This window comes from Lepisma saccharinum, chromosome 2 (genome assembly GCF_977018435.1).
Source record: "Lepisma saccharinum chromosome 2, izLepSacc3.1, whole genome shotgun sequence".
Taxonomy (NCBI): domain Eukaryota; kingdom Metazoa; phylum Arthropoda; class Insecta; order Zygentoma; family Lepismatidae; genus Lepisma; species Lepisma saccharinum.
The window spans coordinates 150,947,601-151,226,303 of NC_139230.1; the positions used below are offsets into that span (position 1 = coordinate 150,947,601).

A 278,703-nucleotide genomic window follows, 5' to 3' on the forward strand; every position below is an offset into this window, starting at 1 on the left:
TGGTTTTCGCTCCAACCGTTCCACACTGGACCATCTGGTTCAGCTGGAAACACATATTCAGGACGCATTCCTCAACAAGGAACATTTAGTTGCAGTTTTCTTTGACCTCCAAAAAGCATATGACACATCGTGGCGCTTTGGCATCATAAAACAGCTCCATTCTTGGGGCGTGCGTGGCCATATGGCGTACTTTATTGTAAACTTTTTATCCGATCGTTTTTTCCGCGTACGTGTTGGGAACTCCTTTTCGGATCTTCACGAACAAGAGAACGGTGTCCCCCAGGGCAGCGTATTAAGTGTGACTCTGTTTGCCATAGCAGTGAACAGTGTTATGGCAAGCATTTTTGCCCCTGTACATGGTCTACTGTATGTAGATGACCTCACGATCTTTTGTCGCTCACGGAATCTCGCGTCAGCTTCTCGTCAACTCCAACTGACGATAAACCGTTTGGTTGAGTGGTCCTCCCAAACAGGTTTCACCTTCTCATCCGAGAAATCCGTGTGTGTTCACTTTTGTCGTCAGCGTACATGTCATTTCGATCCTGACCTGTACATGGGGACATCTCCCCTGTGCTTCGTGAATGAGGTCCGCTTCCTGGGCCTCATTTTCGATAAGAAATTAACATGGCTCCCTCACCTTCGCCAGTTAAAATTCTCTTGTCTTCGAGTTCTCAACCTTCTACGCGTTTTATCTCATACTTCTTGGGGTGCTAATAGGACGGTACTGCTTCGCCTGTACCGTGCTCTCATCAGGTCGAAGCTAGATTATGGATGTGTTGTGTATTCTTCTGCCCGCCCATCTAGACTTCGCATCCTAGACACCGTCCACCATGCTGGTATACGTGTGTGCTCTGGTGCCTTTCGGACCAGTCCAGTCGCTAGTTTGTACGTAGAGGCATCTGAGCCGTCGCTGTCTCTACGAAGACAGCGGCTGGTAGTGAACTACTTTCTCCATCTCCGATCGATGCCTTCACATCCTTCATTTGACACCATCTCAGACGAGGATAGGCTGGCAAGGTATCGGCTCCACCCAAGTGTCACTAGACCATTTGGTGTTCGTGCAGACGAGATCCTGTCAGCACTTGGTGTTGACAGTGATCTTCCTGGCGTCTCTCCACTCATTCCGCCTCTCCCTACCTGGGAGTTTCCTGCACCTTCTATCGATTTTTCCCTGACTGCCCTTCCAAAGGCAGAAACACCAATGGTTGTATACCAGCAACGGTTTTTCGAGCTTCGTGCGAAGCACCCCAATTTTAATGTGTTTTACACGGATGGGTCCAAGACAGTCGAATCAGTTGGTTGCGCTTTCGTCCTAGACTCTCAAAGTTCCAGTTTCTCGCTACATTCTGCCTGTTCCATCTTTACGGCAGAGTTGTACGCCATTCTAAAGGCACTGGACTTTGCAGACGTGAATGGTCTGAAGAAAGTCCTTGTGTGCTGCGATTCGACCAGCGTGTTTGAGTCTCTGGATTCGCCGTATTCCCGGCCTCCGGTAGCGCAACGCATATTCAGACGGCTTGTGTCCTTATCTGCCAGTGCGGATGTACACTTCTGTTGGGTCCCTAGCCACGTGGGCATCCAGGGGAACGAAGCAGCTGATGCTGCCGCCAAGTCTGCTCATGCAGATGGCGACGTTCTCGTCCACCTTTTGCCAGCTAGCGACCTGCAGAACGTGTTCCGTTGTCGCCTTCTTGACACTTGACAGGCCGAGTGGGATACGGAAACGGGGAACAAGCTTCACGCTGTTAGGCCCACCATAGGTGCTTGGCGTTCCTCGTCTCGTCCCTCTCGGCGAGAAGACGTTATTCTTACCCGCATGCGTATAGGACACAGCCGTCTCACGCATGGTCACCTACTTCAAGGGCTGGACCCTCCGTTGTGTCGTGCTTGTAATGTTTTATTAAGCATTCGACACATTCTCGTTGAATGTGTCGATCTTGCTTACCTCCGGCAGACTTTTAACCTTTCCGGCTGTTTGTCATCCCTCTTGGGTGATGACAGCAGTATTTTATCACGTGTTTTTAGTTTCTTGCGAAGAGCTGGATTCTTCCACCGTCTGTAAGGAGGTTTTTAGTTTGTTCTGACTTTTTAATGTGTCGTGTTTGTCTCGTGCAGGTCTCTTTACAACCTTGCACTTTTAGTTTTTTCCCAAGGGGCTATCTACACCCCTTTTTTTAAATCTCAGTCAGAATTTTAGATAAGGGGACATTTCCCCGTATGGCCTTAAGTGCCGACGCACCCATAAATTTTAACTCAATCAATCAATAGTTCTGTTTGCTAACATCTGATCTTGGCGTAGGACAATATCAAAGCAGCAATAGAGTCCTTGATGGTCGAACAGTGATATGCTTTTTTGGTTTGGTTTGATTTGGTGTTTTAAGTCCACTTTATGCACAGTAAGGCTAGATATGCTTTTTTGATTTACTAAAAATGTGAATAGCTTGAGAACTGGCAATGCCCATTGAAGTTGTTTTCAACCCAATATGAATGAGAAAGTAAGCAACGTGAAACAATGCATTGCATCTACGCTCAGTACTTAGGGTTTTAGAGGCTAAAGCCGCTAATTCTTGTAGAAACACCTCCGTTGGTTGAAATTTCTCGAATTTCATCACTGACTTTGTATCACACACATCACCAAATTTTCCATCCAAATTGAAGTAATAGTTTCTTGCTTCTTCACGGAGTTTACTGGTACATTCCTTGACAACGCCAGTAGGTTGTCCTTTATCTACAAACGTACTGTAATAATGGACGGATAGACAAGCTAGGAAAGTATGAAAAACTTCGCAACGATCATACATTCAATATCTTTGAAATTTTAAGTTAGTTCTTTTTACTTCATTACGAAGATCATTTGAAAATTCAAACCTTCGACAAATTTCCTTATCTTACAATCTTTTGTACTGATACAGTATCACTTTGAGTCTTTTTAGAGGCTTTGATCTTCTTGTTTTGATATATTGCACCTGAGGCAAAACACTTGACACATTACTAATGGTAGAAGTTATTTCAAAAACTACATCTAGAGAAATTCCTGTGCTCTTCCACGCTCGTAAATTTGGAAAAGTTATGTTTCTCCCTTCTATTTTAACTGATTACATACCACACATACGGTTGATATGGATTTTGATTCACTTGGCCTTGGAGTGAAGACCTGTACCTGTTTGTTTTCTTTTAACCTTTAGAAGTCCGAGCGGGTTTTCAAAAGTAACCCCTCACTGGCCGCCGCTTTTGATCGCGATTTTTAAATTTTTACTTATTTCAGAAAAAAGTTACAGCTCGGAGACTATTTGAGCAATCTACTTCGGGTAACTTTTGTTTTTCAGCTAGAACATCAGGGCATGCAACCGTGCAGGAAAAAAATCCCAAAGCCAATAAGAGGGGTTGGGTGGAACCAGCCCCCAACTTTCAATGCAAAAAATTATAAAAATGGGGAGTTTTTTCACATATTCTATAATGTAATGCACCCAGAAACATGAAATGACTTTCATTCAGTTGAGAAAGGACCATTCTTTGAAAATAAGGCTAAAGTTTGCCTCCCCTTCCAAAAATAGCTGGGGAAGAGGGGGCAAACTCCCCATTTTTATGATTTGTTTCATTGAAAGTTGGGGGCCGCGGGCCACCCAAACCCCTCTTATTGGCTTTGGCGTTTTGATTCCTGCACGGTTGCATGCCCTGATGTTTTAGCGGAAAAACAAAAGTTACCCGAAGTAGATTGGTCAAATAGTCTACGAGTTATAACACTTTTTGTCAAATACTGTAAGTGTACTAATTTAAAATTCGCGCCAGCTTCCACACGTAACTTTGGAGTCGGGAAGGGGGGTGTCCTGGCTGGGTTGGGTTTCTTCCACATGACATTTCAAAGTTTTATCTCAACATCTGTCAGCGTTTACAACCTCACTTATTAATATGAAGGTCCTAAAAGCACATGAACTTTTTAATCAGCACGATGGACTAGTGAACCATCGGCGGACTACGCCTATATTTTCGATGGTCCACTAGTGGACTATTGGCCAACTAAAGTTTAAGTCATTTGCAGAGGATATTGACCTTATAACATTCTGAGTTGTATTTAGCTTAAGAAAGAGCTTAACACTTTCGTTCAAGCTACAAGCAGGATTTTCAATTTTCGACAAAGCCAGATTTACTGTGTAAAGCAGAGATGAAAATAACCTTTTACAAACTTTTATTTCTGAATTTCTAATTAACAATAAACAATTATGAGGAGGTCCTTGGTAAGTTTCTTTCACCTGATTTATACTGAAAGGTTCAGATACAGGAATTTACGGAGTATGCCCTGATTGTCTCGGTGAAGATTAAAAAATGTAACCATACTTAAAAAATTGACACAAAATAGAAGCTAATATACACATTGAGAAATATTACTCCCCTGTCTCTTTTGAGACGCTCCTGAAGAGAAAATATTCTGTAGAGAAAGACATAGCAATATTCCTTCCTCTGCCAATACAATATAATTATTAAAACTATTCCTATGATTGCACTCCTCAGCACTGGCGTACGCAGGATTTTTTTCGAAGGGGGCTCGAATTTTAAAAAAGCTAGTGGGACACCCGTTATTTCGTAACCGAAATTACCATCGATTTAAAAGTTGTTTGATTGATTGAGGTGGTATTTTACACCGGCTTCTCCAGAAGGGTTGCGATGATAAGGCCGTACCCCATGTTGTTTCACGGACGCCGGGGCAACATGAAGCCAGAACGTAGAGGAAAAAATTGCCAAAACATCGTTCCTTTTGTTTCGTTTTTATTTTGCTTGCTGCTTCAATCAACTGTCAACGATCGCGCGGAACCTGTCCTATCTAAGATCCATTCTTACTTTTACGAATTAAATTGTTGGTGTTTCTATTTCCGTTGACTGCTTCAGAACGCGGCAGGCGGCTGTTCGGAAGGTCTACTGGACGTTCTTGAACAACAATAACCTGCACGATAAACATTTCTTAAAAAAATAGTTCGTAGTATTGCTTCCATTCGGATACTCAGTTGTGGTTTGGTAGTGAGTGAATCGCATGCATTAGAAGAGTACGGTCTTAACAGGTTTTCCGTTTTCGCATCCAATGAAAATGAGTACAGCAAAGAAAAACTGTCGGGCAGAAAATAGGAATAGGCAGAGAGAACGGGAAAAGGCTACCTTGCGTCAGTCTACTTTCATGAATAATTTTCTGAAACGTTCGTAATCAGGTGAGTTATTGAAATCATTGAAAAACGGCCTACTTCTATCATCATTTTTGTACATTTTTCCCGAACAGTATCATACTGAAAAAAAATTTGCGATTCGAGTTTCGAAACTAGAGATATTGACACTTGAATTTTGGATAACATTAGTTATGTCAGGTTTAGTGTTGTTTTTGTATTTGCTTCTCTCCTGGCTTTTTCTTATGAAATCACAATAAAATATTGCTGCAAGAAATTGGATATTTCTTGGTAAAACTACGTATAGTATTACGTACGGCTAACAACAACAAAACGAAACGTGAGCTAACCCAGGCACGTATCCAGAGGGGGGGCTTAGGGGGCTCGAGCCCCCCCCGAAAGTTTTAGGTTTACACTAGATAAAATGAGGTTTTTGGTTTCTTGTGGTGTGAAATAAAATAATGTGACAATAATTTAAGGAAAGAAATAATTATAGAGGCAAGACGGAGAATGTTCCGTAACCCTGTTATTGATAAAAGCATGTATTCAAGATGGGACACAGGGGGCTCGACCCTTTCCCCAGGAAATGTTTCAGTTTACGTTAGATAAAATTAGGTTTTTGGCTTCTTAAATAATGTAAGGAGAGAGATAATTATCGAGGCAAGACGGAGCATGTTTTATACCCCTGTTATTATTAATAGCACATAGCCAAGGTGGGGATGAGTTGGCTCGAGCCCCCCCCCCTCAGAAAATTTTTAAATTTACACTAGATAAAATTAGATTTTTGGCGTCTTGAATAATGTGAAGATAATAAATTTATAAATCTGAGAGAAATAATTATCGAGATAAGATGGAGAGTGCTCTATAACCCTATTATTGTCAATAGCACGTATCCAAGGTGAGAATCAGGAGGCTTGAGCCCCCCTTCAGGATTTTTTTCTGTTTACACTAGATAAAATTAGGATTTTGGCTTCTTGAATAATATCATGATAATTTGGGAGAAATAATTATCGAGACAAGATGGAGAATGTTCTATAACCCTGTTATTGTTAATAGCACGTATCCAAGCTGGGGTTGAGGTTGCTCGAGCCCCTCCCCCCAGGATTTTTTTTATTTTACACTAGATAAAATTAGGTTTTTGGCTTTTTGAATAATGTGACGATGATTTAAGGAGATAGGCAAGTATGGAGGCAAGACGGAGAATGTTCTATAACCCTGTTGTTGATAATATTGCACGTACACTTTTCTTGCGCTTTCGGTGTTGTCTCAGCGCACTTGAGGACTATGTAGAGACTTGTCAGCATTTGGAAGCTGCACAACAAAGGTAGCGCCACACGTAGGGCAATTCGTTGTAATTTCTAATCTCTGGAAGGCGGGAGAGGGTACGTTCTTGAATGAGAGAAGGAGTCAACTACTGGCAATATTAACGAATCGTTTTATCTGCGGAACGTTCTACAATATAATGAGGATATAAATACGCGGATTCAATTTTTCGATTGATCTGTACAAAGAATCGGTTAATGAGATTTCGGAGGTAAGTGTGACAATTCATACAGTCGATTGGTGATCAGATCAGTCAGCGTCCTCTGACTGCTTTATAATATATATAATTGCATTCGAAAATGAAGACATTGACGACAGCAGAACTTCCGGGCCTCAGTGTGGTGCTAGTTCGGTTCGAGGGCCGAAGAGATCAATGCCTCTCTCTCTCTCTCTTCTCTCAAGTGAATATTTCATCAGTACCGGATATTAAAACAGAAATAAACTGCATAGATCAACTGAAAATCAAAGTTTTGAGTGATGATTTAGTTTTGCCAGAACTAAATTTCGTATATGCAGTCTGAGAATTTCATGATATAAAAAAATACTTTTGTTTAAGCCTACTGGGTTCGAAACACATTCAAACACTTAACTATCATAAAGAGACAGCCGAAAATTTTATGAATGTCGAGAAGAGAAAGCAGGAAGATGTTGCATATGTAGACATTTTAGGCGGAAATTGCAGGCTCTACCAGGATCCAAATCAGGGTTCTACCAACTGAGCCACCTAGTCATCCTTTACTTCAACCGATTTTTCGTTAAAATGTCTACATAGTACATGTCCTGTGTATATCAAATCGTAAGGTGTTGCCTGTATAGTGAACAAGCACAGAAAAGATAGGAGAGAGAAGAAAACTGAGGAGCATTATCACCGGTTGAGGATAATTTTTTCTGTAGTCAACAAGAGCTACTACTTCGAGGTGACAATGACAGTGGCCTAATAAGGGAGATTTCACACCGTGTCGCCTGATTGGCCCATTCCAATCAACATGTATCGCGTGTCCCTTCGGTCTGAAACCTTCCTAAGTCTTGAAAATCCAAGTCACAAGGATGGAAAATGAGGGCCTTGTTAAGGTAAGGTGTGTAAAGCAGGCAGACGACAGCATCCTAAAGGATCATATTCAAACCTGCAGGAACAACGCATCTCCAATACCATGATAAAAACTTCAGGTGAGTTCATTTTAAAAAAATTGTCCGAGATAAAGAGAGGCGTGCCCAGGATTTTCGGAAGAGAGAGGGGTTACACATACTATTTTTGGTGGTCAGTCCTGATTTTGCCATTTTTCCCTGTCTTTGACGTTCCTTTTTTTTTTAAAAAAAAAAAAAGGAATACTGGGTCAAATGGGGTTATTACCTCACCAACCCTCCCTTGGGCACGTCACTGGAGATAAATGAGTAAGCATTTGATCATACTGGGAGACGAAACATTAGATGTGTTGGGAACGGAAGGGTTTTTCACTGTGCATTAATTGTTTCGTGATCCACCTGTATTCGAGAAGACTTCCTTTGTTTCGTGCCGATATATAACAAGCCAGCGGAAGCTGTGACAGGCATTTTTGAACACTTGTGAGTGCTAAGGCCTGAATCTGAACAATTTGGTGGGTTTCGGCTTTTATAAGAGCTGCAAACATGGGAGGACAAGACACGTTAGTGGTGTTCAGGCTCGAATCAGAGAGAAATATTCGAGAGCTGTCTGGATCCAGTTCGCAGCCCACAATTTGAATCTCGCGTTGTCGAGTGGATTGTCCAATCCGTGCATGTGTAACAGCTTCGTAAAAACACTCAAAGATACCATAGATGTTTTTATGCCTGATGAGAAGAAATGGACAAACACACATACTGAGATGGTTCCGGCACACATTATTAATGCATGCAAACAGAGGAGTCGAGTGGTAAAAAATGTTCCGATTTCACGTTCTGATTAAAATGATAGCCTTACAGTGGCAACGATTTAAGGGATAGTTGCTCCCCATTTTTTATTTTTCTGCCTCAACATTATGGCCTCTTAATGTTAAGCCTTGGCTATCAAGAGAAAGTAAACTTTCTTTGCAACGCCCTCCGCCCCCCCCCCATTTTGGAACCCAATTGCCACCACTGGTCTTAAACATACAATTGTGAGGTTCTTACTATACCCCTTAAAAAATGGTGTTGAGCCCCCCCCCCCGAAAGGAATTCCTGGATACGTGCCTGAGCTAACCAACCTTTCGTCCGCGAAGTCATATAGATACTAAGTTACATATAAAATTGCTAGAAAAAATAGTGTAATACATTCTACTAGAAGAGAAATTCACGAGGAAATTTTGTTGCACGAAATTACCAATAGATCAAGGGAAAAGCAGGAAATTTTAAATTTATTGAAATTCAATGTGAACAAAAAGAGGTTACTACTTACGCAAGAATAGGTTTGCTTTTGCGCTTGCTTCGCTTTTGCAGTAAATTGTACATTAGTAACGTCAATTGGTAAAGGTATTGTAATAGATAAAAGACGGTGTGAAACTGCGTAATCGATTATCATTTTGTATAAGTGCAGGGGGGCGCTGTTTTGCTTATCGTACGCCTTGTTCACGAATCCTGAAAGCGCCAGTGGTATTTTAAGTCCACTTTATGCACAGTAAGGATAATCGAGACTGGACCTATAGTTTAAAATGGGATCCGAACCAATATGTGCCTCCACCGGGTATCGAACCCGGGATCCCTTGATTACAAGGCGACGACGCTACAACTGCGCCATCTGGGAAGCTTCGATTTAAAAGTTGTTCGAAGACAAAAATTGTAATTGGGGCCGATTTAAGAGAAAATAGCATTTACCACCTTGATTTTCCTGAATCCTTTACTGCTTTCATTTGAAAATTTCTATTTTCATAAATTTCGGGAGGATCTGTAGCCCCATCAGCCCCTCCCCTGCACACGCCAATGCTCCTCGGACAGTCTTCCCTTTTGTTTTGATGTTTTATATACTTCAAGAAGTACTACTTTTTCTCAACAGCTGGCGCTGCTGTTCAGTTACAAATTGTCCGATAGATGGTGCGCGTGATGCCTCCGAGATAACTGTCGTTCGTGTCCTTCATTGTGGCGCCCTATCTCCAACCAATATTCTAACGAATATCAAAACGAAGCTTATGGTTGAAGAATTACTTACTTCATTTTCGCGTGTGCGTGTGTGTTTTGAAGTGTGAGGTGATTTCACAGTAGTACTTTGTTCGTGTGATATCTTTGGTTTACTATGGATGTGGCTGATCTTCCGGAAGGATAAGGTAGGCAAAATTTTATTATTTTTTGTTACAGTTCATGCAGTGTGTGTGTGTCTTGTCTTCTTTTCGTGCCTCTCTTTTGTGAGGGGTTTGTTGTATGATAACTGTGACGACTCAGATATGTTGTTGCTGATTTATGTCACAACAGAGACATATATTTGGCCTTTTTACAAAATGCGATAATTGTTGAAAGTACAGTTTACATAAAATATTTACATTGCATGGGTCAAGACGTAGTTCAGTACAATGACTGTAATCCGACCCGTTTTCATGTGTAGCAAAGCTACAATGTCACTGAATTGAAAGTGAAACATGCACTTATGGCAGTTCACCTTGTTCTGTTTCACGAAATAATTCAAATGCTTCTTCTTTCAGTCAACTTAAAACATGTGCAAAACACACATAGAAACCTTTCTCGGCGCGTACTTGACTCCCCAAACGACCTGATTGACCAGACCACACTGTCAAGAATGTTTATACCTCGTCCAATTCTAGGTATCACTTCTTCCACGATTGAAATTAATCGCTTTCTAGAGTAATTCTGCATCCAAGAATACGTCGTGTGTAAAACTGAAATTGAAGGATCGGAAAATAAAAAGTATTGTTACCGGCTGTTTATTGCCTTTGTTTTGGGTTGTTGAGAAAACCGCAAGCAATTACCTTTGGGTATATTTTTTTACTAAGCTGAGCGCAAGATTGGATTATTTATTTTAATAGCGTGATGCTCAGTGTATTTTGTAAACTATAATTATCATATTTTAAACATCTTTGGGGTTAACTAAAACAAAGGACCCCAATAAAAAGTAAACATGAGAGAGTAGTAATTTTCCTTTCTCTTTTCTCCCATTGTAATTATAATCATTCATATATTATTGGTTTGGTTTATTTTACTTCGCTTTTCTGCCAGTTTTGGCTAATCGCAAAGATGAAAATGAGTGATGGTATGATGTAATTGATGAAGGGACACTCACAAAAGAACACTCATGCTCAGGCCGGGATTCGAACCCACTTCTGGCGTCGTAGCGCGCTGTGCCAACCACTTCGCCACGGAGGCCGACATATTATTATGATTGTTATTGTTATTATTATTGTTTATGTTATTATTATTATTATTATTATTATTGTCAATTAGGCTGGTATGGAATCAAGGGGGGTGGCTTGAGCGTTCCTTCTTGAAATGTCGTTAATCACAACGATGCAAGCTTATCCTGAAGAGGATGAGAAAAATGAATTTGTGGATGATCTAGTCTGGCATGTACAAAACAAGAAACGAAGCGATTTCTCCTGGAGCGAACGGAGTTCGACTCCCTGTGGTGCTGTTGTCTTCCCACGAATAAAGCATTGCAGGCCGTTTGCTAAAAAAATATTTAAAAAAAGTCTTGAAAGTTCTGTTGCTCTCCCCCCTCCTTGGTCTTACATGTGATGTGGTCAATGGTTTATTGAGAATTTTCCATCTGGGAGTATAAGTTCGTATTTAGGGGTGTAGGTGTAAATTTAGAGCTAAAATGATCATAAATTAGGTATTTGTTAACTATTAAGTTTTTCCAGATATATCAGGGGGGCAAGTATCCCCGTGCCCCCCTCTGCGGGTGCACTTGGTTTCATGGCACTAGAAATGAGAAAAACAAAACAACTTGTACCTCCACCCTAACCCCCAAAAATGTGATGAAACATACCCACTAATATTAGGCATAAATAAAAAGAGCCGTGGTTGTCCGGTCGGTATAAGGCGCCTGATTGTCGCGCTGGAGGAACGGGTTCGATTCGGTGCACGGAGTGGTTCTGGAGTTCACCCAGCCTCTAATTAATAAATGTGTACTCGATTGTAATTCAGAGGAGTAAAGGAAGCCAGAGCGTGGTGCTAATCACACCACCTCCACAAATGGCCGAGATTATTGTGTATGTGTGGTGCCCTGCTTGCAGGGTTAGCTTTATTTTTACATGTAATAAAAATCAGGTCAGGACAGTTGAGATAAATCTTCTTCCCTTCCCCGTGGATCCGAAGCTGACTCGTACTTACATTGCACCATGAGCGTCGGGAGGGGGGGGGGGGGGGGTCGAGCAAGTTCGTCAACCCTCATGCAGATTGGCATCGTTCAATTCAAGTTACAAAAAAAGCAGAAAGTTTGTCATTTTTATTGTTAGGAACAGAAATAAAGTTCATTTAGTTAGTATTCGAACAGAATAACCACAGTAAAAAACGCATTAATGAGTTATATTTTCATGTTCTATCATTTAATCCAAACAACAGATGTTTCCGCAGTTTTGTTTGATTTGATTGGTTCTTTTAAGTTCACTATATGCACAGAAAGGTTAATCGGGACTGGACATACAGTGTAAATGGGGATCCGAACCGGGTATCGAACGTGGGACCCCTTAATTACAAGGCGACGGCGTTACCATCCACAGTTTTCAAAATTCCAAAAATTATAGTTTTGGGTGAGAGGTTACACAACAAACTTTATGAGTAAAATTTTCTTTAACTTTGGAGCCTTTTCTTGATCAAGACGCGCATTTATTTCAACAACTGTCTGAAATGTGAAACAAAAAATGTGCTGGTTATTCACTAGTCTTTTGGAGTATCAAAATTTTACGAAGAAAACAATAATAATAATAATAATGATAATAAATTTCAAATAAAATTTGCTAATTTTTATCAGTTTATACTATTTGTTATTGAATAATAATATTTATAAGCGTGGTAATGATTATTATTGTTGTTATTGTTCTTAATATTCGACTTTTATCTATGACCTGACCCCCCTGCAAAAATTTCTGCCGACGAGTTATTGAGCGGAGTTTGGGGGGAGGCATGGTGTATATTGCACCACTATTTTCCATATACACAATATATTTATATGTATATTTGTGATTATTGGGGGACGCGTCTACCTTGTTCCCTCACTAACGTCGCCAGCCAGTGTAGTACTCTGAGAGTAAGTGCGATTCCAAGTCAATGCTGATGGCACCAGATCCAGCTAAACACACTTCATCCAAGTATCCAATCTTCTATTTTTAGCACAGGTGCTGGAAGGGTGGAAACTCGAAGGGATGTCATACTCCCGGCTCGGAAAATTTCCGTAAAGGATCCCTCCTTCTATCTCAAGACTCAAGCAAACATTCTCGCCACAAAAAGTTTCCACTTCAGAGGAAATGCTGGAGTTACTTCATGTACTTCGAGGGACAACCACACGCGGATCCACGGAGGGGCGAAGGGGGCAATCGCCTACTTCATGCCTAGCGATGGGTATGGTAATGCATAATATTGTTTACAAAGAAAGGAGTTCTTCTTTTTTAGTTATTTTACGTGCATTTGTGTCGCTATTTGCTATTGAGGTTGAATAATGATTAAAATGGAAGGACACTAACAAATGGACACCCATGATTGGGCCGGGTCTTAAACATGAAATCTTCTGTGAGTTATATCGATACCCGATGGAGGAGGTACGTAGTGGTTCGGATCCACTTTAAACTGGAGGTTTCTGTGCATAAAGTGGACTTAAAAGCAAACTGAACATCAAAAAATTCAACAGCAAGCTATTGGAAGCTTTTGTTTTTATGCCGATGTTATCAGAAAAGTTTGTTTAAGTTCACTTTGTACACAGATAGGCTAATCAAGACTGGGCCTATAATTTATAGTCGAATCCAAACCACTATGCGCTTCCGCATTAGTCGAACCCCGGGCCCATTGATTTCAAAGCGAAAAAGTTACCACTACGCTATTTTTTTAACAAAAGAATACTCCCAAGCTGTAGTATCCCCTCTTTATTCGCTTTTTCTCAGTTTTCACATACGCCAATTTTTACGAATTTTTTTGTTGTTCTCATTGGGACAAACACAAACATCCGTGCCCTAACAGGGATTCTAACCCGGGACCCTTGGCGTCGTAGCCACGGAAGCCGACTCTGTCGGGAGTCCCTTGACATAATTTTCTGCAAGCGTGTTTTCTCTTTCTCTGTTAGAACAATGAACGCTAGTGCCAATCCTAAGAACATAGGCAACCTCATCTATTTGTTAGGCTGGGTGGGTTGCATATGTAGACCATACATATGGAGTCCTTATAATGCCTAGATTACGCGCTACATGTTATCGTCGCTTGTGTTCTTCGTTTCTCTTAAGTTTTGGCCCAGAAATTTCTTGACACTGCATGCGACTATGGTCCACATGGGTTACTGCTGTCCATAACTGTATATTTTACATTAAAGACCTAAAAATGTAATTTGTGTGTTACATTGATTGATTGATTTGGTGTTTAAGTTCACTTTATGCATAGTAAGGCTAATCGGGACTAGACCTACAGTTTAAAGTGGGATCCGAATCACTTTGCGCCTCCGCCGGGTATCGAACCCGGGACCCCTTGATTACAAGGCGACAGATTTGTATGTTACAGTTTGCAGCCGTATTCGAAAAGATAGGTCAATGGATTACTGCCCGTTTCGCCTTATTGCGTTTTCACCTCCCCCAATACAATTTCTAACACTAACTTTCTAAGGCGAAACGGGACATCCCATTTCGCCTTACACACAAAATATTTCCCACCGGGGAATATTATCGACATGAAGGGTCATTATTATTAATGTATTATTAACCTAACCTAACCTAAACTAAACTAAACTACCCTAACCTAACCTAACCTAATCGACAGGACAATGGGAGCCAAGGTAGGCAACATCACAAACTCTGCGCTCCCATTATGAATTACCCTTCAAGTCGATAATATTCCCAGGTGGGAAATTGTTTGTGTGTAAAGCGAAACAGGATAAGGCGAAATAGGATTTCCCGTTTCGCCTTAGAAAGTTCGTGTCACATAAATCATTTGAAATTCTATTGGAGGAGGTGAAAACACAATAAGGCGAAATGGGATAAGGCGAAACGGGAGGGCACAGGTCATTGGCGGTAGTTACAAGGACGATAACAAACTATAATTTGTCCATCATATTGAATCACTATGAAACTAGATGTGTTATGCGGACGTTTAGGCATCTTTATTGATTCGAGTCCGCTCAAATACATTGGAGTTGATGGTATCTATGTCCAGTTTAGGCATTATTTTTGTCATTATTGTTTTGAAAAATATAAATATTAATTGATTGATTTGATTTCGGTTGAATTGGTTTATTTTACTTCGCTTTTCTGCCACTTTCGGATAATCGCGAAGATGAGGGCGAGTGATGATATGATGAAATGACACTCACAAGGAACACCCATGCGCAGACCGGGATCGAACCCGAACCCCTGACGTCGTAAGGTGCTAGTAAATATTAATATTAAGGTTTCATTTTTCAAGTTGAGACATTGTAATTGGTTCCATCGCATTTAGCACCTTGAATATGCAAGAAAGATACAGTAATTTGCAATTTTTTAAAATACATTAACATTGTACCCTTATAAAGAAAAAAATGGCTGCCAACTTGAGTCTCCGTCTGGCACTGTTTCATTACCAAAGGCTACATAGTGTTGTTTTTGGTGTTGAGAACCTCAACTATATCCGATAACTTGAACTGTAAGTGGGTAAATAATAAAAATCTCCAATTACAATCAATGCGTAGTGATTGATGGCAACCTGTCATCAAGGTACATATTACATGACAAGGATCAGTTATTTATATCAATGCAAATCTTTGAAGATAAATCAGGCAACTCATTTGATGTGAGATTTGGTGAACCACATACTCTTTTGGACGTGGAAATATTGTAACATTGTGAGTTTATGTAGATTTCATTTGCCGTTGACCGCCGGGTTCATACGGCTATCAGGCGCGGATCAACGGGGAGGGCGATAGGGGCGATCGCTCCCCCCCCCCCCAACTGCTAGGTTTTTGAATATGGGATTATGCCTAATATTTTTGAAGGCTCAAAGGTTCTGTCATATATCAACAACTTTAATGTCGAGAATGTTTTTCTAAGTTTGAAACATTCAACTTTATCCTCAGGTTGGTCAATCGGAACTGGACCTAGAGTTTAAATTTGGAACAACGGGCGCAATGGGCCTCAAAAGGGGATCGAACCAGAGAACCCTTGAGAAAATAGCACTATCCCCCTGATTTCCCATCCAAACAAGTTTCAGAAATAAATAAAAATACTTAGGTCTGTACTGATTTATTGAACATAATATATTTTTTCTCCATGCACAATTCTTTTACACACTGCAATAATAATCATTTATTCCAGCCATGGACACCTATTTTTGTGAAACATGAACATGAAACATGAAAGTCAGCTTGGTTCCTTTTTACAGTATGATATTTATTTATATAAAACTGTGCAATTGTAAGTTAGAAAGGCTATTCGGGGAGGTGAGATACCCGACTGAAATTCGCCCATCCCAACTGTAACTTCTGGATCCACCACTGACGGCTATTACTGGTGACATTCATAGTTGCTTGAGAACATTACCGTCGAATCTTCACACCATTTAACTGTGCTCTCGAATCATAATGTGCTAATTTTACTTTCATCAGCAGAGGACCATTTGGACATTTTAATGTTAGAATGAGAATGGCTATTCGCTCCCATCTCATGGGAAAACTTTTCATGGAACTGTTTCTTAATGTGCACATTCCTATGCCTATGCAGAGTGTCACGAAGGTGATACCGTAACCCACGTGTGCAGGATCACTGTACACAACGTGCTCTCACATGGCAGGAAGTGGACGTAAACGTGTCTCTGATTGGCTGTTTTCCTGTCGTTTGCGGAACTAATGAGCAGATGAGTCAAAGTGCCATTGAAGAGTGAGTGAAACGCAACGTTGCCAACTTTCAGAAAGCAAAGATGATATACTCGGCGTCAAATTCGCGAAATGGGTCTATACTCTGTCTCGGGTATCTCTGGAGCAAGCAAACGAAAACAAGTGTCTGCGCAGGTAGTGACGGCTCCACCAATGTACACGTGAGTGGAAACGGGATCGCGTGGAGGGAGCGACTGCAGTTACCAGCCTTCGCAGCTACGTGTACTGCTTCGTTCTGATGACTCGATTTCCCCCCTTCTCTGCCACTATGCGCGCCCTTGCGCTACAGATTCTGGGGATTGAATGTAAATTACGCAAGGAATCGGTATTACATAATGTTGGAAAAAATTGTATTATTATGTAATTTGGAAATGATGAGGTAAAGATGTGATTTTTCGTATGTCTGTGCTGTATGGTCTTAATTTCAGGATTTCAAAATTTCCCTCTAATAAGACAATTCTTCACTGAAGTATCAAGGAAAGCGCACGTACAGCGGCATTTCTTTGTTAACGTCGCATGCTTGTACTGTTAGGTTATTCGAGATTTGGAACTTGAGAATTTGCAGAAAGAACAGAAAGAACATGTCGCCTTGTAATCAAGGCGTCGAGGATTAGATACCCAGTAGAGACACGTACTGGTGCGGATCCACTTTAAACTGTAGGTCCGATCCCGATTAGCCTTACTGTACATAAAGTGGACTTCAACCACCAACTCAATCAATCAAGAACATGCGCCTCGTTTGCACAACGTGTTACGATTCTGTGGGTTAGTGCCACTTGTAGACTCACAATCTCGCCACCGAATGCTCCGGGTTCTGGTCCCGGCCTGGGCACACTTCATATTAGCCTGAATAGGCAGAATTAAGAAATATATTCCAGGAACACCGAGTTGAAATCCCTAGAAGTACAGCGTGCATGTTACTTTGTGTGTGATCAATTAATTCTCATTGTCGCGACTGATCCTCAGACGTAGAAAAAGACGGCGGTGGTAGAACAGTAACAGCTTGTCCTATTGAACTTTGTTCTTTGAAAATTCGGTTATAACCACATGAGTGCACCGAAGGTTACGGTGGTCTCTTTGAACTGCATTTTCCTGAAGAAAATAGGGCAATGTAATTAATGCGATCCATATTCCTACGCAATCACAATGTTTCTTTTAGCAGTAGAACGCCGCACAAAACAAAAATGTAAGTCCGCCTCTGTCGTAATGGCTATCGAAGAACGTGATAGTTGGGCTTGGTGCTCGCGAATTATGTTCGAGGATTGCACATGCACGAGAAGAGCACGTACGCCTGTCTTCCGAGTCCATGAAGCAAGTTTATAGTTGGTGTAGACGAACCCACAAGCATCAGAAGATAGCCAGGGCGATAATCTTCCATTCAGTTCTCTTTTCTTGTTTAAAGATTGTTGACAGAATATATTTTCTTCCCTTAGATAAGTGATAACTAGGTATGGACGATATCGGAAATTAGATATCGCGATATGTCACAAAGAAAATATCGTCACAGTCGATACGATACAATAATTTTTCAGTGTCGTGATATCGGCGATATATCGTCTTCTTTTCCCGTGCTACATTTCCCGTCGCAAACAGAAGAGTATTTCATTTAATAACTAGACCTCGGATTTTTAGGTTCTAAAAAGTGTGCTTTTAGTTTCCTAAAATAGACTCTAAAATCAACCGTAAAATAGGTTCGAAAAACCCTAAAATAGGTTCTAAAAATCCTAAAATAGGTCCTAAAAATCTGAAGTTAGGTTCGAAAAATCTTGAAGTAGGTTAAAAAACAACTTTAAATAATTCAAAATTCGTGAAAAATACTGATTAAGTATAGCACCGGCAATGAAAATGGGACATCTATATCCTGAAGTAAGCACTATCTTGCATAACGTTATGTGTGTTGGCTAACCCTACGGCGATGGCAGAACTTAAACTTGGATATTTGCTATTAAAATCCGCTCTTTGCCGTATAGTTAGGCAAAAATCGTTTTTCATGTTATCCACAGTCAAACTCCGCAATTTTGTCCATGATGATCATCTTTTATGCTGAAAATAATCTTTCAACAAGAACAGTGGTGCAAACTTCAATGCTGAAATGTTAGTTTGCAAGGCGCGAATGCCATAAAGCTCCGAAGTGACGCGAAAGAGAGCAAGACCACACAGATGATACCACTTTGGATTGTACAGGTAACAGTGGCACCAGACATTTTGCTTTGTTTACAGCTTAGAAAGGTCACCATGGACTCCGGAAGGGAAATGGACAGAGGGTACGTTTCAAGCACGTTCGTCATTGAATTTTTTCGTGACCAAAGTAAATGCCTAAAAAAAAACATAAAGGCCTAAAAAAGAGGACTTGATTTAGGCGCATAAACCTAAAGCAGGTTCTAACAAGCAAAATAGTTTTTTAGGCACTATAAAACGTCATGATTTGTTGCATTTCTTAACGAAACGCTGACATAACTTATTATTTCTTACATACCTGTAAAGGAAAAAATAGGTTAAAAACCTAAAATCCGAGGTCTAGTAATAACAACCAAGTTCGACTCGTCACATATGGGTGTAAAAAACGACATTGTAAGGTACTTCGTACATACGTTATTTAGTACATAAATATATGGTACAGAAATTAATAATAATTACCTATGTTGCAAAATCAAAGTAGTCTTGTGATCATTTTTCATTACAACCGTAATAATTTTCCAAAAATGTCCTTCTCATTGCCACAATATTATTTTATATAAAATTTGCAAATTTTTTTTTATTAGTGGCCTGCGTGGAAAAATATGAAATTCGTCGTTCTGGCTAACTGTGGGTGATAGATATGCACGCTAAACATTATTAGGCTTATTTACGAGAAGTAGTGGCCACGATATATATAGTTGAGACGATATATATATCGCCGACGCGATATTTATCGTGGAGATGGTGCATATCGCCGAAACGATGTATATCGACAAAATATCGTGACGATATATCGTCTGGTTGATATCGCCTGGACGATCAGACGATATCGCCCAACACTAGTGATAACATAACAGGAAACAGGCTGCATGCTCTGTAAAGAACTCGAAAAGGCCAGTGTACAAAATCTAAATGTAAATTTTTAACATTCTAATTTCTAACCATGTACTTCAAATCTGTAATTTATTGTGACGTAATGCCTCACATTGTCAAATTTTTGCGAAACTAGTATGAAAATTGCATACAGGCATGATCATCATTTATTCGTAGCACGGCTCGTTTCCACCCCTATTTTCTCAACTCGTTTCCACACCTCTCTTCTCAGCTCGTGTTTCTCTCTTTCTCTCTCTCACTCTATCTCTCTCTGTCTCTCTCTCTCTCTCTCTCTCTCTCTCTCTCTCTCTCTCTCTCTCTCTCTTTCTTCTCCTCTCTTCTCGGTTCGTTTCGTCCCCTTCTTCTCGGTTCGTTAATCCCTCTCCTCTCAGCTTGTCTCGTTTCCACCATGTCATTTCATCTCGACTCCTTCCCTCTCTTCTCAACCCATGTCTCTTGGCTCACATCGCGCTAAGACGCCAGGGGTCTCGGGTTCGAATCTCGGCCTGGGCATGGATGTTTGTGAGTGTCCATTCATCAATTTCATCATATCATTACTCATTCCCATCTTCGCAAATTAGCCAAAAGTGGCACAAAAAGGGAAGTAGAAAAAAATCTATCTTGGCTCTTCTGTCTTGTAAATATCGTCTCTCTTCGTCTCTGTCGTAACTCGTAAGTCAATTCATCTCATCTCATCTTGTTTCTCTCGTCTTACCTTACACGAGATGGCCATGTGCTTGTGGTGTCACTGTGATTACTTTTGAAAAATTGTCAATGGGGGAGGGAATTCTAGTAACTGTTATTGAAGCACAGGAATATTGCATAAATTATACTTATAGTTTCCTATGCAAGTGCCAAAAATTACCAAACGGGTGTGTGTGTGTGTGTTGGGGGGGCTATCTTCCCTTCAAATACCACCCTGAAGATAGATCAAGCACTTCGGCTACGGTTATTATGTTAAGAATAGTTCTAATTACACATCCTTCAGTTTATTAACCTAATTTCTGTTTTTGTAAACTTTTTTTCCCATTGAATCTGGAATAGAAGGTTTTCCTTTTGCCATTGTTCACTTATCAGACGAAAACAAGATAAAATTATATCTAAAAAGAACCTGCTACGCGGTGCCGTATGTACTAGCTGTCAGTTATCACAATGATAACATCAAAAAGGTCCAGTAATAATAGATGACATAAGAAATTCTTTTGGTGTAAAACTTTTGTTTTTGAGTTACATGTTAGTAGGAATATTCGATTTGTCTCTCACAGCAGGGCTACGAATGATACAAAACCAGAATTATGTGGACGGCTTTAGAAGCAATTTGGATAGATGTTTTGTAGTGAAACGATACCATTGTCTTAAGATCGTTTGAGAAGCAAGCTATTAAACCTACTTCCGATTTCAAGATTTAGTTCATTGATGGCTACCATACATACGCTGCAGGTTCGTAATTGGGCAAGAGTAAGTGATAGAGAATGACTCCCAATCTCGTCTCAATTTATAACCCTTCCCGCGCATAGTGTTGTCTCTCTGATGAGTTTTAAAAATAATTTAGCATACAGGCTCTGTCCAAAAAGTATCACGACTCATTCAGGAAAAAAAAATATTGCAGATAATATGTACAATGGGTTAAAATTCTTCAAAATAAGATCCTTCAGCGTTAATACAACGTTGCCAGCGCTCCTGCCACGGTTGGTACGCCCCATAGAAGTCTGCAACCGGAATCTCCTTCAGGCACTGTGTCGAAGCTGCTTGCACTCCTTACACCGCCCCATAATGATGTCCTTTCAGGCTCCGTTTCAACCGAGGGAAGAGAAGGAAGTCGGGCGTGGCCAGGTCTGGACTGTAGGGAGGCTGAGGTAGCGTTACCACATTGTACTTCGCCAGAAACTCCCTTACGCGTATCGCCGTGTGACTCGGCGCATTATCGTGGTGGAGAATCCAGGTATCTGCGATCTCCATTCGGACGCGACGGACCCTTAACCTCAAACGCTCGAGCACTTCCACGCAAAATTGACCGTTCACTGTTTGTCCGGCGGGTACAAACTCCCAGAATGCAAGAGTTCTTTCACTTTTGCCACATTTTCCTAATTTCGGCTTGTTAATGGACGTCCTGCGGGCTGCTCGTCCTCGACGTTCCGTCTTCTTTCTTTAAACTTCTTATGCCACTCGAAGACTCACCCCGGTGGAGGCACAAGGGGTTCGGGTCCCACTTTAAACTGTAGGTCCAGTCCCGATTAGCCTTTCTGTGCATAAAGTGGACTTAAAAACACCAAATCAACCAACCAATTCAATTCGAAGACTCATGTTTTGGACATGGCATCCTCCCTGCAGGCTTCACGGATCATGGCAAGAGTCTCAGCACCGGATTTTTTCAGTTTAACACAAAACTTGATCGCATGCCGCTGTTCCATGTTGTGCTGCATCTTGATTCCTGACTACACCACAAAACAACTGCTCACTCCGGGCGCGATCCACACTCTGCAAAGACAAAGAGGAAATTGAGCCGGGTCGCGTCGTCTGCCTGACATCCTCCACCAACGTCACTGCCCATGGAGACCACCCTTCACCCCTTCCCCTTGGCTAGAAACAATCAGTCCCGGTACTTTTTGAACAGACCCTGTATGACCAATCTTTATTGTGTCGGTTATTTTTTATCTTCCTAGCTTAAACAGTTCCTTAAATACCGATTCGAGAGTTGACAATTACGTGAATGAAGTTTTCAATAACTCTCTTCTCTGCATCTGTTCTTATCTCTCTCGCTGCTTCACTCTTCTCTCCGCCCCTCTCTTTCTCCCTCTCCGTCTCTTTTGTATTTTACTCTTTCTCTCTCGCTCGGGCCTACCCAATTGCTTAGAAGCGACGAGACTAAACGCAGTATTTCATCTTTGTTGCTTAAAATGAAGTGCCTCAGTACTTTGACTATTTGCACATGTTACAAAGTTCGAATTCAAAGACGTTTAAGAAATCTGACGGTATAAAAGTGTGTCCTTCAGTGTTAAAATCCGGATTCTTCCAGCATTGAAGCAGCTATTCAGTTTTCCGGAGTCGCCACGACCATCACCAATAGGCGTGGTAGGCCTTGGAAAGACCTAAGATGGCCAGCCTCGGAACTCGAACCTGCTACCATTCGAATACGAGTAATTCTGTATCCAAAGGCCATTGTCAGATTTCTCCATGTAACATTACTATGCTATTAGGATGTAATGGTTATTGTTGTATCTTGTTTTCACAATAAATCACACATGAACCCTCTCTACAGTGAGTACCTCTGTCAGTCATCGATTTTTCTTCTATAAATATTTAACAAGCATCAGCTTCAGAAACCAATGCCGTTTTGCATTTCCTTCATGTGTGTATGTAAGTGGAACGTAGCTAAGTGGGTGAAGGTTATGACGAAAGCAACGTCCAAGTAGTTGGTTAAACTGGATGTTTCTATTTTAGTTTTTAGTTATTTAACGTCGTTTTTCTATATCTGTATGTTAGTCCTGACGATGAAGACGACCAATGATTGAACAATACACATCAATGCCTTTCCCGCGAATCGAACCTATTACCATGATTGTCTAGCTCGATACGGTAATCACTCCACCAAAGAGGCCTACATAAACAAGGTGCAATGATAAAAATGTCCCTTTACATGCAGGGACATTATGTTCTTGCGGTGTTACAGTAGTGGGAAAATGCTGTCGGTGAGGTGAAACCACAGATAAACGTAATATAATACGTGTAATACGTTTATCTGTGGTTAAACCTTCGTAATCCTTGACTCTCAATATGCCTGCCTCCGAGGCGGATTGGTTAGCATAGTTCGCTACGACGCCAAGGATCCCGGGGTCGAATCCCGGTCTGAGGATGGGTGTTCTTTGTGAGAGTTCTTTCATCAAATTCATCATATCATCACTCATCCTTATCTTCACGATTAGCCAAAAGTGGCAGAAAAGCGAAGTAAAATAGATCAAATCAATCAATTATTCAAGCATCTCGAGCTAGATTTCGGCGAGGACATATATTCGAATATGACTTCACAAGTAATGGTGGTTTGGTTTCGATTATATTTCCTGCGTAAAGTAAAATTTTAGAGGGAGAATGAAGAGACAAATTTTAGACAAACAGCAAACACTGCACAAAAGTAAGTCGTCACTACGAAGTAATGACAGTAAAGGTAATAAACCATTCTGATTAGGAGGTAGGCCCTACTGTTTGGTGTGAGGAACTGTTCATCGTTGTCTTGTATTACACCACCTCTAGTAAACCAGATTTACTAACAACTGGTTTTTTAAAATTAGAATTCACTGTAATAGCATCTTACACACAAATATGCAGGTTTTCAGTTTTCATCTTGTCTTACCAGGGCGTCTTATCACAGTACTTGATTAAACCATATTTTGGTACTTTGTTTCAAGTAACGAATCAGCAAAAGTTGAACGTAGCAAGAAAACTACACCAGGCGATGTATTTTAGTGCATATTTCAGTTTATCACTATTACTATCATACACTATATGGCTACACTCAATGTAAATTGTACTGCATTATGTTACATTTGTTGGATGGGCGATTCTACAGCCTAAACGTCATTTATGTGTGTGTGTGGATTGCCAGTTTATATTGTGTGCTTGGATAGCTGCGGTATTATATTGCTGCCCATCTATTTCTGTTCAGTTGTCGAGTTACATGAAACACGTTTCAATAGGCTTGTGATATTTTATAAATTTTCTAAATAATAAAATATCCTTTCACTACAATTGATCCTCCTCAGATATACACGGCCCATATCTACCATACTGTGAAATGCTAGAGGAGGAAAATCTCTTGGACGTTTCACTCTATTCTGTGGATGGAAGGAAGTAAAAAAAACAGTTGTGATAGACATGTATTTACTTAGTGACTTCAATTGCACGAATTTCCTCGACTCACTATGGTTTAGGCACGCTTCCGAAGAATTTCCTTTAGCGTTTTTGCTAGCATATAGGCTACGCACATGCTTCCGAAAATCTTACAGTATTTCTTACCGCAGACGGTACTTTACACGGAAGCATTTCATGTTACATTCCGGTTAGCATTTGCGATTGTGAAATGTTTGAGTTTGAGTTGGTGTTTTAAGTCCACTTTATGCACAGTAAGGCTAATCGGGACTGGACCTACAGTTTAAAGTGGGATCCGAACCACTTGTGCCTCCACCGGGTATCGAACCCGGGACCCCTTGATTACAAGGCAATGACGCTACCACTGCGCCATGGGGGAGGCCCATTGTGAAACGTGCATTCAACTTTGTATATAATATATACAGCACGAAATACACTCAAGAGTTACTCAGTTTTAATTTAATAACTAATAAATACAAAAGGAAAGAAATGTAATTTAGGAGGGGAAATGGTTATTTCATTAATAAGATATCGTGTAAACTAACTGAAACTCTGCACGTTATTTTTGTAACAATAAAGAACCACCAATCTCACATGCATATTGAGATATTACTGTCCATGAACCAGTGCCCAATGTTTTCAATTTCAGACAACTACTGTAATCTTCCTTAAATGTATTGTATGCCCCTTTAAGTAAAGTATGTGTTTAAGCGACGTCATGAATTTGTACCAAAAAAACTGTTCTTAGGAAACGTTGCTCCCTCTTGGTTGAAAAGTTATTAGGTTCTTTTTTTTTTTTAATGTGAAGTCGTAGATTGTTTACATTGATCTCGGCCGCCGTTACATCTAGAACACCTGTGACGTAGAGCTCGCTTCTGATTGGTTATGCTACGCGAGATGGTAAGAAAATCAGGACCTATTTTATCCGTGAAACGTGCCTGGAATTTGCCATGACATCTTTCACTTTATCATGATTTCTTCACTTTACACGATTCGATCGTATTTCGTATGTCGATCGCAGCAGAAATGTTAAGATAAATGCTTTTGTCTAAAGCTGCTCTAAGTGCTTGGATTTCCCTCCAATGCATGGTTTGGTTGGTAATGCTGTGTGCAACTGGTTTGGACTAGTAGTGCCTGCCCATCGCGCCTTTTTGGTGTCATCTGGTGCCAGGTAAACTACGGCATATATACACCAAGCACTCAATGTCAACTCAAGTTTGAGCATATGTTGGCACCAACTTGTGCAATATTTACACTGAATATGCAGGTTGTTATTGTTTTTTGTTTTTTTAGTATTATTATTGAACTCCATCCTTTACCACCTCTGATCGACACTGGCATTGTTTTATCACCAAGTACGGGCCATTCTAATAATTATGTGATGGCATCAGACGAGGCGAGATTTGGCAATCTCGTCTCGTTTCGTGTGGCAGGCGGTTCTGTCTCGTTTTCGGTCACGTCTTGAGTTGTAAATGACTGTCACGTTCACGGCCTCGTATCAAGGCTCGAAATCCATGATGCAGCATTGCACGAAATACACAGTGCCCAAGCAAATACCTTAGAAGCATATGGACATTTGTATTAACGTTTTTTCGTTGTTTGCGTTCAGGATTTATGCTACGAGAGCTCGAAAAACGGAATTTATCGTGAATACGTGCAAACACATTGCAACTAATGAATCAACTTGCAGTTACGATAATCAAAATACATATTTGTAAATAGGTTCATGTAGTACTTATCTATAAACAGCCGGCCCCCGTGCTGGAATGGTTAGCACATTTCGCTACGACGCCACGGGTCCCGGGTTCGAATCTCGGCCTGGGCGTGAATGTTCTTTGTGAGTGCCCCTTTATCAATTTCATCATATCATCACTCATCCTCATCGTCGCGATTAGATCAAGGAAATGGCAGTAAATCGACACTAATAACAATCAAAAATCAAAACAAAACAGTTTACTAGAAAAATTACAGACCTTTGAATTGAAACTTAACGTAAAATACAGCATGATATAGTAATAATGGGGTACAAAATATACCCCTGTAGTATTCCGAGGGTAATATACCAAATTTCATGCTGTTATGCAGAAAGTCACGATTCTTGTTTTTAAAAGTGTGCGAAAGTACCGTGCTGGTACATAAAATTCAATTTAATAGCAAATGGTGCAGCAACTGTGCATTCCAGTTATGATGATATCATGCTCCAAACATACAATTCGATTTTATGCTATCAGAAATTTGAATAAGCAAGTCGAATATTGCCTTCGATGTTTACAGATAGGCGTTTCCTCTGCATGTGTCATTCTCGACTTACAAGTCGTACCATGCACCAGGAAGCAGAAAAATACGCAATGTAGCTTTGTCCAATAACACCCGTTCACTGAAAATACGTTTATAAACATCAGAAATTCGTTTTACCTGTAACCTGATTGGTAACCGCTTGTTTTCCACATATCAACACGTGATTGCCTCTTGCAAAAGCTAACACTCTGAATCACGGAACATAGAAACACCTATGCAGTCATAAATCTCACGTAACATGGGGGCCACTTTTTTTTTGTCAACCATTGGCCGATGGATTGGGGGAGAGGGTGGAGTAGTCGTACATGCGCCATATAGTTTAGGAAACAATGGTAGTGAAAAAGCAAGCACACGTGTCAAACACTGAGCCAAGTTTAGTTTGACAGCCCTTAAAACTGATAGGCGGAAAATTAAAATTTGGCTTGGTTGTTCTTTACATGGGTTGGGCAGTAAAATCTCCGCGAGAGTGGTCGCTCACCCCTAGCAACTGCAGCCATTATTTTCCCACTTGTTTCCTTTGGCCGGGGTTGCCACTCTCTTCATGCAGATTATCATTCAGCACCTTCTCGTATAGTACTCTGCCTCCCCGATGGCGTAGTGTAAGATTGTCCTGTTGTAATCAAGGGGTCTCGAGTTGGATCACTGGTAGAGGCACATTGCACAGTCATTCGGATCCCATCTTAAACTGCATTCCCAGTCCCGATTAACCTCTGAGCATAATATGCAATTAAAACAAACACTGCCATATACGCCCTTGTTGTAGTTTCTTTCGTGAGGTGTCCTTCTTTGTACAACAACAACAACAACAACAACAAAAATCTTGTATAGGAAAAGGCCAGGTATAACCGTGTTGATTGTGCATGTAAAGCTTTTGGTGTGCGAAAGAAAGAAAGAAAGAATAAAATGCAAGACTTCTGCCTTCTCCTCTTATCTCCGGAAGGATCAAGGAGCTGTGTTTTCCCCCTGGAAGACAGGGCAGAGAAGAGAGGTAAGTCACGTGACATCTGGTGAAGAGCGTCTGAGAGAGAGACGCCGTCAAGAGGATGGCCCATCCTTATATCTGTATAAGTGAACTGTTTTTGCAGAGAAAATGTCATTTTGTTTCTTCCTTTTATATTATTTTAAATATAAATATTCTCGGTATATGGCTTACTTGATTCCTTAGGTCATGTGCACGTGGTAATGGAAAGAGATGGACCATAACCAGGGTTTTATTCAGAATTTTTCTTTTGGGTGGGTGTAAGTTTGTGTTTAGTGGGGTGCAAGTGTAAATTTAGAGCCAAAATGACCATAAATTGGGTCTTTGTGAAAAAAAATTAGGCGGGTGTTAGAGGGGTGTTGGGGGTGTGTGGATAAATCACTGACCATAAAATTGATAAAGGGAGACACAATACATAGATGCCCGCAGGTTTTTTTTCACGAAGGGAGGGGGCATATGAGCCATATTTTCCCCCCATAGTAGCTTTACTCGCACCCAGTGGAGGCACTGGTTCGGATCCCACTTTAAAAACTATAGGTCCAGTCCCGATTAGCCTTACCTTACTGTGCATAACACTGTGAAACACCAACTCAATCAATGATTAAAATGAAGTTATAATTGTGAAATATATACTTTTAGGCTGATATTCGTTTTCCAGCTCTTCTTGCCCCCTTTCCTGGCTCCCATGCACAAATTTCCATTCGCATGTGTCGAGCAGCCTGTGTACGTGCGCCAAATATTTAGATAAACACTGACAAACTACTGAATGTTTCGCGACAGATAAGTTATTTTATCTTGATCGCCATTTATGCTTGTCTTGTTCAGTTCATTTAATTTAATTTTTGTTATTTAGCGTCGCTTTTCAGACACTTTTGGCTAATCGTGACGCTTAGGATGAATGAAATTGACGAAGGGACACACTCAAAGAACACCTATGCCCAGGCCGGGATTCGAACCCGGGACCCCTTCGTCGTAGCGGATGTCGGCTCTTGCTCAGTTGAGATGGAACCAGTGCTTAAAGTGGTTTCAGCCAATAACCGGAATGCCAACCACAAATGAATAGACACGAGTACTGCTCCTACTACGAGCGAGAGTGAAATATTTCCGATATGTCTGACTCGAGTTCGCGATACTGCGACGCCAAGGGTTCCGAGTTCGAATCCCGGTCGGGCTTGGTTGTTTGTGAATGTCCATTCATCAATTTCATCATTTCATCACTCATCCCCATCTTCGCAAATTAGCCAAGAGGCACAAAACGCGAAGTAAAATAAACTAAATCAATCAATCAATCAATCGAGTTCGCGATAATCGATAATTTAAGCAATGCCAGATGATTGATTGATTTGGTTTATTTTGCTCCCCTTGTCTGCCACTGTTGGCCAATCGCGATTCGTGAAGCTGACAGCAACCCAAAATAATTCTCCCACAAGAAGCTTATCTTGCCGCTTCTGCGAAATTCACCCCTCTTCCGACATTGGACTTTGGACATTGAAGACTACCAAACGAAAGATGAAAAATGCGATAAACCTGTCGCCCTGAGATGCCCGGGGTCTGGAGCCTACTGACCGCCCACCGACAGAATACAAGAACTTTCACCTTTTCCTCTTCATCTATTGTTCACAAGAATTGATGTAACAACGAATGGACTTCTGTACAGTGTATTAAATAAATAAAATGGTATCCAATGTCGCAGCAGGAACCAAGTTAAGGAGTCAACTAATCTTCCGGAACGGAGTTCGGCTCACTGGATGGAATATAGTCTTCTGTGTGGCTGAGCTCATTGAGTGATATTGCCACTGAAGATATGGGGTTCGAGTCCCCGTCCATGCATGCACGTTCCTCTGTCCGTCTCCCTTCATCAGCTTCATCTAATCATCATTCATCATCACGATTAGTCTAAAAAGGCAGCAAAGCGAGGTAAAATAAGAAAAAAAATAACTGCTTGCATTTCTAATGTTAAGTGAATTGCATAGGGGAACATAGAAGATCGAACAGATGCAACGACGGTGAAAGATTCGGACCATTGGGGTTGTAAGAGAAGCAAGTCTTGGGCCTCCCCGATGGCGCAGTGGTAGCGTCGTTGCCTTGTAATCAAGGGGTCCCGGGTTCGATACCCGGTGGAAGCACATGACACAGTCATTAAACCGTAGGTCCAGTCCCGATTAGCCTTACTGTGCATAAAGTGGACTTAAAACACCAACTCAAGCCAAAGAAGCAAGTCTTGCAATGCACCAGAAAAAAAAAAATATGCACTAAATCAGGGTTCGATTCCGGAGCATGTCATGAATGTTTGCTCTTTCAATCTTGTCTTGTTTCATTGTTTACTTTACATGGCAAACTTCGACAACCATTCTAACCACGGCCACGCCAATGCGAGTGAATGAATGTTTATGCAACCACGTCCGTGGCCGAGAGCAGAAGATTCCGGGTTCGAGCCTCGGAACGGGTTTCTTTTATGAGTGTCACTTCATGAATTTAATCCAATTGTCATTCATCCACATAATCACGATAAACCAGGCAGAAAAAGCGACACTAAATAGAAAAGACACAAACGTTTATGGAAAAGAACCGCAATTGAGATTGCAACCCTGTCTGACTTAGACTGCATTTCAATTAATTTTGATTGTCATCGATGCATTTACAAGCCACCGAAAATCTGAAACTAAGATTTCTGAATCTTAATGTCTTAACAGTATATGTTTTATGGTAAAGCAAGGTACTATAATGCACCTTATATCCAGTCTCTTATCGGTATTTCACCTATCGCTAGATATAACATACGTAAAATTGTGAACAGCTAATAGTAGTGCCTTGTCCGAGTTTTGAGTTCACTTTATGCACAGATACACTAGACTTAGAGTCCGGCCAAGTTAACAACCGGCGCGGGAACTGCCTTTATGGCAGCGACACGTTGTTGCCGCCTTTCCGATCAAACAGCCCAATTAGGCCTACAGCTGCCCCCCTGTTTGGGCAACAAGCGGCAACCTTAGAATTCCTCCTCCCCGAAGCGGCCAGCAGGTAAACAGGATTTTGTGAAAATACCAGTTCTGCGCTGTGAATGGGGGCCGAGAGATAGCGTGGTCGATGTGTCGGGACTGGGCCTACAATTTGATTTGATTGATTGATTGAGTTGGTGTTTTAAGTCCACTTTATGCACAGTAAGGCTAATCGGGACTGGACCTACAGTTTAAAGTGGACCTACAACTTGAAGTTGTGTCCGACCCACTATGTGTCTTCAGCGAGTATCGAACCCTTTTGATTACAAGGCGACGACGTTCGACACGTCGCTTGAGAACGAGCAAATCAGAAGCAACGTTTTACATCCTAGTGGCATGACACGCCATACAAACAAACCTACGCTCGATTAAACGAATCCTCAAGCGACGCGGGTCGCCTGTCGCATATCGCTTCGGTGTGAATTCTTCCTATGCCATCGTGGAGACATAGTGAAGTGCCTTGTCGTCGGTAAAGGTAAGCAATACATATAACAGCAAGAATACAGAAAAATAAGTAATACACAGAGTGACTAGTAAGAATAACTAGGATATAGCGATTCCAGCAATAAAACCTATTTGCAAGGCTTGCAATGTCTCCAGATCTCTTTGTGATCAACAATTACTTCTGTCTTCCTTGTATTAACACCCCCCCCCCCACACACACACACACATATATATATATATATATATATATATCCGTCATTTTGTTTTGGCCTTGTAACCAAGTGGTAGCAGTTTCGATCCCCTGTGGATGTCCCACTTCATACAATGAATGAATGCACGAGTTATTTTTTTTCGGGTGCAATTTTGCACCCTTCACAATATCCAAGGAAACATTCTCTTATATAAAATCCCTACCTGATTTATTTTTTAAAGAAAAAAATGTGTAGAAAGTCCTTTGAGAAATGTTAAAGTGCAAGATTGTAAAGGGACCTGGACAGGACACACAACACGTTGAAAAGGTAACGTGCTTCTCAAAATGCTTCCTTCTGGTACATTTCCCGCCACTAGGTGGTCTACTGGAAGACCTTACCTGCCATCACGTGAGTGCTTCCATCCAGTGACGAGCGCTGGAAACAGCACGTGCTTTATTTTATAACAGCCAGAGGCAGATGAGGGCGGTTTGAACGCTTGGCTCGAAACAGAGTGCTAACCTACACGAAGAGGGCAAGTTATTTCAGATAGCGATCGGAAAAAAAATCCCTCTAAAGCAGGGTTGTTAAAGTTTTAGGAATTTTAAATAGATTCAATTCCGGTCCAGGAGAGAAAATCATCAAGCGTAAATGGGTTCTGGACCCTGAAGAACCTTTTTATATGTGAAGTATATCAATTCGGTCCAGGAACCTTTTTCCGGCTGAATTTAAATTCGGTCCAGGAACCTTTTTTACGGTTGAATTTTAATTCGATCCAGGATTTTTTTTCGGCTGAATTTTAATTCGGTCCAGGAACTTTTTTTCCGGATCAATTTAAATGCTGTTCAGGAACTCTTTTTTCCGCATCAATTTAAATGCGATCCAGGAACCTTTTTTCAATGAAACAATACGCAACTTGTACCAAATTTAAATTGTGCCAGAAAAAAGGTTCAGGTCTTGCAGCGAAACCCAATAGATCCCATTAGAATCCTGCTCTAAATGCTTGGAAACCTCACTGCTTGCTTGCCTTTGCCCAGGACCTGTGCAAATGCTCGGTCAGTCGCATTCTTTTAAGTTTTGCAACTGCAGTCACTAAGTGGCGAGAACTGTACCTGAATAAGCCTTCTGCCCTGAAAGCTGTAGAACCAGTCTCGGTTGGCCTGTCTGCGCATAAAGTGGACCTACCTAAAACATTCCCAGTTTCATATGTTGCCGCCACATGTAACAGCTCATCTTTTTTGTCGACCGAGAACCAACGCACGCCAATAAAAGGTATTGTGAAATGTTTGGAACATTGGGCCTCTGGTCTTCTTCCTGCCAAAACGGTTCTTCGCTTTGGAGGCTTCGAGCTGACGAGACGAAAGGATTGTGCAGCGTGGCGTCAGGCGAGCATCTTTCTTCCCATCGACAAATTACCTCAGCAGCGTTACCCTTCCCAAGGCTATTACGTTCGGTGCTGGCGCCAGTCTACCTTGCATTTAAGCAGAACTCTGCTATAGTTGGTCATATTTCATGACCCCAATCTAGCTCGAAGGCGACTCATTTGGTATTCTATGCGGTCATCAAGCGGGTTTATTACATGGTGCGGACCTAGGATGCTTTGTCTGATGGTTGAGAACATTCTAATATTGTGTACTGCTCGGGAAAGCACAGTCCGGAAAGGAGTTACGAATGCATAGTCGTTTATGGAAAGGAAACCAACGCGAAAGCTCGAAAATTGAAGTTTATGGATCATTCGCATTCCATTTAAATAAAGACAATAGTACCTACCCTCTGTCCCGGTTATCTCTGAAGCAAGCGAACGGAAACAAGTCTCTGCGCAAGTATTGATGCGAGACAGCTCCTCCAATGAACACTTGAGAGTGAATTGGATTGCGTGGAGGGGAGAAAAGCGGCTGCAGTTCCCAGCCTTCGCAGCAGCGTGTACTACTTTGCCCTATCTACTCTATTTCTACCACTTCTCTGCCGCTATGCGCGGCCTTGCTCCAGAGATAACCGGGACAGAGTATAGTATAGTATAGTATAAGCAGAAACATCTCGTAAAAAATACTAATTACTTAACGCAAGATTGAAACCCGTTCCACAGGTTTCGCAGCACTCTACGCTAACCAGTACACAGAGTCCGTCATAATTTATATTACGCGGAGCATGCGTTGGTGTAAATGCGAAACCAGATGTCATGGGGCCGACCTCCGTGGCGGAGTGATTAGCACAGCGTGCTACGACGCCATGGGACCCGTCTTCGAATCCTGCCCTGGCCATGGGTGTTCGTCGTGATTAGCCGAAAGTGGCAGAAAAGCGCCGCTAAGTAATAAAAATAAAATTAGGTGACATGGGTTCGAATTCATGGTGACAAATCGCACGCACTCAAATGGCACCATTCTCATTCACACGCATGTCATTCGTTCCATTTTAGCTTTGCATTACGCAGCTGTTAGATTAATTAATTATATAAAATGTATTTGATTAAGTGACAATATTTCCATGGGTATCTCTGTGGGTCTATTGTCGGCAATTCTTTCGTTAGCCATCATTTTTCACTTAAACTTTAGCCGGTGACGATTTCCTAGGTTGTAACTGTTACTGTTGTCACTGTAGCTCCGAATGGGAAAATGGACAGTTGAAAGATGGCTTATCTGAAATTCAAATTTTACACTCTTAATTTAGCAGATGATAATTCCGTGAATGTATATCTAATTGAATACTGCAGCATGCATAAAAAATATATTGATATAGCAAATGTGTACTCAATAACGACGTTCACAGAAAGTTTCACACCTCTCAATCTTTGGAAAAGGCTACTTTAAGTCAACTTTTTGCAAAGAGAGACTAATCCAGACGATCTAGAGTTGAAAACGATATCCAAACCACCACGCTATCCGGAAGTCCCCATGGCGCAGTCTTACATTTAGTACCCGTCTGCTGAAGCTACTAGACCACGATGGCGGAGATATTAACACAACGATAAGCAGCAAAAGAAAAGAAAAAGTAACAAAACTTTAGTTTCCAATTCGTGGGTGTGTGTGGGTGTATGTGTTTTGGTGACTATTCATAATCCGATACTACCTAATCTTATCGTGATCCTGTACCAAACAATAGATTTGGCTTGCTATTAGTTTCAGTATAATGCAGTTGTTTCCCTTCCAGTGGTAAACTGTACCATTGGGTGCGACCTTCCGTGCAGGTTATTTCACGGTCCTAGGTGTTAACACAGCGTGGGCAGAAAAATCTCCTTTTGTCCGGCATCCCGAATGTTTGTAACTGCGTCGAGCGACTCGAGTAGCCTTTGAACTCGTACGTGACTGGAATGGTATTATTCCCAAGTTTCTATGCTTTGTTTGTTTAAATAATTGACGTCACCTGAAGCCAGAAGCACCTGCGAGGAAAAAATAAACCGGAGTTGCATTTTGGCATGTACGCCTTCTCAAGTTACCGAACTAATTATTGAAAAGCTCGTATGTGTGTGGTTTATGGAAGTGACCAAGTCTCCTTTCCTATTGCAGAATCTCGACCTTCTCTCGCTCAATGAACATTGGATTGACCAATGGAAGAAGATTTGAACTTTTAACAGCCTGAAGTCTTATTATTTTTTTTATTATAATGTTTTTAATGTTCGTATTTAAGCTCTGGCTTGCAATTGCTCTGTAGTTACATCCAGGGTTTCCGTTTGCACGCCGCCCTTCTTACGAGGTAAGTTTTTAGGAATACCAGTGATACTACGTTAATAATAGTTAAAATACTGCTCCTTAGCGCTCCAGGGTGGCTGCCCACCGGGAATTCTGCGTGAATTATTGTCTCCGGGAATTCAGTTCTGCGTGAATTCTGCGTGAATTTTTCTCCGTAGACGTGAAAAATTGCACCTTTTATTATTCCAAGTCCCATTGAATTTATACATATTTATTAATGCCTTGAAGCAAGTTTTTCACAGTTTAGCCCTTATTTTTATCTAGGAAGAAAAAGAAAAGAAAATTACATTAAAAATGAAACAGAATTCTCTTTGTTCCTTTACTTTGTTAGTGTCCTTTGCAGAACAATCTATCTAACGGACTGAAAATTATTGAAAACTAATATATCTTGAATTGATTAGGTAATTTGAGTTTGAAATTACTTATACAATTAACAATTTTTTTGTAAATTAATTTATCCCGTTACGTTTGTGACTTGTGTGTAGATGTATTTCGAAACCGAGTATGTGAAATGGCAAATGTAAATTCTGCACCTTAAATTATATATTTTAAATATATGTATTTGTGGCCTTGAATTTTTGGAAAGTTTGTCTTGAAAAGCGGGAATTATACTTGAATTTTATCATGGTCCTAGAGTAGCCACCCTGCGTTCTCTCCCAGTGGGAGCTCCAAAATTTTTGGTGTGGACCCAGCATCGTGAGGACACTTGGGGATCTACTCGAAAGCAATAGTCTCGAGAGCTAGAAAACAGCGGCGATGGGATACGATGCGCTGACCACGCACCACCCAAGGAAAAGCCGTTTGGCAGGCCTTGCCCATCTACGGGCTTTTTGTTTTTTAGTGTTCGAAATGTACGCACGAAAAGTAGAAGAGAGGGTGGCGACTTCAGAGCCCGGATTTTTTTGTGACATCACTTACTATCCAAATGAAGTAGTGGTAACACTATTAAGCCTTGCTTCCATGTTTAATAAAACTAAGTTGGAAGTTACATATTTGAGCCAACGTATTTAACAACATATTTTACCATACTTGCTACATATAAAACACTAAAATGCTGACCAAGGCAGAATTTATTGTAAAATAAGACTATAATTGTAACGTTTCTACCTTCATCAGACAAAGATTCACAATAAATAAAAAAATAATTAATTGTAAATCTTTTTTTGAAGAAGACCGTATTAGAGTGTGGAAACGTTACGTTTATACAATCTTATTTTACAATAAATTTTGCCTTGGTCGGCATTTTAATGTTTTATATGTAGGAACTATGGTAAAATATGTTGTTAAATACGTTGGCTCAAATATGTAACTTCCAAAACGGTTGCCAATTCCCACTCATTTTCTAATTAATTTTATGCAATAATTGTACGTGACAAACAATGAATGAATGGCAGTGAAGTATAGATTAAAATATTTTATATTTTATGAACATCGACGCATTTTTATGGCCACCAAAACGGGAGAATTTGGTGCAGCTTTTGTGACGACGTTATTGATTAAATGCTACGGGCCCTTGGTTCGATTCATGGATTAGGAAAGGTGCTTTCTATTTGTTCACTCGTCTGTTTCATCAACTCGTTGTTCATTTCATCATAGCGATTAACGTAGAGAAGTAGAAAAGCTGCATCAAAAACCCAAAACGAAAAGAGTGGAAATTGACTTCCAGAAATTCTTGCAGATATTCTCGATTAAAAATATATTGCAAATTTTCTTGGCAATATAAAAGTTTCTAAGTTAAAATATTACATAATATTCACGTATCTTTACAGTAGCTGACACAAATTATTGTAGAATTAGGTAAAATATTTAGAAAATTCCAAAATATAAAATTTGATGTAAAATCACCATAATTATGTGGAATCGATTGAAATATGCAAAATAAAAATGAAATGGAGCTCCTGTTAGGCTAAGAAAGGCACTGTACAATCTTTGGACATTTGACGTTTTATGGTGCTAAATACGATGGAATAAAATATGGAATTACATAAAAATATTGCTCTATGTATGCATGTGTAGAATTTGTTTATATTCGCATTGCATTTAGTGATGTATCATTTTTTGTTCTTTGGCTATAGAAAAATGCCATTGTACTTTTTCTTTCTGGTACCAAGACACGACACACTAGGTGCCAAATGAGACCTAGCACCGACAAGGTCAGGTTTCGAAACACGCCCTTTATGTTCACCGAATATAGTTCCGTTTTGTTAATAAGCAGTCACAACAGCAGTGCTTGAAGTGGAATTAAGTGCAGGGAAGTTTACTCGAGCCTTTGAGCTTAAACGTATAGTTCAAGAAATGCTTCGAGATTTGTACAATTGCCAAGATGCAACAAGAACAATGATTTAATTTTCTGCTTGGCCAAAGTTAAGCAAACGTTAGTAGAAATTTACTTGATTAGTTAACATCGTTGAGTAGATGAAACGTGAAACTTAGTTTTGCAACTTGTGTGCACAGTCGGATATTTGAAACGCAGTGAAACCCGAGCAAATATTAGTAACCTACTGCACAGCTGGGAGGAAAATAAAACTGCTGAATCGAACTAGGTTGTTGGACGACCGATATCACCCGATTGTTTTCTTTTACGCATCATCCTACACGAAAATCGTATCAACCAGGCAGTCACTTTTAATTTTGATTCAATGGCGAATTTGCTGTCACGTTGGGCGTGTCCAAGACTGCCCACCATAGAGATTGACATTCTCATCTTCATGAACAACCAACTTCATGCTTCAGCAGTTCTGAATTACCATTACATTGAATAAATCATGGAACAGGTATTGGAACAGCTGCTTTGGAGTTAAGCGGTTTCCTTAATGCACGGTTCAATTTGTGGTTTTGGGTTCGAATTCCGTTTTTTGTTTGCCTATTCTTTCATCAGTTTCGTGATCATTATTCTCACGATTGCGGTTAGCGTAACTGTAAATACGTGAACATGGCCAAAAACCAAATCATTTCAATTGAAGACAATATATGTGCCAAATCAGTTTTCACAGTACCTTATGTATAATAATACAGTAAGAGACAACTAAAATGCGTAGCCTATGTTATATATTTATTGTGTATATTGTGATATTTATATGTGTGTGTATATATGTTACATATTATACATTACGTTGTATATGTATATTATATGCAAATATATTTATTTATCCCGTGCCATCCAGGCTTATAGGAGGTGTGAAGGCAAGAAGAGCTGGTGTAATCAGCACCGCGAACCTACAGCTTGGTCCAGTGTGTTGAAAGTTCGACTCATGACCTCGTAACCGAAGAGTCTGGTTTCGGTTGTTGTTGTTTAATAGTTTTTGTCTTTCCTATATTTCATTGATCATTAGCCACCCTCATCGTCGCCTTCAACTTTAGAGGTAGAAAAGCGGCGTTAACGTTACCCCATATGTCAAATAACCTAAGTTCAGAACAAACAGTAGTGAATTACTCAGGATTCAAACTCAAACACAAGGCCCATGGCTTCACAGCTTGAGGGCTGAGTGGTATGAATTTCCACTATGCACGTATTTTCGTAAATTGCAATACTGACTTTCTTGCAAGGCTACGAGCGAGTTCAGTAGCCAACTGTCTATATTGTCACCGAATTGTCAGGTTTCAAATCTCGATCTGGGCATGGGTCCTCTTTGTGAGTGTTCCTTCATCAATTTGATCTGATGATCTTTTATCCTCATTGTAGTGATTACCCAAAATTAACTGTTTTAATCCCGATCTGTGCATGGGTGTTCCTCTGTCTGTTTCATCTTATCATTATCATCATTCATTCTTATCGTCACGATTAGCTGAAAGTGACTGTTCGAATCCCGACTTGTGCATAGGCGTTCCTTCACAATCATTCATCCTGGACGCGAATAACCAAAAGTGACATTAAACGACGTATTATTGTAAAAATAGTAATTCTTGGAACGTTTATGTTATCACTACATCTAGGAATTTTAGGCTAGAAAATGAACGAAGTTCTAGGCACCCAAAATACACACTTCGAAAGTATCAAATTAGGTTCTAAAAATAAAATTAACCTCTAATTAATGTCAATCTTTTAAACTAAGTTTTGCATAATGCTATAAAATTGTAATTATAAATACCTAGAGATTAATTTAAGTTTTATTCTTCTTACATAAGTTTTATTCTTCTTACACAGTGTTAACGCTTTGAAACATGTGTTTTGAATATACACCCTGCCCCCGTTTTTAAGCGAGCATTCTTCTCAGAACTGCAGAACTATGAGAGCTCCTTTATTTCACACCACCAACACCACCCGAACGGTGAAAGATTTCGAATTCATTTTCGTCCTAACGAAAATAAATTAAACTACAAGAGGGGAGAAAACATGTGAAAATATGCATTTTTAATGCGATACTGCATCGCCACTTTCAACCATGTTGTATAGCGATAGGCATGGCACGTAACTTGGGTCGTAAATACATCAAAGGAGACTTCAGTGGTTGATTTATTGATTGATTGATTTAGTTTATTTTACTTCGCGTTTTGTGCCTCTTGGCTAATTTGCGAAGATGGGGATGAGTGATGAAATGATGAAATTGATGGATGGACATTCACAAACAACCAAGCCCGACCGGGATTCGAACCCGGGACCCTTGGCGTCGCAGCGCGATGTGCTAACCACTTTTTTTTTTTTTTTTTTTTTAATAAAGGAAAGCCCCCTAAGCGGAAGCTTCCCCCATCACATTCACTCATATAATTTCATTCACATTTCTATTTCAGGACTTTTTCAGGACAGACAATCACAAATACCCATGCCTTACCCGGGACTCGAACCCGGAACCCCTGGCGTTGTAGCGCGCTCTGCTAACCACTCGGCCACAGGGTCGGGCGAGACTTCAGTGGTGAATGCTGTATTGTGTATGGGGGTGTAGGGGACACACTACACCTCTAATGTAACAGATTGTTCGATCAATTCTAGCTACATGGAGAACAAGAGACCATAAGAAAAGTTAAGTTAAAATTATTGATATAATGAATTTTAGGCAAAAATAGGTGCTAATTACCATTTTAAAAGACACCGTAAAATCCTCCCAATAAGTATAATTTCGCATGAATCGTGAATATTGAAAACTATTTTACACTTCCTTATATTGAATTGAATTGTTGTTTAGAAGTCCACTTTATGCACAGAAAGACTAATCGGGACTGGACCTACAGTTTAAAGTGAGATCCAAACCACCGTGCATGTGCCTCCATCGGGTATCGAACCCGGGAACACTTCCTTATAAAGATACAAAATAGGCATTCGCTTCAAATTTCTGGGTCTAGTTATCAAACGTCATTGAATTTTTTGAGATTCGGAATGAAATATTGGCTACTGACATATACAAGAGATAAATGTTGTTCCTAGAAAAGTCAACACTCTGGATGTTCAAATTTACAGACACAATATCCGTAGACTTATGGCTCGAATCAAAAGGATTTAGAACTTTGCGAAACAACATCACTGTTGAAATGAGGTGAAGGTGTTAGCAACCATGCATTGACCTTGTTATATTGTTGGCCTTTCTTATGTAATTGTTGAGTACAGATTCAAATGCCATAATTAAACACTGAGATTATTTACTGTTTCAGAAATACTTCAGGAAATATGAATACATGAAATACCTTGTTTATCTTAAAAAACACACCCACAGGGATCCGGCATTTATCACTTTGTACTCCCATCTGCATTTGTGCCTTTTATAGTAAGTAGGTCGGGCATGTTCCTCATGTGATCAGCGGTCTCTCGCTGAACATCTGATGAAGGTCTTATGTCTTAATGTAAAGAAAGTTACTTTCACTTCCCTCATACTGGAGACATTAAAAATATGTTTTTATTTTCTAAGTTTGCACACAGAGTGCCAAACTTTCAGCCACGTGCAATCTTCTATTTTGCTAATTACGGCGTTATGCTCTTGTTTTTAAACAAACGGCATCTTTGCTACTAAGAGCAATAAAGCTATCCAATTTTATACGTAGTATACCACCGCAGATGTGTCGAGTTTCAGATAGAAAACGGGGTCGCAGGAACGGTTCCAACAGGTTCGGCAAAGCCCGCAAAAGAATCCATGGCTGCACAACATATTTATGCAGCGGCAGACTTCTATTTGGGAGGACGCAGGTTTAAATCTGTGGTTTTCCTCAGTCACTACAAGCTAATGCGCGGATCGGAATTACAATGAAGGCACTTTCACCCACTTGCTTGTTAACTATCCTTCTATCATCCTCTCACCGCCTGGTTGTGAATAACTTAATGGTATAGCGAACTAATAAATAGTTTTGAAGAGCAGATGCTCCAAAGATGAACGGTGAAAGGATGGTAAATACTGACACATAATAAAAAATAAAAGGACGGACATCCATGACTTACTAGTGAACTCAAACACAGAATTCACATTCTATAATTCTATAAAAATCCATTGTAGATTTTACTGGCCTCAGTGGCGGAGTTGCCAACGTAAGGCATTACAAAACCAGATGTCCTAAACCTCGGTCACATGATGGATGTATCATTGTGTTTCTGCAATCATCCATTTCATCAGTTCATCATTCATCCGTATGGTTGCGATTAATTCGAGAGGTAAAATCACTCATACCTTAAGCCACTTCTCGAACACGCGACCCCTAATTTTTCTAGCTTTGGATGAATCACGAAGATTGTCAATTATTTCAATTCAAATTTTCTGTAATATAGGTGAAAGATAAAGTGCACTTGTCTCCCAGGAATGTGTTAAATTCTATACTTATACAGTCACGAGCAGCCATTAGAACTGCTCATACGAAATTGATATTCTCCTATGTTGTTGTATTGTTAGCTAAGAAACCATTAATAAACGAACGAACTCGCTAACTAAAACTCACATATATAGTGTAACAGTTTTGCGATCAGTAGCTGAAATAATAACTTTGGAAGCACTAATTTCACTTGTACAGAACCGGCCGGCTAAAGAAAAGAGGCCTGAAGAGACGGAGTGTTAGGTCGTGAAGGGAAAAATAACATACTATTATTACAAATGCACGTCAAATTACTTTTATTTACATATTTCATTGAATATGGACAGTACCACTACCGAAAATGTTGAAGATGACCGCCTTCAACCTTCAGACACTTTTCCGTCCTTGTGGTTTGTTTGTTTCTTTGAGTTGGTGTTTTAAAGTCCACTTTATGCACAGCAAGGCTAATCGGGACTGGACCTACAGTTTAAAGTGGTATCCGAACCACTATGTACCTCCACCTGGTAGCGAACCCGGGACCCCTTGATTACAAGGCGACGACGCAACCACGGCGCCATCGGGGAGGCCCCGTCCTTGTGGTAAACTTTCTTCACGTTTAAAACAGATTCTGTAGTTCAGTACTTACTGATGGATATTTACATGGGAGATGGGAGATATGGAGGGCACACTTTTTTTTTTTAATTTCTGAGTTAGCACTTCAGCACACTGTTAGAAAGAGTTGTGCTTTTGAAAGGTTTCCAATACAAATATTATCTTCTCTACTGGCAGGCTCGGTTTCACTGAACCATGAAAACAACAGTTGACACTACTAATTTGTTGTCAAAATAACGTTGCACTATCTAAATTAAAATGCTCCTCCTCTTCTGGCCTCTTTTCTTTTGCCCACCCTGTATATTCTGTACACTTTTGCTTCTGACTGTAGAAAATTATACACACATGCAAAAAAAACAAAAAAAAAACAACGTAAAAAGGCACATGCTACTCGCTTTGCACAATGAAAACAAATGTTCAAACTGCATACTACGGTGAAGGCAACTACTCAAACGTTGTCTCATGAGTTCAGAATTTCGTATTCTAAATAATTCCACTTGCAGTCTTGTTCTCTAATGCCGTGGATTAGAGTTCTAGATAAGGTACGTACACAAGTTTCCACATGTATTCTCTGTGGTTATAAACAAGCAGACTTTGCTTTTCTGCCACTTTTGGCTAATCTTGAAGATAAGGATGAGTGAGATATGATGAGGGACACTCACAAAGAACATCCATTCCCAGGCCGGGATTCGAACTCAGGACCTCTGGCGCCAAGCTAACAACTCCGCCACGAAGGTCTGCACAAACGGGCATGCATCATTGTCGGTGGCCATATGTACGTACAAAGTCAATGAACCTGGTGTCACTAGAAAGAGTAATTCAAACATGTTCGTGCTTATCTCAGACACTGAATGTGAGCCCCTCGTGTCACGCGCCAGACACAAAGTGGTGTTCCCACTCGCGTCACACTCTGCAGCATACCAACCAGGGGTCACCGGGATAGTCCCGATGCGTATTCGGCAACGTCAAGGATACCCGTGATCTACCTCCACTGCTTGAGAATCTGCAGCAGTTGTCACTACGCATCACTCCTGTCATCGAATCCATCCCGGTGGGTATGCAGAAACGTGGCGTGAGTGGGAAAATAGCCTTGATGTCTGCCGCGTGACACGAGGGGCTCACTTGTCTGTGAGATATGGACGAAAATGATTGAGCAACTCTTTCTGGTGGCACCAGTTTCATTGCCTTTGTGCACAAGAACACCGACAGTGATGCAATGCCTGTTTATAATCACCCAGGATATTTGTGGACACCCTGTAATTTTTCTGTGGGTATTCTGTCTGTCCGTTTCATCAGTTTTTCAACCATACACCCTCGTTATCGCAATTTACCTAGAAAAGTTTTTAAGTCAATGAAAAACAACTCGTATCTTTTCTGTCTTACTTTCTATTAATCGTGCGTGTAAGGGGTGACCTTCTGGTAAAGCACCCAAATGTCAACCTCACTTCCACGAAGTACACCCCGATAACCGCTTTTTGCAGGCCAAGGAGGTTCTGGCATATGGACCTACTGCAGTATAATCCTCTACAGGACTGTGTGTGATGTTGACCTGTGTGTTGTCCTTATATGTGCTTAGTGCCCCTTTACAGCCCATGTAAGATTATTTTAGTCCTCAGATTAGATACGTGTTTATTTTAGTTATGGTAAGATCTGGATCGTGTAATGCGACGGATGGAAAATAGCCTAAGTGCTGACGCACCCACAATTTTCAATTCAATCAATCCTATTAATCAGTGATGTGATGAGTCCCATTAGTTAGGACTGTTTTATCTTTCTGATTAACTTGAGTATGCACAATATATTCGAGAAAGCAACTTCGATTTTTCGCGAGAAATATGTACTGATAGTAGCTCTGCTCTGGATTGTTCTAATTTGTTTTCTTGGTTGATTTTAAGTCTACGCTTATCACACGTAGACTAATCGGGACTGCGTCTGTATAGTGGAACCACAAGGAAAGAAACCTGCGCAGACCCCATCGCGCTGGTGGGTGGGGGAAAAAGACAGGAGGAAGGAGCCTTCAGAGCGGCCAACGTCATTGTTGCCAGACCTATTGATTTCTCGGTAGGATTCCATAATAAACTATTGCTATGGCACCTCCGACGGCCTGCTCAAAAACAAGTTTCCTGGTCACCTTACTTGAATATGGAGGGGAGAGTGGAACTCCACTCAGCCATGAAAAGTGCTGTTTGAACTGTGAAATTATGCCAAACGATGTGCTAGGACATTATTATTATTTTATTACTACATTACCATGGGCGTCCGGAAGGGGGGGGGCGTGCCCCCCCTGGAAAATGAAAGTCAACCAAAAATTATATATTTTTCACATATAATTTCATTTCAGCTGCAATAATTTGTGTTAATTATTGCATGAATATGATACATTGAAATTTAAGCAATGTTTTTTTGAGGGAACAACACTATTATTGGAGAAAATGTGTCTTCTTTGCCCCCTGGAAAAAATACCTTCCTTGCCCCTGCCTGGAAAAAATCCTGCAGACGTCCATGTACATTACTATTTTTAGATGGTTGTATTTTATCCCACCCGAAAATCTATTTCTATTTTAGTTATTTTACGTCGCTTTTGTGCCTCTACGGGTAAGTACGACAATATGAATGAATGAAAAACTGATGAAATGAATGAAGTGACACAAACACAGTGAAACGTCCTTGCCTTACTAAGTAGAAATACTGACTTCGTAGCGTGGGCAAATTATTTTATATATGTATGTGTGTGTGTGTGTGTGTGTGTGTCTATTATATATTAAATTCAGCAACATACAGGCAGCATTACTGACGAATAAAGCATGTGAGTGTTAATAACAAGAAATTTGCTACAGAACGAAGCGGCATAGTTCAATTACGAAGGAAATAATGCACCCCCTCCCCCGTAGTTGCTTGGAACTTTCATCGGCTTAAAAATACTTAATTTTCTATCCTTAATATACTATTCTATACTTAAATACTTAATTTTCTACAAAATTATAAAGCGGCATTGACGTCCAGAAGGAAGTGCAAGAACGGTCGCCACCCCCTCCCCTTCTGGAAAATGAATGTTGACATAAAATTACTTATTATTTCAGACGTATGAGTTGATTTCAGTTACAGTAATTTACATCCATTATTATAATAGGGATGTAGGAACGTGATAATTTCAAACTCAAGTGGTTTTTTCTGAGAGGGCAACATTATACGGGGTAATATGCCTCGTTTACCCGCCTGATAAAAATACATTGTTTCCCCCTCTCTGGAAAAAATCCGCAGACATCCTCTTGCCCCCCATTGCGCACGCCTATGCCGCCCCCGAGAAGGTCGATCATCGGATTTTGTAGCAGATCTGGTTTCCCAAGGAACAATCTCCCGATTTTTTCAAGTCTGACCTGGCAACACTGCTCCGAGCACCGATAACGGCAGGGAAGATGCGCGAACGCTTTTGAGGGAAGGTTTTTTTCCTTGTGGTCGAGCTATAGTTTAAAGATACCCGGACCACTGAAATATGCTTCCGACGGATGTCTAACTCGTGAATCCTTCATTACAAGGCGACATCATTACACAGATAGGCTAATCGGGTATGGACCTACAGTTTAAACTTTAAAAGAACCACTATGTTCTTCCACGGGGTATCGAACCCGGAACCCCTTGATTACGTTATCACTAATCCATCAGGGAGGCCTTGCTGCATGGCTATTGAAAAGGCCCTTAGGCAAAATACATTTTCCTGGGTGTTTATTATCCTGTAAAACGCCTAGTTAGAACGTAGAACAGGTTAGCTGGTCATTTTCGTGTTTTTCTATCAATCAAACATTGAAATCTTTACAATTAGGTGGTCGGAGCTCATAAAAATTAAACGTAATAGAAGAGTAAATTGGGGCGACGAAGACTGTTGCACTCCGCGTGTGTTGAGAGAACTTTGAACTCGCAGATTGCGACCGTGGAGGCATTGAAACTCTCACGCAGTGGCAGACTCGTGCAGAATCTCTGTTGGTCTGCTCCCGGGAGGGATCGTTAAGATAAATGGTGTAGCGAGGTGGATCACGCCTCTTGGAGACAGGTCATGGATGTTTTTCGGGAATATTCAGGAGTTGGTGAGTACATGAAGCTATTTCACGAAAATGATATGCAGTTCTTGTACGCATTTTGGTTATCTTAAGCCATTTTCCCATTTCCCTATAAGCTTGTGCCAATGAGAATAGAGAATGGACTGATGAAATATTTCAGAGGACACATATAGGAAGGATTGATTGAGTTGGTGTTTTAAGTCCACTTTATGCACAGTGAAGTTAACTGGGAGTGGACCTATAGCTTAAAGTGGGATCCGAACCACTATGTGCCTTCACCCTGTATCAAACCCTGGACCCCTTGACTACAAAGCAACGAGTAGTGTTATTGTTTATAAGTTTTGGAATTTTGTACTCAAATGTATTGTTCTAGGACTGAAAATGTTTCAATTTCAAATTGTTAGAAAACATTTCATAGTATTGTGTATTATTTCCTACAAATTGTGTCCTGGGACAGGGTATCCTGTTTTTGCGTGATTATATCAGTCTGAATTGCCATTACTTCAAGAAAATGTATTATAAATGTTGATTCTATTTGGTCACTTAACGCACCTTTTTCATCTCTTTACGTGAATCGCGACGGTGAGAATGAATGATGCTCAGGAAGAACGAACACAATGAAAAGCCCATTTCGTAGCTTTAACTCCGAACCCACAACTTTCGGCGGCAAGGACGTGAGACTTACTATATCACCGAGACACCAGTTGTGCAATCTCACTCACTCTCCATATTTTTTGGCACAACACAAAGAATTCGAAAGTGTGTTTTAACAACACTTTGTGCGTAAGATTTCACCATTAACCATATCTTATGTAACAGGTTTCTTATTTCTAGCAGTATATCCAAATATATAGTGTCGACGAGAGCTCTCGATGTACTGAGTCAACATGTCGTGACATTATACCGATATATGTATTGTGATACATATATCATCTTGTATGTTACCAGTGATGATATTCACTGATGATATATATCAAATTCCTCAGTGGACAAAAAATATGTCCTTATCTCGAAAATTTTATGTATCATAACTATAAATGCTCATAAGGCTGCATTTTACAGTTCCTTTGTTTCGTTCTTGCTGCCTATCTTGACCTTTGTGAGATTTGATGGCACGAAGCGGATATTGATTACACTTTTATCGTAAAAAGAATAAAGAAGCGTATTCATTCCATTAACCATGTTTCGGGGAGTCCGTATGTAACATCATTAGAGAACCGCCTACTTGTTTCCGTCCAGATAAGTGAACAGCCCAGTGTGAAAAGAAGATAATTTAAATTGTTTTCGGTATTTAAAAACCCTAACAGCTTGTTTTATGTGTACGCAAAGAAGAGGCAATGAATTCGGACGAATAATTGTAAGACTTGATCACCGTGATGTAGCAAATAAGGTAACTGAGACTCTATTTCGGTTATTATGCGTCGTATTTGTACCACTTGGGTTAATCACAACAATGGAGATGAATAGTGAACTGACGAGATGATGACACTGATACAGCCAAACACTCTGATCGAACCCGGGAACTCTGCTTCGTAGCGCGTTACACAAACGGGTACAGACGCAGGGTTCGATTTTCAAGTAAAACTTCCATTCACTCTCATATGTTATTCACAAGATTAACCTAGTGAGGCATAAAAACAGCGTGAACCGCGATGTTGCGCGTAGTGGTGGAAAGAACACCGTAATTCTAAGAAAACTCGTGATAAATCTGAATGAACCCACGACCTCCTGAACGGCAACAAGCTCTCACCCAACTCGCTCTGGTATAACATGGTTAGCTAACTAGACAGAAGCACACTGAAACTCCAAAATAATAGTAATTAAACTAAACGTGCCCGTTGAAACGGTGGGCGTCTTTCTCTCCGACCTTCGTTTTTTGCATTGTTATTCAAGGACATGTACGGAAGTTCAGGCAAAGGTGGATCCCTTCCCGTTAGAAAGAAAGAAAAAAACACTGTCTACGCCCCTAATTGTACTGTTCCTGATGTGATTTTTCTGTGTCTAATGCAACTTCACCCGTCCGTTGAATTTAGGATACTTGTAGCAAATTACAACAGTGATCAAAGTTATAACATTAATGCAGACCATCTTATTTTGGAAGGAGAAAATTTTCTTTTTTGGAACCCATACGTACGTATTCAGATGTATGAAAAATACGGACTTTTAAAGACTCCTTGTCAAAGTGTTAAATGTACCATAAAGTGCACATAAATGTCTCTGTATGTACAGACACAGTGAAAACAATCAATATATTTATGACCTGTTTTCCCTAAAATTCATGTTGCTGTAAGTTCTGAAACCATAATTTTCCCCCGGTACAATTATCATTAGTTGTATCAAGCTCTTGTACTTAACATGATGGACAACGCGTGCACGATTGTGTTTTTTCATCTACTTCACCATCATCACACTTCTCCATTATAACGAATGTGTGGGAATTAGAAAGGATGCTACACGTTACACGATCAGCGCAAAATAGAAAATACACATACTTCACACATTTTGAAACATTTCTGTGACAAATAAATGCATTATATTAATGAATACTACTATTATATTCGATGCATGTTATGCAAATAGTGTACCAACATTTGCTATACTGATAATTTTAAATCATTATATATATTTTTTTACATTTCCAACGAATTATTGTTGTATATTCCAACATTTATACCTTCTTGGCGTAGAGTAGAATTATATTGTTAATATGAATTCTTTTTTTCTAAAACGTTTTAAACATTTTCGGAAAATAGCACATAACACTACTATCTTCATACGCAAGGATTTAATAATTGAATAACGATACGAGATATTTGTGAACTTTAGCAGATGATTCATCTAAGTTTTATTAATGTAGTATCAGCCATGCTAAGTATTTAACCTTAGGCCGAGATCACACTTTAGATAAATCAGTTTCCTAATAGCCAGAAATATTGTCAAAGACGTATGTACTCTCTGATTAGGTATATATTTTCAAACAATTTTAAGGTGTTACTGACTACGTGTTCAAATTTAACAGTATGCAGAAATTTCTTCTCTTTTCCATATTTAGATACGTTTCAATGTTGCAACCAACTTAATGCAAGATCATAAAAATTGTGTCATTACAGTAACAATATCAACAAAAGTATTAGTTATTAAAAGCTACGGACCGTTTTTATTTCTTTAAAAAAATAAGTATTGCACATTTATTTTATGATTTCACATTTTTAACAAATATTTGCCAGTGGTACAATATCAATTTCCAACCGTAATATTGATTTCTGATGTCAGTGATAGCGTCACATAAGGCAGGGGGTGCGAATGACCCCCCAAATAAACGTGAATAACTACCCCCAAGAAAATATCCCCGCCTCCTCACTCTGCCTACCTACTCATTTTTTTCTGGCGCTGTCACTGTGCTATACTTAAAATTATTAATGAGTAATGAAATATAACTATGATCATACGTACATATATTCTCAGATGGCAGGAAACATTTTTCTCACTGATTGGAAATTTAAAAATATAGAGCCTAGAAAATAAATTTGGGAAGGATTTCCTGGATTCCCACCACTCCCTTCAGTATGAATACTGCATGAACAGGATATCATTTGGAACTATGAAAATTCTAAGTGTTCTTATAATGTATGTAACTAGAAAGAAATTCCGAAACACACAGCGTCGCAAAAAAGAACAAATAGAATTGCAAATGGCGGGCAATTCTAATCAACACAAACGAACGCCCTTCACGCTTATTATTATCTTTTACTCTCTTTCATATTTCATATCACAGAATCTGGCTTAACGTGACGTGATTTCTGAAACTCTTTGTGATACTGAGCTCTTAACACGGAACTCGAGCACAATGTTTTATGAGGGGCGTCTGCTAATACAAGATTAAGCTTTGTTTAGTTTTAGTTCCTACTAGCAAGCAATATTTCTTGAAGCAATTTACCATGAAAAGTGCGATCATAATTTGCCATCAACTGTTTGTGGTATTTCGTAATTATACTGTGTCACCTAAAGAAAAATAATTAAAAATCGATCATCCAGATGCAAATATCTTTTTCCCACACAACTTATTGATTAACGCTTTACTTTTAGTGCAATCGGCCCAGGTTCAGATATTACTGACTCAGATTATAGGTGTTGCTCAAGCATCGTGAGTACAATTCGGGAGCAATTTTAAAAGTAGAAAATCATCTGCATATCGGCGATATAGGACTAGTTAAATAATCAGAAATTTGTTTTGTAATTTCTGAACCGTGCTATACAATGCAATTGCAGAGTTCACATCTTGATTGCAAATTCTCGGCTCAAGTAGCTTTTTAAGTTGTAATTGTCACCGATGATAAGTTTGCCTAAAAGCAATGTGTGACCATAACATTTTCTTTTGGTTGAAGATAAATGTCCAATCTTTGCTGGATTAAGGTTCTAAGATTCCAAAAACTTGACAAAAATTTAGAACTTCCCTTTTTGAACATGTGAATATAACTCATTTTATTTCACAATTTATTTATTTATTTATTTCTACTTCGGTTATTTAACATGTTTATTATACATCTAATTGCGACGATGAGGATAAATTATGACATTAATGATAGGGCAAACACAATGATACATCCCATCCGCGCCCTAAACAGGTTTCGAATCTGGGACCTCCGGCTTCACAGGCCACCCCGCAAAATCTTATTCGAGAATAATATCATTAATTGTAAATGCATTAGAAATTAATCTGCATAACCATTTCACAGAATCATTCACTGCGTCATCATATTTCTCAACGCTTTCGCTGGGTTTCACACCAGCGTTTTCTCGTCTCTTATCAAAGTTGCGTGTTGATATGCAGTTTCTTGTACTTTATTTTAACCTCAGTTTGCGTTGTTGGGGCTTCTTCTTCGCAATAACTTTCAGAAACTGCACATCAGCTCCATCTACAATGCACTATGTACTTGCTATCCTTGAAGGCATGCAGTAAAAGAAGAACGAACTGTATATGTACTTACACAATTATATCTTTCTAGTTTATTACAATGTAGTTAATTTTATCGACCATAATTCTTCATAATGAATATTATTGAAGTAATTTTTATGATAGGCCTCTTCTCTTCAATTAAGCTTCATTATGTTAGCAAATTCGTGCTGCCAGTTTTTCAATTGTCTGATGAATTCTGTTTGTCTGTGATAGAAGTGATTGAAGAAAATAAGTTGCTTTTTTTTTTAAAAAAAAAAAATATTAATAGCTTTTGCATTAGGAAGTTGAAAAATCAAAAGATAAATCAATTCTAAACATGTGTATGTTGTCGTTGTCGGATACTATTACCGGCATGCCACTTTTTATTTCACACCCAGTTTTAAATCATTATTTTAGCACGTCAGATGTTCAGCAACAGTGAAGAAGAAACAGGAATTAATTACGTTGTGCGAAAAGTATCTCTATAGAAGAAACATTAATATTTACATAACGCATACATATGTATAACATTTTTTGGTAAATTATTGTGATTAATAAAATAGCATTGACCTGACATGGCAATGCATACCATAAACCTACTCTATAACAAGCTGTGTACAGACAAGTTCATTGTATTGAACGAAAAAATAATCTCTCATGCGTCTTTATTAGTTATATCAGGGGATACTCTGTAATTACTGAGAACGTCTTCTGCTTGTATGATATAGTTCGATAAGAGAATCAAATATTCTTCGTGGGCGCATTGATAGTGACATGGGCATGTTTTCTACGCACATTGCACAACCTGATATTTGACTCGGCAAATGTCGTCGTTGGAAGATTTACATGTGCAAGACCAAAGTTCTAATCCCCAATTTTCCATCGTGATAAGCATAGATATCCAACCCTGAGATATTCGTTGTCTTGCCTCCATCACGCAGTAGACAAGAAATTCAATAATTTAGCAAGAGAAAAATAATTTTTCACACCTGAAAATATTTGTGTTCTTGATATAATTGAGAAAGCTAAATGATCGATCTTCACCAAAGCTGCACGAGGCTGAAGTATGAAACAACGAATAAGTATATGATAATTACGTTCTTGATCTCTGGTGTGCAAATAGATATAGCTAGATGTCTCATCCACTCGACCCACCGAAATTATATTCTTGCTATGTCTAAGTAAAACAGAATATGTAAGAGTGCTCTAGAGATCTTTTCTTTCATTCTTTTTTTTTTCAGGAATTTGGAAGAACTGGAACTGGAACATTCAATCTTGAAAACTGATGAAGAGTGCCGTAGAAGGCAAAAATACGTTCTTTCATATTTTGTTTTATTTAGACATATCCAGAGTGTAACGTTATTTTGAGTCAGGGAGTTATCTTTATCGTACAGTAACCCAGACAATTTATAGCACCCAAATATCGGCCGTTGTCTTTAGTTCCCTTTACCTGGCGTAAAGCTGATAGGACTTACTAATTGTTATTATTTAATCAAGGTTTTGCACTATATAGCTTCTTGCATTTTTTTGTAAGCTTGTGCAAAATTTTAAAGGAATGAAAGAGTTGATCGTTGTTTATAGCTATTTTTAATTGTGTATTACATACATACATAGCAAAGGTATGACATTTTGCATACGTTGAGGCAATATTTTCACGTAGAAGTAAAAGATTGCACCACACAAAACACACGACCGTGACAATTTGCGAACATGATGCCCCCAGTCTGGAGTTTTTTCTCGTGTGTGTGTGTGTGTGTATGATACTTTCAAAGTCTCCTGTAGTGTCAGATTTTATTAGTAGTTTATTAATGTAGCGATTTGATGTAGATCAGCCATTTAGTTTTTGCTGGGAGAATAGAGATTGGGCCATAAGATTGATTATTTCCAGCTAAATTGTAATTCTTTCGCACGCACCACAAAGTTTATTTTAGTTCAGTGTCGATGCACGTGCTAGAACTCACTAATTTTGAAAGCCAGCATTTCTCATAGTTTTCCGAATTTGTTTCCTTCCAACCCAGCAAATTGTAAATAAGCGAACATAATACACAATACCACGTCACTTCCCACACCGTGTTCCTTAGCGCCCCGGTATCTTTAGGAATCACTGCACTAGACCATAGAGGGGGCCAAATGTGGATGAAAACTTGACAACTACAAGTGATTTATCCGATGATGCTCCGCTCTGTTTCCTAAGAATATAGATCGGAAGGGCGTTGATTGTTATAAATCACTTGTGTCGAATGCTTTAAATCCGACACTTTTGGTCTTCCATTGTGGAATACAAAGTGGTTGTTTCAAATTGTAAATGACGTATCTTTCAATTTTTCAGTTTATTTGAGAGATGCGTTCAACAGGGCGATATGTGTGCTAAAAATGTTTGCGACTAATCTCTTTTCTGTGGAATGCAGTCGAAGGAGCTTATCACCATTGCCATCGTTCATCGCCTTTGACTTTACCCTGCAACGTTTCTCTTTCTGATAACCATGTTTTGTTTATACTCTCACTTGAACCGTGTCATGAATTATTTATGAATGCAAGAGCAGCGTAAGGAGTAACGGAATGCAAATATCATGTTACGATCTCAGTATCAGCACATGCAATGGTGGTGTCATTTAGTAAAAACAATTGAAGTCAGAAGTAGACAATTGATTCCCTCGGGTGAAACGTAGTGTTTAATTTGTCGGTAACCTAAATGGAAATATGTTAACAAACATTATCGTTTGACCATAAACACAATATTAAAGATGTGCTGGGTTACTTAATATCAACTCATGGACCCTTAACGTCTTAGGCTTCCAGCGTTATTGATAAGAGTGACTACATTCAATTTTTATGAAACCCATGCAAGGCTTCGTATGAAAATAAAATTTATTCGAATTATTTGACTTTTTCAAACTAGACATTTGTAAAACACAATATTTTTAAGTGAGCATACCTCGTAGGTTATTCAAGCTAAAAAGATGCACAAGGAATTTGTTCCACAAGATTGCTATTCCAATTCTGTTTCATCACAATTTGTGGATCCGACACGAGAATTCAGAAGAAGATTATTTACAAAAAAAATCAGATCCTTAATAATAACCGTAAGATTTATCCTTATTCTGTTTACGTAACTGCAGCACAACTAATGCTCAGACTACAGATACATCTTGAATTGGCAAGTAACTGGCTTGGTGACCGGGCGCGCCAAGTGGTCGACTTTTGGACTCCCCACCGAATTCCCGGGTTCGAGTCTAGCGCTGGCCATAGGCATTATTTGTGAGTGTTCCTTCATCAATTTTAATCTAATCGTCACTGATCCCATCGTTGCGATTAGCCAAAAGTGGGGAAGCGACGAAGAATACGAATTAAATTGACAAGTATTTGTTTACAAAACAAAGTGCCTAGCTAGCTTATGCGAAATTCTATTTCAAATGCCTTTCAATTAAGTTCACACGTTATGGTGATTGTACTTCGTATAATCAGTCTGTGGGAACCCTGGGAAATAAATTTTGCTTGTGTAGTACTTCTCTTCCTGTGAACATCTGCTGCTGCTGGAACTTTCACATGCAAGTCTAGCACTCTGTGTTGTCCCTGCTTTGTATACCAAGGGTCATCAACCCAGTATCCTCAAAGAAATTCCTAGCATTGGTTCCCCATAATATTCCTTCCCGCCTACTTTGAACTCCTTCCTCTGTTCTCGTGTACCTAGACAATGCGGTCATTGTCAGAAAAGCTCGTAAACATCCAGCATTTTGTATACACTTAAGAAGTGCACTTTCAGAATATGGGTATTGAGGACAATGTAACCGAAAGTTTGACGGGAGATGTGCGTCGCTGTATATACCGACCTGTCTCCATGTCCTGTGTACAGTATCAGAACGACCCCATAGGTGAATGTCCACACTGTTGCAAGTTTTACTTGTAGAATGACAAAGCCTGGTACTGCAAAACTTGAACTGCACACGTGTGCTAACGGTCTTTGCTGTAAAATTTGTTGAGGTATTTTCAGTCTGAATATCTTACCTTATCTACTGATATTTACATAAAGACCTATATAAAATAGATAATCAGTAAGACAACTGATAACTCACCCAAATATAGCATAATATAAATTAATAGTTGGGTTAATTTTCGTTGTCAATCTGTGGGTGTCACATATATGCACACGCAGTCATGCAGATTTCAAAGCGTAATTCTTTGATCAGAATTTTTTAAATTCTTCTCCAAAGAAGATGCAAATAACAAATGGTTACAATATAAGCATATACACATGTTTTCAAGAATTTCCAAAAATGCAAAGTTATGCCTACTCAATTAGATCTATAGAGCGACCACAAGGAAAATAACCTTGGGCGAAAAGTCTCCGCGCACCTCCCCCTTCATCCGTTCAACTCGGGCCATAAGGAAGAATGCTCCACTCTGCCCCTCCCCTCCACGCTGGAGTACGGTGCACAGGAGTCGCGGGTCTGCGCAGGTTTTTTTGCTTGTGCTTCCACTATACTCTCCCCAGTGACGTGCTAAAAGGTGTATTTTTTAAAAGTCGGCACTATATTTGGCTATCTTTTCCTTAATTTGCCGTAGGCCTTTTTAAATATACATAGGAATACCTGGCTATGGCGTTATGAACCCCAGCAACCTCTCCCGTGGGAACGCCACTGGTCGTCCCTTTTTCCCTAATTCGGTGTCAGAATAAGATAATCAGATTTGACCATTGGAGACTTGTCGAGTCGAGTCCTGGAAAATATGTAAAATCGAGACAAGACCAACACTTTTAATTAACATTCGAAAAATTTACGTGAAACAAAATTACTTGTCTGTACGACTTCTTGAGACATACCAAGCGGATATCTACCTGATTAGTAATAAATAAGGGATATAATTTGTTTATTGTAATTATGAAGCCAAATAATTAATGCCAATCGTAATCCTGTGCTACGTAGTTGAACATATATTCAGGAAAAGATTCCAATTTAGAGGGTTCTTAGTGTCAGTGAAACTGTATTAAGAAAAGTAGTTTGCATTTATGCCCTCTATATGCTTTGAAAGTTTGTGTGGTAACATGGTGTTCAGGAGTCAAATCCCGGCCTGGGCTTGGATGCTGCTCTTTTTGTGTTCCCCTTCATCAATTTCATCATACATCACTCATCCTCTTCTTCGCAATTTTCCAAAAGTGGCAGAAAAGCGAAGTAGAATGAACCAAATTAATATCAAATAAACGTTGTTCATGATGTTCAAACTTCGAGATTCAAGATGGGACCAAGATTTGCCCATCGAGACGGATACAAGAATGATATAGATGTGTATAAATCCAGACGAGACCGAAAACGAAACTGGCATTTACACCTCAGGACGAGACCGAACCAACACTCGTCTTGAGACTATCCCTAGTCCGCCATTTAAAGACTAAGTGAGAATTACTTTTTGCATAATTTAGTAGTTGAAAGTAGTTTCAAACGGGAGAAATTTCACGTAACTCATCTTTTACCGGCCACAAGATCGCGTTGTACAGTACATTTAAGATATTCTTTTGGGCCGGGTTTGAAGCTTATTTTCTATTATACACTCATGTCCATAAATTAAGGATCATGGGACGTCAGATACATACAGTTATCTAACGTGCACCAATTTGGTTTACATATGTGAGATACAACTGAAAACGATAAGAAAACACAAGAAACCATCAATTGTGGCGGAAAGCAATTTAAAAATTGAAAATAGAGTCACAATGTGATTTGTACGTCTTCGCACAGAAGCAAATTCGAATGCTCCACAGAAATGTAAATAGCGAATTTGGTGTCCCCTGGCAGCAATGCATGCCATATAAGAACGTGGTATACTTCGGATAAAAGTATTGAGCTGTTCTTGAGGAATAGCGTCTCGCTCCTGCGCAGCTCTGGAGAGAGACGAAGAAGGGACTATGTCCGGTCGCTGATCATATCCCACGCATGTTCGATTTGGTTCAGATCGGGGGAACGCACCGGCCAGTTTATGTGCCGGGTATCCTCTGATTCCAAGGACTCATTGACGAGGTCCGCTCTGTGGGTGCGTGCATTATCTTATCATCCATGACCGTGAAAGCAAGTCCCATTACACCCCTGAATTGACGGACGTTTTGTTGGATAATTGCATCTCGGTATATCTGGTCAGTGATGGAACCTCTTGCAAAAACGTGAAGAGCCCATCATAATGCCAGCCCACACAAGGATCCCAGCACCTCTGAAACAATCACATTCAATGATGTTCTCCTGGTTATATCTACTTCCACATGTCCTCCATATTTACACACACCTCGTGGTGACCGAAAATAGCCTCGGTACCATCTCCAAGAAAAATATACTTGGCCTATATGCACATCCAATAAATTCGTATCATCAGAAAGTTGAAAAATGTTTAGATTTGGATTCGATTGGAATACTTGCATGTGTACTTTTTCATTTTGGATTTACACATTTCTTATTTTTTCTACTCTTGGTTAATGGCGACGATGAGGATGAATGATGCTTAAATGAATTTATGAAGGGAGGAACACCATCGAATCTCGTACTTGACATGAATGTTATTTGTTAGTGTCCCTTCATCAAATTTCATCACTCTTCCTTATTGTCGCGATTATCCAAAAGTGGAAGAAAAGCGACGTTAAATAACAAATCGAATCAAACGAAACAAAGTAATACCATGCCCAGCCCAGGGCTCTTACGGTGGCAAGATCGTGACTCGACCACACAACACAGTTGGCAAATAATGCGGCTTATATGTGTACGTCCTGTTTTATTCGTCAAACATTTCTGTTAATTGAGTGATCTGAATTCACATTACATAATGAAATGTGAAAATTTTGAGGACATAGTTGACCTTACAAGGGAGGTTATCTAAGTGTCCCCCTCCGATTTCCATGAAACTTGCCAGGTGTATAGAGGGGGCCCAAAGGAAGAAATACGTGGTTTTTTTTTGTTTCAGCTAAAAAACTGTTTTAGGGGGCAAAACCCCCTCAAATGTCAAGATGAGGACAAATTGAAGTGAGGATCTGACCCCTGTGTCCCCCTCCGATTTCCATGAAACTTGGCAGGTGTATAGAGGGGCCCAAAGGAAGAAATACGTGTTTTTTTTTTTGTTTCGGCTAAAAAAACTGTTTCAGGGGGCAAAACCCGCTTCAAATGTCAAGATGAGGACAAATTGAAGTGGGGATCTGACCTCTGTGTCCCCCTCCGATTTCCAGGAAATTTGGCAGGTGTATAGAGGGGCCCTATGCCCCCTGTTTCTTCCTATGCCATATTTACGTGGTTTCGGGGTCAGATTCCCACTTCAATTTCTCCTCATCTTGACATTTGAGGGGGGGGGGGGATGTTTGCTCCCTAAAACCGTCTTTCAGCTGAAACACAAGAACACGTACTTCTTAGACTCTTGGAGTCTAGTCCAACCGTGCAAAGTACTTAAGTACAGCGGAACGTATAAAATGAATTAAGTACATGGCGAAGAAAGTTGCGATTAGCACTGGACATAAATATTTCGTGAGTACCAAGCTCGCAAAGTATCATTTAGCTGAGTCGCTTGTATCAGTTAGACCTTTGCCGTTTTAGGCAAAGAGAATGGGATTGTAATCCCATTCTCTTTGGTTTTAGGTTCGAAAGAAGAGGGGAGGAAATGAAGGTGTCCAGTCAACTTTTCGTAGCACGCAACGTTTCCCCCAAGGCAGTTTACCAAGTTAATTACCATAAGTCCAGCGCTGTCTTCCGCCCCTCGGACTGAACGTAGGACACGGAGCCCCACGAAAGAGTTTCATTTCTTAGCATATAATAAACGTGAAAAACAAAGAAGAAGAGATCCAAACCACAACAGCTTTCAAAACATGGCCGACATTGGTCGAAAACTTGTCGCAACATGGCTATTACAGTGATTACAAGTTCTTTCGAACCGAATTTCCCATCTCAGTCAACCGTTTGTTAATGACGTCTGCATGCGAATTTGACACACAAAGGCTGAGTAAGAATTGCCGCTTAGCGACTATAAGGGAGCGCATAAAATTCGTTGAATTCATTCAACAGTTTCTACCAGCAAAGTATGTAAATTATTCATGAGGCTAACCTGTCCAGTGTTTTATTCCCGCCCCTGGTCGTGATGGCTTACTTAATGTTTTCATCCCTATTTTTCACAAAGGCATTTTTTCATTTCTTATCAGTTGAACGTACTTACATACGTATATCCATGCACGTCTGTAGATTTACCACTGGAAAAGTTGTAGTGAAACACATGTAGATGAAATTTGGGTAGTTATATTCTTTCTTCAACCTGTTTTGCCGATAAGTAAATTACATTTAAAGAGTTAATTTACAAGGAATATGCATATTTTTTAAGGAAAGAAAACGCAGTTGCAGTTCTAGAGATATTTGTTTGAAAGTTTTTGTTGAATTCAATTATTTAATGCCCACTTACACGATGGAATGATTAGATTGAATATATAAGGTCAAACACAATGCAGAAACATTATTCTGTCAAGGGATCCAAACCCAGAACCTTCGGAGATGAGAACGCGAGTCGAGTCCTCAACGTGCTCAACCACCAATGCGACATCTATAAACAAAAAATATAGTTTGTAAATAATATCTTCTTAGTAACTCTGTTAAGACAGCACATCTGGGCCTCTCCTATGGAGCACTGGTAACCCTGTTTCCTTGTAAGGGCTTCCGGGTTCCATCCCCTGTGGAGACAGGTTGCGCTACGAACCATGGTTATTTATTCATTCTAGTTTTTGGACTTTTAACCACTGTTATTTTTAAAGATATTTACCTACGTTTCGGAGGCTGAATCTGCCTCCGTCTTCACGCTACCCTGAAGACGGAGGCAGATTCAGCCTCCGAAACGTAGGTAAATATCTTTAAAAAATAACAGTGGTTAAAAGTCCAAAAACTGGAATGAACCATGGTTAGGATCACACTTAATTTGAAGTTTTGGGTGCGTCAGCACTTAAAGGCTATTTTGCACCCGTCATGTTATACGGGGTCCATCCCCTTACCTTACCTAAATTAACTGTAATTTCGTTTACTAAAATATTAAAACATTCTGACTTTGGTTAAAAGCTGAGGCTGTAAAGGGGCACGCAGCACACATATGGACAAAACAGACGCCAGAGCCTCGTTTGTCTGCAAGATGCAGTTCAGGGGTACTACGTGGAAGGATCACCCCTTAAACCCCAGGATCACACTTAAGACTGTATGCCTAACTGAGCTCAACCTCTCTGCCAGATAGCACACACTGGACTGCATTTTGCAAACTAACAAGGCTCTGGCGTGTTGACTCACAGCCAGTGTATAATTCTCTGTGGAGCTTTGTGTTGTGTGTTTTCCACGTGTGTTTGCGATTGTCCTATCATAAATATCACCATTCGCGATTAGACAAATGTGACAGAAGAACGAAGTTAACTAAAACGGATCAATCAAATCAAATCGAATCAATCTTTTTCATGCAGTGCGATTCGCTGTTATCCGAGAAATATTTACAGAATATTGCTCGGGCCAAATTTGTAAAATCTGCATGTTGGACTCGCAGTGAAAAGCAATGAGTGAGGTCACTGTGTTGAGACCTCTCGTTGCGTCTTTGTGGAGCTTTTATTGATTACTTCACAACGCGACGTATCTACGTATTATGGAATGTAGCATTTGCGCATAAAACGCTCTACTTATTGGCCTTCTAATTGTGAACCCTAAAATCCCTGCTTTTCAATCTGAACTTACTGTTGGATATCAATGTTTTCCTTGCTGTTAGATATCAATATGTTCATCATTTATCAGTGTGTGTGTGTGTGTGTGTGTGCAAGTATTCAAATGGCATTATCTAAGCATTTTCATCATTATAATTCGTGACATAACCTTAACGGGATTACTATCTGAAGAAGTTAGAAAATAATATTGTTCTTCCTGAAACAAAACTCACCACATCTGCTTTTAATATTAATAGTTTTTTTTCTTGAACGAATTACAAACCAGGCCAAAAATTAACTATGTTTATACCAAAGAAGGAAATACTATATTTACAGTTCCACAAGTTTCGACGATTTGGATAACACTGATCAGTGAATAACCTTGTCCTTCGAGTGTGTGCTTTTAGCTTGCCAAAATAAGGAAACGGCGTTCATACCACGTGACGTGACCACGCATCACGATGTTTTTTTGCTCGTGGGACTAGGTTTTCCAGGTTGGGAATAACCGTTATAAATTTTGTTGCCTTTAACGTGTATCGCATGGTAATTGCTTTAGCAAATTCAAGAACTTGTTTGGTTACGAAAATTCATTTGTGTGTTGTAGTAGTAGTCGTTTTTCTGTGGGATTCATCCGTTGCTCTTCGAATGTCAAAATAACAAAAGTGGCCGTAACTGAGGAAACAGTCTAGCTGATCTCCATGAATCGGATGCTTAGTTAGATTTGTACTGAAGTTCATGTTTGTTTGATGTACGAGTTCGTGTGATTCTCGTTAGTCTTTTCTGAAACATTTTCTATTTTTTTTTTCTGTGTCATGTATTATATCCTGTGTCAGTTACTTCAAAATTAAGCACAGGTGCGTGCCTGGCTTTCTTACAAAGAATTGTCTTGTTCTGGGTTTCTAATGTAAAGGGGACAAAGACGAAGCCATTAGTAGTCTGTGACAGCATTGTGCTTTGCAAAACTCACAAGACCCTGGTTCGAATCCAGCGCGAGTGCAGATAAGGAAGATATAGTCTGTCTATTCATCCATTTTGTCATTATCAAGAGTTCATTTCATCATCACATTTAAATGTAGGAACACAAAATGTGCATTAAACAGCCAACTTAAGCATAAGAGTAAGTTCGTTTGCAGGCATTATCTCGGAGAAGACAGAAAGTTATCATACACAATTATCATGAATTCTTTAAACTTGTAAATTGTTTATCCTCGTATCTTTTGCGTTAGAAACTTAACATGTTTTAAACGTATCCCAGGTTCGATTTCCTATCAACACAGAAAAGTTAGTCTTTATAACTCTTGCAGTTTCTAAGGTACCAATATTTGACACACATGGACATTCTAGAGTACTAAGGGGAATACTATTCTTCCATGTTATATTGGTGTCTACTTCCGTGTGAATTAACTTGGCACGTTCACCCCTTGCGTGCTGTCGCTATCGAATCAAAGTGAGAGAAGATGGGATAGAGAAGGGTAATGAAATTAAAACCTTAGTAAAGTCGACCGTACGTGAAATAGAAAGTACAAATATTGCATATTGCCCTTTTGACATTAAATTTTTCAATCGAAGAAGTTTCAAAAACAACAATGTATTTATTCTTGGGCTTCCCTGATGGCGTGGTGGTAACGATGTTGCCTTGCAATCGAGGAGTCCTGCATTCGATCTCCAGCGGAGGCACGTGGTATGTGGTTCGGATTCCACCTTCAATTGTACAGTATGTCTAATCTCGAGTAGCCTTTATGAGCATAAAGATTCGTCCACACTCAAAAGTTTAACACGAAGCAAAAATTCGATGTACAACCAAATTAAGTTTTACGTTAGAGTAGAAAAACTTACATTGTTTTCTGCTTGCTGAGGGACCTTTCTAGTATCGTAATCGCTAATTCTGTCGCCTTGTAGTAAAAGGGTTCCACGTTCGATTCACGAGAGAAGCCTATGCTGCTGGTGCTGCCACTTTATACTGTAGTCCATGCAGGCACGTATCCAGGAATTCCTTTTGGGAGGGGGCTGAACACCATATTTTTAAGCGGTATAGATAGAACCTCACAAGTGTATGTTTAAGGCCAGTGGTCGCAATTGGGTTCCAAAACGGGGGGGGGGGGGGGTGCAAGGAAAGTTTACTTTCTTTTGGTAGACAAGGCTTAGCATTAAGAGGTCATAGTGTGGAGGCAAAAAAATGGGGAGTAACTATCCCCTAAATCGTCGCCACTGTTTAAGGCTGGCATTTTAATCAGAACATGAAATAGGAACATTTTTTACCACTTGACTCCTTTGTTTCCATGTTTGTGTGTGTCGGAACCATATCAGTATGTGTTTGTCCATTTCTTCTCATCAGGCATCAAAAAATCTATGATGTCTTTGAGTGTTTTTACGAAGCTCTTACACATGCACGGGATGGACAATCAATTCGACAACGCGAGATTCAAACTGTGGGCTGCGAAGTGAACGCAGGCAGTTCTCGCATATTTTCTCTGATTCGAGCCTGAACACCACTAATGTGTCATGTCCTCCCATGTTTGCAGCTCTTATATAAGTCGAAACCCACCAAATTGTTCATATTCAGGCCTAACCACTTGCAAGTGTTCAAAATTGTCTGTCACAGCTTTCGCAGTCTTGTCATATATCTGCACGAAACAAAGGAAACCTTCTCGAATACAGTTGGATCACGACGAAACAATTAATACACAGTGAAAACCCTTCCGTTCCCAATACATCTAATGTTTCGTCTCCCAATATGATCAAATATTTACTCATTTATCTCCAGTGACGTGCCCAAGGAAGGGTTCGTGGGGTCATAACCCCATTTGACCCAGCATTCCTTAAACAAATATAATGGAAAGACAGGATAAGATGTCAAGTAGTATGCGTAACCCCTTTCCCCTCCGAAAATCCTGGGAACGCCACTCTTTATCTCGGACACATTTTTTAAAATTAACTCACCAGAAGTTTATCATTTCGTATTGGAGACTGAAGTCAGATGTGTTCTTCCTGCATGTTTGGATATGCTCCTATTAGGGTTGGATATGATCCTATTAGGGTGCTGTCGCCTGCCTTCGCTATAATTTCCCATCATTGTGACTTGGAATTTCAATACTTTAGGAAGATTTCAGACCGAAGGGACACGTGATACATGTCGTTTTGAGTGAACCAATCAACAACAACGTTTCACACCGTAGCGACACAAAAGCCCGGACAAATCTACTTTCGACTTGTGAAATCATCAAGTAACACGGTGTGAAATATCCCTTAGTAGGCCACTGTCATCGTCGCCTCGAAGCGGCATCTCCTGTTGACCACAGAAGAAAAATGTCTCCTCAACCGGTGGGAATGCCCCTCAGTTTTCTTCTTTACTCTTAATTTTCTGTGCTTGTTAATTAAACAGGCCAACATCTTACGATTTGAAATACACAGGACATGTACTACGTAGACATTTTAACGAAAAACCAGTCGAAGTCAAGAGTGGCTTGGTGGTTCAGTTGGAAAAGCAATGGCGCGGTATGTCAGAGTGCTGATTTGGGTCCTGGTAGAGCTTGCAATTTCCGCTCAAATGTCTACATATGCAACATCTTCTTGCTTTCACTTCTTGACATTCATAAAATTTTCGGCTGTCTCTTTATGGTAGTTAAGTGTTTGAGTGTGTGTCGAACCCAGTAGGCTTAAACAAAAGTATTTTTTATGCCATGAAATTCTAGAACTGCATACATGAAATTTGGTCCCGACGCGACTAAATCATCACTCAAAACTTTGATTTTCAGTTGATCTGTGCAGCTTATTTCTTTTTTAATAAATCGCTCCAATACCCGGTGCTGCAGAAATATTCACTTTAAAGAGAGACCTTCGATCGATTCGGCCCTCGACCCGAATTAGCACTACACTGAGGCTCCGGAAATTCCGCTGTCGTTTTCTCTCGTTTAATTTTTTTTACAACTACATTAATGCGTAATGTAATATTGAATTAGATACATCACACACAAGTCAAACATATTCAATTATCTATTTTGTATTTTTCTTTTTTTAGCGTCGCCTTTCTATCACATTTGGCTAGTCGTGACTGATAACATACTCAATTATGTGTTATTTGTTGTTTTTCAGTTGCCGCCACGCATCGCTGCACCAGATAAATGATTTTCCCAATTTCCAATTTACCTTGCGTTAATTGATGAAGTATCAATTTCTTTTTACTAAAGTTTTAACTAGCTTTATTTCATTTTATTTTAGTTGTACATTACATCTTTTAGACATCGAGAGATATGTAGATAGAGAGAGAGAGAGAGAGAGAGAGAGAGAGAGAGAGAGAGAGATATATTATAGGTGGCTGAACACTTTTAGTGAACCGGTCCCAGTGGCGGAGTGGTTACCACATCGCGCTACGATGCCAGGGGTCCCGGGTTCGAATCCTGGCCTGGGCATGGATATTTGTGAGTGTCCATTCATCAATTTAATCATATCATCACTCATCTCCATCTTCGCAAATTAGCCAAAAGTGGCACAAGAAGCGAAGTAAAATAAAACCAATCAGTCAATCATCGTCGCGATGAGCCAAAAGTGAAAGAAAAACGACGCTCAATAATAATAAAAAAAATCACGTTGAGTGGTCAACTCTCCATTTAAGGTTCCTGGTTCGAGCCCTTACACTCAAATTAATTTAATCTCATTATCATTCTTCAGATTCACGATTAGCCATTGGCAAAAGAGTGATACAAAGTAATTAGATACAAAAACTAAAATCGTGTAGCAACATGTGCAACATCTAAAACTAGAATCAGTTTTGAGGTAGACGCATCATGGCCTTTCTGTGCCTTTGAGTTGCGTGTGGTATTTAACAGACACCTGGAGTTTGGAAAACAAGGTCTAAAGTCGTTTTCACGTTCAGAAGACACAATGGGCTCTTATGGGCAATGCTTTTCTTATGGGAAATACGAGCGCGCTGTTGTCAAATTTCTGGATTTACAAATTTAGCTTAAGTAAAATCGGTACCTGCCGTTTTGCAGGAAATTTTGTAGAGAATACGATGGTGAACACAAAAAACTGGTAACTTGCTCACATAATTTTAGATAAATTAAAAACGCAAATTTTCTGTGAAAACACAATTTTTACATTGTTTTCATTCCTAACGTTGAAACATGCCGTAAAATTGAAGCATTCATTATGAAAAAAATTGACACTGTTTTTTAATTGTCATAGGTGACAGTGGTACTCAGAATTTATCAATACTTTAAAGCATATTTGCATTAAAAAATATTCAAATAAAGTATGTGGAGATTTTTTATATTCGTGCAGTAGAAAATGTCGTCGCTGGCCATTTTTTGTTCTGTAATTCCAAGTAAAAACTTCCAGCGACAAAGTTGTGGAGAAAATAATGAAATTATTTTTTATAACCACTCAAAGGTTCCCAGAAATATTACTTCCATGCATTTGGAGTTTCTTTTTAACCCGAACCGCGCGCGAAGTAAGGAGACGTTGTCTGGCCATCTTGAGCTGACTCACTGCAGCATTCCGGCTAATCACCACCAAGTTTTCCAGCTGTTATTTTATTTCCATTCAGTAAAAATATGAACTTCATGCAGTTTGTTATAATAGAATTGAAATTACTTAAATTTAATAATTGACAATTATTTCCAATGCTGCTGTTGTGAGCAACATTAGTGCTGTCGCACTTTCCAACACGTGACAAAATATGGGGCTTCAAGATAGAAATATGACATGCCTTGCTTGAGTCATTCACGTCTTATCAGTTCACGTGGGCCATAACTCATTTGTTTGTTTGGGTTGCAACTTGAATCTAACCCATGTGCCAGGGTCCCCTTACTTGAGTGAGAGATCTGCTTTGGTCTGTTTAGACTTTTTCCCTCTCCCGAAAAAGTGTTTTCAGTTGTGTGAGCTCTCAGTGATTTTTACTTTTTAAAGTGATTTCTGAAGTGTCATATTCGTGCATTACACTCGCGTGTGTGGTGATCGCAATGGATCATAGTAAAAAGGGTAACTGTAACGTTCACAATATAATATTAATGTTAATAATTACATATAATTATCATTATATATACAAAATATGTAACACCTTTATTGTGAAGCAAGGTCATCATTTCCCGGCGACATGAGCTAGCGCTGTATTGGCAACACTGTGCGGTTTCTCCATAAGCGCCGTTGTCTCTTCTGAACGTGAAAACGACTCTAGTAAAAAGAAGAAACGCGTCTGAAGAACCTTCCTCCATGAAGTAAGTAAAAAAAAATAACGAGACCCTCTTTTCCCCCTCTGAAACTTCACCATTTGCGTCTTGTTTTAATTTTCACTCAAAACTACAAACAGATGTGCCCGTAAATTCAAACATTCGGGCCGTTGAATGTATCGCCAGCTGACGATCGGAGATCAAGGTTGATGCAAGCCAGTCCTACTTCTCTTACATGTGGCAACGCAGCACTCTCGCACGGCGTTCGAGGGTAGTACACCGGATGTGAGCAGTGTTGCCACACGAAGGGAAATATCCCTCGGTGCAGGGACAATCGGGAAAATTTAAGGAGAAGAGGGAAATTTTATGAAAGTATCAAATATTTCAGGGTAGTTTGAAGATATAGGTTTGTTTGAATTGCTGTTTTAAGTACACTTTATGCACAGATAGGCTAATCGGGACTGAACCTACATTTAAAATGGTGCCCGAACCACTGTGCAATGTGCCTCCCTTCGAGACGAGACACGTGTTGATTGAATTATGTGATTTTGCGTCGCTTTCTCGCAATTTTTGGATAATCACGACAATGGGGATGAATGGTGATACGATGGGAGGGATGAAGGGACAACACGTGCCCCACAGATACTTATACTGTGGGTCCAGATGCCAGAGCCTCGTTAGCCTGCATAATTGCAGTTCATCAGGGTGTACTACATTGAAGTGAAGTTAACGCTAAAGCGACTTCAGCTAAGTTCACCCCTTACACCCCGGACAGGGCCGGATTAGGGTGGGTGCTATTGATGCTGCAGCATTAGTCCCATTCCTAAAATAGGACCAGGTGAAAACAGACGAGAATTTTCCGAAAGATGAACAGTTTTCTTTTGCTATATTAACCTGAAAATAAATCTTAGAATGAAATTTGGAGCCCCAATTTCGGACGCCTAGACACAGCGTTACTTATTATAGAGTTACTATTATTCTTTGAGCCGTGACGTAACTATAACGTCGTTGTGTTTATTGTTCACCGAAGATTTCAAGCATCAGGCCCAATTTCGTCTTAATTCGGCCGCGAGGTAAATGTAATACTTTCAGGTGGCAGTCACTTTTAACACAGCGCAAGATATACCAAAACGCATTCTTGGTCTAAAATACCATTTATTTACTAACAGAATGTCTACCAATAGGGTATTCCCAGAATTCCAGGAATAATGCGTGGATATTTGTCACCGGGAATTCTGTGTGAGTTCTGCGCGCACTTTCATATTTAATTCCAAATACACTTTGCGCTTTAGTTCTTTGTAGATTCAAATATGGTTTATATTTTTATTTTGAGACGTATTCTATGGGATGGTTATATATTTTGTTTTACACGACGAAAGAGGGGGGAATAATCGCTATTTATAATTCCCTTAACGAACAATTTATTATTGTCTTGGGAGTAATCGGTTATTTATAAATTGGGGGGGGGGGGGTGGAGGGTTGCTTTTTGAAGCTTTAAAATTGGGGATTGGCATTAAAACTTGTATTCATTGATAATTTTCTGTTCGTTTTAGCCTGCTAGCTTAATTTTGGATACCATTGATCATCTACATTGTTAGTTGTCAATATCTCAAGCTTTATTTGAACCATTCGTAATGGTTTAGTGTAAAATGTTTACATAAATTAATATTTATTATACTAATCGTTAAAATGTTTCGCCTTGATTTTTTTGGGAAATTCGCATGGAAACATGGAATTATATTTTAGTTTGTTCTGGGTCATAGAGTAGCCACCTTGTTCTACAAGAATATGTTACTTGTGTTGGGAACGGACTGAACGTAAACGGGAGGAACGTTGGCCCCCTCCCCCGCTCTCCTCTGGCGTGTTCACTGCTTGGTAATAATCACTACATTTCCATTATCTAACTTTTATACTTATTGTGACAACGCATGCAGTACAAACCTAATGTTAACTGTTGCCATGAAAACTTTAGTATTTCGTACATATTTGTGCAATCGGTGGCTAAGATTAATTTATAATCAAATAGTTCATCGCTAGTTGCCTTTTTTTAATTCTACGTCGTATGTTTTTTCAACGAAGATAATTGTGCTAATGACAAAGCATTGCCTATTGGTCATGACCCTCACATTGCTAGTGATCATAGTGATGGAATTTTGCTTACTGTTTCTTGCCTTTGCCATTAATTGCCTGTGCAATTAAACTTCATTATTTGTTATTCTCTCGTTGTTGTCACCACTCAAGTCAACTACAACGACAATAATAATAATAATAATGGCCGATTTTGAAAATTTATGGTCGCATTTACATTATTTTGAGGTTGAGGGAAAAATTAGGCGGGAAAGGGATTTTACTCCTGGAAAGGGTATTTTGTGCTCTCAGGTTGTGGTAACACTGGATGTGGGTTGTCGGTCTTGCGTGTCCTGTAGCCCCGTCGAATACAAACCATGCTTTGAAAAACTATACTTGAAGAGCGCCTCTGTTTTTCCAAGTTCCCGTAGGAAAATGCTGGATACACGGTAAACTTCTTGTTACTCTAATCTCAACGTGTTCTACAGAACGCTTCACCATCAATAGCAAGCGTTGTCTCTTGACTGCAATATCAAATATCGGTCCTACACGTTGCATTGCAAAACCAACCCCAGCGCGGCTGAAGTGCATGTGTGTGATTACCCCCTGCCGCCCTTTTTTAAGGCGCGCCCGGTATCGATTGTAGATGACGGGAAGGAACGTATCAGTGATTCGAATCCCGATTAGATTAGTGTACGTACTTACATTTCTGTTTGCGTTTGGTTATTTAAATGCCACTCTTCTACATATATTAATACGAGACCGATACAGGCCAACCTCATATATTAATACGAGACCAACACAGGCCGACCTCCATGGAGGAGTGATTAGAACAGAGGGCTACGACGCCAACGGTTCCGAGTTCGATGTCATTCGGCATGGACATGGATGTTCTTTGTGAATGTCCGTTCATCAATTTCATCAGATCATCACTCATCTTAGTCTTGGCGATTAGTCAAAAGTGTTACAAAAGGGGTTTGAACCTCCTAAAAAAAACTCCAGGTACGCCTCTGTTTACATATGAAATGAACCCGCATGCACCCACACATGGCACGGACCCAGTACATTTAGTGGCGGTATTGAGAGTCCAGCATTGAAGCATTATTATCATTATAATTAATAATATTATCTTGTAGGTGGCCAGACTCTCCGGACACGCTCCACAGACTACTTACTCGCTCTCTCTGCTACTGTCCCATCTGCCAATCGGATGGACGATATCGGAAATTTGATATCGCGATATATCGTCAAGAAAACATTGTCACAGACGATACGATATTTTTTCCGTATCGTGATATCGGCGATGTATCGTCCCCACGATATATATCGCCAAATATCGTGACGATAGCTATATAGCTGACACGATATATATCGCTAAATTATCGTGACCATACATCGCCACCATGATATAGTATATCGCCAAATATCGTGACGATATATCGTCGACACGATATATCGTGACGTTAGATCGTCTAGTTGATATCGCCTGGACGGTATTTTTTCAATATCGCGATATATCGGCTGGACGATATACAGCCCAACACTAACCAATAAGCAAGATAAACCCGATAAGTAAATACTCTTTTAACCCAAATTTTATCTTTTTGTGTGGTATTTAGTAGAATATTAAATGTGCCTGCATCCCTGGAAAATAAATATTGACAAGGGACACTCACAATGGAAAATCCTTGCCCAAGTCGGGATTCGAACGCGAAAACGTTGGTACCAAGGATAGCCGACATTCAACGCGCCCGGCCTGCGCGAAGAACGGGAAAATTACAAAAGACCGAAGAAGGAAAAAGACATACGTGACCCTTAGTTTTAGTGCTGCCACTAATGATTAAAAGCAGACCACTCTGTTGTAAACCTCCTCGCTGAGAAAAGAAGCATCTGTGTTCGGAGTTACTCTGAGGCAAGATGTTGCAGGAGGGAAACCATTCGTAACCCTTCCAGGCAGATGCCAGAATTGTATGCAAACATTTTCTGCAGTTGGAGGAGACGTAGCGACAGCGCCTCACACTAGAAAATGGATGATGTATTTGCCAGTGATTATGACAGTATTTCCGTTTCTTGAGAAATGAAAATTTTCTGCAATAGTTCGATGTATCAGCAGTAAGTTGCTACCATTTGCCAAGGGTAACCATATGAATTTCCCTTCCCTACCACGAAAGCAACGTTGCCGAAATGTTACATCGGAAGATATTTCACGATCTTGAATATATCATGTACGAATCATGTATTTTTACGTCGTTGAGGAGACGTGGGATGGGATATAGGGTACAATATAGTCTTGCCGAGGAGTATCAATGGTTCATTGATATCTTACCGATAGCATAAAATGACATGAAATTCCCATTATCGGCTACTTCTAGTGGTATCATTTATGACTATTGTGATACCCGGCGGTATTATTTGTGACTATTGAAAATTATTCTGAATACCAATCTACACCTTCAAAGTAGTCATTAGAATATTAGACATATCTCATTTGTTGAAAGTATTTCAAGATGGTGGATGAAAAATTGATTTTTCATATTCTGAGGTAGCTTCAAATTCTGATGCCACTTTCAAATGTCTGCCTAAACTACATTTTTGGACATTAAGAAAAGATACTTAAATATTTTAGGGCATTTGTTAAGCTATGGCCAGACAAATATTTTTTTTAACAATATACTGCATATGTATGTTGGGATCCAAATTGAGGCCACTAATGTTTTGTCCATGGGAACTGTTAGTTTCATAACAACCAGATATTTTGGAGGATGGATACGGTATTCCATTTGGATGAAATCAATCAACACAATTAAATATGCGAACCAAAATTTTGGCATGGTTAATACACGATGGAGATATTTAAACTCGAAACATCCACAAAAATATTGGGAAAACACAACTGTGAACAAACTGTATTGAAGCAGATTTAAAAGTGTGTGTGCAGCTACCGTATGTTGTATAGTAGGTAAAGGTAAAGTTCCCCGTGTATATCCTGGGTGGCTACTTACCGGGAGTTCCTTGAATTCTGGGAGTTATGCGTGAATAATTGGCTCCGTGAATTTTGCTCCGTAATTGTTAAAAAAATTGCAACATTTATTAAATCCATATCACATTAAGGGCATCCCCAATGGCGCAGTGGTAGTAGCCTCATCGCCTTGTAATCAAGGGGTCCTGGGTTCGATACCCGGTGCAGGCACATAGTGGTTCGGATCCGGCTTTGAACTGTAATTCCAGTCCCAATTAGTCTTTCTATGCATAAAGTGGACTTAAAACACCAATTCAATCAATCAGTAGTTAATTTCACACTAGTAAGTTAGTGTTAATTGTCGGTTTTTTCACTAAAATTTCAATTAAATTGGGGTTTGCAAGGAAATTTTGAAAAATTTTCTTGCTCGGAAATCTAACGTTACTGTACAGTTTAAAACACCAACTCAATCAATCAAACCATATCCCATTGAATTTATAAATGATCTGAGGCAAGTTTTTAACCATTTTATTTTTATCAAGGAAGGAAAAGAAAGCTACGTGAAAAATAAAATTGAATTCTCTTGATCCGTTTATTGTTCTTTGTAGAACAATCTATCTGATAGACGGTAGATTATTGCATGATAATATATCCTGAAGTTGAATTCGTAAATTTCAGCTTAAAATTCATAATACAATTAACAATTTGTCGTACATTAGCATATCCCGTAACATTAGTAACTTGTGTTTGTAGATGTAATTTGAGTGAATATGTGAAGCACACAGAAACTTTATATTGTTAATATATTTGTGTGTGTGTGTGTGTGTGTGTGGGTGGTGAGAAGCGGAAATACATAAGGTTGGAAAAGAGAAAAAACATCTTCTGGTGACCTTCAATTTTTGGACAGTTCACCTTGAAAACTGGGAATTATACTTGAATTTTATCATGGTCCTAGAGTGGCCACCCTGATATAGCACCGCACCATGAAGGCACATTGGCCCGACATATTCTTGATCTCGGCCATTTTGGAGGTGATGTGATCACAACCAAACTCCAGCTGCCTTTACCCCCCAGTACCCATTGATTTGAGGTTGGGTGAGTTCCACATCTGCTTTATGCAGGGACAAGACTGGAAAAATTCCGACCTTAGATCACCCACCCCAAGATTCGAACCCGGGTCTTCTGCATGGCAATCAGCCAGTCTGTCTACTATTTTTACGTAAAAAAAGTAATACAGCTAAGCAGTAGTATCCCCTTTTTCTATCTATTTTTCTCAATCATTTGTATTTTCTTTGTGTTATCATTGGGACAAACACAAATATCCACGTTTGAATCAGGATTCGAACCCAGAACCCCTGGCTTTGCAGCGTGCTGTGCTAACCACTCTGCCACGGAGGATGACTAAACAACCACAGCTATCAAGTATTAGTATAGTATTGCAATGCGCAGCCCTGGGAACTGATCACAGATCTATTAACTTTTACGCCATCCAGCAAGAGTACAATCAAACTGTTGGTCAAATTTTTCAAAACATAGTATTTTAAATAATTTAATCATTTGACCCTCACTGTGGCTGTGCAGTCATGCTTTGGGCTCCGGCTACGAGATGCGTGCGGGATTGAGTCTCCTTGGGGAAACGTAACAGCTTTTCTCCTGAGATTTCGGCCTGTGTATGAGCTTGGTGAACACTCACCATCATGTTTAAATTGGGGAGCTACGAATAAGTAGCGTAACCCGGTCATGAAAACCTACAACAATGACTGGGGGCCTGTCGTGCTGACCACACATCACCTCGTAACTGTTTGGATGATCTCCCACCTCTGGTGGTGGGAGTGAGGCTGGCAGTCTGTAGGTAGGCCCTGGCCCTCACAAGCACCATGGGTTATGTATGTTTTTAGTTTAATCATTTCAAAGGTGTGAGGTGAGACATGATTGCAATTCTTAACTATGTTAACAGAAAATACTAAATAGTTTTTGATTCAGTGAACTAAAACAATACAAATTGAATGTTCCAATATATTACTATCAGGGAAAAATGGATTTAATTTTTAAAATATATATATTTATAAACATAACATGAAAAATCCCAATAAATCCCAGTTTTGGCCGGGGTTAATCGGGTTTTATCTGAAAAAACCCGAACCCACCTTGGTTGGTTTTTTTTTCGAAAAAAAACCGGGCAAAATGCCAACCCTGCTTGTAATCGAGGGGTCTCGGGTTCCCGGGTTCCCGGTGGGGACACAGAATGTTTCGGATCCCACTTTAAACTGTAGGCCGAGTACCGATTAGCCTTTCTTTGCATTAGAATATTCAGAATTCCCAAGTTGTGTCTAGACAATCTGGATACTGTGTTTCATTGGTTGAAGTGAATCTAAGAAATTTTTTCACTTTATTTTTACAGACTTTCTGAGATGTACAAGAAGTAAAGATACAAATTATTTTCTTAATTCAAGTTGAAAAGTTCGTATATATGCAACGGTGCTTCCACTATTGTCTTTACGCAGAGAAAAGGTATCACTTTAAAAAAAAATCATTCTTCTTTGGGTACTAATCAGAAAAATCGAAAAAAATACCTTTATAAGACGGCTGTGTCCGTCTGTTCCTCCGTCCATGTCAGGTATTGGTACCTCAGAAAGTACCAGAGATACAAAGGCTGAATTTAGTGAATTGAAATAGCATAACCCAACAAAATATGACTAACATAAACTAACCCTGGCGTGAGAGAGAACAGTCGATCAGAAGTAATCTCTCGAGCTCTAGGATAGTAGCACATGTGAAAATCTAAAACTGTCTACAATTGAAAACGTATGAATTTCAAGTTTATTGTTGCTTACTTGAAAACCCTTACAGATACCGAGAGAAACATTGCAATCGCGATCTATCTGCCAATCTGCCTGTCATTGTTAGTCAAACAATTGACAGGATTATTCATCATTATATCTGTCTGTCGGTAGCAAAGGAAAGTATAAAATGTATATTTTGTTGGGAAAATCCGTACAATATAATTATTAAAAATAGTAATCTGGAGTTGGCTGTTTACAAAACTATGAATGCTACAGTGTGTGTAAGGAAATTGAATTCAAATGCTAATTAATTATAAATTGACCTCATTAGCAGTTCGTTATAAAATCTATAACCAATAAATTAGGTACTTGCCAATGCTTTGATTAATTATTACTCGCTGACGATATATCGCGGTTACGTAATAAATTGAACTCCTTTTTTTATGTATGCCAGAAGCACAAAGTCAATGAAACAATTATGTGAATAGTGAAGTAAGAGTGAAATTCACTTACCATGACTACACACACTCAGAATACCTAATTTCTTCTTCTTCGTACGTTCGTAAGTATGCATTTACGCACGCGCATGTGTGTGAGTGTCTACATGAGACTATTGTCCTTACATGCAAAATCCTTTCCAAAATTTTCCCGGTCCATATTATTTACTCTGAAGATTTAGGGCTGTTTGGATTATGTAATGTTAAAGTCTCTTTGAAATTAAAAGGTACAAATAGGATAGGTGATCGCATTTAATTACCGCTATTCATTTATTCTGTGGTTGATTGAGTTGGAGTTTTAAGTCCACTTTATGCACAGTAAGGCTAATCGGGACTGGACCTACAGTTTAAAGTGGGATCCGAGCCGCTATGTGCCTCCACCGGGTATCGAACCCAGGACCCCTTGATTACAATGCGACAACGCTACCACTACGCCAATGAACGCCATCGGGGAGGCATTTATCCTGTAGTGGACGTACTGGCTTCACAGTGAATCAGAGTTGTTTTGTTTCCAGGAATGAACTGAGAAGACATCTGGATGAGAATATAACGCCACAGGTCACTATTCATATTTTGATATGGTTCATTTAGTTTCGGTCATCCTTGCTTTTTTTTTTTTTTTTTTTTTTTTATAAACAATATAACTAGTTCAAGGTAAAATACGACTCGGATACATGAAGCAGCGCGAGTTGAGCTGAAAGAAAAAACTTTCTGTGTGATGCCAAGGCCCTCTCTACGATGATGTTTCAAAAAAGCTGGTGGTCTGAAGAGCAGAAACAAGCGCATTCATGCATTAGCCCCTTTTAGACCGAAGCGTATCTTTGTCGTCTCTTTAGAATTTCAAGTTTTACAATATATTCTCTATTAAATGCAGAACCCATCCCAGTTTCCAACCCTTATCCGGACAAGCTATTTTTGTAAAGTGTCCGGGCAAGCAGTGTCTGTCGGACACTGCATTGTTTTAAATGGATCTTGCCCTTCTAATGTGAGATTTTTATGTTTTATCGCTATGGAAACAAGCGAGTAACATGGTATTTAACCTAATCATCATTGTTATGTTCATAATTCTTGTATTCATCATCATCATCGTAATTGCATTTTTGCAACATAATATATGAAACATGTTAGGCCGGAAGGTAGTGTGAGGAAATTGTTTTATTTGCTCATATATTTTTCATTTTTTCTATTTTAATAATATTTTTATGTGATGTCTTATTAAATACTTTACTTTTTATTAAACATTTGTTAATACATATTCAAGTAATATTACAACTTTTGTTTGTACACTCTGGCCGATAGACACTGCTTGCCCGTTTACGTAAGTGAAATTGAAAATTTTTTTTACGCCTGCCCTTCTTTATCAAAGAAAGAAACAAGCAAAGTCAAAAAATATCATGTTCGCAGAAAGTATCATTTGGAGTATGTGACAAAAAATATAGGCAACAGTGTCTGATAGAGACACTGGTTGCCCGGTAACATAACCAGTGAGTTCACATCGCATGAGGATTTGTAAGGGCCGGCATGGAATCAGTTCGTGATTTTAGAGTCGCCAACTACTCAACCTGGAAGATTAAAATCTTTACTAAAAACATATTTTAATGTCTTTAAATATTTATTTCAAATACCATCGAGAGATTGCCACAATATTGATAACACGCCCTAACAAGTTTTCCTTCTGTCCTATATCATGTACCGGGCAGTTTGATGCGTGTTTCCTATCCGATTTTATTTTAGACGGGTGTTTCTATACTTATGGACCAATCTGCATACCCAGAACATTTTCTATATAGTAATCATGTGCAACAAAAATACCTCTTGTGAGGCTCGGCTAGAACGAACTAACTAAATCTCTGATCTTCTTAAACCCGAAGGTTTGTGGCTGCAGCAACCTTCCATCTGTCCCTATCCTGGGCAAGATCAACCCAATCTCTTCCAAGCTTACCGATTTCCTTTAGGTCCATCTCAACGTTATCCATCTTCGTTTTGGTCTTCCTACAGGTCTCTTACCATCCTAAAAATTTTCCTTAGATTTTTTTGGTACTATTGCGCCATGTTTTTGATTTTTTTTTAAATCTTACCTTGCCTTTTTTCGATAAGCCTAATTTATAGTACAATACTTCATAAACCTTCGTATAATATAAAATACTAAAGAACTGCATCCGCACAAAACAGGCTGTAGCATAACACATTTATGTTATTGCGTTTCCTATAGACCTAAAGCAAAATCTTAGTCTGCTTATCTATCTTATGTAACATGTGGTAGCAAGTGAACTCTTAAAAACCGTTACTTCGATGATGCTTTCATCCTTACCACTAATTGCTTATTTTACGTCCATCTCTTGAAGTTAATTTCAAGAATGCGAATTAATAGCTGATGAAGTGAATGAATAACAAATGCCAACGTACGCCCACATGTGATTCGAACTTATAGAGGCGTGGTGCAACTAAGTATTCGCTAACCGTTACACCACGAAGGCCGCTTAACTTAGCCCATACGTTACATTAGATGAAGCATCTCGTGTATGCAAATAGAAGTTACCTGCTCATATTGTTGTTCTTCCCTCTTTTTCTCACAGCATTTTCTTGCTGCCGTAACTACGGTAATGCATATTTCCGTACGTAGTGCTATGTTATAGGAACTACTTTCGTTGTTTCGAGAAGCACTTTTAACGTACGTACAACTCCACTATTCATGCACCAGCGCCCACGTGCAAAATAGTTTGTAAAAGTTTGTTATCTAAGTCCACTTTATCGTCAGATAGGTTAAGGGACTGAACGTATAGTTTAAAGTGGAATTCAAACAACTGTGCACTGTGCCTTCACCGGGGCTCGAACTAAAGATCCTTTGATTATAAAGCGACATCGTTACTCCCCGCACCAGTCGCTTATCTACCACTTCTGGCCAATCATGAAATGGATGAGGAGAAACACACGAAGGAACACCCAGGTTAGGATTCGAACCTGGAAACTTCGGTAACGAGATCATGAGTCGACCACTCAAGATACGCGTGCACCAAAGTGGCTACTCCTGGGAGCGAATCCCGGTCTCTGCATGGGTGTTTTTCGTGAGTGTTCCTTCATCAATTTCGTCGTATCATCATTCATCCGTATTTTCGCTATTAGCCAAAAGTCGCAGAAAAGCGAAGTAAAACAAACGAAGTTATACGTGAGCATGTGTGTCCGTGCGTGCGTGCGTGCGTATGAATAATTAATATCAACGTGTAACTTTCGTTTTGAATAAATACGCCTGCTGTTAGCCTTGTTGTCTTTAGTATATTTTAATATCATTCTTCCATTAACAACTTTTTTCACTTTAATCTCTGCTAAGAAACAACTGCTAACCATTGCTTAACGTGCCATAAAATTGCATTTCAAGGAACTTTAGCAATAAAATTTTATGATCAACTTGTAAACATGGAACTGGCAGTCAAAAATGCGGTATGCTTGTAATAAAATGGGAACTGCGTTGTACTGTACATATTTTTGCGGTTGCACTGTCACAAGTAGGTACCGCCTCGTTGTTTCCTTTAGGTTGGTATCGTTGATAACTATCACTTGTTAAGCCCTGTAAGGTTAATTACTTTACACATAAAGACAAGTTGCTTGAAGTCTGTACAAGCAAACTGCAGAACGAACGGAAACAATGCTTTGTTTTTGACGACCTTGACATCAAAGCTAACCCTAGGAGAGTAGCGGATCCTTGGGTATATAATTTCGCTAATTAGTACCATTCAATGTGGCTAAGTATAACCCATAGCAAGTCTTTCCTTACTAACACAGTATCATGAACAAACAGAGGTCAAAGATTAAGTTACTGAAATTTTAAGTCTTCAAAACTTTTTTACAAAACAAAGGATTTTTAGTCTATAAATGATATGGAGTTACTGTCGACTAGAGCTTTCTAGTCGAGAACAGAACAGAAGTTAAAAGTGAAATGTTTTGTAAGTTCTCAACATTGCTGTTTGAGTGAATGGAATTTTAATGTATTAAATGTATAATATACATGCATTTTATTTTCACAATCATTTTTTGATGAGGGGAGAGAGTTGTTCAGATCCGACTGTACTGACATAAAATTGTTCTTAAGGGGGAGACGAACAATTTCTCCTAGGTCTTTCTCGCTGGGGCAGCTGCCGATCACTGTTGCCAACTTCGCTCTTTTGGAGCCAGATCAGGCGTTTTCGTGCACTCGTTTGGCTGTGAACTGTGGCACCCGCCATCTGCCCCACTAGGATGCCACCACTGACTCCAGCCCCATGAAGACCAACTTTTGCCAGGAGTGCACATTTTGCACGTGACGTGATATTCTTATATAGGCTTTGTCGCCCACACCCTCTTACCTTCCCAGCTACTTTTATATAGCGCCGTGGTGGCTAAGGTGAAAATGAGAATATTGTTATCCGGGAATCCTTTATTTTCAATTTCATATGAGCATCATTGGATTATTGAGATGGATAATACCGTCAAATCTAGGCGGTGAAAACTAAGAATAAATTGCCATCACTTAAAGCTAACGGTAATAGCAGCGCCCCTACCCCTCTGACACCTAAAATTACCCTAGGAGGCACTTTATGCAGCCTTCGTTAATCCAGCTCCTTGAAAGTCATCTTAGCTCTATTAATGGTGAAATTTAGCTCTTTTATGCACATCAGGTTTGGTAACACTGCCAGGATGGCCATAGGAGGCAAGGAGAAATGCATTAGGTTTATGGGAACATTATTTTATTCGTTCTCTCGGGAATATCAAACATACAATGATGTAGAAAAGTACATGGACGGAACAAGGGCACGTTGAACTATGTCACAGTTGTAGGAAAACTCGAAACTCTCATTTGATTAGCCGTAACGTGAAGTTGAAGTTGATTCCTCATAAGTAAAGTGCGGATCAATATGCACTAAAAAATTGGAAAATATGCATGCATCTATGCACTAAAACCAAGTAAAATATGCACTTAAATATGCAAATTATGCACTCAAGGAAAAATATAGGCACAAAAAAATTCCTCGAAATACATTTATTTTTTAAAGTACTACACACACATAGTGACCATTGAAGGTAACGAAGTAACAACAGCTTCCATGTCAAGTAAAAAGGTAAAGGTAAAGTGCTCCCCTGTGCATTGCACCACGCCATGAAGGCGTATAGGGGGTGTGGCGGTAACCATGTCAAGTAACGTTGCAAAATCTTGTATTAAATTGAATTTACAATTTCCAGTTGTTAAACACAATATAACGAAAATCGTTAAGTAGTTTTGAATTTATGTAAATTGCAGTGCACTACAAATTGGTTAGAGTGATTTTTTTCGTTTATCAGTTAGTGTATCCTTGTATGAAGAAAAAGTGCGCTCCACACTACAACTTGTCACTGGACAATATTTCAATGCAGCTATGTCCTCTGGCGTGAGATCTTGTAATAGTTCAGTTGATTCACCTTATAGCACAGCTTTCACTTTGCACAAAAAATTCAAACCTTGGTTCTTGGAAGTCACTTTATCTGTCATTTCTGCAATAATTCTCCCCACTGATGTTGGAACGGATACAATTTCTTTCTTGACATTTACTAGGGATGTGACGAAGCTGAAAATTTACCGATGCCGATGTACTCGCCGATAATTTTTGGAACCGATACCGATGCCGATATTTAACCGATTCCGATACATAAAATTATTAAACGGAAATGGGATGTTATTTTCTGCATGACAAAAATAAATTTGGTATGTATTTCTATTGCATATCATATGTATATACATATATATTCTCAAGAGATGCGAATGTACATTTGCATCTACAAAAGGTAATGTGAACCTAGAGATTTAACATTAGTACACAAGCAGTTCTTTGAAATGCAAAATGAATTCCTGTTCTGCCAGATTCAACTTCCGAAACACTAGTTTTGGAAGCACTTCAGGAAGTAACCTACTTCTTCTCTTATCTCAAATCTGTTCAGCAACACTGAACACTCAATCACTGAATACTGATGCAGCAGGTATGCGCAAGTATTTTCTCAGGGCTTGCTTCAGGTTTGAATATTCATTTTTGAATTTCCAATACAACAGCAGATCCTGGTTCAGCAATGTACTGTTTTATTTCCGATTTATAGTTAGGTTGATCCTCTGAATGAGTTTGCAATAATTTTATTACAAAAACTCTACAATAATGATGGATCATAACCTGATTTTCAATAAATCTTACAAAGCTAGAATATAAAACTTATTAGAAGGTAAAACTCTAGTATAATCTCTACCGGTTTAAATATCGGATTTTTGCCGATTCCGATACCGATGCCGATGTGTCAATTTCGGCCGATTTTCATACATCTGTAATCGGCTTCGGCACATCCCTAACATTTACCCAAAGAGTAAGAGCAGAACACAAAGACATTCCTTCTGTCTCCAGTTGCGTCACAATCGAAAGGAGGGATGCAAAGTGTGCATTTACAAAGCCAATTGGCTTTGCACAGGGAGGGGGGACCGTCTGCCCTGCAGCGCATAAAGAGAGGTTTTCGAACACCTGTGCTTGAAACTTTTACTCTCAGACACATTCCACAGACGAAACATTAACCAAGTAAACAAATATATTAAAAACAACTATCAATTTAATGATTTTTTCACGTAATATGCATTTATATGCGCTTACGCAGTAAATATGCACGAACACCTTAAATATGCATTTATATGCACTATAAAACCCCCCTACTTCGGTTCGGAATGCTCTGAAACAACTTTAGAACCCGGTTGCATATTAATTAGAGGACCGGAATAAAATATGCAAATATGCAAAATCCGCACTCTACTCATAAGGAATACATGGGATTCCAAAAATACTTATTAATCATATTTTTCAAAACATCCTGTCTAGCTTACTAATCAACTTGAAAACCCGTTTCCACTTACAATATGGAGAGAAATTCATACTCTCTTGCATACTAAACCCTTTTTTAAATAGCAGTGCCCAATCTGACGATATTGAAATAAGTGCACAATTGATGAGTAATTGTTCCTCTTAGCCTTAACGCAAACTTTTTTTTTCAACCGTCTCATTGACTCGCCCCTGTGCGAAGGAATGTAATATTAACTCAAATAGTAACTAACATCTACTATCACGTAGTCCAGTAGTTGCTAAGAAATTTTCGGGACTTTCCGATGACGCCGTCGCACAGTGTGGCATTTTCGTAATCTAGCTGGACAAAAGTCAATTTTCGCATTTGGCTACATGAGTTAAATACTTGTTAATTTGCAAAGGAGTTGAACCATATTACATGAAACTAGGCTCTGTATTCCAAGAAATCACATTGAACAATAGAAAAAAGGGTCTCACTAGCCGATCACCTGAGTTCAGCCTGCCAAGTGCTGCAAGCGATCGCGTCATTCGTCTGAGATTGCTCGATGAATACGGTCTGTTTCTGTGTGCTAGTGGTGATTGTGTGGTGTTCTTATTTTCTTTCGTGTTTCAACGTAAGGTTACATTTGTTGGTGTATTATTATATGTTTTAGTTTAAGCATGAGCACCATCAGAAAAAGTCACGTTTATTTCTGTATGAGAAAACGTATAAGTCAGTTTGGACTAGAGTTTTAGTACATTATATCGCATTATACAGATCTGTTATCCTAGTTTTCTGAAAGAATTACTTGTTACCTACACAAATGACGTTAATTTGTTTGCGAATGTTTGCGACACTCATACACTTTTTTTAAAATTACATAATGACTACGCAAATTTCACGGTTGAATGTTTTCGACGTATGGTATACCAACGCCAAAGAATCAAGAACGGATGCTTTGTTAGATTATATAATGGAAGAATGTGGTGCCTCGTCCTTTTCGGAAGATATTATAAAACGTTTAAAACTAACAATCAGAAGTGTTAGCCAAAAAATAGAACAAAAGTTGTTGAAGTCCGGAAGACATAGCGAACGCTTTTTAAAAACGAATTCTTTGCGGTTAGAACAATATATATCACTTCCTGATATTATTACTGAAAGTGTCGAAAGTGTTTCACTACCTGGACCAAGTAGAAGGGTCGGACGACCGCAAAAATTCTTTGAGAGTGCTAGTGATAAAATAGAAGATAGGCGAATTCAACACATCCTCGAAACATCGAATCAGGAAGAGAGATATATCATTAGCAGCCGAATTACAGCTTCGGAAGGAAGGCAAAAGAAATTCAGCTGCAATTGTAAAAGAGCTTTGTCAATTTTCGCCCAGAAGAGGGACAAAGATAAAAATAGCGCGGAAGTGTTTGGTAAGCCCAAAACAAAGTGGACTGTCGGAAGACCAAGCCCTGGCATTAATGGTCGATGCGAATCTCTCGACACATCAATATAACGCAATACGCCATACAACTAACCAATTAAATTAAAATATTTATCCTAGTTATAAGTAAATCCAAGCGGCAAGACAGTTGTGCTAACCTAGTGACATTACTGTAACAGAAACGTTCGCAGAAATAAAACTGCAATCTCTTCTGGATTACACTATTACTCGTTTGTGCAAAGTGCAAGAAGATGTCTTGAATTGTATTACAGACTTGAAGCTGTACTGAACTAATTGTGAAGTGGGGTTGCGATGGGGCCGAACAAAATAGATATAAGCAAAACATTTCTGATAAAAATTCCACTGACAAAAGTTTGTTTAGACTATCAATGGTGACTATTCAATTGTATTCAGTGAATAGCCAAAACCTTAAACACGTCATATGGCAAACCCCTTCCCCATCTTCTACTAGATATTGTCGTCCCATCAAGTTTGTGTTTGCCAGGGAAACAGTGGATGTAATTAACGCCAATCATCGTCATGTATATTATTATTAGTATGAGATATTTTCTTAAAATATATGTCTCAACCCTTGGCAGTGCTTTTGTATTTCATCTACAACACTATACAGCATATATAACTTACATATTGAAGGCTAAATAATTTTGTCCAGCTAGATCACGAAAATACCACACTGTGCGTCGCCTTGCAGTCAAGGGATCTCCGGAGGCTTATTACTAGAGACCGGATGTTAGGCAAAATGCCTATTCTTTCCTGTTAGAGATATGATGAAAACGAATGTTGCGAAGGCCAGGGGGGAGGGATTAGCTTCATTTAAAGACAATTTAATTTTGCCTATTTCATACGATATTGCCTATATTATTTCATAAATGCCAGATATTGCCTATTTTAGGCATTTTCTTTAAAATTGGGACAGACTGAACTCTGTGCATACAATTTCCTGTTCCCAGGATTAGTTTCCGATGCTTCAAAGAAATTTAAAAATAACACAGTTAGCGCGTTATTGTAGCTAATACGTAAGGACTTGGACAAATTAAGGGCAATTCAACAAGATCTGAAAGGTGAAAATATACAAACTGAGTTAGATCCACATGTTCTCGCGTGCTTTAAGTATGTTCCGGTAACATCTGTGGAGGTCGAAAGATCTCTTTCAATTCTAAAAAATGTGTTGTCTGATTGCAGACATAACTTGTCGGTTGATCACCTGAAGAAATACCTTGTTGTGATGTGCAACCACAATTAGTGCTTCTTATTCAGAGACTGCCATACCGTACAGTACAAACTTGAAATGCATTTAAACAATTTCTTAGTTCGAACTGCTGTGTGGAATATATAGTGTAATTTTTTTAACTGAAATAACCCTGTGTGCAGTGATAAAGTGTATATTTAAATAATTTGCGTACTGGTTGGAAGTAGCCAACAATTTACTTTGTCAGACTATTGTGTGTAGCCATTATACAATGGAAAATTTTGGGCTGACGTGACTCCTGTTTGCAGTGATTTATTAAGTACAATATTGGACTGCTGTCTCTAATGATGAGCTCCTGGTTTATTTTAAGCAACTATAAAGAATGTATGTTTCTATATCATTTAAACACCTACTTCTTTTTGTATGTCTATCTTCATTACTTTGAGTTAAATTTCATTGCCTTTTTATTGCCTATTTGTATTTTAATGCCTATTTTACTGCCTATTTTGAAAATTATAAGTGCTTATTTGCCTGCCTATTTTATATGTTTTTAGTGCCTAAACATCCGGTCTCTACTTATTACACAGTATTTCTGATTAACCTGTCTGAGCATAAGGCGGACTTATAAAATAAAATCTTCTGAATGATATGAATCAAGGGAGAAATCAGCAGTGATCTACTCGGGAGAGAATTTTTTCCCAAATGGCTGTCAGTCAGTACAAACGTTGAGATGTCACTAATTTTGGACAGTGGCGAAGCAGAGTAATCACGTTTATAGATTTTATTTTATTTCGCAATCGTTTACAAGTAATCCTCGTGCAAGACGTACAGTGAGATATTGCCAGATATATTGTCCATCCGTATTTTGATTCATTTTTCTTCCATCCTACGTGTTTTTAAGGAATGAAATCGTACTGATGCTAGTGCAGAAGTTGTCAACTGCTTCGTTGGCGTTTTGTTTCAATTATGTATTTAACTTTGTATTTCGTAGAACAAAGTGAATGACTATAATGATGGACAATTTGTCTGTCAATTTTTATGATACCGAGAGGAGATGAGCTCGACACCGAGACACTGAGACTTGTCGAGACGAGACCGAGAATGAGACAGATCCCTCTAAAATCGAGACGAGACCGAGACCTAGTGTCCGAGACTTCAGAACCAAATTTACTTTGCGACTTCATCATGCATAACAAGCGGATATCTGCCGTATTATTATGTATTGAAAAGGATATTTTGTTTGTAGTAATTGGCAGCTGTGAACCTGTGCTACGTGGTTATATACACATTCATGGTAAAATCCCGGTTTCCGAGGGAAACTAGGCATCCAACAGAAAGAAAGTTAATATTTTCCCCTAATGACATGCATATACTGTTGTTGAAGTTTGTGCTTATACCATATATTTTGAGGCTCGAAATAAGACCGAGATTTACTCCTCTAGGCCGGGACGAGAACGAGACGGATGTTTATAAATCGAGAGGAGACTGAGAACTAGACAAGTCAAGACGAGACAGAGACGCTAGCAAGTTTTGTCCCCACTCTTCTCGATGCCATCCATAATATTTACGCATCCTACTTTTTATAAGACACCCCCTAAAGGGCTTCTTTAATCCTTGCCCCACTCCCTTCAGTCCGTCGCTCTGGTGTAGACAATATTCAACCCAACATTCAGGACGAAACCACTTTATTCCACATGAGAAATCCTACAACAAATGACGATTATTCGATATTCTTATTTTCCTTTTATTTAATTTTTATTTAAATAAAGAAAGATAAACCATAATTTTACTTCAACCTAACCATAAAAATAAACGCTGTTTAGAAATAAATAGCATATGGCTGCACATATTGCCAGGTCTTGATATTTCTACCCATGTAATATGTTCCGTTAACAAGGTCGTATATTCATGTTAACAGAAGGTAGTAACTGACATTGCTTTTTCTTGTTCTTGGAACGAAGGTTGCCGGTTTCAAACCTTGACTCAAAATCTGCGATTGAATGAAACTAGATATCGCTAATTTTAAAATTCAAAATAAATTTCATAATAGATAGTCAATTAAAATGGAAACACAATTATTTTTTTTAAAAAAAAATGGCAGTCTCAAGTGATTATAAAAGGAAAATAAACAAAATTGTATGTTTACTGCAAACAAGTGCACAACAATTTAGCAGCATTTATTGAAAATAACCTAGTAAAGAACAAATATTTTTTTCAGATACCAGTTCTAACATTATTTTACTATTGGAACCACTGGTCGTCTGTTTACCAAGCAGCGTAATATAAGCGTCATTAAGTATATTAATCTTTTGGAAATTAGCAAATTTAAAAGTACGTTATAACGCCGAACAACGGGCAACAATATCCCTCCAGTATATCCATACTTGCAGAAAATCTATTGTGCTAAAGGGTAATACATTTCGATATCTATAGAATATGTCCGGTAAGAGAAAAATAAAGCCTTAGAATAACACATAATTATCGATATTAGTCTGTTGCGGGGCAGTAGATTGCAGTTCACCCAGTAAGGAAACAAAAGAAATAGAAGGATAACTTGGACTTCCAAGAATTATTTTCAAAATCGAAAAAATGCCTTCTTTTACTTTCTTTTACACGTAGGGCCTGGGGACTGGATTCCACACGTTATACATGTTGACTAGAGATGGAGTGGCGTGATCAACACCGCGTTCAATGCTATTCAAGTACCAAATTATCCATAGCCAGAGTTGAGCCCCTACTTGAACAAAGCAAATATAGGAGAACATTTTCGGAATCTGCACGTTCATCGAACTCGAATTACCTGACTTTTCTGTCGGTCAACCGTGACCATTTTTCAGCGATTCTCTTCATTAGCCAACCGACATAGCAACCTTTTATTTAAAGCTAACATGTAGTTGGCGTAGAATGGTTTTAAAATGAAAATACATGATATATGTGTGTATATATATATATATATATATATATATATATATATATATATATATACATAGAAACAAACATATGCACAATAAATCCTCAACCCTTAAAAACAAACATAATGGTGAGGCAGAATAGAATCGATGATGTGGAGAATCTTGGCTATCTTGGGAGTGTAGGATAGAAAGCACAGGCAAAGAAGAGCATTTGCCGGAATAAATAATAATTATTAATCTCCAGAATTATTATTTTATCTCTTAGCTATAAGGAAGAGGTTTCTAAAAGTGTTTATCTGTATAACAGCATTATATGAATACGGGACATGAGAGAGTGGCTGAAGCTGAAACTGAAAGGAAAAGACTAGAAGCATTTGAAATGTGATACTGCATGAGAAAGTTGAAGATCAAAAACATAGCCAAAGTATAACAAACTAAGGTGTTTTGAGATGAGCACATAGAAAGAGAAGTCCGTGGAAACCGATCCTCCAGAGAAGATAAAAGATGGTAGGGCACATCTTGAGACATGAAGGAATAATTAAAACGGTAACTGAAGGAAGAATAAAATGACAAAAAGAAAGAAACGTTGGCAAGCCCAGGATGGAGTGTGTGAAACAATCGCTCCAGATGTGAATTGCGAAAGTTACATAGAAATGAAGACATTAGCGGAACACAAACAAATGGATAAATGCAACACAGTAAGGAGAACATTGTAGCAAGTTTCACGTCTCCCTTTTCCAAATACAAGGACATGGGAAACAAAGGAACAGAGAAGAAAGAAGACGAGAAGGAAATATGAAGTAAACAGGGAGATGATGGAGAAGGGTAGAATTTTCGAATTAAAAGTAAGAGCTTGAGCAAACCAACTTCTTAGTATAATACTTAATGATAATAATAATAATAAGTGACGCTATGCTACATGAGGTGCGATCGCACACCTGCAGTGTGCACGAATCGCCACATAGCGCAGTGGCAACACAGCTTTGTATTCAGGTGGTCCTAGTGTCGATTCCTGCGGGAAGTACATTGCACAGTGGTTCGGATCCCACTTGAAACTGCAGGTCCACTCCCGATTAGCCTATCTGAGCAAAAGTGGGATTTTAAAAAAGATGCTACACCTGGTTAATAATTGCAATCGGTGCTAATGCGTACTACTCTTTTACCTTGTGTATATGCTACAATAATATTTGGAATACAAATGCCCCCCTTTTTTTTGCTCAAGTGCGTAATGGATAAAAACGCATATTTGCAAAGTATTTATAATTCTTTCTAACAGCAAAACACATCTTTATGGTCGTTACAGTTCCTAAGGTATTCAGGAGTCATTCGGTAACTATTGTTAAATGGGTTATCAACTTTGCTGATTAATGCCCCAAAATTGTTATGAATGGTCAATCAGTAAACAAATTTTGCTTTTTACGACAAATCATATTGTGTTTGGTTTTACGAGAAGAAAATTCCAGTGTTTGGGAGAAGAAGAATGCCCATAACCAAACGCAAAACATTATTATTGAACCTCATATCCCGTGCCTGAGTCACATCGAAAAGCAAAACGCAGTACTATTTGTCGTAATGCCTAAAGGAGGCGGGGAAAAGAACTTTGCACTTTCATCGGCGCAGTGCAAATTGCCTATCAGATCACAGAGGGTTGTGTGTCCGACATGAGGTTAGCTTGATTGCTGTGTAGACTGTACTCACGCAACCTTTTGTGTCCTGCAAGCTTCTGGAAAGAATCCATTTGTGGAATTTGTAAGTCACGAATCGCCTGCTGCATTATGCTAAAACGCTAGATAATGTCATAGAACTTGTTGCTTGAAGTTATTTCGTCCACTGGTGAGTACACTGTAAGAACTTTATTCTTCTCTCAACTGTTTGACCTAGTAGCCGACAAGTTCCGGTGTGGTCACGTTAGTGTTCAATCTGCATATCTCGACACGTACTGGAAGGTCCTCTGGAGTGAACTTCTAAGTTTCCATTCCATCATCAGCGCAGCACTGACACTGTTACATTTACTTTAACAAGGCTCTGACGACTAGAACCAAATTCCTGGTAATTAATATCTCCTGCTATATGCACGGGGAACTTTACCTTTTACCTTATAATTTCTTCGACTACATTCTTCTTTTTTCTTATTTGCGCCGAAGGACCCAGAACGGAGTTTAGATTTTAGCCCTCAGAAGTTTTAGTCATCATACACTACACTTTTTCTGTTTTTCCACTGCTTTCTATCTTACAGTACATACCGCAAACATTATATTTACTTACCACTACGGTAAGCGCAAGGAAGCGGAAGCAACATAATAAATAAGTAGTTGAAGCGAAAGATAGCCGGCATCCGAGCGCGTTGACACACGATCTCGACTCCAAAGTTCTGGGTTTGAATCCCCAGAATTATTTCTAGATCATTGAACTGCATATTCGTGTGGTTTACTGTCGCTGTTGTCCATTTATCTGATATCCGTGATAGTTTCGTTGCACCGTAAGCCTATTCTCTGCGTGCTTCCATGTTAGTTCACGGAGGCTTACATTAAAATAATAATAATAATAATAATACTTACGTGCATGTCCGTACCCAGGAGGGGGCAAGATGGGCCATGACACCCCTCGAACTATGAAACATTTTAATGTTAACCCACAAAAAAATATTAAAGTAACATTAACAATTTTTCAGATTTTGTAAGAACTTGTAAAAACTTCGATTTTATCTTTGCATAAATAAATGGGTTGTTTGTGGAGAGAGGCTGGCTCCAGAAGTCTGCACTCTGCAATATTTTAAAATGTTAGTTTCATAACCAATCATGCAAGGTTACCGATTTAGTCTGGACAGTCCATTCTTTATAATCCCTGTCCCAATGTTTTCAATGCAGTCGTGATGCGAAAATATCGCCCGTTTCTTATTTATTTTTTGGTTAACTCACATTCAGACATGTTATTCATTACAATAATTATTGCTAATATGTATATTTTAATTCATAAATATATTATTTTTTAAACATAGAATTATCATTGCTGTTCAATGGTGCTGCTACAAGAAAATTAAAAAAAATTGAACATATTGTTAATTTGCGGAATACAGTACTATTGAATACTTCTGAGAATATTTTCTGTTACTTTGGACCATTATATTGCAGGTCTACAATTGTAGTTCTAGCTCTAGCTGCAATACTGACATATCGTTGGTGGCCACATCTAGCACTCCAACAACATATCGGATCTTATTTATTTTCCACGTTTTCGAATTTGCCCCCTCCCCCCTCTCTAAAAATAATCCTGGGTACGGGCCTGATTACATGCGTTGGCAGGAAAAATGAACCTGATGACTTGTAATAACAGATTCCAATTCTTCTAGGAAACAAGATTCCAGGGTAGACATTCAATCTCTTAAAGAGCAAGTATGAACATTTTAACTTTTTTTTTTAATCGAGGCCATGGTACTCCCTGATATTTTGAGATATTGTAGGCCCCTACATTAATAATTAATAGTGAACGCCAATATGTTGCTTAAATTTACAACTTTTTAGATTAATCATGACATTGTGAAGAGGTCGAAAAAAAATATAGACGAAAGAATAAACACCAGGGTGCGAAATCCTACGGGCAACATGGGGGCTTTCCCCCACCAACAATCTTAGGCCTCACCGCCCCACCAAAATTTTTCCATAGGCCGAGTTTTTGTTACAACAACAAAAGATAAGCAATAAGTTTTTACTTCAAATGTGCTTTACTAAGGACAATAGTGAAAACACACAAAGTAGTGTGGTTGTGAGTGTTGAATTCTTCCCCCCTCTCTCTCAAGAGATCATTAACAGATCTACACCAATAACAATATACGCACAAGAAAGGTAACACAAGAATGCGAAACATATATAACTATGATATCTAATCAGCTTATATCTATAAAGCAAAAACTAAACAAAAACTTTTACATAATAAAACTATTTCAACTATTTCGAAATTTAATGACATCTTTAACCAGTTAGTAAAGAAATTATTTCGCTTCTTTATAAATTAATTCCTTTATATGTATTTAATAATAATAATAATGTATTTTTAAATATTTAGTAATTTACTTTTATGTTTAATAACATTATAAATATATCATTATATATATATATATCATATTTAACGGATTTGATTTTTTTTATTGATTGAGTTTCTGTTTTAAGTCCACTTTATGCACAGTAAGGCTAATCGGGACTGGAAAGTGGGATACGAACTACTATGTGCTTCCAGCGGGTATCGAACACGGGACCCCTTGATACCGGATTTGAAATCGAACCCGGAACACCTTGATAACGGATTTGAACCCAGTTCCCCAACTTCACAGCATGTTACTCCATTATAGTACGATTATCGACTGATTTATTTTATGATTTGTTCATTTTTATTAATTACTTGGTAAACCGAATAATTAAGTAATAGCAAAGATAGCACAACGAAAGCTTGAATTCTGTACTTGGGTTTTTAAGAAGTGGAAAAGCTGGCAACGTGGGAGGGATCACCCACGAAGACTCACGTTCAGTAAACAAGATGCGTGCACTTCTGCCTTCATACAGTATTATCTCCAAGGAAGAAGGGGGAGTAAGCTTTTGCTAGCATGAAGTCAAAACAGACGCGTGTGATAATATATACTATCCTTGTTCTTTTGTTTCACTGCGTGCAGGCCAGTGTCTCTTTGGAAGTTAACTGTTCGCATTGTGAAGCAAGAGTATTATCCATCTGAGTTCTGGGAAAGTGCTTTTGATCGAGCAAAAATGCCATCTTCCTGATTCAAAGTTGTAGAGCAGTGTTTCATAAAAGCAGTGTTTGAATGTAAGGAGGAAGCCAGGAACATTCTACATCACCCCTTTGTGGATTTTGTTTCCAAGACTACATTTCTCAAAATATTCCCAACATGGAAAAATAATTTCCTCCCCTCTGAGAACATGGCCTACGTACTACCATGGTTATTATTCATTATTCATAAATACGTAGTTCGCAACATTAAAACTTAATGGGGAGTGATAATTGTCAACGTTTCATGGGAAAAAATTAAAACCCTGAAACTATAAATGTATTTAAAAAAATGTATAAAATTGTCTGAAGCTTTTTGTTTTATTGAGTGGCTTTATTTTACTTCGTTTTTGTGTCACTTTTAGCTAATTTGCGAAGATGGGGGTGATTGATGATATTGATGAATGGACACTCACAAACATCCATGCCCAAGCCAGATTCGAATCCGGGATCCCTGCCGTCGTAGCACGATGTGCTAAACCACTCCGCCACGGTGGCCGGCTATCTGCAGCTTATAGCTTATAATACACACACACACACACTTTTACATTGTTTATATTATGGGTATCGCGACGAGGAGGATGAATGTTGAACTAATGAAATTAGTGATGGGACAAACACAATGCTTCACCAAGGTTCGAACCTAGAACCTCTAACTTCGCATCGCGTTACACTGAGTGCTCCGTCACGGAGGCCATCTTTTTCATCACTTTTTATATTGTGTTCAGCTCGAACACATCGCACAAGGGGGAGCAAATTCCAAGAAATCTTTCCAAAAATAGAAAGTCTTTATGGACGTTTCCTCTTCGTAGCTTTTGTCCTGAAGTGAGAGGGAAAGGTACAGTAGGATGACGACCTGCCCTGCAACTATTTTGAGACAATTTGAACATTAGCAGAAGAGCTTATCACGTATTTCTGTATATTCTTTCAATGGGTATTTCAGATTGGACGATAAACGGGTTTTCACACAATTAGAAAACTGTAGCAGTACGGGAATTCGTTTCAATTCAGAAGTACAAGAATTCAAGAGACTTTACCAGGTATCTTAGAAGAGCTACACATACACACATTTTAGGGGAGTGTAAATGCACCAACAGCACCAGAATGATCATTTAAAATGTTGCAAATTGTTAGGAGAGTATGTTTGATTGATGTTAGGATTTTGTTGTTGAGTTGCTGTTGTAAGTCGTCCTTATGCACAGATAGGCTAATCAGGACTGGGCATACAGTTTAAAGTAGGATCCGAACCACTATGTGCCTCCACCGAGTATTGAACCCGAGGCCCCTTGATTGAGTTTGAGTTGTTGATCGAGTTGGTGTTTTAAGTCCACTTTATGCACATTAAGGCTAATCGGGACTGGACATACAGTTTGAAGTGGGATCCGAACCATTATGTGCCTCCACCGGGTATCGAACCCGGGACCCGTTGATTACAAGCCGATGACGGATGTTAGGATGTGTTGATAAATGACTGCCAAAAAGGCACAACAAACATAATTACATACATGTATCCAACACCTGACCATGGACTAGAAATACACCGCACAATGTAATATATATATAAACTCCAACATATTCACGCCCAACGGATTTGATATATATCAAGTTTGTTAGGAGAGTATGTTTGATTGATGTTAGGATGTTGTTGAGTTGCTGTTTTAAGTCATCCTTATGCACAGATAGGCTAATCAGGACTGGACATACTGGACATCTACAAGTTTCACGTAAGGTAAACATCCCTTGCACTATCTCTTTCCGAAACATGTACGAACGCACCAAACTATTAATGTACTGTGCGACAGCTACCCCCACTTCCCGGTTTAATTCCGACCCTCTGGATTACTTCCCATGTAAAATCCTTTCAAATCTCTCCTTCCACACCTCACCCTGGGTGTCTCGAGAGCAGATTATATTAATGCCTAAATTACAAAGGGGGTTTCGCATAACATTTATATTTTTAGTCCTTTGGTTCGTTAACAACGACAGAAAGTGAATAAACAACTGGTAAAAAACAGTACTATTGCTCAGGAAGTTCAATTCAACAAATCATACATCATTACATGGGTTTATTATACGTTGTTTTATATACGTATTTACATATCATTTCCATGTGTGCATTGACCAAATCAACCTCTTAATCAACAAAATGCTTACACCACTGGCACTTCCTTTACCGCAAAGTTAGCATAACTATCTCTTCGGGTCTACCCTCAGCTTAAACGATATTCCGTTCATTAAAGTGCGTTTCCTTACGCCTTTACTCTTTTCTTTTGGGCATCAATTTTCGATACGGAAATATCCAAATATTCAAAGCTTTTCTAAAGGGGACTTTGGGACAGCAACAGGGGTTGCCTTACACCAAATGCTACATTCTTATATCAGTCTAGCCACCAAAAGTGGACTAAACTCGAGGAAAGGTTCCTCGCCGTCGAAAAGATGGGGAATAACTATTTTTTTCTAATGACCAACTTAAATTTTTTTATAGTCGGGGTTGAAGTCCGTGGATGTGGACCCCGTAGCACTGGAATTTTCCACAGTAACGGTCTTTTGAAAGACAGCTCCCCCAACTGGGAAGCTAAAAAACAGGGGAATCTAATATGCAGTAAAAAGCACAACCCATTAAGCACATACACTTACATGCAATAATAACATAAAAGTACACACATGGAAACATATTAATTAACCCTAAACCTTGTAGCTAGCCAGCAATTAAATAATACAATAACATAAAACCAGTAATGGTCAATCTGAGCATTACAACTATGAAGAGGCACACAGATGGAAATATTCTTTTATACTTTGCCTATGCACAGTCAGTCAAAAGCCCAAATGCGTTGTAACTTGTAGGAAATTGCATTTCTCTGTTCTTGTATTTTGAGTTTGGAAACTGTTTTTAAGCAGATATCTTTACCCATATTAACACATATTGTGCCCGTCCATTAATTGTGTGCATATTGAATATTTTGGATTGATTAATAAGTGCTCCAGCAATTAGGCTATTTGTCCCGCCACGTAGTACGAGGGTAGGCCCCAAGATCTGTGGTTTTGTTGTCTTCGTTGGCCTTCGAAAACTCTTATCAACAACGAAATATAAACGGTCTCACGCATTAAAAGCATTTTTTTGAAAATTAAAACTCATTTTCTGAAGTTGAACTCCTCATCAACTAGAAGGTAACATAAATCGTAGCATAAAATCTTTATATCCATGACTCCAGTACACGTAAGGATATATACAGGGTGGCATGGAAATTCATAGAGGATTATCGTTGCTGTGGGAGGTGCCATTCCCTCAGCCTGTAAGACTGCGGGTTCCAGGGAGTACAGCGCAGAAGAGAATGCTTCCCTAGAAGGGCAATCCTTACACTCCGATATTTTCTTTTGCCCCACGTTAAATGTAGTGAATCTAGTGTATTATCTTTTGCCCCACGTTAAATATAGTGAATCTAGTGTATTATTTCGGCGCATGTTATTTTTTATAACGAAGTTAATTTTACTTTGTTGCAGGTCTACTGATGTGAAGAACAAGCCTTCACTTAGACTGAGATAGTAATGAAAATATGTACACCGAGCTATATAATGGCGCCAAAATTTTACTCGATAAACAATTCACAGAAAATGTAACTTGTAATACTTTTCAAGTTTGAAGTTCATTATTATGTACAATTTTCGCAGGTGTAACTTTGCATATGTATATTTAGAAATGTCCTTCTTTCTTTCAGGCATTGAGGTTGTTTGGCGTAACAACGGGAGTGGGGAACTGTGAAGTGAGAGGGTAGGTAAGATGGCGGCTGTCGGGGGCTGGGTCCCCGAGAGAGAAGCCGCACTATCAGATCATGGGAAATTGAAAGTGGAAGAAGGAACGAGGGACGGACGTGTCACGGAGCCCAGGATGAATAGGTTGGACAGCTTCAAGCTTAGGATCCGTAAAGCCGGTGCTGAACAGGTGCACCGAAAGGGACCCATGGTAAGTCTCGCATTAAGAGAACGCCTACTAATTATTGTCGATTGTTTTAATCCTGGGACTTTCGATGGGGTAGACTAAAAAATTGAACCATAAACCACAAATCTCCGCCATTTTCGATTTGTGGTACAGCTACCCCTTTAAGAGCAAATTTGGATGGTAGGAAACAAAAATTTCCTCTCCGAATATAAAATTAGCAAAATTTCACTTTGTATGCGTATTAGCTTGTTTTCATGGCAAGTTTCCCACGAGAGCGTTAATTCATATTTCGGACAAACGATTATGTATGTTCACACATTTGCTTTTAGCTTATGATGCAAGTAAAAACTTTGATCCAATAACAGGTAAAATTTATGTTTCATGAATGGTATGCTTCCGCACTTGAGTATATGTTCATAATTCTCTGAAGACGATTAATAAAGAATATAGCTAGTCTATTATTTATGTCACTGAAAATATTTTACCCTTATTTGGATTGGCATACGACAAAAATATGAGCCCCCGCCGAATGGTTGACGTTCTCGCCTTTTGTGTGAGCTGTCCCGGGTTCGATTCCCATTCGGCAACCCTAAAATTTCGAAATTGAGGACAATTGAGGAACTACTCGAAAAGAATAGGCAGCTGGTTTTCGTTGTTGATAGCCAGAAATGAGCGGTGATGAGACGTCGTCACCCAATGATAAAGCGTGTGTCAGCTCTTGGTCTCGTCTCAAAGGAATGTTGTTGCACCACGGACTTTAAGTTTAGCATTTATACGAACATATATGCTAAAATATGTCTTGAAATTATTGTGGTAGCAAATTATATTCTCTCAAGATATTGATCAGGCCAATTCCGGCTTCCGAGCTTTCGAGACCTAACGCCAATCTCAACTTCAGGGACTGAAATGTATGAGTCATCTACCTAGGTAGTTCATGATGAAGTTAGTTGTGTCTATGGCTCGTAAGTTGATGAATGTTCCTTTTTTCTGGCCCTTCAAGACAATGCTAAACCTGATAGCAGTCCGTTTCCTTTCAATTAGAACCAAAAAACATTGTTTTTGTTATGCGTTTGTTTTTTTAATTTTTCGACCTTTTTTTTTTTGGCTTTTTGGTCATTTCCAGTATGTTTTTTTTTTGCAGTTTTAGTTGATTTTTTTTATTTTTCAGGTTTCTATTTTGCTTTTTCTCTCTCTCCCTGTTTCGTGAATTTTAAATTCATTTGCTGGTATAACTTTTACATTTATATTACCTAACGCGATATTTTTATCAAGTACGCCATTAGTCGAAAATATAGTCAATCCAAAAGCACAGTATTATTTGTAACTGAAATCTTTCACAGTGGATTAAATAATTAATTGGGGTAAATTTATTTTTCCTCCAGTAAACTTATAATACTTTGGACGAAGTCTACTTTGAGGTACCCTTACTGGCCATTACTTTATGTGGGGTTTTAAAGTAAAATTAATCACAACATTAAAATATATATATATATATATATATATATATATATATATATATATATATAATGTGATGATGCCTTTGAAGCACAACTGTACAGTGATGCTGAGCGAGTACTGTATCATGCAAGGCCCACTCTAAAACGAGGTGAATTATTTATACAGAAAAGCCTTGTAGTGTATTTTATGTAACAGTGAAGTAAAAATAAAGAAAACCACATTAGCCTTTTCCCCTTTGATTCCAAAAACCACGAAACAACGGGTTTTATAGAATTATTCAACTACTGTCTTGTAATTTATGAAAAATCAATTTTTATTTTGGGAGCGAAAATTATTTTTGGTCATTTTTTAAGAATTTTATTGTCGGTCATTCTGTAGGTCATTTAAATTTTTGTTAGGTCATCAACTTCCAAACCTTTGTCATTTTTGTCCATGCTGTAAGGAAGCTAACGTTGACAAGCGTTTAGCTTTCTTACTTATTTCTTCAGCAGTTTTTCGTCCAATGAAGCGTATAGGCAGTACCTTGAATCCCATCGCCGCTCTTTTAGACCCAGCTCGCTACTCTGTTCAAGTGGGTCCTAATTGCCAACACAGAAAATATGTGCAGATTGATTTTCATTACATATATACATTTATTGTGGAACATATTGCGATAAGGCACCCATACTTTTGGACTTGAAGTATGATAAACACGCACTATTTAGTTATATTGTATGACAATATTTCCGCGTTCGCTATTTAGTAATTTCCTATGGAGGCGGAGTAATGTTTTTTTCCCCGTAAATGAAAATTTGTTTTTATTTGGTACTGCTCATAATTATACCAAATAAATCGCGAGTAAAGCATGATGTTTTGTTGCGTTTATTCTCTCGTGTATTTTCTCAGTTCAGCATTCTAGTTCATGGCCACGAGTAGCCTAAAAGAGCAAATAAAAAGTCGACATTCAATAATAAAAAAGCAAGGAAACATATACAAATATTAATTTTTGGTTAGTGCGTGACTTAGGTTTAATTTGTAATTGGAAAATCAGAAATGTTGTCATACATTATATTTATTACCAACATTGGTATTTTGAGTGGTATTAGCGAATTTAGAATCTTGTTATTGTTATTAATGTAAAATTGTAAATTGATCTTGCTAATGAAGATACGGGGTTCCGCTTCCGGCCTAGTTGTAGGTTTCAATTGAGTTTGTTCTTTCATCTCTGTTCCATCTAATCATCATTCATCCTCACTGCGATTAAGGAAATAAGTATATGATAAGCGACTGAAATGAGCAAAATACAAAATAGAAATAAGTACTGCCTAAGTTTGATAACATTTTAAATTATTATAATAGTAGATGGTACAGGTACGGACACTTCCTAGTTTCATCGACCTCATTGAAAGTCGACGATATCGTAACAATCCAGAAATGTCCGTAACTGTACAAGATCGCTTCTATATTCAAAACCTGAAGAATGCTGCTTGCAACGAATTCTCGGAATTTACCGTCCACTTTAATTCTTACCTCCTACCTTGCAGAGCGAACATTGAATGTCAGCTGCTTCTGTAGAATTAATGCCTGAAGGCCCTACAAAATGAACGAAACTATCATGTCTTGCTTCAACCTTGGAACGAGATTTCAAGTAAGTGGTAATTTGCATTCCTCAAATTTCAGGTTTCTGTCATTATTAGTGTCATGATTTTGTACCCAAGATTGGACAGACAGCTCGAAAAAACGAGAAACAAAATATCAGGTTGAAACACTTTAAAATGAAACTTAATCAGGTCTTCTGTACTGGGAAAGAACGAAATTTAGAATAGACCAAGCCTTGGGTAAAAGGCTATTACACGCAACAACTTTCCCATCTGCGCTTCCACATGGATTTCTCACAGGGTAGCAAACGTGTAATAGGGAGTTCCCATGTGGGGGAACTCCTTGTCAACAATGGTGGAGAAGATGATGGGGAAATTCACGCTTGTAGCGGCAGCAGGATTAAATCAACTTCCCCATCGGTACTCCACATGGAGAAGCAGATGAGGAAGACGTTTTATGTAATACCCGTGTAAAAAATATTTTCTAATTCTTCAGTCTCTTTTGCCCTTCCAATATTTTGTCTCTAAACTCTGTCCCGGGTATATCTGGAGCAAGCGAAAGAAAACAAGTCTCTGCGCAAGTATTGACGCCAGACGGCTCCACCAATGAACACGGGAGAGGGAATGGGATTGCGTGGAGGGGGAAAGCGACTGCAGTTACCAGCCCTCACAACAGCGTACTGCTTCGCTCTGCTTACTCGCTATGCGCGGCCTTGCTCCAGAGATACCCGGGACAGAGTATACCTGTCTCGAGGCAAAAACTACAGAAATGAAACAATTGCTGCAAAATCAAACTCATTATAGAGCAGGTGAAAATGTATTATTATATCTAGGGGCGGATTTAAATTCACTAAAGAAGATCAAAATATGCATTAAAACAGGTAAAATATGCACTTAAAGTATGCACTATAAATTTTTAAAAGGTGTCCTAATATTTGTGTATTACAATCTATTTATTCTTTATGACTGCACCAATACCCTCCCACTTTCTGGAAGCATGTCACTGCCCACACAATTCGGAGATTCGAAGCAATTCCCGTCTATAGAGACATATATTTCCAACCTAGTTTGCTAATATAATAATAATATAATTAATAATGAACATGGATAGTGAAAAATATTGCATTTCTGTCATTTGTATTTTTACGGATAAAGACAGTTTACAAAGCAGGAAATGATGACTAAATATAGTTATAATAATAATAATAATAATAACTTGTGGCTCGACAGCCCTGTAAGGGCCTTGGCCTATCTCCCGACTGCCAGTCTCCAGTGGAGGTCTTCAACCAACCGTTAATGGGGTGACGTGGGGAGATTATAGGAGCCATTATAGGAGATTTTTATGACCGGGTTACGCTACTCACTCGTAGCTTCCCAATTTCCTTGCTACCGGTCCCATACACAGGCCGTGAACCCAGAGACTGACCCAGACGGACTCGAACCTATGCCGTCCCGCAGTCGGAGTCCAAAGCACAGCGCCTTAGACCGCACTGCCACGGAGGAGGACGACTAAATATAGTTGCTGGGGCTTATTTTAGGTTGTTTCCTCAAACAACAGGATCACCATGCGCTAGATATTAAAATCTAAACAAGAGTGAAAATGCCCTCGATTACATGCAAGACTTGTAAATGAAATTAATAAAGTTGCATAGATATCTACAGCAACGGGTCTTACACAGTCAAAAAGTTATTGGTGAAGTCGCTGTTGCACAGGATGTACAAATGCATGAAATCTTGGCCCAAACCCAAAGGACCAATTTCCTACTGTAGTATTCTTATATATAGGGAATACATGCACAAAAAGTGATAATAATCAAATAATTCAGACCAAAAAGACACCTATTTTTTTTTCAACTTTGATTTTGGACGATATTGTGGACAAATGGTTATATTCTGAATTCCAAAATGTCGCCAGATATTCGAAGAATGAACTGGTACCTTCCTGCGACAGGAAAGGACTCCGAACTTTGACAACGCTGTGCTTAGCTTAGAAGGATTACGGCCCGTTTCGTCTTATTGCGTTTTCACCTCCCCCAATACAATTTCGCGGATTTATGTGACACTAACTTTCTAAGGCGAAACGGGACATCCCATTTCGCCTTGTCCTGTTTCGCCTTACACACCAGGGAATATTATCGACATGATGGGTTATTATTATTAATGTATTATTAACCTAACCTAAACTAACCTAACCTAACGACAGGACATGGGAGCCAAGGTAGGCAACATCACAAGCTCTGCGCTCTCATTATGAATTACCCTTCAAGTCGATAATATTCCCAGGTGGGACATTTTTTGTGTGTAAAGCGAAATGGGATGTCCCGTTTCACCTTAGAAAGTTCGTGTCACATAAATCATTTGAAATTCTATTGGGGGAGGTGAAAACTCAATAAGGCGAAATGGGATAAGGCGAAACGGGAGGACACGCTTAGATGCTGTTGACGGTAGAATCGTGGCCATGACGGATGGCGAGAAATTGATGTGTGTGACAAGAATAGTGCATGTAAATTTCCATGCGAACCACAAGAAATTATTCTAGATACCTAAGATATTAAATGCAATTATTCTTATATGCTCAGAGTAGACTTGACATTAAATAATTGTGGCATTAGTTAGTTGTAGCCACATCGTCGTATCTTATTCATTGTTGAATCAATTTTCTCTTCAGTCCTTCTGTATTACAATTTTTTTACTATCGTCCATCTACAGCAAGCATGGAGTGGATGTAAACAGATGCACATGGCCCGAGAGAAATTCTATTGATTGTTTCCGATGGCATGTTCCAAAGCATAGGGATATAGATGGAGCGTTAGACAAAGGAATGCCACTTCCCTAAGCTTCTATATTGAAGGAGGGTGTTGTCAGTCTCCACATATCACTTGCGCATCAATTTCACACATCTGCCATGTGCTTTTTTGAATAGAACATGCCGCATTTCTTTGTGGAACCCTTCCCTACCCCCATGACATCAAGTCCGAACATGCTTTTGTTTACATTTAATTCGTTCTGATGATGAAGAATATCACACACTTTAGTATTTGAAATATTTCCAGGTCAGTAGGGGAGGTTCCAGTATTTTTCTTGGAACCATAAGCATATGTAGGTAGCATCCCCCCAAGTGATGTGATGAACAGTTGCAGCCAGAAGGAAAATGCACCCTTTATCTCCTACCCCCCAAACAAGTACCATTCAGACAAAGGTACACAGATTTAGGAAGATAACTTATCAAGAGCTAATCGACAAATAATGCCACCCTGCTGTGACTGGCGCCTGGAACTATGACTCATTTCTTTTTGGCAGTGATTGGTGGGAGGTGTTGTGTCTGACTGCGACGCGGGAGACCCGGGTTCGATTCTCGGGGTGGGTGATCTAAGGTCGGAATTTTTCCATCATAAAGCGGCTCTGGGGCTCACCCAGCCTCAAATCAATGGTTACATGGTGGCAACCCAGGGTAAGGGCGGCTGGAGCGTGGTGCTGATCACATCACCTAAAAAATGCCGAGATCGAGAATGTGTGGGGCCGTACTCTCACATTCCCTAAAATGCGAATTCATGGTACGGTGATATATGCACGGGTAACTTTACCTTTACTTTAGCTAAATATCACATGTAAAATACATTGAAATACTAACTTTTCTTGTCTTTTTGGGAGCACTAAAGCGGCGTAGTTGTCCGAAGGGGGGGGGGGGGGCACTGCCACTCCGGTGCCTATCGGACATTCGAAAGGAACAAGGTAGAAAATGAGGGCTTTAATGCAACGTGATCTTTTGTTGTATATTGTGGTTCGACATTTTGTCGGACGAGCATCCAGGCTCCACTGATGCATGCGACTTTTGTTGTATTTCGCTGTCCAACTACTGTCGAACTGCGACAAATGTGTCGCTACGACATTCATGGCGCTCTTATGAATCTGATTTTTGTTGGAGGTCTTGGAATGCAACATCCGACAAAAATCGCAATTGGAGTCTTACTACATTTCCCTGGATAAACTTTTAAGCTCCGTTTATACATGCGAATTTTGTTGGATATAGCAGTTCGACATTTGTCAATCTGAAACATCCTGACAAAAATCTCATTTGATTTGAGTTGATTTGTTTTACTTTGGCTAATGGGGAAGATGAGGATTAATGGTGGGAAGAAATACATAAAGGGACAATCACAAACATATAATAACACACACGTCACATACATTATTACCACGGTATTACACTGGCCATGGGTGCTGACGCCAGAGACTCGGTAGTCTGCAAAATGCAGCCCAAGGTGTACTACGCGGGACAAAAATTTCATGCATTACACACTTATGAATCCGATGTTTCTTGGATGTCCCATTATGACATTTTTTGTCGCGTGCGATGTTTGTGACATTTGTTAAGTGCGACGACGTCCGACAAAAATCGCAAGCAACATGTTGCAGCACTACAAAGCTGCCGGTTAATTTTTTTTACTCTTTTGGCTCACTTTACCCTTTTTAATGCATGAGTGCATACGTTTTTCCCCCCTCCTATCAGCATAATATGGTTTTGCGCTGTTAACATACATTACTATGGCATTGAACTGTTCTTCAAAATCAAAAGAGAAACCAACAAATCTTGATATATCTAGTTAGTGCAAGACCAGGCCGGTGGGTGCAGGACCTGGGGCATACAATATACGCGAGTCCCATACCCTAAGATTTTCGGAGGTTTCAGAGATTTTTGTTCCTTACTCTGAAGTCATGAAAAATCAGATTAGTTACTTAATTTTAAGAACCAACGTCCAATAAACTCGTAATGAACGTACACTACCAATTATTTTTATCTGACGCCCCCCCCCCCTAAAGCACGGGGCCTCGGACGTGTGACCCAGTGAATGTTATCACGACAAAATCTGATCTGCATAGGTAAACGTTATAAAACATTGACCAAGTTCATGCTCCCAACCTGAGTTTTTCCTACACTCATGTGGCAAGTGACCCTCTCTCCCCTGTCCTTTTAACTTCACGAGAAATCATTATCAGTCTTGAAGTGAGAGAAGTTAATGTCCAATGTTATGGAATAAAATAATAATAATAAATATGTAAATATTTTAAAATACACTTGAATCATTCAATCCTCAGTAATCGATCTTCCTCTGCCAGCCCTACTGAATTTTCACTTTTCATCCATTGTCTTATTAGACTGAAGTTTTATACGAGGGTCGTCCAGAAAGTATCCACCCTGTCAAAATCTTTCAGGTTACATAGTTTACTTTACACAGAAAAGAGAGAAGGATACAAGTGTTATAATGCTTCGAAAAATGAGTCTGCAGTCATGGTTCTTGGGAGTAGAGGGATCCATTGATTGATTGATTTGGTGTTTTAAGTCCACTGTATGCACAGTAAGGCTAATTGGGACTGGACCTACAGTGGGATCCGAACCACTATGTGCCTTCACCAGGTATCGAACTAGAGGGATCCAATAACAGGGGATCTCCAAAGCCAAACCTCAGTGGAAATATCAACATATACTCTATGTGATCAGAAGTATCCGGACACCTACCTGAAAGTAAAGTACAAGTTTGGGCAACCCTCCATCGGGAACACTGGCAGTCAATACAGTGTTGGCCCAGCCTTGGCCTTGACGACAGCGTCCACTCTCACACATACTTTCAATCAGGTCCCGGAAGCTTTCCTGAGGAATGGCAGCTCCTTTTCTCGCAGAGCGCCAAAATGAGAAGAGGTATTGATGTGGATCGGTGTGGTTTAGCACGAAGTCGGCATTCCAAAACATCCCAGAGATGTTCTATGTGATTCAAATCAGGACTCTGCGCAGGCCAGTCCTTTAGTGGGACGTTGTTGTCGTCAAACCACTCCTCCACAAGCCCTGCAGTATGGACGGGTGCTCGGTCGTGCTGAAAGACACAATGGTCATCCTCGAACTGGTCTTCGACGGTAGGCAGCATAAAAGCTGTTAAAATGTAAACCTAAGTTTGTGCCGTGACATTGTCATGTAAAGCAACCAGAGGGCCAAGCCCCTCCTGGAGAAACATGACCACACTGTAACCCCGCCACCTCCGAGTTTCACTGTCGGCACTATACAGGCTGGTAGATGTCGTTCACCAGGTATTCGCCACACCCACACCCTACTATCGGATCGGCACATTGTGTACTGTGATTCATCACTCCAGTCAACGGTTTTCCACTGTTCTATGGTCCAGTTTCGACGCTCCTTGCACCACACGAGGTGGCGTTTGGCATTTGTCTGTGTGATGTTTGACTTATGGGCAGCTGCTCGGCAATGGAAACCAAGTTCCCGCACCTTGCGCCAAACAGAAATGGTGCTTGGAGTAGATCCTGATGCAGTTCGGAATTCCTGTGTGATGGTGGCGATGGATGATTGACGATAATGCTGTATGACCCTCTTCAACACTCGATGGTCTCTGGAGGTCAACATTGGAGGATGACCTGCACGCTTTTGGGTTGTACACATCCCTTCACTATAACATTGGAAACAGTAGACAGAGGGATGTTTAGGAGGGTGGAAATCTCACACACAGACTTCCTACACAAGTGGCACCCAACCAACTGACCACGTTGAAAGTCTGCGACTTCCTCATACCATCCCATACTGCTGTCTCACACTGTCTGCAGACTTCTGAGTTCTCTGACTATGTGTTCCACGCGGTAGATGCCCGTACTGTGTTGCCCTCTATGATAAACACACGTTTCGCGGTGTGTCCGGATACTTTTGATCACATAGAGTAGTAACAAGATAGGCTAAGAAGAATGAGAAATTACAAAATTTACTTTTTCATTAATGGCGCTTATTAAGAAAACAACTAATTCACTTGTAATTTCATTTAGTCCGTAACTTTAAAAATAATCAAGTATATTATTTAAAGCTAGCCGCTTGTGAAAAGAACATTCCCTAACTTGTGAATTGTAATAGTTTTCCAAATCCACTATTTTCCAGTTTGAATATAAATCATAGAGAAATGAAGTCAATTTATTGTAGCTGATGTAGATACTTAATGCAATCTATACCTGGGAGCACGATGAGTTTATTATTTCCACTTACAAAAACGTGGATACAGTGTAAAATAGTCAGGGAAAATTCAAATATTGCCATGGATAGGCCTGAAAAAGTCAGGAAATTTAATGTCTGCTTGTCTGTATCCACCCTGATGGCATTTTTCGCAGAATATATGTTTCCTGCAACGCATCCGCTAGCCATTTCACGTTAGTAAGCAACACCCGCGCGCGCGCACATTGTACCGTGCTGTAAAGGCACAGATAGGGAGGATGTCGATGTAGGGCCCGACACATTTTCTATATGGGCCATGTTTTGGAGATGATGTTGAGTTGAGTTGAGTTGGTGTTTTAAGTCCACTTTATGCACAGCAAGGCTAATCGGGACTGGACCTACAGTTTTAAAGTGGGATCCGAACCACTTGGGCCTCCACCGGGTATCGAACCTGGGACCCCTTGATTACAAGGCAACGGCGCTACCACTGCGCCATCGGGGAGGCCCATTGGAGATGATGTGATCAGCACCACACTCCGACTGCTACCCCCCGGCCAGTGTTCCCCCAATGAAGCCTGGAGCAGGTTTATGAACCGATCGCCCACCTAAAGAATCGAGCCCCCCCCCCAATCCACATGGCAGTCAGACTATACTCTATCCCGGGAATCTCTGGAGTAAGGCCGTGCATAAAAGGGGAGAAAACTGAGTGGGCGGACTGAAGCAGTACACGCTGTTGCAAAGGCTGGGAACTGCTTTCACTTTTCTCCCTCCACGCAGTTCCGTTCCCTCACACTTGTTCCTTGGTCGAGCTCTCGTGAGTTACTCTTTGTGCAGAGACTTGCTTTCGCTCGCTCGTTCCAGAGATTTCCTGGAGTATAGACCAGCGCGGCTTTTATATATAGAGAGAGTAAGCAAGAATAAATACATTCTAAGTGGATGTAGGTTAAAATGTAGAGAAATGCCCCCCCCCCGACATATACGTGGGTTGGCGATTTAATAGTGGCAACACTGCTGTATATACGCCATGAAACGGACCAAGTGTCTTTCGCTTATATCACACGTTAGTTTGATACCTAACCTACCTCCCAGTAAATGGACTCTTCCTTCCAACACTAGGCGCATGCGCAGTGACGAGAGGAATAGAGTATCGTTGGAGTAGGCGGTCTAAAGTTGTCTAGCCAGAATCCCACTAATCTGAAAGTTATTGTGATTCTCGTGTACGACTGTGATGGTGTTATCTTAACGCATACTGTACCGTAGGAGAGACCGTCGATGAGCAGTGTTATTGTTCATTTTTGGAACATAACCCTCTACCTGCGTTACGAAGAAGAGGCGAAACTTTCTGCTGAATACACCCATCATTTTGCAAGACAATGCTCGGGCGCATGTAGCGCAACCTGTGTCTGATTTGTTAGCTCGATGGGGCTGGCAAATGGTCTACCGTCCCCCATACTCCCCGGACTTAAGCCCGTGTGACTTTGATTTGATCCCAAAGATGAAGGGTATTCGCTCCCGAACTGTTCCAGAGATTCTTCAGGCAATAGATCCCTCCATTAGAACCATCAACAGAACAGGCGCTGCTTAGATTTACTACGACTTCCACATCACTGGCAACGGGTTGTACACAATGCTGGTGATTCTACATCGAAGGGTTGTAGAAGTTTCACTGAGGTATCTCTTTTGTATCATTTGTAAATCAATAGTTGCCACTATTAAATCTCCAAACCACGTACATTACTCTATATACATTTTCACCAGTCAAAATATATCAGTGCGCAGTTTATCCAACTCTTTTTAAATTAAAAAGAGAAGCGGGCAACTCACTCTGAACGGCAATAAAAGCACGGTCCGGTTTGATTCCTTGAAGACAATGCTCATCCTCACGCTCTGCCGTAAACTGTAGTAGGATGTTCCGCCTCATCCCAATACAGCCCTGTGTAGGCTCCGCCCGAATACAACTTGTTTGGAACACTGAAGCAGTTTTTTAGGTAGCATAAAAAACTCACAATAATGACGAGGTCACTGAAGTTGTGCCGAGCTGGTTTGACTAGTAACAAAAAAGCTTTGGAACAGAAATCCAGAATCTTCCACAGCGATGCAACAGGTGTATTGCATTTGAGGACGACATTGTAAAGTATTATGTGAAACACTGCCACTGTGTTGTAAATAAATTTATATACAACAAATTCTTGTGTACATTTGAACCACCCTTGCATTAATATGTCCTCGTCTCTTTTCTGTCTCTGTTCGTTAAGTAACGAAAAGAAAAGAAAAGTACACAGGAATTGTAATCGTATAGCATAATAGAAAGATACGATGTGTGGCCCTAACTGAGACTTCGGACAATTTGATGACAATACGTGAATCATAGGCGTGCTCTGGTTAAGGGGGGCAAAAGCCTTCATAAATGTCCAATAGGAGAAAGAAAAACCTCATTTCATCTCACTGTTTTATTGTGTTAATGGGTACTAAACAGGGTGTATATAGTGTGTCTGGACCCACCGAAAATCACTCTATTAGAAGAATTCCAGCTTCCGTGGCATAAAAGTTCTCTCTTACCCTCCCCTTTATTTTCCTTCTCTGTGGTTCAGACTAATTTACATGTAAACATGATTTCGTACAGCAGGTTCGAAACAACTACACGTAATTTATTCATTTCCAATGTGTGACAAATTTATTCTGCGACCACATAGGTGTAACACAACTAGGCTAACGAATAAAATGCGTGAGTCTTAATAACAAATTATTTGCTGGAGAACGAAGTGAGATATTCCAATTACATAGGAAATATACCCGCCGTAGTTGCTTGGAACTAATTACATAGGAAATATACCCGCCGTAGTTGCTTGGAACTTTCGTCGGCTTGAAAATACTTTGTTTTATAGAGAATAATATTGTTTAATAACGGTAATAAGATTTCTCTACGCTAAATTTCTAAGTAAGAGTATTAGGATTGCCCCCGTCCGTACGCCTATGACGTGAAGTACAGTATTTTCACAACAAAGCCCAACAGTTATGCTACTATTATAGTTCAGCAAATCGATAATTAGATTTTTCATTGTTTTGTGTGTCTTTGGTATTTCAACATGCCAGGCTTTTCGAAATATACATATTTCCTGTTTTCCTGTTAGGCAGAGATTGTCAAACCATCCATTGCGATCTAACGATAACTAGCGTAGATATTTCCAGTGGCTCACGAATGGTTGACTACACACTTCAGGTGCTGGAAAGAAACCTGAGTGTAAATTTTGCAACGTCACGTCTTCATGCTGATTACACCGTCACCATAGGTCACATTCAGAAAACGGTCAAAGTGTTTTTAAGCCCACTTTATGCTCAGATAGTCAAACGTAGACTGGACCTACAGTTTAAACTTTTATCCGAACCACTATATGTCTCCACTGGATATCGAATCCGGTACCCCTTGATTTCAAGGCGACGACGTTACCACTAAGGCATCGGAAAGGCTTTACTACTCCTTCTGGGAGGCCCGAAGGTCTAATAAACCTGTTGCGTGATGAAGTTATTTTAGAGAAATCAGATTAAACGTGTTTCATTATGACATAATTTGCCCAAGAAATCATGTGCCGTTTGGCAGGTTTGGCCGTTCGTTGCTGCTATACTAGTTACGTTAATGTTTCGGCCTCAACCTGCAACCGAGTGTTCTGATGCTCGGCTTTGGCATCCGTTATGTTATTTTATGAAAAATGTTTATTTATCAAAAAATATCTCTACTATCTGAACAGAAAGTTTTCACATTTCTGCAACATAGTTAAATAATTTATATGATGGTCTCACATCTTTCAAACGATTAAACTAAATTAATTAAAATATTCTGTTATAAAGTATTTGTCAACATCTAAGCTTCCTGTATGGTGTAATAGTTAATGATGTTCCTTTGTAATCACAGTTTCGAGGATTGGATTTCCCGAGCAGGCACATTGCCTTCAAATTGTGAGCCCCAATTAGCCTATCTGACCATGGAGTCATTTTATTTTTACAGCAGGAAGGCGGTGGTACGGATGATGTAATGACATTTACAATATAGCTACAATTTTGAAGCCGTAAGAGCAAGAACCTGCACATAGTTATTTGCTTTTTTTATGTCACTTTTTACTACATTTGTAAATTAGACACACCGATGAGATTTATGTTAATTTCATGAAATACATGATAGGACACACACACACACACACACACACATCTGTTACGGAGGTTTCGAACCTAGGATCTTTGGTATCATATCAACTGCACCACAGAGGGTGGCACAAAATGTTTTAATGTAACTGTTTTTAGTTAGACTTTTGATTTTATCAATCAGGTCCGCTACCCTTTCCACCCGTAACGATCAGTATCGGTTCGTGGTTTGGAACATTGGTGGTTGGAGTGAACATATATATATGCATACACACACACACACACACACATACATGGCATTCCATGTGAAAGTGCCCCTGAACCTCAATTTTTAATATTAAATACAATGCTATAACTTTGTTATATCTTGTGAGTGAACAATATATAATTGTCTGTTGGATAAAAATTCAAGTATAATACATAATTAAGTTATAAAGCAGAAGGTATATTACATATTATTCGTTTATTTTAACTTTTTGATTTAGTTGTGTTATCTAATGTGTCCCACCCACCGGGACACCATAAAGCATTTATTTTCTCCTTTAACTGTTACATTTCCCGCTCAACTCCATTAGAATATTAAAACATTTCCCGCTCAACTCCATTAGAATATTAAACGGTCAATTACCTTCTCTCTTTGTCTTAAATAATTTATTTTTCGTTATTTGACAATTCACAGGAATTAAAATAAATTTCTTATTAAGTGAAGAGGCAATGTTTCGTCTGTTCCACCCGTGAGAATGGAATGCCCCAACAAGAATCTAGCAAAGATAACGTCTACCCTTCAAACGACACCCCACCTCATATCCGCCCCCCTCAGTACATAGATACCAGAAGGGGGAATTTCCCCTTATCCCCCTTCAAATACCACTCTGGTAATAATGATGTCATTATCATTGAGATTCATTCTTTTCCTGAAAACCTGAGGCCAGTTGTTCTGTTAGGGAGACGCACGTCAGTGCTCTAGAAGCAATTCTAAGCGTATGTAATTTTTCATATTTTGAAATATCAAAGAGGTTTTTCGAATAGAGAGGAAAATGTGAAAAAAATCGCCCATTCGCATGCCAAAGGTCCAGCCAAGCCTTAACTTTCCAGAGAGTGTTCAGTCATTAATGGTCATACAGTGTATTTCTTCATCCCCTAAAGTTCATCCCCCCTACATTATCGTGCTCTTATTTCTCGTACCCAAAATTGACCTGAAAGGGGAAAAATGTTTAATATCATAAGTTAACAATGTACCTTACATTTTAGAATAGTCACGGTTTGCTACTGATATGTAGCACAATGATGGGAAAATAGCACATTGTCCTTTTCAAGATTAATCTAAATTCTATTGTGTACATCTTCCACCATTCCTCAGAAGTTCAAAACCCACTTTATCGGGTCTGCGTTATTCAAAAGCAAGTTATCAAGATTGTGTCAAAATTTATGTGATAAGAACGTTTGTTATCTTGAAAAAATAATCCTTATAGTCGAAGTTCTCTGCAACCGCAATTTGGAGCGGGATGCTTAAAATGAATTGGAGAATGTTAATGGTACTGTATTAATAAAACTAAGGAAGAACGTGCAAGGTCTGTAGTGGAGAACATGCTCAAGAAGTAGATAATTTGTCCATTTTTAATTTTTAAAAATATGTTCGTACATATTTCTTAACATGGCGCAATCCCAAGAAGTATATGATCCGGGCAAAAGTGCTAATGCTTGTATATACTTCTTACTTGCACCATTAGCCCTAGGATATAGTTGCCTATTTGACGACTGTATCACTAGATATGTCATATTTTGAAATTTTTCGGCGACATCGAATACATAATTTGTAGTATCTCCCACATTTGTTCATACGAATTCTTTTACAGCTTACTCAAACAGTCTACACTTACAGAAACCATCTCAACTCTACCAAGTTGAGCACCATTCTGAGTTAAAGACATTGAATTGCGTTTTACATTTAAACACCCTGCTGGAAATTTGGGATCAAAATGGAAATTGCTCCTGCATTTGCGTTCGACGTAGCTGCTTGTTATCTGGTCTCATTACTAGCCTGTGTACTTGATCCTGGAAGTAACCAATCAGATCTAACCAACATTCAGTCACATGCCGAAGATAAAGATTGGGCACTACGAAATCATAGGTGGTAAAGCGTGGAAGTTTCACGGCGTGTATTCCTTTATTTTCTTCATCAAATCACTAAGCTTCCAAATCGTCGCGATTAACTTAAAAGTTGCTTGTCTTCAGGTTTCATCTGTGAGTTTGGGAACGTAGTGTGAATGTTTGTATAACTAGACAAAGTGTGTTTTTCCTGTTTCCTAATGTTTTTTTTTTAAAAAAAATAAACAATATCAAGATATAGATTTTGACACTAAACTTAGCTACATTCAGAATTGCAATATTTTGAATATCCTAAATTAGGTTAATCTCTCGCTCAGCTAACACCGCATCCTAGAAGAAAATGCACAGAACATTTCTTGTAGAGAATTGTATGTACATTATTTTTTGTCATAACCTATTTTGCTATAAAAAGCTTTTCAAGCGAGACATTAGCATAAAACTTATTTTTGGCGCCATTTTTCCAAGATGGCGGCCAAATCCGGGGTGGTAGTGGAGTGCAAAATTAGTATGTTGTTAAGAACCCTTTTATGAAGATAATAAAAAAAATCAGCTTTCCCTGATTGTTTTCCTTATTGGACCCCCTTATTGACTGGCCTAATACGCAATGTTAGTATATGAAAGTTTCGTCTAAAGCTTTAAAATTACACCAAAATCAATTTCTTATCCGAGTTAGAAACATAGTTACATGGAATTGATAATTTAAAACGAGGTCAGAATCAGCGAAAATAGTTAATTTTGAAATTTCATAATCTTAGAATAGTAGACTGAGGAATGGAAAAAATCGATATTCGCTACTTTCCGATCAATGCAGAATTTAATTAGAATTTAAGGTTTTCACCATGTAAAGATGCGTTGATCGGACGTGGAAGTTCATAATTTGATAAATATGTTTTTCTCTTTTTTAATTAAATCAAAATTTTTCCTTTAGTGAACGAGCCTGGTTTGAGATAGAATTCGTCACGATTCATCTAAGAATTCGCCACGATTAACCTAGATAGCTAGAAATACAAAATGAAAGAAAATCGTGTCCGAAGATGGGAAATCGACCAGACCGAGAACGCGATTGCGTTCAACGTCCTATTGTTGTAGCTTAGCAAAATTGCAAATCACAAATCTGCGTGAGAAAAATAAATTTACATGACTAAATTACAAAATTAGAAGTAAATGAGACATAATTTAATCAAACGGAAGATATACATAATGTACCGGTAGCAATTATCATAATTCTTTCCTGATGTTTTACTAGCTATTGTTCGCCATATAATATCTTCCCTGAGAAGCCTTCATAAAACAGATATTATGCCTGTCTTATATCCAACCGCCAAACACACGTCCCGAACTAGCAGACATTTTTTTTGCATGAATGGTAAAATTAAAACCGAATTTCTAACCGACAATTCAATCTACGCGTACCCAACCCGCAAATGTTTGTAAAACTTTTTAATTTTATTCTGTGCCATCTGATTTTGTTTTGTTGTTTTCCTTCTGTTACTGTTTCAGCATAAAATGGACATCCATTACGGTCTGAAACTTAAGATAAATAAATAAATTCTGCTCGTTAACAATTGCACTAGAATATTTCTTCAACTTTGCTGTTGCGTGTCTGTGTGTACATCTGCAAGCCTACTAGCATCAACCGATGTCTCTTGAAAAAATATTGTGATGCTATGGAATTTTGATCCGTCGTTTATCTTAATCCTTCTGTTTCGAGGAGTTCATTTCTTAATTCATAGTTATCAATCAAAGAACATTGACAGTAAGTAAGATGAGGTAAATTGATATTTTACTGTTTATTTTAAACTACAAATATACTAAACAACCTTCAAATACGTTCTCTTCGTGCGTGTATTGTTAAAACTTGTTGCAAGTGCACCTGCTGCCTAAATGTAAATTTGAAAGAGCGTACTTTTCTATGTTATGTAACAACTCGTTATTTCTAAAGGAGTTATGTCAAACTGGATTTTTTAAGTTGGGCCCATCAACGCAAAATTTTTCAAAGCTGATGTATATACTAAATACAAAGTTGCTTGCTTGCATTTGCTTATTTAACTTCGCCTTCGTAGCTCTTTAGCCGCAATGAAGATGATTATTGATAAGATGTAATAGATAAAAATAACAATGAAAAAAGGCATATCTTTCCTGGTATCCCAACCGGAGAACTATGTAAATACATACTCTACGTTTATATGATGGAAGCGACGATGTATTTTTAATGGCTTTGCTTTTCTGCCACTTTCAGTAATCGCGGCCATGGGGATGAATGATGACTGGATTAAATTGATGAAGTGAGTCTTACAAATAGGCACTCATGTTCAGAGCAGAATTCGAACCCAGATCCTTTGGCGGCGAGATCTCGAGCTGATCACTCAACAACATAAAACAAGGACGGATATCTGAGTACGCTTTAACCAATGTTCGGTGGAATCGTGCTGTTTCTGATTTGGAGTATAAGAACAGGGTGGCGACAGACCTGGAAAACCGGGAAAAGTCAGGGAATTTTGTGTGGTTTGGCCTTTTTTTATTATATATATAAGGTCGTTATGAAGCTCTGCACGGGAACAGGAAATGTTGTTGCTAAGTTCCGGCCTCAAATTTTATGCCCCTTTTATGCACAACACAACCACGACGTCAGAACAGCGTGGTACAGCATTTGTCGGATGAGCATTTTAGGCTCCGTTGATACGTACGATTTTTGTCGAATATCGCCGCCCGACAAAATGTCTCACTACAACATGTGACAGAAATCGCATACATGGCACTCATATGGAATTGATTTTTGTTGAATGTCTTTGGACTGCAACATCCAACAAAAATCGCATTCATAAACAGAGCTTTAGACTGCAAATATGCTGCTGGAATTTTATTTCGCTTGTGGCTCACTTAACCTTATTTAATGTAGGTAGCAATGCGTACGAAGGTTTTCTTTCATCATCGTGCCGTAATACTGGTTTTGCACAAGTTAACATACGTTTACAATGACATTGCACTAGTCTTAGATATCAAGAAGAATCCAACATAACGGGATATACTCGTATATTGAATAGTATCATGAAAAAGTGAAACATAAACCTGCATTGGTAAACGTTATAAAAATTTGGCAAGTGCTTGCTCCCAACCTCAGATTTTCTGCAACATTCTTATTGCAATTAAATTAACGCTCCCCTCTGTCCTGCCTGTTTAAACTCGTGAGAGATGGTCATTAATCTGTCACTGAATGAAGTTAATGTCCAATATTATGAAATAAAATACTAATAATAAATACGTAAATATTTTAATATAAATTACTCGAGTCATTCAATCCTAAAAGCATATCACTTTCTTCAATAATTGACGTTTCTCTGCCAGTCCTGCAAAACTTTCACTTTTCATCTACTGATTTGTACGAGAGGCGCCCAGAAAGTAAGTTCCAATTAGTAGGGACCTTGATTTTTTGCAAACGCGAAAACCGTGAAAAATGTTAATTGCTGCGAAGTAGTGTTTATGAATGTGCAGTGATGTCTTGACACATTTCTCGCCCGTCTGAAATATCGAAATAACGCGAACTTGGCATAAAATGCGAATTGATGAAATTTTTCGCAATTTTTTTTTTAAAAAAATGTCCTTGAACAACGAAAAATTCCGTGAAATCCAACATTCTTGTTTTTTCTAAGCTTAAAGAAACAAGATGTGCCACATTTGTGTACATAGAAGGTGCAAGTTTTCCAACATTTTATTGAAGAGAAAACTATAATGCATGTTATGGAACAATTTTGACAGCTACATTAAATTATGTATTTCCCACGATTTTTTCCACTTCTATCAGAACAATTTGCATCACAGAGCAAAATGGCAGGGTTTTAACAGGAGATCGTGTGCATATCTACCGTCACGCGGGAACCGCATCTTCAGTATTTGTCGCTCGAGAAGTGTTTTGAATTACCGAACTAAGTGGTGCGGTTTTGGCGGAGATCGAGTACTCACCTATCGCACAGGGAAGTCGTAACATCGGCATTTGTCGAGCGAGAAATATTCGAGTTCAGTCGTTAAGGCGTCTGACTACCATGCGACAGACCCGGGTTCGATCCCCAGCGGCGAAGAACCAGGATCGTTTCCACCTGTTCAAGTGATTCCGGGGCCCACCCAGCGTCGTATCAAGTGGGTACCTGGAGGAGAAACTGGGAGGTAAAGGTGACCAGGGGTGTGGTGGTGATCCCATACCCCCTATACACCTTCATGATGTGGTGCAAAGTACTTCCTCAAAAATCGGTTCCAACATATCAAACTGTCACGAAAATAGGTAGACTATGTGACCTAGAATTTAAAATAATAGTTTATAAGCATAATGGAAGTTTGAAGTATAAATTTTGGTATATTTCGCAGAAAAATTATAAAATAAAAACGCGAATTTTGGGAAACGTAACACTAAAAAGTCAAAAAAAGATAATGCCAATGTTTGGTGCCATAATATATCGGTATCTGTCACGTGAGATTGATTGATTTAATTTTTTTGGGTGCATCGCCACTTATGGTCATTTTGCACCCTTGAGTATATACGGGGAAAATTCCCTTATCTAAAACCCTTACCTTTAAAATGAAAAGGGGTTATGGAAAATAACTTCCAAGGTATCAAACTCTCACGAAGAGCCGTGGGCCATGTCTTGCAATTTGAAACAGTAGTTAAAAAAAATCCATGAAGGTATAATTTCAGGTATTTACCAGAAAATGTACTAAAATGAAAATGTGAATTTTGGGAAAAATAACTTCGAATAGTAATAAAAAATATATATATATATATAAAAATCAAGGTCCCTACCGATTAGACATAAATAAAACAAGAATATCAGTAGTAATTTATTGCATGAGTAACAGTGACTCCTAACCTAATTTTTGGCATAATCACCACCATTGTTCTGGCATTTGTCGTAGCATGGCAGTAAATTTTGTATGCCCATGGCATATGTGTCCGACATCAAAGACTGGAACTAACTCTACTGCAATGTAGCTGTCAACTCCTTGTCCTGCCAGAACCCACTTCAGCTGAACAGAGAGATGAAAGTCGGTACATGCAAGGACAGGGCTGTGCAGGGAGTGGTCCAAGATCTCTCACTTGAAGTGATGCAAGGAGCCCAGGTGTACTCAGCTGTGTGGGGTCGTGCACATTCGATTGGCCTTCCGTGAATTGTCTGCACCATCGTCTGACCATACTATCGCTCACGCCGTCCGGTCTGCACACCTCACACAATTGCTGGTGGCTCTATACCAGAATCTGAGTGTGCAAAAATCTGATTACTGCACGTACCCTCGCAGTCGGTGGGAGACTGTATTCGAGCTGCCATATTTAACCTAGAACTGTCCTAAGACGGCTGCACTGCGACTGTATCAGATTACAGCCACATGCCACTTCTTCCTGCCCGCATGTGTGTGTCGCTCTCCGGCCACTAGTGCCGCGTACAGGCGCCATTGGACCTTTTTTCTGGGTACCCCTCGTATATGAACTTTCAGAAGCTGTTATCAACAGAGTGTTCCTGTTTTAATATTTGATTAGCTAAATCAGACACCTATACAAAGCAATTCTATAAATTGCTTGCGTTAAATTTCTAATACCTACATACCCTTTTCGTCAGCAATAATAGTACAACTGCATGTTGCCAGTTTTATAGTACTTTACTTGGATATACTGTACTATACATTAATAATGTATGGAAATATAACAATTTCTTTTGTACAATTCAGTTGTTTCACGTATGTGCAAGGGTTAAGTTGTTTGCTTGACAAAGAAAAGAGAAGTAGGTTTATGCATCGAAAAATGAGTCTGCAGTCATTTTAATCAGATATTTTATTTAAAGCTGGCATTGTATGATAAAATCCCATAATGCCTCCCTAGCTTGTGAATTGTAATAATTTTCCAAATCCACTATTTTGCAGTTTGAATTCAAAAATAGAGAAATGAAATCAATTTCTTGGAAGATAATATTGGTACTTAACACAACACATACCTAGATCTGTATGAGTTTATAATTTCCACTTGCAAGAATATTGATTTCATTTAGTTTTGTAATTGTCAGGGGAAAATGTAAATTGTGTCCTGGAAAACCTGGAAAAGTCGGGGAATTTCATTTCTGCTTGTTTGTAGCCACCCTGAAGAAGTAGTACACAACAAACCTACTTACAGATTTTGAATATAACGTGAACATTTTTTTTTCTGTGAAGAAATTATCTTTATGTGTACTGTGTTTGCAGAAAACAACTTTCGTAGTTCCAGTGATTTTAGAAAAATATTATTTTCTTTCTTGTAGGTTGTGAAACAATCAGTAGCCCCCCAGTCTGCCCCTCCTACTTCTCCTGCACACAATGGTCATGGCTCTGAGGTAAGTGCTTCATACTCAGAATATTCTAAAATGATCTCATTATTTATATTTGCAACATAAAACACTTAATTTATTCTTTAAATAGATAATAGATTCAAAGTGCATGTGATTTATGTGATGTACTGGCGTGGGGCATGAGAACAAAAAATCATATTGAGAAGCTATAAAAAGATCTTCAGATTTGCTAGTGTGTAAGTGAGGCTTGAAGAAAAAGCTTTGACGAAATACAGTTAGTAGGTAATTATGATGAGAAGTCTAAAGTTTCCGCATAGTAAACATTACTATTATTTGTAAGGCAAGGTAACAAAAAAGTTTGAAAACTTTTCCTTCTTTTTACATTTTTATCCTCAACTTCCTTTATCCTTCCCTTTAACTTTTATTTCATAGTGTAAACAATGTCATTGTTAAATAGTTAATATTGGTAATGGAAGTGGAGATAACTGGGTTGTTATAGTATATGCAAGTTGCAGCTAAATACGTGCTTACTCTGCAAAACATCATTTTTGGCTGCAGGGGAAATGCATGAGTGGTCCTAAAAAGAATTATGATGAACAGAATGAAAAGGCTGCATTGGAGACCATAAATTTTGTCACTGGAGTAAGTGATTAGACCAGTGAAATTGTGCAAAAAAATATTTTTTTCTAGCCACCTACAAACAGTAGCCTGTTAGATTTATTGCATTTTTACTAATCGAATCTACGCCATCAAATCTGAAGTCGTTATCTCAGCAACCCCGCCTCCCCCCTCCAGAGATTTTCCCTGTCCTAGGTAATTGTATCGTAAGTCGAATTTGATATTACCCATCCGTCGTCACCTGCACGTCCTAAATATTAATTTAATAATCGTTTTCAAACTTGTTTGTTAATTTGCCTGTTTTCTATTTGTGTAAATGTCCTGCTTATTTAAGTAGACTTCGCATAATTGTTCTGTATTTTACACTGTGGTTATTTTACATAATTTTCCTGCATCTCTAGGTTAAACATAGTTTTCCTGCATATCTAGGTTAATCACGATGATGAGGAAGAATGGTCAATTGATGAAATTGATAAAGGAACAAAGACAATAAAATGTCCATTCCTTGCCTACCCATGATTCTAGGACCTCTACCGCTACGCTAACCACTCCGCATGTAATTGTTTTGCCGGTTTTGCAGTCTTCTCAATTATCCTGTTTCTTCATTCTAGACTAGTAGCATAATATTAGAAATAAGCATGAGAAATATTAGCCTATATGTGACAGTAGGGTAGTCCACAAATCAAGATGTACGAGTTTCCATTCTCCACAAGGATATTTTTATTCCTTGACATGTAACTATAAAACACTCGAAATTTTACTTCAAATAAACAATATTAATGTTACACTTTTTAGCGAATTAAGTTGCATGTATCTCTTATTTAAGAGCTGTACATTTAGAAACCTACGACATTAAATTTGCTTTTGATGGAATTGGACACTTATTTTTGTGATATGTTACTTTAAGAAGAAGAACTAACTGTTTCTGTCATTCATCTATTATCAGAGTTCCATTATATTTTTTGGATTAGGCCGATTCCTCGTTCTGCTTTATCATTCACTACTTTTGTTTATAAGATCATATGATGAAATTAATTTAAAATGTCCATTCCTTTGCACATTTTTTGCAGAAAGGTTTCAGATTTTGTTTTAGCTTCCTCTATAAATACATCAAAGAATAAAGGGGTCCTTTCTGCCCCAAGATTCTCTAACTTCAGATTGTCCACTTCTTCTGTGATGTGCAGACTTAGTGCTGGGATGGAAGATCTTGGACGTTGTATATTCTGACATTTTCTTATTTGTTTCCGTGTCACTTGTTCATCAAAGAAGGCAAGCAGAACCAGGTGTTCTGAAGGAAATCAAAGATATCTGTAAAATGGTTCGTAAGTCTTAGTAGCCAATCAGATTCGTAGAAGTCAGAAATGGGATATCATTCAAGGGAGCTCGAATTCCAAGAGGAACTTCATTCCACTGTTTGCTGTAGACTAAGCTCACAAACAAAGCTATACTCTGTCCCTGTTATCTCTGGAGCAACTGAACGAAAGCAAGTCTGGATAATAATAAACCTTTTCTTCAAGCAGGCCTCATCTCCAGGAAGCTATCATCTCGGGGCAAGCCCGGGCACCTAGCGACCTGTTGGTGAAATGAGTCAAGGCAGATGGATAATAAACATTTAATAGACAATAGTTGAAAGAAAGCAAGCCTCTGCTCAAGTAGTGACGCGAGACGGCTCCACCAATGAACACGTGAGAGGGTACGGGATTGCATGGAGGGGGAGTGACTGCAGTTACCAACCTTCGCAGCAGCGTGTACGGCTTCGCTCTGGCCACTCGATCCCCTCCCCCTTCTCTGCCGCTATGTGCGACCTTGCTCCAGAGATAAACGAGACCGAGTATAAGTGTTATTTTACTGATTTCTCTTGGGCCAACTGCAATGAATGCCGAAATAGGAAAATCTTCACCATGGTGAGCTGCACCAGGCGTTACTCATTCCCACTTCTTCCTCCAAGAAACAAAAGATAGAGGAGGAGAAATCCTTTGGTTGCTAAACATCATTAAGAGCATTTGTGCAAATTAGTTATCATCTCTTGTTTCAACATTCTGAACATCGAATGCATTTATCTGGCGAATGTATCACAATAGATGACATAATAGATCTTCAAAAAATAAATATGTTTATCATAGTGCGAGCTCCAAGAATCCATAAATTAAGTTAAAACTTCACACACAGTTAAGTGGACACTAGAGGACAAATTATGCTATTGGGAAAATGTTTTGAATTACTTCGATTTTTTCCACATAAAAAGGGATCTATCCTGAAAGGAAAGAAAAATTAGTACAATGGGGCGACCTCCAAATATGCATGAATCAAGTTAAAATTTTACACACAAGTAAGTCAGTACTAGAGGACAAAAATAAGGTATGTGGATAAACTTTTTTGCTAAAATAATTTGGACCACCCTAATGTGACAGTCATCATAATACATGATGAAACTTAATCCATGATTATATTAGGAGAAGGACATAACATATGTTAAAGCTCGTGTACAAAAACATTGCATTTATAATAAATTTTAAAATTTTAAATCTTTTAACAGCACCTTCTTTATATTCTTTTCAAGTCTCCCTAAACTTTGGTAAGTTTTAAAATACAATAACTCCAAGGGCATGGACCATACTGGATTGAATAAGATAATTTTGTTGAATGTTTTTGTGTAATAGTTTCAAAGAATACCCACATGTTATGAACGATATAATTACATTATGTTCGATGCTATTGTTCAAATTCCTACATACAATATGCATTTCTTTTTATGTTGACATGTCTGTCAGTTTTAATTGTCACAGAATATGAAATGCAGAAAGAAACTTCGAACTGTATTCCATTTGCCTGGTAATAATGAGAAAATAAGTGTTTAGGAAATCGTTACCACTGGAGAAGTACCCAGCTTAAATTTTATCACTCTGAATCCAGTTTTCATGTGGTGTATGTAATGCATTGGTAAAATTAATTTTACGGTAAAGTTACATTACAAATTATGTACTACATTAAAAATAATACAATATTCTTATTGTGAACATGATATTATTTTACTGTAAAATTCAGATACATTGCTTGTTAAAGGGCAATACTACGTGTTGTCCACATTATTACTCAAGGTAGACTATGGGTCTATTTTTAACTGGGAGAGCTATGTCTTTGTGTGTATGCACTACATTCTATAGTAGGATAAACCCATGGTGAAAAGGGTAAGGATAAACTACCAGGCAGGCAGCTGCGCGTTTGTGGAGCGTTCGTGGAACTACTCACGCTTCGCAGACGTTTGGCTCGCCCGCGAATTATTTATTGTTATTGTGCAAATTATACAAAACCTCTTACGCGTATCAGTTTTTTCGCCGTGCTAATTTGCGTTTTTGTCATTTCACGTCACTTGCTCGTTTTCCAAATTTCATCGCTCGTCCTTTATATTTCCTTGCGTGTCTGTGCTTGTTTATTGTTTGTGATTGCGTATGTATTCACGTACAAGTGGAACGAATCCGTGAAGAAAATTAAAAGTTACTTGAAGTGCAATCCTAAAAGATTATCAATTACCTGAAGTATTCACCAAAAGTTTCTTTGTATTCAGTTATTTACCATCACATTTGTATCTATTCAATTGTGACAGTGAGGATTAATCTTTTATACTATCTACTAGAACGTTAGATGCAAATCTCGTTTAATTTTTCAGCTGAAGCTTTATAGAGGATTTAGTTTTTTTGCAGACATGGATGCAAATAATGAAATGTAGGTTTTGTTCCAAATGATCACTTCAATTGAGATAGCTAAATTCTTTTCTCTGTACACAAACAACATTGCACTCCATGCATTTTCGTGTTGAGAGTGGGGGGGGGGGGGAGGTAGAGGGTGCGATGCTTTAAAGATTTACTCATAATCAATTTCTACCCCAGGGGCCCAGGTCACTACACGACATTAATTGAAAGTAAGGTGTTGAGAAAGTGGTAGAGCAGCCACTGGCTGAACTTCGGCCATGAATAAAGAATTTCTAATTCTAGTTTCTAAATGACGCGAATATTGCAGTCACATGGTCGTGGTACATATATGCCCGGCCAGTGGGAAAGGCTTACAGTGTGTATGTGTTTGTTTGTGTGTGTGTATAAAGGCAAAGGTAATTCCGTGTAGGCTCATAGGAGGTGTGTTGGTACTGGCACCATACATTCATGGTATGATCAGCACAATTCTCCGGTCGCCTTTACCCCCAGGGTTGCCCAATCCCCTCGAGATACCTATTTTGTTAGATTCTCGTGAACCCAGAGACGCCTTATGGGGCGTGGTCTGAAAAATTATCACCTAACATGGAACCCGGATCTCCCGCGTGCCAGTCAGACACTCTACCGACTGGACCACCAATTTGTATGTATGAATGAGCTGCAAGTGTTTTTCAGGCTCTGCATCTTATTTAGAACTAATCGATGACAAACGTAGACATCCGTGGCTGAGTGGTTGTTAGCACAGCGTGCTAGGACGCCAAGGGTCCCAGGTTCGAATCCCGGCCTGGGCATGGACGTTCTTTGTGAGTGTCCCTTCATCAATTTCATCATATCATCACTCACCTTCATCTTCACGATTAGCCAAAAAGTGGCTGAAAAGTGAAGTAAAATAAACCAGATTAATCAAGTGTGATTAACAGTGTGCTATTCCTGATGGCTTAGTGGTATCGTCGTCGCCTTGTAATCTTGATACCCGGTGGTGTCACATAGTGGTTCGGATCCCACATTAAACTGTAGGTCCAGTCCTGATTAGCCTTACTGTGCATAAAGTGGACTTAAACACCAAATCAATTATCAAACAGTGTGCTATTGAGAAAAGGAGAATGAAATGGAGGAAAGGCAGAGTAATTAGAAAGGCTGATGAAGGTACACAATGAAAATAATAGTACACAATAAAGAGAAGCAAACCTGGAGACGCTAAGACATAAACAGAATGAGATGATGATTGTTCAAACGTTGCTGAAGAAAATGACATGGTGGGAATCAACATGGCACAACTCATGCTGAAAAGAGTGAGGAAAGCAATGGAAGAAAAGAGCAAGAAATTAATGTTTGCAGATGATTTGCAGAAAGCTATAGAGAAACAGAAAGTAATAAAATTTAATATAATTTACTATTCTAATGTACCGTAATTCTCAAATATTTTAAAGCAAAAATGTTGGTAAATTGATGCGTACAACTAGAGTGGAAAACCTACACGCTAATATTAATGTATATTTTCAACAACTTTTAATTATTACAATTGTCAAGCATCGGTATCGGTGTCGGTGAGATTCTGTGAGAGTATTGGTTTCGGTATCCATTCAAAGTGATTTCGGCTCAGCCCTAGTAAGAACCCAAAAGACAAACTTAAAAGTAAAGACAGTATGTGGTTTGCAATTCAAGTATCTGCTGCACAGTATTTTTTAAAGGGATTGTTTTAATACCGAACATAATTTTGTACAATAATGAATGCATTGTCTTATCATCGATAAAAAATATGCAATGGCTGATTATGTGGATGGCAGAGGCCAGAAAATTATTAAAAGAAATTAATCCCACTTTTACTTGCAGATTGATATAAAGTAAATAGGTCAGTAATCTGTCGTATTTGGCCAGATTTTTTTTTGTTTGTTACTTTCATAAGTTAAATCAGTAATTTTGACCACTTGACTTGTTCCACCACTGCATTTGAGTGAAATCGGTTAAAGCGTTTCAAGATGGAGGTGTTTAAACTTCCAAAACATATGTAACTTTGGAGAATCATTTGGCTTGGTTGATGTATGGAGATAATTGTTTTCTGTTGGGAAAGACGTACTAAAGGAAGCAATGTCATTGAAACAATATCATACCAAGGAAGAAGCCCTCAGGATAAGACGCAAGCTTTGATTCCCCGCAATATAGTCCGGGTGCCAAATGTCTAAAAGTGGCATAACCTCGTTTTGAGGTATGAATAAAATGTTTTGACTGATTTTAAAAGTTTATGTTATGTACATTTCAGATCCGATAAATGTCACTCTGTCAACCTTGAGCAATTTGAGTAATTCAAGATGGCGTCCAATATGGCGGACTTTTCGGTTAATGACCTATATCTCAGTAACCAATGCTCGTAAACAGAAAATCTTTTTTTTAGTATTGATCCTCATTTGATGGACTACGAAAAAGATTCTATTTAGTTTTCCGCTAATGTCAGTAAGTTTTCCGTAATTTAAAAAAAAAATCCTTAAATTATGTAATTTTTCTGGCACTTTTTGAATTTGAAGTTTTTGCATTGTAACTTTTGAATAAATTAAATGACAGGAAATTGTTTAATACATTTGAATGAAAAATACGCTATAAAACATGTCCCAAAATGGAGGATAGTGCCAAAAAAGTGCATCTTTATCACACGCCGGCGGCTAAGTCCCGAATCATTGACTTTTTGATAAAACCAAGAGACTTGGTATATTTTCAGTCGAGTAGCCAATCGATGCCTACACTCCGGCGGCCGCCGGCATCTTGAAATTAATACGCCCTATTGGATATTTTTTGATTTGATATATCCCCTATCAACGTCCGGTTTTCTCATAAATGTTCCAAACAGTGTAAACTTTTATAATAAGTCAATAAATCTATTTTTGAAAAATAAGAAATAGAAGTTTTGCAGAGAAACTACAAAACATTTTATGAGAATAACTGCGAGTTGAAAGTCTTAATAATTCTCGAACTAAACAATGGTATTTTCTATTTTGTAAGATTACGAAGTGTTTGTTAGAAGTCTTTAGATGAACTGAACCCCTATTTTTTTTAGATTTATAAATTTACCTTAAGTAACATTTTAAGAGAAATACAATTTACAAACAAGTCAACATAATTTCTGAAAAAAGGAGTCATTAAAATTTATACAATATTAAATTGTATTATTTCAAAGAAAAAAACACATCTTTATTGTAATTCATGATACAAAACTAGTGGAAATTGTCTACCGAATTATTTTGATATGCTTTGAATCTTTTTTCTTCTTTGATCAGGTCTTCATATCCTTCACATTTATATAATGTACAGGGTGTCCACATGAAACATCCCTGCTGTTTGTGGCATTATGTAGTGCAACTCATCATATTTTTTTAAAAATTTAGTTCACTTAATGCAACGCATCATATTTTTTTAAAATTTAGTTCACTTCTAAGTGGGCCCCTTTTGTATCCCTTAAAATGTCTAGCCGATACTCGATCTCGACTCATGTGCGCACTAGCATGGCAGGGGTGGTGGAGTTGATGGCATTTTCAATTCTCCTGCGGAGATACGAAGATCACATTCGGGTGAAGTGTAGACCGTGTTTTACATAACCCCACAAGAAGAAATCCATAGGGAGTTATGTCCAGAGATCGAAGTAGCCATCTGATTGGTCCATCGCGTCCTATCCATTGCTGTTGGAACGTACTGTCCAGAAACTCACGAACATCCGAACTTCAGTGCGGTGGTCTACCATCCTACTGGAAGATCACATTTGTCTGCAGAGGATGGAGCTGAGGGACAGCAAATTGCTGAAGCATGTCCAGATAACAGTCCTCGGTTACTGTTTGCTCGATGAAGAAAAACGGTCAAAACAATTCTGTCTTTTGTCAGTGCACACCACACATTCACCTTTTTGCTTTTCCTGACATGTTTCCGAACACTATTGGATTTTGGTAGATTCAGTCCAGTATCTCAATAGCAAACTGTTCTCGTTGTGGTCTGGCTTGTGGCTGCAGCGCCTGAACAACCTTAACTTTGTATGCATACAAACGAAGACGTTTATGCAGCACCTTGTGAACGTTTCATCAGATGTAAAAACAATTAAGGTTTGGCATGGCAAGTTCCTAGCCATTGGACAAGTTCCTAACCGACTGTCAGGTTCTGGCAGAAAATGTACATCTGATAAACCAGTAGAGATGATCAGGGAAGCCTTCTAGAGATGCCAGTAAAAGTCAGTTCGCAGAGTGTCACGAAAGCTGAACATCCCACGCTCAACAGTTCACAAGGTGCTACATAAACGTCTTCGTTTGTATGCATACAAAGTATACATTAAAATATATTAAGTCTTATATTGTTGTATGCAGAGAAAGTACATTCAAATATATTAAGTCTTATATTGTTGTAAAGGTTATGAATTGGGCTACCATTTTTATTCGAAACAATTTCCTGTCATTTAATTTATTCAAAGTTACAATGCAAAAACTTCAAAAAGTGCTATAAAAATTACATGATTTAAGGATATTTTTTAAAAAAATTACGGAAAAACTACTGATATTAGCAAAAACTAAACAGAATCTTTTTCATAGTCCATCAAATGAGGGAGGATCAAGACTAAAAAAATATTTTCTGTTTACGACCATTGGTTACTGAGATATGTCATTAACTGGAAAGTCCGCCATATTGCACGCCATCTTGAATTACTCAAATTGCTCAAGGTTAACAGAGTGGCATCAATCGGATCTGAAATATACATAACATAAGCTTTCAAAAACAGTCAAAATATTTTATTCATACCTCAAAACGAGGTTATGCCACTTTTAGGCATTTGGCACCCGGACTAAAAAGGAAGATAATATTTAACTCCTTATCATTTCGAAAATATTTTATATGACGTGTTTTATCTACAACTTCCTTTAAAAAAACTAAGTCGGTTTAATCATTTTGGACACGGTGCCCTTTATCTTAGATTTGGAAAAAATAGTAACACTTATCCATAAAACACAAATCCCCAAGCGATATCCATAGAATATTCACAATGTCGAGATCAGATCCACGGATATTATGGATATCCATCAGACGTTCATGAGATATCCAGTCCTGGATATCAATTGGACGTCCAAGGGATATCTCGTCCGGGCAACGGTTCCTTTGCTACGAATCTTTTGTGTCTCGGCCGACACGCCAGTTTGCATTGAAGAAGTTGCTGTGCTTATCCGTGGTAATGAAGAATAAGCTCAAATTCGGTGCATACTTATCATGGATATACGTGTAAATATAAAACAGTTTTCGGATGTGTAGATATATATGTGTGTGTGTGTGTGTGTGTGTGTGTGTGTGTGTGTGTGTGTGTGTGTGTGTGTGTGTGTGTGTGTGTGTGTGTGTGTGTGTGTGTGTGAGAGAGAGAGAGAGAGAGAGAGAGAGAGAGAAAGATATTGAGAGAGATTAGCGTATGTTATGAACATATGTATACACAAAATCTTAGATATGCGTAGATAGTGTAGAGAAATGTTCTTTTGATATCCAAAGTATGCCGACCTCCGTGGTGGAGTGGTTAGAACAGCGTGCTACGACGTCAGAGGTCCCGGGTTCGAATTCCGGCCTGGGTATGAGTGTTCTATGTGAGTGTCCAATCATCAATTTCATCACTCATCCTCATGGTCGCGATTACCCTAATGTAGCAAAATGCGACACTAAATAACAGTGGCGGTGATTGGGTTCTAAAACAAATGGGGGCAAGGTATATATCATCCAGTAGCACATTTTAAATGTGTCGTTGGCAACACTTACGTAAATAATTTCTACACTGCAGATTCCTCATTTGTATTCATCTTTTTTTGGCCAACTGATTACATGACATAAATACACTATGCACTTTTGACTTAACACAAATAAAATGGACGGAAAGGAGAAATTTGAAGAATTGGATCAAAAAATGCCTAAATAGAGTTTTTACTAGTGAAAACGTTAAGTTAGAGGAAGTTTTTATTTCATTCACCATACGAGGTATTAGACCGAAGTCTAAATTCGTTTGTTGAAGGTATTTTAATAAAGTTTATGAAACAATAAATTTAAAAAGCTGCTTGCAATGAAGGCAATCGTTGACGTAAAAAGTAACCGTGACACCCCTATGTATGATCAGCTTTTAAAATATTTAAAGTATGTTTGTATTGCAAATACTCCTTATTTTGATTGAGCTTATGACACATAAAGTAACCAAATTGTGTTTTCGACAATTCACTTTTGAAAAGCATACTGCTCCAAAATTGGAGTGCTGTGCACTGGAGGCTGCATGTTATTGAAACCAGTTTTGTTTGGAAATTATACTGTATTTAATTATTTCATTGCTGTAACAACAATTGGAACACAATAAGTGCTCAACTAACATGAGATAATCATTTATGTTCCATAAACAAACAAAACAAAAAGCATTATTAAAGCACAGTGGTGTGTCCAGTTTAGCATTGGCGTAGCAACATATTGCGAAGCCCTGGACGAGATTAGAATACGAGGCCCCATCCGTTCTTCAAAATTGAACTCTCAATGTGAATCAATATCAAATCTTCAGGCATATGTCGGCAAGAATACTATCAAACTTAAATAATAATAATACAAGTTAATAATTAAAATTATATTTAATAATTTCACTCGCCCTAAAAATGCTTTATCTGCTTTTCCTGAAACTGAATTCGCTCACGATGGTGATGTCGTTCTCTATCATATATCTATTATAATAGAGAACCTGGCAACGCTGGCAAATGGATGATGTAGCTTTACCAGAGAGCATGCATATAGCTTTACTGTGCTCCGTAATTTTCTGTAATTTATGGAGTTTTCAGTTGAGGCGACTATGCTAACACATTGAGAACTGTAAATACTATACCACTATGCAGAATAAGAATTACCTCCAAAATGCAGCACTGATACAGAAATTCATTCAATTTAGCTCGTTCCAGCGAACTGTGCGGAATGTAAACAAACAGTGTTGGCAACCACTGCAAGGCAAGGTCCAGAGGGAGTTATGTCCTGAGATCGCAGTAGCCATCTGATTTGTCCATCGCGTCCTATCCATTGCTGTTATTTAGAACAAATTGCTACCGGTTCGATTTATCGCAATGAGCTCCTCCGTGAATTGTGTTAAAGCCGTATCAAGGCAGGATATGAAAGTGCAGTGTTGTGAGTATATAAAGTTATGGCATTGAAAGTATGCACAGTTAAATGAAACAGACATAAATTAACTGAAATCCACAGGTCAAACATGGCGTTGTAAATCTTGTTCCAAAGTGAGACGAAGTAGTCAGAAACTAGAATCCACCATGCCAGCAGAGATGCCAAGTTTTATTGACCTTCACAAAATTTTCACACCCCCAAAATTTCATTCCGCGCCCCGTCAGCACACCTACATGATTAATACTGGTGCCGCCGCTGCTCTCGTATCATACGTTAAAAATTTGTTCGGAGGGAATCCGAATTTTTAATGGAATCCGGATTTCGAATTCGATTCATCCTGGCTCACGCGTATTTTAAATGTTTAAATAGCACGTAACTAAGTCTACTGAATATGTTTGCAGCTAATCCCTAACTGAGAAAGAGGAATAGTTGGCTAACTGAAAAGCAGTGTGATCAGTGTTGTTGCAGTAGTATTGTACAACAGTTTTTTGTTTTTGCCAAACATGCCCGCATTGCTCGATGGCTCCTTATCTGTCGTAGCAGTTGCACAAGAGGGATATTTTGATAGATTGGACAAGTTCGCGCTTCAGTTTAATGCGCCACCACTTTCTGACGCCGAAAGAATATAATCATTTGCATCTGCTTTCTGAGATTACATGCTTCAGAGCTCAAACCATGAAATCGTATATAACACAAAATGTCATATATATATATATATATATATATATATATATTAATGCATTCGACCAAACTTTTCTTGCTCTCATGCTTGGGTGGCACGGGGAAGATGGTGCGAAGGGGTGTTTCAGCACCACTTAAATGTTACGTTATGTATGCCGTACTAAAACTTTGTCGTCACATTGGAGTAACACCGCTGTAATTGTAGACAACAGACATTGATCGTAATCTGAAAGAGAACCCGCATTTGCTTTCCTCTGTTAGGGGGGGGGGGAGTCTCTACACTTATTAGTGGTTGTTGTCTTTCTTCCACCATTATTATTTTTTTTGTTAAAAATGTATTCTTCTTTAAGACACAGTATATGGTCATTGGCCTGCATAAACAAGCTTTCTTCGTTTAAAATTACAAAACATGCGCTTGTAGTGGCCAAAACAAACAAAACCAAGTCACTAGTAGTCTTCAGTTTCATTGGCATATTTTCATAAAAGCCTATTAAATGTTCATTTGTATTTGATGTAATGGTTAAAGAATGCATGTTTTCTTTATTTTTAACATCACACCCCCAAAATTTCATTCCGCGCCCCCTCAGCACACCTACATGATTAATACTGGCGCCGCCGCTGCTCTCGTATGATACGTACAAAAAAAATATTCAGATTACATTTGATTTTTGCGGAACTGATCTTATGTACCAACTTTTTGTTAACCTGTACCAATTATTTTATGGTCAAAAATGAAAACATAAAGTAGTGCAATCATTTCATAAGAGAAGGTAAATCTACAATATTACTAAGCGCAGTCGGCTTCTTGCATGCGTGGCGCCAGAAAATTTTGATCGGCTGGGCAGGAGCCAAATACTGATAAATTAGGGTTGACAGATAAAAAATTTGAGTTTCACACACTTAAATTCCCTCGCCCTCTCCCGAATTTCTTAGTATTTATTTCACCTTTACTCATTGCTTTTGTACGTCTTATTTTTCCCTTCCACCATTGTTCTCTGCTTGTATTACCCCCGTCCCCCCCTCTGTCCGTGTTTTAAAAGACACATCTGTGTGCACGGGTAATCCGTTCACCAAATCTTCTGATTAAAATTCTCTCTATCCCCTCCAGTCTAGAAAAAAGTAGCGAAAGTAACCCATGTCGTCACCTGGTGTAAAGCCTCTTGGCTATCATTCCTATCTTTCCTGTCGGATCCCACTTTAAACTGTAGGTCAAGTCCCGATTAGCCTTACTGTGCATTAAGTGGACTTAAGACACAAACTCAATCAATCCTGTGAGAATCTTGATATGGCCTCCCTACTCCTCTCATTTATGTGTCCCTTCCCTGATGCCCTTCAATTGTCAGTACCGTATGTACTTCGCTTTGTACAGTCATGGACACTTCTGGTTTGAAACGATTCCATTGAAAGTTGGTCGAATTGTTATAACCCAGAAGTATCCGTGACTGTACAGGGGATATTTTATCTTATCCCTTTAAATTAAGAAGAAATTTATCATAGCCCATACTTTATTAGTTGAACTACATATTACATTAATTGATTTGATTTATTTGTTGTATTTAACTTCGCTTTTCTTCCACTTTTGGGTAATCGCAAAGATGAGGATGACTTGTGATGAGATGAAGCAGATGAAGGGACAATCACAAACACACATGGGCAGATCACAAAACCACAAGAAAGCTCCACGTAGGATTGTACTGGCTGTGAGTCCAGACGCCATAGTCTCGTTAGTCTGCTAAATGCAGTCCAAAGTGTACTACGTGGAATACAGTCTGACATTGGGTTGGTAGATTAGAGTATGTTGTTAAATTCATGAGACAATCCGTTTTCCCTTCAAAATTCGTGTTCCCTCTGTAATCCGTTATCCTTCCAGGACCTGTTTCGCCTCTGTAATTCTTCTCGCTCAGAAATCCGGATTGCCTCCGAAATCCGGATAGTATATTTTCCGAATCCGTATTTCAATTTTTCTTCTCTATGTCCTCAAACCGCCAAGAATTGTGCTACGCGTATCAACCTTTTTAAGGGATCGCGCCATTTTTTTTTCATTTTTTTTTTTTTTGCGCGCGTCCGGGATAGGCTATTCTAAATTCGGACGACTATCGCCCGGTTTATTTATAATACTAAATATTTGACGTATTATTTCAAATTGAAACGTTTAACTAGAATTTAAAACCGGAAAACAACAGAATGTTGTAATTTTATCGTCCACAAAATTAGTCATTTCCATCTATTTTTTCTCACTTTTAAAAAATAAGTCCCATGGCAAGCAAGACTCTAGGCGGTCGGCCACACCTTGCTACGCTTCTGGTACTTAGTCTAATATATGGTTTATTTCGATCAGCAAGATAAACTAAATTTGTATTAATTCTTGTTTTGTTCAGTGTTCTTGCCAAGCCTGCTGATAACAAGAATTAGCTTTTTCTTCACAGAAATTACTTTTTTCTTCTTTGCTGATCCATGTAGGGCACTAAATAGCCAGTGGGAGAATCACCTACTTTCTTTGAAGCTGTAGTACCAATATTCTCATTGACTCTTACAAGTGTAATCAGAGTTCCATATCTGTGTCGTGGTCGAAACTTCCTCGACACTGACGTTTTGAATCACCCTGTATGTAGCCTCCCTTCCTTCCTGCTCAAGTACCAAAGATTCTGTAGGGTGACACAGGAGTATGGTAATACTGATGCAGTATTTCTGACAGAATTTATTCCTCTCTCGTGAAGAAAATGTGCTATTGAGTTACAAAACGTTGTCATTATGCGTGTAATATTAGTATTCCGGCAGAAAGAAAGTACAACAACGATTCAAAATGCTGTCCTTCCGGCTCGGTGCATTTTCCTAGCCTCTTCGGTAATTCGTGAGCAGGCATTAAACATTTTTCGTCTGTTCCGCAACCGACCTGGGTTTTATGAATAAACGTAATTTTTGTGATATCACAGAGTAAAAACTCTGGAGGAGTAAGAACGGCAGGGTGGCTATTCACCTGGAATTCCTTGAATTCCGGTATTTATGCTTCAATTATTGGCTCCGGGAATTGTTCGTGAATTTTCCCCCGTAGACGTGAAAAATTGCAACTTTTATTAATCCAAATCCCATTTAATTTTTAAATGCAAGTTTTTACAGTTCAGTTTGTATTTTTATCTAGGAAGGAAAATAAGGCTGCGTCGAAAATAACAGAATTCTCTCAATTCGTTCTTTGTTAGTGTCGTTTGCAGAACAATTTATCTGACAGACGGAAGATAAAATATCTAGAAGTTAATTAGGTAAATTTGAGTTTGAAATTCTTATACAATTAACAATTTTTCGTAGATTTGTATATCCTGTAACATTTGTGACTTGTGTTTGTAGATGTATTTCGTGTCTGAAGATGTGAAATGATACTTAAATTCAATATTTTAAATGCATATATACCATTTAATTGAATTATTAGAATTTTTTTATTAGCTTGTTTTTTATAGTTAATAACAGAAAATTAAGTTCAGTTGCTTATTTTTTTAATAGAACAACAAAGTTAAAAAATGCGTTGAATCAAGAAAATTAAGTGTAAAATACAAGATCCAGTTTTTTTCGTGTTCTGCCATTTAAACCAAAGAACAAATTGTTTGTTTTCAAAATAAGAAAATAGAGTTTTATGTGAAAGTGCATACAACATTAAACACTATGGCTAAAATTTTATTTTAACTTCTAAAGCTTTTTTTTCAACGAGGTGTGTATAAGTTAATAACAAAATAGAATAACTATACATTTCAGTACATTAACTGTGTTAAATGTAAGAAGAAAGTTGCGCTAGATATTCACTCATTTGGAGGATCCAGAAGAGAAGTCTCCCCACGGATATATTATTACTCCTACTTCTACTACTACTACTACTAATAATAATAATAATTATTATTATTTGGAATAAAGTTTTACGTAACAATAATAATATGCATAATTATAATTATTTTCATTATTTCTACTATTCAAGTTTTATCAATTGCTTGACCAACCCTGCAAAAATTTCTGATGTTGCGCATGCACTCTTGTTCCCAGTTTGGTAGAACGTTTTCACAATGAAGACGCACTCTTCCTTGCTCAGTCGTTGATAACCACCATGCTCCATACCTGCTCTCACTCGCTGCTGTTCTTGAAAACCACTAAATAATAATGCCCTATTACTTCTGCTCCATCCTGTAGATACCGACCGTATGGTTAGAGCAAGATACTGCTATGTGAGTAGCTTATTTGTTTATTTGAGTTTTGCTTTAAGCCCACTTTATGCAGATAGGTTAATCGGGACTGGACCTACAGTTTAAAGTGGGATTCGAACCATTATGTAATGTGCCTCCGCCAAGTATCGAACCCGCGACCCTTTGATGAGGAGCTTATTTTCAAAACGGTTCTTGTCCATCAAACAAAATTGATGATAAACGTGTAATTGTGTTTAAATGTAAGCTATAAAATGTACAACTTTTAAGGAAACAGTGCTGGAAAAATCGTGGATCTGTCTGTCCACATAATAGTACACTTTTAGCACATGGCATTCATATGTTTTTAATGACTTCCTGCGTAAATCTGTTTGGACAAGAGACGTTTTGAAATTATGCTCCTCACATGAGCGAATTGGTCGCAGCTCTGGTTTTTGTAAAAACTGAAACTTTTCACCCTGTCGTCCTGCGGCATAACGTCCCATTCTTCTCCATCCTTTGCAGCATTTCTCCAATTTCTGATTCTAAGATCTGATCACTCTCCACTTCATCAAGTAAATGGTTTCATGGTGTTCCTATTTTTTTCTCCCTTCGATCTTGGTACAGTCGATAGCTCTTGGTTTCCTTCCTGCATTCTCTCAATATACCCAATTATTAGTGTCTTATATATTTTCATTTTTGTTGATTTTGATATTAGTTGAGATATTAATAGTGTGAGATTTGCAAGGTATGTTCGATTTCCTACCGTTGTTCTTTAGTGTATATCTTCACAAAATTCGTTATTATTACTAACTGTTGATTCATGATAAACATAACTTTTAACCCCTTCAAAGTTGTAGTTGTCAATTTTTAGATCTTATATAGGATTTCTTCCTTTTCTTGCTGTCATTTTGAAATATTTTGATTTTCTTTCATTAATTTTCAAACCCATTTTATTTCCTTCTTGAATGAAATTCATGCAAATTTATTTTAGGCTATTCACATTTCGTGCTATTAGAACTATGTAATCAGCAAAGGCACAATTCCTTCTCTTCAAAGGATTTAAAAACTCCTTTCAGAGCAATATTAAATAAAGTAGCTGACATTACATCTCCCTGACATACGCTTCTGTTTTGTTGGAATGGTTCTCCAACTCTATTTTAGCACATGTGTTATCGATGGTCATTTTAACAAGGTTTACTATTTTCATTTGAATTCCTTTATATTTCATATGATGAAGCAGTTTTTGTTTGGATATGCTATTGAATACGTGCTTAAAATCCACAAATAGCACACGTAATTCTTGCAGATACTCATGATTTTTTCCCCATTGCTTGTCGTATAACAAATATTTGGTCTGAAGTTCCACGGTCCCTTCCAAATCCACTGTAATTTATTCAGCATAGATATTCAGTCTTGTGAGGAAAATATTAGAAGATATTTTGTAAGCTTTATTTAGAAGGGTTATTCCATGATAGTTGGAACAGGTTAGTTTGTCTCCAGGACAACATATTATGGCAACTTTCCACTCTTCCGGTATTTCTTCTCATTCGCACATCAGTTTAATCAATTTGTGTATCTCTTCATGTAATTTCTTTACTAAACTGACTATTTCATCCTCGCCAGGTGCCTTTCCATTCCAGTGGCGGATTAAAGACTTTCTCTTGGAGGGGGCGGAGACCCATTTCGGCGCCCCCCAACCCCGAGCTTTCGGCGCCCACACTTCCCTTACAAACTATGGTCCTGTCAAATATGTCATAAAATAACTGGCATAACTAAAACGTTGGAGACACAGCCGTGTGTCATGACCCCCCAGCCCCAGTTATAGTATTTATTGTGCTATGAGGTCGGTTGAATTGCATACTTGTCTTGTAATGTTTGTCAGAAAATTAACATCGTGTGGCTGATGTTTATTGAATGAAATTTGCATTTTGCAGCAAAACAAGTACACACATCGAACAATCAAGATGCAAGAAATAAGTAACGATATTAAGTTCAGCGTAAAATAATTATTTGAAAAACTAAAACATTTGGCATGAGCAAAGTGTTTCACAGCGTGTCCAACGTTTAGCGTTCCTTTTTCCTGTGCTCCTTGTTCAAAACGGATATGTTTGTTTATCTTTGCTGAGGAGCACTATTTCGCAGATAATATTTTATTTGCTGAAGTTTCGAAAACGCACGTTCAGAGGCTACAGTTATGGGTACAGTGAGGAAAATCAAACAAGCAGTAAGTAAATCCGGAAAAGAAGTGTAATAGTCGTGTTCCAGGATTAAAGTAATAGTGACGTCGCGAATGGTCCCAGTTTTGTGATCAGAGGGGTGCCAAAGGCGGGTTGATGGGAGTCATAACCCCTCTTTGTCCCATTATTTCTAAAGAAGAACGTAGTCCCTTTTCCCAAAACCTGGGTACGCCAGTGTTTGTGATATCTTCTATTGTATAGTGTCTGATTGTATTGGGTGCACGAGTTTAGAACTAACGTCACTGGCAATGACGGCGATTGACTTCCGAAACTAGGGTCCAAGGTGCCGGCAAGGACAGTTTACTTTCCATTGGTAGATAAGGTTTAGCATAGTTCTGGGGCGGAAGTGGTAAAAAGTGGGAGGCAACTGCCTCTTAAGCCGCCTCCAAACGCCGCCACTGGTCGCTGGTACACTTTTGAAGTTTGTTTTTTGATAAATCAAGGAGCACCGCAGGACAAGAAAACGATTTTATTAAAGGACCGCAAAGTCTTGTTCTATCTTGTTGCGTTCTGCTGCACGAAAGTTTAGTACAAGCCCGTGTTATTTAATAAGTGATATATTATTGTTTTCTACAATTTCATTTTTATTTACCATATGAACATAAAAAAGAAACTAATATTCATTCTATTTTTTTAAAAAAAAAAAGCTGTGTGGGGGCCCGTGGCTCCAAAGCTTTAAGCACCGCTTGCACCGTAAAACACTGCAATGTTTCCTGAGCTCATCAATCATTCTAAGTTGTTCTAACTTCAAGAAAGTAAAGACTGTAATAGACTTCTATAAAAAATCACAATAAATTGATTTTTGATTGCAATAGGTGTGACTGTTGGGAACAGTGATGATGGTGATGATGTCAAAAAGGAGCAGCTTAACCTATGTCTCGTCCCAACAGGCAAGAAAAGCACTGCAGTGTCTTTGTGTCTCATGGTTGCTAAATTTTAGCTCTTGGGTATGTCATAAAATGCCGCAATGTTTGATGTATTTCATTCCAACTTTGCAAATTTATCAATAACTAAAAAAAATATATATATTGTGAGGAGCACAGAAGAATGATTACCCCCTCAAGTCTTTAATTTGCCCTTGTAGCAAGATACTAAGATTGTAGTTCGCCAAAAAAATCATCATCGTCCTAGTGGTGCTGAGGTTAAAGTCAGCTGCTCTTTCTCCCTGGCTACGGCCTTTCCACAGTGAAAGAAATCAGTGAGGAGGTAGAGGTGGCGGGAATTTTTTTCTAAAAACCTCTATGAAGGGACGGTCACCTTAGGACTCATTTGATCCACCCTATTAACATTACACTAGTCCTTCACCTAAAGTTAATTTCGTGCTTATCTTTCGTCGCCCCCTCTCTCTCGTCTCCCTCTAATCTTTCGTCGGCTCCTATCTTTCATCACACCCATCATTTTCTTTGTCCGCCCCTGTCTCTCGTCGTCTCCTATCTTTCGTCGCCCCCATCCTTCGCCATTCTTATGTTTGTTCGCCCACACGTCTCTCGTCGCATCCTATCTTTCATCGCCCCTATCTTTCGTCATTCTTATCTTTGTTCGCCCCTTATCATTATTCATCGCGTCCTATCTTTCATCGTCCCCATCCTTCGTTATTATTTTCTTTGTTCGCCCCTTTATCATTTGTCTCCCCTATCTTTCATCATTTTTATCTTTCTTCGCCCCCTTATCATTCGTCGCCATTCTTATCGTCATTCTTATTCGTCATTCTTATCTTTCTTCGCCCCCTTTATCATTCGTCATTCTTATTTTTGTTCGTCACCTTATCACTCGTCGCCCCTATCTTTCGTCATTATTATCTTTGTGCGCCCCCTTATCATTCGTGGCCCCATCCTTCGTCATTCATATCTTTGTTCGCCCCCGTGTCTCTCGTCGCCCCATTATCATTCGTCGCTCGTTGCACCCGCCGTTAAGCTTCCTGCTACCCCATAACGATAATTTTCCGTAAAATACCACAATATTTGTTTTATTGCATTTCAACCGTTCATATTATTAAACAAATAAAATAAGGTCATATTAAAGGTCTGTCGCCCCTCGGGTAGTGGGACGCCCTCTCCGTTCCCCTTCATTCTGCTCTTGTATGTTTCTTAATTGACACTATATGTGTTATATTTAATTCCAACTGTGTAAATTATTTACCAATATATGAAAAATTAAAATAGGTCCTCGGTGGAAGTCTCCCACGACGCCCCCTCAAGGTCCTCGGAGGGGGCGGCGCCCCCCTTTAATCCGCCCTTGTTCCATTTCTACGTCTGCTTAGAGCTTCCTTTACTTCTTTTTTCAATTATTGATTCTGCAGTTATATACACTTGACATTCTTCATTTGTATCTTCTATACTTTCCTTATTAAGTAAATCTTCAAAATATTGAGTCCTTTTTTAATTATTTAATTTTTTGTAATTATTTCATCTTCATTTCCTACGATATTCCCAGTTCCTTTCTAAACCATTCAATTTTTTTTAAAACTTCTTAACCTCATTTTGTTTATTTCTTGTCTCTCTGTTTTTAATCTTTCTTCACCATTTGTTTATTTTTTCTGGTGCAGAATGTTTTACTTTCTCTTCTCAGTTGTTGTTGTTGTTGTCATCTCTCTTATTTTCCATTTGGCCAATTACATATCCAGTTACATTCTTTATTGTTGTCCCCACCTTCTTTCAATATTCTCTTCTTCTTTTTCCATTTCTAGTATTTTCTCTATTTCTTCTTGTTACTGTTTTAGATATTCTTTATTCTTTAACTTCTCTCTATTCCATTGCTTCCTTTTGTTAGTTTTATTTTTCTGTACATTAGCAAGTTTTTGTCTGACCATGGCTCTTACTAGAAAATGGTCATTTTCGTAATTTGGTCTTCTGAATGCTCTCATATCAGTGATAGATGTGATGAATATCTTGAAGATATTAACACATGATCTATCTGGTTTAATGTATTTAATCCTGGTATCTTCCTTTATTTTATGACTGAAGAAGGTAAATAAACAAAATCAACAAATCAATCTACCCTCTGGCTGCTTTCTCTTTAGTTTGTACCAGCAGCTTTCCTTTCCTTTGCTCGATGTCATTTATCTTGTTCTCTGGATCATTAAAATAGTTCCTCACCATTTTGAATGCTACATCTAATTTACCCTGGACCATTTTCTGCTCAGTTGTGTCACACCATTGCCATGTGGTGTAAGGTCTACAGGGTGGCTACTCACCGCGAATTCCTTGAATTCCGGGAATTATGCGTGAATTATTGGCTCCGGGAATTATGCGTGAATTCTACTTGAATTTTTCTCCCTAGACGTGAAAAATTACAACTTTTATTAATCTAAATCTTATTCACATTTTATGCAAATAAAAATTATTTTCGTAAAATGTTCTTGCTCGCAATTCCTGCTTTTCTTAGTCTTATCAAGTTTATAACCATAGCTAGGGGGCGGCGGGAGTCGGCCCTGGGCGCCGAACTATCTAAATGGAAAAGAGTTGTAAAATTGATTGATTCATTTGTGATTTTAAGTCCACTTTACGCACAGAAAGGCTAATCAGGACTGGACCTACAGTTTAAAGTGGGATCCGAACCACTGTGCCATGTGCCTCCACCGGGTATCAAACCTGTGACCCCTTGATCACAAGGCGACGATGTTACCTCTACACCATCGGGGAGGCACAAAAGTTGTAAAAGAGATAATGCTTTGGCGTCCCATAAAATTATTTGCACACTATTAAATCAATATTGATTTCAGCCTGCAAAAAATTAGATCCAAAAATGTTCTTCCTCGCTTCGCTCGCATTATTTCACTGTTTTCCGTAAAGCATTGTATTGTAAATTATCAGACAGATAAATAACACTTGTCTTAATCGATTTTGTTTTAAATGCACGAACAATTGTTTTGAGGAAAAAGAGTGTGCACATTTCAGAAACAATTCATGTAATTTTTGCTGTTGGTTTATTGTGAGATGGATGAATTGGTTGTGTAATGTATTTAAATAATATATGTTGTATATAATATGTATTAAAGAAACTTTGAATACATACACAATTTAGTGTCCACGTTGCTCATGTTACATATGTGTGAAACATATCGTCTATGAAAGTTATACATGTTTATGTAAAAAATAAGTATATTTGGAATGCATTTATCAAGCATTTTCTGTCTTTCAAAAATAGTTTGTGTGCTTGTTTTCCATTATTAATGTGAAATTGAATGTATTGAAAAAATAATTTAAATAGTTTGTTCGAACATAAATGCTTTAGCACCAACTTCTACTCCCTTCTTGCATAATTTACGAGGATATTAACGTCTTTGGTACTACTACTACTACTACTACTACTACTACTACTACTACTACTACTAATAATAATAATAATAATAATAATAATAATAACAATAACAATATAGGTCCCGGCTTGGGCATGGATGTTTGTGACTGCCCATTCATGAATTTCATCATATCACTCATCCCAATCTTCGCAAATTAGCCAAATGTGCCACAAGAAGCGAAGTAAAATAAAACAAATCAATAACTAAATAACTAACTCTCTAGCCTTCTTAAACCCGAAGGTTCATGGCTGCAGCAACACAGACCTTCCATCTGCCCCTATCCTGAGCAAGATCTATATACTCTTTTCCATCCCTACCGATTTCCTTTAGGTCCATCTCAACGTTGTCCCTCCATCTTCGTCTTGGCCTTCCTACAGGTCTCTTACCATCAGGTTTCCCAACAAGAATCCTGTAAACTCCTCTTTCCTCTCCCATTCGTGCCACATGGCCTGCCCACCTAAGTCTTCTTGATTTAATTATTCTAATAATATCTGAACATGAATACAAATTATGTAGTTCTAAATTATGTAACCTTCTCCACTCACCTATCTCCTCATCCCTTTTAGGTCCAAATATTTTCCTAAGGATCTTATTTTCAAAAATTTTCAAAAAACAAATCAATAATAATAATAATAACACTATTATTAGTATGTTTATCCTGGCACTTTCTCCCCACCTGCCCAGACAAAATTTTGTGGTTGCGTCTCTGATTGTAAATAGAAACTCAGCACCTTAAATTAAATATTTTAATTATATTACGTATACCGTTTAATTTAATTATAATATTTGGATGTTGGAATCACATAGACCCTTTATATTATTAAGGTATTTGTGTGTGGATGTTGAGAGGCGGTAATACGTAAGGTTGAAATAGAGAAAACATCTGCTTGAACTTTTGGAAAGTTCACCTTGAAAATCGGGAATTATACTTGAATTTTATCATGGTCCTACAGTAGCCACCCTGGTCTAAGTCATCCAGCTTTAAGCTCAGGCTGTGGAACATGCACTGGTTCGAGTCTCTTGGGGGAAAGTGTAACAACTTTTCTCCTGACATTTCAGCCATTGTATGGGACCCGTAGCCAACCACTATCGGGAGCAAATTGGAGAGCTATGAATGAGTAGTGTAACCCCTGGGACCTGTGACCAACCACTATCGGCAGGAAATTGTAGAGCTATGAATGAGTAGTGTAACCTCGTCATAATCATAGACACCACCAACAACAGCTGGGGGTTTGTTGTGCTGACCACACGTCACCCCGTAACGGGTTGGATGATCACTCATCTCTGCTGAGGCATGTGGGAGTGAGGCCAGCAGTCTGTAGATAGGCCGTGGCCCTCAAAGGCTGTCGCATCACAAGTTACTTTTATTTTCTTGTCAGTTACTTTACTCTCTTTACTTTACTCTGTATTATTCTTTGAATTTTTGTATTTTCTTCATTTATCCATGAAGTTGAGTAAGATTTCTTAGCTTCCTACTTGCTCTTTCCAATTACTTTTCTTCATTGAGTTCCATTTTTCTTCTATGCTGGTACCTGCCCCTTCCTCATCTATTTATTCATCCAGTTTTCACTGCATTGCAGAACATTCTTAATCTTATCTAGATTCGACAATCTCTTTGTCCTTCTTTTTGTCCTTTTGAACCTCACTAGGCTTGTCATCATTACTAGCTTATGGTTATTGTCAACATACGTATGTTCCCAGATGCATTTTGCAATTTTCCATCTGCTCCATTGCTGATACTCTGCTGGAGTTTTCCAGCTTTGCCTTCTCCTACTACTGCAAGTAGGATAGGATTTTTATCTCCTTTCGCATAAGGTACCTGAACCCAATATGGTCTAGCTAAGGTTTGCAATTGTTTCTAATGGTGTACAAAGTCAGAAACATAAAACTAATCACAAGATTCAAAAGAAGGAAGATTTCTGGACTTCTACTGAAAATTGGAGCCATTTCCAAATAATAACGTGGGTGCAGGGAAGATTTTATTAAAAAGTTATGTTTAGGCCAATATGGCCTAGTCATATATTCTGTTCGTTCACATGAAAATATGCAACAGAAATTGTAAGGAAAGTATCACAATGTTGTTTTTATGCATAGATGAGTATATTGATACACTTACACTTTATTACATAACTAGCTGATGTTCCCAGGTATTTATTTATCCCAAAATAACTCAGGAAAATAATGAATTCTAACTATAGTGTAAAATGTAAGTAATTTTATTTACAGGTATTTAAAAGTACAGTTTTCAAATTATAAAGTAAAATCTTTTACTAATTCACTATAATATTAATTTAACTCAAAACAACACTTTTAGTTTCACCTCCAGGAAATAAATTCTTTGGTGAACCCAACCTTGAGCAAGCAACTTAAAGTTGGCCATGGCGATCTTAAATTTTCTCTCTCTCTCTCGCTCTCTCTCTCTCTCTCTCTCTCTCTCTCTCTATATATATATATATATATATAAAACTTTAACCACACCGGGTGGGGCAAATGAGAGGAGCGAGATAGATAAATTGAACACTGAAACTTGGCAAATAACGTTCATCAGACAAACGTTCGAAATCACTTGAATCATGTGTCCAGATTAAGGGAAATATAACTGTCAGATAACCCTTGTAGGTAGCCGATTTTATTGGCAACTATGACACACAAAATTGTTTTGTCCAATTTTATCCTTTTCCATTTCCATTTCACCCCTTCCAAGGGTGCTTCAATTTATTCTTGAGTTTGGTTTGAGTTGGTGTTTTAAGTCCACTTTATTCTTGAGATGAGAATTGTCCATGATATTCTGTATCTCACTGCTGCTTTTCTCTCCAGTACACCTTCATGCTCTGCAATGCCTGATGTCATCCTCCATCCTCCCCTTTCCTCTCTCTGTCTTTTGGACACAGACTCGAACCATATCTGAATGAAGGTACAGGGATACAAGACATCATGGCAACTATGAATACAATGATATTGGATTTCCATTACAAGACATGAAATCCTAAATCAGGATGTGAATTTAATGGGGGAGATGCCAGGGAGTCCTTCCGATAGCAAAATTAACTGGCAAAAGAAATGAGTGGGCATTCCCCAGAATGAATAATTGAGCACATATACTGCTCAATACACATGGGGGCATTGTCATAAAAATTAACCTAATGGTAGTAAAGCAATGCGAAATGACCTACAAGTGTGACCATTTAAGATTCTAGGTGGATGCTCTTACCCCACCCCACATGTTTTATTTCCTCGATCCCTGTATGCAAGTCTAATAATGCTACATTCACCATATGTCAGTATGAGGTTCGTGTTATGCAATAAATATATTACAAGTGTTAAGATGGTTTGACGATATGTAATATAGGCTTCTGTATACACCATAATCCTTATAAAGATAACACCAAAAATAAATATATACCTATAAAATCGTCAATTTTCAAGAGACCGTACAACTGCATCACACACAGCCTCTCCAGCTTCTATGACACCAACTCTTCTCGTGGGGTCATTTCCTGTTGTGATCTACAATTCAGCTAAATGCACTTGCCCAACCTGTCTCACTTGCTCCACCTTCCCCTATTATATAAATTATATAGTATTCCCCAAGTGCTAAATACTAATAACTGGAGTGGTGGATTCAGTAATCAGTGTGTAGAATTCTCCTTATCAAAACCACCTTGTATTTATGTGATAAATTCAATTTTTAAAAATTGGTGAAAAGATGTGCTGTAAATTGCTGGAGGTGTATTCACTTTCATGTTACTCCCATCTCATTCATGTAAAGGCAACAGTTTATAACTTGAAAACAGCCCTTGAATGTGAGTGGCATGCTACTTTTGTGTGGTTGGTAATTGTGTAATCCAGGTACAAAATGAGAGAAATAACCTGTGGTGCAACAGCCCTTGAGGGCCAAAGCCTACATGCCAACTGATGGCCTCACTCCCACATGCCTCAGCAGAGGTAGGAGATCATCCAACCAATTGCGAGATGACATGTAGTCAGCATGATGAACACCCATTCATTGTTGTAGGATTTTCAGGACTGGGCTATGCTACTCATTCGTAGCTCCCCAACTTCCTCACAATGATGGATTCCATACACTGGCTTATATCTCAGAAGAAAAGTTTATATTTCCCCTGCGAGACAAACCAGGATGCATCCTTTAGCCTGAGCCCAAAGCCTGACGACTTATACTGCAGAGCCACAAATAGAGATATAATTATTACAAAAATCATCTGAGTACAGTAGATAGTTCCAGCAAGTAGACTAGGCTGTATTTTGGTTTTGAAATAAATGTTGAGGTTTCTGAAATGTAAAAATAGTGGCAAAAGGTAAAATTCTCCCCTATGCATTGCTCTGGAACATTTTGTAAGGCTCATCCATAGTGGCATGGAAATGACATGGTCAGCACCATGCACTCTCTCTGCCTACATCCCCTTCCTTTCCAGGTGTACATTAATCATAGGCTGAGTGAGCCTCAGGGCCATGTAATTGGAGATCTTGTTTGTTAAAATAACCCTACTCCAGACCACTCTCCTGGGGACTGAATTTGGATCTCCCATGTGACAGATGTCCTACCAACTAGATGAGTACAGCTCAAATGGAATCTGTTTTGTAATCTATTTTGTATTTTCATTTGTTACATCTGTAATAGGGATATACTAAATCAAATTTATTCTTAGGTTGAGACACCATATAATCAATAAGACCTATGTCATGATAAATATGGCAGTCTCTTCTCTACTATGCTTTATGAGAGAAAATGTGTTTATTTGCTCCTTTCTATTAGATGACAACATTTATATTAACAACTATACATTTGAAGACAACTAAAGTAATATAATTGTATAATATTTACAGGCACCGACCAAGTTCACCACTCCCAGAACACAGTGCAGAACACCACCCCCTGCAGGATTAGTTGACAGAAAGAAATCCCCCAACCTGTCAACAAGATCAAGAAGTCCATCTCCTTCCAGTACACCACAAAGGAAGAGGTCTCCCAGTGTCACACGTTCAGTAAGTAATGTGGAATACACTTTGTTTTCTTATTTGAATTGTGGTTATACATGTCAGAATGTTCTTACATCTGGCCAACCACATTTGGTTGCTTGATTGATGATGATGATGAATACTTTGTTATATTTATGACTTTGGAAGCAGGAGGGAAGAAAGAACAGTCAGTTTATCTCTTAGGAAGCTTTCAGGTGGAAGTCAAAGTTACAAGCAACACTTGGCACTTGGAATCAGTCCTTCAAAAATAAATGAAACCTTTCATACTGGAGGGTCATGATTAGAGTGCGGATCAATATGCACTAAAAAAGTGGAAAATATGCATGCATCTATGCACTAAAAACAACTAAAATATGCACTCAAATATGCAAATTATGCACTAAAGGAAAAATATAGGCACAAAAAAATCCTCGAAATACATTTATTTTTTAAAGTACTACACACACATAGTGACCATTGAAGTTAAACACGAAGTAACAACAGCTTCCATGTCAAGTAAGGTTGCAAAATCTTGTATTAAATTGAATTTACTATTTCCAGTTGTTAAACACAATATAACGAAAATCGTTAAGTAGTTTTGAATTTATGTAAATTGCAGTGCACTACAACTTATCTCTCTAAATTGGTTATAGTGATTTTTTTTCCGTTTATCAGCTAGTATATCCTTGTATGAAGAAAAGGTGCGCTCCACACTACAACTTGTCACTGGACAATATTTCAATGCAGCTATGTCCTCTGGCGTGAGATCTTGTAGTAGTTCTGTTAATTCACCTTGTAGCACAGCTTTCACTCTCCTATAATCCATTATTTCAGTAAAACAATCTTCGATGATTTTTCCTTCGGCATCTTCACACAATGCAAACTACACTAATTCAACGGAGTACAGACTGTTTACGAGCAAAAATCTCCGTTGCCTTATATAGGCCAAGGAAGAAGGCCGGGGGAGGGGATGCACGTATTCTCTGTGTCATTGCCAGGTATGCGCGAGGGAGGGGGGGGGGGACTGCAGCGCATAAACAGGGTTTTCGAACACCTGTGCTTGAAAATTTTACTCTCAGAAACACTCCACAGACGAAACATTAACCAAGAAAACAAATGTATTAAAAAAAAACAACTATCATTTAATGATTTTTTTCACGTAATATGCATTTATATGCGCTTACGCAGTAAATATGCACGAACACCTTAAATATGCATTTATATGCACTTTAAAACCCCCCTACTTCGGTTCGGAATGCTCTGAAACAACTTTAGAACCCGGTTGCATATTAATTAGAGGACCGGAATAAAATATGCAAATATGCAAAATCCGCACTCTAGTCATGATAAACTGCAGTTGTCACTTGCATGTTACTTGTATTGAGCCATTTTTTCTCTAGGGTGCATCATGCTGCCTTGATCTAGTGCTTGGACATGCTCATTGCTTGTAGACTGGAGGGACCCATGTCACTTGTTACTTGTCACTTCCCTTGTATGGAAGTACTGGTGTAACTAACTGTGCCTTGTTCTTCCTTTTGGTCTTATCAATGCAATTTTTTTCATGAAATGTTACTGTCAATACTAAATTTCATTTTTATTCAGGTACCATACCTGTGAGAGAGGATGGATTGTTGCTTTAGCTTGATACATTGAATTCAGTTATGTTAAAAGGATTTGAAGGAAAGAATTGTCCATATTGGATGTCCAGATATGATGACATTGACACAATTATGTATACCGATAATTAGTAGCATGAGTAATGCATTTGATAGTTTCTAAACTGCCAGAATAGTTTCTCTCATTGTAAAATATATTTGAATACATTTCTGAGTGAGAGACAGAAAAACATTTTCTAGTATTTTAAAGTATTATCATCAACAAAGTTTATACACTACTGCTGCAAGCCATAGGTAGTTGGTATAAATTCACTTTAATGCTAGCCCTAAATACAATAAAATCTTAGATTTTGTGCACTTGAGTCATTTGGTTTTTTAAAAAGAATTACATAAGTTTTATGTAATTGATTTAAATTATAATTGAACATTATGAATGCAATATCTGTAATCTGTTGAGGCACCACCAATTTGAATATTTTTCCATAGTTTTGTATTTAATTCATTAGAGTTTAATTGTCTAATAGAAATTTGTTTCAAACATTGCAGAGACCATCTAGCCCAGGTTCAATGAAACGACCTCCAAGCCCAGGAGCATTAGATCCTGCCATGGTGGAAGTAGTGAAACGACGTGTGAAACGTGTTCAACAAGCTCGACTCTATCTTTTGCAGCAACCTGGACCTAACTCATTCTTAGTTGGTGGAGATTCTCCAGAACATAAACATCGAGTTATTATTGGACCACAGGTAAATATGTCCTGTTAAGTTCCATGATAACTAACTAACTAACTCTCTAGCCTTCTTAAACCCGAAGGTTCATGGCTGCAGCAACACAGGCCTTCCATCTGTCCCTATCTTGAGCAAGATCTATATACTCTTTTCCATCCTTACCGATTTCCCTTAGGTCCATCTCAACGTTGTCCCTCCATCTTCGTCTTGGCCTTCCTACAGGTCTCTTACCATCAGGCTTCCCAACAAGAATCCTGTAAACTCCTCTTTCCTCTCCCATTCGTGCCACATGGCCTGCCCACCTAAGTCTTCTTGATTTAATTATTCTAATAATATCTGGACATGAATACAAATTATGCAGTTCTAAATTATGTAACCTTCTCCACTCACCTGTCTCCTCATCCCTTTTAGGTCCAAAGATTTTCCTAAGGATTTTATTTTCAAATACTCGTAATTTATGTTCCTCTTTCAATGTAAGGGACCAAGTTTCACACCCATATAACACTACAGGCAAAATTACTGTTTTGTATATTTTAACTTTTAGTTTCTTAGATATTAAACGAGAAGACAAAAGTTTATGAAGAGAGAAGTAACATGCATTTCCTGAATTAAGCCTACTTTTTATTTCCTCTTTAATATAATTTCCATTTGTTAATATTACTCCTAAGTATTTGAATTTGGAAACTGTTTCAAACGAGTTGTTATCAATAATTAGATTTTGATTATTACCTAACACTTGGTTTCGGCCTGTAAGCATATATTTAGTTTTCTCTTTGTTAACTTCCAAACCTATCTCTTTAGCAGTTTTGAAAAATATTTTAGCATTATTCTTAATTGTGTTCACATCATCCCCCAGTAAGTCTACATCATCTGCATATGCTAACAACTGAGTCACACCATTTAATTTTAGTCCTTCTTTAGTTTCTTTTACCTTCCTAACAGCATATTCTAAGGCAAAATTAAAGAGCAATGGAGATAATGCATCTCCTTGTTTTAACCCATCATGAATTGTAAATTTGTCAGACATATTAATACCCACACGAATTTTACTTTCTGTTTCACTGGTGCATATTTTTATCATACTAACAAGCTTCTTAGGTATTCCAAACTCTACTAATATATTATATAATTTATCTCTTTTGACAGAATCATATGCTTTTTTGAAATCAATGAATAGCTGATGGACATTTTGATTATATTCCCACTTTTTTTCAAGTGTCTGTCTGATGTGAAAAATTTGATCTGTAGTTGATCTGTTGCGTTTAAATCCACATTGATAATCACCTATAATTTCATTAGCATATGGGGTTAGTCTTGTTAAAAGAATGTTAGATAATATTTTATATGTTGTCGAGAGTAGAGAAATTCCACGGTAATTATTGCAGTTCATTTTATCACCTTTTTTAAACACAGGAACAATTATGGATTCTTTCCACTGTTGAGGGATTTCTTCTTTATTCCATATTAAACAAATTAATTTATGAATTTGACATATTAATGAATTTCCACCATATTTAATTAACTCGGCTGGTATTAAATCAATGCCAGGTGCTTTGTTATTCTTTAGCCTTTTAATAGCATCTTTAACTTCAGTCAAGTTAGGTTCTGGAACTAAAGGTTCTGCTGTGTGGACTTCATTCACTTCTGATTTATCTCCTACATGGACGTTTAAAAGGTCATTAAAGTAGTTCTTCCATCTATTTAGAATATCGCTTGGGTCAGCAAGAAAATCACCGTCTTTATCTTTTATCAAGTTTACTTTAGGTTGCCATCCCTTTCTAAACTCATTTACACCTTTATATAAATCTCTGATATTTTTATTTTTGCTGTTTGTTTCAATTTCGTTAATTTTGCTTTTCAAGTAATCTCTTTTTTTACTTCTAAACGTGCGGTTAACTTCTCGCTTTATTCTATTATAATTGTTTAGATTTGTATCATCCGAGTTATTTAACCACCTAAGTCTAGCCTGATTTCTTATTTCTATTAGATTATGACATTCATTATCAAACCATGGCTTACTTTTTCTCGGTTTATGGTATCCTATACTTTCTTTAGCTGCTGATTCTATTGCATTACGTATGTGCTCCCAATTCTTATTTACGTCTGTTTCATTTATATTTTCATCATCATTTAAATCCTGCAAAACATCAAACCTATTTGACAGTTTAATTTGGTAATCTTTCTTAATTCTTTCATCAGTAAACTTTCCTGTATCAAATTTTAGAACTTTTAGATTTTGTTGCTTATGATTTATCACTGAGAGTCTCTCTCTTAATTTAGCAATTACTAAATAATGGTCACTGGCACAGTCAGCACCTCTATGTGTACGAACGTCAATTATACTAGTATGCCTTCTCTTATCAATGAGAATATGATCTATCTGATTATGAGTTTTACCATCTGGAGAAGACCAAGTATATTTATGGATATCTTTATGTTTAAAAGTGGTACTTTTCACAATTAAATTCTTTGAGGTTGCAAAAGTAATCAATCTTATACCATTATCATTACTTAATTCATGAAGACTTTCTTTACCAATCGTGGGTTTAAATGTCTCTTCTTTGCCAATCTGTGCATTACAGTCACCTAACAGAATTTTCATATCATACTGAGAAAATTTATCAAAGACCTGTTCTAACTCTGTATAAAAATCATCTTTAGTATTATCATTTTTATCTTCCGTTGGTGCATGTATGTTTATTAAAATAATTTTACACCACCTACCCTGTAAAACTGTATATGATATCCTATCATTAATAAATTCTACTGTTTTAAGAGCCGAGATAATTCTATTATTTATGAAAAAGCCTGTTCCAAAATTATGATTTTCAGTACCACCATAGAAAAAAGTATAATTTTTAGTTTTACAATTCCCTTCTCCTGGCCACCTAACTTCCTGGACAGCTACTACATCTAATTTATACTTAACTATCTCATTAACTTCCATGATAGAAAAGACAATGAATGTTCTAGTGAGACTTGTGTGAAAACAGTGTAGCATTCACTGGTATTTCGCATAATATATTTGCACTTGAGAAATAAATTAATACATCATTGGAGATTTGATTCAAAGAATAATTCTGTTCTTACATTAAACAATTCTGTAATAAATTTCAAAAAAAATAATTCAACCACATTATTCAAATATTAGGTAGGGGAACAGGCTTGACTATCCGATACTTTTTGTTTACACACGTTTATGATATGTTAATAACCACTAAATTCCATGTGCTTTTTGCAGCAGAAGCTGCTGTGTCTACTAGAAAGTAACATTTTTTTCTCCACACTTTGAAAAGCAGCGACATACAGTCGCCGCAAAGGAAATCTTTACGTTTGAATACAATTGAAATCTTTACATGGTTATCGCGAATGCCAACTGTGCCATTCTTATACTCCTAAATAAACAAAGTGTGAGGGGTCTATAATCTTGTGATTCTTCAGTGAACAACAGCCGACAGTGTTGTGGTTATGCTTTGGCTAGCAGTCTTTACAAGGGAACCAGTGCAAACAATTTATCTGTGTTGCAGAAGTGTGCAGTTTTGTCATTTCATTGTTTCTGCCTAAGAAGACAAGGGAGGAAGAAGTTGACAATGGAAGAGAAGACTCATGCCTTGACTTTGCTTCAACAAGGTATGTCTGTGATTCGTGTTGCAGCTGATTTGCAAGTTTCAAGACACTCTATATACAACCTTAAAAAATCAGCTGCATGTCTACCACTTGGCATGGTAACACCTAACCGGGAAGTAGGCTCTGAGGGTACCAGAAAAATGTCACCACGAACCGACAAGATTTTGAAACGTGAGGTTATATCAAATCCATCGATTACGGCCACACAGTTGAAGAAGAAGCATCCAGATCTGCTAAGTAATGTATCCATCCATACCATACAACATTGACTACAGAGAAACCTTCACTTACCAGCTCATCGTGCTGCCAAGAAACCGCTTGTAACCTCAACTATGAAGTCGAAAAGGCTAAATTTCTGCAGAAAATATCAACAATGGACATCAGAAGACTGGCGAAATGTAATGTTTTCTGATGAAAGCATGTTTACCCTTGTTAGACCAGTATAAAAAATTGTGAGAGGACCGAAAAATGTGTCACAGTATGATCCGAGGTACACTGTTAAAACTGTTAAACATCCGGCTAGTGTGATGGTATGGGTTGCATTCAGTGGTACTTATGGTAGAGGGGGACTATATTTTCTCCCCAAGAACATAACCATGAGAGGGGACCAATACTTAAAGTATTGGAAGATCACATGTTGACATTCTGGCCAATTCATGAATGTCAGTACTTTATGCATGATGATGTGCCAGCTCACAGGAAGAAATCGGTTACAAAGTGGTTGAATGACAATAACATACCAGTTCTTGAATGGCCTGGTAACTCACCCAACTTAAACCCAATTGAGAATGCATGGAATCAATTAAATAAAGAGGTTCAAGAAAAACAACTATCTACCATCGCAGAGTTACAAGAGCTGCTGAAGAAGATGTGAGTGACAATGGACAAAACTTATTTTGAAAATTTGGCATATTAAATGCCCAGAAGATTTCAAGAAGTTGTACATGCTCATGGAAATATGACAAAATATTGATAGTAAAAAATTGTGAAATTTTGAAAGCTGTAAAACAAAGAAGAATCAGACTTTCCTTGTTTTTGTTGCTTTTTTTACTTATGTAAAGATTTACATAAGTAACTGATACGACATAATGACTGTACAACAATAGTGAATCATATAACCTCCTTTTCACTGCACAATTCCTCACAGATTAATACTTTCTGCATCTTTAAAAGGCACAAATTCATTTCTCTGAACTTCAAAATTACTGCCACACTTATTTTCAGTGATCTCTACACCTCCTGAAAAATGTAAAATTTATTACACAGTCTTTTTACACATCACGAAGCTTCCCAATTAAGTCCATGGAAATCAATAAATCGGGCAAGTTGAGACTGCCAAAAACAAATGTCTGGAGAACTGTCTAGAGCCTCTAGGAATGAAGCTGTACCTCTTGTGTTAATGTGCTATATCCTCAAAACTACACATGATATTTCAGTTCTGTATTTTTTGTTCATTTATGTACATATGAAGGTATGGTATACTGGAATAATACAACAATATAGCCATAGTCACTATTATTAAGAAGTGCAATTTGAAAATGTCTTTCTTTTACCTCTGAGTATTATGGGATAGATCTTATAACTCTTCAACCACTGCATTTTTGCTAATAAATTTAAGTTTTATATAAAGGGCTCAGGTGTTAAACATGGTAAGTGACATTTTGGTCATTTTTTAGTTACAAAGTAAAATATGCCATCGTTAGAGGCACATATTTTTGGTAAATAAAAAAGCAAAATTTCGGTATAAAAACTGAGTCAATTTCGGGTTCAAAAGCGGTAAATAAAATAAAATATCGGTGTTATAGCGGTGAATAATCACATAAAAAATGCTATATAAAATGACATTTTGGTTTTAAAATTGTGAATATAATCCTAAATCTGATTTAAAAACTACACTTATTCCACAGAATTAACATTTCACTTCTAATAGCCCATTTATGTAGTTATCCGAGTATTAAGTTTATTTCTGTGTAAAGGAGTCAATTTTTGTTTCTCCAATATTAACAGCAGAATTAATCAATTTTCCGGGAATTGCATAACTCTCAGGATAATTCAGACCTTAGAAGGTGTTGCGTCGGTGAATAAACACTAAATTTCGTGTTTAAGAGTTAATTTCGCTTTTTGCAGTTCATTTCGCATTATTTCGTGACAAAACATGGTCACAAAATGCATCTCACACCTTTCAAAAACAATAAAAATTAACACTACAATGTGTTTTTTCAAATTTCGTTTTTTCGTCAAAAACGAAATATGCATGCCCCTAGCCATCGTTCAATTTTCGAGTGGAATTGCCATGTCATAGAATTTGCATTGGACTAAGTGAAGCATTCTGAAATTGGTAAACACAACACAAAAACAATTTATCTACAGTATAGTTTCTAATACCATTTTTTCTTAATGAACTCAGAAATCAACAAAATGTCACTTACCATGTCACACCCGAGCCCTTCATATGTAATAATGAGAACAAAAAACATGTTCACAATGTTCCACAATTAGAGGTGCAATGAGAGACATCATATTTTAATAATTTTCTATAAAAATTATGACTTTCTAAAATGTTGCATAATTTCCTTTTTTTTTTTTTTTTTTTTTAATAATATGTGCCCTCAGAGAGTGGTCTTTTGTTGTGCTTCCCTCCAAATTTGGTCCATCAGGTGCCCATAGGGCTGATGCTAGAAGCAAAATTCCGGAAATGTTTTTCATAAGCTGACAACATTGTTGTTATTTTTTCCCCCAAAGAAATATTAGCCTTTTCAGTGCACGTTGGTATGGTCGTAGGAATGTACCACTGCTACATACTAAATTTTTCATTCATGTATTGGGGTGGCCACAGGGGCATACCGAATACGATTTTTTTAAAATTTTAATTTTCTTCTTCTTTCTTTAGCTTTCATTATTGGGAGGTACAATGTATAAATTTCACCTCCATTTTGTCATTTTGAAAAAAAAATCATTTCTCTACGACAGTTTGTTCTCAAGCTATGAATTTTAAAAAATCACGTACTTGAAAAGGTCCGAGCCAGAGAGGCTACACACATGGGAATGGCTCTGACCACTAAAAGTTAAGCTCCAAATATTCCTTGCCTCCACTTTCAGGAAAGGTTAGATTCTTTCAGTAGATGCAACAGTTAAACCATCACCTAGTTCATCATAGGGAGCATTGGCTAATGTAAAACACATGGAATGAATATATTAGGTTGATTAACATGCACTCACACACACAAATTGCAATTAATATAGAAAAAATTGCCATTAAACCTTAAACGTTAATTTAAATCCTTAATTCACTATCATGCTATAAAGTTAAAAACAATGAATTACAAGCAAGGTGACAGGATAAACAGATAGAAAAAGGTGATAGTTGCATGTTAGTACCACTTCATGTTTCAATCATTTACATTGTATGCAGATGCATTATTGAAGAGTAATATAGAATTTACTGAAGTATTTCCTTGTACCAAGAACAATGTCCAGTGCCAGCCCCCGTGGCAGAGTGGTTAGCACATCGCGCTACAATGCCAGGGGTCCCGGGTTTGAATCCTGGCCTGGGCATGGATGTTTGTGAATGTCCATTCATCAATTTCATCATATCATCACTCATCCTCATCTTCGCAAATTAGCCAAAAGTGGCACAAGAAGCGAAGTAAAATAAAGCAAATCAATCAATCAAAAACAATGTCCAGCAACTCTTTTTCATCATTTTATGTTGAACATAACTGAGTAGGAAATATGTGAACCATGTGATTGCAGTATGATTTATTTTGTGGGAAAAACAAGGATCAAAATAGAATTGAGTCAATTAAGACACATGGGTGGGTGGAGTGTATTTCAGTATTATCCAACCCTCGGCTTATTACTTTGTACATTAAATGTATGTGTTGCCACATGAATTATGATTTAGAATAATTAATCTTTTGTTGAATATTCAATCAAATTTTGTTATTTTTTTCAGACATGTAGTTGTGGTCGAGGACCTCATTGTGTTCATCTGCTTTTTGTTATGCTGAGAGTTTTTCAAGTGCCAGAGAATGATCCAAGAATATTTGCCAAGGAGTTAAAGAATTTTGAGGTAATTGTTCGCATGCTTGCCTTCAGATATTTCTTCTGTAGTGGTCAGTGTTTGGAAATTAACACTTGAAAAATGGTTAAAAATAATTGTCTCTATGCCATGTAAATTAAGTTAATTTATTCTTGAAGAATACGTAATGTACACATGTGATTTTTTACAGTGTTTTATACTCTGTATGTGGGTGTTGAATGTAAGAATATGTTAAATTTTGATGACTCATCTTCATTGAGGCTATTTGCATCTGTCAGTTATATGGAGATCAACTTATTACAGACAACAAAATCTTTGACTTGTCTCATCAACGATAATAGTTTTTGTCTTTATTACTATTGACCTTACAGATTTCTAAAACCATATACGTGGGGCTCTAAATTTTTCTCCTGGTACGATAAAAGTGTTCAAAGCATAAATCAGAACAAAACACAATAATATCACAAAATACATTAAACTCTACAGGTTATTGTTCTGGCTTTAATTCCAATCATCAGAGCCTTGTTAATCTGCAGCACACAGTTCACAAGTCTAAAAATTACACTTCCTTCACTGTGTTTATAGTAACATTTATTGAATAAGAAGTCCATATATATCACTGATATTTTTTCACTTGCCAATTTGTATCACATCCATACACTTCGTATATTTCTACTGTAAATAGAAAATACACTGATAAGTAGATAAAATGGAAATCGGATCTATGCTCTTTGATTGAGATTCCTTGTTCACAGCAAACCTACTCATTAGAATTTGAGTTTCATCTCACAGGTGTGACTTTATGCTATCTACGAAAATTGAAGTAAAATTTGATATTTCATATCCAAGTAATATAATAATAATTGTAATTTATTCAATTTTTAAAATTTTGAAAGTAAAGTTAAATTAAATTCCTCAGTTAAATAAGGCTGGGTTACAACCAGATCCATATTCATTTTTAAAAATCAGAGAGAGTTTTCACATGCTCATTGTCCTCAATTTCAGATTCTCCATCAAAGCCATCCTCTTCTCCCAAAATTTTACACACAACGTAGCAAATTCATGGCTAGTCACCTTTTTGAATGGCATTTTGCATAATTGTAGAACAAATGTTTTGCACACATGGAAGGTAACAGGGGTGATACACCACCCCAGAGGATCAATTATTAACAGCAACAATGTTCTTTCCAACAGCTGGCTGCACCTACTAATATAGCTCATTACAGAGGAAGATTACATAAATATGCTTGAAAATTTTCACAGGAATACCAACATAAGAACAAGAAGAAAATTACTCTGGGGTGGTGCATTCCTGATACCATTGAAAGGTTAAGCTCTTTGCATTTTGCATAGTTTTGAGGTTATTTAAACTGCAAATATGCCATGTATCATTTGACTAACCTCATGAGTAGAGCCTGAATTTGTATGTAATTACATATTCTATTCCTTTCTAGATAGGTGCATACCTTGAACAGGAAAATGTCAACAAATTATAAAACTGACATGATTTTGCATAAGTTTTATTGTGCATATTTTTACATATTTGCCAGGATATTACATAGTTTACACATTTGCTAATTTACTATACATAATTTTATGGTACATGATTTTTTCCTACCTTGATCCTTTTTCCTGTATCTTCAACCTCTGAAACATGATGAAGAAAATTTATAGCTCATGTGATGTCATATTTTCTAATCAATGAGATGCATTGTGCTTACAGTCACCTAAAATTCACCGCCAAGTTGAAATACAAGCTGAAGACCAAAAAATAAAAATACGGGAACTGTTATTTATCAAAAGATGCTTAAGTTCCTCCTCCCCCTTCTGGTTACATATTTTCATTTCACTTTTAGGTTAAGGCAAAGCACCCAGAAACTTGGCATTGGTGGACAGGAAAGCTACTACCTTGCTGTACATAGTGAGTTACACAATATGTTCCCCTGAACAAAAAGTACAAAAGTAGCTATGTATTTTCATTCGATTGTTCTTTCTGATCGACGGCATTGTATAACAACTGAAAACATGAAAAGGTACCTAGTGGTTCACTCTGTAACAAAACGTAAGTCCTGTATGCATTCACTCTTGAATCTGCCCCTACATTTACATCTTCTACGAAATTTGACACAAATTTTAATTTCAACAACTTATATGTCCTTAAAATTATGTTGAAAATGTTCAAATAAAATAAATATCTAGCAAAATTCTTGAAATTGCTTCAATACTTTATTATTATTAATATTTCATGTTCTTTGATACTACATATTTAGCTACATATCCTTTTGATAATACATATTTAGATACATATTTTGTACTTTGATATTACATAAATATCCAGGCTCTACTCATGAGGTACCCCCAGCTGTGGAAAAGTATCAGCATTTATAATTCACCTCTTTTGACATCTCATGCACTTTGATGTTTACAATATTAGATGTGTTTGATACAGAAGATGCAGGAGGTTCTATTTTTACACCTGTTATTAATGTCACAGATGGTATTAACTGTACAGTACCTCCTTGTTTTTACAAAGGGCATTCTTCATGCTAGCCTTTTTCCTTCCTATCACTGGATGTGGATGTGTTTTCCTACAAATAATGCACATCTTCCTTTGGCATTACGACCCTTGTAGTATAGCCTTAGCCTTCTCAACAATGCCAGTCATTTCTTGTCTATGTTGCACTTTTTGTCTCCATCTTCTTATCCCCAGTGTTCTGATGTGTCTGTCTACATCATCTATCCATCGTATCCTGGCTCGCCCCCTTCTTTGTCTGTCTTCAGGTTTTATGGAGAATAATTTCTTTACTACTGTCGTCATTCATTTTAGTAAGATGTCCTTCCCAGCTCAATCTCCTTGCCTTGATTTCAGCTATAATATCGAGAGATTTATATAAATCCTTCAATTCATGATTATAAAGTATTCTCCATCCTTCGCCATCATATTTTGGTCTGTATATTTTTCAAAGTATTTTCTTTTCCCAAGTCATCAGCATTAATGATGATCTCTCCATGAGTACCCAGGTTTCACTTCCATACAATATTGTTGGTCAGATCAGTGTCTTATATACTCTGAGTTTTAAAGCCCTTGATAGTCGTTCTTTCCTTAATATATCCACAAAGGCATGGAGACATTTGTTGCCTGCTAAAATTGTAGGAGGGATGATCGAAAAAAAAGGTTACAAAGCCTATTATGGCGTATGTGTTAGACATAGCTGGAAGATCAATACACCTGATGGAGGGCATACAACACTAGTCCTCGATGTAATCACCTTTTTTGTTCAAGCACTTGTCACAACTGTAGATGAGGTTTTCTATACCGGTTACACAGAAATCCGCGTCAAGTTCTCGTAGCCACCATGAGGCAGCTCTTTTGACATAACCATATGTCAGATAATGGTGGCCAGCCAACCAAATGGTAGTCCCAGCTCACCTGATATTGAGCGTAATGTTCTTCTGTCCTCACGAATACCCTCATCCACAAGAGCACAGTTCACGTCAGTGGTTGAGGTACTGGGCCTACCGCTGTGTCCAGGGTTGTCATTAACAATACTGGCTTTGAAGGCACGACACCACTTCGCTACATGTTGCCTTGAAATTGTCCCCTCCCCATACACCTCCACAATCTGCCTATGAATGTCAGCAGGTGTAGTGTTCTTGGCCCACAGGAACCGCACCGCTGCCCTCACTTCTACTCTTGACCAATTTTCTAGATGAGTCACCATTTTAAATGTCCGCTTCTCGGGTATACATGGTCAGAATCCGAAGTCCTCAAACTCGCAACAAGACAAACATGTTATTAATTTACACATACATTTTTGTTACGTTACAGTGAATAAAACAAAAGTTATATGCTTTGTAACCTTTTTTTCCGATCATCCCTCATATCTTTGATATCAAGTTCTATGTTATTTTGTTGTGTCATTAATGATCCCAGATATTTGAATCTTTACTTCTCTGACCCGAGTAGGGTTACTTGTCAGACTTTTGTTTTCATTGCATTAACTACTAATCCAACTTCGTTAGCTGCTTCTTCAATTGCCAACATAACCTCCTCAACAGAGCCTTGACTTCTCTCCAAAACAGCTATGCCATCTGCATAGGCAAGGCACGGGTTCATTTTATTGAAAAATGTCTCTGCAGGTCAGATTTTCATATTTTGTATAACCTTTTCCAAACATAATATGAAGAGTGCTGTTGAAAGGTCATCTCCTTGTTGAACTCCAGTTACGGTTTCAAACGTGTCTGAGAGTTTATTTTGAATTTTAACTTTATTAAGTGTCTTAGTAAGAGTCATTTTACTTAGATTTACTAATTTGTCTGGTATTCCAAATTCTTTCATAATCTCATATATTTGGGATCTATTTATACTATCAAAGGCTTGTTTAAAGTCTATGTACAATTGGGGCACTGTTATATTATATTCAAATGCTTTCTCCAAAATTTGTCTAAGGGTAAAGATTTGATCTGTGGTGGAGCATCCTTGCCTAAACCCACATTGTTATTCTCCTATAACCTCCTCGATATATACCTTCAATCTTCCATCCAAATTGTTGGTAAAAAAAAATTGTATATTACTGATAATAACGTTGGCCTCCCCGATGGTGCAGTGGTAGCGTTGTTGCCTTATAATCAAGGGGTCCCAAGTTCGATACAAATTGGAGGCACATAGTGGTTTGGATCCCACTTTAAACTACAGGTCCAGTCCTGATTAACCATACTGTGCATAAAGTGGACTTAAAAAACACCAATTCAATTCAATGATAATAACTTTATTCTTCTGTAGTTTTCACAGTTCAGTTTACTTTCTTTTTTATGAATGGAGCATATTAGTCCTATGGGACATTCTTCAGGCATTCCTTTTTTTTCCAAATCATGCTTACAAGTTTATAGATCAACTTCCACAATTTCATGCCTCCTTTCTTTATCATTTCTGCAGTGATACTGTCCTCACCATGGGATCTATTATTCTTTAACACACTGATTATTTGGTTAATTTCTCCAAATGTGGGTTCATTAATAAACTGTTGAGGACCAAAATATTGCTTACATTCTATGTCATTTTTACTTGCGTGTCTATTCAATAGTTCTTTAAAATACTCTCTCCAGCAGTCTATCACTACTTCTCCACACACCAAGTTCCCAGTTTTACCTCGACATGCTACCATTCTAGGTTGATAACCCCTTTTTATTCTCCTCATTCCCTCATAAAATTTCCTAGCATAATTTCTGATGTACACTTCTGTTCACAAAAAGTGGCACACTCGTTTGAGTTGAAGGCCAGCTTCGTGGCCAGAAGTACAGCCGAAGTAAGTGTTCGGAAAGCAGTAGTGTTGCATACTATCAATCAATTTAACCATATGCATGGAATTTTGTCTCTCTCAGACTCAAAGAAAAGGACTAACAGAAAGATTGCAGCGTAAATATTAATTAACTGGAATTTCCACGTCTACAATCAAAGTAATGTAAATGTGAAATATTCCTAAAATTTATTTAAAAAAGAAACATGTTTTTGACGTTCGTGACGAACTAGTTATGACAATTCGTTAGAATGCGAGGGCCCTGGGTTTGAATTTGGCCTGAGCATGGGTGTTCTTTTTCAGTCTCTCTTCATCGTCGCAAGTAGCCAAAAATGGAAGAAAAGCAACACTAAATAACGAAAAGGAAAAAATGCAATAAGAATAAGTGAGACAGAAATAGGGCTGTTGCAATTCCTGAAAATGATGCAAAACAAAAAGTCTTTCAGAAATAGTGTTATCCTAGTCCAGGAGAAGGCTTGAAGAATAAATAAACTCCTTCCCCATACTCTTTGGCAAACAGAATCACAAAGTTGGCACTGAATATGCGATGGGAAAAATAATAGAAATCCTAACGGAAGAAGAGTTTGTCACAGCCAGTGGGACACATGAGAGGAGGTAACCCCCTCCCCCAACAGTCAACCAGACTATTAAAAATAAGTCAATGGTTGTCCTCTCATTTAACTTTAACAGTAAATGCATTTTTTTTGTAAAATAAAAATTGTCGGGCTTTACTTTTTTTCCACGTGCACGTTGGTTTCGTAATTGAGCAGAAAAATAAAATTGACTCTCGTAAAATTCTTACTGAATGAATGAATGCCTTCATAGATTCCAGAATAAAAACTCTTCATTTTGAAATAAATAGTTTAAAATAATATTGATTGATTGACTGAGTTAGTTTTATTTTACTTCGCGTTTTGTGCCTCTTGGCTAATTTGCGAATATGGGGATGAGTGATGAAATTATGAAATTGTTGAATGGACTTTCACAAACAACCAAGCCCGAGCAGGATTCGAACCCAGAACACTTGGTGTTGCAGCACTATGTTCTAACCACTCGGTCACAGGGTCCAGCTTTAAAATATATAATTTATGTGCCATTGGTTAATGAGATTTGTTGTGACATAGTAAAATCTGCTATGTTGACGGAAAGTAGAGAATGGTAATCATTTATGGTTGGAAACACTAACCTTGCACAAAAGCACAACTTCCCAATGTCTTCATTAATTTTCATGCACAAGCTTCATTTGTATTTTGTCAGCATATGAACCCTATCTGATGAAGCGTATTGCTTTGAAATTAATGTATTTAGCGAGAAGCGACATCAAAAGTTTCGAGTTGGACAGAAAAGATGCAATCTTATGGATAAATTACTCAAATAGCTTGGTTCCTTCACCGTGGCTTGTAGCCATTTCGGATAAAGGCCAGGTTTGTAAGCTGAAATCCTAGGTTCGAATCCTCGTGTCTCCAAAATATTTTCTTCTTACCAAATAGGTGCTACATAATGTATTTTATTCTCGTCACACCAATTGCAGCCTAAAACTTTGTTATTGTTTGCGTGCCAATAAGAAAATATGTATTGAAGCTAATACTCATTCGGAGAATGTGACTGTTACTCAAGACTACTTGAAATTGAGATTTTTTTAGTTGCTGCTAAGCCTCAGTATTTACAACAAGTGCTAAAATTGAAAATTGTTGTGTGATAAAACACACCGTTAATATTCTCAAGAAGAAAACCACTGAAATTAAATGAGTCAGTTGTGAGGAACATCAGCAGATGTATTTTAAGATGTTCCGTTATTCACGTGTGACTCTCCTCATTTATACATAGATAGATCTTTACAAGTGACCCACTCAATGAATGCTCGCACCTTAAGAGTAATTTTCAGATGGGAAAGAAAAAATCCTGGTTCAAATTTTAAAGTCAAGACGTGTGCAGATTGTAGATATTTTTATCAGAATTAATCAGTAACTACAATTATTTACCTAAACGTTACTCATGTGGCATTTAGAATAGAGCTGTAAAATATGTCCTTTAGATGATTAGCTGTTTGAGTGATTTCATAGTGCACTAGTAAGTGTTTGGATGAACCCTCTCTTCTAAATCTGTAATTTTGTAAGCGTCAAGGAATATCATTTGATCCAGTTGCAGGAGTTATTACTAAGAATTAAAGAAAACTACGTTTATTTAAAATTATCAACCAAAATTGCTTTCTAGTAGTGTTTGTATAAAAATAAATCACTATATTCGGTGACTATATAATTCATAAACATGATGGAAAGTTTGCCTGTCTCTTTTCTGTCTAGGAATGTGGATTTTTATTTTTATGTTGTTCAAAAATGATTAATTTAATTAATTTTTGTTTGGACAGTTAATTTTATAATTCTCCAGCTTAATCGTGAGCTAAATTAGAAATTGATAAATTTCGTGACATAAGAGAGACTTTCGTATGTTGTGTTGTAAATTAGTCCCCTTGTAATAGAGTGGCTCTGGGTTCGATAGCAAATGGCAGGCATATAGTGGTTCAGATCTCACTTGCAACTGTAAGTCCTGTCTCGACTATAATTGAAGTGTGAGTGTGACATATCCACAGACTTTTGACACGTTTTCAAAAAAAATAACTTTGCCACTTGCCCCTGTGAAAATCAAGTGATATTGGAAATAAATGTATTTTTTCTTCTCTATGTAACCTCTAAAAACACAGAAATATAGGTTTCCCGTTAGCACCATATGTTTTTACATCTGAATGTTTGCTATTGAATTGAACGTTGGTGGTTTTCAAAATTACATATTATACATTGATAGCCAAAATAAACTGAAATATCAAAATCTACTTTCGAATCTTGATACACTTCACTGTTTACCGTGTAAATAATGAGAGGAAAAAAATTCTAACCCTGACTGGGTTCGATGATGCAGCCCTTGCAGTTTGTTAATTTATACCAAAGCAAAATGAATTGTTTCAGCTTCTCGGTCACAGAGAAGAAACAGCTGGTTTCACAGGTTCACATAACTAGGTCACTGGTGCTTATCTTACTCGAACACAGCGAATACTTGACCTTGGCACTGTAAACCAGCTTCCACACTGTAAACCAGCTTCCACAAAAGCCAACAGACAAGAGGAAGCTTTCGTAAAAAAAAATCATTCCATGGTAATTTATCCATAAGATTGCATCTTTTCCCATCCAGCTCAAAACTTTTGATGTCACTTCTCGCTAATTACATTAATTTCAAAGATTCATCAGATAGGGTTCATATGCTGTACACATTGTTGACAAAATACAAGTGAAGTTGTGCATGAAAATTAATGAAGACGTTGGGAAGTTGTGCTTTTGTGGAAGGTTAGTGTTTCCAACCCTGAATGATTACCGTTCTCTAGTTCCCGTTAATATAGCGGATTCTGCTATGTGACGACGAATCTCATTAACCAACAGCACATAAATTATATTATTTTAAACTATTTATTTCAAAATGAAGAGTCATTATTCTGGAATCTATGGAGGCATTCATTCATTTGGTAAGAATTTTTCGAGAGTCACAATTCTATTTTTGTGCTCAATTATGAAACCAACGTGCACGTTTAAAAAAAAGTAAAGCCCGACAATTTTTATTTTACAAAAATTCCATTTACTGTTAAAGTTAAATGAGAGGACAACCATTGACTTATTTTTTATAGTCTGGTTGACTGTTGGGGGAGAGGGTTACCTCCTCTCATGTGTCCCACTGGCTGTGACAAACTCTTCTTCCGTTAGGATTTCTATTATTTTTCCCATCGCATATTCAGTGCCAACTTTGTGATTCTGTTTGCCAAAGAGTATGGGGAAGGAGTTTATTTATTCTTCAAGCCTTCTCCTGGACTAGGATAACATTCTTTCTGAAAGACTTTTTTTTTTTGCATCATTTTCAGGAATTGCAACAGCACTATTTCTGTCTTGCTTAATCTCATTGCATTTTTTTTTCCTTTTCATTAGGGATGGGACCGATTAATCGGTACTCTATTGGTATCGGCCAATATAGTCATATCGGTGTATCGGTAAAATTACCGATTATTTTACCGATCTGGTATATCAGTAAATATCTGGTAATTTAGTGCAAAATTCTGCCATTAGTGCAAAATTCTGCCATTTTGTTGTAATTTTTATGGATAATCTCCATGCCCTACTTTCTAAAAAAGTAAATGTCTAAATATGCAATTTCTTTTTCACTACAGTCACCTTGAAACACACATTTATTAGGGAGGTCAATGAACCTTTCAGGTTCTTCAAGGACCATATCTAATCGGATCAGTAGAATATCGGTTATCGGTATTGGTAATTTTTATATCGGTACTTTATCGGTATCGTCCAAAATTTCATATCGGCCCATCCCTACTTATTGTTGTTAGTGTTGCTTTTCTTCCATTTTCGGCTACTTGTGTCAATGAAGAGAGACTGAAAAAGAACACCCATGCTCAGGCCAAATTCGAACCCTGGGGCCTCGCATTCTAACGAATTGTCATAACTATTTCGTCACGAACGTCAAAAACGCGTTTCTTTTTAATTTAAATTTCAGGAATATTTCACATTTACATTACTTTAATTGTAGATGTGGAAATTCCAATTAATTAATATTTACGCTGCAATCTTTCCATTAGCCCTTTTCTTTGAGTCTGAGAGAGACAAAATTCCGTGCATATGGTTAAATTGATTGATAGTAAGCAACACTACTGCTTTCCAAACACTTACTTTGGCTGTACATCTGGCCACGAAGCTGTACTTCAACTCAAACGAGTGTTCCACTTTTTGTGCAGCTCTTCCAGTGCATTCTCTTCCTCTTCATATACCAGGTGTATAAGCTTAAATCTGCTGTTTGCTCATAGATGGTGTTAGTGAGCATATGAAGCTACCATGGACACGCCATACCTGGTGTTTGTATGAGTTGGACATCTGCCAACACGAATCAGTGAACATCGTCAGCACGTGCAGTCAACAACAGACAGTGTTCCTGTGGTAAGCATGTCTAGTTTTGTGCCAGAAGGAGAGCATATGCGGGAAGCTCTGCTTTTCTGCTTCCATTTGAAGAAATCGGCTGCCGAATCACATCGAATGCTTGTGGAGGCCTATGGTGACAGTGCTGTATTGGAAACAACGTGCAGGGATTGGTTTCGTCGGTTTAAAGATGGCAATTTTGACCTGAGCGACAAGAAGCGTGAAAATTGGCCCAGGAAGGTTGAGGACCATCAATTGCAGGCTCTTTTGGACAAGGACGATACCCAAACGCAAAAGATGCTTGCCGAGCAATTGGGTGTTACTCAAGCAGCCATTTCCATGCATCTACGTGCCATGGGAAAGGTTCAAAAGATCGGAAAATGGGTGCCACATGAATTGACCGATCAGCAGCTGGAGAGACACCAAAACACATGCGAAATCTTACTTGCCAGACAAAAAGGAAAGTCTTTCTTGCATCGGATTGTGACTGGCGATGAAAAGTGGATATATTTCGAGAATCCTAAATGCAAGAAATCATGGGTTGATCCCGGCCAACCATCAACATCTTCCTCGAGACCAGATCGCTTCGGCCGGAAGACGATGCTGTGCGTTTGGTGGGATCAGCAGGGTATCATCTACTTTGAGCTGTTGAAACCTGGCGAAACTGTCACTGCCCACCGCTACCACCAACAATTGATCAAATTGCACCATGCTCTGTGTGATAAAAGGCCGGATTATCAACAAGGACATGACAAGCTGATTTTCCTCCACGACAACGCCCCATCGCACACGTCAAGACTGGTCCAAAACTACTTGGAGACACGCAACTGGGAGGTGCTACCCCATCCCGCCTATTCCCCAGACGTGGCCCCTTCTGACTACCATCTGTTTTCATCAATGGGCCATGCCCTCGCTGAGCAGCACTTCGATTTGTATGCAGACATCTGAAAATGGCTTGATGAGTGGTTTGCCTCGAAAGAGAAGGACTTTTTTTGGCGTGGTATCCACAAATTGCCCGAGAGGTGGGCAAAATGTGTAGCTCGCGAGGGCAAGTACTTTGAATAAATTTCTTGTTGCTTTCTATGAAGAAACCATGTGTTTTTCTGACTACAAAACAGCAGATTTAAGCTTATACACCTGGTATATTTTTCTTCGTTCATAAAATTTTACAAGCATATCTCTGAGCTTCACAGTAATTCTTTTTACTTCTTCTAGTTTCTCTGCAGAGCATTTGCTTTCTTGCTTCATTGTGTTCATCAAACCACCCATTTCTCTTGAGTTGCTTTGTTTTACCGAATGCTCTGCCTGATGTTTAGCCACAATCTCTCTAGTGCCTCATTCTCATCAGTCTCTCTTATTTCTAGTTGTTGTTCAATGCTACTTCTATATTCTCTGGCATTGCCAATATTTTGCAGTTTTTCATGATCATATTTGATATTCCTAGTCTATATCTCCACCCCTACAACTCCTGACATCTGTTATGTCAGATGCATGTCTTATATCAATGATAGCATGGTCAATCTGATTTTTTGATGAGCCATCAGGAGACACCTATGTTTTCTTGAGAATGTTCTTGAGTGGGAAAGTTGTGCTGCTTATATTTAAGTTATTTGTAATAGCAAAGTCAATTAGCCTTAAGCCATTATCATTTTGATCCATCATGTAGACTGTCACTTCCAACATTTCTACACTCCATATCCTTCCCTACTTTAGCATTTAGGTCTCCCATAATAATCTTGATGTCATGATTTGGGGCTCTTTGATATGTAGCTTCCACCTTGGCACAAATTCATCCTTAACATTTTCTTCCTTCTCTTCCGTGGGTGCATGCTCACAAATAAAAGTAGTGTTAAAGAATTTTCCCTTCATCCTCAGACAACACATATGTTCATCTACTGCTTCAAAGTTAATAACAAGGTGCTTTAGCTTTTTTTTGCACACCAAAACCTGTTCCAAAGATATTTGCTTCCATGCTGCCACTGTAGAAGATCACATAGTCATCATTTTCAAAAATGTCACTTCCTTTCCATCTCATTTCTTGCAGGGCTGCAATGTGTACTCTATATTTATGAAGTTTGTTTGTTAGATCTTTTAGTGCACCAACTCTGTGCAGATTTCTTACATTCCAAGTAGTTAATATCCAATCATGTACCTTATTCATTGCCTTTTTCGTTTTCCATTATAACCTCCGGCATTGCTCTATTGATTTCTGAACAAGGTGTTTTTTTTATGGGGTAGGGCTGTCAACACTTTGCCCAAGCCCCACTCTGGAGGACTGAATTTTCTATCAGGGTTATTTTCCCCTAGGAGGACTGACACCATGCCTACAGAGTTCCTCCCACCCCTTTGGTTTTCTGTCAGGGTGTCCTTCCCTTAGCCTTTGGGGATCCCACCCCTCCCTGCAAGGCAGCAGGGGCAGTGCTTATATGATGGCAGCACTTCCTTGCCATGTCACAGTGCTGTAATTGGGCTTTTCAGGGCTTTTATGAGGATGGTCGTGCCAGAGATCATCCTCCCCAGACCCTGATAACACTGTCCAGGACTGCTTATTTGGCTATGCCTTATTCGCAGCTAACCACCATATCTGGTGGTCATTTGCTATTGGCTACCTGCGACCTGCCCAGTGGCTGAGGCTCGCCTCGGAAAAAAGCTCTATGAGAAGCTTCTACCGCTGGGAATATTGCACATCACAACTTACTATTATGTTGTTTCTTTTCCATCTTGGGCATATATTGAATCTTTTTAGAAGTGTTTGTTTACATCTCTGACACCAGATAGAGGCCTTCTGCAGGCACAAAACTCCTAAGCATATGAATTAATTAATTAATTAATTTTTTTTTTTTGATGCTTTGGCACACAAAAGTGGCCAAATATTTTGTACCCTTCAAATGATTGAGGAAAAACCCCTTATCAAAAATCCTTACCTGAAAGTACTGGGTGTTTCATAAATACTTCAGGTGTTTCAAAAATGTATTGCAAGTAAAGTATTGAACTTATTTTAATGAAACCCATCCAGAAAGAACAAGAAACTCATTTTTTTCTACATCTACTAATGTTCAATGTGGATGACATAGCACACACTGACATGATTATCACCTTCTTGCCACACTTGCATCAACATGGACCTGCAATAGTGTCTATCGCTGTGATGATACGTTCCCTTAGGGCTGCAATATCATGCGGCATCCGTGAGACAATACCCTGTGTTTGATGAAACCGCACAAAAAGAAGTCACACGGTGTAAGGTGTAACGTTGCACAAAACACTGCGAGTGATGTGGCTGATTTGAGTGTCGCTTAGCGTAAGAGATGTGAATTCTCAGCTTAACAAAACATACATGCACAAACTATTTGCGTTCCTCAATGGTTTTGGACTGGTTTTATTACTGTAAGTAAGTTCAATAGTTTACTTGCAATAATTTTTTGTAGCCCCCTCAAGCATTTATGAAACACCTGGTATAAAAGCTCTGTAAAAAGCCCCTTGAGAAAAGTTAGAAGTGCAAGTTTGTAAAGGAACATACACATCACATACACAACACATTTAAAAGGTAAGGAAATGTTAAAATTTACCTCAAGAGACAATGTAAAGGCCCATGCTTTCCAAAAATGAAATGTTTGGCTCAGGACATTAAAATTGGCACACTTGGCACAACCGAGGGTCCAGCCCTTGCATATGTCAACCTTGAAGAAGACAAATTCAGCAAAGATCAACATAATAAGGAAAAAGAAGTGCAGGGATATGCCAGTAAAAAAAATGTGGAGTTCCTCGCCATCTCCCTGAATGTTTTTCGGTGTACTTGACACAAATATAATTCTAAAGTATCATGCAGTGGAAGAATATACATTTTTCTTGATGAATTAAAAATTCTATGCCAATATATGTGGTAGCTTCTTTACTATTGAGTAGCTTCTTTACTATTGAGTATTATTTGAAGTATCATAGAATGGACAACATATATATATATATTCAGAGCCAAGGGAAGTTATCATTGGTAAAATTTGTTGGCAAATGGATTGAATTCCAGTAGAAACTTTCCACTACTGATACAATTTCTATCTGCCAGAACCAATACATCAGTATCAGCTCATCCTTAATATACATGTATTATTTTTAAAAAATAATCTTTAGTATGTACTAATGTTCTGAAATAATAAGCTTATTATTTTTTTAAAGGTTGAGACATTGTTTCAAATCTACCAAGAGAGAAGGAACTCCAGAGTTAACAGCCTAACACACGATGATTTGAGACGTGAATCAATGGATTCTAACTCTTCATCAAAACTGAGCCCAGTATCAATGCCAGAAGGATCTAGTCCCAGCAACGGAGCCTCCGCCTCAGCTGCAGAATCCAAGTAAGTAACACACTAGAATCGAACAGCTACACTATTTAACAAAGATTGATATTTGGCCAAAGTTTTCAAACACAAGGAAATTCATTCATATTCTTGCTGTTTCACAACAAGGCATCAAAAACAAAGTGAAAAATGTACAGGTTATAATTTTATAAGTCTATTGCTCGTTCTAGTGTTTCATACACCTTACTCAATTAGATCCAAACGTCCTAGTCTTGATTTGATATGGATAATTTACTTCTTAAGGGAGACCTGAAACCAACAAAGTCAGTGGCGTGTTCTCCTGTGCTGCCTGTGGTTACTGGGGGTAAACCAACTTTCTTTCATATGAAATAAAATTGCCGGAAATTTTGAAGTTGTTGGACTCCTGTTTTTGTTTTACTTCCATGTCTGCATTGGTGTTTTATTTCTATTATATCTAATTAATATATAATAAATATATACAATAAATAAGAATTGTTTCAGTAGACCAGGTCAAATTTTCAGAATGCACCACTGAATTAAGTTTCAAGTTCTTTAATGAAAAGAAATGCATAAATTAAAAATTATGCTACATGTGCGTATACATTTACTCTAATAAGGGATGATTACAAATTTATCACATTTTTAAAACAAGAAATGAAAAGTGCAAATCTGATGTAAAATTGCAAATGTTCCATGAAGATCATCTGAGTGGTTAATCCAGATTCTTAATAAGCATATGTAACTAGCTGACTGCAATAGTTTTTACCTTAGAATGGTCACTACATATTTAGAAATTTATGTCACAAACCAGGATATATATGATCCTTATATTTATAAAAAATTATAACAGTGGCAGAATTTTCATTATTCTAGGTCATTCAAATATGACCGGGACTGATTTTTTTTTTCCAAATCCTTATTGTCAAATACTTATTTGCACTTGTCACCCTTCGAAGGACTCCCCTCCAGAGTCCATACATTTTTTCCAACATTCTGGAAGCATCTTAATGCTCTTTTCATAAAACGTTTTCGGTTGGCTGCCACTCCCGAACACTGTCGATGACGGCATCGTTATCCGCAAATTGCATGCCTTCCAAATCTGATTTAAGCCTTCCAAACAGGTAGAAATCACTTGGAGCTAAATCAGCACTGTATGGTGGGTGTGGCAGAAGGTCCCATTTCAATTGCTGAGGGTTGCCATAGTTGTTTTGGCTGTATGAGGCCGTGCATTGTCTTGAAGGAAGGCTACCCGCTATCCACCTCTCTTCTGCTTGGATTGGATCTTTTCCTTCACTTCTGTTGTCAGGAGTTCTGAGTAATAAGCTGCAGTGACTGTTCTGGCATCTGTAAGAAAGCCTAGATGGATAACCCCAGGCCAGTCCCAAAAAAACGTTCCCATCAGTTTTCCTACCGAACAGGTCCTCCGCACTTTCTTGAGTCTGGGAGAACCAGTATGCTGCCACTCACATGATGATCATGCGCTTCATTCTCCACACGCTCTCTTCCCTCTCTGAAGTACTTACACCACTCAAACACATGGGTTCGTGAGAGACACTCTTCCCCATACTGCAAAATTTCAGATTGCTGGACGTTTTCTCCCGAGAAATTTGATCACAATGCGTTGTTCCACGCTCTGTGGCACCTTCTGTTCGTTCATCACTCTAGCAACACTCAGATATGACTGAGCAGGTTCTAACCTGCATGGGAGGGAGGGTGGGGGTTGTGGCTCTATTCTCCAAAGGATGTACTGTTGCACATGGCAGGTTGTTCAAAAAAAATCAGTTTCGGTCATATTTGAATGACCTAGTATTACATAAATTTACAGAAGTATTAAATCAGTAAAACTGTCTGTGATTTTGTCGACAAACTGATACAACAGTATGCTTATGTCAGCTAATACATGTAAAAAATGAGTCTGATCCCATTGCAATTTCTGAATATAACAGAAACTTGTAAAACTAGTTGGTTTAAATCTTTCATGCACAATTATCATTTGTCTTGATGAGTTCAGAAGTGCTAGTTTCGAAATGAAAGGAGCTATCAATACAGTGGATTGTGACATTAAGAATTAAGATGAAGAAGTGACATTTAACATTTCTACAATCTCCTACCTTCCCCTTCTAACCTTTTAGGCTTCAGAAGATAATCTTTATTGTGAAGGGTTGAAAAGTTGGAAACTTGTAATGTGACTATCTCATAAAATGCATATAATGTGAGAGAACAAGGAGGACACATCCCCCCACAAGACATATAAAATGAACACTAAGCCCACGTTAAAAATGGTTAAAATATTCTGTAGGTAAAGATTCATAACATGGAAACATGAAACTTTACCTACTCAATAACATTAAGTCATTAATGAACATAAAGAGTGAATGCCGTAGCACTACTAGATTCCTACAATTGTGGAAAGTCTTGTTGAAAATCTTTCCATAGTTTATTGTAGAAAAATTAATTAAAATATATTATGCAATATAAAAAAAGTCTGTGTTGTTCTTAAACATCTGTTCTAGGAACGTGACTATCTAAAATAGTTCTGCAGGACACACACACACATACACACAAAAAAATGTTTACATATTCGTGCACCAAATGTAAGTATCTAGGATACTGCTTGACTAGAAGTAAGTGTTGGAAGTAATCCTGCTTTTCTTTCATAATTGGGAAAAGAGAAACGTGGTAGTATATAAATACGGAGAAACTAGTACTCACTTTATCCGCGAAACTGTTTTTTCTTCTTCGTAGCAAGTTCCAACGAGGATGGTGGCAGTGGCCACTGAAATTAATAGAACGAAGAAGAAAAAGCAGTTTCGCGGATAAAGTGAGTAAAAGTTTCTCCATATTTAACCCTGCTTGTTTTAATGGTGTGTGTGTGTGTGTAATACAGTTTACAGTTGCAATTTTTTGAATGATGAAAATATTCAAAGTATCATAGGGCAAAGTGTTGGTCAGTATCCACCAATACTGATACATCCCCATCGGTAACACCACAGCCCTAATTATTTTCCTATACAGCTAGTTTTACTTTTCGATAGTTGAGCTTCTCTAACAGTTTTCCCCTAAAGTGATTTTACATTTCTGATTACTAGGTGTTGAGAATCATGGTACTAATTTACCCCTTTTTTTGCAGGCCAGATGAGGAGGAGCTCTGCCCCATCTGTTTGTTGGAGATGGTGGATGGAGAGAGCTTGGTGGCATGTGTCACTGGTTGCAGAAACAAGCTGCATCATCATTGCATGGCAGTGTGTAAGTTATTATTCTGCACTACAAATTAGCAACTTTTCTAACAGACATGGGTCATTTTTAATGAACTGCACTGCATTTTCCCTCTGTTGTATGTATAGGCAGTGTGTCAAATGGTCCAGGAATTCTTGTAATTCTAGGAACTGTATGGGAATTAAATACATCTAAAAGTGATGGCAATTCTGAGTGGTTATTTTCATGTACATGAATGATTTTCATGGTAGGAAGAATTATCGAAGCATTAGAAAATAAACATCTTCAGGTATTTTCAACATCAATACCAAGCTCATTGTGCAAGGTTAAGTTAGCTTAAAGTTTATTATAAAAACCGTCAGTTTGTTTTAAGTCCACTTCATTCTCAGATAAGCTAGTCGAGACTGGATCTACAGTTTAAAGTGGGATCCGAACCACTGTCAGGGTTTTCTTTGACCTGAACAAGTCAGGAAAATTGACTTGTGACTAAAAAAAATCATGGAAAATATCAGGGGATTCCATAAAAATATTCAAAACCCAGGAAAGTCAAGGAATATTAAATATGGTTGCAGTACTTAGGAGTGAATATGGATTTTTTACAAATTTGTAAACTCTAATTTGGTTCAACACATGTTTGTAATTAAAGAGAAATGTTTGGAAATGTAAACAAAGTCAAATTAAGCCAGAACACTGCAGAGTGATCTGGAAATTTCTTTGAAAATACCTGGAAAAGTCAGGGAATTTACTTTATAAAATGAGTGAAAACCCTGACTGTGCAATGTGCTTCCTCCAGGGATCAAACTCTGAACCCCTTTCATTCCAATGTGATAGTGTTACCACTATGCCACCAGAGAGGCTCAATACATACAAAATTGTGTTTATTCAGTTAAAGTAAGAAAAGTAGAGGAAAGTCACCAAAACTGACATAGGTCTCCTAAACTGACACACCACCATTTCACAGCCGAAAAGTCCTGGCACTTTGCAGCAGGAGGGTAAATCTATTCTTTAGGGTTCCAAGATAATGCGTGACCAGTGAAACAAGGGCTGCTGACGGTTTTCTATTTGTAGGGACAGATTTTCGTTTTTTGGTGATTTCAATACTTTTCTTTGTCTGTACATAACACTATATTATCCATACTGAAAAGATGAGTAAAGTTTTACAGTTTTATCAGGCCATTGTAGATAGAATAACGATTCCGAACATGTATTTCTTTTAGTTGTGAAGATGTGGTGTTTGTAAATTTTTGAGGTTATTGTTATTGATGGCATCGTTCCCTAAACCAACATTCGTCAATAATTGGGTTCCCTAAACCATTGCACGAGATGAAAATATCATAGAGGCTGAATGTATTTTGGTGAAGGACTTTATTCTGAAGATGTCAGTGGTGAAGAATGGATAATGTGTATCATGTGCAATCTTTGGACTCATGTTCAATGTGCAGGTGCAGAACATTAACTTTACATCTGTGTTTTCTGTAAATGGCATGCCATTAAGGGTTAAATAGTCCAAAGAAATTGCATTTGTTTCATGATGATTAAAGGAATTGCTTTATTCTCTAATAAGACACAATTTACGTATATTTGCTTGTGTTGCTTTGTAATTTAATTCCTTATTTAAACAGGTATGTTGGTTTAGGAACCCATTTCCTCAGTTGGCATAATTATTTTGTGAAACAAAATGTTGTTGTAATAGACATTGTTACAAAGCTTATACTTGGGCATGGAATTAATGTACACATTGATGTATTCCACATCAGAAAATTCTTTCCTACTTGAGTTAAGAGTAAAAAACAAAATGGTATGTTGGTTTTGGTGACTTTCCTCTAAGTGTCTCATTTGTATTAGTATCTCTGTCAAGAATCTACAGATGCTACATATTAATAATGCTACAATCTTGTCTATCAAGCATACATGAAGCATTTCATGTGTTCATAATACATGCTCATTTTATATTCTGTAAAAACTGTAAAGAGTATTGTAAAAAGAAACATGATTTCATCAAACTTTCAAAGATCAGATATCCTTGATATTATTAAAACATAGAAATAAAATAATTAACTTTATTCTTCTAAAATAAGAATTTTCCATTACAGGGGCAGTTGAATGTTACCAGCAGGATGAACGTGTCTTGTGTCCTTTGTGTAGAACACCGTGGCCAGAAGAACCATTATCTATGAAGATAGGACCAATACCATCAATACAGCCATGGAACAGAAAAGAAGGATCTTATCATGTACCTGATTATTATAATTGCATGTCTATTGTTCAAGACTCAGTACATTCTCAGCAAATACAGCCAACACGAATTCCATCTCCAGTTCCTTGGGTACATGGTACCAGTGCCGCTCCAAGATCAGCAAAGAAGTCATATCAGTCTTCTTCCAAGGTGCACACATCTTTGGAAATGAAGAGAAATAACCCTCCTACCTCACCAGTTGGGTGCCTTTCTCCCTCACTTATGGGACTTGGTAATAATTGTGGTTCTTATATACAAGATGTTGCATTACCACATTTAGGCACCATCCCACCAAACCAGAAGAGTATTGCCAGTGAATGGATTAAGGTAAGAACTTTACCATTATCATTGTGAAAGTATTTATGCAACAGTAACTAAATCTTGCTTGAAATATTATTTCCTTTTAAAGTGCCTTTCACAGTCAAGGTGGCTGTGAAGCGGCAGCTAGCATGCCGGGAGGTGAGAGCGCATCTGCTGGCAAACTAGATGCACCATTCGCATAATTGGAACTGCTAGCTATGTAATGAAATAAACTCGTTCAATTACATTGACAGTTACAATAACAGTGACCACGTACCTTGTTACAAGAGGTGCTGGAAATGTTGTCCTCGTGCTTCCACACATTTACAACATTTTTTAAAGGAAATTTTTACTAAGACGTATCAGTTCCTCTTCCGAAATTGCTTCAATTTCTCTCCTGATATTTTCTTTCAATTCTTCTAATTTATGGCTTCAGGTATAAAAGCATGGTAGCTCACCAGGCAGATGTCATGAAAATGTCAGTTTTTTTGTTCAAGGCACTAGAGGGTTTTTTGAGGAGTATGTTCCAATCATGCTCCAATGTTGTCTAGTTTCTCCTCAATAAGCACATGCCGTTTTTCCCTTCACTTCTTATCAAGAACAAACCCTGTTTCCCTAAATTTGTTCACAACTATCTGAATACTGTCTCAGTGTGAAATAGGAACATCTGGGAATTCTGCTGCAAAATACATTTTAACTTCCCTAGAAGAATTTGTAAAGATGCAAGAGTCATACTTAAAAATTTGACCAATTTCAGAAAAGTTTCCAGGTCATGGTTCTTTGATTTGGATGGAATTTGACATGAAGGTTCAACCATGTCTGGAAGGCTTGTATTCCAAATATTAGGTTCCTCCAAGAAATCGTTCTAGAGTTATAGCCTGTGGAAGAAGGTGGTGTGCAACAGAAAATGTGGCCCAAATCTGGGAAATTCGTCTCAGAACTAACTTCATGACTCAATAACTTTGGAACTATTGGTCACAGCCTAGTGATATTTACACACCAAACAAACCTCTCACCAAGGAACACGTGTATTGCATCAAAATATCCTCAGCCTGTTTACGTTAGCAAATGAAATACCCCAGAATATGCCTTAAAAAGCCTTATGCGTCAAAAAATGCATATTTTGTGTGCCTGCTGTTACAACTGTAATCCAACCAGGAAGGTGGCATTAATTTTTCTAGTAACCCTGATGTGAATTCAGTATGCACACATTATGTCGTCTCCATATATATCACCCAATCCATATTATATGTGGTTGATTATGCAAGAAATTGAAAAATCACCGGAAAATGGTGGATTTTGGAGATGGTGTAGCACAAAAGGGACAAGAAATATCCAAGCCAAGTTGCATACACTACATAATTAGACCTTCCTCTAATGTGTGTCAAAATTTCAACTTGTTATTGCAAGGCCCTAGTGCACAGTAAAGGTAGACCCTTAAACGCCCAGCGCATTTTCAGTGGAAAGTTTAAAATTGCGCAAAGTTTTAAATGAAGATTTATATCTCCGTAACTACGAATGCTGGACTTACAAATTATAGCTTGTTTCTTTCAGTACAGTCTCAGCTACACGCCTGTTGTTGAAATAATACAATTTGCACTAACCAAATAGAAGAAGAAGAAGACGAAAATTAATAATCTTATTTTTTCATTACACAATTTCAATTTCGTCGCGCCCCCACGTAGGCAACACCAGGACATGAGGGTTCAAAACAGTTCCTGCATATTGCGTGATATGTATTTCATTCTCGTAGCAAGAATTGTGCACTTACTGATGATACTTTCATAGAAAAATATTTTCTAATATAAAAGCCGTGCTTTTTAACGGGAAATTCAAAATTCCAAAAATTGTTATCTCAGAAACTATCAATCCTAGAGTTAAAACTTATACCTCGTTTTCTTCCGTACACACTAGACAATACACCCATGGTCGAATAAACTTCATTTTCATTTATCAAGTAGAAGAAGAAGTTGAAAGTAAAATAAAACTATATTTTTACGAAATTTAAATTTCATCAGGCCCCCACGTAGGCAACGCTGGAACGTGATGGTTTAAAACAGAACCTGCATATTGCCTGTTTTAAATTGTATGGATAGCATGGCATTATTAGACTGCAAAAGAGCACCAGTAATACGTAAACTAAAAAACAATCCAAAACACTTGTTAACACCTTAACACTTCACAAACACATGCAAACTTAACACCAGCTATCTGGATACTGATGCACTGACATGTCCAGTGCCAAGGTCAGCATACAGCTGTGGGTCTAAATTCCAGTAGATGCCACCTTTTCCATGAAAGGCACTGTATATGATTTCCTTTAACACAGGAGGAATTGTTTTGCTGTACAATTCCTGATTTTGCTTACATAAACACATGTATGCTGTGATGGTTCAACATGATTTTCTCTGAAAAACTAAATATGCTGACCAAGGCAGTAATTTATTTTATTAAAAACATGAACTAAACGTAACGTTTCAACCATCTAGCAAGGTCTTCTTCAAATGTTTGTACTTGATACAGAGTCTGAAGAAGACCTTGCTAGAAGGTTGAAACGTTACGTTTAGTTTATGTTTTTAATAAAATAAAATAAATTACTGCCTTGGTCAGCATATTTAGTTTTTCATAATCATGGAAACAAGGCTTAATTGTGTTATAATGATTTTCTCTATCTCATGTTCATCTAGTAGCATTAATGTTTACTGTTTTCAAGTGTAAATGAAAGGTTGAGAACAGCATCAATGTATATTTCTGCAATATTGAAGTTTCAAATAAGAAATTACTCTTTCTTTCATTCACTTCTTACATGCATTCTATTGTATGAAAATAATGTGTTCATGGTTATACACAGAGGGAAAATATGAGATCCCGCTTATATGCTTTGCCCCAGAAAATATCTAATCATGTAAGATTGGGTAAAAATATGCTTGTAACTGTATTTATCTCAACGTTTAACTATGTATGTTTTTTTCTTTAATCTTTTTTCAGCTGATTGAAATGGTAGAAAACTAATTTAAAAAGATTAACTTCTAGTACTAATAAAGATTCAGCATTTCTAATATAAACAAGCTAAATATGCAGCCAACTTTTCAGAATAATTCAGTCCTTATGGAGCTTCAGATATTTGACTGGCATACCTCATGTAAAAACCAAAATATTTTGGTCGTGTTCATGTTCAAAGACAAGTGCATCTTATATAATATTATTTTTAGCAATAGCAAAAAAGGGGAGGGGAGAAAATTGTTGAATAATAAAAACATAAAATTTAGCTTCCCTAACATTAACTTCATTTAGTGCAAATTAAAAATAAAAAATAGGTTGATTCATACAAAATCTACTACTGAAATACTTAATATATAAAGCAAGATATTGATCTACTGCAACAACAAATGCATATTGTTGAAATATTATAGGTATTCAGATGTGGATATCTGTAAATGGGATAAAATATCCATTATAACTTTATTTTAAAAGTACCGAACACCTCTAAATACACTGGTGAAACGAAGTTAAAGCAACAGGTAGTAAAGTTTAAAATACAGGCAGACCAATTCCACAACTGACATTAGATTATTATCTGTATGCAATGTAACAAAACAGGACACAAACTAGCTGCATCAATAGTGTGTGTGCAAGCTCGACACCACCGTGACATCTTGTAAATGTAAATAGGGGTTCCCCACAGTGATGGTGGAAGTTCTTTCCATTTCTCTTGGAAAGCTGTCCATAGCTCCTGGAGAGTGGTTGGTGGGTACTGGTGTGAGGCAACATGATTCCTTAGAGCATCCTAAACATGCTGAATTAAATTTAAATCCAGGGATCATACAGGCCAGTTCATGCTCATAATACACTCACCTTCTGAAAAGTCATCCATCAGCTGCATCATATGGGACTCAGTAATGTCATCTTTGAGGAGAAAATATTGGGTGTGGGTTGGGGTGGGGATACCAAACCATAATCCTGCCTAGGACACCAAAATATCTAGCTACAGCTACTATCTGCCTATCGCTCTCCACTGTGAAGAGTTGGCCAGACACTTCCTTTGTGTCATAATTGACGATGTAGTACACATTTATCCATCATTGATACAAACACAAAACATATTGTCCAGGTTCAATTAACTGTCTTGGGCAGACATTATGTTATCAGTAGGGAGCGGAAGATGATGACCTAAAAAATATAGGTATATGACCTATAAAATGTCCTAAGAAATGGGGAAAAATGACCATTAAATTTGTTAGTTTAACGTTAAAAATTGAAATGAAAAGGAAATTAAACAAAATTCAATTTTGCTTTAAAAAAAAAGCACCAAATGATACCACATGCACATTCAATTAAAATATGCAATGAGGATTTCCAATGGAAACAACCAAATAATTTTAAAACAATTTTATGAAAAAGTCATAGATATACACTGAATGAATTGGTGTAAAATGCGTTAATTTCCCACATCTTTGAATGGTGATATAGTGTGGTGTGTTTCTGTGGCACTGTAAAGAAAAATAAATCCTGCAAGATATATATAGGCCTATGTTCACCTTGGTGAAAAGACTCAAGAATATTACCAAAATGAAAGAAGTGACAAAATATGACGAAACAATACACCGACTATTGCGAAAAATGACGGGAAAATGCCAAAAATCGGGGAAAATGACCTAAAACCTGAAAATTGGCAAAAAATGCAAAAAAAGGCACTTTAAAATTACCTTTTTTGGGTTCTAGACAAAGTGTAATATTGTGTATATTTAATGGGCATTGTGTCCAAGATGTCAGAAAAAATATGACATTTCATCAACTTCCGCTCCCTAGTTATCAGTGTATTGGGACACAAATGTGATCTTTCCTGTAGACTGGCATTATATCAACCTCTTGTCTCATTTCATGGCAATCATGTACCATTTTGTGATATTTCCCATGCAGGAAATACACTTGTATTTTGTTTCTTTAATATTGTGCACTTGACTATGTCGCTTAATTTTGTGCACCAGTGCATATGCTAAATTAGAATACTAGTGCTTCATAGTAAGTCATATATTAGTGAACTTTTTATTAAATGATTCTGTGAAAGTGGATTTTCTTCCTAGGTGTTCGGACCTGAAGTAGTATCCTGCTTGTATTCTCGAGATTGGATTGTGCGTGAAATGGCAGTGAAGCGGTTGACAAATGATGTTATAAATGTTCATCAGTCTGATAACATTGACCAGCAACGTAGAGTGGTGTGGTGTTGTACAAAAATATTAACTATGGTTGCAGCAGATCCTGTGTTCAAAGTTTATCTAGGATGCTTGGTATGTGTTATTTATTAAAGCAATGATGCATAATGATATTTTCATGTAAGATGCTTATTAAAACTTTCACATTTTTTGTGGAAGTGAATTATGTGAATTATGTAAGTGAATTCTTTGAATTATGTATGCAAATTTTCAACAACAATTTTGTTGTCTTTTCAATTTTTTTCTAAATCTGTACATTTCAACTACTTACTCCTTCCACCTTCTGAAATATCCCCTCCAGTCTGAACCCACCAATTTTGAAAATTAAATGCAAGAGGTTAAATTAAATGCAAGGGATGCCAAAATCTATTCTCACCCTGGGCACAGAAGCCTCTAGCTATGTCACTTATTTACAATAAAACTAAATGGAATATCATTCTAAATCACATTTACCCATTTTAGGGTAATTGTATTAGTTATCTACTCTTACACTTCAGTGAATCAGTTTCGGAGGTTCTAGTGCCATGACTCAAATTCTTCCAAAAAGAGTAGATTCATTCCCAATTAGCAAATGTACATGAAAAGGACTGATTTAATATTTCCTTAATCTTTTGTTTGCCCAAAATTTCTTGCTCTAAAAATTTGCCATAATGGATCTACCATTAGAGAGGGGAGTCGGTCATAGTCTTTTGAGGGGGAAGGGCATGCATGTCACTACTCTTCCTTCTTTTTTTCTTGTGATAAAACTTTTCGATTTTTGTACTTCAGCCACTACATGTTTTGAGTCTCACTTTACATGATATTTTTAACTTATATACTTCATTATCAAAAAAAGTTAACGGTGTTAAATATTACTTCTCTACTTTCGCTATATACTGTTTTCTCCTTCATGATGGTGTACAAGTACTTGACACTAAATGGTGTGACTGTTTTCCTCTGCCTATATATATTTTTTTTTATTTTTTCTTAAATTTATGTCGCATCCTTAACTGTCACAACTCATGTATGTAAGCCCCAGCTTCATTTGCCTTTCTTTTAGTTCCCTGGCAAATGATAGGTTATTTTGCTATTGCAGCCAACCTCACCACCAACCAACATGTTACAATGGGTGAAAGCATTGATAATGCTGCACATTCTGAAGTGCCCCTGGTAATGTAGCGGAAGGGTATTATTCACTCTCTTACTCCTCACATAGATTTGAAAATCTGATATCAGAGAGTTTTTTTTTTTCGTTCCCTGCTACATAGTACTATATGATCATGAAAACAGTAGGGTTCGAATTCCACTCAGGCTTGGTTGTTCATCATTTCATAACTCATCCCCATCTTCGCAAATTAGCCAAGAGGCACAAAACACAAAGTAAAATAAACTAAATCAATCAATCAATGAAAACAGTAGGAGGGGCCTGCATGTGAAGATCCAATTTAGATAAGTAAAAACTACAAATCAGAAAGATATATTCCAACACATATTACTTTTTTCCTAGGTGAAGCAGTCTCTTGTCTTCTTAATTATGTCTCACAAACATTTCTCCACTTCTAAGGGAGATTTCAGACCAAAGCAACAAGCAACATGTGTTGCTTGAAGATTTCACCAATCGAAGGAAGTCTTGTGCAGCCTGTCATGTCACTATAGTGTGAGACATTGCTGTTGATTGGCTTGTTTCCAAGTGACATGTGTTACCTCTTGCTTGTCGCTTCAGTCTGAAATCTCCCTAAGTAACATTTTTTATTGTTAGTCTGTTTCAGTGGACAGCAATTTCAAATTTAAAATAGCAGTTAGTATTATCAAGACTTTACTTTGAACTTCCCCTGCTTTGATGTACTATTTGCCCAGTTGATAGAGGTGTTGCAAAAAGAACTCAAACATGAAAACAAAATTAAGATAAAATAATGTGAATTGTAGCTGTCATTCCTATTTCAAGTTCTTTGAGAGACAGATATATTTTTTTCTGAAGTGCAAAAGGATATCTTAGATGGCAGGTAGGGTAAATAGTAGAGCTGATCTGATACCGATATGAGCTGCTGTGGTCTAGTAGGCAGGGCATCTGACTGCCATGTGGAGACCCCTGTTTGATTCCCAGGATCGGATTTTTTCCAGGCTTGTCTTCACATAAAGTGACTCTGTGGATCACCGAGCATCAAATCGATTGGTACCAAAGGGTAAAGGCAGCCAGAGCATGGTGCTGATCTCATCATCTCCAAAGTAGCTGAGATCTAGAATGTGTGGGACCCTACCCACACATCCCCTAAATGTGCCTTCATGGCATGGTGACTTTACCTTACCTATATAAATCTGATACTGATGCTGACATATTGATATCGTAAAGTATTGGTTAAAATTTAGTCAACCAGAGTGCATGTGTCTTACAAAAATGATTCTTAGCACTTTGGCAGAGTCCAAAATATCCTAGAAATTATGCAAAATGCATAATTTAATTATTTTTTTGGATAAAAATTAATTTTGTGATTAAATGATTATCTCATGTGAAATTATAAATACTTGTATATTCAATCAAAACTCTGGTACCTTGATATGACATAGTTCCAATAAAAAATTTGTATATTAAAATTTATAAGTACCCAAACCACTTAAAAATTGTTCTTCTCCAATTTGTCCCTATCACCACTAAAGAAGGTGATTTTCGACATGTGTACTGAAGGAATGCATCAGACAAAATCCGATAACATCCTGCGTTAAAATAAACTTTTCCTCCTATTTATAGTTATAAATAGGTCCTTCGCCAGTATTAACACAAAAGACAACACAAAACTCTTCTTCCTATTCATGGGTGTAAATAGGTCCTTCGCAATATGATTTGCACAAACACAACACAAACGTCCGCCTCACACCGAGGCACAAGACGAACTTCCCTTAAAGATTGTTTCAATTTCAAAGTATCGGCATCAATCCTCAGTGGGAATCAGTAAGGGTATTGGCATTTGTATTAGTATTGGTTCAACCATAGTAAAAAGTTATACCTGGATAACACATTTTGAAAGAGGAAGAGTGAGATAAAATGCAGTCCACCAGTAATGAGACACTGAAGTAAAGCATTTTATACACAAACTTTAATGCTGTTAGTGATTGGTTACTCTTACAGTTCCATAATCTAAATATTGCATTTGAGCTTATGCAAGAAAGTTCAGGTTTCTTTTTCAATGCAAAATTCAATAGGTTTGACTTTTTGCAGGGTTACATTTTTCCTCTTTCACAACACTATAAATATCCTTGATTTCTGTTGTGTGAGAAATACGTTATATAAATATATTTTTGAATCAGTGATTGTATTTTTGTGTTCAATTAGAATATAAGGTTTCCATGGCTGTTTTAATTGAGGATTATGCTATTAAGTGGTTACTGTGTTTCTAAATAAAGCTTCTTTTTATTTTAGCGCTGCTTCAAAGTTCTGCTGAACTACACTAATTGCCACAGTAGGGATCATTTAGAAGATCTGCAGGAACTAATACGTCCTATAATACGTGCTGTTCTCTTGAAGTGTGCCGATGGAAACAGGCGAACAAGCCAGTTGAGTACCGAAGTGCTTTTAGAACTTGCTAAAGGCCAGTTTGGTGAATTAGCACTTGGCAGACATGCTAAGGATTATGTACCTGAAGGATTGCAAGGGTTGGAGTTAGTGTTAAGCTGTGTACTAGAGAACTTTACTGTGGAATGTGTTACATGGCAGTGGCTCCTTGGCAGATTGATAGTGTTAGATCACCTAATGGAGGATTTTGCAGATGAATTTTGTCTTCAGTATGTGCCACTGTATTCAAAAGATTCTGGATACAAACTGCGAAATTATGATCGCTTAATGACAGTTATTGAATTTGCTTTTAAGTCACTGAAAAGTTCTCATAGTACAGTGAGTAAACTTTCCCGGAGAGTTTTTGTGTTTGCTTCCAGGATGACATCAACTGAACCAGGTGTGTTCAGTCAGGTGTTAGACATGCTTTCAGAACTAGATTCCAGTTTACAAGTAAGAATGAGGAAAAGACTTCTGTCTGCTGTGGAATGGAAATCTCCATTCTCAAGTCAGAGGAAAGTAAAAGGGAATGTACAGGTTGCAACCCTCAATCAACCTGGCATTACAGAGAAATGGTACAGCAAAGTGGAATCACCAGTTAACAGGCCTCCTTTTGAACGCAGTGTTTCACATAGTTCGTATGAACATAAAAAGCAAGTGTCGGAGCACACACCTTATCCAAGTACTGTGTTGAAATCATTGCTGTCTCCAACAGCTTTGAAGAGCCGGCACATAGAGTCCAGTACAAAAAATCAAGCTGCAAAATTGTCTTCTCCTCCTGCCCGTCCAAAGGATCTGCCGCTTGATCTCAGTAAAGCAAAAAGTAAGAAACCTGTTAAATTTCAGCAGTTACCCGGTGTGAATTCAGTGCCTCCATCAAAACGGAAAACCCCCAGTTCAAAATTGTACAATCTGTTTTCAAGGAACAAAAAGGTAGACGAGTTACTGCCTACAAAACCAGAAATAAATGGTACTTACAGGGACATGTGCAGTGGAGGCATGGCTGTAAGTGCAGCTATGGTGGATTCAAAATGTGAAAATCACTTTCCATTGAATGGTTCATCGATGTATTCACATAGAGTTCAACATCCAACAACAACATCAACATTTAGATCAAGAATAACGACACCCACAACACCAACTGCTCCTCATAGTACACCTGTCAGAGAAGTAAGCCCCCAATATTCACTTCATCATAATGATGCTGATTCCCCAGAAGAACTTATTGTTCCAATTAACTTCCTGGAACTTGGCAATGATTCAGAATACACTCTTCCTTCAATACCAGGATTTTTTTCTGTCTCACATTCTTCAGATTCCATTATGAACCCTCAAGAAAAGGTAAGAATTTTTCTGTTTTTAATTACATAGAGAATTGTTTTGTTTATTTTATTTCTAGAAATATGTATTTAGTTTTGCTTTCATGTGTTTTTAAATGTAGTACAAAATTGTCTAGAAAGTTTGAAGTTATGGATTTTTCATTTCACATTTGGGACATTTAAAATTCAGGAAAATGTGACAAAATGTTACTTTATTGGGTGAAAGAAGATAAATGCGTAGTCCTGGAAAAATGTAAAGTTAGGGTATATTTGTACAAAAAAAGTAATAATAATATTAATTTAGTAGCTTTAATATGAATGTTATTATTTTTTAAACATTTGTGTTTTATTTGAAATTTTATTGTGGGGTCATTATGTGTCAACTCGACCAAGAAAGAGGCACTTTTCAACCTCACATATTTTTATTTCTTTGAAACTTGGCTTACTGAATGGGCCACCTGAAGTAGGAAAATATGCAAAGTTGCAGATCCATGTTTTGTATTTCTGAAATGACAGGAACGCAAAATGTGTGATTTTGACCATTATTTCCCAACATCTTGTTAACTTCAAATTACAATATTTTAACTTCAAATTGCAATATTTTGGCAATCAGGGCACCTATATTAGTGATTCACATTGCGTTGGAAAGGTCTTGAAGGGCTCTTTCACATGAAATATTACATGCTTATATCAGATTAAAAACAATTGAAGGTGGTGCAAAGAAAATTTTGGTAGCCATTTTCTCAAAAACAGGTATTTTATTTTTTTCAAAAGGTTATTTGTCATACATACAATGCTACTCAATAACTGTACACCTAAATTTTTAAAATGGGATGCCAATGGAATCCGGAGTTATGTTAGATTTAGTTTAGGTTAGGTAATACATGATAACATATTTGAATAGACAAATTCTTATAATTCAAAGGTAAATGTATAACAGAAATGAAACACAATATCGTTTGAATTAATGTACATGAAGCTCATATTTACATTCCCAGTTCTTAGAAATACAGGGTGATTCATAAGTCTGGTCCCATTGGCAACTCCGTTATTTGTGCAATCATTCTTAATTTACCCAGTACTGTGCGGTATTATGGTGGCATACAGTATTCCGGGACAAGGGTGTGGCATTTTTGGTTACCAATGAGGCTCATACCAGTGTACAGCCTGAACAGTGCATACTACATTGAAAATTGAAGCACTTTAGATTGAAACTCATCTATTTCCAACGACTTCTCCTTCTTTCCATTTTTTTGCTATGTGCAAAAGATACGGATGTGGAACTTTGCATATTTCCTACATCAGGTGACCGGCCCCTTTCAATGTGCCAAATTTCAAATGAATGAAAAAATATAAGTTTGAGATCCTTGTTGATTTGACATGGAATGACCCTGTGGGTATTTCTAAAAAAATAACAAATATTCATATACTTAAATTAGTCTTTCTGTGTAGTGAATTGATAAGTGTATTTCTATTGACTAAATGTGCTTTCTTCTATTACAAACTATTGGTGTTGCACATTAAAAATGGAGCAAATCATAGTCACTGTAATTTATGTATTTCTCATTCTCTGGATAAATTTGGTTGTAATTTATTGGGAATGTTTTGTGATGTATGAGGGGTGACTGAAAAGTTCTCAGCCTACCCATGAAGGGATGCCAGGAGCTCAATCGTTCATGGCTATTTTTCAACATAGTCCCCTTTCAGCGCCACACACTTTTGCCACCAGTGCTGCAGGCCTATGATACCTTCCTTATAGAACGTTTCATCCTGCACTGCAAACAAGTCCTCCACCGCAGCCATGACGTCATCATCTGATGGAAAATGGATTCCACCGAGGTGTTGCTTAAGTTTAGGGAACAGATGAAAGTCTGAGGGAGCCAAGTCTGGCGAATAGGGAGGTTTTGAAGCAGTTCGAAGCCGCACGACATTGCAATGGTGGACGTGTGCGCGGGTGCATTGTCTTGGTGGAAAAGGATGCGCTTAATCAACATTCCATGACGTTTCACCTTAATGGCCTCCCTCAAATGCTTCAGTTGAGCAGCATAATACACACCGTTCACCATTTCACCTTTTTTTAGATACTCAGTCAGGATGACACCCCTCGCATTCCAATAAACAGAGACCATCACCTTGCCAGCTGATTTCACAGACTTGAACTTTTTGGGGGCGGGGGAGGAGGGGTGTTTCCACTGTTTTGATTGCACCTTGGACTCTGGCTGAAAGTGGTGGACCCATGCTTCGTCCATGGTTACGAAACGTTGGAGAAATGCCTCAGGATCAGCCTGAAGGAGGGTCAAGTTTGCTGCAGACAAGAGGTGTCTCTGACGTTTGTTCTCAGCACTCAACATTTTCGGGACCCATCGACATGACACCTTGTGCATGTCCAGCACAACTGTTAGTATGTGTCCAACGCGTTCCTGGGACATCCCCACTTTCTCTGCGATGTAACATTCTGTCACTCACCGGTCTGCCATAACAAGATCCTGTATTGCTGTGATGTTTTCTTCAGTACAGGCCGTTGCCGGCCTTCCACTGCAAGGTGCATCTTGGACGGAGGTGCTCCCCCTCTTGAAATCCGCCACCAACTTTTTCACAGTAGAATACGATGGGGCATCCTCTCCCAATGTTTCCATCATGTCCTTGTGGATGTCCTGTCCACTCATGCCATTTTTCAGGAGGTATTGGATATCCACACGAATGCTCACTTTATCCATTTTTCCGAAAATGCTCACCGTCTTCACTTCAAACATCAAAATCTGAAAGACAAAAAAAGATAGTACTATGAAATTTGGTATGGGGCTTTGCAAAGGCATATAATATGATTAGCTAAAGTAACATTCAGCTACGATAAATGCATCATGGGTAGGCCGAGAACTTTTCAGTCACCCCTCGTAAATTCCACTAATGAAAATCTTTTAACACAAGGCAATCATACTGAAAACTTTACCAAAATTAGCTAAAATTTATATTTGTGTAGCCTCTGGTTATTTTAGGCTGACTTTTGTTATTCATGTTAACTTTATCTTTTACCTATACATTCAGTCAGTAGTAGCGATTGGGTGCCAAAATTAGGCTGGGTATGGACACTTTACTTTTTCTTGTAAACAAGGCTTTGTATTTAGAGGCCATAGTGCAGGGGCAAAAGTGGCAAGAAGTTAGGGGGCAACTTCTCCTCCCAATCACCACCACTGCATTCAGTCAGTCTGTTAATGGCATTATAATTATGTACTATATTAAAATTAGGAATGAACCGGTCCCTCTTGTTTTATATGTGCAGTCATGAGTCACAAAAGGATTGGGATCATATGTAAACAACATAGAAAAGTATGCCTAAAATTATAGATTTGACTACGCGGTGGCTCAGTCAGTAATGCGTCTGACTACCATGCTCAAGGTCCCGGGTTCGATCCCCGGCCGGTTCAAATCCGGGAACTTTTCTAACGTTGGAAGCGGCCCCGGCACCCACCCAGCGTCGAATAACATGGGTACCTGGGGGCAACCCTGGGGGGTAAAGGCAGTCAGGGGTGTGATGCTGATCACATCACCCCCACTCACGACCGGATCAAGAAATTGTTGGGCATTACCCCCACACCCCCTATACACCTTCATGGCGTGGTGCTATGCACAGGGGATCACTTTACCTTTTTTTTTTTTTACCCAACCCTTACAGGAAATCAAGTTAAAGCACACATCAAATTTGTGAGCTTTAAGTATTATATGTAATAGGTGTACTTCTGTATATGTATTGTGAATAGTAAGGTTTTTAACCCTGAATTAGGCATGTGGGGTGCAGTTGTCCCTCATCAATATTCATTGCAAGTGACTGTGAACCAAGGGTGCCCGCAGGATTTTTTCTCAAGGGGGGGGGGGGGCAGAGTCACACTTTAATAGACTTACGTAATCGCGAAACTATTAAGAATATCTAGATAACAGTGAAAGCAAACTACACGAAAATTCACATCAATGCTCTAAAAGGAATTCTAAGTGTATGTAATTTTTCATATTTTGGAATATCAAAGAGGTTTTTTGAATGGAGAGGAAAATTTGAAAAAAAAAATCACCTTTATGGCTACCAAAGACAGTCAAACCTTAATTGCTTCCATCTTTGTTCTAGCAGGAGGTACTTTATTTCTTCAGCAATGACTGAATCAAAATAAATTTCACTATTGAGTTTGGGAGTTCAGTGACTTGCATTATTTCTCTTTGTTCAACTGAAACACATATTTTCCTAATTCATATTATGTGACTCTCAAAATGACATTTATGATATTTTTCAAATTCTTCCCAGACACTGGACATAAGGCTAAAATGTAGGACTTGTCCGGGAAAAAGAGGATGCCTGCTGAGAAGGACAGAGCACGTAGCACATTCAGATGTTATATGGAAGTGGGTTAGTGAGGAAGGGGAGGGAGAACACATAGGTATGTGTTAGTGATGAAAGTGGACATGACACTGCTTTGGTTGTTACATATTTAGGCACATGGGAACAATAAATGCTTCATATTTTTCTTTTGTTGTCAGAGGCTGATGTAATTATTACTTAATTGTAAACAGTCTATGAAATATTTCTTGTGAATATGTGAAATACTGAAGTGTTTTTTAATGTGTTGATTGTGATTTTTCAGCATATGGAGGGTGGAAACAAATCACAATCATATCTAGAAGAAGTTGATTGGAAAAGAGGACCTTTATTAGGAACAGGAGCTTTCAGTTCTTGTTTTCAAGCTAGAGACATTCTGACTGGAACACTAATGGCAGTAAAACAGGTAATGATAATTCAATAATCTAATTTAGAGCAATTGTAAAATGATTGCATCAGGAATGAGAACCATACATGGTATTATGTTGCAGATGAAGCTGCCATAGATACTGCAAATGAGGTCATACCACCAGTATCCACACTTCACTCTTTTTTACATGTGGTTTATAAGTCCTTAACTAAATCCATTTTGGATCCTTAGCAAGATCCTTCCTTAAGGGTGTCCAGAAATCATATTAAAGAAAAACAAGGAATAAAAAGTGGTTAAAAGGATACAAGACTTGAGATTAAAAGAAACTGCACCTACATCATTATCATCAGCTGTCTCGCTTGAAGGACACATGTCACCATCTACCATGGAGCACTGGCCTCACTTAACTGATGCATACCTATTTCTTCCTGCTGGCAATTCTCCTCCCCTCTCTCATCATCAGATTCACATTACTTTCTGTTGTAGTTGAAACTGGTGGGAAACACTGGAAATTTTTATATGGGGATTAATGACAGTTTTCTAAATTGATCCATTTCTCCCCAATATCACCATCATACCTATTCATTGTTTGTGCTGTGCTTTCACATTTTTTTTAGTTTCGAGCATTTTTTCTAACTCCTTTTCCTGTACAGATGTTATATTATATTCTCCACTTGAATGATTCATAGATATCATATGTTCACTCAGGCCAGTTTCAGGGCCCCCCCCCCCCCTACTTTATATATTTTTCATGCTTGCTAAATCTCATGGAAACTCCTTCCCATTTCTCCTGTGTAGCTTTCTTCACACGAGGCACATTTAATTTCATTCACGCCTGGATAATCATTAAAATTGTTGTTTTTCATATGTTTATGTTTAGCAAACAAACTTCCTATACTAGGGGGTTCTTTAAAAACTTCTGTTATCCCATAATTACACAATTTTCTCCTTATTTTTTCAACATATGCTCTATTGTAAGCACACTGATGTATTTTTCTTTGTTCTATTTGTCTTTATATATGAATCCCAGTTGTTATTTGCCACAGTTCTCCTCTCTACTTTCACTGCAAGTTTCATAACTTTATCTTTCGAATATCCTTTCTCTTCTGCTTTATTGAATAACTATTTTATTTCTCTGTTATAACTTTCTGGGTTACTTCGTAATTTCTTGGCCCACCATATAAAGTGAAACCGTGAATCATTTCTTATTCTAACCCATAAAAATAGTTCTAAGATGACTTTGATTTAATCTTGAGAACACCTGGTTTTTGGTCTGCTCATTCTTAGAATCTGCATACCTCCTACACACAAATAATATATACAATTTTTAGAGTCTTTTTTTTTCCGATAATAGTGGATGAAAATGTCAGCTAAGTTTGACATCAGTGAATTTCCCATTGATAATGCTTCTCTATGACTTCATATTATTCTATCAAAGCAAAATATGTTGTGTGAGCTACGGACATCAACCCATCTCATCAGATCCCATGCTTTTAGCTCTTCAATGAAAATATTATTCATGTTGACAAATAGTGGGCCCTACAATGAAAATAATTTACTAGTAAATAAATAAACAGGTAAAGGGGTTAGACATAGATTATTATTAGATGCTGCTATTAGATATTAGATGCATACATGAGTAGGTTAGGTAGATCAGGTTTGGTGCTTGTAACATGTATCACCAAGCTGCTGTAGCTGTCGATAGCTGCTCGTATGCTGCTGCCCTGATACAATTATGTAACTCCATTCAGTTATAGCTTTCTTTGTAAATGTTGAGTTTGGTGAAACCCCATGTGAAAAAGTCCAGATGGAATGAGATTCTCTGAATTTGGTACACAATTCTTGGTGTCCCCTACTTTTTACCCTCCAGGGTAAATACCAACATTTTCATTGAATTAGATGCACCTTAAGGTCATTGCATACTGCTCTACTAGGTAGTCCATTAGAATCATATTAACCCTTGAACCCTCGCACCTACATGACCTACATTAGCACTTGCATGGGGTAATTTTTTACCCCTGAATAATTTTCATTTTAATACACACTACTTGTCATTATGAATATGTTTTATTGAAAAAATATGCACCAAGCACTTGTTTACACTCTTTGGAACATTTTCATCCCACTGAGAAAACCATCTGGACAATATTCCATTACATGACCCTATGCATATTTTCGCTCCACTGAAAAATAGTCTGAACTCTAGCACCTACATGACCTACAATTGGACTCACACAGGTAATATTTTACCATTAAATTATTTTCATTGTAGGACAAAGTATTTGTCAATATGAATAAGCTTTATTGAAAAATATGCACTAACTGCTTATTTAGACACATTCATTTCCTGACATATCATTCTGATCACTAAGTAGAGTACAAGTCTCAACAGTAAATACATGCTGTATCTTTCTAATCATCATCTTCACTTGACTCTAACTCTTCAAGTAGAGCATTCTATATCATCATCTTCTTTCCAATCGTTCCATATTTTAGTTCTTGGAAGAGTTTTTTTTTTCTTTTTCCCTTCTTTCATATTCTTACTTTCGTACCCCATTCTACCCTGGGTGTTGTTGTTTGGCAATGGTATCTAAAAATCAGTAGTAATTTACATTTAATAATAACTATTTATCATTATATAGGGCAAGAACTAGTGGGATTTACCTCCTGCAAGTGTTAGACATATTCAGTGCCTTTCATGATTGATTTGGCCATCGAGTAGTGGCTAGCGTATTAGTCAGTGAAAGCGTATCTGATGGCAAACTGGATGTAACATATGCGTAACTGGAACCGCTAGCTATGTAATGAAATAAGCTTGACAGTTACAATTAAAATGAGCACATATCTTGTTACAAGAAATTTTGTAAATGTTGTTTTGCTGCTTCCACACATTTACAGCATTTTTAATTAAATTTTCACTAACACGTTTCAGTTCGTTCCTCTTCTGAAATTGCTTCAATTTTTTCTCCTGATATTTTCCTGCAATTTTTCTAATGTCTGGCTTCAGGTTTAAAAGTTTGGTAGCTCGCCATGGAGATCTCATGCAAATGTCTTGTTTCTTGTGCAAGGCGCCAGAGGAATTTTTGAAGAGTATGTTCCAATCCAATCGTAGTTTGTCGTCTAGTTTCTCTTCATTAAGTACATGCTATTTCACCCTTCTCTTCTTATCAAGAACAGACCCTGTTTTCCTAACTTTGGTCACTTGTTTTCAAACATTGTCTCTGTGTGAAACAGGAACATCTGTGAATTCTGCTGCAAAATGCCTTCTAACTTCTCTACAAAAATTCATAATGATGTAAGAGTCATACATAAATTTTTTTTGTTGTTTTAAATTGTACATATAGCGTGGCATTATTAGACTGCAGAAATGCACCAGTAATACATAAACTAGAAGAAAACAATCTAAAACACTTGTTAACAACTTAACACTTTACAAATACATGCAAACTAGACACCAGCTAACTGGATATTGAAGCACTGACGCATCCAGTGCCAAGGTCAGCATACAGCTGTGGATGTAAATGCCGGCAGATACATGCTCACTGCCTGGTGTGCTAGCTGCCACTCCAAGGCCAACTCGGCCATGAAAACCACTGTTGTATTAACACAATTTGGCTTACATTCAAGGAGATATTCTTCAAAATTATAAAAATTCACAAAAGCACGATCCTCATAAACGAATGACTCTACAATGTGATTCACAACTTCCCATGATGCAACAGAACAGAATAAGGAAAATTGCACAGTCTTCACAGGATGCAGCATCTACCAGAGGTTTTAGACAGGGTACCCTGTTCTGCCCCAGGTCCCCCTATGTAGCAACAACTGTTACTGCTGATCTAATTGTTGGAGGGAGATGAATTACATTAAGACAAGTGCAGGATGAGTTCTTTTGAAAATACCTGATTCCCAAGCTCTTAAAAAAATTACATACTATGCAGAATCTTAGTCTTTCTTCTTGGAAAAAAATTACCCCATATGCATCCATAAGGGTTATGATAGAATCATTCCAAGTTGTTCATGAAATGTTTGTCATTTTGTATTGGATCAACTGGTACCTTTACTTGATTGATACATGTAAATTTTCCATATCAGTCATTCCCACTTTATATCAAAAATGTACATTGAGTTTGGCATATACAGTGTTACCCCGATTTTATGTTCCCAGATTTTATCTTTTCCTGCACTATACAGCATGTTTTAAAAGTCCTGCTAAAAATTCTAAAATCCTATAACTTTTAAAAGTAATAGATTTATTACAACAAAATATTGTTTGTTACACAGATAAAACTTTAAAATTAATATTTGATGTGGTTTGGTTCATCACCAGATCTCCAGCTGGGCACCATTTACATCCAAACACTTTTGCAATCTTTGTTTGAATTCAATAATTGCTTTCTGATGGTGCTCGTCCAGAATGTTGTATATCAAATCACGTATATTGAACTTCAGGTAGTCAAGATCTGTCGTGGTTTCTGTGCATACACCTCCCCACAGCAAGGCATAAGGTTGGGTGACCTTGTTGGCCAAGATTTGAGTTTTGGTTTTAAGTCCACTTTATGCACAGGAAGACTAATCAGGACTGGACCTACAGTTTAAAGTGGGATCTGAACCACTTGTGCCTCCACCGGTTACTGAACTCGGGACCCCTTGATTACAAGGCGGGCCAAGATGTGGGTCCTCTCTGACCAATCGATCTCTCCACAAATTAAGCATCAAGAAACCCATGAATTTCAAGGGCAAAGTGTGTATGTGGAGGGGGCAGGGGCAGGGGGTGGGGGCACCATCATGCTGGAAGTGGACCTCGTGATGATGCCTAACCTCTGTAGGTACGGGACAAGAAATATCTGTAACATGTTCAGGTAGCTGGTGCCGTTCACCGTGTCTTCCTGAAAGAACAATTAGCTGGTCCCTGGAAACTGCGCATCACACATTGACCTTGGGGCTATCCTGCTTATGTGTCTCGAAGAACTCATGTGGGTTCTCAACCCCCTAAATGCTGCAATTGTGTTTGTTCACTTTTCCCAAATATGGAACGCAGCCTCATTAGAGAAAAGAATGAGAGACTAACTCTTTCGCTGCGGAATTCTCTGGCACGCAATATCCCTTGGCTGCGTAATTAAATTTGAAAAAATATTTTTTTTATAAACAAATAGTTTTCACAATTACATTGCGTTATATATGAGAGAGAACTTACAAAATTCATTCTTGCACTGGAAAACCATTCTGTAGTCCCTGGTGGTATGATATTTTGAAAAATTTTGAAATTTTGAAAAAAAATTTAGAAAGAATAATTTAAAAAAATTACATTGCAAAATATGTTATAGAGAAATTACAAAAGTCATTCCTTGTACTGGCAAACCATTCTGTAGTCCCTGATGGTATGGTATTTCTCAAAACACGGGATGACACAGAGTGGTCGAGCGGCGTTGAAATTCGTAAGTAGTATCAAGATACTGGGTGATGAAAACTTCAGTTTGTTCTGCTGTGTGTTCAAATACTGAGCCGGGGAAATATTTGATAAAAGAAGAAAATGGTGTGCTAAATACTGTACTGTCACCAAGTAACTTAGCACTTGCCTGTGTCGAACTTCCCACACCTAGATCAATGCTGCTTTGCACTCTGCTCCATAATGTACAAATTCTTCATCAGACACTACACAATCACTGTCACCATTTGAAGTCTCATAAAAACTGTCGCTATTATCGTCACAATTTAATTCACCTTCTGATTCTACAGTTGAGTAACATCATTATCAGACAAGTGTTGATGACTTGACGAAGCCATGTTGTTTACATTCGAACATGCATTTGAAACTGACATGTCAGAGCACTCAAGGCTCGTATTCTAAACGGAGGCGTAATTAGCGACATCATACGGATATAAACAAAACTACAAGTTCAAATATTTCCAAATAGTATCTACAGATGTCTGAAGGCTACTAAAAGCAACATACTGCGGAAATGCGACACCCTCAGCGAGTGGAAGTATGAACTCGCAATAATGCGACTTCCGCAGAGCAAGGCACCTGGCGTGCTGTGCATAAATGCGACGACCGCAGCGAAAGAGTTAAAGGACATCACCACCATAACCTTTAATCGAGTTAGCATAAAGTCACAAAATCCCTTCCTCATGTCACAGTCCTCCTCTATAAGATCCTACACAAATCTCAACTTGTAGGGCCTGGCTTTCACTTTTTTGAATAAGATACTGCGTAACGTAGACCTCTCCACTCCCAGTTCCAAGGATCTATGTTTAAGAGATTTCATTGGACTCTGTTGCATGCTCTCCTGCACTGCATTGCATCCACAACACTGTCACTCGTTCTTGGCCTCCGACTATGTGGCAAATCTGCTATGCTTCCCGTAGCCTTAAATTTTCATTCCATCTCTGGATACTTGTCTCTGCTGGAGGTGTTTTTCCTAATGTTATTTGGAACCTTCTTGACACCAAAAAGATTTTAACTCGGCGAGACATAACATGCACTGAGCTTTTTTCTGCATCAATGCCATCTTGGAATCACGTGATCGCATGATCACCTGCACACATGTCATTCAGCAAATGTGAACAAAACAAGATTTTAAATTTTCCTTTGTGTAAAAAAGAACAAAAAAACAACAATTTTTCATTGTAATAAACCTATTTCTTTTAAGTTGTAGCTTTTTAGAATCCTGCAGGACTTTTAAAACACACTGTACATTCGGTCTTGATGATTCCAACATAGCAAAATGTTACGTATAAGATTTTCCTCGATTTTACACTTTCCCGCATTTTATTCAAGTTGGTCCCCTGAAAAACATAAAATGGATGCTCCACTGTATTTTCCTATCACTTTTTTTCTTTGCTACAATCATTATGTAAATGCATCATATTTTACATAGAATATAACATCCTTACCTACAGGGCAAGCGAAAAGTCGCTGGACTGAAAGTTTAAAAATTCAAATGTGCCCGTCTTGTTTGGACAACCCTTAGGAAGGGGAGGAGCCTATTTTGAAAGAGAGGCTGGCATTGTAACTGCAGCAGTGGCTGTTTGTTGACCGTGTAGTGCAAGATGGTTTTTAATCGCAAGAAGCATGTTGCTTTGTTGGAGGCTTACTTTGAGCTGAAGACCTATACTTTGTGTGTGGAAAAGTGGAGAAGACTGTATCCCGATGATCCTGTACAGGATTTCATTTTATGCATTTATTTTCTTTATTATCTTATCTTTTTTTAATATCGCACTAAGATCTATGTTAATAATAGTAATAATAACAATAACAATAAATAGCAAATTCAGGAACAAGACATATTATTGAATACAGGAAGATACATCCTACATTGTGCATATTTAAATCTGTTGAATTTATAAATAAATAGCTATGAAAAAAATTCTTAGTTGAGTCTAGGAACTTTTCGCTCACCCTGTATAATACTTAGTGACTTAGAGTTATTATGAATCATGTCAAAGACAAAACTATATCCTGACCCAATTAAAACTGCAAATTTGTTACTTTTCTTAGGTTGCCATTTGCCAGACTTCAGAAGAAGATCAAGAAAAGTTAGAAGCAAACATTCGAGAGGAAATTGTAATGATGTCGAAGTTGAAACATGACAATGTTGTCAGAATTCTGGGGGCAACTAAGGAAGGAGGGTACTTCAACATGTTTGTTGAGTGGATGCCTGGTGGCTCTGTGGCCACAATGTTGGATAGATATGGACCATTCAATGAAGACGTGATCATCAATTACACCTATCAGATACTTGATGGCTTGTCCTATTTGCATGATAACCAGATTCTGCACCGTGACCTTAAAGGTAAGAAAATATATGTGCATGTCATCATTTTGTTCCTTCTCATTTTTCTTCATATTTAATTTTACAGAAAATATGTTGCAAGTAAACTGGCAGAGACAATGTAAATAATAATTCATCCTGCCATGAGAATAGCAAGGGAAGGGGATACAGCCATTGGTCACCCCACTACCCTGGGAATTGATATCACTCTAGAAAAAAGAAGAAATAAGCTTACATATGTGATAATCAATAAAGAAATTATATTCTGCATGAAAAACAGTGTAATGTGCAGGAATCAGGTCAGAACATCTACCTCTTAAACCAAAGAATAAAAAGTTCTGTAAGAGAGTTTTCTAAATTTCATACACTTTGAAAGGAAAAACTAATTTTCCAAGATTAATTTGGATGAGGGTGGAGTGATCATTTCATATTTCAATGTATTGATGATTTAAATTTTGAAAAGAATAAAGAAAAACAGTTGCATTAAATGGAAGTGATTAAAGAAACTGCTTTTTTGGTTGGGCTTTTTTCAGCCACTCCATCAACTGTTTCATATCAGTAAAAAAATACATTACTACAATGGTTGTCAACATTTTTTCTTAATATAAAAACTAAACTAAGATCCAGGGTGCAACAGCCCTATGAGGGTCAGGTCCCACCAGGCGGCTTTTCAGTTGTTTATGCATGGTCAATGCACAGAGTCCCATCACTGCTGTTTTCTGAATTTCAAGAACAGGGCCCACTACTTCTTCTTTTCAAGTAGCTTCCCTCCCCAATTGTCCTCACAATGCTGGGTCAACACCAAAGCATTTGGGTGCTCCCATCAGGAATCAAACTCAGGGCAAGAGCACTGACCATTTGGCTACATGGGAGCCCCTCTAATGTAAGGAGACTGTCATTTCTAAATGTAAACTACAACTTCCACCATGTTATTCATAGCTAGAGTTGCAAAAAAAGAAACAACTTCTTAGAATAGATGTTTTCTCCAATTGTTATATTTCAGTAGGCATTTCAATTGTATCTGTAATAGTACAGTGGAATCCCAATTTTATGTTCCTGGAGTTTACATTTTACCACATTATACATTCAATCTTTGTGGTCCCAAGACAGCAAAATGTTTACAAATTTTCCTCGATTATACATTTTCCCACAATTTGAGTTTTTTCAGCTTGGTTTCCTGAAAAACATAACACCCAGGTTCCACTGCATATACAAATTTACTTTACTAGAGTAGTGTTGCATATTTTTTGTAAGTAGAATCTAATAGCATGGTAACATTTTTAATTTAATGTACAAGCATGTGCATAAAACAAAGCACGTTAGGAATAGTGCTACATCTTTCAACACACAATGACTTTCTTGAATTATTTCTAAAATTGAAAATTGTATTCAATTTTCTAAAGTCTCCTCAACCCAAGTTCAGAAAACTCCATTGAAAGCCCTGTACAATTGTGTTCAGCAAAAAAATATTTGTATTGTGGTTTTAAAGTGTATCATGTATAGTTTGACATGGTCTAGAAGAAGGACTTCACCACCCTTACTACTCGGAGATATTGGCAGTCAAACTTACTAAAAATAAAAAAATCCATGAACATGTGACACACATACCCCTCCCTTCCCCAAACAAGTAGAAAAGGCTAACAGGCATAAATGAGAATCAGGCTACAATACGTACTTCACACTATGCCATTTCCATGTCACACATTTCCATCTTGCCTCCCATTTGGTGCAGTGGTAGCGTCATCGCCTTGTAATCAAGGGGTCTCGATTAGCCTTACTGTGCATAAAGTGGACTTAAAACACCAACTCAAACCAAACCAAAACATTCCCATCTTTTACATGTTTACTTTTCCAGTAATTATTGCCATCAATTCTTAATTTAACCAGTACTGCGCAGTACTGCGATGACATGTAGTATTCCAGGACAAGCATGTGGCATTTTTGGCTATCAATGGGGCTCGTATCAATATACAGCCTGAACAGTGCATGCATGCTACATTGAAAATTCAAGCACTTTAGATTGAAACTCACCTACTTCCAACAACTTTCCATTTTTCGCTTAAATCACCCTGTATTTCTAATATCTTGGAATGTAAACATCAGCTTCATGTACATTAATTCAAAAAGTATTATATTTCATTTCTGTTAGACTTTTACTTTTGAATTGTAGGAATTTGTCTTTCAGAATATGTTATCACCTAACCTAACTTAAATCTAACATAACTCCAGATCCCATTGGCATCCCATTTTTTAATTGTGTACCATTATTGAGTAATAGTGTATGTATGACATTTATTTTTTTGAAAAAAAAAATTAAAGAGACCCGTTTGTGAGAAAATGGCTACCAAATTTTCTTTAAACCACCTTCAATTTTATTTTTAACCTGGCATAGGTATGCAATATACGTGAAAGAGCCCTTCAAGATCTTTCCATTGCTGAATTTCTTATATAGGTGCCTTATTGCCAAAATATTGCAATTCAAAATGAACAAGATGTTGAAAAATGTGTCAAAATCACACATTTTGCATCCCTGTAATTGTGAAAATATAAAAGATATGGATCTGCATCTTTGCATATTTTCCTACCTCAGGTGGCCCTTCCAGTATGCCAAATTTCAAATGAATCAAAATATGTGAGGTTGAGAACTGCCTCTTCATTGGTTGATTTCACATGCAATGACCCAGTTTATGTATTGGGATCAGCATCGGTTCAAAAAAATATTGGTGAGTACATCGGAATTAGTAAAATATCTGCTTCATCACATCACAAGCCAGCAAAAACTGCATATACAGCATACCATGCAAATGTAGGTAAGCTTACATAGGAGAATCAAGGACACCTTGGGAGAAGAGAAAAGATGAACCCAAGCATCAAACACACAATGGTGAAAAAGCTAGTTCGAAAATAGCCCAACATGCATGGAATGAATCACACAGAATTCAGTGCAAGAACATAACAGTACTACAGAAGGAATCAAATTGGAAACTGAGGAAAACTAAAGAAGCAGCCTTCATAGCAATGGCCCAAACCCCGATAAGTCATCCCATATTCAAGCAAATATGGTCTCCTCTACTCATGAAATAGAAATAGTGGCATAAGTGGAGCAAAAAGTAGTACAGAATTCCAGGGCACCATGAAGCAGTTGGTTAGCACACTGGATTTGTAATAAAACCACAGGTCTGTTGTAGATTCAATCCCCACCACTGACAAAAATAAGTTTGTTCACCTGAAGATGAGAGAAGAGGAGCTCTCTCAAAATGTAGTGTTAGAATAAGTATAGGTTAAAGCACAAGACTGGATAATGTCCAGTTAACATTGATTGATTGATTGGTTTAGTTTATTTTACTTCGCTTTTTGTGCCTCTTGGCTAATTTGCGAAGATGGGGATGAGTGATGAATTCACAAACAACCAAGCCCGAGCAGGATTCGAACCTGGGACCTTGGCGTCGCAGCGCGATGTGCTAACCACTCGGCCACAGGGTCCGGCTCCAGTTAACATTGCATGCTAATAGAGAACCATTGCCACTAACATTCAGAAAATTAAGACTTTTTTTCCCCCAAAAGAAGATATTGCTGCTTCAGAGCCCTCTGCCAAAACAACTCCTTCAGTTCTGAATTCTAACTTCTCTGTGAGGAACTTACACTAGTATTTTTAAGTCCTTTATAATAATTAATTCAATGTACAGTGGAACCTCGATTTTATGTGTTTCAGGGGACCAAGCAGAAAAAACTTGAAATGCAGGAAAATGTAAAATCGAGGAAAATTTCTTAACATTTTGCTATGTTGGGTCTATTATGGTTGAATGTATAATGCGGGGAAATGTAAAATCGGGGTTCCACTGTACTGCTATTTTAATGAAATTACATGTATAAAATATGTAATTTTCACCTGATAATCTGTAGGAATCGCATTCCAAATGCCAATGACAGCATCCTCAACTAAGTCATGATATTTATTAATTCAACTGCATACTTGCTTTTCTGACAGTTCTCAATAATTTTCAAAAAAACACAAATAACGAGAGTGAATTTTAATTAATATAAACCATGTTTGTGTTATTGTGATTCAACTGTCAGCAGGTATTCATTTTCCTCCAGTCATGAGGGTTGTCATTCACTCATCTAGCTGAGAGCAATCCTTTGGTGCAAAGGCAGATGCATGGGGGTCATTATTTTTTCCCATTGCTGGACATTTTAAAATTTTCAATCATTGATCTCGTAGAGGAACTTGATACTAGGCAGGGCACTGTAGATAAACTAAGATTATCTTTCACTCCATATATTGCTTTCAATATTGCTGGTTAAATATCAGACATCCAGCCTCCCAAATGGCACATTCGCAATGCTGTAACCTTGTAATCAAGGGATCCCAAGGTAGTTCAAATTCCACTTTCAGCTGTAGGTCCTGTCCCAATTAGGGATGGCCAGATCCGGATCCTGGTGGATCCGAAATCCAGATCCGGATCCGTTTTGCCATCCCACATGAGCGCTTCTTTGGAAAGTAAGAATGTGTTTATAACACATTGCTACCTGCTAATATATATATATATATATATATTGTTGTAATCCTGTTTTATTTGGGATCTGAGGTCACAGGGAAGTTTCAATTATACATTTAGGTAGAGCTTAATTGTATCTGTTGGCTGAACCTGCTCCGATTAGGAGGGTAGAGATATGGAAAGTTGATGTAAAGGTTATTCACGCTTGTTCATACCTGGTAGGTGTGTGATGTTCTTGTCCTGATGCTTCTTGCAGACCGAATTGTGACAGGTGCCAAGGTTCTATCCTTCGACCCTTGGCTCACCAAACCGAGCTATCCCTTGCGAGCCGTAGCATGCTAGGCAGCCGTAACTCCGTGTTCCATCATCGTAGTTCAGTAGTGTTAATGTGTTGTAGAGTATTCAGAGACTACTTATCCATGTGAGCGTCGATGATAAAAGTAATCCAAAAGAGCGTCGATGATAGGTGTAGTTGAAATGAGCGTCAAAATCCAAAAGAGAGCGAGCTCCGGGAGTGAGCTTGCTTTTATAATCTTAGGCTTCAAAAGGTTGTTAAACCTTTCGAACGCGCTAGATCTTGTTTTGATCCACGCGTTTGCCTTTCAGTTCCTTGTTTAACGGAAGTTACAAGTTAGCGCATTCTTGGGATCACCCGCTGGTCGGACAATTCCAGGAAATAAACAAGCGTGAATATTACCATGACGAGGTTTTCTCGGTTTAATAATCTCCATATCTCTACAATATATATCTGTTGTGTGTGTGTGCGTGTACGTGATTTGTAATTAAATACACTTACAAGGGAGGTCTAAGTGTCCCCCTCCGATTTCCATGAAACTTGGCATAGAGGGGCCAAAAGGAAGAAATACATGTTGTTTCTTTTATTTCGGCTAAAAAACTGCTTTAGGGGGCAACCCCCCCCCCCCTCAAATGTTAAGATGAGGACAAATTGAAGTGGGAATTGACCCCTGTGTCCCCCTCTGATTTCCATGAAACTTGGCAGGTGTATAGAGGGGCCCAAAGGAAGAAATACATGTAAAAACGTGTTTCAGCTAAAAAAAAAAAAAAAAAAAAAAAAAAAAACTGTTTTAGGGGGCAAAACGCCCCTCAAATGTCAAGATGAAGACAAACTGATGCGGGAATCTGACCCCTGTGTGCCACTCCGATTTACATGAAACTTGGCAGGTGTATAGAGGGGCCCAAAGGAAGAAATACGTGTTTTTTTTTCAGCTGAAAAACTGTTTTAGGGGGCAAACCCCCCCCCCCCCCTCAAATGTTAAGATGAGGACCAATTGAAGCGGGAATTGACCCCTGTGTTTCCCTCCGATTTCCATGAAACTTGGCATTTGTATAGAGGGGCCCAAAGGAAGAAATACATGTTTTTGTGTTTCAGCTAAAAAAAAAATGGTTTTAGGGGGAACCCCCCCCCCTCAAATGTCAAGATGAGATATTGAAGTGGGGATCTGACCCCGAAACCACGTAAATATGGCATAGGAAGAAACAGGGGGCATAGGGCCCCTCTATACACCTGCCAAATTTAATGGAAATCGGAGGGGGACACAGGGGTCAGCTCCCCACATCAATTTGTCCTCATTTTGACATTTGAGGGGGTTTGCCCCCTAAAACAGTTTTTTAGCTGAAACGAAAAAAACATGTATTCCTTCCTTTTTTTTCCCCTTTATGCACCTGCCAAGTTTCATGGAAATCGGAGGGGGACACTTAGATAACATCCCTTGTTAGTCTTACACTTCGTAATTATATAACACTGCATATATTATAATGTTTTATTTTAATTTGTAAAACTGTAACTGTAGAACAATTGTATAATTTTAGTATAACATTTCTATCTTGTTAAATGTGTTAAAGGTTTCATCCTGGAATGTCTCACATTTATGTGTGTTTCCATTTCCAATACATTCGAATGAATACATATTCGTTTCAATGGCATTTACAAAATCACCTCTGACATTTTATGTTAAACAAGTAAGATTATTTTTGTGCACAAATGTGTTAGCAGATGCGTATTTTAGGAACAACACTTGAAAAAAAATCTTGAATTACTAACTAATGAAAAATTTCTTTGTAATCGAAGATCATAATACCTTTTAAGGTGTGGTAATATTATAATGGGATTGAGATACCAAACTCTCGGATCCGGGTCCATTTGGCCATCCCTAGTCCCAATCATCCTATCTGATCATAACTTGGACTTTTTCTTTTTTTAATTTGAAACATGGCCAAGACATGTTGTACCTGGTGCAATTGGTGTGCAGAAGAGATATTCAATTATTTCAAGAAATGTTTGAATTCTTGCATCTGAGTTCTAATGTAATTCTCTATATTTATAGGTGCAAATCTACTTGTGGACAGTACAGGCTATCACCTTCGTATTGGAGATTTTGGAGCAGCTGCACGTTTAGCAACTCAGTCCACTGTGACCGGGGAGTTTCGAGGCCAAGCTCTTGGAACAATTGCCTTCATGGCTCCTGAAGTACTCCGTGGAGAAAATTATGGAAGATCATGTGACATTTGGAGTGTGGGGTGCTGCATCATTGAAATGGCTACTACCAAACCACCTTGGAAGGACAATGAGGTGTCAAATCATTTGGCATTGATTTATAAGGTAAAGCAAAATTTGGTTATAAATATACATATGGAAAAATTCAACATTGCTAGGGGTGCCAGATTAAAACTCTATAAGCTCAAACTGTAATAGAGGGGAAGAAAAGTTGAATTTCACCTCAAAAGTTCATGTGCAAAATTTCAACCCAATATGATATCAAGAAAGCCTGCCACAAGCTCACTTTTTGTTTGATGACAAGAAAAATTTGCAAACACACCATCATTTTTCTTCTTTAAATAGAAATTTTGTGAAAATGTATTATCTCATTTCTATCTATTTTGCATTGTTTTCTTTAAGGATGCATAGCATATGCATCTGATTGAAATACAGAATAGAGTTGTAAAAACTGCACTGAGAATATTGGGTTTTCTCAAACATTTGAATGAAATTGTTCCCATTTTTTTGTACAAAAATTATCAGTAGCATGCCCAATATTTTCTTAAAATTGTTGAGTATCACCACAAGGAGTAAAACGTGACACTTTTTTTAGTTGTAAGTGCAGTGTGACAGTAGCAGCTTCTGCCTATTCACACGTGCACACCCAAATAAATCTGCAATGTAATTATTTTTTTTAATACTTATTCACTGGACATTATCTCCTTCAAAATATCAAATGTTCCAAAGCCCAATCGCCCCATCGGGTTCGCATTACCATCGCCTGTCACTGAGATACGTTCACTCGGAACACAAGTCGTCCTGTGCTCATTTGCCGCTGTTTGCAGCACGCAAGAAAAGAGAAGAGATTCACTCTTCTCGATCGTGGTATTATGGGCTTCATGCACACTGCTAGCGTTGTGTTCATGATACAGCAGTGTTGCAATCCCGTTCCATTTGAGATTGTGTAGTGGAGTAGAGGCAACCCACACATCGTCGTAAATCAAGGGAATTTCTATGGTATCTTTGCCCACACTGTTCCGAGCATGAAAGGGAAAGAAAGAAGAGAAGATGGAATGGGGGGAGGGGGTCAACTGAAAGCGAAAGGCATGCTTTAAACAATGTCTTGCATTGTCTTTGCTTAGTGCAGCTTAGTCAAAATAAACTGCCCTTGTGGTGCTGAAGTCGAATTATCAACCTGCGCAGGGGAACCATGGATCAGTCAGCTGTGCCTGCTCGTGCATTGCAAAATTGTTGCACTGTCAAATGCTCCTTCCTGTTTCAGTGGAAAGTGTTTGCTTTCATAATGAAAGGAAAAACTGTACATAGCGAAAGCAGAGACGTGATATTTAATGTTGTTGAATTTTTGTAAGGAAGTGAGCTACAAAGTGTGTAGTGACTGCAGTAATAATATGGATACAGTGGAAGAGAAAGGAAAAGTTTGAACTATGAAGAGGGCATTGTGGAGTGGACTGAGTGAGTACTGTTATTTCCCTTAATATTTACTACTATCTTGATTCCACTTGCTTCTGTCAGTCATTAGAAGTAAACAACTGCTAGATATATTACAACTGATTTTCTGTATGTGGTCGTTGGATCGGCTACCTTGTTTGCAGGAGTTGCTCGAGATAAAATTTTCACCCGGGCGAGATGGAATTTTGGCTCCCTCTACTTTCCACCTTCCTCCAATATAAATCATAACCATGTTATATATTTATGGTTTTAATGGCGAAAAATAATAGTCTTATTTTAAAAATACCTTAATACTGTTCAAGAACACGTTTATTGTAGGTATATGTTTATTTAATACCTACAGATTGGTATTTCTTCGTTTATAGTTAATTTGTCAGGTTATCGAATGTTGTATTATGTATACCCAAAAACATCACTCATCTCGTGATCGACGGAAAATTCACCTAAGTATTTCCAATTTATATATATTAATATTTTTGGATATTTTTCATGAAATAAAACTCTCCGATAGCCTCATTTTCAGTAAAAGGTGGTCATAACTTGGGTTGCCAATACATTTAGCATCATAATGTATGCAAAAACGGGTGTGAGTATTTGAGAGAGGTTAAATAACACTTCTTCTGGACACGAGTCTGAAGTGCACACCCATAAAGTCAGACCACGAGCTGCCACTGCAGTGTGGTATTTAAGAAATTTCCAGTGGGGGGAAATTCTACTGACTGTTTAGAGACATCTTAAGATAATGATTTAATTCCACCTAAAATATCAGTTTCTTTCTCCGGTACTACTTTACTATACCGGAGACACCTGTCAATGATTTATTTCGGACTTTTTTACATTGCTAATGTACTATTCTGCATTCCGGAACATTTATTTAGATGAAATAATGAATTTCTAACGAAAATAATGTCTATTTTGTACATTAACGAGTACTTACTGTTGTTCTTTATTTCCCACAAACCATCCATGGGTAGCCCCAAAAACCATTGACATTAGCCCAAAAATTCACGATAACCCCACGAACCATCACGGGGATGAGGTATGTCTACTAGGTTAGGTTAGGCCTGTTAGGTTAGGTTCCATTAGCACTCCTTTCGTTTAATTTGGTATATACGGACAATACGAGAGCGTATTGTGCTCTCGTGCAGAAAGCAAATGGTGGCAGCAGCAATAGCGCGTCGGAAATAGATTTTCGTAGAAAACCACATGCACTCGCATTAAAATGGATCAAAACTACATTCCCGAACATCAACAACGCTACAGAAAATGATTTGTGTAAGTATTTTCTCCTGTAAATTTGAAGAAATCCGTCTCCGGTATAGTAAAGTGTTACCCTTTCTCCATCCCCATGTACATATAAGTGTGTGTCTTTGCGCCCACTAGAGGGGTTGCATGGGTATGCCTCCACAATTTTAAATGGGAAATGTCAGACCACACTTCGTTTTGTCACTCACAAAAAAAAGAAGAAGAAGAAGAAGAAGCTTTGAACAAAACATGTTCTTAATAATTGCTGAAAAATTGCAAATTTAATTTTGTATTTTGACAGAAACAAAGATTAAGTCCACTTTATGATCAGAGCAGTTAATCCGAACTGGGCCTACATAGGGTGCCCACTCTAGGACCATGATAAAATTAAAGTATAATTTCAAGGCAAACTTTCCAAAAATTCAAGGATACAAGCAGATGCTTTATCTATTTCAACCTTTCGTATTACCCTCTTACACCTCACACACATACACAATATACCATATTCTCGTGTCTATAAGCCACACTTTTTTCCCCCAGAAAAGTGGACCAAAAAATGGAGTGTGGCTTATACATGCGAATGATAAGAAAAGCATGTGCGGCTTATACACAAGAATGAGAAAACATTTGCGACTTATACACGCAAATGATGAGAAAAGCATGTGCTCCTTATACACACGAATGAGAAAACATTTGCGGCTTATACACGCAAATGAAAGAAAGTGCAGCTACTGTTGGGATACTAAAATACGTACGTTGATTTGTTATCTTTATCACGTAACGGATTCATTAACAGCAAATCCAACAACAATGCATCTGTAGCAGGCTTTGCAACAATATGATATCTTATCTTTAATTATTTTTTTGCAACAATATGATAATAATATCTTTGAACATGAATAATCCTTACTGTTGTATTGATCTGGAAACCATTCAGTAAAGTGAAGTTGTTAAAGAAGGTTGTGGGCCTGAGGTCAAGGTTGGTACTATCAAAGGGAGGATGTCTGGCAGAAGAATCAGCTACGATGCTCATCTTAAACTTCAAGCGATATGATATGCTGAAGGAAACGGCAACAGATCTGCAGCGCGATATTATGATGTGGACGAGTCTAACATTCGTCGATGGAAAAATCAGAAGGAACAACTTGCTGCAACAAGTGGCAAGAGAAAGACATTTCGTGGAAAAGGAGCCAAATTTCCACAGGTAAAAGAAGAAGTTTTGGCCTTTGTAAATGGGAGAAGAAGTGCTGGCTATGCTGTAACCGTAGACATGATACGTTTTCAAGCTCGTGAAGTAGCTTCAAAGTTAGACATCAGTCGTCAAGCTTTCCGAGCTAGTGCGGGATGGTGTTCACGTTTTATGCATAGGAAAAGTTTATCGCTTCGCCGTAGGACAACAATTGCGCAACGTTTCCCTGCAGACTTTGATCAGAAAATTGTTAAATTTCACAAATACGTGATTCGAATGCGAAAGTCCAATGATTATAGCTTGTCTCAGATCGGCAACGCAGATGAAACACCTATTTACTGGGACATGCCTATGTCCAGCACAGTTGCACCGAGAGGCTCGCACACCGTATCGATCAAGACCACAGGTGGAGAGAAACAACAATGCACTGTAATGTTCGGTGTTCTCGCGGATGGAAGGAAACTGCCACCGCATGTTGTGCTGAAGCGAAAGAATGTGCCAAAGGAAGCATCTCGGCCGGGTATTATCATACGTGCCCAGCAGAAAGGATGGATGGAAGAAGAACTGGTATTGGACTGGATAGACAAAGTATGGAATAGAAGGTCTGGTGCATTGCTGAAGCAAAAGAGTTTGCTGGTGTGGGACAGCTTTCGTGGTCACCTAACAGACAGAATGCAGACAAAATTACAACAGTTGAAAATGGATGTAGCTGTGATTCCTGGGGGTCTAAACTGTACTGCAGCCCCTAGACGTTTGTGTAATTCGCTTGTTTAAAGCTGCGTTCCGGCGTCTGTATAATGACTGGATTAGTGCAGGAAACCACGAGCTTACAGCAACAGGAAAGATCAAACATCCGACTGTCAAGCAGGTGTGTGAATGGATTCTGGCAGCATGGGAAAGTGTAAAGTCGGAGACAATTGTGAAGGGTTTTCTGAAGTGCGACATATCCAATGCCCTAGATGGTACCCAGGATGAAATGTTGTGGGATGATGATGCTAGTGATGAAGATGACAATACCTCTTGTGCAGAAAATATTTCAATGAGTAGGAGCAACGACAGTGAATCAGGGCTTTGAGGACTCAAACTGAATGATACAGTATTAATATGTAGATCATTGTGCTAAAATAAAGGTTAAAATACTTTTAAAATACTTACTTGAAATTGGCTACCTACGCCAAAAAAAAAAAGTCAATCATGTGGGTTATACATGAGGTGTGGCTTATACACAAGAAATTTTATTTTCCTGAAATCTAAGGCCAAAAAAAGGGGTGCGGCTTATACAATCATGCAGCTAATAGATGCTAGAATACAGTATTAACAATATAAAGGGTCTGTGCGATTCCAGTGTATCCAAAAATTCTAATTCAATTCAATTGAATGGTGTATATATATTTAATTTAATGTACGGAGTTTACATTTGCCATTTCACATACTGAGACTTGAAATACATCTACAAACGCAAGTCACAAATGTTACAGGATGCTAGTAATCTATGAAAAATGTTTAATTGTACATGTATTTCAAATTTTCCTAATCAACTTCAAGATATCTGATTTTGCAATACTCTTCCATATGTCAGCTAGCTTGTTCTGGAAAGGCCACTAACAAAGACAATGGACTGATAGAATTCTGTTTTCCTTTCCATGTAGCTTTCTTTTCCTTTTCCTTCCTGGATAAAAATAATAGCTAAACTGTGAAAAACGTGTCTCAGGGAATTATTAAATATGTATAAATTCAATGGGAATTGTATTAATAAAAGTTGAAATTTTTCACGTCTACCGAGAAAAATTAAAGCAGAATTCCCAGAGCCAATAATTCATGCATAATTCCTGGAATTCAATGAATTCCCGGTGAGTAGCCACCCTGCTACAATTTTTAAAGTGGGATTTGACACCCGGGTCATTCCATGTCAATTCATCCAGGCCATGTCACCCACCATCCTCGATTTTGATGAAATTTGGTATACTTATAGAATTTTTAATGCTTATTACAAAAATGACATTTTTTTAAAGATTGGTCAAGAAGTTCAGAAGTTACGCGCTTTTTAAAATCTCCGTGTATGCCACTTCCGGCTCCACTTTGAATGACACGCATTAGGTTATAAATGATAGTATCTTCCTTCAGGTTTGCCGTAGAAACTTCAAGTTTCTTTTCTTTTGTTCAAAATAGTGTAAACTTTCATTTTAATAAGGTTTCAGATGATTGTATTAATAACCATGTATTTTTATGTATAGTTTCATGTATTTTTTTAGAAGAAAAAATGACTAACTTCAAGAGCAAATTTCGTGCAATGCCCCCCCTTCAATTTCCCCCTAATTTTATATGTAGGTAGCTCAAAGTGTGTACTAATGCCTGATGGAAAAATTGGGATGGGCGGTTCAGAGACAGGGTGATAAAAAAATCATTTGCATCAAATGACATTAAAAGTTAATCTTATTAAAAATGCTTATGTATTTAGCACAAAGCCTGAAGTACAATATGTTTTAAGGTATAATATTTAATATTTCTGTTCACTATGTGTGAAGGTAAGCATAGGCGTAACCTGGCAGGGAAAGGGAAGCATTTGACCCCTCCAAAATTTATAGATTAATTAAAATTTGCCAGTTAAATATATATTGTGAACCTTGTGGCACTTGAGGAACAAACAAATAAAGAGTAATAATTGTGATTTTTCAAATGTATTTAGCAAATAATCTTGGACACTATTTTTATGGGATAGAAAACAAAGATAGTTCCCATGAAGATAGTACTAATAATAACTTACACTATTGTACTCTACGCATTGCCAAAGTTTCATGTAGGATTGTGCCCTTCACATTTTAGAATAATATTTTGACCATTTCGAACACACTAAAATATTTGACTTATCACTAAGTACATACAGTATGTCCTTCCATTTGTGTTGTTAATGTCCACTGGACACAGAATATTTTGTGGCCAGTAGTAGGAAGTTGATGGATCAAGTGAATGCAAGAATTAAATTTCTGCATTTCCTTTTTTCCCTATTGACTTTTGAAGCAATCTTACAAACAAGTTTTAGTCACACACACAAGCTACTACATAACTGTTTAGAGTTGGAATTCAGAAACTTCTTCACAACATTCAAATCACACAGTTACACAAAACTTATTTCATCAGCTCTTATTATTTTTGCATTGACTGTTAAACAACTAGTGTTTCGAAGTAACTGGTTGCAAGTAACAGTTACTTTTTATTTAGGAATTGCTGGCCTGGCAAGGAAGCTATGCTTTGTTGCATGCTGACTTTAGAACATCCACGCTTTACTTCAATTCATTTTTAATTATATGTGAAAAGTTCAGTGGTTTTGGTGGTCTGCTGCTTTCGTTTGGAATGTGGTTCTCAATCTAGGAAAATGTCATTGTCAAAGGAATGGACCTTGTTGATCTTGGAATGGAGGAGAAAGAAATAGGTGCAATTGGAATCAATGACACCATATTCAATATACCGTGGTTAGCATAATAATGATTTCTTAATTACAATCGTTCAAGCAAAGCTGACTCTGTGTTCCATCATTTATTTCCAGTAGTAATGTAAATATATGAAGGCATATTATGTACTAGAAACATAAATACGAGAAAATACTCAAGTCTTCATGATCATTGATTTTGTGTAATTTTTACACAAATCAATGATCATTAACTGTAAGTTACTTTCACAGTAATTGTAAAGTAACTCATAATTACTTTCAAAGTACCAGTAACTGTAACTGAGGTAGTTTTTAAATGAGTAACTGTAACTCGGTTACTTGTGAAAAGTAACTTACCGAACCTGTAGCCTAAGTTCAAAATAGTGCATACTTAACTTTCCTGGTTCTGTTGTTTAGTACTTTGCAATCGCTGACACATTTGGTCATTTCACCTTACATGATTAAAAATAAATTTATGCCTTGAATACTATTTCTAATTGGTACATCATTGTCGCACTTGTTTTAACTGTTCCAGCTAGCCCGTCACAAGAGTTTCTGTGGTATATGGCAAAATCTCCGTGGAAAAACTTCAATCAGCACAAATGTGTATTATTAATTCCAACTTCATATTACGTATCCCCGTGAAGAGTAGCCAAAAATAGAACTTCCATATTGAGATAAAATGCACAAAAAGAATATTCTCGAAAATAATTTGCTAAACTTGGGAATGCTAATAATGATGATTATATTTCTTAAAAAACTGAAGATAGTTGAAACTGACTTAGATACAGTGGATCCTCGATTTTATGTTATTCAGGCGACCAAGCTGAAAAATCTTAGAATGCGGGAAAATGTAAAATGGAGGAAAATATCTTAACAATTTGCTATGTTGGGACCACCAAGATTGAATATAGAATGCAGGACAATGTAAAATAAAGGAACTTGAAATCGGGGTTCCGCTGCAATTATTATTTGTAAATTTAATTTAATTTATGAATATTAGAGGGAACAAATGCTTCCCTTTGCCCCTGCCAGGTTACGCCTATGCTTACCTTCACACATAGTGAACAGAAATATTGAATATTATACCTTAAAACATGTTGTACTTCAGGCTTTGTGCTAAATACATAAGCATTTTTAATAAGATTAACTTTTAATGTCATTTGATGCAAATGATTTTTTTATCACCCTGTCTCTGAACCGCCCATCCCAATTTTTCCATCAGGCATATAAAATTAGGGGGAAATTGAAAAGGGGGGGGGGGCATTGCACGAAATTTGCTCTTGAAGTTAGTCATTTTTTCTTCTAAAAAAATACATGAAACTATACATAAAAATACATGGTTATTAATACAATCATCTGAAACCTTATTAAAATGAAAGTTTACACTATTTTGAACAAAAGAAAAGAAACTTGAAGTTTCTACAGCAAACCTGAAGGAAGATACCATCATTTATAACCTAATGCGTGTCATTCCAAGTGGAGCCACAAGTGGCGTACACGGAGATTTTAAAAAGCGCGTAACTTCTGCACCCCTTGACCAATCTAAAAAGAATTGTCATTTTTGTAATAAGCATTAAAAATTCTATAAGTATACCGAATTTCATCAAAATCGGGGATGGTGGGTGACATTTTCACAAAATTCTGGATGATTTGACATGGAATGACCCACCCTGGACTAAAAATGTAGTCCGGCATGGGTGTAACTTGTAACCTAACTTCTGGGGATCAGAATCGAAGGGCATAACTTTGGGTGGGGAGAATCAAGAAATTTTCTACCCCATAAAAATAGTATCTAAGATTATTGTGCTAAATGACTATTAAATTTACAAAATCGAAAAAATTACTCATTACCTTGCTCCTCAAGTCCCAGGAGCTTAACACAAGTGCCATTAGCTCGTTAATTCTCTTAAACATGACATTTGGGTGGAGGGGGTGTCAAGTGCCCCTGCCAAGTTACGTCTATGTAGTTTAGGACCCCTTGAATACAAGACAATAGCGTTTACCACTATTATATATCTAAGACCCAACATTGTGAACATAATCTCATAATCATTTTTTATGGGACTAATCAAAAGAATGAATTCAATATTGGTTCTTCTGTATTTTTAGTCATGATATTTTACAAATGTGTTTAGCTTGTTGCAAAATTACAATACTACCAACTTGACAATGCATGCTGAAACCGGAAACAATTTCCAACAAAAAATACCACCTTCCAACTCGCCACATGTGTTTTAATTCAGTAATGTTGAAAGGTTATGTATGTGTAACTTCATCACTAGATGCATCAAGCCATGGCCATGTAAATGTTAAATTATTTACAACTTAGGCATCTAACAATCACATGGGAACTCGCCTCTTTACTACTACTACTGCCCAGTGGCATGCCCAGGATTTTCAAAAGAGAGGGGTTACATATACTTTTAATTGTTAGTCATCTCTCATTTTGTCAGATTTTCCTACCTTTGACGTTCTTTTTTTAAGAAATAATGGGCCAAAGGGAAGGGTTGCAACAATTTTCAGAACCAATTCTTTGATCAACACAGTCTACCGCCACCAGTATTATCAGATTTTGTTCACTTTGAAGCCAGATTCCCTTCCCAATATGGTTTGCAGTGTCTGGAACTCGTAATGTTAACTTTTTTCACTAACATTCTAGCTTCACAAGTGCATTGTTCTTAAGAAATGATTTCGTAAAGGGCTATCATGCTCGCTTCAAAACTAACATGTGGGCTGTCTTCATGAACTATTGTTCCACTCACATAAATACAGACGTTCTGTGGTGACAAGTTGGAATCACGTGACATCCCATTTGTAACGTTCACATTCGTTGAAGGTGGCATTTTCAGGGCAAATTGAAGACTAAAATTGGTAAACGCTGTAAGTGCCACAATAATTCAAACACTGCTTTCCATTTTAAACTGTGAAAAGTGCCATGCTTTATAATGTGGTAAACATGAAATGTGGCTGGTAGCCCTCTAAGTAGTTCAAAGGGCGTGTTCTTACGGGCTGATGTGCGGAACGATGCGATTTCCCAACACTTTGGTTTTTGGACAAAGAAAAGGGAAGAAGGAGGTGATCTTCGACCCTGGCCACTTGTTTGACAGTTCCAGCAATAGAGCAGCGCTTGAGGGTACATCTTTGTTCACCAAATGGAGCTTCCAGTTATCTGACACAAAAGTGTTTAATTGAATGACAAGGTGAGAAAGAGTAACTAAATTGTCAATAATGTTTCTCCCCCAAATAATATTCCCCCCAACCCCCTACAAGTGCCACCCTGTGTAAGTGATGTCTTTTCACATACAAAATGTTGTAACCTCCATTTGGAACTATTAGGCCTCTTTGTTAACATTGCATAACTTGGGTAAACAGAGAACAATCATTTTCATATACACATGGTTTTACTCTCTATCCCAGTGTTCTGCAACCTTTTTTTACTCACGGCACACCCCAGATGGGCCTAGACTCAACACGGCACACCAAAATGTCTGTCCCCTCAAAATCATATGAATCTTAATTAATTACGAAATATTACGTCGTTATGTAATCAATTATTATTATTATCATTGTTGTTGTTGTTATTATTATTATTATAAAACATGAATAGACTTATGCATTTATTAAAAATTTATTAACTTTAATTCACTGTAGAAAATACACATTTCTAATACGAATTTTAAAGTAAATAACTCTACTCATACCTTCAATGTGATAGTTGAGCCTGCTTAGCTGCACACAGACGGCTGATTCGTGGCGGAATCGTTGACAAAGCAAGCCTCATTTCTTCATCGATGGATTTGAGTCTCTCTCTCTTTGATGTTTTAATTGCAGTCAACGTCGAGAAGCCCAGTTCACACAAATAAGTAGTTGAAAATGGAAATAACACATTATCTGCCATCTCAGAGATAGCCGGGTATTCACTGCTTATTGAAAACCAAAATGTATTCAAAGGCACTTCGAAAAATTTTAATTTCAATGTTCTGTCTGCTTTCAAATCGGCCAGATCCTCTTGTATGCGTAAATTTTTCGGAAGATATTTCGAATCCATACTGAATGGATCACGAACCCAGTCAAAATCTTCAACGCTCTCTCCAAAATATTTTTTGAAAGTCTGTTGCAAGAGTATTAAATGTTCTTTAATTAAGTCCATCAACACCTTGTTATCGTCAGCAAGGGGCCATACAGTTTGAAACATCTCACACAATCCATTTTCAATTGTCTGTATCCACAAGTTCAACTTATTAATAAATCCTTGAATCTTATCCATACTAGTCAGAATATTTTCGTTTCTACCTTGCATTTTTCTGTTTAGTTCATTCAAGTGTACGAAAATATCGGAAAGATATGCCAACTTAGATACCCATTCATCATCTGCAAATAGATCCACATACTCATGCCCCTCAATAGTCAAAAATGAACGTACCTCCTCTTTAAGTTCAAACATTCACGTTAACACTTTACCTCGAGATAACCATTGTACTTCTGTATGTAGCAGAAGTGTAGTGTGCTCTGATCCCATTTCTTGACACAAAACATTAAAAAGCCGCATATTTAGGGGCCGAGATTTGATGAAGTTCACGACTTTTACTACTTCGTCCATCACTATTTTCAGAGGAGATGGCAAAGACTTAGCAACAATGGCTTCGCGGTGAATGAGACAATGGTCGGTTCGTAAGTTAGGATTTACTTCACGTACTTTACCCACGAATCCTTTCACTCGGCCTGTCATAGAAGCACTAACGCAGTCCTCCCATGTTAATTCATTACGGACCACATATTCATTAGTCGTACGAAATACTTCTTCACCGGTTGCTCGCTCGGGTAGTTCTTTGCAAAAAAAGAAATTACTTGCAATTACATCCCCATCAACATACCTTATGTAGGAAATAAGTTGTGCTTGACCGCCAATATCGGTGGACTCGTCGATCTGAAGTGAGAACTTTCGACTGCTCTTTATTTTCTCCTTCATAATGTCTTCGATGTCACTGGACATGTCACTAACTCGGCGGCTGATTGTGTCAGCAGAGAGAGGAATTTTTGAAATTTCAGTAGCAGCTTCTGAACCCAGGACTATTTTTACCATTTCTTTACACACGGGCATTAACAACGTTTCTGTTATTGTGTGTGGTTTTTGCCCTTTACGATAAGTTCGGCTACCTTATAGCTAGCTTCCTGTACTTTTTGTGAAACACATACCGACGTAGTCATGAGCATCACTTGTTTTTTATTTTGTTCCAACAACTTTACTTAACGGAGAGAAATGTTTTGTTGACAAATGTCGTTTTAATTTACTGGGAACCATAGCAGCATTACTGAGTTTTTCACCACACACAACACACTCAGGGATTGGGCATGTTTTGTCACCACACCAAAAAAAAACGTAAGATAAATAGTTATCACTATATTGCCGGTGAACTACTTTCTGTTTCTTTTTTTCGGGCTCGATGGTTTCACTACTTGCACTCGAGGACGAACCACTCCGTAGAAGGAACTTACCCATATCGAAAAAATAAAATAGTAAGACTGGTGTAGCAATCCAATATTCGCACTACTGCAGAGCACAGCTGTGATAGAACTGAACTGAAATACTGTAATTGTTGTCTGACAATGTGTGGGTCCTTCGGCGAAGGAAAAGAGCAATAAAGTTTAAGAAGCGCCGACAAACAGGCACAAAACTGCAAGCCATACACAAAAGATGCAGTGTCACAAACAAAGAACTCGCTTGAATAGCTCTATTGTATGATTGGTGCGGGCCGCTAAAAGGCTTGCTAAAAGTCTTACGCGGCTTTCTTTGCGGTGAACACAAAGCTTGCCGCCTGTAACCCATCAAACCGGCCCAATATTACAGGCAAGAATACATATAAGATGAGCAAACTATAACAATATTGAGTAAATAAATTACATTTAATTTCTATGAAAATATAACAGTTATCAGCAAGAATAAACAAGCACCTTCTTACTTAAAATCGACAATTAATTTCTTCCAATATTACAATAGTAGGTAAAAGTTCACGTCACACCTTTCACCTTGTGACGGCACACTAGTGTGCCGTGGCACACCGGTTGCGGAACACTGCTCTATCCAACAAATATGTGTTTAGATTTTACATTATTTCACAATATTTATTTATATTTATGCACAGTTTCTCCCAATGTATGAATGCAGTCTTTCACAGACAAATACAATGATGTGCTGAATATTGTGTTTATATGAAAAAACATGATAATAAAAAGTTCCTAGATAAGACAAAGTTATATTAGAATATTTTCCCATAAGAACTTCTCCTCAAATTTAAATAAGAACCTGCAAATAGATATAATGAATGAATGGATTGGTTGGTATGAACAATCAGTTGTGTGATGCATCAGTAAAACGTAAGTAATGCAGATGGCGGACAAAAATATGAACATTGTAATGTAACACAAAATCTTTTTTGCTAATAAGGTTGGCCTACTCTTGGCATGAATTACAGCCTGTATTTGACATGAGACAATTCTCTTGCAAAGTGGTCTCTTGTTCAGAAAGTGTGGCTGAAAGTTGAAACCTAGCATGCACTTTGTCCTCCAAAATACTCCACAAATGTTCAATTATGTTATGATCAGGCAACTGAGGGGGCCAGATGAGATGTTCTACTTCATGCTTGTGCATATCAAAGCATGCTTCAGTGCACCAAGCATTTTCATCTTGGAGCACAGGTCATTAACCTGGAACAGAGTCTGGATCGTACATAGTATTTAGCTAATCACCAATAACACTCTGACAGTCCCATGGAGGACTACAACTGGCCGAAGACTATGGCAAGATTTCACACCCCACATCAGAACATTGCCCCCTCCATGCTTAATAGTAGTAAGGAGGCAGTCAACATGAAAGGCTTCTGCAGGAGTTCTCCCAAACATATCCAGTGGTCTGAAATAATATGAATGCATATTCGCCAGACCAGATGACCTATCCCCACTGCTGTTGTGTCCAGCCTCTGTGTTCTCGGCACCATTTTTCGATGCTTCACAGCATTACGCAGTGTCACCAATTAACTCTGATACACTTATTATTCATTTTTCCGCAAAAGTTATTTCAGCGATCGATTTCGGCACTCATCTGGTGGCTTCGTCAGGTGTGAACTGTCTTGCTGCGGCTGGCGTGGTTCCTTCTTCTTCAGCTTGTGCTTGTGGCGGCGCTAGTTGATGCAGCACTTTCACTTTTTGTCGTTCTCGTGCGGGTGTAGAGCTTCCTTCTGTTGTCGTGCCTCAGGGTTTTGGCACTGTACAAGGCGGTTCCAGATCTTGTCGTCTGCTTTCGCGGGGCAGTGTTTGCTCGCTTGCGCAGGCAGGTTTTTTGCGAACGTTTGGGGTCAGTGCTTGGTTTCTTGTTGCAAGGTGGGCCCTTGTTGCAGGGGAGGAGCAGGTTGGGGGGGGGGGGTGCTTGTTGTTGTAGAAGAGCAGGTTGGGCAGGTGTTGCGTATGTTTCTTTTGAAAACCTTCTAGTGTGGATTTTGCTTGCATGATTATTTTAGAAGAGCCTATGCTATGGTGTTCATCTATGAGGTGGCAACCTGTCCCCCCCCCCCCCCCCCCGACAAGAAACCAAGCACAGACCCCAAACGTTCGCAAAAAAGCCTGCCCTGGGAAAGCAGACGACAAGATCAGGAACCGCCTTGTGCAGCGCCAAAACCCCAAGGCGCAACAAGAGAAGGAAGCTCTACACCCGCACGAGAACGACAAAAAGTGAAAGTGCTGCATCAACTAGCGCCGCCACAAGCACAAGCGGAAGAAGAAGGAACCACGCCAGCCTCAGCAAGACAGTTCACGCCTGATGAAGCCACCAGATGAGTGGCGAAATCGATCGCTGAAAGAAACTTTCGCGGAAAAATGAATAATAAGTGTATCAGAGTTAATTACCTATCTGCGCGTAACCACCAAACTCATATCTTTAGATGCAAGGTGTCACCAATGGTTTTGAAATAGCCTCTCTGCCATGAATGTTTGCAGTATGCAGTTCCTGTTGGATAATTTTGGTTGATACAGGGTCCTGGAGATGGGAGTTCATCTCAGAGGTTATCGAGGACACCTTTCAGGTCACTATCTAATTCAGCACCTGTCTGTGAGCTTCAACTTTTTGCCCACTGTTCTGTTTCAAATATGATGTCTTACTTTCTTTGTCGTCACATTTGAGACAATGCTCCTTGCAACACCCACAAGGTTGGCTTTTTTATCACCGAAGCTATGTGCGCTCCAATGATCATTCTTCTTTTGAAGTTTGAGATGTCAGCATTTTACTGGTAGTAGAATGTTCACATACAACCCATACGACTGCTGCTGATAAACTGATAAATTTACCTTAATGGCCACTACAGTCAGAGTCACGAACCTTACGACCCTTTGTAAACAAACTGTCTCACTTTGAGTAACGTATCACTCTGCGTCAGCTGTTCTTGAATGCCGTGGCCATCATATGCTGTTCACTGGCACTTCACCCAACCTTTAATTTTACATAACATGGAAAAACGTATTCCTATTTTAACTGATAGATCTACACATTGAAGTATAATAAATTTTCGAGAAGTTATTAAATAAGTGTTCATGTTCAAGAATGAACATATTTTTCTATGCCAAAAGTTCTATTTATCTGAGCTAACAGATCTCCCTTCCCCCTCCTCTCTCAGTATGACAGCGCCAAAGTAAAATTTCCAAGATTGCCCAACATTGTTGACATACAAAGTTGTTTGCTCCTTTGTGCAACAAATATACCGCCAGTTTTAGCGGAAGCTAAACAAAGATAAGCCGAGAAATAAAAAAGAGACTGTTTATATTTCTTTCTGCTTCTCATGCACTGGAAAACAATAAGACAATAATAATCACATTATTTACCCATGTCTCATGCAAGTAATGTATTTTCTTACTTTGATTCAGCAGTTCCTTTTTGAACTGAAGGCATTCTCGGCACTAAACAACCATATCGTCCGTGTCAATGAGTGCCGTCTGTCAAATTTGCTTCCCCAAAACAAACTCAACGTTCCACAAGAGGCAATTTAATGTCGAACGGGGAGCTCGTCATCATCACTATTAACATTCGCCAATATCTTCCCCACAGCGGACAGCTTTTTTATTGAAAAAATACGAATGCACCTTGCACCGTATTGTGCTTATCTCAAAATCGGTGTACTTGTTTATGCAAGCAACAATGTGTTTCTTCACGTAACTCACAACTTTGGTAGTTTTCCTTTCTTTCACCACACCGAAACCACAAGATGCAGACACACAACTACACTAACTTTACTGCTTTCTCAGAATACTGTTGTGCAATGGAAAACACATATATTAACAAGATTAAGTGAATTTATTAAGAAACTCACACACAACCTAAAACTGTACATTATATCGAAACTACGATCTCCATTCCAGGTTCTGTTTGCACAGACTCTTGTCTAGCAACAGTAGCTTGCTTCTTCTTCCTCTAGGAGGCAGCATTACATTCCTCCCCAGAGTTACAAAAAAAAGTAATAATAATTAACAATGGTAACCGTATCTGTCAGGGGGTACCTTAACCTGGTTGATCTTCTAGGCACATGAGGAGTAGGAGTCGATGTGGGTCTTGGTCGTACCTTTACAAAGTTTGCTTTGCCGATGGAACTCCAAGAGTGGTACATTCATGTTGGATTCGTCACAGGACACACAGACAACAAAACAGTCCAGAAACCTGGGATGATGATAGTCCACATGGACCAGATGGTGCAGCGGAGAATAGAAATTCGGATTCCAAAATTATCCCACCCCAACCAGACGTTGATGACAATCAACCCCAAGATGCTGACGCTGCTCCACGACCAAGACCCACATCGACTCCTACTCCTCATGTGCCTAGACGATCGACCAGGGTTAAGGTACCCCCTGACAGATACGGTTACCATTGTTAATTATTTTGTTTTGTATGTTTGTCCCCGTGTACTGTTCTTGTCCACATAATTGTCGTTGTTACATTTTATTGCTTGTTGAGGAGGAGCTTCTGTCCTCTCGGCATCTCTATTATGATCATCACGTATACAGTTCCACCATGTTCTTGGACTGAAAGTGAGAACTGAGGCTGCAGGAAGACTACGTTCCTCTCCCAACCGGGAATTCCTCAAAAACAGCAGGTACTCTGCTAACTTTGCATCGAACTGTAAAGAAGTCAGATGTGGATGTTCATGCAACACCTTCAACATGCCAGTCTTCACCGTGCATACGTACCTCTCTGCAAGGCTGTTGCTAGAACTGTGGTACGGCGGTATTGTGATGTGTTCAGTCCCGAACTGTTGGCATAAGGAACTGAACTTGAGGCTGATAAATGCTGGACCATTATCCGAAACTATTGTTTGTGGAATTCCGAGAGTCGAGCACGACTGAAGAATCCAGCGTATGATCTCCGGTGTATCTAAGGACGATACTGGCCAGACATCTATCCAGTGACTGTAAGCATCCACAAGCAACAGGAACTTCCTCCCAGCCAAGAAGAAATTGTCTACGTTGTCCTACGGATCTAGCTTCCAGACACCTATTACCTGAACCTTTCTTGACTTTCGGACTGACAAGTTTCTTCTTCAACTGATCTTTCCTTGTTAAAAGACAATCCGCTATCCGATGTAGGTGCAGCATCTTCACTTAACGGCATGTGTATGGTGTTCGACATTGGCTTCATTACGTCTACACCAGTGCTAGAAGTAAAGACTTGATCAGAATTTGACTGCGAGTGTTGAAGTTGCTCAATCTCTGTAGGTATCACTATCATAGTACTTGCTGACTCTGAGCATAACAGTAGCATTCTCCAATCTGGAGTAATGATATCTAACCAGGTACAACCCATGAGTGGATAATTTAGATGTTCCTTGCAGAAAATAACAGGAAGTGAGTAAGTCGATCCAGAGTGTGTAAGTTCCAGTTCATCCTGTCCTTGCACTGAAAGAGCAAGGACAGGCTCTATATGTTCCTCGTATGTTTATAGAGGAATGGTTAATATCAGTCGTTGGAAACCAATTCCTGAATGAATCTGCTTGGAACAGAGTTACGTCAGATCCTGTATCGAGCTCACATTGAATAAACTTGCCGATAATAAGTAAATCCTTTAACATTGGATTCTTTGATAAAGGATAATCGGACGTAGGTGACCCGATGATGTGTGAGTCACAACTGTACAAGACGACACTAGGTAACCATGTTGTTTGCTCATCAAGTGAACTTTGAGATGTTGGCATCTGTAAATTTGTGTGTTCAGTAGTTTTTTCCTAAGTTATTATTACTATTGGGTTTCTGTTTAAACTTCTCTCTCTTCCTACACCATTTCTGCCAGTGACCACGTTTCCTATAGAATGAACAAACAGAATCCTTGGCTGGACAGTTGTCTTTAGAATCATGTCTGTATGTACAGTTAGGACAGCTGTAAGCAGTATATTTCATTCCTCGACTCATTAGAGTGGATGAACCATAATTATTTTGTTTTGTATGTTTGTCCCCTTGTACTGTTGTTCTTGGAAATTGGGTCGAGGTGCGTGAAACTGTTGACTCTGGCTTAACATTTTCTGATCGTATTAACAATCGTGTTTCTTTCTCTAACATTTCATTTTGTAATGTCAGTTCTTGACATCGCTGAAAGGTTAGTGACTGTACTGAAAGCAACTTTCTTCTAGTAACTTCAGATCTTATGCCTAATACTATCTGTTCAACCAAAGCTTCATCCAGATAATTGTCATAGTTACATTTTATGGCTTGTTGCTTCAGCCTTATGAAATAATCAGAAACTGTTTCACCTTCCTCTTGCACACAACATCGAAACTTATATCGTTCAACAAACTTAGTTACAGGTTTATAGTGTGACAAAAGACTATCCTTTAGACAAGAATATGACAGATTCTGTACAAGGTCTGGTGCGACTACATTCTTCAAGACTTTAAATGCCTTTGCACCTATAAAGGCGATGAGTATAGGAACTCGCTGATCATCGCTGAACTTTTGAATAATACACAACTGTTCGAAACATAAGAGATAATCTTCAATGTCCTCTGAATCTTCATCGAAAGCGTTAAATATCATGTTTGTGTACAAATTTATGAATGTAAATCCAAAAGGTAGAACCTAATAACTAGAGCCCGGATTTTAGGCAAAATGCCTATTCGTTTCCGACGCTGGTAGACAAAAATTGAACACGAAAGTACACCAATCCGAAGGTTCTTAACGTTCTGAACAATATTTTGTTGCCTTTTTTTGTCTATTTCACCATACGCTGCCTTTTTCAAACATTTTTGCCTTTTTTATGCCTCTTTTGTCATTCCGACAAGGCATTATGTTGCCTTTTTTGCCTATTTCACCTTACGCTGCCTTTTTCAAACATTTAACCTTTTTTTTCCCTCTTTTTTAAAATTATATTTCTCTTCTTCTATTTGATTCCATTTTTCAATAACCCTTGTTATTCAAATTATTTTTTGTAAATACATTTTTAAAGACTTAAGAAGAATTTAAGTCCTTCTCTTCAATTTTCACTGCCTCTTTCTGAAACTTGACTGCCTTTTTTTCAATTTTTCGATGCCTTTTTGTCTGCCATTTTTAATACTTTTCAGTGCCTGAACATCCGGACTCTACTAATAACTATGGAAAGTGAGTTTTCATATAATTATACTTGATCTGCTTCGGATCACAATGTATCTATGAACGTGACAAAGCCCTTGTAGGTTTCATGATTATAACTTGTTTCCACGTTTGAAGGAATCTTGATATATATATATATTTACATCACACTATTTTTATAAGACTTAAACAGTGTATGCTTACCGTGTTATGCCCAAATTGCATCAAACTGACACGTTTATGATTGTTCTAACAGTTTGTTGAAGTGAAAAGTTCTTTCATAGTGACTGCGCCATAATGTTGTCCGATGGAAAGCACATATATTAACAAGATTAACTGAATTTATTAAGAAACACACAAACAACATAACACTTTACATTATATCGAAACTACGATCTCCATTCAAGGTTCTGTTTGCACAGACTCTTGTCTAGCAACAGCAGCTTGCTTCTTCTTCCTCTAGGAGGCAGCACTACAGATACCACCAACATAATGTCATATAAACCTGCTTCTCGCCACTTTTCAAACGGCTGTATTTCCGACAGAAACTCAGAGAACACAGAGAGAGACCTTCCTGCATGCATGGAAGTTGCCATGTTAGAAACTGGTGCTATTTTCTTGCTGCTCACGTGATCGGTTGTAATTTATACAATCATCACGTATTATTATTTAGAGAAACCTTTAATGAAAATATATTTTAAAATGTATATCCAATGTAATTTACACATTTTTCTTGCATTAGCGTACTTTTATAGAACGGAAGAAATCCGTTATTAGGCTGTTGCCAACCTCAATACTTGTCACTAAGTAAGTCAAGTACAAAAATGGATGTGGTATGTCGCATGTCTGCATATGATAGTGTGATTTCACATTGTCAGTGAGGGTGATGCTGTGGGGGGAGGGGGACAGAGGAGCCGATCTATAATCCAGAGTTATTCACACTCCGGAATACTTTTGGAGGTGAAAGAGTTGTGACGATGAGGGTGAGGGCAGGCCATCAGGGTGGGAGAGGTTGAATTAAAAGGAACACCTCTCAACAAGGGAGAGAAAGAAGTGACAATATTTAAGAATTTACCACCAAATAAAGTATGTAGAGTACAAGAAAATGTGACTGCCTCAAAATATTTGTGTATCTTACCGTCTTCTTTCCACACTTTTTTTTTTGCCAGGGACAATGCTTCACTAAGTTGCCATTTTAGTTTCCCTTGGTGTTTTTTGCTGCATAAACCAGCATTTTCGAACGGGGTGACAAGGACATATGAGTGTGTTTTTGTATGATGTAACTTTAGAGACATTGAGGTACACTCTGGAGAATACTGGAACATTTGGCATTGAGATTTAGATCGACCATGTTGTGACACGCACATTTGTCATTAGTTGTATTTTGTATTTAATTTTTGTTATTTAGCATTGCGTCATCTTCTTTTTTTGGCACACACCGCCTATTAGCGATTTCCTGCCAGAGGTTCTAGTTGGTAGCAGTTCATTTTTCTCAAAGAACGCCTACACTTTAGTAACACTCTTCTTTTTCTGATACCATGTCTTGAAAGTCTAAACACATGCGTGTTTTGTTATGTGAAAGTTTGTTTACATTTCAAGTCTGTTTGTTTACATTACGATTTTGTGTTTCCGTGCAAAGCTGTACAAGATCCCACATGACGTCAGTCCGTGGTTCGTAAAGTAGAGTCAAAAGGGACATCGGAAATGGGATATCCACATGTTGTAATTGTTTATAAAGAGAATTGCGATGTTGTTGCCGAAGTGGGCATTGGAGAAACAAATGGGTGATTGATTGTGTAGGTTCTCCACACTGACAGGAAGTTACCGGCACTGTATATGAACTGGGGTGTATAACGACGTGACCGGTACGCATTCGCATGGTAAACACTAATACTGCATGGGGTAAATTCATGTTTTGAAACCAAGGACTGTTGTTTCCGACTTGTGCATGCCACTTATAGGTAGTGGTATTTTCTAGTTGTTTGATGCACCAATCGTCCCATTGTTTTTCTAATTTGATTTTGACCCGTGGGAGAAGGTCGGTGTACGGCAGGTGCATCGGGGTAACCTGTTCTTTCGTTCTCACTTGTTTAGCCATTACATCAATGCGATCTTGAAATTTATTGAGGTCACTGTGTGCTCGAATATACATAAAGGTCGCTGACAGATCCTTTTGTTGAACTTCTAGCATGATGTGGAGAATAAGATAGGGAAAGACCCTTAACTTATACGCTGTTTGTGATAGTGCTTGAAGTACACTCCCCCACTTTGTTGTTGAAATACAGCGAAGTATATTAACAATTTTTTTCCCCTTTCCCTTTAAATATTGTATATGCCTTGCCCAATTTTGTTTCCTATCGAAGTATACTCCCAGGCATTTTACATTTTCAACTACTGGAATGTGCTGGAGTTCTTTAATGTTGTTGAGGTAACTGCCCATTTTTTGCAAGTTAAAAATAATTATTTTGGATTTTGGTATGGAAATGATTAGTCCTAGGGTACTGAGGTAAGCTGTGAGAATTGTTACGGTTTTCTTTAGGGCGAGTATGCCTTGTGTGGCGTCGAGGGTGCATTTGTAGCAGCAAAGGTCATCGGCATATTGTAACATTTTAAAGCCGTGTATGTTTAGGTGATGTATATGTTGGGTATAGATATTGAATAGAAGTGGGCTAAAGGGCGAACCCTGACGGATCCCTGTTCGAGCTATACGGGCTCGAGCTATATCTTCAAACCAGAAATTTAAATTTTGTTTGTGATATAAATTCCAAATTGTGGTCCCTACTGCGGGGTGTATGTTTATTTTATCTATAATTTTATATAATATCGGAATTTGAACATAATTGTAAGCATGTTCTATGTCAGTGAATAGGCCAAAGCAATCTTCTTTAGTAATCTGGCTATTTTGAATTTCTACTGTGAGGGTAGCTACGGCATCTTGGCTGCCATGCTGCATGCAAAAACCTATTTGTGTTGGTGGAAAGAACTTATTCTTTTCCAATGCCCAGTTAATTCGATGTTCTAGTGTTCTTTCGAAAAGTTTGGTTACGATAGGTATTTAATGCTATTGGTCTGTATGACTTTGCCTCCTCGGGAGGTTTGTTAGGTTTCAGTATGGGAAATACTATATGATGACACCACTCTATTGGGATTCTTCTGGTGCGATAAACGTTATTAAATATTTGAGTAATTATTTGTATACCTGTATACGGCAGGTGTTTGAGCATGTCATACGTAATACCGTCATATCCCAGGGAAGTGTTTAGCAGCAAAATTTCGGAAATTTGTTGTATTTCTGTATCAGTAACAGACGGAAAATCGTCGTTCAAATTGAAATTCATATCAAAAGATGTTGTATCTTGATCGCATACAGAGGGGGGAGGGGGGGTGAGTATTTGCATTAAGTCTGCTTCCCACTTGCGATCGAGGTTTTTCATTTTTGGTTGGGCCAGATTCCGAATAGAATTAAATTTATGCCATATAGAACAATCTGTACTATCTGGCTATCTGTTCGATCTAGAGAGTTATAAAAGGAATTCCATGCTTCTCTTTTAGCTTTTAAATATGTTTTCTTCGTTTTGGCTTCCAGTCGCTTGAGTTCGAGTTTTTTTTTTCCCGGTGAGGGGTTTCGTTCGTATAGTTTTAATTGAGCTTTTTTTGTATGTTTTATTAATTCACAATCTCGGGTCCACCAACTGAGGGAAGGGTATTTGATTGGACTACAATATTGACTTCGAGTAGCACTATTGTCTATTGCAGCTGTAATCATATGGAAAAAAAAATTGTATGTTACAATTTCATTAATTTGGGGTAGTGTTTGATCATAAATGCATGTAAAGTGTGCTTTAAATGAGGCCCAGTGTATTGAAGCTTTGGTCCAACGTTTCACTGGTACCAACTCCCTATTTTCTGGCAACAAATGTGTGGGAACTGATCGACGGGCTATAAGTAATATGGGGGAATGATCACTGCCACAGAGATCTTGTTCCTTTACCCAATGAAAAATATGGTACAAGCTTGTAGAAGTTAATGTGAGATCAATACAGCAGGGTCTATTTCTATTTCATGGGACTCTATTTCTACGTCATCGTCTTCCCATCTCTGTCTTCGAAGTATGTCTATCATCTGTGAAGGTCGGGTTTTGGATTGTCTGTTTTTGCGTTTGTTAGGAAGTGTCTTAGAGGATTTCACCTTGAATCGATAAGAGTCTATTGATGGTTGGGTTTCCTGATTTGCTGGAAAGTCTCTTTCAGTCTGATTTTGCAGTGGGTAAAATATATTAGCAAAGTTCCTGTGTGAGGAGTTCAAGGTCTGGTTTGGAAGGAAAGGTCTTGTTCGGGATGTTGGCAAGTCAGGGAATGTCTCTTTTGTCACTCGGGGTTGAAAAACATCATCTCGAGTGGGAGGAGGGAGGAATATGGCTTGCATTCTTCATTTCACCTCTTGATATGAAATGTTTTGTTCTGCCATTCTCATTTGAATGGCTGATTCTAGCCACCAGCATGCACAATTGTGGTCTAAGGCTGAATGGGGTAACTTGCAATTGATGCATGTCTCGGGAGTTCACAGTCATCTTGCTGGTTGTCCATTCCACACTTTGCCCACTTTGATTTTGATTTACAAACCAAATGGAGATGTCTGTACCGGAAACATTTGGAACATTGTTGGACTGACCTAATACGTGGGCATACCTCGTATATTTCACTGTTAATCATGACTTTGGCCGGCAGAATACTACCTTGAAAGGTAATGCAAAATAGTTTAGTTGGAACTAACTGAAAAGAACCATCCTCTTTCCACAGGTTTTTTTTTTTGTATTCTTTTAGCAATTAGGGCTGGAATAGGGCACTTGAAACCATCGAGAACGTCCTGTTCGGAAACGTCGTGTGCTATACCGAATACTAGTCCTTCCCTTTGCACTAAAGATAATGGAATTCTAGCTTTAACTGCCATGTCTTTATGCATTGCATTGCGAGTTAAAAACTTGTTGGAAGATTTGGCGTTGGGAAAGTTACCCGGACGCAATTACGACCGCATGTTCCACTAGTTGGACTTTGACTTCCTTCTTGTGGAGGTAATTACCAACACTCCCGGCTGCGAGGTATTTTTCGTTTTGGTCTATACCGTCAAGGAGGATAATGTAAGGACCCGTCATATCATCATCATACCAGTAGGTAGGTGGGATCGGGTTGGGCACATTTATAAGATCACTACGTGATATTTTGTCTGGGTGAACATCTTCCATGTCTTCTCTAGAACGTTTGTGTGGGCTTTTCTCGGCATCCATTTCTGAGTATGATTCCCAGCCATGATTTATCGGGCCTATTTCACTTCCTGTTATAAGCTTCACTACACTCAATCACTGTATCACGTCACTTCACTGTCACTGTTCACTAATAATTTCCCTTTACAGGAAAAATAAAAGTATACAAGTCGAACGGTTAGATCGTGGTATGTAATCGGGACTGCAAGCACTACGTGTCGTGATCCTATCGCTTCCCAAAATCGAATCCTATTTAGCATTGCTTTTCTTCCATTTTTGGCTAAACCCAACAATGAGGATGAATGATCGTCAGATGAAATTGATGAAGGGACACTCACAAATAACACCTATGCTGGGATTTGAACCAGGGAACTTCAGTGGCGAGTCCAAAAGTCAGCCACCAGGCAAGATGTACATTTTGATTTTTCATTTTTTACATACATACATTTAACTCTCAACAGGTCATCAGTGCTTATTCCGCATCGTTTGACAAATGGAATGTCTTTGCACCTTGTGGCTAGTGGCTATGTGGAGTATTTTATTTTCATAAGTTGGCAACACTGTTAAGGTACACATGCTTTTGTTTACAGAAGGTCTTAAGTTCTACGAATACCACTTTAGGTGGCAGATTTCTGTACTACAAGCATGAATCTATGGCCTATTTCATATGGTTGTTCATATTAATTTGTCCAACTCTTCCATGAGGGTTATCAAGAAAGTAAGTTCTTGTGAGCTATTAAGAAAAAGAAAAAAACAAGAATATATTTACAAACCACGTATATTGCCATTTGATGTACACACTGTACCCTACATTTCAACATAGTTACTACCATTGATGCTGCCTGTGATACAAAGAAAATGGTAGGAACTTTGGCTTCATCATCCAGTCGACTCCATGGACTGCTGCTTCAATTCACTGGTTGCAAACGACACCCTAGTTGCCTGTGACTACGGACCTACAGTTCAAGTAGTCATCATTGTGCTCGTTATATCCCAAAAAGGCCAACACACTGGCCTACAGCCTGACAAGTTAAGTCCCGATATGCGCAGATCACTGCGGAGCACTTCCTATTATGTCATCCTCCCCACAACTCTTCTACCTACTGGTCTGGCCTTGAGAGTATGAGTGGTGCCAACTCAGCAAAATTAAGCTAAAACAAATATGACAAACGATTTTTACTGTGTGGACTGACGGTGCCGGCTCATATGTTTATCAGTGGTTCATTTGATTTAATCTGGTCTTTGAAAATGCGTGGGGTGCGCGGATCGTAAACTGTAGTAGTACGCATGTGCTTCAAGGTTTATAATGAAGAAAAACTTGTGGGTGAATGACTTCATTTTCTAAATGCGACATCAAGCAGTGGCCTGTTGTTTTTTTTTTTAAGCCGAGTGGGGTGGGGGTTATTTTGTTTATCGTACAACAATCACTACGAGACGGCAATCTGATAACATGCTTGCCTGTGTTCTTTCTTAAAGCATTGAAATGTTCTTGCTCTTTACTCTTGGCTGCATATTTTTGAAATGCAAAAATCAAATCGTGCCGGGTCCAACAAAATCCACAATCTGCTCTGGAAAGCCCCTTAGAGGACAGGCCAGAGAAATTGTTTACAATGTTGCAACATATTTGCGAAATCAGAAGGAGTTACATAAACTTAAGTATAATGTTGTCGAGACCACAAGCGCCACCACAGGGGTATCTAAATGGATGGTTTCTCAAGTTTTAAAAGAATTGGATTGGATTGATTTGTTGTTTAAGTCCACTTTATGCACAGTAAGGCTAATCGGGACTGGACCTACAATTATAGTGGGACCCGAACCTCCACCAGGAATCGAACCCGGGACCCCTTGATTACAAGGTGATGATGCTACCACTGTGCCATTGGGGAGGCCAAGTTTTAAAAGAAGGAAAATAGTCATTGGCGAAAGGTGAGCTGAATTTCTGTACTTCGACAGGTAGAAAACAGCCCAGGAAAAAGCGAAAGACAATATATTTCCCTTTGTAGAAAAAATTTAGCATAGTGTGGGGGCAAAAGTGGCAAAAAGTGAGGGGCAACTGCCCCCCTAATCGCCTCCACTGTACAGCAGTCATCTTGACATTCTTAAACATTATAAACACAGCACGATGCTCAAACATTGTTCAAATGTCTGAAAATGGTGTCTGTTCCTTGCCAAAGAAACAACAAACTCAGTACACATGGGCACCATCATGACTGCAGTGGCAATATTTGCAAATGGATATCCTTATTATTATGTAAACACTTTTGTTAAGTGATGTGTATTTGAAAAATCAAGTTCCCTACTGATAACAAATAGTGTATAGATCTGATGTAAAACAATCAACATTTCATGAGTAATACACTTGCCTAATGCAGCTATTTCACTGAAGAATTTTGCCTTTGGAAAATATACTGTATATTTTTTAAAAAAAGAGCTTTGTGCACTCAACTACAGACTATTGAAAAAATATCAGATTGGCAATTTTACCACTAAATCAATGTGGTATTTTTAGGGACATCCATATGTAGTTCATGGTAGAAGAATGAAATATAAGATTACCCACTGAAAATTTTCATTTTAGGTGTTTTGAAAAGTGGGAAGTGATTTTTAATTTAAACAAAAATATTAGAGTTCATTTGCTGACCACATTTTTTCTGTGGGTGCAAGATATGCAGAAGTCCCTCAATATTAGGGCTGAGCTGATACCGATACTATCATCATCATCATCCCTTGCCGTTTCCTGCCTCTGGCTGGGTCGGCATAGAAGTCAAGCCTCTTCACTTTTTCCTCGTCTTCCACCACTCCTCTCTTTCCATGGTGTTCCAATCTTGTTTTCTTCTCCTAACACTCTTCACTATCTGCTCTTTCCACCGACATCTTGGTCTCCCCCTTGGCCATATTCCCACTCCTTGTGCATTGTAAGCTCTTACTGGTAGTCTTTCTGTATCCATCCTCTTCATGTGTCTGAACCACCTCATGTGTGCCTGATCTATCCTGTCCTGAAGCTTCACCACACCCACTGTCTGTCGAATCTCTTCATTCCTTATTCTATCCCTTCTAGTCTTCCCCAATATACTCCTTAAACATTTCATCTCCACTGTCTGCATCTTTTTTTTTATCTCTCCCTGTCATTGTCCAAGTCTCTGCTCCATACATAATTATTGGCACATACTATGTGTTGTATATTACCTTCTAGCATTTCATAGGTATATCCCTATTCCATATTATTCTTCAAACACTTTGATATAGTCCACCACCCATTTGTCCTCTTCTGTTTACCTCCTCATCTATTCTTCCACTTCTCTCAATTATGCTTCCTAGATATTTGAAACTCTCCACTACCCTCAACTCTTCCATGTCCATCTTTATTCTTGGTTCATTTCTGGCTCTGTTTCTTGTTGTTATTAGCACCTCACTCTTTTCTGCATTAAATTTCATTCCTGCTCTTCTGATTTCCTCTTTCCAACTATCAAGCTGTCTCTGTACTTCTTCTTCCCTGTTCCCCCATATTACTAAGTCATCAGCAAACAACAGGGCCTTCATCTCTTCCTCTCCTATCTTCTTCCCCACCTCTTTTTAATTGCATAAATTGTAATTATGAAGAACAGTGGGGAAAGAGCACTTCCCTGTTTTAGTCCATTACTTATACTGAACCACTTCGTTCTTCCCACTGGTGTCTTCACACAGCTCTGGTTGGACTTGTATGTGCTCTGCACTCTACACACTATCTCTTCCTCGACTCCTTTCTCGCGTAGAGCCTTCCAAATCCTTATTCTGTCCATGCTATCATATGCCTTTTCTTGTATCAAAAACTCCTTCTTCTTCTTTTGCATCCTCTGCGTCTAGAAAGAAGTTGTTCACAAAAAATGTCAGAATACATTGTAAAGTGCATTAATGCTACATGAGAATAATTTGGAAGTTATTTAATGTCATTAATAGAATGTGATATGATGTCTCAGTAACTAGCCTTTGTTGATTGATTGATTTGCTTTATTTTACTTCGCCTTTTGTGCCACTTTTGGCTAATTTGCGAAGATTGGAATGAGTGATGAAATGATGAAATTGATGAATGGACACTCACAAACATCCATGCCCAGGCAAGGATTCAAACGCAGGACCCCTGGTGTCATAACTGCCACAGGGGCCAGTGCCACCTTTTGTTATTTTAAACTGAAATTATACAAGTATTGGCATTGGTATTGGCAAGTGGTGGTATCAGCTCAGCCCTACTGAACATGGATTAATTATGTGGCAAAATGTGAGATGAAAAATAAATTTATTTAAAAAGAAATAAACTTTTAAGTCTATGCATTTCACATAGCTGATGATTATGAATGACATCAAAATGTCATTTTACTAAATTTAGACCTGAAATTTGGTCCATATTTGTTCCAAAATTTTAGATTCTTACTAACCAAAAATAATGCATGCCTTAATTAATATTTATTGATAACAATGGAGTACTAATTATATATAAATCTATAATCCTTCTAGATTGCCTGCAGCCAAGAACCTCCTTCCATACCAGAGAACCTCTCTCCGTCAGCACAAGATTTGATCCTGCAGTGCCTTCAAGTCAACGCAGAATTTCGACCAACAGCAAAAGAACTTCTCTTACATCACTGTTTTCAAGGGGTATGAAGGGGTGTGGCTTAGATAACAGCTTCCGTCCCATTCTGATATCACTTTACAGCAATAGCTGTTGTCAAGATAACACAATGCCACATTTCATCAGCATTTTGTTGAATTGTGTTAATCCTTTCTATTGTTCTATTTTTGATTGAACTGTAAGTGTCACATTTATATTTGTAAGATTTTTTATGTTATTTATTGTATGAAATAATTTAAATGAGACTGTGGAGTTGTAAGTTAGAATAAATAAAATAAAACAGTGTGTGTGGTGAATAAATAATATTTTAAAATATTCATCATGGCCTTTTTTTATTATTATTGCATCAGGGGTGGATGTCCAAAATGCAGTTTACCTTGCAAAGATATTTGGGGGAATATTTCAGAGGCAGCTTTAACTTTTTCCTCAATAAAATAAATGATTCATTTTGTTGTCAGAGTTGAAAGTATTTTTATTAAAAATGATATATGCACACACACTGGTTTAGATCTCATAAGAGAATTCAATTGTATTATTTTCTTCAGTGTAAGTTATGTACACATAATATTTTGTTTAAATCTTGGATATATGTTATCATGTGGTCAGTACTAACTATTTTATTGTTGACTGTATTACTCTAATCTTGACATAATTGCACTAAATAATTCATGATTCTCCTTTGTTAGAGAACAAAGACTGGAACAGTCAACAATGAAAGATTTTTTTTCTACTGTTTTGTTCATTTTTACATGAGAAGGGTTACTTGGTATTAATAGTAATCTATAACAAACTGTTAAGGCTGCTAATTCAGTCATATTTTATTGTTTTGTATGTGAAGAATACATTGTCATATTTGATCTAGTTTTTCTTTGTAAGTAGCTCTAAATTCACTGTTCTTTATAATAGAATGCTGAAAAAAGCATGCATGATATTTTCAATTGAGAGGGGGTTGTGTTAGGCCCATGGACTGTAATTATACTTGTCAATAAAACACATAATTATTGAATACTTAAAACTTAAGTAGCATTTTTATCATGAAGTTGAACTTTGATTCATATTGTGGTAAATGAGAGGTTGCCATTTCTTCAACACAATACCAAGTGATGAGGTTTTTGTTGAAACTCATGGATTTATAAAATTAGTGGGATGGGGAGCATCTAAACAAACCTCAAAGGACTATGTAAATGAATTAGTGATTTTAGGTTTTCAAAATCATGCACTGGATCATATTGATTATTTAAATATATTTTTTGTCAGAAAAATGGGCAACCACTTTTTACAATGATGATACAAATTAGTATTGTACAGATTTTATAAGTTTGACGTTTATTTCATTAAGAAATGTTGATTTATTTCTTCTTAACTTGTACACTTTAAAAGTTTGCCATTGTATGAATAAGATTATTTTATTTTGTAAGATACCTGTGTGTTTACAGTTGTTGTTTTTTTACTATTTGTTGGTAAGATTACAAACTGCATGGTCTTTGACATAAGTAAATATCTGTTCTTTGATTTTTTAAATCTTGTATTCAACTGTTTCAAATACACTTCATATTAAGTTTCATAAAGTAAGAAGTGTTAATATAAGTTTTGTGTTGTCCTTTTTTTTACGTTCATGTTTTGAACTTAATTTTGCTGGTAAGTGGACCATACACATTACAAAAGTAAGATGGTTATTTGTGTTAGTTAGTCAAATATCATTTCAAGATATTCAAATAATGTCAAAATATACATGTATCTTGTCAGTAAGGAAGTGTGGTTTTAAATGTGTACACTACAGCAAACTGTTAAGAGTGACAATCTGATTGTATGCCAAAACAGTGCCTTTTGACTCAAGATGAAGAGTGGGAATCCTAAATTTTGTGCCTGAAAGTTTGTTGCATGCAGAAGATGAAAAATCTGCGAGTCATATTGTGTCCTCCATTTACACCAAAGTAAAAGTTGTTTATAACAGATAATACAGTTAGTCATATAAACACAGTGCAGTCATTGAATTAAATTTTTAATATTCATGATTCCATCACAGTCATTCCAATATACAGTGGAACCCTGATTTTACAATCTGAAATTCAGCAATAATAGAAATTCCTTGAACTTTTGCTGCTTAGAATTAAATGTGAATTCTGTGTAAACTTTATTTGTGAATAATTTTCAATACAGTAGTTTGATCTAAAAGTGATCAACAGTGAAAATTTTAAGTATCTCCCATGCTGTTGACTATACTTTATACCAGGAACTAATTTCTGCCTGAGAAGAGTTATATTTTTCTCTCCCTCCATTGCTTTCTTATTAAATGTATTACAACCTATCAGAAATGTGATAGTTTCCACATGTTTTTCCCCCTGCTAATTGTGTAAACAATAAATGTAAGTTATGTGCTTTTTTATTGAAATTTTACTTGAATTTTATCTTGATATCAGTATAACCACCTTGATAAACATAACCTTCCAAGTTTCATTAAAACTTCTTATAATGATGTCATGGATTTCGAAAGATCTTTTAATCTTTTAATTACAAGCATCTCAATATGGATAAGCAAGGTTTCACTGTATCAAATATTATAATACAAACATTAGAAAAAAAGGAAAAAACATTCCACATCATGTAACAGTGTTACAATTCAGTCAAGATACTGATACTGTATTATCTGTGTAGTAGAACAGAAAAAAAAATCATAGCATGTAAGCAGAATAATCAACAGCTTTTTATAAATAAATTGTACATAAAATGTATTGTATTTTTCCTTCAGAAACCTACTCCTATCAGAAATTTCCAACAATGAATTCATTATTTACATCAATCAATCTTTGATACTTCCAATTAATTTGGAAAATCCTATTGTGTCCCTTTTTGAAAAAAAAAACAAATTACATTCCCCATTAGGGATTTGACAGGTTAATGAGTACTCTATTGGTATCAGCTGATATAGACATATTGGTGTATCGGTTTATCAGTAAAATTTCCAATTCTTTTACCGATCTGATACATATCTACTAATATCTTATAATTTTGTGCAAAAATCTGACATTTTGTAAAAATTTTTATGGATAAATCTCCATGCCCCACTTTTTAAAATATGCAACTTCGAAACATTAATATCTTAAGGAGTATAATGATCCATTCTAGTTCTTCAGGACCATTTGGAATTTTATATCAGATCAATAGAATATCAGTAAATTTTATATTGGTACCCAGGAGTCCCGAGTTCGAATCCCTGTCTGGGCATGAATGTTTCTGAGTGCCCATTCATCAATTTCATAAAATAAGGCAAATTAATCAATCAATCAATTATATCAGTACTTTATCGTGTCAGCCAAAGTTTCATATCAGCTCAACCCTTCTATATATTAAACTACAATTTTTATAATGATTATGCTCTAAATTAAAGGTGGCCATGTCCATCCACAATTTGAATAAATAATATACTCATGGACAACCTACCTTTGCAGTGAGGTATTGTTGCTGAATATATTTTAAAATGTGCAAGAGAGTTTCAAGATATATTTTTAAGATCAACATGTGAACAACCTACGACATTGATTGGTTGAATCTGCAACTACACGTAAATATTAGGGCTGAGCCGATACCGATGTATCGGTATCTCCGATATGATACCAGTGGCATCGGTATCAGTTGGAATTCATCTTCTGATACCAACTGATACTTTTACGGCATTTTGGTCTTTCACAGGGACTGCAAAAATGCCATGCGATCAGGCACGGTTGGCCCTATAGTGCACAGGATCAGTGAACCCCCAGTAATATAAGATAATCACCTCAAGAATGAACAATAAACAATGTCTACATTAATTCGCTAAAATTTCTACACAATAAGTCATGTATTTGTGTCCGAAGCACGGCGAACTCTCTTGCTGAGAAGAAGAAACCGCGAATTGGGTGCCCTGATACAGACCCTCAGTTTAACCCCCACAGAACAGCTCATGCCATTGTGAAAGCTTCGTGCGGGAGCAGAAGCTTGAGGTGGGAATAGGGCAAAATACATGGAACAGGATATTGCAGAACCTATGTCTCCACCCAACGATCATGCACAGTTCGTTCTCTCACAGAAGCCACGGGACAAGGCTCCGTTCTCTCTGCTTCCTCCCTTCCAGTGTTGCTGTGTGGGGTTCAAGTTTGAAGCGTACACATTACATATGAATGGCTTATTGCAGAAAGGGACCTGAGTCACTTTTGCACAATTCTGAGAAAAACAAGAAAAATCGAATAATATTGATATTGTAAGAAAGAAATGTGCTGTTGTTGGCTCAAACATTCAGCATAATGAATAGTTAATTTTGCAACCCTCAATGCGCCCCCCTGCAGTATGCTGCTAGAGACAGTGGAGATAAAAAAGTTGTGACTCCGGTACCTTTCTGCAATAAAAGTGGAAACTGTGTGAAATAAGACGAGAAATGTCCTACAAACGCCCGTTTGTCGTTGCCACATATGCTAGGTTAGGTTAGAATATGTTATATATGCCACAGGAAATTATAGATTCATCAATAAATAAGAGTGTACTGCACTTTCTGGACTTTATTGTCGGTGTTTGAAGTACAATAATGTACGAGCTCATACATGCATGTGTTACTCTACATCTGAGTCTGTTTCATTGGCGCGTGGAGTGGGCCACTGAAGAATATCTTCATAAAATCCTTTGACATCGTCTGGTACATACGACAAGGGAGTTCGTATGTCCTTCAATTTAGTAAGCTTGATCGGCATACATGCAACTGGGAACGTACGTGGCGTAGGAATTATAATTCTTGCACCTTTGGACAGATAGGTGTGAAATGTCAAACCCTTGATGAATTTGGAAACCTTGACAGTACCCTTATGTTCAACACAGTATTCAGTATGGAAATCTGAAAACACTGCCTATTCTTGTAGGAACACATGGTAGTTTCCACAGATGCCACATTTTTTTTGTAGACATGAGGCCACCACGTTGCGAAATCAATAATGTTACTGGTGTCAATAAGTTTGACAGTATTTTTACCGCCCCAAGCTGCATTACAGATTAGCGTACACAGTTCATACAACGTATAAATATGGCTACAACGTCTGATGGGACATCGAATCACACTAAACTTCCGGTCACATGGAAGATATGAGTGACCTTTGATATGAAAATGATGCACGATTTTGTGAAATCTGCCAAGTGTCCGTTAATGCTAGTAGAACGCAACACAATGTGTGATTTTTATTTTGTACAGGACAATTATCCGAGAAAAGATGCAATTCTGTAACACTAAGAGGCACATAGTCTGCAATATAATCTAACAGGAAAGATGCCACGGCACTTGGTCCTTTGCCTGCTTGTCCTTCATGATACAGGTAAAACTGAGAATGTCCTGTTTTCATGTTAAACACACAAAACGTATTTACAGTAAGCTGACGCAAATAGAACATGTCTTGTACAGGAACTTTTGGTAGGTCCAGATTTTGCATGAAATCGAAACACAGCCCCACTGTATCTTCCCTAGAACGAGACAAAGTTGCAGATTCCTCCAGTGCTGTGTAGAACTTGTTTGATCGTTTTTTATGAACTATTAATTCGGCAGCAGCAACTCCTTTTGCATTCATTTAAGAGTATACTCTTAATTCTGTTAGTCTGTTCTTCACAGACACCACAACTGTGGCCTCCCAAAACAAAACACAAAATTTTCCTTAAAATACTTGTAGTAGAAACTGGATTTTATTCTGGAAGTAGGGTATTTTTCTTTAAACAGTTCATACATCTTTTGAATTGACAGGTTTTCATGTAGGTATTTGATGTTTGCATAATGTCCACGTTTAATTGGAAAAGACGCGATATGTCCATCCACTGCCTGTAGATCCCCAGCCTTCATCATATTCCCACTTTTGCTCTGTCCACGCATATCATGAGGTATTTTGCCCTCTAACAGCAACTTCCGCAAACGCCTCACGACAAACTTGTATTTTGCTACTTGCCAGTAGTACGTGGTCCTTAAACAACTTTTTGTGTAATGCACCATCTTCTTTGCGTGGACAATGTGTCTTAACATTTTCAACATGGATCATTCTCTGCAAATGTATATCCTGTTCAACTTTACTTTGCATTCTATACAATATGTCAAACACTGCACGTTGTTCGTCTTCGTTGAATTGTTCATAACATTTTGGGGGGCACTTACACAGTGACCGCACTCTTTTTGCAGGTGTTGTAACACCCATGTAGTTCACATACTCCTGTCCATTCACCCTTGCACTTCTATATGTTTCCGGATGTCGAATTCCTTTCCGACGTTTTCTTGGACTGTCAACGCTCACGTCACTAACACTACTATCATCCTGCATATCTGTAATACAAGCAACAAAACCTCTAACAACAGTTGCCACTGCTCTGCACTAACACATAACACCCTCTACAGACGAACTTTTTTTTTTAGGAAATCGCACATCACTTGTTTCAGAGTTGCCAAGTTTATTTTCCACACAGTTATTTCTCTTTCTCTGTGAAAAGGGACCATTGTTCGTCGCTATGGAGTAGCTAGGTTTATTGCAGAAAAGGACCCGAGTCAGTGACTCGGGTACCTTTCTGCATTAAAGTACACTTTTCACTGTGCATTTTCTTGGCTATAGCCTCGTGTGACTGACGTCCTTTCTGCACTAAAATCAAAAATACCATTAACTCTGATACCTCAAAAATGTGACTCAGGTCCCTTTCTGCAATAAGCCATTCATATTCAATCTTCTCTTGTTTCATTTTTGCACTGAACTTCTTGGAATAAATGCAAGATTGTGGCAGAGATGGATGAGTGGAAACAAATAAAAGCTGGAATTAGATGCGATGAATTAAAATAAAGGAGATACATTACTGAAATAGCTCATGCATGCATTCAGAGGTTTTTCCTTAAAGGTGGAAACACTTTGGGTTCGCGAAAGAGAAAGAATGGCGTGAAGATGTGACTCATCGCTCGGTGTCAATGTCTCAAGTTTGTTAGTTTTTGTAGTGCTTGGATACTTGTTGGAAAGTATTAAGTAATGCTGCGAGGGGTGTACTTTACCTAGGTTATGTCATTTGATGCAGTGTAGGCGTTGCTGTCCGCACAGGTAAGAAATGACCAATAAAAATGCACATAATTAACGTAAACAAACTTCCTTGTCCACTGAAAAAAATCGTGTGCTGGTAGACCAGCCCCAAATTTGAACAAAGCTGTCGCATATGAATGAAAGGGTCTCAGGTTCTATTTCTAGTATGCACATGCCATTAGTTGCCATTTCCCTGTAATAAATGTAGGACCAGTTCTGATTAGTCGGCATGGATGTCTGGAAGGGAAAAAGGGTGCTGCCCCCATGGAAATTGAATGTCAACCAAAAATTATATATTACATGCATATAATTTAATTTCAGTCACAGTAATTTTTGGTAATTATTATAAATGCATTGCAGTAACTTCAGACTGAAGGAGTGTTTTTTGCCCCTCCTGGAAAAAAATATATATTCATTGCCCCTACTTGAGGACGTCCATGATTTTCCAACAAACCCCCACTTTTTTCATAAAGGCACAATTTATTGTAGTTTCAGCCCTAAATTTATTCACACACCCTTACCACAAAACCTTATACTCCCAGATGAAAAAATCCTGGACAAATCTTTTAAGCCCTCCCCCCATTCTTTTGTTATGCGAAGGAAGTCTATTTGCGGAGACTGAATATGTGGCATATGACTTCAGTGAACCCCTGGGTAAAAAGTGCATGAGCCGCGCCTGCATGCGACACTTTCACAGAGTCTAATTATCCTGGATATTGTGCAAAATTGAAACTTTCTTCTTATTTTGCATGAAAAACTATATCTTGTGATTACATAATATCTATTTTAATATTCTGAAGCAAATTTATTGGTAAATTGATACATAAAATTGGAGAAGAATATTTACACACCAATATTTTGAACAAATTTTATTTATTTCAATTTCAAGTATTGGTATCGGTGTAAATCTGTAAGAGTATCAGCATCGGTTCAAATGGTATCAGCTCAGTCCTAGTAAATACTGTATTATAAATTGTGATTAGAAGTTTCTTGTAGGAGTATATTGTATCCAAAGAGATAACACCCTAAAATATAGTTCCAATTATTTTTTGAATTACTTACAAAGTGTTATACAAGGTAGATTCAATAAATACAGTGAATGAGTTGCTGGCATGCGGTGTAGTTGATACTACAGGTTGACGGTCAGGTCAGTGAACCCCTAGGTCTGTCAGTCATCGTTCGCGAAGCCGTGTGGTTTTCCAAACGTGCAGTTTGTGTGTACGCATTGTGGAAGTAAGGTGCAGTGCAGCGACGCTGTTATGGGTGAAATGGAGCAATGTACGAACGTGAAATTCTGTTTCAAACTTGGGAAAACTCCAGGGGAATGTCACGACATGCTATGCCAGGTGTATGGAAACAGTGCTTTATCGAAAAAGTGTGTGTATGAGTGGTACAAGCGCTTCTGTCAGGGTCACCAAAATCCAAAAAGGACAGGTGAGGGAAATTGCACATCAAGACAATGCTGGTTACCTTTTTTGATGCTGGAGGGATCTTTCATAAAGAATACCTGCCAGAAGGCAGGACATTGAATGCGGCCACATACATGAACATTTTGGATTGTCTCCTGAAGAGGATCAGACGTGTGCACCCCCAGTATACAGATACCTGGTATCTGCTGCACGATAATGCACACCCCCATACCGCCATAACCGTGCAGCAGTTGCTGGCACGTAAGGGGGTTGTTGTACTCCATCACCCTCCTTATTCACCAGATCTGGCTCCTGCCAATTATTTCATTTTCCTTTTCCCTCGCTTGAAGAAACACTTAAAAAGAGAATGGTTTTCAGACATTGCCGACATCCAACGTAATGTGAATGCTGAAGTCAACCGCATCCCACAGGCTGCTTTCGCCCAAAGTATGTGAGACCTCTACACGCATTCTCAGAAGTGCATTACCATTGGAGGCGATTATTTTGAAGGACAATAAGCTGTATTCTTGCATACATGTATTGCCTTTCCTGCAAATAAATCGTGAAATCAATCATTCAATCTTTCACTGTATTTATTGAACAAAGCTTGTATGTGGAATATCTATGCAGGGGTGGCTCAAGATAAAATTTTCACCTGGACAAGGTGAATTTTTGGTGTCCCTCCCCAATTTCTACCCTGATCTACCTACTTTTCACCACCCCTCAATAAAAAAAAAAAAACATGACCATGTTAAATATTTACTGTTTAATGAGAAAAAAATATAGCCTCATTTTCTAAATACCTTAAGTGTCACTGTTAAAGAATATGGTCACACACCACTGGAGGTATATGTTTACTTAATACCTACTTCATTTCAAAATAACAGTAATCTCTTAGCTTAAATTGCTACATGCAGCAAGAACACAAAATATTGTAATAACTTCCTATTTGGTGTTTACTGTCTCCTACCTCACATATAGTATTTATTTATCCACCCTCTGGCACCCCACTGCCTCTGTGGATTTCAAGTTTGAAGCTGGAACATTACATGTGGGCAATTTTATCTTTGTATCACTTTTGTGCCTCATTTCACAGAATAATTGCACAATTGTGGCAGATGCATGGCTAGCTATGAGCCAGTGGCTTAGGGCAGTTCTCTATGACCCCCTCCCTCTGCAAATAAAATATTGGGAGCCTCCTTAGTGACCACAAAATTTTCGATAATATGCCAGAGTGGGGCAGACATACGACAGTTAGCTAGTCCACCCTCCCCTCCAGTTGTACAATAAATAAACTTTTACCCAAAATACTCTGTCTTCCGATTTTTAATTATCGACTTATATATCAGTGTAGTACCTTCTTGAAAATAAATAAGGATGGTCTGAATCTGTAACAAATAACTGGAAGAAGAATCTGGAAATATTTTCTCTTACTTCAACGCAGTGGCACAGCCATGATTCCTTGGAGGAAGGGGGAGGCTTCACGCTGCTAAATATTTTGCTTGTGATTCTCTGTATTTTTTGCTTCAAAATATATTTTAAAGAAAATAGGTTACATATAATACACAGATCTTTAAAAAAATACGGTTTGGGGGGAATTGTTTAAAGGATAATCAACACTCCTCTTTTGGACTTTCAGGTGAATGCACCTTCAGCACCAAAAGCCATCCCCTGGCTGTGTCATGCCAAGATTCAACATAAGAGCCGCTTACATTTTGCTTCTAATAGTAATAGTGAGTAATATACTCAAGCAAACTTATCACTTCAGTTATGGGGATTCAACTGGACATCTAGATTGTCGGTGGTAACCTAACATCACAAGGTCAATTGCAGTCTGCTATGAAGAAATAGCAGCAGGCTCCAATCTTGAGAGATAATAAAGCTGTGATGATGGAACACTATTCACTGAAAAATTGTCACTCAATGAAATAACACTTGGAAGGTTGTTGCCACAGACACGGAGTTAATTTTGGTATTAGTGGACCTCAATATTATTACTATTCGTAATTCCTACGATGACATTTCTTTTTGATAGACCACTGATCATATATTTCTTAACACTAGAATGGCGGGAGGGGTCAAAATGACCCCTACCTTCACTGTTTCTTTACCATATTTTTTCCTCGAAATTTTGTGACTTTGTCCATTTTAAGATGATATATTGAAATCTACAAAATATAATTTATATTTGTGAAATTTCACGTTCTACCTCTAGAACTTGACTCCTGTAAAGTTTCATTTATGCATGCTGCAATATCGGCGTTAGGTTGCAGTTCCTATGTCAACCTGTCTTTAGCATGTTCCTACTTGTCACAGTTTACATGTTGTCATGTAGGTAGTGTTCTTGGATCAGGAAGGACATCTCCAAACATGTCGCATCAAGTAGTAGTTTCTCATAGTGAAAAGTTGCATATTCTGGAGTGTTCAGTTGTTGGTGGTTATAATTTTTATTTGTAATCAAAATGTATAATAAACCACCTAAACACTTTGATCATAATATAAATTAAAAATATGCTCCCATTATAAAATAATTAGAATTTTAAATGCATTTCTTATGAGGGGTCAAAATGACCCCTTTCCGCTGTTCTAGAGGGTATCAGATTCTTTGCTGTTCTATTGTTAAAGACTTTCTCATTAAACAAGAACCATTTTACGTAGTAATAGATTACCAGTGCTCGAATTTGCATGAGTGTTCTCCTCCACCTACTGCTTTGTCTTCAAGTTGATCCATACAAGGATCCTTCCTCCTATCCCCAAACTCGAACAATTAAATTCGAAGCTAGGAATTTTCACTTTGTTGGGTGTGGGTGTGAACACTGCACATTACGAAATCGTAATACATTTGAAAAGTTGAACTGGTTCAACAGAAATGTCCACAAACTTTCAATATGTAAGAAAAATGAATTCACAAAATTACACAAAATAATGGTGACATTTAATTCAAACGCTGTATACCCTGCTTGGCAGAGGATGAGATAATGGCTGCTAAAGTTTTTGGGCCCCTTTGAAGTAAAACATAACAAGTGTGGACAATGTGGGAAATTCATTTCAGCTCTTATTTCAATATGAAAAAACATGGGGTCCCTTTAAAATATTTGGTGGGAAGTTACCTTTTAAAAATCACATGTAAAACTAATATTACTGGTAAACTTTCATGCATAATCAAGTTTGATTCTTTATTGAGTAGCAATAAGGCATCAACTGGCTGAGCAATGGAATCTTTCTACTGGATTCATAACTGTATAAAATTGACATACTACACTATGTTTACAACAAATTGTGTAGTTATAAAGGTAGATATGAGGGATATTTTCCTATCGATGCCCATCTGTGAGCAAGTAAGTTAATTCTGTATTTTGGAAAGGGACTCATATGACAAGTTACCACAGCTTATTATCACAGATGTCGTCATGTGATGTTACTGGAAACCAGATTTCTGATTCGTGATTTTTTTTTATAAGGGACACTATCTGTTGAATTTCTGCAATTATACAAATTTTCAGGCACAGAGTGACAAAGAATATTGCAGGACCCCTACACCTTGGGTATGCTACTGCTATGAATGAAAGCTGGAATTAGAGATGATGAATTAAAGTAAAAGTGATACATTGCCAAAATAACTCTTGCATGCATTTAGACATTTACCCTTGAACAGTGGCATCGCTATGCCCTTTGGGGGGGGGGGGCTTCAGACCCCCAATCCCTTGATAAGCCTCCCCCCCCCCCATTTTTAGCTATTATTACATACAGTATTTTGAGAAAACATATTTGAACAATTATTAATGCAGGAACATACCTCTAGATACATATCATATTCTGGGAAAAAATCGTTTCATTGTGACATAGTTTTTTTTAACCACGATCTTACATCTGACACGTCATGTCTTTAGCTAGCAACAGTGCAAACGATCGCCGTCATTTGTTCTATTTTCACAACGGTTGCTACGCGAGGAAATGGTAATGGTGCATTTTGTGTTATGGAGTTTGTGATATTGTGTGTTTGTTATCAAAGCTTTCTGTGACATTTACTGTTGTTCGTACAACAATGAACAAATTTATTATTCGAAGTAAGTGCCTGAACTCGGAAGCTTTAAGCGAATGCAGCACAGCCACAGATTGTCTTGATGAAGATAAGGTACCTGCTTCAACTGCACCAGCTGAATCGGAAACATGTCCTCCCACTCCAAGTTCATCTACAAAAGAAGTCGAGAGTTTCATCACTTCAGATTTAGGCAGTAAATGCGAAGGGCCTAAACAACCGTTTCTTTCCAGATTTCCAGGTAGTGTTTTCGGTAACCAGAATAGGTGTTTTAATGAAGTATGGTACAAAAGTTACCGGTGGATTGAGTACAGTGTTAATCACGATGCAGCCTTTTGTTTTCCCTGTAGACATTTCGTAGGCCAGAAAGGTAAGGCAGATCTTGCATTTACCAGTATTGGTGTTTGTAACTGGAAAAAGGCTATAGACAAATTTAAAGATCACGAGAAATGTGCTTCTCATGTAATAGCAACTGAAAAATGGCTAACGTTCAAAAGTACAGAAAAATTGGGGACAGTAGTTAATCGTTTGACAAATGCCTGTGTAAATGAAATAAAAAAATGCCGTTCTTATCTTCATTGCGTTGTTGAAGTGTTATTGCTCACAGGTAGGCAGTGCATAGCACAAAGAGGCCATGATGAAAGTGAAGAAAGTTTCAATCAAGGAAATGTGCATGAAATTCTGAAGACATTACGGAAGTTCGATACTGATTTTAGTGTAACATTTCAAAACGTTATGCCAAAGAATGCCACGTATTTTTCTCCAGACTCCCAGAACATTCTGCTGGAATGTAGTGCAGCTTTGCTGAGAAAAAAAATATTAACGGAGGTAAATGAAAGTGGCTATTTTGCAGTTATTGCAAACAATACAAGGGACATAGGTAAGGTTGAACAAATGAGTGTGTGTCTTCGCTATTTTATTTATAACAAAGTTAATGAGAGGTTTTTGTGTTTTTTGAATGTTAAAGATTTAAGTGCAATGGGACTAAAGGCACGACTTTGTGAAAAGCTGTCTGAATATGATATAAAAAATGCAATATGTGTTGGTCAGGGGTATGATGGTGCCGCTGTCATGAGTGGCCAAAATAGTGGTGTTCAACGGCTATTTAGGGAAGAACATCCATTTGCATTATATGTTCATTGCTATGCTCACAGGTTAAATTTGGTTCTAGTTAACATTTGTACAGATATTCCTGAAGTTGGAATTTTTTTTGATATCCTCAAGTGCTTGTATACCTACTTTTCTACGTCCGGAATAGCTCATACATGGTTTGTAGAAATACAGACAGAGTTAAATGTTCGTGCAGAACTAAAAACTCTAAGTAGCACTAGATGGACTTGCCAAATAAGGTCTCTACATGCAGTGAGAAAAACTTATGATGCTCTTTTGAAATATCTGAGGAAACCCAACAGATTCAGCAGATAAATGTACAGCCCTAGGCCTTTATGAATTTTTGAGAAAATTCTCAACCATGACATCTCTGTTCATTTTCATTGAGCTTCTGCCCATAACAGAAATTCTCAATAACAAGTTGCAGTCACCAAGCCTTGATATTGCGGAGGCAATTGCAGGTGTTAATGCAGTGCTTGACACTTTACACGGTATGCGAAATGAAGAATATTTTAACTCTGTATACAAAAAGGCAGAGTCATTTGCGAAACAGAAGGTAACTCTCAATGAAACAAGTGTTGAATATTATTCAAAAGTTCACAAACGTGTTCACACATTACCATCATCACTGAAAGACCACGTTTTAAATGAAACCCTGGGGCACAAAACTGATACCGATAAACCTGCATTCTGCGGGCTGTTTTACACTATCATTGATCGAATGATAAATGAGCTGGAAAGTCGTTTCAAAGATAAAGCAACTTCCAGAGTTCTGGATGGAATTCAGCATATGTCACCTTCTTTACTTACAATAAATTTTGACTTGTTTTTGAACCCTCAATTCTTGAGTGGTTTTTGTGACTATTTTCAATTACAAGTGCCGATCGCTGAAATCATAGTTGCAAAAAATTACCTAAAGAACTTGACATACACCATCACATCCGTAGTACATTTAATGAACGCCATTCCAAAAGACATGTTACCGAACTTATGCAGAATGTTGCAAATTGCAGTGACAATTCCTGTGACATCAGCATCGTGTGAGAGGAGTTTTAGTGGTTTGAAGAGAATCAAGACATTTTTGCGTAATAGTATGGGCCAAGGCAGACTTTCTTCACTTGCAATACTGGCCATAGAAAGGAAGAGTGTCATGAATTGCGTGTGGATTGTGTTATTGATAATTTTGCAATAAATTCGAACCGCAGAGTACAGATACATAAAGACATAGTTCAATAGCATTAGAAAAACAGGACAAGAATATCCATCTGTTTTCATAAAAATTAATGCAGTAAGTCTATGTTAGTTTTAATTCCTTATGCTTGTTATATATTATTGTCTTATTAATCACTTTGCTATTTTCAAACATTAAAAATATTTACAATAGTAGTAAGTCATATATCTGGTTGCAGCCCCCCCAAAGCAGATGGCCTAGCGACGCCACTGCCCTTGAAGGGGAAAACAATTCTGGTAAACAAAAGTAAAAGGTGTGATATTATACAAGAAAGGAAGATGCAAATAACACTGTCATTGTGTCAAGTTTGTTAGTTTTTGAAGTGCTTGGATAGTTGTTGGAAAGTATTAGATTGTGTGTTCAGTGAATTGAGTGGAGGACTATGATTAGGTTGCACCATTTGATGCAGTGTAGGTGTTGCTGTCTGCATAAGTAAGAAATGACCACTAGAAATGGATATAGTTAACACAAACAAATTTTCTCCTCGATTGCAAGGAAATTGGAGTTAAAGCATGTGCTGGTCGACTTACAGCAAATTTGAACAAAGCTGTCAAGGGTTCTCAGGTTTGATTTCTAGTGTGCACATGTCATTGGTTGCAATTCCTCTTTTAAGAACTTGAGCACTTGAGTTTGAGTTTTAAGTCCACTTTATGCACAGTAAGGCTAATCAGGACTGGACCTACAGTTTAAAGTGGGATCCGAACCACTTGTGCCTCCACCGGGTATTGAACACGGAACCCCTTGGTTACAAAGCAATGACGCTACCACTCTTTTAAGAACTGTAGGACCAGTTATGATTAATTGCTTTTTTTACTCACAGGTATAGTTTACAATTATATTTTATTCATTGTAATTTGGGATGTATTAACAGATTAAGGTCAGTGATCCATCCACACATCTCCAACACCTTCTTACAGTTTCTTATTCTTTTCCCAGAACAACTCCCAAATTTTTAGTAACAGCACAATGGTCATTTCGGCACTTAACTATTCATTTTGGTAAAAACCCTAGTAGTGGTGGTAGCCCACCAAGAGATAATATCGATATAAATAAGGACATTTTTTTAATGGGGGGACTATTTTTTTCATACACCCCACCCCGACTATAAAACCATCTACTCCCAGATGAAAAAAAATCTGGATAAACCTATTTAGCCCACTTCCCCTCCTTGTTTTGGGGAGAAAGTCTATTTGCAGAAAATGAATATGTGTCATAAGTAGGGAATGGAACTTTAGGTAAATAAATGTTTTTTTTCTGCGAAAAGATAGAGACCCTCGTTTTAGCCAAAATTCTGACCATAGCCTTATATGTCATCAAAGCAAATTTTATTTTACATAAAAACACATATTTTCCAGTTTTCCGTATGTAAATACATATTTTGCAAATTTTTATTTTAAATACATAAAATCGCGCATTGACTTCAGCTACCTCGAAATCGTCGAAGGAAAAATGTTTATTCTCCGCACCTCTTTCATATCAAGAGTGCTAGGTTTGTTTTGTCTTTGAACATGCTTGCTGGCAGACTCTTGGTGCCTCGTCTACGATCCTATTGGGGGAAAATATTACCCAGATGAGGCTAGCGTACAACGTAATGCAGAGAGTGTTTCTGCTTTTGTCATTTTCTGATTCGGTGCTTGTGCAGCAGTAGGTGTTTTCTCGTACGATATGCCAAAAGTTAAGGCAAGTGTTTTATCTCGTTTGCAACAGTTCTGTAAAGAATATAAGGATGTGTTTTCAACTGATGGCAAAGTGTTATTTTGCCAACAGTGTGGTAAATCTATTGCAGCTAACCAACGTTTGCAAATAACACAGCATTTAGGTAGCAACAAGCATGTTGTTGTTGCTTCTTCACGTTTGAGCGGCAGACAGGCACTTATCGGGCAACAACTCCATCCACTTCTGGGGAACCATTGAAATTGTCCACGTTTTCAATGGACTTGTGCAGAGCTTTTGTGTCCGCAGATATTCCACTGTTCAAATTAAAGAACCCTGATTTACGAAACTTTCCCGCAAAATATACGAACTTCGAACCGCCTGATGAATCAACATTGCGAAAAACGTATCTGCACAGGTGTTACAAGCAAACCTTACAACATATTCGCTCACAATGTGCACACTCCACTGGTAGAGAAGTGGGAAATGTGATTGTGGGAGTGCTAAATAATGACGAAAATGTCTCAACAAAAAATTATTTGCTAGTGTGTAGAGAGCTAGCTGGAGCCACACATGTAACGATAGCAAGGCTTTTTAATGAAGCAATGCAGCTATTGTGGCCAGAAGGCATAAAATTTGACAATGTTCTTCTCCTCATGACAGATGCTGCAGCTTACATGAAAAAAGCTGCAGTAGGCCTTGCCGTTAGCTACCCCAAAATCGTGCACATTACATGTGTGGCTCATGCATTCCATAGAATATGTGAAAAGATAAGAGCTCTTTATCCCAACGTCGATAAACTGGTTTCAAATGGGAAGAAAGTGTTTATCAGAATCAAGTCGCCTAGAAGATTAGGTACCTCTTCCTCCTACACCTGTAGTTACGCAATGGGGCACTTGGTTGGATGCAGCTGTATATTATGCCCAGAACTTTGAAAAATTTGTATCTGTTGTAAACGATCTCAACAAAGAAGACACATTGTCTATAGAAATTCTGCAAGAACTGTTGAAGGATCCCTCCTTAAAAGTCGAATTGGCATACATCTCAACAAACCTAACCTTTCTCTAATTCCATACGAAAGCTTGAATCATCCGCGAACACTTTTAACAGCTTCTGTGGGTGAAGTCCGTATAGTAGAAACAAAACTGGAAGAACTCACTGCATCTAACGCACAAGTGCTAATGTCTAAATGTACACAATTTTTTGGGAAAAACCAAGGTTTTCAAACTTTGTGCCAAATTGTACATGTTTTGGAAGGTGAAGTAGAGGAAGAAGAAGCTTTGGAAAACTTCAGCTTTAGTGACACTTCGTGCTTCAAATATGCAAGAATTGTTTCTTGTGACATGGAGCGATCTTTCTCACAATATAAGATGCTTTTTAGAGATAATCACCACAGATTTACAATGGAGAATTTGGAAAAACTATGGTGATCCACTGCAACTCTTCCAAAAAATAGCTCGCTAAGTGGTAAGCATTTAGAAACTGATTTCAGGCGTTTAAAATGCATGTAATATTTTGATTTTATTACCAAATGGTTTTTATTTTTGTCACATATTTTCCTGTTTTCTATCACATATTTTCAACATTTATGACACATAGAAAAATAAATATTTCTGAGTTTTTTAGCACATAAACTTCCATTCCCTAGTCATAAGACTTCGGTGAACTGACAGGGAAACAATGCATGAGCAGCACCTGTCTTATACAAAGTGCAGCTCTACCAAACATGAGAACCATAGGACAGACATGCTGCTAGGAAATGTAAGGCCCTGTTATTTTGAAAAAAACATGTTTTACATATGTATTACAAAATTTACCTAATGTTTATGTACACACAAACACATGCACGTTCACATTGGTGCATTCAGTTGGGAAAATGAATGGTTTAAATTTTATTTGGTTCATAGTGCTTTTAACGTGGAAAGTGAAATAAATGTTTCACTTTTCAAATAATTCGAAATAAAACATTGCCACAGTTTTGAAGTATACATATACACCTGCCCCTTCCTTGAAAACTGCTCTTTCAGAGTTTTGATACCCAGTAGAGGCACATAGTGGTTCAGAACCATTGTAAACTTTAGATCCAGTGTCAATTAGCCTATCTGTGCATGAAGGGGACTTTAAAAACCTTAAACCCCAAAAAAGCTCTGTTTGCCTCCCATAAAAGTACTGTTTGCCCTGTAAACTTTAGATCCAGTGTCAATTAGCCTATCTGTGCATGAAGGGGACTTTAAAAACCTTAAAACCCCAAAAAAGCTCTGTTTGCCTCCCATAAAAGTACTGTTTGCCCACCCTGGAAAAAAGTCCCTTTACACACATGTAGTGCCATTAACTACCCAAAGAAAACACCACAAAACATAAAGGTAAACAACTTACTTATCTTGAAAACTGTTTTTACTAATTGAGATGTTATTTCAGTGTTTTATAAGCACTCGATTTTTTTCATCTTTGTATGAAGTCATACACTATACATTAATTGTTGTCACATAATACTCTGTTAGTACCCCACGGAAATTACGGCATGTTAGTGAGAACATGAGAAGTATACTGCACATGGTTGGTGGATTTGATGTGGATGGAAGTTTCCAAATGACCTTTCTTGATGCACACATTGACATGTAGGAAAGTGATCTGTTCGGTTGAGTGGGCTCAGGTTAATTATGAAGAATACACTCAAGCTCAATTCTGTTGACACATCAGGCCCATACCCAAGAAGGGGGGCATAGAGGTCATGCCCCACCCCCTCAAACCATGAAATGTAATGTGAACATATAAATACCTACGAAAAAACATTGACAATTTTTTCAGAATTTGTAAGAATTTCGATTTTGTCCTTGCATAAACGAATGGGTTTTTTTTATGGAAAGAGGCCAGCTCCAGAAGCTTGGAGTAGCTGCAAAACTTGGTAATTTTAGTTTTATAAGCATTGTTGCAAGGCTACCGGGATAATCCATTCTTTTTAATCCTATCCTAACTTTTTTCGAACTGCAGTCGAGATACGAATATGTCCATGATATGAAATACTACTGTTAGAATTCTTCTTTGGTTTGAATGTAAACAGTAAGCACCAAACTGTATGCTGTATGACAGCATTTGTCTTAAGCAAGTGAGTTGCTGATTGTTTTGCCAGGGGAAGGGGGTCTGTCGATGAGTTTAATTTTTTCATCACTTTTGAACATTAGAGAAACTGAAGAATGCCCAGCCTCCATCCGCATACATTCGAGGGTATGATCTTATGTCCTGGTGCCTAAAAAAGACCAGGACATCATTTACATGAATGTTGGTTCCCCCGTTATTCTTATCTTTATTGTTTAAATTTTACAGGTAGTCCTGATTCTACAAGTGTCTTGTGCAGACATTCCGCAGGATCAAGTACCAAGTACCGAGGCTGTTTGGCAGTCCTGGACAGTCCCGATTTACATATATTACAATATGTATATAGATGGATAAGCATTCTGGTGTGATATTACTGTGTAATAATGTATATAAAGGAAAATATAATAAATAAAGTTATGTAGAAAGGAAGGTAGCATTAGATGATATTAAAAGTGGGTGGTTATAGTTAAGATTGATTGATTGGATTGATTTGTTGTTTTAAGTCCACTTTATGCACAGTAAGGCTAATTGGGACTGGACCTATAGTTTAATGTGGGATCCGAACCACTATGTGCCTCCACTGGGAATCGAACCCGGGACCCCTTGATTACAAGGCGATGACACTACCACTGTGCCATCGGGTAGGCAGGTTATAGTTAAGAGGAAGAGGTATATTGGAATGACTTCAATAAGAAAGAACTATTCTGGAAGCTATAGGAAGGGTAGGTCCTGGGATGCTTCAGGATAGGTATGTGAAGGTGGGTTAAGGTGTAAGTGGAAGAAAGTAATTATTGTTGAGAGAATGTTGAAGTTAATGGTTATGTGTGTATGTAATATTCCATAGTGTAATGTAAAATTTAAGTTAATGGAGTGTTGTGGGTACTTGTCTGGGTTTGAATCCTCACTTTGAACTATAATATTGCAACTCTATAATTGTATGTCTAGCTCTAGCTACAATACTACCATAAAATTGATGGTCACATCTACAATACTCCAACAGCATTTACCTCCCTGATAGCATAGTGGTAATGTTGTTGCCTTGTAATCAAGGGGTTATAGCTTGTTACCCAGTGGAAGCCAGTAGTGACTTCTGCCTATTCGCACATGCACATCCAAATAAATCTGTAATGCAAAACACTATTATTATACTTATTTATTGAACTCTATCTCCTTCGAAACATCAAGTGTTCCCACGCCGCTCCACCAAGAGAGATGGTGGAGAAGCCTGCAATCAATGATATCAACCCACGTAGACCGAGCCACAGTCAGGGCTTGAACGAACACAAAGTTAGTTTCACTTCCTATGATGCTGTTGCAGCAGTCGCGTAGAGGATGCTGATTGGGTCTTTTGGCTTGGGCACCGTGAGAGGGGAGGTTGCATCATTTACGAAAGCTGTGAACGCAGCGATCTGTGTGCGAGCAAATGTAGTGTTCCATACCCATTCCATTAGAGATCGTGTGACAGAGTCGAGCCAACCCATACACAGTGATGTGCATCTACGCGTAAACAACGATTGTCTACATTCTACGTGTAGACAATGTAGACTATGTAAACTATGTAATCTACGTAATCAACATAGACAACATGGCACTCGGCATACTGCGTGCAAGGCACGTGCATCGTTCTGGAAGCAGCAACCAGCATCAGCAGGTGGACATAGAGAGCTTCAAGTATTCCTCTGTCCAGGAATAAGTGTTTTAAGTATTTATTTACATTCAACCAATTCACTAGGTATTAATTGAACTGCAAAATGAACTTTTCGCAACATACCAAAAAGAAAATGTGATGTCCGTAGAATGACAAGATTTGTTTTACTTCTATTTCCACCATTTCACACGTGGAAAAATCTGCTTTAGAGACACATGCACTTTCCTATGCAGTAGGTAATAAGACAAAAAAAGAAAAAAATAGCCTTCCTTTTTGTCAGTGTAAAAAATAATGCCAGTTTTCACTATGGCTGTTATTCGTTTTTCTTCCGGTAGTCCCTTTTCTCCTTGTTAGTGAAAATTCGATAACTTTGATTACGTCAGATGGTCTTAAGTTGGTTATAGGCCCAGACTATCGACATGTTTGAAGAAAAAAATCCTTTCTGTTTCAAAGAGCACTGGGATTTCTTTCTTCCCTGTTGTTTGTATTGTCTACAGTAGACTATGCAAACTATAAGCCAATGTAATCTGCGTATAAATTACGCGTAGACGACGCATGTAGACGTAAACTTATAGTTCATCATAGTAAACATCACTGCAGCCATACATCATTGCAAACTGAGGGATTTCTTTTTAGAAAATGGAAATTTCGATGGTATATTGTCCCTCTGATTGTGTCCCGTGCATGATAGGGGAAGAAAAGGGGAAAGGTGAGGAGGACAAGTGAAAGTGAGACGGGTGTTTTAAACATGCCTGATATTGCCTTTGTTTGGCGTATCTTGGCCAAAATAAATGGTCTCTGTGGTACAGTAGCCGAATTATCAACCCACAAGGAGCGTACAACAATCAGCCAGCTGTTTTGCATTGTGTGTTTCTGTTACTGATTTGCAAAATTGTTTAGTGCTATCAAAAGCTCGTACCTGTTTCAGTGCAAACTGTTTGATTTCATGTTGAATAGGGAAAGCAGAGACTTAATATTTAATGTTGTTGAATTTTTGGAGAGAAGTTAGTTACAAAGCCTGTAGCAACTGCAGCAATATATAGTTATGGTGGAAGGGAAGGGGAAATTCTGAAGTACGAAGCAAGGCAGTGTGAACTGAGTGAGTACTGTAATTTTCTTTAAGATTTATTATTCTCTTGATTTCCCTTGATTCGATCAGTCTGTCATTAGAAATAAACAACAGCTAGATACATTACAATTGATTTCCTCCATGTGGTAGTTGGATCGGCTTCTTTGGTGTACGCCAATGTTTTTATTCTCCTTGTTCATTAATATCAGCGGAGCGGAGGAGGAAGTTTTTAGAAAATATTTTGCAAATCGACAATAGTATTGATATTGTAGATCGGTACTTATATGTATTGAGTGATTTTGTCACATTATCGAATGCTGAATTACATATTGCACAATAACATCATTCTTGTCATGATTGGCTGGATAATTTCCGAAATATTTGAAATTTGTAAAAGATCCGTTTTAAAAAAAAATCATGAAATATAACTCTATCATAGCATCATTTTCAGTGAAAGTTGATCAAAACCTGTATATTAAGGATCAATATGTGCTCAAAAACGGGTGCTAGTATTTGACAGGGGTGTTATAGGTCTAACACTTCTGGACGCGAGACTAAAGTGCACACCCATAGATCCAGACCACGAGCTGCCACTGGTGGAAGCACATAGTGATTTCGGATCCGACATTAAATTATAGGTCCAGTCCAGATTACCCATATGTGCATACAGTGGACTTAAAACCAAAATTCAATTCCAACAGCATCAGGATCATCTCTTTGTTTCATGCCATCCGTGACAGAGTGGTTAGCAGAGCCTGCAACTAGCATGTGTTCTTTTTTGTTACAATAGATAAGCAGTTAGTTTTGAATTCAAATATATTCAAAATTTATCAATTAATTTTTTTTTCACTGAGGAAAATATTCAAAACACATGCAAAGAACGAAGGATATTGCATGCTTTCTCTCTCTCTATCTGAAGATACCATGGACAGCAATATCAATATTTGCACAATACAAGTAAAACAAGAAAGTGACAAAAATAATTGATTTATAATAATAAAAAATAAAATGTAAACAAAAACTTAAATGTAATAAAGACATTTCAACTATTTTGTAATTTGACATTTTAACCAGTTGGTAAAGGATTTAGTTTGTTACTTTATAAATATTTGAAATAGCCTATATAAAAGTAAGAATTAAATTTCTCTATTAAATGAAGATCATCCTGTCCCCTCCCCCCCCCCAAGCCTGCATAAAAGCTAAGTAAAATAAACCAAAAAATTAGAAACCTTCGTTCTAGATTATCGGGTTTGCCCCCTTGCACAAAAAAAATCCTTAGCAATCCTTGGTATGGGCCTGTGACACGTACATATATTGTATTACATTTAGTCGCTGTACGCTTCTTGAGAAATAGCGGCAAGAACTTGTGTTTCACTTTCAGCAGACATTCTCAAAAGGGGATACATACAAAACTCCCTTGGCATGCGAAAACCGTGGATAAAAATTATGCACTTGCAGTACATGTTTTGCGGTTCTTGAGAAATCATGACGACAACATGACATGAAGAAATCTAACGTAAACGAAATAGCGATTTCCTTTCCATTATTCTGCTGACTGTTAATGTAAAATGTTCAAGAAAACACGTCTCATTTGAGTCCATGTGTGCGACTATTCTGTCTCCTTCAGTAAAGAAAGCAAATATATGCGATTGCGCCGTTGCGGACCTGGAGAATGCGGAATATTTGCTATGTTATTAGGCATTTGAGTGAAAAATAACAAAGTAAAGTAAATTTCATACACTCGAACATTTATTTTCGCGAACATGTTGAAAAGAAACAAGAATCTACGATTATGAGTTTACAAAAAATAACAACAATTCGCAGAACGTGATTCATTTGTTTTCTCAAACATCCTCCAACAGAAAAAACGAGTATCTCTTATCGCACAGCACTTAAGCAACCTTGCGTTCAGTTTTTACATGACGATTGCGTACGTTGTTAGGTTGTCTGCTAGGTTTGGTTCTATTACCATAAATGCACTGAATTTTTCTTATTTATAAAATAACTAAACCTAGCTAGCCTAATCTAACAACTTAGGCATTTGTCCTAAAAGAAAACGTATTCATCCGTGACGTCATTAGTCAAGTTACTCAAGTGCTGTGCATTAAGCGAGACCAGAATAAAACATCTGAATCCGTTTCCGTTTCCCTCCGCGCCGTCGTCTGTTACTAGTTGTTGTAGGTACGGTAAGTGAGGTAGGAGAAGTAAATCATTTTTACTGATTATTACCGAGTACATTGCTTGTTTCTTGACATTGCACTGATGTTATAGGTGCTAAATAAGTGTAGAACACATTTAACGATAAATAATTGTTGTGAAATAAGCTTTTTCTTTCGTAATCTGTTTGTTTCCCCTGACGGTCCTGTTAAATTTTCACGTGCTTTTCAAGGTACAGATCCGAACCCTGTATTGATAAAAGCATGATATTACAATCATTGCACGAGCATGATGAAACTAGATTTTATCGGGGTAGAATAATGAGAAGGTAAAAATCTGTCAATTTTTTAGGTACTATTATAGTATGGGGGAGACACCTATAAATCATATATTTCGTACTTCTTTACATTGCTAACATACTATTTTGGAATGCGTAACATTTCCTAAGGTGAAATGCATTTCTAAATAAGATAATGTCTATTTCTTACATTTACGAGTACTAACTGTTATTTCGATTCTATAACACATTATGACGGGCGATAGCGTACTGGTTCAGGGTGCGTTGGGCGAGTGTTTTGTCGATTTTTGCAGTGTTGCAACCTCGTTCACCGGAAAATACCTAATTTCGTGCCCGGATTTGAAATTATGCTAATACCTCACAAACCATTCACGTTAGCCCCAAAAACCATTGTCCGTAAAGTTGGGTTAGGCAACCATAGTTAAAAAAAAAATAAATACTCGACACGTCATGTTCTAGTGAAAACACTGCGAGTTTGAAACTCTGACTACAGGGTTATGTCATCAAACACATGGAACATTGTGCTCCCGTGCAGAAAGCAAATGGCGGCAGCATAAACACCGGTACTAGTTTACTATCCTTCGGACACATTTATTTATGGTAACATTATCGTATGGGTAAAACGGATTCCTTCAAATTTCCTTCAAATTTACAGGAGAAAGTACTTACGGAAATCATTTTCTTGAGCGTTTTGGAAGTTACTGAATGTAGATTTGATCCATTTTAATGTGAATGCGTTTTGTTTTCTGCGAAAATCTGTCCGACACGCTGTTTCTGCTCCCGCCATTTGCTTTTTGCATGAGAGTGCAATGTTCCGTGTGTTAAGACGATGCAACTCCATAGCCAGTGTTTCAGCCTCGCCGTGTTTTCACTAGAACCACCTGTCGAGTTCGGAACAAGCCATTTTTCCCGAATGGGTGTCACTTATCGCACAACATTGTGTTGGGACGTCACAGGAGAGAGCTGTTTTTACAATTTTTGTTTGTATTTATGCTAATGGAACCTAACCTAACAGGCCTAACCTAACCACGTAGGCATTCCTCGTCTGACGTCAATATTCAAGGTTGCAAGATTGTTGTGTGTAAAGGAAGAGAATTAACGAATTACGAAAGAAAGATGGTTCTGACCCGAATGGGTGTCACTTATCGCACAACACTGTAGCAACATTGTGTTCTGACGTCACAGGAAAGATCTTTTTCATGTTAGGCAATACAAGCAAACGCGTCTCTTAGCGAAAATAATAATTTTTCTTTGTATCTATGGTAATGGAACCTAACCCAACAGGCCTAACCTAACCACATAGGCATTCCTCGTCTGACGTCAATATTCAAGGTTGCAAGAGTGTTGTGCGTAAAGGAAGAGCATTAACAAATTTCGAAAGAAAATAATAATTTTTCTTTGTATCTATGCTAATGGAACCTAACCCAACAGGCCTAACCTAACCACGTAGGCATTCCTCGTCTGACGTCAATATTCAAGGTTGCAAGAGTGTTGTGCGTAAAGGAAGAGCATTAACAAATTTCGAAAGAAAATAATATTTTTTCTTTGTATCTATGCTAATGGAACCTAACCCAACAGGCCTAACCTAACCACGTAGGCATTCCTCGTCTGACGTCAATATTCAAGGTTGCAAGAGTGTTGTGCGTAAAGGAAGAGCATTAACGAATTGCGAAAGAAAGATGGTTCCGACCCGAATGGGTGTCACTTATCGCACAACACTCTAGCAACATTGTGTTCTGACGTCACAGGAGAGACCTTTTTCATGTTAGTCAATACAAAGGTAACGCGTCTCTTAGCGAAAATATTATTTTTTCTTTGTATTTATGCTAATGGAACCTAACCTAACAGGCCTAACCTAACCACGTAGGCATTCCTTGTCTGACGTCAATATTCAAGGTTGCAAGAGTGTTGTGCGTAAAGGAAGAGCATTAACGAATTGCGAAAGAAAGATGGTTCCGAATTGCTGTGTATGGACAATGAACGTGGTAAATCGCAAGGTTATTTTACAAGTTCTACACGTAAATGCGACGTATTAGCATAATTTCAAATAGGGGCACGAAAGTAGATATTTTCCGGTGCACGAGGTTGCACCACTGCATAAATCGACAAAACATACTCAGAACGCCCCCTAAACCAGTACGCTATCACGGCCATAATGTGTTCCAGATTCGAAACAACAAGTAACAGTAAGTACTCGTAAATAGAGAAAATAAACATTATCTTAGTTAGAAATGCATTATTTCGCCTTAAGAAATGTTCCGCAACACGTTAGCAATGTAAAGAAGTCCGAAATATATGATTCGTAGGTGTTTCACCCATACGATAATAGTACCTTATTTATTTTTACAGAAGAAACTACTTACTGTAATAAGTTCCTGTAGCATTGTCGAACATCGGGAAGGTGTTTTGTGTCATGTGGGAATGTTTCATAGCTGAAATTCATGTTGTTCGTTGAAAATTAATTCTCCGACGGAAAATAGCGTTTGGCGCGTACACCTTCGTAGACCATCATGCATCGTCTTCTTCTTCTTCATGCATCACTCGTCATGATTGTGTTTTGTTGATGTTCATTGGGTATCCAGTGTTTCGAACTGTCTGCGTTTGCAACGAGAGTTAGAAGGATGGGGTGTCGCAAGCCCCACGAACCATTGGCACGTGGTTAGGTTAGTTCAGTTAGGTTAGGAAACATAGTTAAAATTTGGTGTCGTGTACGCACCATATTGTGTGTGAGGCAAGCGGAAAGGCTAGGAGAAAGAAGTACTGGTTATGTGAAAAATTGCTCTTACTTTCATCAAAACAACGTCAATACACCTTCAGGAATGTTCCGCGAAGGAGATACGTAAGTGCGAATGTCAAAAATTTGACAAAAGACAAGCACAACGCGCGATTATGTAGGAAGGTGTACTCACCATATTGTGTCTCAGGCAAGTGAAATGGCCTACCAGAAAGACGTACTGGTAATGTGAAAAATTGCTCTTACTTTCATCAAAACAACGTTGATACACCTTCAGGAATGTTCCGTGAAGCAGATACGTAAGTACGAATGTCAAAAATTGAAGAAACGAAAAAATTAGAGGTGTGGGAAGGATAGTAAATTTTTACCGCTATATCTCGTTAGCCCCACACACCATTGAAGTTAGTCCCACAAACCATTTCCGTAAGGTTAGTTTAGGTAAACATGGTTAAATAAAATTACATCAGCTTTGTTCACGGGTATTTCTTGGGTTCCGAAGGTTGACACACGGCATACCGAACAAAAGACAAGTGCGATTATCTAGGAAGGTTTATGCGCCATACTTTGTGATATGCAAGTGAGACACAACGCAAATAAAAAAGTACTCTAATGTGAAAAATTGACATTACTTTCATCAAAAAAACGTGAATACACATTAAAGAATGTTCCGCGAAGCAGATAGGTAAGTACGAATGTCAAAAATTGATGAAACAGAGGAGTTACGGGTGTACGTCCGATGCCTTGTAAATTTTTACCATTACTCCGATATTTCCTCATTGTGGCCGCGGAACAGCTTCCAATTGCTTCCCTGATTTTTGTAGTATTTTGCATACTCACTAATTGAGGCCTCCTAATGACGAATTTGAAGTTAAAATTTGGCGGTCACGTCTAAAAATTGCAAAATAAGCGAAATTGCGTGATCTGCGATCGGCACGATTGCTCATTATTTACCAGAAAATTTTGTAAATAATGAGCAATCGAACACCATTCAATTTCACTTATTTTGCAATTTCTACACCTGACCGCCAAATTTTAACTTCCAATTCATGATTGGGACGCCAAAATTAGTGAATATGCAAACTTTGAAGCACCCGTACGATGTATGTCGAAGTCTGTTTTTCATGGCTGTACCCTAAGAAATGTCATGGAAATTGATGTCAAAATTTCCTGCTGATTCTGGGCTCCACCCCTGGCGTAATAACCAACCGCCTGGAACCGCTATCGTGGCAACGGCTCCGCTCCGGCTTACCGCCTGTGTCTATAGATACGTTGGTAAGGAATTTAAATACTCCCTCTGTCCCATAATTATTGTCCGGTACACTTTGTTTGTTGTCTCGTAATATTTGTCCGATAGGCAAACTGTGACATTGGTGTATACAGAAGAAGAAAATTATACACGGGAATGAGTCATACAACGTTATTACTCAAGGATCAGTACAAATTTGCCGATCAAGTATCCAAAAGAACATAAATAAAAAGTCACCATTTTGGCATACCGGACTATAATTATGGGACAGAGGGAGTATTAAAAATATGTAAGTTTCGTAGTACGTAGAACTCACATCTCCACCAAGTCGATTTGGTATGATTTTACAATACCAGAAAATATAATAATTTAGTTAATAATTCGAATACTAATTAATTATGGAGTCCTGATGACTTATCTGCAGTTTGGTGCTCACATGTAGAAATTGTAAAATAACGTGAAGAAGTTGTAAAATAACCTTATCAATTACAAGGATGATTCTCGATAAACGAAAAACCAATTGGGAACCATGTTTTCTGACAAGTGATGTTCACAATATTTCGCATACTCACTAATTTAGGGCATTTGATCACGATTCTGCGGTTAAAATTTGTCACTCAAGTGCTACGAAACTGACATTTTTTATGCTCTCTGGTCGCAATTAGCCTTGCACCCCTCGAATGATGCACGGGTAGAAACAAACCATTCACGGATAGCCCCACGAACCATGCACAGTTAGGTTAGGCTAACAGTTAAAATTTGGGGTCGTGGTAAAATAAGCAACATATATTTTGTTTTTTAAGTATTCGAAACACAAAATCTTGTGATAAACATTGGTGTTCTTGAGAAATCGAGGGTGTTGGTTTCAATCATGGACCCGCTTATTTTGCAAGTTCTACACGTGAGTGCCAAATTTTAACTGCAGATTCGTGATTAGGTAGGAGCCATAAATTATTGAGTATGCGAAATATAAAGGAGAAAAGGGAAGTTTCCAGTATTGTAAAATCGCTCCATGTATTCACTTCATGTATACATCACATATATGCTGTGGAGGAATACGTTTATTATTATGGTTGTGGAAGAAAGTTTGAAGGTCAGAGATAGTAATTGGTGCTAACTCAAGTTCCAATTATTTGATTGCAATTTCATCATGCTATGTACGCAATTTTTACACAGTTCGTTTTCGATTCATGTCTGTTAACACATACTATGGAGTTTTAGTGATTACTTAGTGTGTGTTTCATTGACACAGGTTTTTCACTTCCATATACTTCTTGCCAACAGCCATTTGTTTGCTATTGTCTTCGTTATGAATGAAGACTTTAATGGTTAGGTTAGGTGGGTCAGGTTTAGTTCTCTTAGCATTAAAATAATATCCCTAAATGCTTTCTGAAAAGAGGTTCTAAATTACATCTACAATAATTCCCACTAATCTACGATACCTACTGTCGTTTCTATAAATTGAGAATGCCTTGTCCATGGTAAGCATGCGTATTTGCATAAGGTATTTTTAAAGTTTTTTTTCCAGCATGAATAACTTTTTCGAAATCAAATAAGTGCTCATTACTTTAAGGAAGGTTCAAATTTCTACGATAATTAGTCTTTTCTGCTAGGAGAATTTAAAGAAAATCATAAAGCAATCGGAACCGTTACCAAATCTGATTCCATCGTGGTACAGAGGCATTTTTTCATAGTTCTATTTCTGTTTATGTCTGTTAACACATACGTCGGAGTTTTAGTGATTACAGACTGCGTGTTTGCTGCAGTGATTATTACTTTCAGGAAACTTCAATTCTATTTTACAATAATATCCACTGTATTGCAATACTTTCTCTTCCTTATATGGATGAAAAAATACCTTCTTGATGGGAAGCGTTGATGCTTGCACATGGTACTTTTCACTGATCAATTGCACTTTTTGGAACTCCGAACTGTAGTAATTACTTTCACGAAGGTTCAAGTTTACTGTAACAATCATTTCTGCAATACTTCTCTTTTGAAACTGAAAAAAATCATTAAACATTTGGAACAATTACCATTGAAGCAGTTTAAAGATGCAGAGAGGGCAAGGTTCCAAATGTTTATTCATTTTCACATTTCAATGGGAATATTAGGAAGTCTTTTGGAATACGGCAAATGTTTGTAGAAGTAAACTTGAAACTTGGAGAAACTAATTAGCACAGTTAAAAGTTTCACTAAGTGTTATTTAACAGAAAAATTATGACTTGAAAAGCAGCCTACATGAACATCCGCCCTTCCCAGTGAGCTGCTGCCTTAGGTTTATGGCCATCTCAGACCTGGACTGCAAAGTGAGGCTTGAAGGGGGTTTCGTCCTTGAGACCAGATACCACATGATCAGCTGTTGGAAACATTTAAAGGCATTAATTTAATGGTAATAGCCCTAAATGTGACATGCCTAACCTTGCAACAAAAGCAATTGTTTGTCTCCTGTGCATGCCAAACCTTAATGTAATGTACATCTCTTTGCTGGGGGAAACCAGACAATGTCTACAGTGTTTCAAAGGCAACAGATCCCATTGCAGTAGCGCTGACAGACGATTTCACACAGGTAAAACAACAACAGGGAACAATCAGATGAAGGCAGGCTGGTTCTGTAGATCAGTTGTAGAGCAATGGCACGGTATGCCAGAGACCAAAATGTAATTCTTCATGTAATTTAGTGAATTAAATGTAATTAATTCTTGCTTTGGAGTGGCATTCCTAAGGAACTCTGTGTACATGGCTCTACCAGTAACAGTATGAATAAATATGCAGAGCATTTGAATATATGACCGATTTTTTTTAGACACGCTGCTGCTTAAGTTCCCAACCTAACAAGCAGTGCAAAAATTATATATCTCTAAGAAATTTATATTTGTGTGATAAAGAAAAGTATGCCATAGGCTCAACTTTAATTTCTGGATTCTTTTATTCAATTTACTTTATGAAGAGGGGACATTAAAGTGTGCAAATATTATCACATAAAGCAACTTCTTTAATCCTATTTGTTTAAAATTTGAAAGAAATATTGGACCCACTGTAACACACAGTGGACAGCGGTATAGCCTAGATGCTGTATGAGCAATGGCTCTTTCCAGAATGCATTTCTCCCTTGTAAGGAATATTACATTCACCAAACTCTGCACGTGTATTGATGGGGTACCTAGCTATAAAATATGAAATTGATGTGGGTGACTTTGTGAAAAAAAAAATTCTTGAACATTCTGAAATTTAAAATTTTTGATAAGTCCCATTGTTACAAACTTAGTGTTTTCCGAGATCTGCATCTCATTTAGCACCAGAGAAAATCAGTGGAACATGTAAGTATTTTTTCTGAAAACATGAAATTTTCAAAATTCCGTAACACAGATAGAGGTGGGTTTTCCCGGGGGGGTTTGGATGTGAATGTGTGAATGCTCAATAGCCCTGAGGGGGAAAATCTGAAAATTTAATAAAAAACTAGAGGGGATGGTGACAAATTTGCCTACTTGTTCTTTGATGTGGGATATGGTATCCTAGATTACTTAATTTCAGAATTTTTAGCAATGTTCCGTTACAAAATTAATAGCACCGTTAAGCCTTGTTTTCATGCTTAATAACACACTCAAAATACTGACCATGGCAGAAATCTATTTTAAAAAATGCACTATACAGGTGACATGTCAATCTTCTAGCAAGGTTTTCTTCTTCAGACTCTGAACATACTTTGAAACTTTTCTTTCAGAGTCTGAAGAAGACCTTGCTAGAAGATTGACATGTCATGCGTATGGTGTATTTTTTTAAGATAGATTTCTGCCTTTTGTCAGCATTTTGAGCATGTTACAAAATTAAATATGTGTATTTGATTTTGTGCGATTGAGTTTTATGTTGTTTGGATGGTTAAATTTGTCTGGTTTGACTAATTACCTCTTTATATTTTGAACTTCTAGAATGGGAAAAAAGTTTATATTTCCGATCAAAAAAGCCCCTGGGAGAAAACCTGCCAAGGAACCATTTGCTTTTCAGGAGTTGCTTCCTTTATGCCTGAAAGAGCAGGTGTCTGCAAAAGGATCAAAGAAGACTGGTAAAGTACAACAATTAATATACATTTATTATTGATGTTAATCCAGTTCTATGCAAATCTGTGTGTACTTGCAAAAACTTATGTAGTGTAGACATAGTTTTTTCAGTGTTCTGTGAACCCACAAGTGCACTGCTTAACTACATATACACGTAAAGGTAAATCTATCCAGGTGCATGTCCTGATAATGTTCACATGAGCATGAGAACGCTCATACATATGCTTTAAATTACATACATATTTATTAAAAAAATAATTTGTTACACAATTTACTCTGACATGACTTCTTTCACGTTGGATGACTTTTGTAGATAGTTGGTAACACTGACTCCCACGGTGTTCAACGGAGGACTTTGAACACAATTGCTATGCATGTTGCATAAAACTGACCGGGGGCTGTTGGTCTCTATACCCTGAAGATGTTCACTATACTGTGTGCGAACACTAATGCAAGCGGCAATACTTCTTTCATTCGGCACCAGAGTGCAGCATATAAAAGGCATGTCTAGGAGGACTCAAAAAGGTCTGCACTACATAGTTGCAAACTTTAGGAGGAAGTCCTAGCAGATTGTAAGCAAACGAAAGTGCATATCAGCAAGTAGTCTTGTTCGCAATAGATACATTTAAAAATTATATAAATATATCTAAAAGAGAATTCTTCAATTAATCTTCTTTCATCGCACAGTACTTGTAATTGATCAATTCACTTGAATGCATGGATGGTCAAAGGACACAACCTGGGTGTTTGTTACCATTGTGCCGCAGAAAGAAGGAATATGAGCAGTGTCACATTGACTACATACGCGTACACATATTTTTTTCTGGACTTCTAGGAGGATGCGTCCTCCTCTCAGGCTCGCTAACGATACACATGCTTTCAATGCTGAATGAATGTCGTTGGTTAACATAATCCTGGTTCGTGTAATAAAAAGTAGATTGTGAAGTATGGTAGTCTTGCGTTGTACGTACCCGAGATTGCATGTTATACTAATTAGTTTCAATTAGCCATTACTAATTATAAATAACCTAATTAAAAGGGTGTTATTTGTATAAAAAATCTTGTATTACTTCAAATATAGCGCAATTTTTTGGGGCAATTGTTGAAAATAAGTTTAACTGTTTTTCTCACTTTGTCAATTGAAGATGATGTTAAAAGGGAGAGGAGTAAATCTGCATTCACTATAAACATTTGATTGTAAACACCCATATGTGAACCTCAGACAATGCCACTGAATCTATCCCCCTTCAAAATTGCATCATGCCGTGAAGGCATGTGTGGGTATGGATGAGTAGACTCCACACATTCATAACCTTGGTCTTTTGTGGAGGTGATGTGATCAGCATCAAGCTTCCTGTTTGTTAAAGGATGGGTTAAATAGTACTGCTCCATGCAAGTACATTGTTACACACACACACACAAGTTACTTGTAAAATATATACATATGTGTGTGTGTGTGTGTGAGAGAGAGAGAGGTTTGAAAATCTTGAGTTGCACTATGACAGAAATTATTATCAGAGATGGCTTAATTTTGAATCACGATAATTATAATAGATCAAGGGACATTGATAATGTAGCATGCAATTTCTTCTTTCACAATTTTTTCTAAATACAGTGTTATTTATAAAATAAGAAATGAATTTGTTTTTAGAATTCTTTTTAGAAATTGTCCTCAAATTGAATGTATTTGGATTTATGATAGATTTGTAGCAGCTTGGAGATGTGTTCTACATCTAATGCTGGGAGTCTGCTGATTGCTAATCATCATGTATTAATTTGTGCACTAGGTTACCGATATTTCTGGGTTGTAACGATTCCATTGAAAGTTAATGGGAGTGTTACAACCCAGAAGTGTTCGTGACTGTATGTATCAACTACATCAATGCTGACTTCTTTGGCACTGTGAATTTAAACTGCTTGATTCACTATTCTGTTATAATTCTGTTGTGTCTTAACAATGGCACAAGTAAAACCATTGCTATCATTATGTGCCACTCATCACCTTGGCAAGTGACCTTCTTGTGTCGAAATATTTTTATTTGCAATTGAGAATGTGGTGAGAAACAGGTTAACATAATGTGTATTTGTTAAAACACTAAAATCACACACTAACAGCACAATAAAAACACTTCGGAGTTCTTCCAAGCTTTCGACTCCTTCACGGAGTCATAGCATAGTGGTTTATGGACTCATTTTGTAATCAATGGGTCCCTGGTTGTGTCCCCGGTGGAGGCATTTTCCACATTACTTTTGTATCCTAATTTAAACTCGAAAGGCCAGTTCGAATTAACCTGTATTATCATAAAGTTGATCAACTTTTTTTAAACTTTTTTCTAAAAAAGAAACTCCAATTTGATGTGTAACGTAATTGGAAATTTACAAGCTTCTTGACATAATAAGCACCTTATTTCCTAATGATTTTTGAATGTCTTAAAATGTTTCTGTACCTTGTAGCATATGGTGACAAAGTAAGTGGATTACTGTAAACATACACACCCATTGAAATCTTAACTATATGTTTTTTAGAGGTGCTGTATGGTCTCAGCCAGTGTAATCAGTGTATTACAATATAAACTATTTTCTTGAATCCAGTCATTGTTTGATGCTGAACAGTACTTTTTAAGACTATAAATATCCATGTAAAAATGCCAAATGCCTATGTTTGTGTTTGTTTACACTGTATCTTATACGAGTATATACGTATATTTTTCACACTATATCTATGTAAAAATGTCAAATGCCTATGTACGTGTTTACAAGGGTCCAAATATCCTGGAGAATAATGCAGGATAGTGCAATTTAATTAATTCTGTGTTAAATTTTTGCAAAACAAAAATATGAATTTTATAATTAAATGAGAACTGGATAATAATCTGATTGCAACATGAAGTACATCTCCCGCATATGTGTGTTTTTCTTATTTTACATCACTTTTGTACCTCAGGCTAATTGTGGCAATGAGTGTGGCCCAGGTCAGGACTCGAACTGATACCTTGATGGCAAGATCAAGAGTTGAACTCTCAATATGATCAACCACCAATTTGACTTTATGAATACATATTTTTAAGAGAAAACTCCTGTAGATTCAGGCCCATAGCTAGAATTGATCTCCAGGGGTGGCTCATGTGTTATCAGTGGGGGCTTTGTAAACAAAGTCCATTTTTCAAAAGTTTAACAGTGTTAAATGAAGGTAAATTATGTGTGTGTGGGGGGGGGGGGGGAGATCATTAAGTTACATCAAGTTTAGAAATATACAAAAACTACATTTTTCTATTTTTTTTAAAACATAGCTTCAAGTGAAAATCGACTGCTACTGTAATTATCTTTTACTACACACTCAATACTACTTTTGATGATACAGATATTCAATCATAGTGACTACAGTAGCCTACATTCCACCCCCCAGCCAAAGCAGTGAAACTCCCCTTCGTTCCCAAAACTTGGGATCTGTTGACATCAGATGACATCAAAGTCACAGATTTTTGTCTGAACGGGAGGTCACAACAGGGGCAGTGAAGTGCAGATAAAGAATGTAATATCTGCTGTTTATGTTCTGTGGATTTATCCCTCAACATGTTGTGAGCAAAATAATATGTGCTGTCACATTTTCACTCTTCACTGCAAACAAATTATACAAATTAGTTTTACCTAATGTCAAGGGGGGCTGACAGCAGTTTCAGTGGGGGAGCTGAAGGCAGTTCCAGGGCCCCCCTGTCTGGCTACGGGCCTGTGTAGAATGCTACAGAATAGCTATGTACTAATGATTTTCTTACATAAAGTGTAAGTACATATTCTGAACAATTTGAAATTTCTTAAACATTCAAATATTGGCACCAGCAGAGACGAGGACAAATATCGGTTTGAAGAGGTATTGACTCAATCGTAAGTTTTAACATATTGTTTTACTCCGTGAAAATTTTTAATTAAAAAAAATTGTGAGTATAATCAGCCAGCACTAGCGTTTAATTTTCTTTATGCTCTCCCTTTCCTCTTAAGGACATAAATTTTTTCTCGGGTGAAGAAATTTAAAATGCATATGGTATTTCTCAGTTTGACCTTTTTGACTTAACAGACATTTTGTTATTACAGATGTAGCTTGTCTTCATGAGATGTCGATTGTTTTTGCGTGTCTCAAGAAACATGACTTCAATCAGTCTCTGTGTTCCTCTGAAATAGAAAATTTTCAGAAATGCTATGTCCAATTTACGGTATGTATTCGAGTCATTCAGCATGCTTTCGGTTTCTGTGGTGTTCCGCATTGTTGCTGTAAGCTAATGCAGAGTAACTTGCAATTTTTTGCTGGACTATGGTTTTGCCATCTTCATATTCTTTCTACCTCTTTTCACACCTAACCTCATGCCTTGATAGTCATGCACACTTAATGCTTGTTGTCAACACTGTGTTGTCTGTTAATTTTGAATACACTAGTTACTTTACTTGGCACATTTTGTCTGTCTTGTGTATTTGTCCTGCATGTTAGGCAAACCAAAATACTTCCCTTCCTCTTGTGCTGTTATGATTTTTAATTAAATGCTTCGATTTGCTATTTTTTCTGTGTAGAAATAGCATTACACAAAACACAGAAAAAGTAGATTCACGGAAGAGTTAGTTTAATCTACTTAAGTACCGTAGATAGGAAAATAAGTTAACTTCTTCATGAACCTATTCTAGGTTGATATATGGGATCTCTATAATTTGGAGTGTTTTAGCTTGACTTTTAGGTCTGGATATATGCTACCAGTATTTTCAATGCAAGTAAGTATTTCTTTCTTCCCTCACCTCTTGTATCTCACTTTTTGAAGTATTCTTCATTGTGAATTGAAATTCTTGTGCATTATAATTTTTAAAGTTCTACAAGACAGTGTTTAGTCATATTGCAATCTCTCCACTTTGTCTGGAAGCATGTTTTTACAGTTATAGTTATTTGCATGTGAACATTACCCCTAGAAATGGACCTTGCTTCGGGCTGATAGTAATAATAATATTAAGAGGCTTTGCACTGTTCTCAGAGGCTCTCAGCATAGTGACTAAGCTGCTGCCTTCTAATTAAGAGGTCCCTGGTTCAGTTCACAGTAGAGGCACACTCCAATGATTCAGATCTCATGTTACACTGTAGGTCCAGTCTGGTTTAACCTATCTTAGAGTAAAGTGGACTTCAAACAAACATAGACAAACTTTTTGTCTAGGCAGCTATTAAATAAATTATACTAAGAGATAACGTGAAAGGGAATAGATGAGGCTTCTTGAATAATTTCCACACAAGCAACTTTTGTAATGCAAATTGATTCTAAAATTTGTCTTAATATTGCCAAATTCATGTGAAGTTCAAATCATGATAATTCATTTTATATTTCAACATATACTTTTGTACATGTATTCAACAAATTCTGAACATAAAATGATTTTTCAAACTCATGATTGCAAAGTTTTTATCATGTCCACAAGAAATTTATGTGCAAGAACTCATGAAATTAAAACATGATTTTTGTAATTTAAATTAAATAATTATAAGATGAAAGGACTGTATGAAAATGAAAACATTAATCAAAGTTTCAGAGAGAAGCTGGATAATGATGAAAAAAGTAACTTTACTCATGACAAAATACTGAATCAACACCCCAAGGATGAATGTTGACTTCAAATCTCTCTCAAAATGACACTTAAGAAGAAAGGTAAAGCTATCCCTTTATCCCCCAGGGTTGTCCCCCAGTTACTCATTCATAAGAGGCTGAATGAGCTGCTTCATGCAGGTACATTGCCAAAAATAACCATTATGAATCACTCTCCCTAGGAATGAAACCCAGATCTCCTTCATGGTAGCCAGACACAAACAACTGAACCATGGCTTCCCTCTGTAATAAAATAAAGGCAAGCATTATTCATGTATGAATTTCTGTGTGTTGTTTTTATCTTACCTTTTAATTTTTTGTCTTTTCCTTGTGAAATGTGAAAGTATTTTACGTTATTACAAGGGTTGATCAAATGAAAAGGTACAAAACGACACTGTCGGTGTAAATGAATACTTTATTCAAAGTATCCTCCATAGGCCTGAGCACATTGATCCCATTGATGAACGAGCCGAATGATTCCTTTTTCCCAGAATTCCTTTGGCCGTGACGCGACCCAGTCCTTCACAGTGTCCTTGAGTTCATCGTCCGAGGTGAAGCGCTTTCCTTTGAGATGCTTTTTCAGGGGACCAAACACATGGAAGTCACAGGGGGATAAGTCTGGACTGTAGGGTGGATGGTCTAGCTGCTCCCACTTGAACCTGGCCAATTCCGCGTGTGTGACCCTGGAGACGTGTGGACGTGCGTTATCATTTAGCAGAACCACACCCTCCGTGAGCAGCCCCAGTCTTTCGCCTTCCCCATAAACGTTCACCATCCGGCGATGAATATCGACCAGTTTAACACCTTCCGCTGTCAGGAAACTGATAACGCCTCGCTGCTCCTCAACAGTCGAATTTGCCAATGTTAACGCCATCCTGTCCGAACAAGCACTGCCGCGTCACTTGGACTGCTCTCTGTATCGGAACCTCTGCTCTCTCCTGCGCATGCGCGTTCCCCTGCATGCTCTGATGCTGCGTGGCGACTCCAATTGCACCCCTACATATCATGCTACGTTCTCCCATCGCGGCATCGGTATTATATAAACAATTCCGTTGTTACGGCGTTTCATACCTTTTCATTTGATCAACCCTTGTAATATTACTAAATTCACAAAATGTATCATGATAAGTTTCAGGGAAGAGTGAAATCAAAAGATTACAAGAGAACAGTGATGAGAAGTTCCCAGAAGTTGACTTATATTGGCATAACTCTGTCAGCTTCCTGTCACTCTCTGTGTTAGGTATGTGGTTGTTCTTGCTGATGCACCCTCATCTACCTCACTGCAGAAACAAGCAAGAAAGTTCCAGTATGCTTGCCACATTGCAAAAATTATCTGTGTAGTCGTTTTTTATTTTTATTTGCTGTTGCACATCCACAACAAATGCTGCTACAAACAGAGACCTGCACAAGACCCGGAAAAACCCATCTGCGAGGAGGCGCGCCTACAATAATATGCAACACGCACGTCAAGCTCAGGTGTTCGACATCGAGCAAGCGAGCTTCACGTCACAGTTGTGCAGAGGCATCGATGCCTGCCAGGTTTTTCTATTACCCGGGTTTTAAGAAGACCCGTGAGACTCGATGTAGTTCTTGCAGATAGACGCGAGCACTAGTGTCAGTGTTGCCAACAGCCATTATATTTCACTACGCATGGAAATATTTGAATTTCTGCTAGGCGCAAGTGCCTTGAGGTTGTATAACCATTGACGTAGCAAGGGGGTGGGTGAAGTGGGCTATGACCCTGGGCCTCGCGCATGTAGGGGCCTCATGAGATTGATACAAAAAACGTCATAAATGGAAGTGAGAAAGATAGAAAAGGCTAATTTTTGTGGGCAATAAAATTAAAACTTATCTGGCTTTATATTCTAGTTTAACGTTATAATTTGAATGATTACATCAATTCAGAGGCGAGCTCTAAGCCTAAGGGGCCCTGAGAAAGTCAAAATAATTCTAATTTCTTATGTGAAACATGAACACAAAAAATGCTTGGACATTTTTATCCATTTATTATTTTCTTGAATAAAAAGCACTTTGTCTTGGCTTTTCTTCTGTCTCGAGACCTTGCATAGCATACCCCATTTTAATATGTTAATGATAAAGCACCTCAAACTACCATGGAGCAAGGTATGGGGCATTTAAATGCTTCCGTTGTTTTCAACTGAAGAAAGCCATGGATAATGTTAGCAGTTCTTCCTTCCTTCCTTCCTTCTTTCTTTCCTTCTTTCGAAAGAAAGAAAGAAGGAAAGATCTTCCGAATTTCCTGATCAATTCATGATTGGGAAAAGAGAGACGCGGTAGTATATAAATACGGAGAAACTAGTACTCACTTTTATCCGCGAATCTGTTTTTTCTTCTTTTTCGATTAATTTCAGTGGCCACTGCCACCATCCTCGTTGGAACTTGCTGCGCTGTTGCTTGGCGTGCATCTTTTGTTTGTAGTTCTCTGGCTGCCGTTAGGTGCGCTGTGCGTCTTGGTACGTCGTCTGCTATTTCCGGGCGATAACTGCTGCAGTAGTGGAATCCAAGTATGGTGCGCTTGCCCGCTATCGATGTTTAGTTCGTGCGGGAAGTGCATTATGGCGTGCGTTTCCTTGATTTTGGTGTCTATGAGCGTGTGGGCAGTGTGTTTGACTCGAACCTTTTGAATTTTATGGCTATTGTATTTGATATGTCTAGCAAGACCAGTAGTGGGTTGGGCTTTTTTCGCATCTGCTAGGTGCTGTTGGATTCTTTCATTGACAGATCTGATGGACCTGCCGATGTAATGAGCCTTGCACTCACACTCAGCATCATATACACCTGGGTTGTCAAGGGGGGAGAGGAAGTACCGTTTGTGCTTGTTCAGTTTGTCAGTTATTTTGGAGTTGGGTTTGTGTGCTACTTTGATGCCAAATGGGAGAAGGGCTTTGGCTATGCGGTTGGAAGTGGTGGGATGGTAGGGGAAGGCAAACCATTTATATTGGTTGCCGGGGGTTGGTTGTGGCTGGGTTGCTTGTGGATGGGTTGATTGTGGTAGGTTAGGGTGTCTGACCTGTATTTCCGCCTTACTGCACCAAGTGGAGAGTTGTGATTCAGTGTAGCCATGCTTCAGGGCTATTTCTGTGATGGTGGCTATCTCCTCTCGTAGATCCTCTTCTTTGCCACAGTAGGAGAAGGCTCTTCGATAAAAGTTTAGCCACACATTGGCTTTTTGCTTAGGGGGATGGCTAGAGAGAGCATGTATGTACTGGTTGCCTGCATCCGGTTTTCTGTAGACGGTGGTTGTGAATTTGTTAAGTGCACGGCTGATGGTGATGTCCAGGAAGTTGATTTTACCAAGTTTTTCATGCTCTACGGTGAAGTTGAGCCTGGGGTGGATGCTATTTAGTTTGTTCACTAGGAGGTTGAGTTCTTCTGCCTTTTTATATACAACTATTGTGTCGTCCGCGTACCTTCCATATCGGATGTGTTGTAGTTCTGGACTGTGGAGTATCTCTTTTTCAGCCAGGTGCATGACGATGTTGGCTAAAGGAGCTGATAGCGGGTTGCCCATCGCAAGGCCCTCGGATTGGTTGTAGAATTTATCTTCAAACTGAAAGTAATTGTGTTTTAGACAAACTTCCAATAGTCTGGTTATCTCTTGTACCTCTAGGGCCGGGATTCTGTTAGTTGTCAGCCATCTTTCCACCGAACGCAGTGCTAGGTCTATGGGGATTGAACTGTACATGTCT

At 38.0% G+C, this 278,703-nt stretch overlaps 2 protein-coding genes across 5 annotated transcripts in view; both read left to right on the forward strand.

The window, feature by feature from the left end:
- Positions 1 to 9,513: 9,513 nt before the first annotated feature.
- LOC145984146 (mitogen-activated protein kinase kinase kinase 1-like) lies at positions 9,514 to 239,299 on the forward strand. 4 transcript variants are annotated; one of them, XM_083117608.1, is made up of 15 exons: positions 9,514 to 9,724; positions 96,277 to 96,521; positions 119,036 to 119,107; positions 146,757 to 146,915; positions 149,051 to 149,248; positions 156,813 to 156,929; positions 171,334 to 171,512; positions 174,607 to 174,722; positions 176,786 to 177,255; positions 182,313 to 182,516; positions 185,836 to 187,308; positions 191,915 to 192,055; positions 199,521 to 199,815; positions 206,639 to 206,913; positions 236,470 to 239,299. In XM_083117608.1, exons 2-15 carry the CDS (start codon positions 96,339 to 96,341, stop codon positions 236,614 to 236,616), a joined length of 4,029 nt encoding a protein of 1,342 aa, XP_082973734.1. In that variant the 5' UTR covers positions 9,514 to 9,724; positions 96,277 to 96,338; the 3' UTR covers positions 236,617 to 239,299. The 4 variants fall into 4 exon arrangements, with proteins under 4 accessions (XP_082973734.1, XP_082973735.1, XP_082973736.1 ...); XM_083117609.1 differs by lacking the exon at positions 9,514 to 9,724 and adding an exon at positions 46,281 to 46,353; XM_083117610.1 differs by lacking the exon at positions 9,514 to 9,724 and adding an exon at positions 89,514 to 89,533.
- Positions 239,300 to 269,256: 29,957 nt separating this feature from the next.
- LOC145984535 (small ribosomal subunit protein mS37-like) overlaps positions 269,257 to 278,703 on the forward strand; it is a 27,281-nt gene continuing 17,834 nt past the window's right edge. Inside the window, exons 1-2 of the mRNA XM_083118188.1 lie at positions 269,257 to 269,389; positions 273,474 to 273,592. Coding sequence (XP_082974314.1) covers positions 269,257 to 269,389; positions 273,474 to 273,592 — 252 coding nt within the window. The remainder of the gene's footprint in view (positions 269,390 to 273,473; positions 273,593 to 278,703) is intronic.

What these genes read in the sequence shown, in the direction of transcription:
- LOC145984146 (XM_083117608.1), top strand. Translation starts at nt 96,339, where the DNA reads ATGGCGGCTGTCGGGGGCTGGGTCCCCGAGAGAGAAGCCGCACTATCA. An exon ending in TTATGAACCCTCAAGAAAAG is followed by an intron (nt 187,309 to 191,914) that starts GTAAGAATTTTT and finishes GTGATTTTTCAG; the next exon opens with CATATGGAGGGTGGAAACAA. An exon ending in CACTAATGGCAGTAAAACAG is followed by an intron (nt 192,056 to 199,520) that starts GTAATGATAATT and finishes TACTTTTCTTAG; the next exon opens with GTTGCCATTTGCCAGACTTC.